The 244,287-nt window shown below is 37.6% G+C and overlaps 1 protein-coding gene, 1 long non-coding RNA gene and 1 pseudogene across 21 annotated transcripts; 2 read left to right on the top strand and 1 right to left on the bottom strand.

Moving 5' to 3' along the window:
• Positions 1–14,002: 14,002 nt before the first annotated feature.
• Positions 14,003–211,919, bottom strand: ANKRD28 (ankyrin repeat domain 28). 20 transcript variants are annotated; one of them, XM_054552555.2, is made up of 30 exons: positions 211,487–211,912; positions 162,858–162,927; positions 143,603–143,686; positions 110,997–111,075; positions 96,502–96,572; positions 83,816–84,016; positions 82,197–82,284; positions 71,202–71,344; positions 67,730–67,942; positions 61,383–61,461; positions 60,331–60,445; positions 58,940–59,022; positions 58,010–58,073; positions 56,455–56,523; positions 54,708–54,848; positions 43,002–43,113; positions 42,049–42,075; positions 41,599–41,673; positions 36,841–37,042; positions 33,013–33,100; positions 32,793–32,910; positions 32,020–32,239; positions 26,247–26,334; positions 26,072–26,155; positions 24,976–25,121; positions 24,247–24,329; positions 23,741–23,823; positions 22,671–22,762; positions 16,882–17,328; positions 14,003–15,072 (listed from the first exon to the last, which is right to left on the bottom strand). In XM_054552555.2, exons 2-29 carry the CDS (start codon positions 162,873–162,875, stop codon positions 17,042–17,044), a joined length of 3,153 nt encoding a protein of 1,050 aa, XP_054408530.1. In that variant the 5' UTR covers positions 162,876–162,927; positions 211,487–211,912; the 3' UTR covers positions 14,003–15,072; positions 16,882–17,041. The 20 variants fall into 20 exon arrangements, with proteins under 20 accessions (XP_054408530.1, XP_063578639.1, XP_063578641.1 ...); XM_054552558.2 differs by lacking the exon at positions 14,003–15,072 and adding an exon at positions 19,793–19,957 and having other exon boundaries at positions 17,104–17,328; positions 211,487–211,913; XM_063722569.1 differs by having other exon boundaries at positions 14,003–17,328; positions 211,487–211,919.
• LOC129058635 (uncharacterized) lies at positions 102,370–113,009 on the top strand. The gene is made up of 3 exons (XR_008523899.2): positions 102,370–102,555; positions 111,918–112,003; positions 112,718–113,009. It is a non-coding gene; the product is annotated as an uncharacterized LOC129058635 (long non-coding RNA).
• A 275-nt stretch (positions 211,920–212,194) lies between the features above and the next one.
• Positions 212,195–231,561, top strand: LOC100455854 (inosine-5'-monophosphate dehydrogenase 1-like; annotated as a pseudogene).
• Positions 231,562–244,287: the final 12,726 nt, after the last annotated feature.

Raw genomic sequence — 244,287 nt, 5'->3', positions numbered from 1 at the left:
GTGCATGGCAAAGCAGGTGCATGGGTCTTAATCATCACCTCAGTCCTCTGAAACAGGCAAGTGTGTCCATTTTACAGAAGAAGGAACTCAGGCCTGGAAGGGAAGTCCTTGCCCGAGACTAAACAGAATCCCAGGAACATAGGACAAGCCTGGAATTCCTACCCCTGGACTAATGCACAGCCAGTGTTTCCACATTGCTAACCCAGAAATGTTTTCTGTCCCTGTCATGCTAATTTTCAGCCCTTTCTGGGTGACTTATTCAGCATCCAAATATATTATTTTTGTTTTGTTTGACTAAAGGCAATTACATTTACATTTTCTCTAAGTACTGGAATGTAATGGTTGAAATTCCTATTCAGTGATCTGGAAGAACTCTAAGGTTCTAAAGTGATTCTTCCATAATTAAAGAAAGATATAATTATGTATAATGTGATTTGTGCGATAAGGTATAACTTTGGGGGTGTTCTAATTCTTTAAAAATTGTTGATCCAACTATGGATGTCTTGCAACTCTCAAAAAATCATGTGTGAAAATTAAGCATTAGTTCTGTGTAAAATACTGTGCTAGAAATTGTGGAGGATGCAAAGTCACATAAGACTGTTACTGTTTTTTAAAATTTATTTTTTTAAATAGAGACAGGGTTTCTCCATATTGGCCAGGCTGAATCTCAAGTGATCTGCCTGCTTCGGCCTCCCAAAGTGTTGGGATTACAGGCATGAGCCACCGCGCCTGGCCAAGACTGTTACCTTTAGCGAGAGCTTATTATCACCTAGTGTTCATATAAACATAGGATTTAAATACACACACACCCCCCCAAAACAAATTGCTAAAGGATATTTGTGCAGATTTTATTTTTCCAAATGGCTACAACAACATTTGAAGAACTAACAAGTTTAAAAATGTAAAAGGCCAGTAAGGCAACATTGGGCATTGGGGCTAGTGAAGGGGAGGGAAGGAGCATGAAGTCAGGGGAGAGGGCAGTGGCTGGTTCTGCAGGCTCTGCAGGCTGGGGGAAGAGTGAGGGTTTATGTGGGCAGGCAGCATTGCAGGGGATTAGGCAGGGGAATAACATGGTCATTTAAAATGATTCTTCTGGCTGATGACAGGTTTTCAGACGCTTAACCTCCTCCTAAGTCAGTCACACCTCATGTCCAAGCCATGAGGACTCACTGAGGGGAATGTAATAAATAGCTATTTAAGGGAAAAATAACAATGAAAAAATCTATAATAGCAGTTTAAGGGACAAAAACCAAAACATTTCTTTGGAATTATTCATGTTAAGCTTAACATTTTCTAATATAGTCCTGCGTCAATTTTTTCGTTTTTTTGTTTTTGAGATGAAGTCTCACTCTGTGGCAATCTTGGCTCACTGCACCCTCTGCCTCCCGGGTTCAAGTGATTCTCCTTCCTCAGCCTCCTGAATAACTGGGATTACAGGCATCTGCCACCACACTTGGCTAATTTTTTTTTTTTTTTTAGATGGAATTTTGCACTTGTTGCCCAAGCTGGAGTACAATGGCACGATCTTGGCTCACCACAACCTCTGCCTCCTGGGTTCAAGCAATTCTCCTGCCTCACCCTCCCATGTAGCTGGGATTATAGCCATGTGCCACCACACCCGGCTAATTTTGTATTTTAGTAGAGATGGGGTTTCTCCATGTTGGTCAGGCTGGTCTCAAACTCCTGACCTCAGATGATCTACCCGCCTTGGCCTCCCAAAGTGCTGGGATTACAGGCATGAGCCACCGCGCCCGGCCTGCATCAGTTTTTAAAAGACATCAGACACGTCGAAGCTATGGGAGGAAAAGCCCCTACATTCATGCACAACAGAAAGGCTTTGTTTTCAGTAAACATGCACATCTTCAAAGAATGGTTGCAATCCAAATTGTTTAGTAACTATTAGAAGAACAAAGAAGGCTGTGTCCTCTGAATTATAATGTGCATTTCATCTAAATTGCTGCATATTAGGGGTTGAACCATGCTGGGAGTTTGACGTATGTAAGGAAAATTATTAGGTTGATGGAATATAAAGATACTTATAATAAAAGCCAGTATTTTGGCATTTATAAATGAATCTGAAAAGGGTGAAGAATTTCATTTTGTTTTGCAATTAATACCGCAAAATGTGGCCCTTGTGTTCTACCGGCCCCTGAAAATTGTTTCAGATCTTTCCTTGGTGCAGTGTATATTGAATAGTAAAAGGGACATATGTCACAAAACAGATTTATTCCTACAAATTTACATAAAAAATAAGAAGTGAAAAAATAAACCCAGATCTTGAATGTGCTGGCTTGGGAGCCCAGAGACCAGGCCTGGCTTGCTTTTAAATTGTTGTGTGACCTCAGCCATGTACTTGTGCCTCTCAAGGCCTAAGGTCCTCTCTCTGTAAAAGAGGGGGCTACATTAGATGATTTCAGCTCAAATATCCTTGGAGACTCTCATTGTTTTCTAGTTGTAAATTATGCTTTTTCTAATAGTAAATAAGAAATGAAACAGTATTCATGTATGACAGAGAATACTTTGTTGTTTTTACTTTGTTTTATTTTTGAGACACAGTCTCACTCTGTTGCCCAGGCTGGAATGCAGTGGCATGATCTGGGCTCACTGCAACCTCTGCGTCCTGGGTTCAAGCAATTCGCCTGCCTCAGCCTCCATGTAGCTGGGATTACAGGCTCCCGCCACCATGTCGGGCTAATTTTTGTATTTTTAGTAGAGACAAGGTTTCACCATGTAGGCCAGGCTGGTCTCAAACTCCTGACCTCAAGTGATCCACCTGCCTCGGCCTCCCAAAGTGATGGGATTACAGGCAGGAGCCACTGCACCCAGCCTACTTTGTAATTATTATAGATGTAAGATACAATGAATTTCTCTGAGTTTCTCTTTAAATATATAGCCTGCTAACTTCCTTGACCTTTGTTTTCAAACCTCAACTTTCCTGTTCCTCATTGCCCCTAGTTATTGTAAAATAGCCTACCTCCTTCCCATCAGTTCTAATCAATACCTCACATCTGTTCCCTTGGTTACCTGCACCCATTGTTCCCCTCAAACTGCATGTCTCACACACTTCACCACTGTACCTCACGTCCCCTTCCCCTCCATATTTAGAAAAATATTTGCAAGTAGCCAGTCAGGTCAGCTCAGATTGCGCGGTCTGACCCCAGCTCATGCGGGAGGGATGCAGAGGTAGGGATTGCATTAAGGATATAAAAACTGCCTGGTCTCCTTTGTTCTTTGTGCTCTTGCAATCTTGATTGACTCAAGTGGCACCCTTCTGCAGAAGTAAATTGCCTTGCTGAGAAAACTTTTGCCTGAGTGCTGGTTTTACTTTGCGGCACTGAGTATTTATTCCTAGAGCATTTTTATATCCAACATAGAATATTTTATAAAACAAAAACAAAGCCTCAGTTTGTAATATGAATCCTCTCCCTCCAGGCTGGAGGCTAGCCACTCCCTCCCAACTCATTCATTTGTTTAATATGTTTAGATTTTCTTAATCAGTGTTGTGATTATCTATTGCTAAGTGCATAAGTTTCACTTCATTTCATTAAGTTCCACTAACTTAAGTTTCACTAAGTTCCACTTAGTTTCTAAGTTTCAACTATGAAACTTAATGGCTTGAACAGCCATTTTATTTTGCTCATGAATTTGGGAAGGACTCAGTTATGCAGCCCACCTCTTTCTGGCCGCAGTGGTGGGGGATGGAGAACCCACTTCCAGGGTAGTTTCTCCACTCAGGTCCCTGGCACATTGACAGGGGAGCTGGAAGGCTCCTCTGGGCCTCTCCATGTGGCCTTTCAGCATGCTGGTCTGAGGATAGTCAGACTTCTAACAAGACATCTCAGGTTTCCCAGAGAGGGTATTATAAGAGACAGGAAGAGGAAGCTGCCAATTTCTTAAAGCTATGGCCAGAAACAGGCACAGTGGCACTTCTGCCATATTCTATCAGTAAAGTTGCTACAGCACCCTTCTAGATTCAAGGAGAGGAAACACAGAGCCCACTCATCAGTGGGAGGAGTGTAAAAGAATTTGTGGCTATTTAAAGTCTACCTCAAAGTAGGCTGCTGTACTGATGTCAGTTTTTATTTATTGAGTGCTTAGCAGGCATAGTAGCTCCTTTAATCTTTCCAATAACTCTGTAAGATAGATATCTTTATTAACCCCATTTTACAGATGAAGAAACTGAGACACAGAGAGGCTGAACAACTGGCCCAATCCCCCCCAGAGCTGTATGTGAGCTAAGTTTTGAACATAAGCAGTTTGCACATGGGAAATTCATGAGCTAATTAGGCTATTTATTATCATAACTTCATGTAATTATTACAGCAATGGTAAGGCACATTACAAGCACTATGCAAGTAAGTAGCCTTTCCATATTCCAGGTAAGCACACTTCTTGGGTGGGGATGGTCCCAGCTGCTTTTTTGCTGTGGGCTCAGAAGATTGTGCCTATGGGTGAGTGATGGACTGTTCGAGGGCACCTTCCACAGGAATCTTTGTCAGTTTCTCTAGGCATGAATCTTGCAAACAATATAAAAGTCTTCAAGCAACACTAAAAAAAAAAAAAAAAAAAAAAACCAGAAACCCAAGATATAACAGGTTGACAAAACAGTTGGAGGGGGCCGGGCGTGGTGGCTCACGCCTGTAATCCCAGCACTTTGGGAGGCCAAGGTGGGCGGATCACTTGAGGTCAGGAGTTGGAGACCAGCCTGGCCAACATGGCAAAAACCCATCTCTACTAAAAATACAAAAGTTAGTTGGGCATGGTGGTGCACACCTGTAATCCCAGCTCCTCAGGATGCTGACACAGGAGGATCACTTGAATAGGGGAGGTGGAGGTTGCATTGAGCCAAGATTGCGCCACTGCACTCCAGCCTGAGGTGACAGAATGAGACTCCATCTGAAAAAAAAAAAAAAGAAAAAGAAAATGGAGGGAATTTCAGAGTTCAGAGTTCAGAATACAAGTTACAGTGGTGCTCCTGTCCACAGTGTCCTATGGACAAGTTACAGATGGCACAGCTAACAAAGCTCTGTTCTGCATGGAACATGTGTTTCAGCCCCCTGATGGCTATTACCTGGTTAGTGAGAGAATATCTCTTTCCAGCACCTGTTAATTGAGTGATGCCATGCTGCCCCACAGGAACAATGGAACGTTTGGGTGCCATGGAAATTAGTACCAAGGCAATCTTGCCAGGCACTTGGGTATAGCCTTTGTACATGTAGCCCACTTTTATCTTGCCCAAACTTCAGACTGATTTTTTTTTAAATCAGATATTCAGAGTGAGTCAAACCCCTTTAATCCAAGATCCCCTAACAACACAGAGAGGAAGCTACCCTGCCCAATAGCAAGGCTGCTTGACACTTTGAGGAACTGAGCTCAGTCCTCCCAGGCAAGGCACACCTTCAATGCTACCTTATCCCTTTAGTTTTCCCTGACTCTTCTGGGAAAATGAACTGATCTCCAATCTGTATTCAATGCAGTCCTCTAGAATAGCTTATTGAGTACTTACTATGTCACTCCCTTTCTGCAGAATACTTTTGGGAATCAACTCATCTCATTTACACCAGAACCATGGAGTCTTCCCATCCACATTTGACAGAGTCAATGAAAACTCAGGAAGGTTATGTAACTTGCCAAAAATCACACAGGTTGTCCTGTCTGCCTCAAAAGTCCACAAATTTGACCACACAGCCCTGCTGCCTCCCACTGATCACAGGGAGCTATATGTATCTGTCCCCATGTCCAGTTCCCCATCAGGTTGTAAACTCCACTAGGCCTGGGGCTGGTGCTGAGCAAGGCTCCCAGGACCTAGTACATTCTCAGTAAATGCTTGAATCGAGTTTATAAAGGTTGAGGGCATCTCCAGGGCTCTATGGGCCCAAGAATCCTAACTCAAAATTGGTGTATCTCACACACCTTCTACTCTAGGAAGCATAATGACCTAGGGTTCCTGGTGCAGTTTGAAATCCATTGCTGTGCTTATAATGAAGGTCATGCTTCCACACATGGATTCTCATCCATGACTGAGTGTGGGGGGGATAATAAGGCAGACCCATGCCTGGGAAGGGGGGCACTCTAGGTCAGTGGCTCACTTCAGTTCAAAGACTCCCAAGTGCTTTGCCAAATGTCCATTAGGCACACATGGCAGGTAGGATGTTCCCACTCAACCTTTGATCTTAATCTCCTTCACTGGGGTTAGCCTTGCATTGTGATTTGACAGCTTTCCAGCCACCCCTGGCTCCATCATCTCTATTTCCTTTCACACAGGTGCTTTCTCTAGTAAAATTCTTGCATGTTTAAAACTGTCTTGACATCTGCTTTTTGGAGGACCCAGACTAACAGAGTTAATATTTCAATTTTTTATTCATTTCCTTATCATTAATGACTTTACTTCTATTCACTCTAAGATGACCATGTAGATTAGGGAACTGAATGTCAGAGCAGCAAATCCCCCTTTTCTAAGATGCCTTTCAGGAGTGTGTCCCACATACTAGGCAGTGTGCCAAGTCCTTTATATGCAGTCTTCCCTTCAGTCTCCAACAGTGCTGTGAGATCAGTAGGATGACTTTCCTATTATCCTATGATAGGTCATCCTACTGATGACTGTCCTATCATTTCATAGATAGGACATCTGAGGTTCAGGGAGGTTAAATTATTTGCCCAAAGGTCACCAGCCAAAAAGTGACAGCATTCAGATTCTAGACTGTTTATTATTTCATTTAATTCTTCCCATAAACCCAATGGAAAATATAAGCAAGAATAAGAAAAGCTAACACTTACTGGATGCTTAGGTGTCAGGCACTTCCCATGTATTTTTTCATTTAATTCCTACCACAACCCCATGAGGGAGGTACTATTGTCCTCATTTCACAGACAAGAAAACTGTGGTGGGGAGAAATTAGGAGATTTGCCCAGGGTCACCCAGCTAGGAAGTGGCAGAGCCAGAATTCCTGCTGGGACCAACTGGCTTCAAGAGCCCATATGCTCCCTCCTTCTTGCCTCCCACTCGTGGCAATACTGTCCCAGCCATACGGAAAGGTGCTTTACCTTAGCTGCTGTTCATGTGGTTTTGTTTGCATCCATTGCTACCCATGAAGGGAATTACAACTCAGGAAAACTGACCTTTTCCACTTCTGATTCAACTCCAGACACAGGTCTAGTCTTGTTTCAGAACCCTCTGCTTTTCATTTCATTTGAATCCATATTAAAACACAATAGCCTACATATCCAATGTCTTACAATTGAACACTAAGAAGCCACCAAGGATAATATTTATTGTGTGTATATACAATGTATTGACACAGAAATTTACAGCAAATAAAGAAGTTACAAACTGGACATATGACTCCATTTAAAAATGACTCATATTCATAGTTATAGATTTGGAAAATATAAAACCAACTTATGTGTTTATGATCTCTTAGTGGCAAGTTTACAGGTGGTTTTGTTTAAAGTATCATACAGAGTAACTTTGCTCTTCCAAAAATCCTCTGTTCTCTGCCTATTCCTTTCCTCCCTCATATCCCCTGGCAACCGCTGATCTTTTTACTGCCCCCATAGTTTTGCCTTTTCCAGCATGCCATATTAAATTCCCAGGAGTAGGATTGCTGGATCATATGGTTTAAGTATGTTTAGTTTTGTAAGAAACTACCAAAATGTTTTCCAAAGTGGCTGAGCCATTTTGCATTCCCACCAGTAATGAATGAGTTCCTCCAAGCTGGGCACGGTGGGTCATGTCTGTAATCCCAGCACTTTGGGAGGCCAAGGAGGACAGATCACTTGAGGTCAGGAGTTCAAGATAAGCCTGGCCAACATGGTGAAACACCGTCTCTACTAAAAATACAAAAATTAGCTGGGCGTGGTGGTGCATGCCTGTAATCCCAGCTACTCAGGAGGCTGAGGCAGGAGAATCACTTGAACCCAGGAGGTGGAGACTGCAGTGGGTTGAGATCATGCCACTGCACTCCAGGCTGGGCAACAGAGCTAGACTCTGTCTCAAAAAAAAAAAAAAAAAAAAAAAAAAAAAGGAAAGAAAAAGAAAAAGAAACAGAGCTCCTCCACATCCACACTAGCCTTTGGTGTTGTCAGTGTTCTGAATTTCCAGCATTCTATTTGGTGTGCTGTGGTATCTCATTTTGTTTCCCTGATGAGATATGTGGAACATTTTTTCATATGCTTATTTGCCACCTGTATCTTCTTTGGTGAGATGCCTGTTAAGGTTTTTGGTCCAATTTTAAAAGTTGGTTGTGTTCTTAATTGTGTTTTAAGGGTTCTTTGTATATTTTGGATAATAGTTCTTTATCTGTCTTTTGCAATTTTTTCCTCCCAGTCTATGGCTTGCCTTTTCATTCTGTGACAGTGTCTCACAGAGCAGAAATTTAAAAATTGTAATGAAGTCTAGCTTATCATTTTTCATGGGTGGTGCCTTTGGTGTTGTATCTAAAAAGTCATTGCGAAACCCAAGGTCAGGTAGATTTTCTCCTAAGAGTTCTATAGTTTTGCATTTAACATTTAGGTCTATGATCCATTTTGTTACTTATTGGGAAGGATGTAAGATCTGTGTCTAGATTCACTTTTTGCATGTAGTTGTCTTAATTATTCCAGCACCGTTTGTTGAAAATACTGTCTTCACTCTGTCACATTGCCTTTGCTCCTTTGTCAAAGATCAGTTAACTATATTTATGTGGGTCTATTTCTGGGTTCTCTATCTGTTCCACTGATCTGTCCATTCTTTGACCAATACCACGCTGTCTTGATTACTGTAGTTTTATAGTATGGGTAGTGTAAGTTGGGTAGTGTAAGTTCTCTCATTTTATTCGTCTCCTTCAATATTGTGTTGGCTATTCTTGGCTTTTGCCTCTCCATATAAACTTTAAAATCAGTTTGTTGATACCCACAGAATAACTTGCTGGGATTTTAATGGAGATTGCACTGAATCTATAAAGTTGGCAAGAACTGACATCTTAAAAATAGTCTTTTTATTCATGAACGGACTATCTCTGCATTTATTTTTTCTTTGATTTCTTCCAATAGAGTTTTGGAGTTTTCTTCATATAGACCTTATACATTTTTACAAGTTTTATACCTAAGTACTTTGTATGTTGGGTACAAATGTAAATAGTATTGTGTTTTAAATGTCAAATTCACTGTTCACTGCTGGCATATGAGAAAGTAATTGATTTTTGTATATGAAGCTTGTATCTTGCAATACTGGTATAATTACTTATTAGTTTCAACTTTTAAAATTCATTCTGATTTTCTACATAAATGGTCATGTCATTTGTGAAAACGTTTTACTTCTTCCTTTCTAACCTGCATACTTTTTATTTCCTTTTGTTGTCTTATATTGCATAAGACAAGAAATATATAGCTTATTTAGGTAAAACTTCCAGTATGATGTTGAAAAGCAGTGGTGAAGGGGGCCATCCATGTCTTGTTCCTGATCTTAGAGTGCAGTGGCATGATCATGGCTCACTGCAGCCATGACTGCCTGTACTCAAGCCATCCTCCCACCTCACCCACCTGAGCAGCTGGAACTACAGGTGTGTGCCACCATGCCTGGCTAATTTTTGTATTTTTTGTAGATACAGAGTTTCATCATATTGCCCAGGCTGGAGCTTTTTTTTTTTTTTTTTTTAAATGTTCTTTATCCAGTTGAGGAAGTTCCCCTGTTTTCCTAGTTTACTGAGAATTTTTATCATGATTGTGTTGTATCTAGCTAGTATTTTGATTTGCTGAGAATTACTGCATCTATGTTCATGAAAAATATTGACTTACTTTTTTTTTTTTTTTGAGACGGAGTTTCACTGTTGTTGTCCAGGCTGGAGTGCAACGGTGTGATCTTGGCTCACTGAAACCTCCACCTCCCGGGTTCAGGTGATTCTCATGCCTCAGCCTCCCAAGTAGCTGGGATTATAGGCATGCGCTGCCATGCCTGGCTAATTTTTATTATTAGTAGAAACAGGGTTTCTCCATTTTGGTCAGGCTGGTCTCGAACTCCTGACCTCAGGTGATCTGCCCGCCTCGGCTTCCCAAAGTGCTGGGATTACAGGCGTGAGCCACCGCGCCTGGCCTACGGTCTTCTTATAATCTTTGGTTTTGAAATTGAGGTAATGCTGGCCTCCTTGACCAAGTTAGGATATATTCTTTCTGCTTCTATCTCTGGAGAAGAGAATTGTATCTGTAGAGAATTGGGTATAATTTCACCCTGCATGTTCGAATCCATCTGGGTCTGGTGCTTTCTGTTTTGGAAGGCTATTATTGATTCCATTTCTCTAATAGATATAGGTCCATTCAGATATAGGCCTATTTCTTCATGTGTCCATTTTGGCAAATTGTCTTTTAAGGTCCATCTAGATTATCAAATTTGTTGGCATGAAGTTGTTCATGATATTCCTTTATTATCCTTTAAACGTCTATGGGCTCTGCTCTGTATTGAAGTCTCTTCTCATTTCTGATATTAGTTGTGTCCTTTTTTTTCCCCTTTAGCTTGGCTAGAGTTTTACTGATGTTATTAATTTTTAAAAACACCAAGTCTTGATTTTGTTGTTTCTCTACTGAAATATTTTTCCAATTTCATTGATTTCTACTCTTAATTCTTGTCTTCTGCTTACTTTGGATTTATTTTGCTTTTCTTTCTCTAGTTTCCTAAGGTGAACACATACATGATTGATTTTAGAACTTTTTTTTGAGACAGTTTCACTCTTGTTGCCCAGGCTGGAGTGCAATGGCGCCATCTCTGCTCACTGCAACCTCCGTCTCCCAGGTTCAAGCAATTCTCCTGCTTCAGCCTCCCGAGTAGCTGGAATTACAGGTGCCCGCCACCACGCCTGGCTAATATTTGTATTTTTAGTAGAAATGGGGTTTTGCCATGTTGGCCAGGCTGGTCTCGATGTTCACTAGATCCAGCTGGTTGATGGTGTTAAGTACAACTATGTCCTTACTGATTTTCTGCCTGCTAGTTCTGTCCATTAGTGATAGAGGGGTGTTGAAGTCTCCAACTATGATAGTGGATTCATCTATTTCTCTTTGCAGTTCTACCGGTTTTTGCCTCACATACTTTGATACTCTGTTGTTAAGTGCATTGGTCAAATAATGGAGAATGAGGTTTTGAAAGAGCTCTAGCTTTGTTTTGTTCCTTCTGGTGGCTGCTAGGCTGCAACAGGAATGTGGGCTGTTAGTTTTCAGGGCTTCTTCAGCTGAACAGTGAAAAAGGCAACTAATCCAAGTTAAAACATGACCAAGGCTGTTGGTCTTAGGTAGATTCAGTAGTTTTTCTTGAACTAAATGCTCCTGAGGTTGCTGACAGCCTTTAATTTTCAGACTTCTATAACAGTCGATTCTGAGAAATTTTGCCAGTTTTATCACGGCTCTGATGAAGAAGCTAATTTTCGGAGGTCATTCCTCTTGCCATTTTCACTGACATCATTTAGCAACAGCTTTTTGACCATTTGGGCTTTAAAGATGAAAATTTATGTTGGCTTCCATGAAGGGATTAAAAAAAAAGATGAAAATTTAATTTTTCTTAAGCGTAAAGAGAAATATAAGATTAAATTACTATTTTTTTCAATGAAAACACATGGACACAAAGAGGGGAACAGACACTAGGGCCCACTTGAGGGTGAAAGGTGGCAAGAGGAAGATGTTCAAAAAACTACCTATTAGGTACCACACCTATTACCTGGGTGATGAAATAATCTGTACACTAACCCCCCACGGCATGCAGTTTACCTATATAACAAACCTGCACATGTTCCCTTGATCATAAAATGTTTTAAAAAATTAGTTTCAAATTAAGGAAATATTTTTCTAATTCTAATTAAGATAGTAGACAGGTATTTCAATTCTAATTAAGATAGTAGACAGGTAAGAGTCATAGGGGAAAGGGGAATGAGACAACCACAAGGAAATAAGTAACACAAAAAGAGGAATGAAGCAGAGAGATGGAGACATTTTTTAAGTGCTGGAGAGGGAGAGATGGAGAACTGATCTAGAAGGCAGAGCACTAGATGTCAGTTTTTTTTTGTCTTAAAAGTAGTCACTAGCCAAGCTTTCCTATCTTCTTTCAGATTAGGTTGTGCTTTGAAAGGGATGAACACAGTAACACCAGAGAGGGGACTGGTGCTACATTCTTCTGGAGACTGAGGTAGGCAAGAGGTTGGTTTTCTACCTTTGAAAAAGGGCAGATCAACAACCAATCGATCAGTAGCACTGCCAAGCAAGAACTTTCCAACTCAAAATACATGTTTGCTGCCCGGTTTTATATCTGGACTACCCACACTGTAAGGGTACCACAAAAAGGGAAGGAACAGGAATAAAGGAAAGGCTACCAAGCATTCCCATGGAAAAGTTGAAACAGCAACAAATCGGTTGGCATCACTTTGGCCTAACTGTGGAAATGGAACCCAAACTATCCTCCCCAAAATGGCAGAGAATACTGCCCCATCACACTGAGGTAGGGCGTGGCCACATGATTTGTTATGGCCAGTGGAGTGTTGGCAGATGTGATGCACGCAGAAGGCACAAACCATACTTGTGTGGTTGGCTTGCCTTCCTGTGCTTCTGCCATCAGTGTGGAAACTTCTGTATAACTTTTCTATTTTAGCCCAGGCCCAAGAATGAACATAGATGGGAGCAGCTGGAAGCACAACTCATAGCAGGGTAGTAAAGCCCAGCCAGAGACCCAGCTTGAAGCAGTCACCCACACAAGCTGATGTCAGCCAATCTGCAGAGGCATGAGTAAGAATGATTATTTTAAACAACTTAGATTTGGGGTGGTTAGGTGGCAACAGCAACTGAAACGTAAGAAGACATCATTCTTTTAGGATCCACTCCTGAGGGCAAACTGTTACCTCCCCCTTTACTGCTGTATGCCAAGAGCCTAGCACAGTTCCTGGCACATAGCAGGTGTTCAATAAACACCTGTTGCAGTCAGATTTACATGTTTCTCCTAAAAATAATCTAGGAGAATAAAATGAGGGGAACTTACATAATTTAGTGTTCAGTGTGTGTCTCAACTTCAAAATCAACAATTTCAACAAAGACCAGATTGCATGTCAGCAGTCATTAGGGGGTTAAGAGCACCAACTATGGACATGACTGCCTGGATTTGAATCTAGGCTTCACAAATTACCAGCCAGGTGACCTTGGGCAAACACTACTTCATCTCCCTCTCTTTCTTCATCTGTTAAACGGTGCTATAAATAGTACCTACCATGTAGAACAGTTGTGTGGATTAAGAGATGATTTATTTCAAGTACTTACAACCTTGCCTGGTACATGATAAATGCTGCATAGGCATTTTCTATTATTATTACCTGCATAAAGACCACTTTGAGAAAGGTTATTAAAACCCTCTTCACCTGTTCCTCCCATCACCTATTTATATCTACTTGTTCTCACTTCTATTATCTAATCTTGTACGTTTCCAATTAGCTCTCTTGTATATTTTCATCATCTTTCTATGCTCAGGATTGCTAAGTGCCAGTATCTACTTTATCCCAGAGCGCCCCTCCATCAACTCCACCAACCATTTAAAGAGCTGCTGATTTTGTTCTTTTCACATAGGGTATCATTTGCCCCCTTCTCCATCTGTTCAAATCTGATTCTCAGTGTCCACACCTAGTCTTCCATGACGCCTGTTCTGATCTTCCCTCCCACTGTAATCTTATTCTGTACCTTTTATCAATTAATCTCTACCTCAATTACACTTTTATTACTTTCTACTTATACCTTTCCACAATGAAATTAATTGTAAGCTCCTAAAGGACAAGATCACAATTTCTTGGTTTTCTGCCCATTCCCACTCCCAAGTATACAGCAGGCAAGCAGTATTTGTTGAATAAATATATTTGAAAATCCCATATAGATAGATTCATTTAAAGTCTAAAACAGCTTTGCTAAAAAGTCATTTTTTTATTAGAAAAGGAAAAAAAAAACCTTGTCAATTCAATGCTAGACAGTTTAAGGGAAAAGAAGTTTGCATGTAAAAGAGACAGACACTTGATTTATTGCATTAAAAAACTTTATTTCTTTTAAAAGGTCCAATATAAGCCAAATTAACCCCAAAATTTACAGCTACACTTAGAGATCTCCTGAACTAAATGGCACTGTTTGAGATGAGTGTCTTGTTAAAGGAGGTCATTTGCTATTACCACCATTTCACCCAAAGTAATTCTAGAGCAGAAGCTGGTATTATAATACACATCAGATATTTCAGATGTCATCTTTTATGTATAAGTTAAATAAAGCAAACAGGCTTTTCTACTCTGTGTGAGGATAAGAAACACTACAGAACAGGCCCTGAATGCTTTAGACATACAAGGTGTAACCATAAAGGAAATTTCTACGGTGCTGCCTTCATTCATTCAAGTAATTAATGTACTTATTCCAACAATACTGGCGTAGTTCAAATACCATTTGAGACAGTACTTTGGGGTTTCCCTTCATTGGGTGCAGACCAAAGGAAGTGGTTAAGCTGGGGGGCAGACTCCCACAGATGGATTACAAAAATAATGAAATAGTTTTCTTAGTGGGGTGGCATTTGCATGAACTACCTTAATGTTTTTGGTAATAGCATCATTTACATATAAGTGATGCAGGAGAGAAGTTCTGGTATATGTGATAAATTAAAAACAGCTTGTCACTTTATAGCTACACCTTGGATTTCATTAGATGTGGTAAATCTAATAGTGTGTCAAATGAGTCCTTCTGGAAATCACTTCAGCAGAGAAGTCAAACAGCCTGTAAAAGAGAAGACATGGCAGAATGTGCGAGATTCATCCTTCCAACATTCTCAGGGTTCTCTTGGAGGACAGACCCGGGCCCAAAGACAGAAGTTACCGGGAGGGAGGCTTCAGCTCCATCTAAGGAAGACCTTTCTAACAGTTAGAGCTGCTCAACAACTGAATGGACTGCTTGCTGAGGTAGAGTCACTTGGAAGTGTTCAAGGTGGAAAGATCACCCTTGTAGAAGGGACTCCTGCATTTGTTAAGAGGTTAGAGACTGGATGAACCTCAGGTCTCTTTCAATTCTGAGATTCTAGAAAATTCCCTCAGGGAATTCAGAAGAGAATTCCTAAAAGGAAAGAGAAAGCACACATATGTATACTTTTAGAATCTGCTTGAATTTTTTTCTTTTTTTTTTCAAAAGGTACAATAGAAAATGTAGTCCACTGTCATTAAAATGCATATTCACCTTCCTACTACTAATAATTAGGAAGGGTTCATTATGACTTCTTTATATTATAAAGAAAAGATGGGGGATTAGATTTATAATTTCTGTAAATATTTTAGAAAAAATGCTTAAAATCTAGTAGTCAATGCCCTAGAAACTTTATAGATTTGTAGATAATATGCACAGATACAAATACATTATTCATTAAATACAACTCACATCTGTGTTTTATTATACTCTAAAATATACAGGAATCTTGATGTACTGAAAGAGTGCAAGTAAATACAGTATTCAAGCAGTCACTATTTCTATGTACATGCTCATTAATTCTTCAAAAAACCCACAAAATTATCAAATAGATCAAAATACTGTTCTGTGTTTTCACACTTTATATTCAGAAAAACCAGCTGATAATTTACAATGTCATAAAGTTTCCAGTTTCACAATACAAAAAGGATAAAATGAAATTGGGTATCATTTTGTTGCAATTTATAGAACTTTACCCATACCTGTAAGACCCTCAATGTATATGAAATCATTTTCACTGGGCAAGTGACAGTTACAGTAAAAGCAGAACCACACAAATCTTTATTTAAAAGCCAAAATATCAGCCTTCTCTCTCTCTTTTGCTATTTGAAAGGTAGTCTTCAATTTGGCAGGCAACTGCTTCTCTCTCCAAATAGTAACAGATTACAAACATGCTACTTTAAATATGAATAGGACCTAAGGCTTTAGTATTTTAAATCTTGCCCAATACAGAAATGCCTTCCAAGAGACTTTAGTGATGTTTAATTTATGAACAACAAGGAACTATTTTCCTTTTGATTATTCACTTTTTCAAAACTCACAGATCAGAATAAACATAAAAAATACCCCAACCCATGGTGGGGACACAAAAGTAACATAAGTGACTAAGGTGTGCCATTCAAAGTAGAGAGGTTGAAGACTCCATGCCCCAGGACCACTTAGCTGCAATAGGGTGAAATAGTCTACTTTTTGATTTCATGAATTTTTTTCTAGGAAATTCTTTACATTTTCAAACAAAAATAGTACTATTTTAAACCCAAACCATTCAAAACAGGGCAACAGCCTGACCCCAATCCATCTCAATGTCTATGTCACAAGTATTTTCACCCGTATTGCACCCAGTCAGCTGGTTTTTAATTCTAATAGTATAAAAATTGGAAATTTGAAATAGTTATGTAAAAGAAAAAAATGTAAAAATACATCTGCTTTCTCTCATGGTTTAATACAGCATTGGAAGGCTTTCAGATGTTTTCTTAAAAAAAAAAAAAAAAAAAAACTCAACATTTAAAACCAAATCTCAGCTTCATTTCCAGAAATATTGCAGTTTGGTTTAGGTAATGTTTCATTTAATCTACTCCAGTTTCCACAAAATGGCATTTTATTAAAAAAACCTTTCAGTTATTTGGTCCTTTTGCAATTTGCTGTGCACATAATGCCTACTGTACCAAACTTTTATTGCCTTTAAATTTAGTTGTAATTTGATTGATAAAATTTAAATCTAGTGTCTTTATTTCTTGTTACAATAGTGTTGCTTGTGTAAGCAGGTTAGAGTGCACAGTGTCCCCAATTATTCCTGGCACTGCAAAACCAAATTAAACAATTCCACAAAGAATTCTGACATCAATGTGTTTTCCTCAGTCAAGTCTATTTCAAGATTCTAGAAGTTCCTTTTGTAAAACTTGCCTTTAAAACTCTTCCTCCTAATGTCATCAGATCTCTTAACATTGGCTCACTGTGCGATCTTTCCTCTTAGGTTGAATTTCTACGTGAATATCAAAGTGCCTTTTTCCTGAAAAAGCACAGTTTGAAGCTTTACTGTGAGAACTCCCTCCTCCTCAGCCTCTCAGTAGGTCTCAGAATCGGAGTCGTTGAGCTCATCCACGTCAGTGTATAAGTACTCCTGTTCCCCTCCAATGTTATTGAAACTGCAATAGGAGCTAGGTTCATTCCTCATGATGGGCAAAGCTTCAAAGCTGACTGTTTTTGAGGTGTTGGTATAACGGTTAATGGCATTGAATGTCAAGGATGATAAAGGACTACTTGATGAGACAGGCATCATGGTGGCCAAAATGAGAGCCAGGCAATCAGCCACATCCTTATTGGGAGCACAGGCCAAAGCTGGGGTATAGCCTAGAATTAAAGATAAAATTTAAAAATTAAGCATCCTGAGACGTATTTCACCAAAGACAAGGAAATAAGCCTAAAGTACTTCAACTTCAGACATATTTTACATTACTTAGCTTATAATAAATTGCTGTAACCAGGATGATTCGCAAGTTTCTAATAAGTAGAAAAAGAATAGCCATAGAAACCTAGGGTGGAAGGAGACGTTAGACTAGACAACAGAAGAGGAAGCAGGCCCAGAGAAGAATGATTCCCCAAGTTCTCACAACTTATCTGTATCCATCTGAATTCACAGAAAAAACTGGGCTAGAATAAGAAAAACACCATACATCAGTGAATATTCTTTCAGGATGGTAAGCAGAGATTTACTGTTAATTTGCAGTTATATCAGTGTTAAGAAAAAATAAAAAAATTTAATTTGTAGTTATGTAAGGAAGCTTTTTGATGCTAAGAAATCTAAATGTGTACAGTTTCATGAATCAGCCACAGGACAGGTGCTCAAAAGATATGTGTTGAATGAATGACACTTAGTTGTCAATTTAACTTTTCTCTTGGGGTCATAGTCTCTTGAAGAAAAACAGTAGACAAACTAAACAGATGAACTTTAAAAACTACTAAATCAAAACAAATATTTCCTTTGTAAATATTCTCTTTTTTTAAGCGGAATACAACTGACCTTAGTCATAAGTTACCACAAAGTGTCAACACAGCAAACCAAGGAGGAAACATTTGGTACCTCAGTTGGCACAAGACTCAGTCTTGAGGATGGAGCGGGAGAGAAGTGAGAATAGTGTGATGCCAAACTTCAATTATACTATATGGAACTTTAATAGTTTTATCACATAACATACATTTGTATAACCACCATACAGATTAAGAAAGAGAACACTACCAGCATACCAGAAGCCTCCACTATATCCTCTACCCAGTCGTTATACCTTTCTTCTTCCACAATGGTAACTACTGTCCTGACTTATGGGGTAGTAATTTCCTTGCTTTCAACTTGGAGTCATAAACACTGTAGGTTTTTTTTTTTTTTTTTTTTGAGACAGAGTCTTGCTCGGTCACCCAAGCTGAAGTGCAGTGGTGCAAACTTGGCTCACTGCAACCTTTGTCTCCTGGGTTCAAGTGATTCATCTGCCTCAGCCTCCTGAGTAGCTGGGATTACAGGTGTGTGCCACCACGCCCAGCTAATTTTTTATATTTTTAGTAGAGATGGGATTTCGCTATGTTGGCCAGGCTGGTCTCAAACTCCTGGCCTCAAGTGATCTGCCTGCCTCGGCCTCCCAGATGCTGGGATTACAGATGTGAACCAACTTACCCAGCCTACAGTTTAGAGTTTTTAAAAAACTTAATATAAATGGAATCATATAGTATGTATTATTTCATATCTGGCTTTTTGTGTAGCATTATGTGAGATTTATCAATGTTGTATGTAACTGTAGTTGGTTCATTTTCATTGTTATACAGTATTTCATTGTGTGATTATACTATGGTTTAGTTACACATTTCAACTATTGGGCATCTGGTTGCTTCCAGTTCTCCCACATATTTTCATCTGTGCTATATTGGCCTTGATAAAAAAAGGATTTTTTTTTTTTTTTTTTTGAGACAGGGTCTTGTTCTGTCACCCAGGCTGGAGTGCAGTGTAATGATCATGCTCACTGCACCCTCAACCTCTGGGCTCAAGTGATCCTCCCACCTCAGCCCCCTGACTAGCTGGGACTATAAGCACATGCCATGCCTGGTTAATTTTGAAATTTTTTTGTGGATACAGGGTCTCGCTTTGTTGCCCAGGCTGGTCTCAAACTGCTGGCTTTAAGTGATCTTCCCGTCTCTGCCTCCCAAAGTGCTGGGATTACAGGAGTAAGCCACTGTGCCCAGCCACAAAAAGTAATTTTTTCCCCCTTTGTAAAGTTCCCATTTTGTCAAGGGTCAAAAAGAACAACTGATGTTCTTGCAAGTTTGGCAGCAGTGGCTGAAGGCTGTCCGTATTTTTAATTAAATTTTATTTGTCCAAAGTAGCTAGGGGAGTGCTTCACTGCCCACACTTCTTTCAAGGGTTCTTCTAAAGGTGCCTGCTGCTGTTCCTGCTGCTGGCAGGCAGAACAACCCATTACACAGGCCAGGATGCCTTGGATGAGAGTGGGAGTGGGTAAAGAAGCTTGTTTCAGGTGTGTTTTCTAGTCAGAATATGACTAAAAACAGGCTCCTCTCCTCTGCATGGGGGTTATTTTTTGAGACGAAGTCTGGCTCTGTCACCCAGGCTAGAGTGCAGTGGCATGATCTCGGCTCACTGCAACCTCTGCCTCCTGGGTTCAAGCGATTCTCTTGCCTCAGCCTCCCAAGTAGCTAGGATTACAGGCACATGCCACCACACCTAGCTAATTTTTGTATTTTTAGTAGAGACAGGGTTTTGCCATGTTTGCGGGGCTGGTCTCGAACTCCTGACCTCAGGTGATCCACTCGCCTTGGCTTCCCAAAGTGCTGGGATCATAGGCGTGGGCCACTGTGCCCGGCCAGTTGTATCTCTTAACATGCCACTCTCTTTGCTTAGAAAGTTCCTCCCCCACTTTCTCCTTATCCTTTGGATTTTGGCTTAGCAGTCACATTTTTTGGGATGCCTTCTCTGATCCTGCAAGAAAGGATTTGAAGACCCTCTTAAGTACTCTCATAGCATTCTATGCTTATTCCAATTAAACTATTTTAAGTGCATCATTAATAACCTATTTACACTCTTATCTCCATTCAAGGGAGTAGACTATGTCTTATTTTACACTGTATCATCAGAAGTTAGTACAGTGCTTGGCATAATCACTCATGCAACAAATACTCACTGAGCCTCCACTTGCTCAGGCACTATTCAGAACACTAAGAATATATCAGTGAATGCAACTGACAAAGATTTCACTGTTCTTGTGGAGCTTACATTCACTTTAGTGGGGAAGACACACAATCAACATAACAAAAAAGTACATTATATACAATATGTTAAAAGCTTTATGTAAAAAAAGAGGAAAGAGTGGAGCAGGTTAACAAGGACTGAGAATGCTATGGTAGGGGCATCTAGCAAGTTGTAGTAAAGAGTAGTTAGAATATGCTTCATTGAGAAGATGAAACTGGAGCTAAGATTTGAAACAGGTGACGAATTTAGTCATGGGATGTCTGGGGACAGAGTGTTCAGGCAGAGTAAACAGCCAGAATGAAGATCACAATGCATGTATAACCCTGCTATGGAGGGGCTGGCATGGCAGAATGAAGTAGAGAAAGGAGAAGAGTAGGAAATACTATCAGAAAGGTAACGAGGTGGAGGACACATCATGTAGGGCCTAGTAAGGTCATTTTAAGAACTATGAGTGGGGCCAGGTGGAGCACTCTGGGAGGCTGAGGTGGGGGGATTGCTTGAGGCCAGGAGTTCAAGACCTGCCTGGACAATATAGCAAGAGTCTGTCACCACACAAAAAAAAAAATTAGCTAGGCCTGGTGATGCATACTTTTAGTGCTAGCTACTTGGGAGGCTGAGGTGAGAGGTTCTCTTGAGCCCAGGAGTTCAAGGTTACAATCAGCTATGATCTCACCACTGTACTCTAGTCTGGGCAACAGAGTGAGACCCTGCCTCTTAACAAAAAAAAAAAAAAAAGAAGAACCGAAATTCAAGAGTAACATGTTCTCATATACTTTAAAAGGATCCAGGTCAGGCTGGTAGCAGTAAAGAAAAAAGTGGGCATATTTTAGATATACTTTAGAGGTGGAGTCAATAGTATATGCTGATGGACTATACATTGAGTATGAGTGAGAGGAATCAAGGATGACTCTAGGGGTTTTGCCCTGAACAACTGTAAGAATGAGAATTGTCTTCAATGGAGATCATGATGCTGTGGGGAGAGTAGGTCTGGCAAGGGGAGTGGGAAAGGATCAACAGTTCAGTTCTGGACATTCTAGGTTTAAGCTGTTTATCAGACATCCACATGGATGTGTCAATTAGGCACGTGGATATATAGAGACTGTGAGAAGTCTGGGCTGGAGATATAAATCTGGGAATCCTCAGCATATAGGTAGTATTTAAAACCAAAGGAACTGATGAGAGCACTAGGGAGTCAATGTAGATAGAGAAAGCAAAAAGAACGAAGGATTGAGTCCTAGAAGGAGAAGAGGGAGAAATTTTGTAAAAGAAATTAAGAAGGAATAACTAGTAATGTAGAAGGAAAACCAAGAAAGTGTGGGGTTCAAAAAGCAGAGTAAAAAAATTTATCAAAGGAAACAAGTAATCAGTTGTGCCAAAAGCTGATCTATCAAGTAAAATGAGAGCTAAGTAGTAGTTAACACAGTAGAAGTCATTGGTGGTTTTGACGGGAACAGTTTTGCTATGTACAGGGGTGACGGGGAGAAGGCCTGACTATATGGAAATTAAGATAGAATGGAAGAATGAGGCTGGACGCTGTGGCTCACACCTGTAATCCCAGCAATTTGGGAGGCCAAGGCAGGTGGATCACCTGAGGTCAGGAGTTTGAGACCAGCCTGGCCAACATGGTGAAACTCCGTCTCTACTAAAAATACAAAATTTAGCCAGGCGTAGTGGCAGGTGTCTGTAATCCCAGCTAACTGGGGAGGCTGAGGCATGAGAATCGCTTGAACCCAGGAGGCGGAGGTTGCAGTAAGCCGAGATCATACCACTGCACTCCAGCCTGGGCAACAGAGCTAGACTCCATCTCAAAAACAAACAACAACAACAACAACAACAACAACAAAAGAATGGAAGAATGAGAGGAATAACTGGGGACAGCAAGAGAGTAGTTTTGCTGCAAAAGGGGACAGAGAAATATGGCAGTAGCTGGCAGTAGTAGTGAGATTTATAAATTATTTTTTAAGGATGAGGGAACTAATGTTTATATACTGAGAGGAATAATACAGGAAGAGAGCCAAAAATGTTACTCCAGGACACAAAAGAGAACTGTCAAAGTGACATTATGAAGTAGGCAAAAGGGGACAGGATCTAGTGCATGAGTAGAAGCACTGGCTTCAAATAAGAATATTAGTACTTAAGTAGGATCTTGATAAATATTTGCTGAAAGAACAAAATCTTTGGCTACTAAAACAACAGAGAGTGGCAAGTATAAACAGTAAATACTAACTTTGCTATAACAGATGATATAGGAATTCAGAAGTACATCTGTTAGATAACTTTTCCTATTTCTTTTGCCCTTATTCCTTTGCCACAAACTACTCTTCAGTATTAACTTTAGCTCTCCTCTTTGACCAATAAAAAATATCCAAGTTTATTTCTCTTCAAATATGGATCAAAAGATAAAAGCTCTAGGTTAAGGGAAGAGAATATAGAACCAACTTACCATTTTCATCTACTGCAAGCACACTTGCTCCTTTTCCCAAAAGTTCCTGAACAACCATTGTTAGCCCATTTCGGGCAGCAACATGCAGAGGTCTAGGGGAAAAAACATGATACATGTACACATATGTGCATGCACATACACATACACACCTGGCTGTCAAAGAGCATTTTTGTCAACTTGTGAAGACCAAGAGGTACCAACTCGAGGCACCTAGTCCTAATAACAAAGATGGGGGCGGGGAGAGCAGAACCTCTGTGCAGTGCACTGTCACACCTTGTCAACGTGTAGCTCGACATCAAGCTCAGCCATAGGTCCCATCGACAGGTCGCTACCTTCACCCAATCCTTTTATTACTTTTCTTTTCAATGTTTAAAAAAATTTTACCATTGAAATTGCATTCCTCCGTTGTTAAGGAATGAGGCTGGTAAAGATATAGACTATAAATTAAAAACTGTAAACTGCAGTAGCATAAATTCTAATAGGCTTTGAAAACAGCTTACAAGCATCATGACTAATTTTTGGACCTTCAAGGGATCTGATTAATCCCAGAATGGGCAACAATATTCTAAGATTTTTATCTTTACTAAACCTCAAAATGGAATAGCAAAGGACAATGAGAGACACTGATGTAAGATCTCTGTCAGTCTATCTGGAGGTTGGCTGCTCACATTATTAAAAATTTTGATTCTTTCAGAAACTTTATTGGCTTACAGACACATATAAAGCTTCTTACCTCATTTATTGTTAGTTTCAAGTAACATTATTATTACAGATGATTTCCATAGAATACACAAAATAGTACTACTTTCCTTCAGAAAATTAGGTAGGTGGATTAAGGAAAAAATACATTATTGTCAATGTTGTAATAAAATTTCAGTTCAAAAGCATTTTAAATAATATGCCTTTTAGTTGTGATCATTTTAGAAATGAGTTTTGACAGTTGTAAAACTATTACAATTGCTTCTATGACTAATGAAACCTATTCCAATAGTCACATGTTTAAAAAAATTCATTTATCATTTTTATAATTATAGGTCACAAAGTTTATACTAGATACTGACAGTACTCACGTTTGCAAGGCTGCGTTGGTTGCATTGATGAGGTTTCTATCTGTTATCTTTTCCAGTATTAACAAGGCACTAGTTTCATGACCCTATAATTGTGGCAGATAAGTTATAAAAACTTGGGCACCATTAAAGATACATTTATACACCCAACAATCTGCAACCCTAGTCCATATAATATGTACAACACCATACATATACCATGAATTTTCCTGGCTAATATCTTAATATTTGCCCAAACACATCTAGGGAGTGAGGGTAGGAGAAGAGGACAAAATTAAGATTAAGGAAAGAGGATAATTATGCTTAGACTTGTGTTCCAAATCTTATTTGGCTTACTGGAGACTTTGATACGCCATAGTGCCTTGTAAGTCAATTTTGTTCAAGAAATCTAATACCAGTGATCATTAGAGAGGTTTGGTCCTGAGTTGTTCATTTTAGTGAAGTCAAAAAACTTTTAATGTCACTGTTAATATTAACAATGGAAACATATTCTTAAAATGTACACATACCTTGCTACAAGCCAAATGGAGGGCAGTATTTTTACTGTTATCTTGTAAAGTCAGTTCTGCACTAGCACTGCTAACCAGCATCTCTGGGAGGAAAAAGTGCATCAATTCTTATGTTTATGAACATGTTTCTTAGATTACCAATAACTCACTGTAGAGAAATGAAGATACAAAGCAAAAAAGTCCCTCTCACAAAAACTTAAGTACAAGAAAAATATTGTAATATATAACGTATATATCTTCATATAATTGTATGAGACAATTATATTGTTATATAAGTCACACACTCTAACAATGGCAATTAACATTTATTTTGTGACTGTGCACTAAATTTTAAATACTGTTTTACATGCTCTGGATTTAAAGTAATTTATTTAACCCTCACAACAACCCACCAAGTAGATACTGTTATTTTTCTCATTTTATAAATGAGAAAACTGAGGCAAAAGGTCATTTAGCTGAAAGACCTAGGACTCACATTCAGGCAATCCAACTCCAGAGCCAGTGTTCTTAACCACTATGTTATAAGGCCATGGTAAAGCAGACTCCTCAATAGTAAGGGCAAACTAAAACATTGTATCCCTAAATGAAAATGTGGATTGCAAACAGGTAAAAGGTTTTAAGTCTTAGGAGTGGTAAGATAACTAGTTGAAGTCAGAAGTCTTGGGATCTAAGTTATACATAAGTGATACACATACTTAGGAAAATACAATTTTAAAGAAGTTTCTTTACCAACTGTATTTGTTTGTCCATTTTCTGCAGCCATCATAAGAGGTGTTTTCCCTGTAGAGTCCACAGAATTGACTTGAGCATTATGGCTGAGCAGCAGCTGTAAACACTCTACGTGGTCTGTGAAGGCAGCTGCATGGAGAGGAGTTCTGTGATAAAGAAAAATTGAAATATATGACTAAATTTGAATGTTATATATGCTGGAAAAATATTCTTTAATTTGTGGCATGCTGTTTTTAAGGGTTTACATATTAGGCTATAAAAGCACTGCCTGTACACAAACAAATAGGCTCAATGGAGCTTACTAATTTCTCTCATAGAAATTTGTACTTTCAATAATATAGAAGGCCTTAATTAAACTAGAACTAGTATGAAGTAAAGATTAATTACAAAATTGCTAAAATAACATTACATCATTAAAGGAAATTTTAAAAGAAATAAATCCTGATCTGAATACCACCACTTATTACAACTGCTGGACTTTTTTCCAGGCTTTATTCCTATTTAGAAAACAGTTAACTTTGTTAACAATAATCTTTGGGAAACAAACAAATTCTAAAGAAAGGGGAAAATATTTACATTTTAAAATAGTTTAAAGGAGGAAAACTTCCTAAAATCTATAAATAGAAAAACCTTTTATAATGTAAAAATAATTGAGATCTTATAACAATTTATACTCGCAAATATAAAAATCAACTTTTAATAATGGGTTTTCTGTAAATTCTCTCACACCAGCCGGTAGTTAAAATCTATTTCTTATTGAAAATAAAACTTTTTTGGGGGGTAGGGCAGAGACGGGATCTCTGTCACCCAGGCTGGAATGCAGTGGTGCAATCATAGCTCACTGCTGCCTCAAACTCCTGGGCTCAAGTGATCCTCCTGCCTCAGCCTCCTGAATAGCTGGGATCACAGGCATGCATCATCATGCATTTTTTTTTTTTTTTTTTGGTAGAGATGCAGGTCTTGCTATGTTGACCAGGCTGGTCTTAAACTCCTGGCTTCAAGTTATCCTCCCACCTCGGCCTCCCAGATTGTTAGGATTATACGCATGAGCCACTGTGCCTGGCTAAAACTATTTAATACATAGCTGAATTCCTACCTTCCTTTTGAATCTGTGGCGTTCACAATGCTGGCACCTAATGTATCAATTAACATCTCAGCAGCACCTTCGTTGTCATTTATCCTGTGTAAGGTAACAAGGTGATCATTCTCACAGCAATGGTGTATTTCTTAAAACACTCAAACCAAATCTGATTCATTCTGGCTTTACTTACACGGCACAATGCAATGGACTAAAAGCATTTCCTTCCGTTTTCTGGAAAACTTCCTGTTCTAAAAGCAGTTCTACACATGTCTCGTGACCTAAATAGGTGTAAAGAACCAGGTATTAAAATTCAAAGGAGATACTGGCAAAAATCACAGATACATATAAGTGTTTAAAGGAAAAATGTAAAAGTCTCTCCCTCATCCCATCTCCCAGATCCCCTCTCTGGAATATAACCACTGGTAGCTGTTAAGCCACCAGTAGTTCCAGAAAATTTCTAGGCATATACAACTGCACGCACACAAATACATACAGTTGGCTCTCTGTATCCGTGGGTTCTGCATCCATCAATTCAACCAACCCCAAATTAAAAATATTTGGGGGAAAAAAAAACAGAGCAGACTTTTTTTCTTGTCATATACCCTAAGTACAGCATACCAATTATTTACATACCATTTACATTACATTGGCTACTATAAGTAATCCAGAGATGATTTAAAGTATAGCAGAGAATGTGCATAGGTTATATGCAAATACTATCCCATTTTCTATAAGGGACTTGAGCACCTGTTGGTTTTGGTATTCACAAGGGGTCCTGGAAACCAGTCCTCAACAGCAAATGTGAGATGACTGTGCTTTTTTTTTTTTTTTTTTTAATGGCAATGGGATGTTTAATTCCGCAACTTGCCTTTTACTTAATATTAACTACAGATATCCTTCCATAATAGCATATATGAAATATTATTATTATTTTAGATGGAGTCTCGCTCTGTCGCCTAGCCTGGAGTGCAGTGGCGTGATGTTGGCTCACTGCAACCTCTGCCTCCCGGGTTCAAGTGATTCTCTTGTCTCAGCCTCCCTGTAGTAGCTGGGACTACAGGCGCCCACCACCATGCCCAGCTAACTTTTTTCATATTTTTAGTACAGACGGGGTTTCACCATGTTGGTCAGGCTGATCTTGAACTCCTGATCTCAGGTGATCCACCCGCCTCGGTCTCCCAAAGTGCTGGGATTACAGGTGTGAGCCACCATGCCTGGCTAAAATCTTATTCTTTAATGTTTTGAAAAGCTTCACAGTATCAAAGTATATCATAAATTATTTAATCTAATTATGGATTTTAAATAATTAATTATTTAAATTAAATCTAGTTTAATTTAAATTGCTAGTTTAAAAAAATTCTTCATGATATTATCAACAATGCTGTAATGAAACATTCTGGTATTTTTTTATTTTATTAAAACAATTTTTTGAGACAGGGTCTTGCTATGTTGCCCAAGTTGAAGTGCAGTGGCATGATCATGACTCACTGCAGCCTCAACCTCCTGGGCTCAAGTGATCCTCCCACCTCAGCCTCCTGAGTCGCTAAGACAACAGGTGCAAGGCTACCACACCTGGCTAATTTTTTGATATTTTGTAGAGATGAAGTTTTGCCATGTTGTTCAGGCTGGTCTTGAATCCCAGAGCTCAAGTGATCTGCCTGCCTCAGCCTCCTAAAATGCTGGAATTACAGGCGTAAGCCACCACGGCCAACATTTTGTTTTTATTTTAGGAAGTATTTTTGTAGGACAATTTCCTACCAAAGTGATATTGCTGTGGTAAGGGACAAGTATCAAGCCTTGGTATTCTTGGGGGATTGGGTCCAGGACTCCCCACTGACAGCAAAACTCCATAGTCCCTTATACAGGTCCCTTGTACAAAATGGTTTGTGTATAACCTATGCACATCTTCTCATATACTTTAAGTCATCTCTAGATTACTTACAACTTAATTCAATGTAAATGCTATATAAATAGTTGTTGTATTGTTTAGGGAATAATGACAAAAAAAGTCTGTACATGTTCAGCCTAACTATATTTCTGATCGACATTCAGTTGAATTTACCGATGGGGGACCCATGGATATGGAGGGCTGACTGCATTGACTATTGATCAATATCTGGTCCACAGTTTTTAACAGTAACTTCAAAAACAGAAAAATCCAAATTTCAAATTTTCTTACCCTAATTCCAGAGCCAGGGTTTTAATTTAATACACTAATTACTACAAATAAAATGTTGCTTATTTTATTTCATTAGTCATTTGGGATCTACTTTAGGAATAAATTAGATTCTTACATGGCCTCCTTATATATTTTCATGGTTTAATATTTGCCTACCAAAGTGATGTTATATTTTCTTTTCTTTTTAAATTACTCAAACTTAATCAGCTTAAACTTTATAATTGTGGAAAAGTAATTTTTAGAAAAACCTGTAATTGTGTTCCATCTTTTGTCAGTTCTTTTCTCTAATCTAGTAGTTTTCAAGTGGATTTTGCCCATCAGCAGATATTGTGTGTGGCAATGCCTACAGACATTTTTGTTTATCACAACTGAAGGTGGGGCAGTGCAACTGGCATCTAGTGGGTAGAAACCAATGATGCTGCTAAACATCTTGCAATGCACTGGAGAGTCCCTTGCGACAATCATCTGGCCCAAAACGTCATAGTGCTGAGGTTGAGAAACTCCTTTAATTCCATCGTTCTGAATGTTAACTCATTACTAAGATACAGCAATGGAAAGTTGTCCATTGTTGACTTAAGGGCCTCCCATGTATGGGTTCTTAAGATGTGGCCTAGGGAACCCTGGGGTGATGCAAAAAAGATATGAATAAAAACACAGATGAGAACCCAACTATTCTCTTAAATTAGCTATAAAGAGATGTACTACTCTTCTCACTAAAAAGAAAATACTTTTGGAAAATAGTTTTCACAAAAAAAGATTATTTATGTTAACATGTAATAGACATTATTTTCAAATAAATCAGTAAGTATTTAAAAATTTCTCAGTTCCAATTTCTAATACAGTCAGTATCAATCCATAGTTCCTGAGACCAAAGGGTTTGAGAACCACTCACTATCTGAGTACAGACTGAGAAAAGGGAACAGTGGGGCCCCTTGGTTACCTCCAGAAATCATTACTGGGCGATATCAAGCAGACAATCTCATAACTTTCTATCATCATTTATGAAAGATAGATAGGATGGTAAACTGGGTCCTCCTGAGTTTCAGAGGCTATTCTGAGGATGTTTAGAGCTTCATAAAAATGAACACATTTTTTAAAAGAATAAATAAGTATTCTTAAGTTCTGTGATTGAATGACTATATAAACTGAAATTGTGAACTTTTAGTATTTACAGCCAGTTTTTTTCTAAAACTTGGCCATCATTTCATTTTAATTTTAAGAGGTTGTTTTCTATTCTGTTGTCATGCTTCCACTTTTCTTTCCAGCTGTACAATAATTACTAGTTAAAGTAAAAACCATTTTACATATTCTACTTTCAGAATGCCAAATTACAAAATGGGCTTTTGGCTATAAATATGGTATTAATTTTAGGCTGTCTATATAGTCGCTTATTGCATATAGCCAACACACATTTAATTCCTTCCAGCTCAAATTCAGCATCACCACGATTTTGCTACAGGCTGAAAATCAGACACATTTGTTATGATCTTTAAATGGCAACCAGGCATGCAGTTCTTGCAGAATTCTGTCTCTTGCACAAAACGTGCTTAGAGTCCAAATTTAGCAGTGATAGAGTAGGAACTCACTTTAGGGAAACTGTTCTACATATAGATCTGATAAGAAACATTGTAATAGAAAGCAACTCTCCAAAGGACAGTTACAGCAGTACATTTACAACTAAATGCTCTTCCTGAGGAAAAATATCTCACTGTGTGATTTGTCCAATGGTTAATCTTCAGGGATATATATTTTTAAAAACCAAGCAGTAAGTCTTTGCTTCTAAACAGTTTTATCTCACTGACTTTTTTACAGAAACACAACTCACACTTGTAGATATTTTCCCACTATATTAGATATTTTGGGTTTTCCTTATACTTGTAAAATGTCAAGTCACATTACAGAAACAAGTCAAACATCAATGGCAAAATACAGTATCTTCTTTGTACTAGTATGAGTACTAGTCTCTGGCCACTTCACTATACTCATTTCTACTTGCCTTAGCGAGTAGAAATGGGGAAAAGATAAGTTAAACCCCAACGGTTTTATAGTTTTCAAAACTGTTTTGGTTAAGGATTTAAGGCAGTAAAAAACAAAGAGACTAAACTAAGCTTGTTCAATGAGCAACAGATTTAACTATTCAAGTTTTTATGGTACTATCAGTACTCAGCTGAAGGATAACCAACAGTATAATAGGACAAACCTCAAGAGCCCAAAATGTTCTAACGGCAAAAGAATGCAACTCCCAACTTTGGCATAAGGACTAATATGAAAATCAAAATATTGTATCTCAGAAATACTTGTGGAAACATTTAATGAAGTTATAATTTTACAAGATTCAGCTTTTTCCTCTTTTGCTTTAACTTGATAACTTTGTCAGAACAGCTCCCAGTGAAAGAACTATGAAACAGCATATTAAAGAAAGATAGCAAATCTCAACTTCCTGGTAAGGCAGTCTGATTTTACAACAGATATTATATTTATTTATTTTTAGCAAATGGGTATTTATATAAAGAGACAATTTATATTTTCTCTGCATTTTGAGGGAAGGTTATTAGAATTGTGAACTACAGCTTTGTAGATCTGCTGTCATAATTAACATTAATCTTGAAGCTACACTGAAATTGAAAACAAATTTTAAAAACCTGTAATTTCTCTGCTAAAGCCTGAAGCTTGAACTTTGACAATACTGATGCTTGCACTATATATAATGTACTTGAGTTTTCTATGATCAAGTCTAAAAATATCTCAACATGCTTCATTACATAAATTATTTTAATTAGTGGCATTTCATAAGCCAAACTGCATTTTTAACATCTATACCTTCAAAGTAGCTTTATGCTTCCCTACGTGACCTTTTGTGAGTCTTCCTATAAAAGCAATGACTGTGACTGTGAGACTGTAGGAGGCCAAAGAAAATCTCTTTTAACCATGTAGCAGAGTTAACCCATCAAAGTTTCTAATTCTAAGACCTGCTAGGGATTTATTCCTTTAAAACATTGAGCATGGGTATTACTGGTAATATAAGAATGTTATCTTGCGATGTGCTCAGAAAACATACATAGATTTCAGTTTAGAATGTGATACATCTCACTGTTTCTCTTACTTTTGGTCATTTTTCCCCTAATACGATTGTATTTAGAAAGTAAAAGAACATGGCTGGGTGCAATGGCTCATGCCTGTAATCCTAGCACTTGGGGAATCTGATGTGGGAGGATTGCTTAAGCCCAGTTGTTCAAGACCAGCCTGGGAAACATACTGGGACTCTTAAAAAAAAAAAAAAAGTAAAAGAACACAATCAAAATACAAGCACACTATATAAAAGCAATGGAAACATTGTAAAAACCTCCTAAAAATGTAAAATATTTGTTGAAATAAGGATCTAAGAAAAACTTCAGGCTACATGGTGGCTCATGCCTGTAATCCCAACACTTTGGGAGGCTGAGGTGGGAGGATCACTTGAGGCCAGGAGTTCAAGACCAGCCTGGGCAACATAGCAAGACCCTACCAAAACTAAAAAAAAAAAAAAGAAAAAAAAAGAAAAGAAAAACCTCAAAAATACTTCATGGCTTATCTCAGAACACCTTTGACAACTAGTGTCTTGGCTTTAGCATGACAAAGGACAGGAGTGAGCCTACGTACTAAGTATTATTAGTACGTGAGCCTATATAGTAGATTATTCCCAAGGTTTTTGCTAATTTTAAACTTAAAATTTGCCTTATAAATATGTCATTCTTTTATCTCTGTTCACTACAGAATGATATGCATTTGTGTTTGTATACTTAACCATTGTAGCAAGCCCAGTGAAGTGCCGTATATCCATGATTGTCTGCTGTGGCTGGATTTGCATCCATAGATGCTGCTGACTGCAAAAGGGCTCCGAGAACACCAATGTGTCCACAGGCAGCAGAAAGGTGTATAGGCGTCCGGCCCCTGCTATCCCGAAGTAAGCACTTAGCACCATGTTGAAGTAATGCATCTACACATTCTTCATGGCCTGTAACTGCCTGAAAGAAAATAATTTACAGGTAGTCAAACATATTATGCTAAACATTACATGCCAATTTCAGCTAATTAAGAACTTTAAGGACCATACTCTCCATATCCTTCCATCAATTAAAGCCATTTATCATTTTATGAGTAATTCTGTATTTTTATTGGAAGTGGTTTAAAAATTCAGTTAAAGCAACAACTCTGCTAAAATGCAAATAGTATGAAAACACGAAGAGAGAAACTTGGTATTCAATGAAAATAATGATATTTCAAAGGTGAAAAAAGATTAAAGTGTATAAGAAAATAAGTGAGATAATGGAAAAAGTCAAATTGACATTAATTCTACTCAAAGTTTTAGAGTTTTAAAATTTTGTTCTAACATTGTTCTCTAGATTAAGTTGTACTCTGTAATTGTTCAAAATTAGCATTTAAAAACTAAGATACTGAAAGAAATGGTAAAGACTATTTGACGAACATTTAATGAAGAAAAAATAAACATAACCTAGTTCAGTTCTAGTAACGAGGTCATAAAAGCTTTTTGAAAGGAAAGAGCATATTTCTGCTTACCCCTCTATGCAACGCTGTCCTTCCCCACTTATCTTTGGCATCTACATTTGCTCCTTTGTTCAGCAATGAGTAAACACAGTCTGTGTGCCCGTTGAGAACAGATAGCATCAGAGGCGTCCTGAGCAACAACAGGAATAGGTTCAGTGCTGTCACTTAAGACTGTACCCTGGTTTTCAAAATACGCCCTTCTGTGATGCAACAATTATTTATCGAAACTTACTGTCCATTTCCATCTTGAATATCCACTGCATTCTGTGGTTCTGCATTTCCTATTAATAGCCGTAAGCATTCTGAATGACCATTTGTTGCTGTAAAGTGAAATTTAAACATTTCAGTAATTACATATAATGATAAAATAGAAAATGTCCACCTTAGAGCACATCTTCTAGAATTTAATTTTGGGATAGTTTCACTGAATTTAATATGCAAGAATGAAAACTATAGGTACAAAGAAGGTTTCTATGGCCTTTGATTGTTAAAGCTGGAACAAATATGATTCCTCACAGTAAAACATGACAGGCAGACTGCCTACCCAGCACCCATCCCCTATCATCTGCCTCTAAAAGAATGCTCATTTTATTTAGCTCTCTGGCAATGTGGTCAGGAAGAGTGCCTTGCCTCCAGCAAAGGGATGATACCATGATTAGACCAAGTCAATCACAACAACCCCATTCTCCTCTGACAGTGATCAGTTTTAAGGTGAGCAGCAAAGGAACCAGGTCGGACTACTGAGATGCCGGTAAGTCTAGAGGCTGCTGGGAAATATTTTTATCTCTAATAATGAAAAGCCCCATTCCTTCCTGATTTTAGATGCAATCCTTAAAAGCAGCAGCAATAATCCCACAACATGAATGCAAATGTAAGAGAATAACAGAATTTAATCCAGAGCTCTGACATCGTTGTAGAATCAACCAACCCTGGAACTGCATCTGCCTGATACTGCTTTTTTTTTTTTTTTTGAGACAGAATCTCGCTCTGTCACCCAGGCTGGAGTGTAGTGGTGTGATCTTGACTCACTGCAACTTCCGCCTCCGGGTTCAAGCAATTCTCTGCCTCAGCCTCCCAAGTAGCTGGGATTACAGGCGCCCGCCACCACACCCAGCAAATTTTTTTGTATTTTTAGGAGAGATGAAGTTTCACCATCTAGGCCTGGCTGGTCTTGAACTCCTGACCTCATGATCCACCCGCCTCGGCCTCCCAAAGTGCTGGGATTACAGGCGTGAGCCACCATGCCCAGCCTGCCTTTGGACATTGTATGTGAGACACTAAACCCCTTAAGCTATTTTCAGTAGGGTACTCTGTTATTTATGGCTGAAATACTTTCAAATGATATATATATATATATATATACACACACACACACACACACACACACACACATACATACAGTATAAGAAAAATGATCCATCTAAAGAATGCATGTGTTAAGTCCAAATGCATAAAATGGGCAAGGGTACAAGTAGAAGTAGTCCAAAGAAAACAGCTTTGGAAGTAAGTTAAATCCTCTGCAAAATTCAGGTCCTGTTCATATATACAAAGTCTGAAGTTTAAAGAAATACATCAGAAAAAATGTATCTTGCATATGATACAGAAAAGAATGTCTATCACTATTTCTTCTAATTAAAAGATGACAAAACTAGCAAAAGCAAGCTAGGTGCTGAATATTCCACAGTATGTTCTGACAGTTATATTAAATACTAATAGTTATTAAACTTGTGGCTTAAACCACCTCTCCTACCCTAGTCCAATCTGTATGCTGCACTCTGCCAGCAGCTCTCACAGCTTAGCAATAAAAAACAGGGTCGTAACACTTGGGGATGTTCAAGAAGAACTTGTTTGGCCCATCATTTTTCAAATCAGTTCATTTACACTCAGTGCACATAGCTACTGATGAATGTTTGTGTCATCTAAGTTCAATACCCAAACACCAAGCACAGCATCACTGTGGGAAAGGACTGGTAAACCTCCAGGAAAAAAAACCCTCAGTGTTCTTTTCATGGCTTACAGATGCTCTCTATAGACCTCCAAATTTGAAATGCATCTATAGATACAAGGCTTGCATTTATTGAACAGGCAGGCACTAAGAGTAACCTGTGGTTCTTCTTGTGGGTAGGATTTATGCTGAACTATATGGCATTGGTTAACTACTTCTAAGGGACTGGCTAATGTTTCAGTTCAATATTTACCTATTGAGAGTGCAACCACTCCCTGCAAGCTTTAAATTAGTTCTGCATGTGATCTGCAATTATAATTTTTCTAGCTATAGATTAATATTTTTAAAATGTACTTATTTTTCACAGATCCCATCCAGTGTACAAAATTTATTTTTATTTTATATTTTAGGAACAGCGTTTCATCATGTTGCCTAGAGTGCAATCAAACTGAACTCAAGTGACCTTCTTGCCTCAGCCTCCCAAGTTAGGTGGGAATACAGGCATGCGCCACCAAGTTTGGCTTTGCAAAGTGATATATAACTTCACTCTTTTTCAGAATAAGATAACAGCAAGTAATGCATTTTAACCTCTTGTTCAAACCATATAGTAGTGTATATATGTTTATTAGAGGTTCTAATTTATTATTAAAATATTTTTCTCAGCCCCGCTTGAACATCTGATAGCTTTGAAGGGCGGCTCTGGGAGTAACAGTGGGTGTTATCAATAGTCTTCTAAAATGTAAGCTTCCCAAAGGACTAGAAAAAAAATCCAAGACATATATTCCAATGTATTCTTAAGGATCACTCTATAAAAACAGAGAGTTGTGAATCTCCATCTGCCGGTGATACGCAGTGGGTAGCAAGTCATTTAACTGACTTGGTTATAGACCTTCGTATTTTAACGTATCTGCTACATCGTAATATCACAATATGGAATAGTTCTTGCATAAAGTGCTCTGTAAAGCCTGTCTGCATAAATGTTTAATGCAGTACACTGGTAAACGAAGTCAAAACGTGTATCACTTGTTAAATAAAAGATTATACCAATCCAAAATAACTTCTACCAGAAAGAAATACTGCATTGTTTTGTTGATAAAGTGTTTCTGAAGTTAGATTATTACATAAATCCAACTTCTAAGGCAGATAATGTTTTAAGTGATGATAGTCTTGTTGTTGGTATTCCCTGAGAATACAATCATTTTACCACTTAAAGTCAAAAATTTCCCCAGTCGTAGCTCCTGGTAATCTCCTTGGGTCTGGAAACTTTTGAAGAGCCAAGCTGACATTTTTCAGCTCTTTGGGCCACTGGGTTTTAGAGGGAAAAGTCCAGAGATAAGTCCAGGCTGTAGCACAACCTTCAAAACAACACAGGCGCCTCTCTGATCCTGCCCTACCTAAGCTTTGACGGTAGTGGGGCTTCTGTCTGGAGAAATGCCCTCAAAGGGTAACCAGTAGGTGTGACATAGAATTGGCCAATGTTAGCATCTGCAGCCACCATCAAAAGATGAATCCACTGCCACTGCCCCCTGAGGGGCCCCTAAAATTGCAGAAGGTATCAGCAAGGAGGCTGCCAAGGCTGTTTTCCAAGAGAGGCCACAGGAGGAAGGGAGCTACTTGGGGGCACTTAAATCTTTTGTGCAGAGGAGCTTCTTTTCTTGAGAGCAGGACAGTTTTAATGACTTCTTAAACACTTGTGTGGGACAGGCTTGAGCATGAGGGAGGTTTTAAGCCAGGCACAAAGTTAGTTTCAAATACTAGTTAATAAATCTATTTTTATTTCCTTTTTCACACAGAAGCTGGTAGTCTAGGACCTACATGTAAACAACTTTATATGAATATTTTTTGTACTTGGTTTACTTGGGTTGGTATAATACACTGTATTTAAGTTTCCTGAACACTGTGGATACTCCTAATGTTTTTATGAATGATGGAGGCTTTGTAAATTCATTTGTGTGAATAAAGTTATTTGGTGGGGTCAAATAATCCATATATGATTTGAAAAAAAAAAAAAGGTCAAAATTTTAAAGACAATTTATCAGAAATATTATATACCAGAAACTGAGAAAGAGTATTGGATAGAAGTTAAAAATAAATCAAGCATAATATCCAGCATACCTGCTGCATGTATAGGTGTCCTCTTCAAAATGTAATCTTTTACTAAGATTGAGGCTCCCTGATTAATGAGTACATCCACACATTCAACATGGCCCTTAAAAGCTGCAAGATCTAGAGGTGTTCTTCCACTACTATTTCTGACATCAAGATCTAACAAAGACTGTACCAACACTTCCAGTGCTTGATGGTGACCATGATAGGCCTAGAAATAAATAAAAATGTAAATTTAAAATATACATATTTAGACTGACTTCCTAAATACTTCAATAAATGTAAATAAGCAAACTTGTCTTCATATTATTATCCTATTTGAGATAATTCAAACTTCTACATTGAGAATTCAGGAAGTTAACTACAGATCTTTCTAATAATCAACATAGTAGGCTACTGTGTTAGGGAATAGGCATTCTAAAAATAAAAGTTCAAATGACAGGTGATCTTTTCATGAGTATACAATGCTTGGCTCATGGCAGACATTCAATGGATGTGTGATAGGGATTCATTTAAAGTCTTGATTTCAAGTCTGATTCTAAAAAGCCTGTGTTTTTTTTGTTTTGAGACAGGGTCTTGCTCTGTTGCCCCGGCTGGAGTGCAGTGACGTGATCATAGCTCACTGCAGCCTTGACTTTCTGGGCTTAAGTGATCCTCCCACCTCAGCCTCCTAAGTAGCAGGAACCAGAGGTACACATCACCATGCCCAGCTAATTTTTCTTTTAATTTTTGTAGTGATGAGGGTCTCACTATGCTATCCAGGCTAGTCTCAAAATTCCTGGCCTCAAGTCATCCTCCTATCTTGGTCTCTCAAAGTGCTAGGATTACAGGCATGAGCCACTGCGCCCAGCCAAGCCTGTGTTCTTAATCACAGTTCAGGCTCCACATCAACTGCAAAGACAGCTAGCAACTTAAGTCAGTGCTTGAATATTCTGATTTCTCAAATTAAACTGACCATACCCACCCCATAATGTGCCATAGCTAAAAAAGAAGTAATTCTTCTAGCAAAGAAATACATAACTGAGCCCTGCTTGAATATCACCACATACCAGGCATTGTCCTAGCTGTACAAAAGTAAGACTGAAGATTTGTCAGACTGAAGTTGTCTTCTTTTTTTTTTTTAGGATGGAGTCTCTCTCTGTCACCAGGCTGGAGTGCAGTGGCACAATCTCAGCTCACTGCAACCTCCGCCTCCCTGGGTTCAAGCGATTCTTCTGTGTCAGTCTCCCGAGTAGCTGGGATTACAGGTGCACGCCACCATGCCCCAGCTAATTTTTGTATTTTTAGTAGAGATGGGGTTTCACCATGTTGGCCAGGATGGTCTCGATCTCTTGACCTTGTGATCTGCCCGCCTCGGCCTCCCAAAGTGCTGGGACTACAGGCGTGGGCCACTGCGCCCGGCCCCGAGTTGCCTTCTTCATACGGTCTAATAAAAGGCTTTCCAGAAAAGTCTTTTCAAAATCCAACATGGCAACTGAACATATATTATTTACACTGGACTAAATGCTGAGCAGGACATAAAGAAATAAATAAACTTCAAAGGACTATAATGCCATTTCTTGTAGAAAATGTCAGAAAGTAGCAGCAACAGATAAACTTGCTCTGGGCCTCACTGATCTCTTTATAATGAATCTGTGTAGAAACTTGACTACTTAAGCTTGACTATCTCAAAGATTAAAGTGACTGTAGGTCACGGAATTCTACTGTTTTAGGATTACATCTAACTTTGTTCCTCAATACCAGGTCAACGAAAATTATGCTACTGAAAGAATGAACTCTGAGGAACCATACATTATATATAGAAGACAATATAAAAAGAAGAGTTTAGCCAGTTGCAGTGGCTCACACCTATAATCCCAGCACTTTGGGGAGGCAGAGGTGGAAGGATCATTTGAACAGGAGTTTGGGACCAGCCTGAGCAACACAGTGAGATCTCATCTCTGCCAAAAATAAACAAACAAACAAATAAATAAATAAGCTGGACCTGGTGGCACATGCCTGTGGTCCCAGCTATGGAGGAGGCTGAGGTGGAAGGATCACTTGAGTCTAGGAGGTACAGGCTGCAGTGAGCTGGGATTGTACCACTGCACCCCAGCCTGGGTGACAGAATGAGATTGTATCTCTAAATAAATAAAAAAATAATAATAAATGAGGTTGGGCATGGTCAGTCACACCTATAATCTCAGCACTTTGGCAGGCCAACACAGGAGGATTACTTGAGGCCAGGAGTTTGAGACTAGCCTCGGCAACAGTGAGACCTTGTCTCTACAAAAAAATAAAGAATTAGTCAGGAATGGTGGTGTGCACCTATAGTCCTAGCTACTCAGAAGGCTGAGGGAGAGAGGCTCACTTGAGCTCAGGAATTCAAGACTGCAGTGAGCCGTGATTGTGCCACTATACCCCAGCCTGGATGACAGAGTGAGACACTGTCTGAAAAACAACAGCAAAAATAAATAAAAAATAAAAATGAAAAGACAAGAGAATAAATGGGAGCCATGATGATTTGCCACAGGGCTTTTCCCCCCATGATATCCTTGTATGGGACTGAGAGAAGAAGCCCAAATGTCCAGTATGAGCAAAATTAGGAATCAAGGCCAGTTTCCTTGAGCCTCAGATCAATATGTTTTCACTGTACCAAGTTGTCCCGAATGGGAGTTTCCAGTAAGAAATTAAAGTAACTTCTGAAAACCTCCTAGAGATAGATATGAAATGCAAAAGTGGTGGTATAATCATATTTCACTGAGCCTAATTACTAAATTATTTCAATTTTTAGTTTAAAAACACTATTTAGTATACCTATGGCATAGCAGCGCTTATTCATAATAGCCAACAGATGGAAGCAACCCAGCATCTATTGTCAGATGAATGGATAAAGAAAAATGTGCTATATACCTAACAATAGATTATTATTCAGCTTAAAAATAAGGAAATTCAGCCACATGCTACAATATGGATGAAACCTGCTAGATGAAATAAGCCAGTCACACAACACAAAAAAATAGTTATGATTCCACTTAAATGAGGTATCTAGATTAGTCGAATTCATAGGAACAGAAGGTAGGCTAGTATTACCAGGGACTGGGGAAAGGAGAAGTAGGGAGATGTTGAATGGGTACAGAGTTTTAGTTTTAACCTTTACAAGATAAAAATATTCTGGAGATTGGTTGTATAGTAATGTAAATATACTTAACACTGCTGAACTGTACAATTAGAAATGGTTAAGAAGGTACGTTTTATGTTATGTTTTCTTTTTTCTACCATTACCACCATATACACATACAAAATCTCCGACAAAAAAATAGTAATTGGTTGGGGGGGGGAGAGGGAGAGAGAGAGAGAGAGAGAGAGAGAGAGAGAGAGAGAGAGAGAGAGAGAGAGAGAGAGAGACCGACCCACTAATCTATGTATAGCACATTGTTAACTTACAAGCACAAAAAGAGAAACTTGCCAAATTGAAGGGTGGGGAGAATATAAATGAGAAATTTCTAAGGAAACAACATCATTAAACTGATAACTAAGTCCTAAAGACTGCAGGACTTTTGGGAGTCTTTAATATGCTACTAGTTGAATCTCCGCAAGGGGGAAATAGTCTGGCACCTAGAAAGTGCTCAAGAAATGACAGTGAAATTATTATAATGAGAATGATGTTGCTGCTGCTGCTAATGCTGCTCAGTCTTCATTTCTTTTCATCAATAGTAAAATGGCTATTTCTTCCATGCTGGCTTTGCCTTTTCAGACTTATTTACTATGCATGTCTGGAAGAGGTGATGGTGTTTCCAAGGACTCAAAAGGCAAAGAAGTAGAAAGCTTCCAGAATGCTTTCTTAGTTATTTAGAACATGATAGGAAGTATCAATGGGGAGAAATGGCAGAAAATTTAATGTATATATGTCAGTGTTAAAACACACACAAGGAGAATATTAAGATAAAAAATAATACTACATAAGAAAAGAAACAATCAAATGAATAACTGAACTTGTAGTGTTCCACATTAAATTAAGGATACATCCTTATAAGAATTTTACTAAAAATCAGGGATGTCACAAACACCTGGTGACAGTACCCTGGTCTCCTGATTCTCAAAGTACCCCCTTCCCTACAACTCTAACATGCTTTGTCTCAAAAATAAATTCTTTCTGTACAGAAAGCTAGATTAGGATCTACTTGAAATTTAAGGTAATAAATTCTCATTTGACTTAAAAAATTGTCACATTCTTCCCTAACCTTCTCCATTTAGTGATTGACACTGAAAAAAAATTTAGAGGAATCTTGAAGTGGAAGGGACATAACAGACAATGTAGCCAAATCCTATAGTGTGAGCAACTGAAGGACCAGTGAACACACAAGTTAGCACCCCAAGATCACAAAGTAAGCAAAAAATTGTAGAAATACCACAGAATGTGTGTGTATACCATCTGCTTAGCCAACTTATAAGGCATTCCACTAGGGCAGCACATTTTAAAATTCACCATCACAGGCATATTCTCCATATTTTCTCCCTTTCTCTCCCCAGAAGGCCCTGGGGGAAGCCTAAGGATCATTGTCTGTCTTTTTTTTTTTTCTAAAGCAAGAAACAGAAAAAACAAAAACAAAAACCCAGCACATTAAGTAATTCTCTGAATTAAAGAAAGTTCTCAAAACTTTTAATTCCATGATAACTATTACATGGACCAAAAGTTTATGGTACTAGTTTGAGTCAACACAAATAGGTATTAGATATTTTCAGTAAACCAGCAGCCATCAAGTTGGCTATGAAGGCAGTACTCACAGCCAAGTGTAAAGGGCTTATTGTTGCTCTATTATCTGAATCACTCAGCATGTCTGTTCCTGAGGTTTCCATTAACTGAAAAAGAAGAGGCATTTTAAATGTCAGAAAGACATACTACAGCAATTATTCTCTCCCACCCTCCCAGTTCAAATCCACTTTAGAGTATTATTTGGCAACTCAGCAAACTTATAAAACATGATTATTATTAAAGTATACTAAGGACCACAGACTAAGAGCTTTGAAGACAGGCGATAAGAGTCTGGGGGAAATGCTACTTAATTGCCACCAAGTAAACATCTTCCTTCCCTCTGTACACATGATTTCTGTCACCGTCTTTGTGCCTAATATGTAAAAACACTTTCAGCTCTAATGAGAGCAAATAGATAAACATAATTGGTAGGAGGGAATTGACCAATACTAATTGGTGGGAGGGAACTGACTAATACTTACAACATCTAGAGGAGTTTCACTTGCAATCTGAAATAAAAGTCAAAACAAAAATATTTAGCTTGGGAAGTATTCATCTATATTAAGTCTCAACTTACACAGGGCTTTGCTAACTTTTACCCTAAACCCGTGCTTCCTTTGGCTCCAAAAAATTAGGTGTTTTGAATAAACAATTTTATATCACAATAGAAGTCAAATCTATATACGTAAGTCTAAAATTTTGGTGTGAAGATCCATAACGTAGGAAAACAGTTATTTTTGTAGCAGGGCTCTAAGTGCTATATTAAATTGTCAACCTCCCTTTTCTTCTTTTATATCTACTCTCGTTGAATTTTATTTCCCCTTGAAGGGAAGCAAAGTTTAATGTAATTTATAAGGTAAGTCTAAATAAGAGCATCTTTAACCTAAAGTATCTGTTACACACATGAATATCTTTTCCTTGACTTTCCTTCTGGTTTGGTAAATTTGGGTGAATGGTGGTATTCTATTCCAGAATCAGACCACAGTAGAAATAAAAACTTCTTTTGCAGAAGTGGAGTCTCCCTTGTTAGGAGGGGTTGTGAAATAAATGTGCCTTTTGGAATTCCCTAAATATATGGGGGAGATATTCCTTTCACAAGGACTTTTATTTCTCACAAAAGACACAGTTATAGTTTTTTAGAAACTTATGAGGAATATTTATTTAAAGGGGCAGGAGAAGTAAATGCTGTAGACATGAACATGGAACATGGGGTAATCAGTAGCCCTCTTCAGAGATCTAATTTTCTCCTTTTTTAAAAGGAAAAGAGAATGAGATACATCTTACTAAAGCAAGTACGAATTTAAGAGCTATATAAATTCTGAAAATGTTAAAAAACGAAATGGAATTTGTTCCTTGATCCATTTATTCTCATTTTTGTTACATTATTAGACTATAAACTCCCACTAGGTCTTTCACAAGAATTCAGGAATCTTACCAGCTGAAGACATAGACGGTGACCATAAGCAGCTGAATAATGAACTGCATTGTATCCTTGCTTATCACGGATCCCTGGATTTGCATCGTTTCTTAATAAGTATTCCAGGCACCTATATACAACAACAACAACATACTGAAAATCCTAAATCCTGCATTATTAACCAATGATAAAAAGAGACTGAAATTAAAAACTGACACTTTTTCTTATACTTGAGTAATATAAAAATCATAAATGTATTACACTATAAAAATCTGTCATTTAAATGACATTGACTAAAGTATCATAAAAATGCAAATGAAACATTCATGAGAATCTTCTTGATTCAAAGTGGATACCTCAAAAGTCTGTCAGACAGCTTTTTTTTCTTAATACGTGAAGGCTCTCTTTTACACAGTCTCTATACCACCACCTATTCTACTAAACAATGTTGGATAGGATTAAACTTTTGGTGGTGGTGAGTACATAATATTGGCAATATTACTATTTATCTATCTGGAACACAGAATGAGTAAATTTTTCATCATGAAGCTCAAGAAAGGATGTTAAACAAAAGAAAACAAAACCCCAAGAAACCAAGGTCAGAACTCAATGAATCTGAATTAGAGGACTAAGAAGAGGTATATAAACAGAATAAAGTGGTAAGAAGGTATCCATAAGAGATACTTCATTTCATTTCTGTGATATTAAAATATGAGGAAAATAATTTTAAAAAACACTATATGTAAAACCACTATGGAAAACTGTATGGAGATTCCTTAAGGAACGAAAAGTAACACTACCATTTGATCCAGCAATCCCATTACTGAGTATCTACCCAGAGCAAAAGAAGTCATTATTTGAAAAAGGCACTTGCACATGCATGTTTATAGCAGTACAATTCACAATTGCAAAAATATGAAACAAATCTATTTAGGCTATCTATCAAAGAACGAGTGCGTAAAGAAAATGTGGTATATACACACCATGGAATACTATTCAGACATAGAAAGGAACAAAATAATAGCATTCGCAGCAACCTGGAGTTGGAGATCATTATTCTAAGTGAAGCAATTCAGGCATGGAAAACGAATATCGTATGTTCTCGCTCATAAGTGGGAGCTATGAGGAGAGGCGAAGGCACAAAAATGATAGAATGGACTTTGGGGACTCGGGGAAGTTCCCAAATTGTACCCAATATGTAGTCTTTTATCCATCATATTTTACTCCATGTGAGGGATAAAAGACTACACATTGGATACAGTGTACATTGCTCAGGTGACCTGTGCACCAAAATCTCAGAAATCATCAATAAAGAACTTATCTATGTAACCAAAAACCACCTGTTCCCCAGTAACTATTGAAATAAAATACAATGAAAATAAATTTAATCATGTGTTTTTTTTTTGCCATTGGTTCTGTTTATGTGACGGATTACGTTTACTGATTTGCGTATGTTGAACCAGCCTTGCATCCCAGGGATGAAGCTGAGTTGATCATGGTGGGTAAGCTTTTTGATATGCTGCTGGATTCAGTTTGCCAGTATTTTATTGAGGATTTTCGCATCGATGTTCATCAGGGATATTGGCCTAAAATTCTCAAGGCTTTGGTATCAGGATGATACTGGCCTCATAAAATGAGTTAGGGAGGATTCCCTCTTTTTCTATTGTTTGGAATAGTTTCAGAAGGAATGGTACCAGCTCCTCTTTGTACCTCTGGTAGAATTCGGCTGTGAATCCATCTGGTCCTGGACTCTTTTTTTGTTTGGTAGGCTATTAATTATTGCCTCAATTTCAGAACCTGTTATTGGTCTATTCAGAGGTTCAACTTCTTCCTGGTTTAGTCTTGGGAGGGTGTATATGTCCAGGAATTTATCCCTTTCTTCTAGATTTTCCAGTTTATTTGCGTAGAGGTGTTTATAGTATTCTCTGATTGTAGTTTGTATTTCTGTGAGATTGGTGGTGATATTCCCTTTATGTGTCTATTTGAATCTTCTCTCTTTTCTTCTTCATTAGTCTTGCTAGCGGTCTGTCTGATTATCTCAATAGATGCAGAAAAGGCCTTTGACAAAATTCAACAGCACTTCATGCTAAAAACTCTCAATAAACTAGGTATTGATGGAACGTATCTCAAAATAGTAAGAGCTAGTTATGACAAACCCACAGCCAGTATCATACTGAATGGGCAAAAACTGGAAGCATTCCCTTTGAAAACTGGCATAAGACAAGGATGCCCTCTCTCACCACTCCTATTCAACATAGTGTTGGAAGTTCTGGCTAGGGCAATCAGGCAAGATAAAGAAAGAAAGGGTATTCAATTAGGAAAAGGGGAAGTCAAATTGTCTCTGTTTGCAGATGACACGAATGTACATTTAGAAAACCCCATCGTCTCAGCCCAAAATCTCCTTAAGCTGATAAGCAACTTCAGCAAAGTCTCAGGATACAAAATCAATGTACAAAAATCACAAGCATTCCTATACACCAATAACAGACAGAGAGCCAAATCATGAGTGAACTCCCATTCACAATCGCTACAAGGAGAATAAAATACCTAGGAATCCAACTTACAAGGGATGTGAAGGACCTCTTCAGGCAGAACTACAAACCACTGCTCAATGAAATAAAAGAGGACATAAACAAATGGAAGAACATTCCATGCTCATGGACAGGAAGAATCAATATTGTGAAAATAGCCATACTACCCAAGGTACTTTATAGATTCAATGCCATCCCCATCAAGCTACCAACGACTTTCTTCACAGAACTGGAAAAAACTACTTTAAAGTTCATATGGAACCAAAAAAGAGCCCGCATTGCCAAGACAATCCTAAGCCAAAAGAACAAAGCTGGAGGCATCACGCTACCTGACTTCAAACTATACTACAAGGCTACAGTAACCAAAACAGCATGGTACTGGTACCAAAAGAGATATATAGAACAATGGAACAGAACAGAGGCCTCAGAAATAACACCACACATCTACAACCATCTGATTTTTGACAAAAACTAGCAATGGGGAAAGGATTCCTTATTTAATAAATGGTGCTGGGAAAACTGGCTAGCCATATGTAGAAAGCTGAAACTGGATCCCTTCCTTACACTATATACAAAAATTAACTCAAGATGGATTAAAGACTTAAATATTAGACCTAAAACCATAAAAACCCTATTAGAAAACCTAGGGCATACCATTCAGGGCATGGGCAAAGACTTCATGACTAAAACACCAAAAGCAATGGCAACAGAAGCCAAAATAGACAAATGGGATCTAATTAAACTAAAGAGCTTCTGCACAGCAAAAGAAACTATCATCAGAGTGAACAGGCAATCTACAGAATGGGAGAAAATTTTTGCAATCTACCCATCTGACAAAGGGCTAATATCCAGAATCTACAAAGAACTTAAATTCACAAGAAAAAAACAACCCCATGAAAAAGTGGGCAAAGGATATGAACGGACACTTCTCAAAAGATGACATTTATGCAGCCAACAGACATACAAAAAAATGCTCATCATCACTGGTCATCAGAGAAATGCAAATCAAAACCACAATGAGACACTATCTCATGCCAGTTAGAATGGCCATCATTAAAAAGGCAGGAAACAACAGATGCTGGAGAGGATGTGGAGAAATAGGCATGCTTTTACACTGTCAGTGGGAGTGTAAATTAGTTCAACCATTGTGGAAGACTGTGGCGATTCCTCAAGGATCTAGAACTAGAAATACCATTTGACCCAGCAATCCCATTACTGGGTATATACTCAAAGGATTATAAATCATGCTGCTATAAAGACACATGCACACGTATGTTTACCGCGGCACTATTTGCAATAGCAAAGACTTGGAACCAACCCAAATGTCCATCCATGATAGACTGGATTAAGAAAATGTGGCACATATACACCATGGAATACTATGCCGCCATAAAAAAGGATGAGTTCATGTCCTTTGCAGGGACACGGATGAAGCTGGAAACCATCATTCTCAGCAAACTATCACAAGATCAGAAAACCAAACACTGCATGTTCTCACTCATACGTGGGAGTTGAACAATGAGAACACATGGAGGGGAACGTCACACACACAACTCTCACTCGTAAGTGGAAGGTGAACAGTAAGAACATGTGGACACAGGGAGGGGAACATCACACACCGGGGCCTGTCGGGGGTGGGGGCCTGGGGGAGGGATAGCATTAGGAGAAATACCTAATGTTAATGATGAGTTGATGGGCGCAGCAAACCAACATGGCACATGTATACCTATGTAACAAACCTGCGCGTTGTGCACATGTACCCTAGAACTTAAAAGTATAATGACAAAAAAAAAATTAATTAAAAAACACTATATAGGACCGGGTGTGGTGGCTCATGCCTGTAATCCCAGCACTTTGAGAGGGTGAGGTGGGAAGATCACGAGGTCAAGAGATCAAGACCATCCTGGCCAACATGGTGAAATCTTGTCTCTACCAAAAATACAAAAATTAGCTGGGTGTGGTGGCGGGTGCCTGTAGTTCCAGCTACTCGGGAGGCTGAGGCAGGAGAATTGCTTGAATTCGGGAGGTGGAGGTTGCAGTGAGCAGAAATCGCGCCACTGCACTCCAGCCTGGAGACAGGGACTGCAGAAGAAACACAACAGTATATAGGCCATAATTTACAATTTTAAGACATTTTATTACAGCAGAAAAAGAAAGCACTGAAATAGCACTGGTACCAGTGATCTTGGGCCATAAAGGTGAAATAGCCTCTGTTTACTCATTTGATACATGGAGAAGCCAGCTAAATAATCTAAAGTCTATTCATGTTCAAATTCTAAGTCTGTAATTATTCAGTGATAATTTGTTTGGTATTCAAATATGTCTACCCAAATATTAAACTACCTGGGGAAAAAATTCTTTAATCAAATACTCCTTGTTAAAAGTTTCCAAAATCACACTAAAGTCATATAAAAACAAATAAAAAGAAATTCTAAAGCAATATAACTGATCTTTCAGTAACTCTAGCTCACAAATATATGAGAGCCATTGTTTCAATGCTAACACTTATTTCTTTAAATGCTGAATGTCTTAAAATGCTTTAGACCTCTTAGAAATTACTTTCAGAATCTTCATTGTAATATCTTCAATGGCAGCAAATATTCATCCATTTAAGTGCAATTTTGATATTTATGCACAGCTAAAATTCTTTGGAGTCAAGCATAATAAAAAAAGAAGATTAAGCTGGGTGCAGTGGCTCATGCCTGTAATCCCAGCACTTTGGGAAGTGGAGGCGGGCAGATCACCTGAGGTCGGGAGTTTGAGACCTGCCTGACCAACATGGAGAAACCCCATCTCTACTAAAAATACAAAATTAGCCAGGCATGGTGGCACACACCTGTAATCCCAGCTACTCGGGAGGCTGAGGCAGGAGAATCACTTGAACCTGGGAGGCGGAGGTTGCAGTAAGCTGAGATTGCACCATTGCACTTCAGCCTGGGCAACAAGATCGAAACTCCATCTCAAAAAAAAAAAAAAAAGGTTAAAGTGGGTATCACTATGATAAAAAAATAAAATAAAACCCATGTCTGGCTCTAAAGTAATAAGACTGGTGTTTGGTTTTGTTTCACAAACTAGTTCTGAGGACATGTCAGGAAAAGGAAGTGTTTCAGTCAGTGTGTAAACTCTGTACATAGCCTTCCTTGGTGCCAAATTCAGAGGACAGTGCTCACTGGGATGTAGAAAAAGCCTGCAAGTCTGTAGGAATATTTTACAGGCAAAAACATTTTACCCAAGGGCATTTAAAAAAAATCTTTAATCAAGTTCTCTAGATGTTAGTGATAAAACAGAAATGGTTCTTCCTTACTGAGACCAGAATACAAGACTTATTCTAATACAATTTCTTTTATCGGCATACCTTTCAGATTTTGCTAAACAATATAAATTTTCATAATTACTCTGGGTAAGCAATATCTCTAACAAATGAAAAAGATTACTGACAGTAAGTTAAATGACTTTTCCCAAATCCTTTTGGTTAGAATATGGCAAACCAAGGACTAAACCACCTCAGGTCTTCTCTTTATCCATTGCTCTATGTTCCCACAAAGCTTTGGAACAGTGGTTAATCAGTTACAGTGATAAGTTAACTAGGGTGCTTATAAAATACTGAATTACAAAATTGCTTGATCTTGAAAATGTGGACTTCATTAGAGGGTGGGGGCAGGAGAGTCTGTCTACTCTTTTTTCTGTTTGTACATTAACACGTTCATTTTATGAAACCCAGACAATTAAGAAATGAAGATTCTCCATAATCTGTCTGTCCTCTGAAATAATATATATACACAAAATCTGAAAAAATATTTAAGGCTAAACAATATTCTGTTACAATTTTTTCCTCAATGTTAGGCAAATTAAATATCTTCATCCCCACTAACCACATAGGTTAAAATCAGAATGCATTTCAAACTATCTAAATTTCTCCTACTCTTACCCTACCACTCATGAACCCTACCATTTTGAGTTCTGAGGCAAGTTCAGACTGATTCAAATTCATGTGTCCCATAGCTGGTCAGAGCCCTGGGTAAGGACCACTCAGCCAGGAAAACAGATGTGGTATTGTCACTCCAAGAGGCCCTCCCTCCTCTCTACTCTTCCCATCATGGCATACAACAGTTCTTACCATCCCCCACCACCCCACCTCTGGCCCAAAAAATCAGTTTTAAAAAATACAACTAACCTTTATAGGAAGATTAGGATATGTCAGAACTGTTCCAAACAATTCATATATACTAAACCATTTTAAACTCTATATAGTCGTGACAGAGTTTAGACTAGTATCTCTATTTCACAGATGAAATAGGCACAGAGAGGTTAAGTAATTTGCTGAAGGTCCCCATAGTAAAAGGCAGAGCTAGTATCAAACTCTGCTCTTACATATATATATACTACAAAAGGCAAATATATCCTCTATATACCAACACAAAAAAATTTAAAGATTGATTTTGGTAATAAAAAATATCAGATACATAGGAATAAATCTCAGCATTACAAAACCTCTACACACAAAAAACTGCATGATCCCATTTTTATGAAGTTTGAAAACAGACAAAAATAAACTGCCATTAGAAGTCAAAATGTAGCCCCATTTCCTAAGAGTGTTGCTATGGTCTAAATGTTTATGTCCCCCCACACCCATTCACATGGTGAAATTCCAACCTCAAGGTGATGTTATTAGGAGCTGGGGCCTTTAGGGGGTGATTAAGTCAAGAGGGCAAAGCCCTCCCTCATGAATGGGATTAGTGTCCTTATAAATAAGGCCCCAAAGAGCTCTCACTCCTTCTACCATGTGAGGATATGGCAAGAATATGCCCTCGAAGAGGAAGTGCACCTTCTCCAGACACTGAATCTGCCAGTGCCTTGATATTCTTGACTTCTCAGCTTCCAGAACTGTGAGAAATAAAATTTCTGTTGTTTATAAGCCACCCAGTTTTTGGTATTTTGTTATACCAGTCCAAACAGAGTAAGAGAATTGTTATTGCGAAGTTACGATGTTGCTGAAACAAATATCTAAAATGTGGAAGAGGTTTTGGAACTGGGTAATGGATAGAGGATGGAAGAGTTATGAGGTGCGGGCTAGAGATAACAACCCATATAATATTTTTAAAAATTATATATGACATGGAAAAGGCTTTATAACATATACCAGGACTTCAACTTTGATTAAGGCTGTGAGGGACATAAAATGATCTACATATACATACAGCAATATAACTGTTGATGATGGTTATCTCAGGAGAGCTGGTATGAGGGGAATTTCTTCCTTATAATCAGGAAAAACAGCCCTCAACCTTTCCTTCTCTTATATACATACTACACACAGGTGTGGAGAAGACCCACATGACATCCTGCTCAAAGACAGCCCTATACGTCTCTGCAAAAGGCAAATATAATTTTATTTATTAATATTTCACATATTTAAGATGTTCATTGTGATAGCAGCCATATATTTGTTTGCTGGATTCTTACATTATGTAAAATAAAGATACTTCAGAGGACTTGCTGAATGACTGTCTACCAAGAACGCAGGCATCAGGACAATGGGGGTGACAAGCAGAATGACTAGAATGAGTCAGGGAAGATTTCATGTATTTTTCCAATTATTTACTCAAAGTGAGGACAAAGGGATATAAGGCAGAGCAGAATTATAATTACTGTATGTCAGTCCTAAACAGCAGAAAACCAATGTCAGATTGTTAAAAATTCCAAAGTATAAACAACAACTTTTCCTGGGGAGCTTTAAAGGTAGAAACTGTGATGCTGACAGGGGATTAAAAAAAAACATTTAAAAAACAAATAAGCAAATGTACATTACTGAATAATAGCAATTGGAAGCTCTGAGGAATTTGTCTCTTCTTTTAGAAAATATTTCATTGTTGCTTTGGCAGAATGAATTATACCTGATTCTCTTATTACTCAAGCTATTCCTGGGAATACAATCACAATTGGGTACAATTGTACCCAATTTAAGAAAAATATTTTTTACAATTTAAGAAAAATAAATCCTTTAATGCCACTGTTTAAGCCTCCAAAACAATCACTTATTAAAAGGATGCCTCTGGTATCCCAGAATAATTACTGTGGCTTATATTTTCCACAAGGCTCTCATGGAACAAATCATTGAATCAATAAATGATGGCACTTGACAGGCTCTCTGGGATTTTGATACTTAATAAAGATAGGAAACAGAGGCTCCCATTAACAGTGCTAGATTATGCACAGTCTCATTTAGTTTTCCCAGCAAGTCTAACAGGGAGGTTTCATTTTCCTTTTACAAATAAAGAATATTTTGGCTTAGCAATCACTTGTTCATACTCAAATGGGTACATTATGGAAACTCCAAGATTTAAATTGGGTCTTTCTGATCCCAAGGCTCATGTTCTTTCCAGTATATCAGGCTATTTAGTGTACATACTGAGGATTAAATATTTAAATAATAAAAGTCATTGCTTACTTGCTCAAAACAGTTTATATTCAGTAAGAAAACTAGTGATTTTAGTACTAGTACCCTTCTATAGGAAAAGTAGATTGGCTTACAATGAAACCACAAATCTCCAACACTATGGGTTGAATTATATGTTATTCCTTTGTGGTTTTGTGTGTGTGTGAATTCAGGTTTAGTGCATTTGTCTAAGGGCAGAAGGATCAAAGTGTAATCTTTTTTGGGGGGAAGGAATGTGGGAGACAATCTCTCAGTGGAATCTGGATCATACTGAGCTGTACTCAATAACCAGTCTGTGATAGTGGTAAAGGACTACAGATGGTGATAAAAGGTATAACTTATTTTAAGCAAATCTATAAATCAAACCACGGAATTATAAAACTGATAAATTAGGGATAAGCTACTTATCCAAGTTTACTAAAGTATTTTCTGATTTATAGTCTTTATCATAGATTTTATTTAAATAGTTGCTATCTAAAAACATACTTTATATTCTTGCAAATAAAATACACATTACTACTGCCTTTAAGATTAGAACTTTAGGCTGGGCACAGTGGCTCACTCCTATAATCCCAGCATTTTGGAAGGCCAAGATGGGCGGATTACTTAGGTCAGGAGTTTATGAGACCAGCCTGGCCAACATGGTGAATCTGTCTCTACTAAAAATACAAAAATTAGCCAGGCATGGTGGCAGGCACCTGTAGTCCCAGCTACTCGGGAGGCTAAGGCAGGAGAATTGCTTGTGAACCTGGGAGGTTGAAGTTGTAGTGAGCTGAGACTGCAGCACTGCACTCCACCCTGGGGGACAAAGCAAGATTCCATCTCAAAACAAAACAAAGCAAAACAACAAACAACAAAAAAACCCACAAACACACAAAAAAAAAACCCCTAGAATTTTTGTGTGTGTGTGTGTGTGATTCTGAAATCTTTTTTTATTATACTTTGTTCTAGGGTACATGTGCACAACATGCAGGTTTGGTACATATGTATACATGTGCCATGTTGGTGTGCGGCACCCATTAACTCGTCATTTACATTAGGTATATCTCCTAATGCTATCCATCCCTCCCCCCTCCCCCCTACCCCATGACAGGCCCTGGTGTGTGATGTCTCCCTTCCTGTGTCCAAGTGTTCTTATTGTTCAATTCCCACCTATGAGTGAGAACATGTAGTGTTTGGTTTTTCGTCCTTGCAATAGTTTGCTCAGAATGATGGTTTCCAGCTTCATCCATGTCCCTACAAAGGACACTAACTCATCCTTTTTTATGGCTGCATAGTATTCCATGATGTATATGTGCCACATTTTCTTAATCCAGTCTATCATTGATGGACATTTGGGCTAGTTCCAAGTCTCTGCTATTGTGAATAGTGCCACAATAAACATACGTGTGCATGTGTCTTTATAGCAGCATGATTTATAATCCTTTGGGTATATACCCAGTAATGGGATGGCTAGGTCAAATGGTATTTCTAGTTCTAGATCCTTGAGGAATCGCCACACTGTCTTCCACAATGGTTGAACTAGTTTACAGTCCCACCAACAGTATAAAAGTGTTCCTATTTCTCCACATCCTCTCCAGCACCTGTTGTTTCCTGACTTTTTAATGATTGCCATTTTAACTGGTGTGAGATGGTATCTCACTGTGGTTTTGATTTGCATTTCTCTGATGGCCAGTGATGATGAGCATTTTTTCATGTGTCTGTCGGCTGCATAAATGTCTTCTTTTGAGAAGTGTCTGTTCATATCCTTTGCCCACTTTTTGATGGGGCTGTCTGAAAAACTCCTACAATTTTAGCCACAATCCAACATAAAAAAAGTTACTTATAAAAATGGTTTTGAAATTAAAGAGTTTATACTGAATTAACATTTGTGAAGAATCAAATTATGCTTCTTATTTTGAGGGTGAAAAGTAAATGTTAAAAACCAAATAAATAATTCTGTTATATGAAGTACATTTTATAACATCTTTCCCCAGAAACCGTTACTTATTTCTGCCAAGGGTATTTTTACTTTTCACTGACCCACACCATGGGGAATTACCAGACACTGAAAATGTTTTCTGTTTTCAATGAGTTTATTTTCGTGCAAGAAGAAAAAAAAATATGTATCAAGGTATTATAGATAGGTCTGATAACTTTAGGTGAATATTATTATACTTATGAAACAGTTAATGCATCATTTATTCTTGTTTTCACTTATTCATTCTTGGCCAACATTTACTTATTCTGCCATCTACTTTACCTATTTAAGCAACATGTAGTACCTACTACGTGCCAGATTCTGCCAGTTCAATTACTACCTTTTGGACACCAATTTACAAGGGTTCCTTGCAAATCCGAACTGTCTACCTCTGAAGGATACCTGTATTCCAATCTCTACCCAATCTTCTGATGACGTTACTCATATATCTCCTCTCTCCCTTTCCCCATGATATAGTCATGGCTGTAGCCTCTAAGAAGTCAGGTGGAAAAAAACATAGAAGTGATATTAAGATGCTCTTTTGGCAGGCAGGACAAGAAGGGACCTTTATCTTTCTTCCATCAGATCAGCTAGTAAGGCTGGTGCTGAGAATAGGTAGTAATAACTATGATTTATCAATAACTATGAAACCAATTTATTTCCCAAAATGGACTTAGGGCAAAGATAATCAACAAAAAATACAAAGAGGAAATACAAATTTGCAACAAAAACATCCATATGGAAGATGCCAGTTCATAGAAATATTGATCCTCCACTCTCACTCCTATGGTACTTACTTGCCATCTGTGTCTGATGTAGCTGCATAGTGCAGGGGTGTGCAGCCTCTTTCATCAAGGTCATTCACACTTGCTCCTGATCCCACAAGAGCAAACAGGCACTGGTAATTGCAGTTGGCAGCAGCATAGTGCAGTGGAGATCTTTTGGGTCCAAGTTAATACAAGAAAGATAAAAGCCAGAGACATAACTAGTAAACAAAAGCATAGTTGACTCTTACTCCTCCCAGTTACAAATACTTTATTTACAATGAGACTTAGACTACCATATACTAAGTCTTGCGGAGGACTGGACATAAAGCTAGAAGAAGAAAGCAAGGTGGCAGAGAACCTTTAAGTATATGAAATAAGATGAAAATGCAGTTATTTCATCGCCTCCAGGCAGTAGCAGCAATCCCAGTCCCAGTCCTTTGAGTGACTTTCAAATAACCTTCATATTCTGCTCAGAAATGTGAAAACTTTCATTTTAGGAAAGTTTCCCCTACATTAATAAAAATGTTCCACAGTACGGAGGTAGCAATTTCCATTCATGTCTCAGAAGAACAACAAAAGGTAAGAGAAAAAAATAGAAGAAACATTAAAAAAAATGCAATTAACCCTGAATTACTTTCAACCCTCTAAACTCAAAATATTTTTCAGAAGCCCTCTCTGTTATTTGTAGCATAGAATGCCTGAAGTACTAAAAATTAATATAAACTGGATTAAAGTATAATTATAAAAGCAAATTAGCTATAAAAATATTGCATTCCAAAGGCAAATAAAGTGATTTTTTTATTTTTGTGGGTCATTAGTTCTTTCCATTAAGGAGGCTTATGAGAGCAATCTGTTCTTCAAAGTAATTATGGTGTCAAGTAGCTTTTATTTTCTTCTATTCATTTCTGATTTCCTACCATGCATAATTCTTTTTACTTCTCTTCTGCACTGGTTCTATCACATGCATTGACACATATTCACACATTTTCTTCTGACATACACCCTTCTCTCTCATACACTTTGCTATGTATAATTCTCAAACTGTTGACACACATAGTTTTGCTTATACTGTCATCTCTTTCAAACCAATTCCAACTGCCTTCAATTCTTTCCTGTATGGTTCTAATGCACTCTGTGTCAATTCCTACTCTAAGTAACTTAACAGTAGTTTTAAATACTGCTACCACTAATGCTCAACAATGAGGCCTGCTGAATGACTACAAAGACTGTCATTTCACAACTGCCTTCCTGTTGTGAAATACTTAGTGGGATGTGTGGATATACGTGTCTGTGAGATTTATATAGAAGAGGAGAAAGAAAAATTACACATATATATTTATAACCTATTTCCTCCCTCTTACTACTGCTCTGGAACAAGATATGGGCAGTAGAATCCCTCACAAAGAAATGACTTGGAGAAAGGAGAACTATATCATTATTTTCTAGGTATTGTGCGTTTCTTGAAAAAACATAGGTTTTATGGGGCTTTACATTTCCATAGTCATAATTATTGGAGGGGGGGAAGTGATATCAAGTATAGAGGCATTTATAAGGCCAAGGCTGTGGTTGGTAGGCTAGGGCTGTGGTAGGACTCAAGAAGAAAACTGTGGGTGAGAACGAATATTTGGAAGTTACTGACTTTAGCTGGGACTCTCAATGAATCATGATCAGTGTACAAGATGCTAAATTGTTCAGTTAATTTTCAGAAGCCAGTTAGAAGGTCAATCAAGTTATTAAGTAAAAATAGGCTCCATAAAGAAACTGTATCATACCCTACCTCCCAAATTTGTCCTTTTTATTAAAGTCTGCACCAGTATTCAGCAGAAGGTTTAGGCACTCCAAATTCCTATTAAGAGAAAATACAGTTAGAAAACTTAATTGACAGTGATTTTATAATGAAATTGGTAGGTTTAAAGAAGCATGAAAGCATGTTTTTATATGAAGATAAATGTGACAAAAATGACATGATTTACATTCTATGAAGAATAAAACATTAAAATTCATCTTATCTAGAATTTAGAAAGTGATATACTTACATATTGGCACACTGAGGAAATAACACACGATTCATGTTGTCATTGTTTAAAAGGAAGATCACATTTGCAAAAGAGATTCTGAGGAGGCTTTAGGAAACAACTTGCTTATAGGTTTTTTTTTTTTTTTTTTTTTTTCTTGAAACAGAGCCTCACTCTATAGTTCAGGCTAGAGTCCAGTGGTGCAACCATAGCTAACGGCAGCCTCCAACTCCTGGACATAAGCGTTCCTCCAAGTCTCAGCCTCCTGAGTAGTTAAGCTTATAGCTGTGAGCCACTGCATGAGTCCTGTCAGCTTTCCCTTATCTTCTCCTATACTATGACTGTTTACATATATGTATCTTTAGTTAATACTGGAGGAAAGGATATAACTTAAGTATTTCTGTAATTTAATTGTATAAACCTCAACATCAAATTACTATGTTACAATGAAAACTGTAACTGTCCAGCGATCAGACACTCAAGTCTGTTGTCCCTCTCTCTGTAGGCAGGTTACATGGAAGTTAGGTTTTAACTGGAAGGTTCTCTGGTGACCTTGGAAGAACAAGGAAACCAGTCACATGCTCACAATCCATCTCTACAACTTAGACTGTGCTGGTGTACTCTTGGTTCAATGTACTCGTCCTCTGAAATCACTGAAAATTTTTAAGAAATTATCATTGAGAATAAAGTTTTTGCAAAATGTCCTTTTGAGAAATCATGAATTAAATGGCTTATCACAGATCTAAATTATCAGAAGCATTAGATAAGAAACATGTTCCAGAGGCCATGAGTTTTAGCTGAAGTTTGTTGCTCATTTGAACCAACTACTTAATTTTCCCTGGTGGTACTATTTAAAACTTAGTCCAAAATCTTCCAATCTCAAACTTTCCTCTTCCTAGTAGAGGTAAGACACAGCACAAAATGAACATTTTTCTTCCTGGGGAAAAAAAAAAATTTAACAAATCTACTTAAAGAGTACTTGTATTATTCAGAATATTCCCAGTATTTTGATGTTCTCATTTGAGAACATACTTTTTAAAGAAATAGTTTTACTTATCCAGAAATTATGTTCTTTTACAGAAGGCAGTATTTCCTTTTGTAGGTTTATTCTCTCTCTCTCTCACTCATAACCTACAACTTGGCTGGAATAAGATGAAAAAAAGTATTCTGCCACCCTAGACTTTTTTTCCCAAACAACTCCTGTTTTGTTTTCTATTTTCTGGCAGCCCAGAATTAATAAAAGAGAACAAAGATAAGAGAAAACCTGCCATGACCAGCTATCTTTTTCTTAAAGAAATAAAAATACTATTAACATACCCTCCAGCTGCAGCTGCATGTAGACAAGTCCTGCCAAAATCATCTGGGGTATCTATATCAAATCCTACAAGAATGAATACATCTTATTTATAACAGACATATTATTTTACACTAAAGAATTGTGTCATGAAATGTCAAGAATCACATCCTCCTCTCCAATCCCAAACAAAACTGTGGGTTCTTAAGTGCTAGAGTGCCTGTTTAAAAGGCAATAGGATACAATGGAGTATTATTTAGCAATAAAAAGAAATAAAGAACTGATACTGATCTATGAATAACCCTTGAGAACATTATATTAAGTGAAACAAGCCAGTCACAGAAGATCACATGTTGGGTAAGTCCATTTATAGGAACTGTTCAGAACAGGCAAATTTTATAGAGATGAAAAGTAGATTAGTGGTTGCCTAGGGCTGAGGGAAGAAAGAAATGGAGATTAACTGCTAATGGTCTTTCTTTAACGGGGGATGAAGAGGTTTTTTGTATTTTTTTTTGAGACAGAGTCTCGCTCTGTCTCCTAGGCTAGTGTGCAGTGGCACAATCTCGGCTTACTGCAACCTCTGCCTCCTGGGTTCAAGCGATTCTCCTGCCTCAGCCTCCCAAGTACCTGGGATTACAGGTGCTCGCCACCAGGCCCAGCTAATTTTTTTTTTTGTATTTTTTTTTTTTAGTAGAGATGGGCTTTCACCATGTTGGCCAGGCTGGTCTTGAATTCCTGACCTCACGTGATCTGCCTGTCTCGGCCTCCCAAAGTGCTGGGATTACAGGCATGAGCCACCACGCCAGACCTGAACCCAACACGTTCTACGAGGGGTTATTAAATTATCCATACTGGACCCACCTGCATTAATTTTTAAAAAGCAGGATAGAGACCATTTAAAAATTTTGAGGGGTTTGAGGAGACATACAAAAGGCTGCAAAGGTTACACTTACCTGAAGAAAGAAGTTTTCTGCAGCAATCTGAAAAGCCGCTTAAGGCTGCCAAATGGAGGGGGAACATTCCATGTATGCCACGCCTAAAGTTAATAGAACAGGACAGTATCTTCATTTTAACACAAGAAAAATACAATCAGTTAAATACATTACAAAGAGACCACTTAAGTGAAAGATAACTAAGAGTCAAAATGTCTAACACTTTGGAGAGTAATTTGGTTAAAGGTTGATGGTGGGCATAACTTATTATCCAGCTATTTTTCTCCAAAAGTCAGGTTTCTCACCTTCAGCCCTACTGTCATTATGGACTTTGCTGGGGAAATGTGAGAAGCCATTCTGTGCATGCAGGCTTATAGGCTGTTCAGCAGCATCCCTGGGCTCTACCCAATGGATGTCATTAACATTAACACCTTCCTCCCCAAATTGTGACAACCAACAATGTATCTGGACATTTGCTTAGGGAGCAAAATTCACTACCCTGTCACCCCACCATTGAAACATTTCCATAATGCAACATGTTCAAGAACATTTATTGTAGTAATTCTGTAATAGTGAAAAACTGTAAGCAACTTGTATTTGCAAATAAGGAGAATGAATATATTGTGAAATCTTTATGCAATAATTCTATAAAATAAATGAACTAGAGCAATTTGTACAGATGTGAAAGAAGGCCTAAATTTGTATCTAGATGGCTAAATTAACAAGCTCATGTAATTTTTTTGGAAAAAGTTACAAAACAGATAGGTGCAGTACCATACCATTACAGAAAGTAAAAAAGATTTAAAACTTGTTAATGAACACATGTAAATGTGATACAAAGAATGATAAACATAAATTTAAGTATGGTGTTTCTTGCAGAGCATTAGCAGGAGGACTCATCTTTCAAACAAAATATTACAATGGGAACTTTAATATATAAAATAAATACAAGTGAACTGTTCTGACCAAAATGGGGTTGGGGTAAGAAATCCTTTGTAGGATTCCAAGGAATCCCTGAGCTTGGCACAGCACAGCCTGAAAAGTATTATCTACAGATAGTATTTGGATGAAAAAAAAGCATCTGGCACATACAGCTTTCTGGGACTTTTAAGTACTTCTAGGTTAAAAATAAAGAGATCACAAAAATTAACAGCTCTGATCAAAACTGCGTTATTACTCAAAGTGAGAAAGAACTGGGGTAACATACATAAAAATACACTGGCTTACCAAATAAAATTGTATTTAAACATTTTAACCTACCACTTTGTCAATACAAAAGAAAGTTCAAGCAATTAATACAACATTGAGGATAAAATAAAATCCACATTTCCACGTGAAATGTCTAGAAAACTGCAATTCACTTCCCTTTGTGCTTGCCTGTATCAGTTATCAACACCTCAGTAAGTACTTACTTTGCAGTGTCAGCACCACTTGTAATAAGAGTGTTGATCAGCAGCTCATGGCCATACCGTGCTGCTATGTGCAAAGGGGTATTTCCATTCTTATCCTCACAGTCGATTACAGCTCCTGCAATATAGGACTTACTGTCAGACACTGGACCATATAAAGATCAGGTCAAACCTACTACATGAAAAGTAATAAAAAATGCTGTCCACATACAAACTAATAGATACAGCAATTTTAACTAGATTTCATTCATAGCTCATTTATTGGGCCAGGCAATGGATTTACAGCTTTTATACTTAAAGCAATTGTGTGAATTAAGCATAAGATTTTAGTAGATTTTTAAATTGACAAGAGGGTTCTGGGGTCCAATAAGTTTGGAAACTACTGTATTAAAACAAAATTAAACACGTTTCTTTAGAGCAAGACTTCAGAGCTTTAATGTGCATACTCTTTGTCATCAAGACTGCACACAATGCTTCAAAAAGTATTGGATCATGAACCTATTTCAACTTTTCCCCTGCAAAACCACAGCACCTATTATCTTGAGGATAAGTTTCTTGGAATATGCCTTGAAAAACACTGATTTAAAGTAATACACTTAAAAGTTCTTTTGATTTAAAAGTTTAGCTTGCCTGATATTAATTTAAACACAAAAGAATACAAACTCAAGAAATTAAAATCCTGAAAATAGTTGCAGATACTCAACAGGGGAAAATGATAAATGTATAATGTATATACAGAGTACACACATTAATATATAATACAAATTATGGTAGAAAGTAATTTTCTATTTAGCAATATTGAAAAAAGCTAATACTAACTGCTGAAGAAATAACACAGTTCAGGGAAACAAAACATAAAAACAAAAGTATGAAAGATACAGCTACATGGTACTTTATACTCTTTAATATTTTATTTTCATGAGCTCTGAAATCATATATTAAAAATACACAAACTGCCATGACAATTCCTCAATACCATTCATTTGGTGGATGTTTTTACTACATTTAAGAAAAAAAAAAAAAAAAACCCAAAAAAAAACAGAAATACTTTTTACCACTCTGGATAATGGTTTGTGATCGGGAGAATCTACCGTGGAGAGCAGTCATGTGTAGTGGGGTTTTCCCATCTTTACTCTGGGGGGGGAAAAAAAAAATTACTCACTCTACTATATCCATAATGTGTAATCCTTAGTTTTACTTTGAATATCCTCTTGCATCTTTATTTTTATAACTATTTTACATGAATTAAGTTTAACTGAGGCCTATGGAGGTAAAACAGCTGTTTAAAATTAGGAATTAATTTTTTTAGCACGTGTATCATAAAACACAAATATACAAAAATTCCATGCTTAACAGTTTATAAAAATTGGGAGTGGGACAGTAAGGATGTGTCTCCCAAGTTTCAGATTCAAAATTTCACATTGCTCCAACGTTTCCATTCTAAGAAATTCTGAATCCCTCCTTGACCAAGTAAAAGTGAGTATTAGAATTAACTTTGTGAATTTTGTGTGGATACATTTAAAAAAATAAATACAAATAATTAAAACTACATATATTTGTTTATAGTTACGTGTACTATTTTCTCAAATCACTTAAAATAATAAATCAGACTGGCTGCACACATATATATTTCATGTAGAAGTTCTAAAGGAGTTCTAAATATGAAGAAAAACAATCCTTGATTTAGGTTATCTTTTCTTCTGATTAGGTGGTGTCTTTTCTTTTCTAAAATCTTTCAGTTAACCAAAACATACACGTTACCAACGCAAAGGAAATAAACTACTTAGCAGCTTCCTAATCTCACAGCAACATTCAGCATGCCTTCTGCGTAGGTACTAAAATGGAAATGTCACAAGTATTCTAAGTTTATGCTAACACTGTACAACGCAGATATTCTTTAAAAATCCTCATGTCTTTATAATAATAGAGTAATTAGAACATCATAAGTATCTACTTAAGTGTTTGATTCCATAATATGAATTTTTCAAGTACACAAGCCATCCAATTGGCAAGTAATTTTACAGAAGTTCTAATCTTTTGGAGGCAGTATGAGAAAGGAAGGGAAGAAGGAGAGAGGATGCATGCATGCACAGGCTCTGGAGTCAGAATAACCTAAGCATGAATCTCAGATCTCCTACTTACCACAAGCAAGATTTTTGGACAAGTTGCCTAACTTCTTTGTGCCTTCACTTCCTCAACTGAAAATGAGGATAATACCATCTACATCTACTGGTCTGTTGTACAGAATAAATACAATAATCCTTTGTAAAACAGATAACATATCAGTGCTTCTCAGGATATATTTGTTTTACCATTATTTTTCATGTACCAGTTGTTATTTGTTCAACCAGAAAAAAAAAAGGGCAAAAAAGCATCTTGGCAAAAGGATTCTGTCTTTCCAAAATGTTCCAGATAGGATACATCCTAATTTTTAATGTTAATATTTTAGCTATGGCCTTTTTTTTCTCTTTTTCTTTTTTTTTTTTTTTTTTTTTGAGACTTGCTTTGTTGCCCAGGCTGGAGTACAGTGGTGTGATCTCAGCTCTCGGCAATCTCCGCCTCCCGGGTTCAAGTGATTCTCCTGCCTCAGCCTCCTGAGTAGCTGGGATTACAGGCATGTACCACCATGCCCAGCTAATTTTTGTATTTTAGTAGAGATGGGGTTTCACCATGTTGGCCAGGTGTGTCTTGAACTCAAGACCTCAAGTAATCCACCCGCCTCGGCCTCCCAAAGTGCTCGGATTACAGGCATGAGCCACCACGCCTAGTCTTTTTTTTTTTTTCCCCCTTAAAGAGATGGGGGTCTTGGTCTGTCAGCCAGGCTGGAATGCAGTGGTGTAATCATAGTTCACTGCAACCTTGAACTCTAGGGTTCAAGTGATCTTCCAGCAACAGCCTCTGGAGTAGCTGGGACTACTGGCACGTAACATTACACCTGGCTAATTTATTTTTTGTAGAGATGGTGTCTTAAGTTGCCCAGGCTGGTTTTGAACTCTTGGGCTCATGTGATTCTCTGGCCTTGGCTTCCCAAAGTGCTGGGTTTACAGGTGTGAGCCACCATGCCCAGCCAGCTATAGCCAACTTTTACAGACATAAGGAAAAACATAGATTCCATTGATTAGAAGGATAAGAAAAACAAGAGGAAAACAAACAAAACAACCCCCACAACTCAAAACAAAACAAATAAAAACTTGTAATAATAATAATTTAACAAAATGATGAAATTTGGAAGATATAACTATAGTTAACATTTATATATATATAGCACGTTTCACGCATAGTTTTAAAACACTTAACATGGTCTGGCAAGGTGGCTCATATCTATAATTCCAGCGCTTGGGGAGGCCAAAGTGGGAAGACTGCTTGAACTCAGGAGTTTGAGGCTGCAGTGAGCTATGATGGTGCCACTGCACTCTAGGCTGGTCAACAGAGTGAGATTCTGTCTCCCCATCTCCCTTCCCCCTAAAAAGGGAAAACCAAATCCACTTAATATATATTATTTAATCCTCACAACCCTATCAGATTGATACCATTAATCTTGTTTTATAGATGAGGAAATGTAGGCCTCAGGGTTAAGTGATTTTACTAGGTCTCATAGCTAATAAGTGATGAGTCCTTTATTTATTTATTTATTTATTTTGTTTTAGAGACAAGGTCTTGCTATACTGCCCAGACTAGACTTGAACACCTGGCTCAAGCGATTCCCTCACCCCAGCCTTCCGAGGGTAGCTGGGACTAAAGGCACACACAACCAGGCCTGGTTAGAATTCTTTATTATAAGCCTATATGTGGCACTGGATCAACATTTTTACTTTGTACATACTGATAATAAAACCTATTCTAAGTATACAAAGGAAAAAGAGATTCAGATTACTAACTAAAAAGTTTGCCATAAGACACATTAGCGGGGAGAAGGCACAGTTATTTCTTTCTGAATTGGAGAAACAATGTGGAGTTTTCTTTTTCTTAATCACTTCAAATCATTTTAGCAGAAAACTAGGAGTATTAAGAAAAAAAGAAAAAGAAAAATAACAAAAACCAAAAATTAGAGCTACAAAAATCCTAACAGTTGATCTCACAGGCAACCAAAAACAGTAACTACAAGCCAAACATTTCACAGTGTTTTTTTAGGTTTAAATTTCAAAACAAGCATTTGGTGTATTTTGATTAGCTGACCAAAATCTATTCTTAAAGAACAATGTGGGTGGGAAAACGTGTGCATATAAATGAAGCAATCAGTGCAGTAAGGCTCATGTCAAGCAGTTTTTCCTAAAAAACAGACATATACTGCTTTATAAACCTGATTCATTTTACCTCTACCACTTTGTAGGAAAATGAATTTAAAACCTTAGAAACTGAGTTATTACAAACTTAAATTCACATTCCAATTTCTAGTCATCTATAACTTGATCAAGGTCAGAAACAACAAAATGGAGAATGTAGTAGGAGGAAAAGATTAAGCAGGAAAAAAGAGATAATATGGTAAGAATATGAGGGTTAGTAAATCAAATTTTTATAATAAAGGGCAAGTGTCAAGTGTCCCCACAGTCAATCAATAACTTAATAACACCGATTTTACAAATTATAAAAAATACAGTTGTCAGGAATGAATATATATTCTTGCTGGATGAAAACTCACAGCTATCAACATATTGTGTGTAAGAGCTGGAAGGGACCTGAGAAATCAGCATGGGAAATGTGTTTCAACAGAATTTGACAATAAAATAACTGGACAATTGCATATAAATGAGATGTCATACACCCTTAGGTGAAGTTAAGATGACTTTCGTGAAATCTGTTTTGAAACCAACATCACAGGCTGTTGCTGTCAAATCTACTTAAATATATCTTAATCCCTTTGCTAAAAAATTCACTTTCATATATGAAATTCACCATTGAGTTTTCTAAATTATTGAGGTAACTTCAAATAGGACCACTGGTTTGAGCATTTTACTCTAAGTGGGCCTCTTAGAGGACTGATTCTCAAATCTACATTTCAAAAGAAAATACAGACTTAAAAACAATCACAAGTACTATAGTCACCTATGTAGACACTAACAGAATCAAGTGATTCATTATCATCAAATTATATTAAATATTCATGCCAAAATGGCAGTGCATAAAACAGGAAGCCCAATCTCTACCCTTTAAAGACAGCATCATGTGAACCAAAAAATGCATAGTAGCTGATGACACAGGTAAATTTCCGTAATTTCCATAATACTAACACACAAAGATGATTTTATCTACATTCACTATTGTAAACAGGTCTCACAGAGACTGAGAAAACTTGGTTGTGATGTTTGCTTTTGAAAATGTTAAGATTAATTCCAAGTTTTTTATTTTTGAAATAGCCTTTCATTAAAGAAACATTACTGCGCCTTTGAGGAAAAAACTAACTTTTCTCCTCACAAGTGTTTAGATATTTTTCTGGGCCCTGATTATCCAAAGTGCAGGAATTCTTCAAATTAAAATAAGCAGTTCATACCTGTAATAAATAAACTTTCTAGTAATTACTTAAACTATAAAAAACATTACTAGGTGATTTCACCGAGACCTAAAAACTTTTAAAAAGATGGTTTAGCTCTAATCATATTAGGGCACTTCATGACATCTCATGCCTTTTCTTCCTTGGGTGTAGTATGTATACATTTTGTCCTGTAGTTGAGAGAGGGCAATTTAAAGCAATGACCTAATTACAGATGGATTTGTTGCTGTTACAGCTGTCAGAATTGACCCGTGGCATCATTAAAGGCTTCACTGAAGTTACGTAAGAAAATCTGATGTAATTAAAATGCTCTGAAAATCACATTTTAAGCTTAAACATTTTTACTAATCCTAAATGGCTCAATTTTGTGTCTGGTTTTCTTCATACCACCAGATACAGTTTGGCAAGTGCTCAAAGGATGAACCGATAAAATTAATACAGAAACAACTAAAGAATTCTAAAAAATCTAAAATGATTATATATTATAAAATAGCAATGCTCAAAATCTGGATTGCATGTGCTCTCTTATAAAATTATACAGTGAAAGCATATTTATTTGGGTAAAGAATATTCATTTGAGGCAAGGTCTCACCTATCGCCCAGGCTAGAGTACAGTGGTGCGATCATAGTTCACTGTAACTTTGAACTTCTGGGCTCAAGTGATCCTCCAGCCTCAGCCTCCTGAGTACCTAGGACTACAGGATAATTTTTAATTTTTTTTTGGTAGAGATAGAAGTCTTGCTATGTTGCCCAGGCTGGTCTTGAACTCCTGGCCTCAAGTGATCTTCTCACCTTGGCCTCCTAAAGCACTGGGATTACAAGCGTGAGCCAGACTGTATCTGGCCAAAATTTTCATTCATTCCTTTATTTATTTTTTGAGACAGGGTCTCACTCTGTCACCCAGGCTGGAGGGCAGTAGCATGATCTCAGCTCACTGCAGCCTTGACCTCCAAGGCTCAAGAGATCCTCGCACTTCAACCTTCCAAGTAGCTGGGACTACAAGCATGAGCCACCATGCCAAGCTCATTTTCTATTTTTTCGTGGAGCCAGGTTATGCTGTCCAGGCTAGTCCTGAACTCCTAGGCTCAAGTGATCCTCCTACCCCAGCCTCCCAAAGTGGTGGGATTACAGGTAGGAGCCACTATGCCAGCCCAGAATTTTCACATAATTCTAAAATCCAAATGCTTACTCTTGAAAGTGATTCTAACAACAACAACAAAAAAAACCAAAAAGCAACTATTCCTTATGTGCAACACACAGACAGTTTTTTTCCCTAACACTGTAAAATTTGAAAAGACCTGTAGAGTGAACATCCATATACATATCATCTAAATTGTACCACTAGTATTTTACTCTATGTCTTTTATTGTAGATTCATCTATCCTTCCATCCACCCAGTTATTTGATGCTTTTTAAAATTAGATACAGACATCATACATGTCACCTCTAAACACAACATTAACTAGGGTTAAACATCTGTTTAGTATTTTCCTTCTAAGAGAAAATTTATATGCTATGAAAGCATACAAATGAACCACCTTATCAGTTTTGACAAATGTATATAACATAAACCCCTGCCAAAATACAAAACATTATCATCATCACATAAAGTCCCTTCATGCCCCTTTCCCAGTTGATCCCTCCTCGCAATAGCAATAATTGTGATTTTTTTCAATTATAGATTCTGGAACCCCATAAAAATGGAATTTTATTGGTTCTAGAACCTTACATAAATGGAAAGAATGTACATACTCTTGAGTAAGGCTTTCACTCAGCATAATATTTTAAAGATTTATCCATGTTCTTGAGTTTATCAGTAGTTTCTTTTTATTGCTGAATGGTATTCACCATTGATGTTGTTTTAACAGTGACATATGAAATACTTAAAGTATAGATTCTGATTTGGTTCCTTACCTTCATATTGACATCGGCCCCATTGCCAACTAGAAGCTCTAAACACAATGCTCCATGTGTTGATGCAGCAGCAAAGTGCAAAGGAGTAAATCCTTTTTCATTCTTCTGATTTACAATAGCACCACAGTCTATAAGTTCATTCACTACAACATCTTGTCCATTATAGCAGGCTACATGAAGAGGTGTATTTCCATAGGCATTTGGTTCATTCATCTATTAGAAGGGAAAAAAATGTGAATGTTAAAGTAGTTTTGCTAATTATCAATGTTGTGAGCTATTTTAGCAACCTGTGGTTGCAATCAAATTACTAAAGTGAGAAACAGAGACAAGATAAATACAGAGATGAGGCTTATAATTCTAAAGTTGGTTTAAAATAACAAACCCTTGACAAGCATTTTGGTATTACACTGATTTTATACATTCAGGGAATATAATTCACATATACAATGTCTACTTCATGACAAAACTGAATAATACAAAAGAGATATTTTAGGAAAATGTAAACTAATGTATTTTTAAAGGCATTCTAGGTAAAGGATTTACTATAGAATTAATTATAATCATAAAAAATGAACACAAACTGAAGATTCTGAGGTATATTCAGTAACATGCACATTTTCAACTTTTTCATTTTGCAGTGACAAAGGCTAACCTTGGTAATAAAGTACAGATCAAGATTTAAAAAAAAATGAATGGCATGTTCTATTTATTTAATTCATTTTTTGCCACAAACTTGGGCTCTAAATATCTTCCAGTGTCATATGCAGGTATTTTATCACAAGTAAAAAGAGTATGCTCAAAAATGAGAAACAATTCATGTAATTAAGGGTTTTGCTTTTCTATTTTTTTTTTTTTTTTTGAGACAGGGTCTCACTCTGTCACCCAGACTGGAGTTCAGTGGCACGATCTCAGCTCACCAAAACCTCTGCCTCCCAGGCTCAAGTGATTCTCCTGCCTCAGCCTCCTGAGTAACTGGGATTACAGGCACACACCACTACCAACTGGCTAATTTTTGTATTTTAGTAGAGACGGGGTGTCACCATGTTGGCCAGGCTGGTCCTGAACTCCTGACCTCAAATGATCCACCCGCCTCGGCCTCCCAAAGTGCTGGGATTACAGGCGTGAGACCCCGTGCCCAGCCTTGTTTTTCTATTTCTAATAAATAAGGGAATACTTTACATGATTAGTGTGTAGTAAAGAATCTGACCTCTCCCAAAGAGAGGTCTGTCCTTTGCCCTTGGCTTCAGAGAGGTAATCTAAGATATACCTGATAAAAGAGTCTCTATTTAGAGTGGGAGCTTTGGGTCACCAGGTATCATGTATTTGGAGACTGAAATCAACCACATGGACAACCAATCAAGCCATGTAATGGAGCCCCAATAAAAACCAAAAATGAAGCTCAGGTGAGCATTCCTTGGTGGAAATACTTCATTCATACTGTCACACACTGATGCCAGGGAAGAAGAGTAATGTGTCCTGACTCCGTGAGGAGGGGACAAGGGAAACTTTGCCTTTAGAATACTCCTGCACTCTACCCTATGTGTCTCTTCCTTTGGCTGATCTCAGTTTGTATCTTGTCCCTATATTAAACCACAACCGTGAGTACAAAGCTTTTAATGAATTTTGTGAGACTTTCTGGTGAATTATCAAACCTGAAAGTGGTTTTGAAAGCCCTCTAAACTTATAGTTGGTCATAAGTAAAGGGTGGCCTTGTGTGGAGACTCTGGACCCTAATCTTGTAGTTGGCCCCAACGTAATGCAGCTTTAATTAACATTTTCTTTTCTGGGATCACTGGTAATAGAAATCAGAGGAAGAAAAAAGTTAACACTTAATTTTAATCAAAGTACCTAGATTTTTTCACAAGAAGGTAGAACACAGACAAGGAACAGATTCTCCCTCAGAGCCTCCATAAGGAACCAACCTTGCTGACACCTTGATTTAGAACTTCCATACTCTAAAACTCTGAGAAGTTAAATTTCTATTAGCCCTCCAGTTTGTGGTAATTCTCTAGGAAACTAAAAAAAAAAAAAAAAAAAAAAAAACCACACAACTGGGGGCCAGATGTTACTAAAAGGCTGTAAGTCTGGCCACTTATTTTGATGAACAAATAGTCACCAGAGTTTACAAATGTAACTGACTGTCAATAAAGTCAGTTTTAAAAATTGCACCAGAATGGACTTGAACCAGTAATCAGAAACAAAGTTGCCTCATTTATCTAGATCAAGGGTCTTTTAAGATATTATTTCACTCTGCTGAAACAGAGGTACAGGAATTGAGGTTTTTGCAACATCTTCTTGTGATCCTTACACTTTCAGTATTTATTAGCTTGTTTCAGGCAGTGTTTCACATGGTCCGTAGGTTAAGAGCCTACTTAGCCCTACAGTTCTGTCATGTATTCTTTGTCCAACCAGGCTATCACCTACTTTTCTTAGCTTTTTGTAGCTGATCTAAACTGTATCCCTCTAGCAGATCCTTATGCTACATCTTCTAATTTACTGTTTTAAAGAACCAATGAGTTCTTCAAAATGTGTGTTTTGAAGAATCAGTGACTTTGTCAGAACTCTCCCTGAAGTAAGAATAAATATGCTGAGTGGGCTGGGCATGGTGGCTCATGCCTGTAATTCCAGCACTTTGGGAGACCAAGGCAGGAGGGTCACTTGAGGTCAAGAGTTAGACACCAGCCTGGGTAACAGCAAGACCTCATCTCTACAAAATAAAAAAAATTAGCCTGTAGTTCTAGCTATTCAGGAGGCTTAGGTGGGAGGATCACTTGAGCCCAGGAGTTCAAGGTTGCAGTGAGCTGTGATTGTGCCACTATACTACAGCCTGGGAGACAGAGACCCTGTTTAAAAAAATAATAATAAAATAAATAAATAAACAAGGGAGTACACTACTTATGTTTAAAGGATGGCTTGTAAAAAGCTACAGGTATTCTAAGCTATCTCAATTCAGGAATCAAATATACCCAATAAAGCAGCATCCCCTTTTAACCAAACAGAATTATATAGTAAGGAATACTTACACTTGGTGGGCAAAAAACCTCTTGTTTTCCTGCCTAGCTCTTGCCAATATTCTGTAATGCAAACTGCTACAGTCATTTTAAGAGAGTATCAGACTAGGCAAAGAAGACTAACAATAACCCAGCTATCTAATAATACAAGTGTGTCTGATCTGCTGATTCCCATAAGTGAAATGGAACTACAGGGCCTGGAACGTGATATAGAAGAAAAACTGGCAATAAAACACTTTTGAAGTGTATTTTACCTCTTAACATGCTTTGACTATTTACATGCCTTGATCATAAAAATCAGTGCATTAGATATTATGTAAACGACTATAAATATCCAATTAAAACATGAAAACATTGTATAAAATACAATGTATTTCTTAAACCTGAAATAACTTGTCAATAATGTAATAGTAAGTATAAAAGGGCTCCATAATTTTATACTGTTTAATTAATATACCTACATCAACTCCAAGATCTAGAAGGTACTTGACTACGCTGATCATTCCACTAGAGGCTGCTGCATGAAGAGGTGTATAAGACTTTTTATCCTTGCATGTCACTTCAGCTCCATGCGACACAAGCAATTTCACTACTTCAATGTGACCTAAAAATATGTTTTTGAAGAAAAAAATAGGGATGAGCATATAAAAACTATTAAATATAATCCCAAATATCTTTAAGCAAATTTAAAAAATGCAAAATAGTTGATGCATGACAAGTCATCAATGAATCATGTTAACTTGAGAGAGGATAGAAGGAAAATTTTAAGACTTCAGGGGTGGGCATAATGGCTCATGCCTATAATCTCAGCACTTTGGGAGGCTGAAGTGGGAGGATCACTTGAGCCCAGGAATTTGAGACCAGCCTAGGCAACACAGTGAGACCTTGTCTCCACCAAAAATAAAAAAAAATTAGCTGGGTATGGTGGCATGCACCTGTAGTCTCAGTTACTTGGGAGGCTGAGATAGAAGAATGACTTGAGCCTGGGAGGTTAAGGCTGCAGTGAGCTGTGATCATGCCACTGCACTCCAGGGTAGGCAATGGAGCAAGGCCTTATCTCGAAACAAAACAAGACAAAAAAATAGAATTCAGGATAATTTTGGTAAGTGTTGGCAGAGATAATTAGTAATTAAAAAGAATCTTGGCCCGATGTATACACTAGTTCCATATCTGCAGATTCAACCAACTGAAGATTGAAAATATTTGAAAACATGAAAACAGTAAAAAAAAAAAAATTAAAAATGCAGTACAACAACTATTTACATTGTATTAGGTATTATAAGTAATCTAGAGATGAATTAAAGAACAGGTTATATGTACATACTATGGCATTTTATATAAGGAACTTGAGTATCTTCTGATTTTGGTATCCAAAGGAGTCTAAAACTAATACCCTAAGGATAACAAGGGACAACTATAATTCTTTTGATTATTTTATTCAGTGATAACCCTGCAATCTATCATCTTCCTTTTGCCTAGATCTTGTTTTTGGTCTAAGGTTACTTTAATACATTCATAAATTCTAAAGTTAGCTTTTCATTTCTAATGCTGGCATACCATATTGTATGTACTTTGCTTTATTGTGCTTTGCAAATATTGCATCTTGTTTCTTAAAAATTGAAAGTTTGTGGCAACCCCGTGTCAAGCAAGTCTATTGGCATCATTTTTTCCATAAGCATGTGTTCATTTCATGTGTCTGTGTCATGTTTTGGTTATTCTTGCCAATATTTCAAACTTTTTCAATATTATTTTATCGTTTTGGTGATCTGTGATCACTGATCTTTGACATTCCTACTGTAATTGTTTTGGGGCATCACAAACTGCACTCATATAAAGTGGTGAACTGATCAGGCACGGTGGCTCACGCCTGTAATCCCAACACTTTGTGAGGCTGAGGCAGGCAGATCACCTGAGGTCAGGAGTCGAGACCAGCCTGGCCAAAATAGTGAAACCCTGTCTCTACTAAAAATACAATAATTAGCTGGGCATGCTGGCACACACCTGTAGTTCCAGCTACTCGGGAAGCTGAGGCCTGAAAATCACTTGATCCCTGGAAGTGGAGGTTGCAGTGAGCCAAAACTACGTCACTGCACTCCAGCCTGGATGACAGTGAGACTCTGTCTCCAAAAAAGTGGTTAACTTAATAAATGTTGTGTATTCCAACTACTCCATTCCCCCATCTATCTCCTCTTCAGACCTTCCTCTTCACTCAGACACAACAGTATTAAAATTAGGCCAAATAATAACCCTACAGCAGCCCCTAAGTGTTCAAGTGAAAGACAGTTGCACACCTCTCACTTTAAATCAAAAGCTAGAAATGACTAAGCTTAGTGAGAAAGGCATGTTGAAAGGTGAGATAGGCTGAAAGCCTGGCCTCCTATGACAAAGTTACCAAGTAGTGAATGCAAAAGAAAAATTCTTCAAGAAAATTAAATGTGCTACCAGTGAATGGACTAATGATAAGAAAGATAAGTAGCCTTACTGATGATACAGAGAAAGTACTAGTGGTCTGGATAGACGACCAAAACAGCTACAAAATTCGCTTATGCCAAAGCCTAATCGAGAGCAAGGCCTAACTTTCTTCAATTCTATGAAGGCTGAGAAAGGTGAGGAAGCTATAGAAGAAAAGTTTGATCGAGCAAAGGCTGATTCATGAGGTTTAATGAAAAAATGTCCCTGTAACAAAAAAGTGCAATGTGAAGCAGCAAGTGCTGATGTATTAATAGAAGCTGTAAAAAGTTCTCTAAAAGATCTAAGATTATTAATGAAGGTGGCTACATTAAACAACAGATTTTCAATGTAGATGAAACGGCCTTCCATTGGAAGATGCCATCAAGGACTTTCGTTGCTAGAGAGAAATCTATGCCTGCCACCAAAACTTCAAAGGACAGGCTGATTCTCTTGTTAGAGGCTAACGCAGCTAGTGACTTTAAGTCAATGCTCATTTACCATTCTGAAAATTCTACAGCCCACATGAATTATGCTAAATCCACTTTGCCTATGCTCTAAAATGGAACAAAGCCTGGATGACAACACATCTGTTTATAACATGGTTTACTGAATATTTTAAGCCCACTGTTGAGACATACTGCTCAGAAAAAAGAAGATTCCTTTCAAAATATTACTGCTTATTCACAATGTACTTGGCCACCCAAGAGCTCTTACAGACAAGATTACTGTTGTTTTCGTGCCTGCTAACACAACAGTCACTCTGTTGTCCTTGAATCAAGAGTAATTTCAACTTTCAAAGTCTTATTATTTAAGAAATAACATTTGACATGGATATAGCTGCCATAAATAGTGATTCCTCAAAGTAAATTGAAAACCTTCTGGAAAGGATTCATCATTCTAGATGTCATTAAGAACATTCCTGGCCAGCTGCGGTGGCTCATGCTTGTAATCCCAGCACTTTGGGAGGCCAATCACCTGAGGTCAGCAGTTCGAGACCAGCCTGGCCAACATGGTGAAACCCTGTCTCTGCTAAAAATACAAAAATTAGCCAGGCGTGGTGGTGGGCGCCTGTAATCCCAGCTACTTGGGAGGCTGAGGCAGGAGAATCACTTGAACACAGGAGGCAGAGGCTGCAGTGAGCCAAGATCACACCATTGCACTCCAGCCTGGGCAACAAAGCGAAACTCGGTCAAAAAAAAGAAAGAAAAAAAGAACATTTCTGATTCATGGGAGGAGGTCAAAGTATTAATATTAACAGGAGTTTGGAAGAAGTTGATTCCAACCCTCATGGATGACTGAGGGATTCAAGACTTCAGCAAAGGAAATAACTGCAGATGTGGTAGAAATAGCAAGAGAACTAGAATAAGAAGTGGAGTCTGAAGATGTGCCTGAATTGCTATAATCTCATGATAAAATGTGAAGAGATGAGGGGTTGCTTCTTATGGATGAGTAAACACAGTGGTTTTGTGAGATGGAATCTACTCCCGAAGATACTGTGAATGTTGTTGAAATGACAACAACGCTTTTAGAGAAATGACTCCAATTTTGAAGGAAATTCTACTGTGGGTAAAATGCTATCAAACAGCTTCACATGCTACAGAGAAATCTTTTGTGAAGGGAAGAGTCCATCGATGCAGCACATCTTTGTCTCATTTCAAGGAATTGCCACAGCCATTCAAACCTTCAGCAACCATTCACATTGAGGCAAAACTCTCCATTATCAGAGATTATGACTTGCTAAAGGCTCATATGATAGTTAGCATTTTTTTAGCAATAACATATTTTTTAATTAAGACAAGAACACTGAAAATAAGAAAGAAAAAACAAAGACATGTACATTGTTTTAGATGTATTGCTATTGCACACTTAATAGACTATAGTACAGCATAAACATATTTTGTAATTAATTAATTATTTTTAGAAACAGGGTCTTGCTCTGTCACCCTGGCTGAAGTACAGTGGTGTGATCACATCTCACTGTAACCTCAAACTCCTGGATTCAGGTGATCCTCCCACCTCAGCCTTCTGAGTAGCTAGGACTACAGATGCATGCCACCACACTGGGCTAATTTTTAAATTTTTTTGTAGAGACAGGGTCTTGCTCTGTTGCCCAGGCTGATCTTGAACTCCTGGCCTGAAGCAGTCCTCACACCTTGGGCTCCCAAGATGTTAGGATTACAGGTGTGAGCCACTGCAGGGAGACTAAACGTATCTTTTATACGCACTGGGAAACAAAAAATTTTTGTGATTTGCCTACTGCTATATTTACTTTGTTGTGGTAGTTTAGCACCAAACCCACAATCTCTGTGATCTCTGCCTTACTGGAATCGTTTCAATCCAGGGGATTCTTGGGCTTGTTTCTTCAGAATGTTAGCTCTTTAGAACATGCAGCCAAAAAACTCTTTTTCCTTATAATTTCCACCAGATCTTAACCAACTTAGTTTACTCACCATTGTAACCATGAGGAAAGGGTTGGTTATACTGTGTGATGGTTAACAATCAACTCCCAGATCTCAGTGGCTTAAACAATCAATGTCTTTATTTCTCTCTCAACCATAACAGGTTGGCAAGAGGGCTCTGCTCAGTTACTCAAGGACCCAGGCTCATGTAACTGACTTCATCTTGAATGTGGCTGGTCACTGTGCCAGAAAGGGAAACAGACTGCAGTTTCCCATCAGTAATTAAATGCTCCAGCCCAGACTGATGTTGCTTTCATTCATTAGCCAGAACTAGTCCTAGGCCCCACCCAACCACATAAAAAGGCCAGGAAGGGGGCCATGTATCTGGAAGGTGAGAGGACCACTATTCTCCTTTCATAACTTGTCACTTTTTGTCAGATTAGATTATACAGTGTTTTCTCCTTCTCCCACAATCCTTCCCACCTCTGTGTCTTTGTTCATGAAACACCTTCTTTACGCGGAACGTTCTGCTTGGATGTCTCCTCCCAATCACTGCTATTATACTAATCCTTGAAGAAACATGTCAGATCCAACCTTTCCTGACCAACCCAATCAACTCTCTTCCCTAGAAGCCCTATAAGCCTTGTGATGTTTCTTAAACGGAATCATTAATTACTAACTCTTTAATTACTTTTTGTGCATGAATCCCCAAATATATACTTTCAGAAGGCTGTTCTACTTCTTGATATGTTCCACAAGGCCAAGAGCAGCATAGAAAACAAGCATCCAATATATATTAGTTACATTGAAGAAATTGCTCGTGATGTCATTTTAAAAATCCCTTCATAGAGAATGAGTCTATAAAAAGTTAATAAATGAGGCTTTCAAACAGAGGCACCCCTCCCTCAAAAAAATTAAGCCAAGATACTGCAAGATGCATAAAGAATCAGGCAGATTCAGTTGTTTATACATAAATTATCAATTAAAGTAGATATTTACAGCCTCTTTCCCCCCATTTTAATATGAAAAAGAAATATCTACTATTATGTTTCTAGAAAAGAAATAATGCAACGAGGTGTTAAGGTAATTTTTAAAAATCAATTAAAAAATGTTTGAGACAGGGTTTTGGCTCTGTCACCTTGGCTGGAATGTAGTGGTGTGATCACAGCTCACTGCAGCCTCGACCTCCTGGGCTCAAGTGAGGTGTGGGCCACCACACCCAGCTAATATTAAATTTTTTTTTTTTTGTAGAAAGAGGGTCTCGCTATGTTGCCCAGGCTGGTCTTCAACTGCTGGGCTCAAGGATCTTCCCACCTCAGCCTCCCAAGGTGTTGGGATTACAGGCATAAGCGACCATGCCCAGCCCAAGGTAAAAAATATTTATTCAGTACCTTCTGTGTCAAAGTCATCACAATAAGGTAATTTGAAGCTAAACTTGGCTGAATATTTCTAAAAGTACTGAAAACAACAGGAAAGATGTATGTGTGTGTAAAGGGACCTTGACAAAGGTTGATGGCAGGAGCAAGCACAAGGTGGGAAGAAAATGATCAATTCATTTGGAGATGAGGTGGGGCACTAGGGAACAATGACAAATAATTCAATAGCATAAGTATAAGAGGTGGGGCCTAAAAGGAAATTAATGGAGCCTCAACCAGGAAATGGAAGGCCAGGGCTAATAAGGAAAACTGGGATAAATAAATTACAAGACTACACATAATCCCCAATGTCTCTTACACTAACACTGATGAATTCTCTGAATATAACCTAGAGGTGACAATGCTTGTACTTTAGGTTTGTCTGTAAGAGAGGTGACCAGTCAATAGCTTCTTACTTTCACATATTTAACTCTTTAATCCTGTATACCTAGAATGGCTGAACAGTTTTAGAAGCTATATATCGATATTCATCTTATTCTGTGCTTCAGGGAAGGAAGAGACAGAAAAAGGATAATTATAAATCTCTGCCTGGTTATGCTCATAAATTAAATGGGCAGTGCTATATGGTACTATGGTTTAAATGTGTCCTCTGAAGTTCATATGTTGGAAGTGTAATCCCCAAGGCAACAGTGTTAAGAGGTGGGAACTTAAAGAGGTGATTAGGCAATAAGGGCTCTGTCTTCATGAACATATCAATGCTATCTTGGGAGTGAGCTCCTTAAAAAAGATGAGTTTGACTCCCCACAATGTGGTGCCTCAACAGGGCCTTCACTAGATGCTAGTGCCTTGATCTTGGACTTCCCAGCCTACAGAACTGTAAGGAAATAAAATTTCTGTTCTTTATAAATTACCCAGTCTATGACATTTAATTTTAGTAGCACAAAATAGACTAAAACTTGTGGTGAGGTCCAAGAAACACAAAATATCTTTTTCAAACTCAACTGAGATGCCTAAAAAGTGACACTTAGTGGGTGAGAAACAACAAAGCCATTCTGGCCCCCTTGAAATACACACATTCAACTATTCTGGGAGCTCAACTACAGGCAACCTGCAAAATCCCCCTGGCCTTCAGTTGTATGAAAACAGTTGTTTAGTCAAGCTTAATTCTTAGTAGGTAAAAGCCCTGATGCACTCTGCTTACCATGTAAGCCTTTTAACGTAAGATGTACAGTTTTACATCACGTAACCTAGTTGTTCCTGTCTCGAAGAGTAAGCCACACCAGAATATTCAGAAAGACCAAGATGAAAAACTACAGGCTGTGAGAAAGGGACCTTAGGATGCAATACGGAACTTACTTCTGGCTATTACCTTCAATTAACACAAGAAAATGGCCCAGTACATAACTAGCGGCACATATCTTTGGTGTAAACCACCATGCACCAAGCTTTCAGCTTTAAAAATAGGGACATTTGCAGAAGTTCAAGACCAGCCTGGTCAACATGGTGAAACCTCATCTCTACTAAATATACAAAAATTAGCTGGGCATGGTGGCAGGCGCCTGCAGTCCCAGCTACTCAGGAGGCGCAGGCAGGAGAATCGCTTGAACCTGGGAGGCGGAGGTTGCAGTGAGCCGAGATCACGCCATTGCACTCCAGCCTGGACAACAAGGGTGAAACTGTCTCAAAAAAAAAAAAAAGGGGGGGGGGGTAGGGAGGGGACATTTGAAAAGGATGTTACATTTTTTTTAAAAACATCTTCCTTTACACTCACACTAAAGGTCAGAGCTGCAATGCAATACGGATTCTCGGGCTTCTGCCCAGTGCATGGCTACATGGTCTCTACAGTTTCCTAGTCATGCAAGTGTGATGGGAGAAAGGCTGTACCTTAGCTGCGCTCAGTTCTCAGTGCCACTCCCGGAGAGAGCAGGACCCTGTTTAGGGTGATGATCCCATAGTGGGTAGAAACTCTGAAGTACAGAGGAACTCTGGATGTTGCCCGCTTAGAAAGGAAAGAGAGTTTGCCCCAACGGAGGTCAAAAGCATCACTCCACAGTCTGAAAGGGGAGGGGGAGAATGCACAGTCTTCTAACACCCAGGGAATTAAATTAGATTCACTGCAGAACACAGTTGGGATGTGTTCACTGAAAGCAGAGGCATACATACACAGGGTGGCAGAACTGCTGCTGGCCAAGGTGAAGGGGCCAGAGCTGTATGTGGAGAGGTGGAAGATGCTTCATGAGCTAAATCCCAATCCCAGGGGAGCTGGTAAGACCACAGTCAACTCAGTGTTCATGACAGACATACTTAACCTTATCTTCTATTTGGTCAGAGCAGGACAAGCAAAAGTGTGTTGTGAGGTATGGGGGAGAACATATGGTATTGGTCCCTGCAGTCGCGGCAGTCAACAGATCCTTCGGCAAAGGGACACCAACTACTAGTACCTCATACTATGCCACAGTTAACAACCCTAGATCAAGTTCGGCATATACTTCATTCTGAAACAAACGTTTCCTCTCATGCCTTTGACAGAAGAGAGGCACTGGATTCTCAATGAAGCCAGGAAAATTCTGTTGAAAACGTCTGGAGGCACGTTTTTTCCCATTTGAGGGGAAGAAAGTTAATTTTACAAACAAGCCCAAATCCTTGTAACAGATATGTGGAAAGTATTAGAAGAAAAAGGAGATGGCTGCTTTAAGACATCTCCAGACCAGGCATAGTGGCTCACACCTGTAATCCCAGCACTTTGGGAGGCAGAGGCAGGCCGATCACCTGAGGTCAGGAGTTCGAGACCAGCCTGGACAACATGGTGAAACCGTGTCTCTACTAAAAATACAAAAAAGTTAGCCAGGTGTGGTGGCAGGTGCCTGTAATCCCAGCTATTTGGGAGGCTGAGGCACGAGAATCGCTTGAACCTGGGAGGTAGATCTGAGTGAGCTGAGATTGTGCCACTGCACTCCAGCCTGGGTGACAGAGCAAGACTCTATCTCAAACAAAAAGAAAAACAAAAACACATCTCCAGCGTTACATGTTTGCTAATTACAGATTACTTCAGCTTCTTGCTCACCATGGACCTCTGAAATACTCTTACGAACTACTGAAGAACCTTTTCGAAGGAGAAATACTGTCATATGGGGATAAGCAAGAGTGGGAAATCAGCATGCTCACTTTGGTTGTGTTGAGCTGATCTGGGATTGCCTCTGGGGCTTATTGAAAAGGGAACGAAAAATGACATATCACTGTCTATTCCCAACTTCATCATTTATCTGCTTAATTCTGACTATGCTTTTCTTTTCTGTGGACATACTGTTAGAAATACTGAAGGCACTTTAATGTTTTCTTTAAATATCATTTCTTAAAATTAATCATGCTTTATGTGACTATTCTTCAGTGATAATATTTCGTCTATTCAATTGATGACATTTCTCAAAATGTAGTAATTTTCTGATACAAAGGAGAGAGATAAGGTAAGGTCTCTGATGCATGAATGCTGTTGCTTTTGTAAAAACTCAGTGTTGACACCTTATTTTAAATGGTTTATTGGTAATGAGAATGGGTTTTGTACATCACGATCTTCAATTTAGTATACCTACGTAGAATTTTTTTTTCAGAGTAACTATACTGGAATTGAATAAAGATTTTCAAAATTTTTCTTAAAAAAGAAAAAGGATTCTACTGCTTTCGGTTGTTTTCATTATAGTCATAGGATTTCCCTGAGCCTTGTGGGTATCTATAACTGGTTTGATATATACAGACATGTTATGTATAGACTTATTTATCTAGAAAGAGTGTATTATAACTGGTTTGTATCTATTTTACATATTATACAATTGACCCTGGAATAACAAAGGTTTGAACTGTGTGGATACACTTATATATGGATTTTTTTCTACCACATGTGGTTCAAAAATACAGTATTCAGGGGATGTGAAACACTCATACACGGAGAGCCAACTTTTTGTACACATGGGTTCCCCATGGCCGACTATGGGACTTCCGTATGCAAGGATTTGGGTATAAGCAGGTGGTCCTGGAACCAATCCTCCACATATATGAGGGATGGACTATATAGTTCTTGAGTTAATATTCCTCCATTGAATCTTCCCATTAATCTTTTATTTTTAAATGAGAGTCAAGAAAAGACAAAACCAAGAACAGAAAGTAATGAGGATAAGCTATGGCTCTAAGATAAGTGGTTAGCTAGATGTCTTTGTAATCAGGTAATGTGACTGGTAAATCAGGGAATGATACAAGTATTACACAGAAAACATGTCAGTTCATACGTGCTTTTTCCTACCCAGGAGTTAAAACAGCAGAAGCACAGGATTATAACCTCTGGCAGGAAGAAAAAAAGCCCTGCGCTCTATGGCTACAAAGTGAGTTCTTTCAGCTGTTTTAAGAACCTTGAAAAATGAATGTCTACAACCATGGCTTCTTACCAGAGGCACAATCCCAGCCTTATAGGACTTTAAGGATTTATGGCAAGGTGTACTTTCTCTATACTTAGAGATCTACTTTCCTCTGCAGTTTTAGCATCCAGAAGAGAGCATTTCTATTCTGCTGTTTTTGTGCATTTAAAAATATCCTGTAATAGGCTGATTTGCCTCCCCCGCTCTGCAAGAACCAATTAATGTTTCTGTTAGTGCTGTGGTCACACAGTTGCATAGGTTTTGGGTGGTCTACTCCAGGCCTATTATTCCCATGAGCTCTATTAGTTTTAGAGTACAATTTTGCAGACTTTAAGATTTTTTAAGAACATATATATTATGTTACAGCAAAAAAGTCTGTATTCCAAGCCCCAGCTTCTTTCTATAAATTTACTATTATAGAAATCAAACATGATAATACATATTTAAACCACTGGTTGGCCCAAAATAATAGGCTTCTTATTGCATCTGTTACTTGTACCTTAATATTCTCATACAAACAAAAATGGGTATGAGAATGGGCTTTAGTAAACATCAATCCTAAATTATGTATTCCAGGCCTGTGTCTGGGACGTCTCTTTCTTTAAAGGTAAATGGAATTAATTTCAAACAGCTTTTAGATGAACTGGACCCAGTGTACTCCAAACCTCCCCCATTACCAGGGTTGTTCTACCTGGGCATCAAACTCAGATACTGTGTAGCTTTTCAGTACCCTTAAAGACAAATGTTATACAAACAGCAAGAACTTAAAATGTACAACTTTTCTAAATATATAATATCAAAAACTAAATTTAAAAAGTACATACCCATATATGCTGCCCAATGGATAGCACGCCTATCTTTCTTGTCAAAAGCATTAATATTGGCACCTCTAGACAAGAGTAGTTTGACCATCTGGAATAGAAGTAAACAGAGTGTCATCAAAATTGTGAAGCACAATTGTCTATGAATGTACATTTGTGACAGTTACTTATCTCAGTTTTTCTGGCACTAAATTTCTGCAGTTGCTGAACAGAAAGAGCTAGACTGAATACTGAAGGTCATTTAACATAACAGGACAAAACATGAAAAAAAGGTTAACTGTGGCTGCTACTGAAGTCAGGCATCAGTACCTTTTTAGGATGCCACTTTGTGCCTTGGTATTTTATGAACTAAGTACAAATCTGGAAGGTCTAAGGCTGAAATATTTAATAAGAGGTTTTGTTCCTGTTCGTAGTCCAAAATGTTAAAAGTGCATTCTCATTCTAGAAATGTCTTAAACTTAATTCAAACACAAACATAGTGCCTACAATATAATTATACCTGAAGGTCACTGCATAGTCTGCTTACCTCACAATGTACCAAAAATAATAATTGCAACTAACCATATTTACAATAATTTCTCCACTGGAAGGCTACTGCAGATTTCAAATAGGGATACATCTGTAACCTTAACTGCAGTGGAGGCAAGGATTCTTTATACTGGAAAATCAGAGAATTACAGTAGTCTCCCCTTATCTGCAGTTTCACTTTCTGCATTCAATTACCTGCCGTCAACCAAAGTCTGAAAACAGGTGACTACACTACAGTTAGAGTGGGACATTTTGAGAGACAGACTACCTTCATGTAACTTGTATTACAATTGTTCCATTTTATTATTATTATCTCTTACTGTGCCTTAATTATAAATTAAATTTTATCATCGGTATGTATAGGAAAAAAACACAGTATCTATAGGGTTTGGTACTGTCCAATGTTTCAGGCATCCATAGGGGGTCCAGGAACATATCCTCTGTAGATAAGTGGGAACTACTTTGAAAAAGACATGGCAGCCACTAGCTCCCAGCCACAGAATCTTGGGAATGTTACTTTACCTATGAGTTCCTATCCCTGCAACAAAAATGAAAGACTAGACAAGCTGGCTTCAAAGGTTCTTCTGTTACCTTTTCTAAATCTTTGGTGTACACATAAACCCCAATCTTTGCTATGACACCTAGCACAGACAACTTTTGTTGTGTAAGATAACTAAATAGCAATTTTCTTAAATTGTTTTGATGGTTCTGTCACTAAAGTATTATCGTGACTAAATGTTAATAAACTACTAAAAAGCATGTTTTCTAAATTCTGCCTTCCTTTGCTATTTACTTCTGGAAGAACAATAACATATTTCTGTCTTCACATATTTTTCCTCCCACAATAATAGAACATACTTTTCCTGTTGTTAGAGTTGGTAGTGTTCTCCTTGGTCACCCCAGGTTGACTATGCACAAGTAGTATCTACTACATAGATTTCTAAATTTGAGAAAGTTATAAAAGGAGGCAAAATTAGACAAAAATGAGAAAGATAAATAGTTCTGTATGCCTTTACTATGCAAAAATGCAAGTTCTTTAATAACTGAGGGGTGGACAGGAGAGAAAAATCACGGTCTAATTGAATGCCACCTACCTCACCATGTCCACTGAAAGCTGCATGATGTAATGCAGTCCTCCCTGCTCGATCAGATACATTTACATTACTCAGCAGAGGTACCAAAGCTTCAGCACACTTTACAGCTTTATTAGCAGCAGCTATATGTAAAGGGGTTTGCCAATTTTTGTCTCGAGCATTAACATCTGCAGAATGCTTCAAAAGTACCTGAACTGCTTCCTAAAACATATGAAGATAAAAGTTATAAAAGACGAATGAGTTAAGAGTTTGAGAAATTATTTCTATATATAGTGTGCATGTGTGTGTATAAATATGTATCTACATATGAAGAAAATAAAAAAGCTCTCATAGAACTCACTATAAACAAGTAGGAATTTACCCAAGGAAACAAAATATTTTGAATGTAAAGGTGATATTCAGAGTACTCAGAGCCATATAAGATGCATCAAGATCAAACATTCCCTTTCCCTACCCTACCATTAAATGCATAAACATTCTTATCAAAATGTGCAAGAAGAAATACTGACAACTATTATTCAAAAACATTCATTTCTTATATCTTATTTTTCTAGGTAACAAGATACAATTTATACTTTGAATAAATAGTTTTTTGGTTTTGTTTTAAGAGACAGGATCTTGCTCTGTTGCCCAGGCTGGAGTGCAGTAGAGCAATCATAGCTCACCGTAACTTCAAATTCCTTGGCTTAAGTGATCCTCCCACCTTTGCTTCCTGAGTAGCTAGGACTACAGGTGCATGCCACCACCCCTGGCTAATTTTTTAATTTTTTTGTAGAGACAAGGTCTTGCTACGTTGCCCAGGCTGGTCTCAAACTCCTGGCCTCAAGTGATCCTCCTTCCTTGGCCTCCCGAAGTGTTGGGGTAACAAATGTGAGCCAGTCATAGAGCCATACCTGGCTCTATGAACAATTTTAACTAATAGATTTTTTACATTGCATATATAAAAATTAAAAACATACTATTTCTCAATGTATTATACATGCTATATTTTACAAAATGAAAAATCACTAAGATCGATTTCATTTAAAAAAAAAAAAAAGACACAACATATACAAGGTTGTTTTTGCAGTGCTGCTTAGAGAGAAAGTTAAGGCAATTTAAGAGTCTACTGTCCAAGGGATTTATCTCCCAGAAGCGCATGGAAAACATCACAACACTACCTCTATAAATTGGACTCATGGCAGGATTCCAAGGAATTCAGTATGCCATCAACATTAAGCAATATAATCAGAACTAAACTCAGCAAAATTTTTCTCGTTTCAGTGATAATCCTAATTTTTGGTAAATTATTACGGAACCTGCCGCCGATAATTCAAAGTGAGTCCTTTTCTATTTTCCCTAAGTGTCGGCTGGTCTGAGAAATAAAGGGAAAGAGTACAAAAGAGAGAAATTTTAAAGCTGGGTGTCCGGGGGAGACATCACATGCCCAAGCTGCAAAACCAGCAAGTTTTTATTAGTGATTTTCAAAAGGGGAGGGAGTGTACGAATAGGGTGTGGGTCACAGAGACCACATGCTTCACAAGGTAATAAAATATTACAAGGCAAATGGAGGCAGGGCGAGATCACAGGACCGGGTGAAATTAAATTGCTAATGAAGTTTTGGGCACACATTGTCATTGATAACATCTTATCAGGAGACAGCGTTTGTGAGCAGACAACTGGTCTGACCAAAATTTATGAGGTGGGAATTTCCTCGTCCTAATAGGCCTGGGAGCGCTATGGGAGACTGGGGCTTATCTCATCCCTCATCGAAACAGTAAAAGACAGACGTTCCCAGAGCGGTCATTTTAGAGACCTCCCCCTAGGAAAGCATTCTCTTTCTCAGGGATGTTCCTTGCTGAGAAAAAGAATTCAGCGATATTTCTCCTATTTGCTTTTGAAAGAAGAGAAATGTGGCTCTGTTCCGCCTAGCTCTCAGGCAGCCTGACCTAATGGTTATCTCCCTTGTTCCCTGAACATCGCTGTTATCCTGTTCTTTTTTCAAGGTGCCCAGATTTCATATTGTTTAAACAATTTGTGCAGTTAACACAATCATCATAGGGTCCTGAGGTGACGTACATCCTCAACTTACAAAGATGATGGGATTAAGAGATTAAAGTAAAGACAGGCATAGGAAATCACAAGAATATTGATTGGGGAAGTGATGTGTCCATGAAATCTTCACAATTTATGTTCAGAGACTGCAGTAAAGACAGGCGTAAGAAATCATAAAAGTATTAATTTGAGGAACTAATAAATGTCCATGAAATCTTCACAGTTTATGTTGTTCTGTCATGGCTTCAGCCAGTTCCTCCGTTTAGGGTCTCTGACTTCCCCCAACAGTAAATGAATGCCAAACTACATATGAAAATGAAAACGACCAAAACCAAAAGAGAATCTGGGTTCTCATGTCAATTCTACTATTTACAAGGCATACTATTCAAGTCCTATAAAACTAACCCTAAATGTTCTTATCTGTAAAGGAGATGGGGGTGGGGGAAATAACATCTGCCTACCACTCTTTTCAAGTATGCTATAAAGCACAATAAACTAATGTACACGAAAAGTGTTAGAAAGTGAAAATAGCTATAAATATACAGAGCATCAAGGAAGACTGAACAAAATACTATTAGCCATGAATCACCCATACCATTTTAGGCCTCTGAAATAAGAAGTAATCAGAACAGTTTGAAACATGGGAAATAGCACCAGTGCTTAATAGGGATGGCAAAAGACTGAAGAAATGCCCAGTTATCTATCAAATTGCTAAGGAAGTCAGCCAGCTAATCAAAGATATATGGAGGCCTATCACTCCACAATTCCACAACAGTGACTTATCCAAAAGATTTAAAAAATCCATCCAAGAATGCTCATAGCAGTTTTATTCCTAATCACCAAAAACCAGAAATGCAAATGTTCATCAACAGAAAAATGGATAAACAAACAGTATATCTGTACTATTACTCAGCAATGAAAATGAACCAATAATGCATGAAACATGGATAAATCTCAAAAACGTTGAACAAGAGAAGTCGTGACAGAAGAATACATATTGTATGATTCCATTTTTATAAAGTTCTAGAATAGGGAAATTATGCTAAGAGAAATCAGAACAGTGGTTGCCTCTGGGGACAGGGAAGACTGACTGAAAAGGGACATGAGGGAACTTGCTGGGGTAATAGAAATCTTCTATATCTTAACTGGGATAAAGGTTACACGGGTGTATACATTTGGCAAAACTTAAGAGTGTACACTAAAAAATTCATGCATTTTAATTGTAAGTTATATTTCAATTTAAAAAGGAATATGGAAAGAATACATATATGAATACTCACAAAATTATGGAAAACAAGGTATAAACACTATCAAGATTCCTGATCCTCACCTCTGAGAACAGTACATTGTGACTTGGGGGATCTAAAACTAACACTACATTGGGAAATGTTAGTAGGTATGTTAGTGGATATAATAAATAATTTAAAATAAAATGAACAATTTGTAATTGGATAAACTGGGCAAACACAGAATACTAGAGATGTCAGCTTTGCCTTATTCACTCCCATTTTTGAATTCACAATACAAACATTAAAGCTTCTGGAAAGTTTGGGAAATACTTACGTTCCATTAGTAAAAACAGGAAAATCAATTCTACTTTTTTGTTTCACTAAAAAGCAAGAACAAATCTGGTTCACAGAAGGTAAGCGTAGGTAAGTGGGCACCTAAATAAGGCAATAAACATAGCAATTAAGACACTAGAGTATCAAGACAGACCAAGGTGTGAACCCTGAGTCCATTATTTCCTACTCAGAGTAATACATGTCAGATCACAGGCCTGGTGCAGTGGCTCACTTCTGTAATCCCAGCACTTTGGGAGGCCGAGGCAGGCGGATCACGAGGTCAGGAGATCAAGACCATCCTGGCTAACACGGTGAAACCCCGTCTCTACTAAATATACAAAAATTAGCTGGGTGGGGTGGCAGGCGCCTGTAGTCTCAGCTACCCAGGAGGCTGAGGCAGGAGAATGGCGTGAACCTGGGAGGCGGAGCTTGCAGTGAGCTGAGATCACACCATTGTACTCCAGCTTGGGCCACAGAGCGAGACTCCGTCTCAAAAAACAACAACAACAACAACAAAAAACAACAAAAAAAAACATGTCAGATCACAATAGCAGTGATCTTTGAAAATTCAGAGAAAACTGAAGAAAATCCCTAAAGGCTGGAGACATTAAAAAAGAAGAGGTGAATTTCTAGAACTACAAATCAGAGTCTGATGTCATACCCTAGGAAAATTCTACATCATATTATCAGTGTATCATCATAAGCACACAGAAAATAATGTGGGGATAACCAAGGGCACAGATGATTTTATTAACAAAAAACATTATTATGGTAATCTAAATTCTAAATTTTCAGTTATTAGAGGGAATGTGTAAGAAATGCTGCTGGTGTGTCTTGATTTTTTTTAAAAGCTAAGTAAACATTCCATGACATTAATTCAAATGAGATTATGAAATATGGGATAATGACTGAAGGTTAAACAACTGTACTCAGAGAGTATTTATTATTACCATGGGGTCAGTATAGAAGAGGCTCCACAGTACCAGTTTTCCCCTTTGGTTCCATCTTTTTTTTTTTTTTTTTAGCAATTCTTACCATTGATTTGAAGGAAAGCACAGGAAAAACAAGGGCTTAACATATTTGCAAATAAACACAAAGCTTGGAGAGACCACACAATATCACATGTGATAATGGAATTTAAACTCAGTTATCTTGACATACCTAAAATGTAATTCCTGATTAGGTTAAAATATAAGTCGTATGCTCTCCAGTAGTACAGTGTGGCTTTTTAACACACACACACGCACACCAAAAACAAAAACCCAACTCCTAATACTTGGATATCCATTTATTCAGAAAAATATGCAGTACTTACACAGAGCTGAACTATATGCTACTCTTAAAGAATGACAGTCATAAATCATAGTAGTAGAGACAGACTGAGACAGCCAGCTAGCAGGAGGTGGTGTGGAAACTATGTCACTGAAGGAGAGTTGGGGAGTCTGAGAATATTTAACCTGAAGCAGTCTTTCTTAACCTAGGTTCAGTGAGATAATTAAGCACTAAGGTAGTACTGTATGTGCTAAGTTAAGTTCTCTCCTATGCATCTATCACTGTGCTAGCTATCCTGTCCTTAGGAGAATTTAGAACAGTCACTCCAATCAGCCTGCACAGGATTTAGTTCTCCCATAGTATCTCAAAAATATAAACCAAAAGCCACCTACAGTGAAAAACCCATCTCTCTGTGGCCATAGCTATATTTTCTGTTAAATGTAATAAGTATAGCTACTTTTGCTCTCAGGACTTAATGAAAATAAGTGGTGTTAAGTGATACTCTTGACACTAATGACTAGGTTTTCTAGCAGTTTTACTACTTAGGAGACCTTCTTTTCAAAAGAAAAATGATACTCAGTGTTTACAGAAGTTATATCTTTTTGGAATGGCCACATTTTACAGCTGTTTCTCATAATCCTGCAAAAGAGTATCAATACTACATAGCCTTGTAATTTATAGTTATCTTTTTCTTTTTTTTTAGATGGAGTTTCACTTTTGTCACCCAGGCTGGAGCGCAATGGCACAATCTTGGCTCATTGCCATGTCTGCCTCCCAGGTTCAAGTGATCCTCCTCAGCCTCCAGAGTAGCTGGAACTACAGGCAGGCACCACCAAACCTGGCTTTTTTTTTTTTTTGTACTTTTCATAGAGATGGGGTTTCACCATGTTGGCCAGGCTGGTCTCAAACTCCTGACCTCAAGTGATCCGCCCACCTCAGCCTCCCAAACTGCTGGCATTCCAGGCGTGAGCCACCGCGCCTGGCCAATACCATATTTTCTTTATCCAGTCATTGACTGATGCGTATTTGGGCTGGTTCCATATTTTTACAATTGCAAATTGTGCTGCTATAAACATGTGTGTACCAGTATCTTTTTCTTATAATGACTTCTTTTTCTCTGGATTGATACCTAAGTGGTGGGATTGCTGGATCAAATGGTAGATTTAGTTCTTTAAGGAATTTCCACACTGTTTTCCATAGTGGTTGTACTAGTTTACATTCCTACTGACAGTGTAAAAGTGTTCCCTTTTCACTGCATCCACACCAACATCTATTATTTTTTCATTTTTTTGACTATGGCCATTCTTGCAGGAGTAAGGTGGTATCGCTTTGTGGTTTTGATTTACATTTCCCTGATAATTAGTGATGTTATTTTTCCATGTTTGTTGGCCCTCTGTACATCTTCTTTTGACAACTGTCTATTCATGTCCTTAGCCCACTTTTTGATGGGATTGTTTTTTTCTTGCTGATTTGTTTGAGTTCCTTGTAGATTCTGGATATTACTCCTTCGTTAGGTGTATAGATTGCGAAGATTTTCTCCTACTCTGTGAGTTGTTAATGCTGCTGATTGTTTTCTTTTGCTGTGCAGAAGCTTTTCAGTTTAATTAAGTCCCATCTATCTTTGTTTTTGTTGCATTTGCTTTTGGATTCTTGGTCATGAAGTCTTTGCCTAAACCAATGTCTAGAAGGGTTTTTTCTGATGTTATCTTCTAGAATCTCTATGGTTTCAGGTCTTAGATTTGAGTCTTTGATCTGCCTTGAGTTGATTTTTGTATAAGGTGAGAGATGACGATACAGTTTCATTCTTCTACATGTGGCTTGCCAATTATGCCAGCATCATTTGTTGAACAGGGTGTCCTTTCCCCCGTTTTTGTTTGCTTTGACGAAGATCAGTTGGCTGTAAGTATTTGGCCTTATTTCTGGGTTCTATTTCTGTTCCATTGCTCTATATGCCTATTTTTATACCAGTACCATGCTGTTTTGGTGACTATGGCCTTATAGTTTGAAGTCAGGTAATGTGATGGCCTCCAGATTTGGTCTTTTTGCTTAGTCTTGCTTTGGCTAAGCAAGCTCCTTTTTGGTTCCATACGAATTTCAGGATTTTTTTTTTTTCCTAATTCTGTGAAGAATGATGGTGGTATTTTGATGAGAATTGCATTGAATTTGTGGATTGCTTTTGGCAGTGTGGTCATTTTTGCACCATTGATTCTACCCATCCATGTGCATGGGATGTGTTTCTATTTGTGTCATCTATGACTTTTTTCAGCCCTGTTTTGTAGTTTTCCTTGAGGGGTCTTTCACCTCCTTGGTTAGGTATACTCCTAGCTATTTTACTGTTTTTCTGCAGCCATTGTGAAAGGGAATGAGTTCCTGATTTGATGCTCAACTTGGTCGCCGTTAGTGTAGAGCAGAACTACTGATTTGTGTACATTAATTTTGTATCCTGAAACTTTGCTAAATTCATTTACCAGTTCTAGGAGGTTTTGGAATGAGTCTTTAGGGTTTTCTAGGTATGCGATCATATCATCAGCAAACAGTGACAGTTTGACTTCCTCTTTACTGATGCCCTTTATTTCTTTCTCTTGTCTGAGGTCTCTGGCTTGGACTTCCAGTACTATTTTGAATAGAAGTGGTGAAAGTAGGCATCCCTGTCTTGTTCTAGTTCTCAGGGGGAATGCTTTCAACTTTTCCCCATTCAGTAAAATGCTGGATGTGAGTTTGTCATAGATAGCTTCTATTACCTTAAGATATGTCCCTTCTATGCTGATGTTGCTGAGAGTTTTAATCATAAAAGGATGCTGGATTTTGTCAAATGCTTTTTCTGCATCTATTGAGGTGATCATGTGATATTTGTTTTTAATTCTGTTTATGGGGTGTATCACATTTACTGACTTAGGTATGTTAATAACACCATCCATGCACCCCTGGTATGAAACCCACCTGATCATGGTGGATTATCTTTTTGATATGCTGTTGGATTTGGTTTGCTAGTATTTTGTTGAGGACTTATGCATCTATGCTCATCAGAGATATTGGTTTGTAGTTTTCTTTTTTACGTCCTTCCCTGGTTTTGGTATTAGGGTGACACTGGCTTCATAGAATGATTTAGGAAGGACTGCCTCTTTTGGAAAAGTATCAATAGGACTGGTACCAATTCTTTCTTGAATGTTTGATAGAATTCAGCTGTGAATGTATCCAGTCCTGGACTTTTTATTTGTTGGCAATTTTTAAAATTATCATTTCAATCTTGCTGCTTGTTAATGGTCTGTTCAGAGATTCTATATCTTCCTAGTTTAATCTAGGAAGGTTGGATATTTCCAGGAGTTTATCCATCTTCTCTAGGTTTTCTAGTTTATGTGTGTAAAGGTGTTGATATTAGCCTTGGATAATCTTTTGTATTTCTGTAGTATCATTTGTAATATCTCCCATTTCATTTCTAATTGAGCTTATGTGGATCTTGTCTCTTCTTGGTTAATCTTGCTAATGGTCTATCAGTGTCATCTACCTTTTCAAAGAACCAGCTTTTTGTTTATCTTTCCTATATATATATATTTTTTTTTGTTTCAATTTCATTTAGTTCTGCTCTGATCTTCATTATTTCTTTTCTTCTGCTGGGTTTGGGTTTGGGTTTGGATGGTTGTTTCTCCAGTTCTGTGAGGTATGGCCTTAGATTGTCTATTTGTGCTCTTTCAGATTTTTTGATGTAGGCATTTAATGCTATAAACTTTCCTCCTAGCACTACTTTTGCTGTATCCCAGAGGTTTTGATAGGTTGTGCCACTATCACTGTTCAGTTCAAAGAATTTTTCAATTTCCATCTTGACTTCCTTGTTGACCCAATGATCACTCAGGAGCAGGTTATTTAATTTCCATATTTGCATGGTTTTGTGGCTTCCTTTTGGAGTTCATTTCCAATTTTATTCCACTGTGGTCTGAGAGAGTACTTGATATAATTTAGGTCTTCTTAAATTTACTGAGACTTGTTGTGTGGCCTATCATATGGTCTATCTTGGAGAACATTTCATGTGCTGATGAATAGAATGTATATTCTGCAGTTGTTTGGTAGGCTGTTCTGTAAATATCTGTCAAGTCCATTTGTTGTAGGGTATAGTTTAGGTCTATTGTTTCTTTGTTGACTTTCTGTTTTGATGATCTGTCTAGCGCTGTCAATGGAGTATTAAAGTCCCCCACTATTATTGTGTTGCTATCTCATTTCTTAGGTCTAGTAGTCACTGTTTTATAAATTTGGGAGCTCCAGTGTTAGCAGCATACATATTTAGAACTGTGACATTTTCCTGTTGGACTAGTCCTTTTATCATTATATAATGCCCCTCTTTGTTTTTTCCTAACTGCTGTTGCTTTAAGGTCTGTTTTGTCTGATATAAAAATAGTGATCCCTGCTCACATTTGGTGTCCATTTGCATGCAGTATCTTTTTCTACCCCTTTACTTAAGTTTCTGTGAGTCCTTACTGTTAGGTGAGTCTACTGAAGACAGCAGAAACTTGGTTGGTGAATTCTTATCCATTCTTCCATTCTGTATCCTTTAAGTAGAGCATTTAGGCCATTTACATTCAATGTTAGTATTGAGATGTGAGGTACTTTCTATTCCTCATGCTATTTGTTGCCTGAATACCTTTTTTTAAAAATCGTATTATTGTTACATAGGTCTTGTAAGATTTATGGTTTAAGGAGGTTCTATTTTGGGAGTATTTCAAGAATTTCTTTCAAGATTTAGAGTTCCTTTTAGCAGTTCTTGTAGCGCTGGCTTGGTAGTGGTGAATTCTCTCAGAATTTTTGTCTGGAAAAGACTGTATACCCTCCTTCATTCATGAAGCTTAGTTTCACTGGATACAAAATTTTTGGCTGATAATTGTTTTGTTTAAGGAGGCTAAAAATAGAACCCCAATCCCTTCTAGCTTTGTAGGGCTTCGCTGAGAAATCTGCTGTTAATCTGATAGGTGTTCCTTTATAGGTTACCTGATGCTTTTGCCTCACAGCTCTGAAGATTCTTTCCTTCATCTTGACTTTAGATAACTTGATGACTATGTGCCTAGGTGATAATCTTTCTGTGATGAATTTGCCAGGTGTTCTTTGAGCTTCTTGTATTTGGATGTCCAGATCTCTTGCAAGGCTGGGAAAGTTTTCCTCAATTACTCCCTCAAATATAGTTTCCAAACTTTTAGAGTTCTCTTCTTCCTCAGGAACACCAACTATTCTCAGGTTTGGAAAATTAACATAGTCCCAAACTTCTTGGAGACTTTGTTCATTTAAAAAAATTTTTTTTTTCTTTGTCTTCGATGGATTGGGTTAATTCAAAAGCCTTGTCTTCAAGCGCTAAAGTTCTTCTGTTTGTTCGATTCTATTGCTGAGACTTTCCAGCGCATTTTTCATTTCTCTAAGTGTGACCTTGATTTCTAGAAGTTGTGATTGTTTTTACCTATTTCACTAAAGAATTTTCCTTTCATATTCTATATTATGTTTTTAAGTTGGACTTCACTTTTCTCTGGTGCCTCCTTAATTAGCTTAATAATCAATCTTCTCATTTCTTTTTCTAGCAATTCACAGACTTTGTCTTGGTTTGCATCCATTGCTGGTGAGCTGGTATGTTTTGGGGGTGTTAAATAACCTTGTTTTGTCATATTACCAGAATTGTTTTTCTGGTTCTTTTTCACTTGGGTAGGCTAAGTCAGAGGGAAGATCTGGGATTCAAGGACTACTGTTTAAATTATTTTGTCCCACTGGGTGTTCCCTTGATGTGGTGTTCTCCCACTTCCCCTAGGAATGGGTATTCCTGAGAGCCAAACTGTAGTGATTGTTTTTGCTCTTCTGGGTCTGGTCACCTAGTGGAGCTACTAGGCTCCAGGGTGGTACTGGGGAATGTCTGTAAAGAGTCCTGTGATGTGATCTGTCTTCAGGTCCTACAGCTGTGGATACTAGCACCTGCTCCAGTGGAGGTAGCAGGGGAGTGAAGTGGACTCTGAGGGTTCTCGGTTGTGTTTCTGTTTAGTCATCTGCCTTGTAATTTTTAGACTGAAGAGTAGAATTAAGAAACTTACTAGGATTATTTGCTTTCTAACCTACAACTTGCCCTTAAATTCAGGCTGAGCACATAGTTTTTAAAAATTAGGAATTAAGTCTCTGGCAGAATTTGCTGTCTTCCTCTAATGTTAATTTTTCTTTAGTAATTTTTGGTCTGTTTTACAACTTCTGCAAATATATAAATTGTACCTTCTTATGACTTAATCTGGTAAAAATCCACTATTTTAATAGCCATAATCCCAAGAGTCTTAAAACAAAATGCGTAGGTATGGCTAACATTAATATGTTCCAATAACAGTAATGTTTATCTTAACTGCTTTTATTTAAAGAAACATCTTTATGGAGGGCTAACCACAAAATTAATAACATTACAATGGAATTTCAGAATTCAAAGTATTTTGGCTAGTATGTCCTAGTTTTTATAATTCCTAGACTTGTCCAACATCGCACAGCTGAAAAGTTGCACGTAATAACTGAAGCCAGTGTCTCCAAATCTAAGTTCCATAAGTTCATAAGCTATAGCACATCAAGGACCAAGTTCAGAGTTAGGTTGTGTGTTCAACTGCACCCACTGTCCCCATCCTTCTTCTCCTGACTAGGAGGCTACAGCTAATAGATTGCCTCTGTTAATTACAGGGTTTGTAATCCTTCTCAGTCACATTTCACCTTTATGACTCTTCACTTACCCAGCTATTGCTCTGGGTTCAAGATGTAGTTCACAATGAGGAATATAAAGAAGGACAAAGAGACAGAAGCTCCGTAGTTTTTCATGAGGCACTAGTTAGACTTCCCTTTCCTTCTCCCAAACTACATAGTCCCATGATGGACAGAAGAAGCAGTAGCTACACTTAGGAGTTCCTTTCATAACCTCACAATTTGAATAACTAAAGAAATACTAGATGAACATAAACTTATACTATCACATACTTTCGTATTTTAAATTATTTTTTAATAATAACTTTGCAACAAGTTACAACTACTGTAAAGTAGGTAAAAGGGGTACTTTGGACACAATGCATTTTAGAAAAGCACCAAATACACATTATAAAGTAAAATAACAGAAAAAAAAAAAAGGCGATTCAGGTTTTTGTCTCATCTCTATCATTTAACAGCTGAGTAGTTTTTCATGAATCATTAACTATATAGTTTCCTCAAGACGTCTATCCTACAAAGATGTCCTCAGGACTGAAAGACATGAAAAATATAAAAATACTTCGCAAATAACGAACATTTTCTAAAAATGTCAGTTATTTCGACAAGCAAACAATATACAAGGCTGTAAACAAGAAGGAACTATTCTTCCTTGTAATCCCTCTCAAACATTTTAAAGTTATATATTTATAACCGGTAAAATGTGCAATCAAGTAATGGTTTTGAAGCTAATTTCAGTATTTAGCTAAGTAACATTTCAACTAATTATTACACACTGATGAGATTATTTCTTGATCACAATCAGTGAAACCTTTGTAAGAGACTATTGTAAACAGGTAGAGAAAAGCCCTGAGGAAGAATATGTAGGACAGAAAAATGATTTCTCTTGTAAAAGGGACAGAGGTAGGGTTTTCTATTCTCTGCTACTTCAGACTGCAAGAGGCCTTATAAACAAAAGAAGAAATGAAACAATTAACTTGGTTTGTACAAATTCTAAAGTAAAATGACCAGCTGAGGTATCTCAGTAGCTTTTCCTTCTTTTGAAAACACAGAATTTGAATATGGATTCATGGGTACGCCTATTTAATGTTTTCATATACAATATATTTACTAAGAGAAATTTCATACCTCACTACAAGATGCAACTGCTCTGTGTAAAGGTGTCAACCATTTGCTGTCTTTGGCATTAACTCTAGCTCCTGCAACAAGAAGAAAAAAATAAATTGAAATATTGTACATAAAATATTTTTAATAAATCTCCTGAAATAGTAGTTATATATAATCCAAATTGGATAAATGACAATTGAAAAAAAACTTATTTTTTATACTTTCTGCTGATAAAATTACCCTTAGAATATAAAACAAAATTAGCCTTTTAAATTGATATAATTGTCCAATAAAGTCTTAGTTTTTTTATTTAAAACAAAATAAACATCATTTTATATATAGGTTAGAAAAGCCACCTTTATACAGAGCATACCCAAGGTAAAAATCAGACCCCATTTTAGAATGTGTGTTAAAAAAATCAAATAAATGAATATAAGAATATACTTAGAGATAAAATGTAGACTATTTTAAAGTCTTCATTACATTTCTTTACTAATGAATATATCATGCCATAAGGTAACATGATAACATCAAAATAGTTTTCTAGCCATGATTTAAAACACATTAGTACTATAAAGTTATTGTATAAGATAGAAACAATGGTTACAGACTTGGAAAAATAATTGAGAAAGAAATGAACCAACTCATGTCTTTCTAGGTTATACCTAAAGCTTAAGAAAGACATTTTTTTAAACAAATCAATTTCGTACAGTTGTTTAAAAATCATTAAGTCAATGGACAAAAATTAACCTTAATAGAATGCAAACACATTAAGACAAAAAAATTTACATTATTTGAGGACAGAATAATTTATCTCCCATATTAAATCCAAATCAAATAAAAGCAGCACATGCATGGTAGGATAATTCTATTAATATATCTAAGTAGAGAAGAAACAGCCCTGGTTCTTGGAAGTATAGAACTGGCTGATAGATCCTATCCTATAAGCAATCCTAGATTTATATCCCAAATCCTAAATCACTCATTTTCTAAATGATGAAATACAGGTATACAAAATAACCTAACGTCGGGGTCAACTATAACAGAAACAAAGCTTCATACTTCCTAACGCTTACATTATTTCTAAGTTTTGAGTGTGAGGAGTCAGGGAATAATCAAGTGCAGTGACTTCAAGTAATGCCTTCAATTAGTAGCTCTGGGTCTCTAAGTACTTGTGTGATCCCTCTGAACCCAAGTTTCTTCATCTATAAAACAGATTTAATAGTACTTTGTTACAAAGATTAACATATAATAAATGTGCCTAGTACATAACAGCAAATATGTTAGAGGTAGACTTTAAAGCCTTGAAAAATGAGAGAAAATAAATGAAATGGAGGTGTAAGAAACATCCACAAATGTAGTAGTTGAGATGCTGAGAGTAGCTGAGTTCGCTGTGGGCAGTGACAGTGAGGACACAAAGAATCAAGAGCTAATTACAGAGCTTTGAACAATGCTCACAGTTAGGCTATGGAAGAAGGAAAGGAAGACAGCAAATAAAGAACCAGTCAGAGAGCATGACATACCCATGTAATAAATATTTGGGCAACTATCTGCCAGGCACTGTGGAACCCTAGATGGTTAAAACACAAACTGCGTAATCACAGTAATGCCAACGTTTGTTTTGGGTAGAAGATGGAATGTAGAAAGTACACACATGTGAAATGTTTGCCAGCTGGAAGCTGGAACCCTAGAGATAGTGAAGGAGAGACACAGAAGCTAGAGTCTTTCGTTTTCCCACTTATCTGCTTAGGACTTCAATGGTTCTCTTTAAGCCCTGTGCCTCTTTCTACAGGTTTATATTTATGTGCACATGCATATCTATACACAGTAGAACGGAAAGCTCTGGCAGTAAGGCCCAAAGGGTATCAACACAGACACCTAGTACAGACAGTATCCTGAATCAACAAAGGCAAAGAAGAAATGAGGTCTCATGAGGGATGCTGAGAAGTCTGATTCAAAGTATTAATTAGCAGGAGAATAGAAGGGCACGGGGGCTCATGACTGTAATCCTAGCACCTTTGGGAGGCTGAAGTGGGCAGATTGCTTGAAGACAGGACTTCAAGACCAGCCTGGCCAACATGGTGAAACCCTGTCTCTATTAAAAATACAAAAATTAGCCAGATGTGGTGGCCCGCGTGCACCTGTAAGTCTAATTACTTGGGAGGCTGAGGCAGGAATTGCTTGAACCCGGGAGGAAGAGATTGCAGTGAGCCGAGATTGCGCCACACACTCCAGCCTGGGCAAGATAGTGAGACTCCGTCTCAAAAAACAGAAGATGGCTGGCACAAAAAACTGAGGAGACTCTGTGCTAATAAAGATCTGAAAACAAAAAGTAAAAAAGCAGTAATTGTATGACTAATACGCTTTACTTTTATGTAGAAAAAGGAAGAGATAATTATTTTTATCTTATCACACAATGGTCCCCCTTTGTCTCACTTTTCACAGCTTGTTACCCAGTCAACCATGGTCTGAAAATATTAAATGGAAAATTCCAGAAATAAATAATTCATAAATTTTAAATTGCTCACTGTTCTGAGTAACATGATGAAATATGGCACCATCCTGCTCCATCCATCCAGGATGTGAATCATCCCTTTGTCCATTGTATCTTGCATATGCCATTCACCCTTTCCTTATGGGACCCTCTTGATTATCAGATTGACTATCATGGTATCATAATGCTTGTGTTCAAGTAACCCTTACATTACTTAATAATGGCCCCAAGGTGCAAGAGTAGTGATGCTGGAAATTTGAGTATGCCAAAAGAAGCAGTAAAATGCTTCCTTTAAGTGAAAAGGTGTAAGTTCTCAATAAAAAAGAAATCATGCTGAGGTTGCTAAGATCTACAGTAAGAACAAATATTCTACCTGAAATTCTGAAGAGGGAAAAAGAAACTTGTGCATAGTATATAGGGTTCAGTACTATCTGAGGTTTCAGGCATCTACTTAGGGGTCTTGGAACATACCTCTTCAAAAGGGGGAACTACTGTATTTGCTTAATATGCATAAAGAAACCCTACAGGAATGCTAAGATATTAATAAGAGAGGGTGCTTATACGTTTGTGTTGGTGGTGGGAGGCACACTGAAAACTGGGCATATGGCAGGTACTAGGGTAGTAATGCAACTTTATATTGTACCTTTAAATATGTATATATTGGCCGGGTACGGTGGCTCACGCCTGTAATCCCAGTACTTTGGGAGGCGGAGGCGGGCGAATCACCTGAGGTCAGGAGTTCAAGACCAGTCCGGCCAACATGGTGAAACCCGTCTCTACTAAAATTACAAAAAAAAAATTAGCTAGGCGTGGTGGTGGGCGCCTGTAATCCAAGCTTCCAAGCTACTCGGGAGGCTGAGGCAGGAGAATCACTTGAACCCGGGAGGTGGAGGTTGCAGGGAGCCTAGACCGTGCCATTGCACTCCAGCCTGGGCAACAAGAGCGAAACTCTGTCTCAAAAAGAAAAAAAATAATAAAAAATAAAAAATAAAATCATACATTTCTTCTAAGAGCCTAATCAAATGTTTTTAATTCCTTGGAAAATAAAGGTCAACTATATGAGAAATCAGGGATATATCTGAGGGCACCAACGAAACAATATTCCCCCACCCACATTAGTTAACTAACATGTGATTTACAATATAAACAGATAAATATGACACAGTAACGTACACTACAAGAGCAGTAGTTGGCTGTGTGTTCCTGTAAAATGAAAAACAGTGTAAAAGCAACAAACATAGCAGCACACTTCAGATGGTTCGGATTCCCAGAGCTCATGTCAGTGGGCTTTCTAAAGGTAAACAGAGTTCTGTTCCACACAGAACACTCCAAAGTTATCTATATATTCATATATACTTTAAACGACAAATTCATTCTAGAAATGGAAAAGACATTTCCAGAATATAGTTAACTAGTTCAATAGCTAGTTGGAGTATTAAACACCAGCCACAACAGCTAATAATGAGGATGGAGATGCAGAGGAGGCAGGGAGAAATCATACCCACTTAAAACAAAAAACAGTCTTTGTAGAGAGAAATAAAACCAAATGTCATTAACCGCCTCTGGTGGCATAATCACATGCCCTCTACATGGTAGAAGATGGTATTTGTGGTTTATAAGGATGACCTTAAGTAACCAAGAGAAGATTAATTTCTTTGCTATTTCCTACTCATTAAGACAGAAAAGAATATAAAACAGCAGTCCCATGTCATTTGTTGAAGTTAGGTTACTGGCATAGCCTGTGGTGCGAAAAAGCACTGCTAAGAAACAAAAGACAATACACATAGCAATTTAAGAAAGATACCATCAGTGAGTACTATAAACCAATATTTACAGAAAACTTACATGCCAGAAGCAACTCATTAAATTCAAAATGGTTATGTCCAACTGTATAATCAATATTTTCTTCAACAAGTCTTTCCTTGTCCCCCACAAATCCACGTATACCAACTGAACTTTCCCTTAAGATAAACGGCCAGAGCCTATCCTCACACATATATCTGAATTTAGATTCACCTTTCTGGAGTAGAGATGTGATTGAGTTTCTGATATTACATTCAATAAATAACACAACTAAAAATCAACTGCAGAATCATCTAAACAGGTTGTATCCATTTCATACCACAGTTATAGATTATATAGAAAAACCTAGCTAATCAGTTTCCTCTCACCCAATCTTTTCACATAATATTTCACCCATATAAAAGTGCACTCTGAAACAATAGTTTTGTAAAAGAAAAGGTTACCTAAATCTAGAATTAAATGTCTAGCTATTTGGAGATAAAACATAAATTCAAAAACAAAAACCTGATTTACTTACTTACATTAGTCTAGGGCTCTAGACAGCAATGCAGTTGAAGAGAGGTCTAACCTTGTGAAGACACAGTCATGGGTTAGTGGAAGGAACACTGGAGCAGGAGAGATATGTGATCTCATAATGGCTGTATAACTAGTTGGCTATGCGACCTGGAACTGTTTCCTGGGGCCTGGGTCTTCATTTTGTAAATCATAATCCCTGCTCCTAGGCTGTGTGTGTGGTGAGGTGAGGGGGAGGTGGATATGAATATGTATGGATGGGAGGGGGTGAGGATGGGCCCTGGATTTAAACAACAAAGGGCACTCTTTCTGAGAAGTTCTACAGTCAGCAATTCCATTAGGAGTATCCCATTTGACTCCAGATTTCATTTTGCAAGGAAACTGATTGACTTATTTTCTCCTAATCTAATTGGTTACTAAGTTCTTCCAATTCTTTGATTTTTGAACCTCAATTACAGCTGACCCTTAAACACTGGTTCAAACTGCATGAGTCCACTTATATGTAGATTTTCTTCCATCTCTGCAACCCAAGACAGCAAGCCCTCCACTTCCTCCTCACCTTATTCAATGTGAAGATGACAAGGATGAAGATGTTTATGATGATCTGCTTCCATTCAATACACAGTGTTTTCTCTTTATGATTTTCTTGGTATTTTCATTTTATTGCTTATTTTATTGTAAGAATACAGTATATAATACATATAACATGTAAAATATGTGTTAACTGTTTATGTTATTAATAAGGCTTTTGGTCAACATTAGGCTATTAGTAGTTTTTAGGGAGCCAAAGGTTATATTCAAAGTTCCTATTGTGTTGGGGTTGGGGGAGTCAGTGCCCCTAACCTCCACATTGTTCAAGGGTCAACTATACCTGTAAAATAAAGCATTGTGCTAAATCATCCTTATGATCCATTTCCAGTTATAACATTCTATCCTATTTTGGAATATTCAGAATAAATTATTTCATACTTATTAAACTTTGTCAAATGGTCTGAATGTTTGCGTTCCCCCAAAATTTATGTTAAAATCCCAACCCCAATGTCATGGTATTAGGAGGCGAGGTCCTTTGTGAGGTAATTAGGTCATGAGGGCAGTGAATGGGATTAATGCCCTTATAAAAGTGGCCCAAGAGCGCTCCCTCACCCTTTCCACCATATGAGATTATATTAAAAAGACTGCTGGCTATAAATAAGAAGTGGGCCCTCACCAGATACCAAATCTTCTGGCATCACGATCTTCCCAGGCCCCAGAACTGAGAAAAATTTGTAAGTCACTCAGTCTGTGATATTCTGTTATGGCAGCCCAAAAGGACTAAGACGCTTCACTCTAACATTAAAAAGATGAGGTAGTATCTTTATAATCTATGTTAGGGGTCTTCAAACTACCATCCACAGGCTTCAAGCCACCTAATTTGTAAAGTTTTACTGGAACAGAGAAACATCTATTCAATTTAAATATTAAATATGTAGCTTTCACTACGACAACAGAGTTGAATAATTGCCAGAGTCTGTATGGCCTGTAACTAGTATCTGGCCCTTTACAGAAAATGTAAGCCAACCTCTGATCTAGGCTAAGAACTTGATAGTAGGTACTATTAAAGTTATTGCTAACTTCATACATGTTTGTAATAATTATAATTAGTCTCACAAATCATTTTCCAAAACTTCTATTTGCAGAGAATTGTTTTCTTCTTTGCTCCTAAATCACAGAGGAGATAGTCCATAACCAGTGAGCTGGGCCAGAAGCCAAGTACTTTTATCCCTCTTCCCAAACTAGAAATAATGCTTTTCTTTGGCTACCTAACAGTGCCGTGGCAAAAGGTTCAGATTTGGTTTTCAGGCTCAGAGTAGAATGAGCAAAAACCAATGACATTTCCACTTTTCCAACTATAATGCTGAAAAAAATAGCTGCTGCACTGTATCTTTTAAGAGTGTTGTGGATACCAGCTATTGTGGGTTTGTTCAACTCCCAACCCCTGGCAACTCAGAATATGACTTTAATTGGAGATAGAATCTTTACAGAGGTAATTAAAATGAGGTCATTAGGGTGGGCCCTAATACAGTATGACTGGTGTCCTTACAAGAAGAAATCTGCAAAAAGACATGGACAGAGGGAAAATAAAGGGAGAAGACAGCGATTTTACAAGCCAAAGAGAGATACCCTGAACAGATCCTTCCCTCACACAGCCTTCCAAAGGAATCAATCCTGACAGCACCTTGATCTCAGACTTACAGCCTCCAGAACTTTGAGTAAATAAATTTCTATTGTTTAAGAAGCCCAGTTTGTAGTACTTTGTTACAGCAGCCCCAGCAAACTAATGTACCAGCACTGAAGTAAAAAGAAGAGACACATACTTTAGGTTTCATTCTTAATGCCAGAAACATCAGAATGGTGTTTTCTCTTAAGGAGAGTATTTTTTATAAAAGACCAATTGAATGAATTTTTGACAAATGCCTTCCACAATGCAGTCATTTAAGGACTTAATACTTACTGGAGGCAGTCTAAGGTCTGAGGTACTGCTAACCATATAGTTTTGAATGCAAGCATTAAGTGAATAAGCTCCCAAACAAAATATCTATACCTCAGTGGCCAGAAAATAGTCTTTAAAAGTTCTTCAATAAAAGTGACTTCACATGTAAATTTTACTAAAAGCTAAATAGGTGGTCAGGAGAGGAGGGTGGGCACTATGGTGAGAAGAAAAGAGGAATATTCTGATTACGGCAGGATTAAGAACACGGATTCTGTAGTCAAACTGCCTGGATCTGAATTCTGGCTCTAGCTTTTACTAGCAGTACAAAAACTTTGAAAGTTTAAAAGCTAAATGCCTTAGTTTCCTTATAATAATACCTTCACAAATTTAGGATAAAATGAGACTAGTGAAATGGCTAAATTTAACAGTATTTAAAATGTAATAAGCTCACTGTTTGCTATTATTTCACCCCATTCCATAATAATTATAACATTAATTCCAGTGGACTCTAGTATTACTATAGATTCTATGGATGTATTCACTTGTTTGATTACAGGTGCCACGCCAAAAATTATACCTCTCATCCACAAATCTTAGAGTTGTATCACGTACAAATACTTGGTTTTTGAAGAATTTAATTCTGGACTGCAAGTTAAAGAAAGTGAGTAGTTTTACTCTAAAACAAGTCACCAAAATATAAGAGAGAATGAGAAGAGATACCATCTTCAATACAAAAAGGAAACAGTTACAACCACAAACCAAACTATGAATTATTTCTATCAATAACAGTGAAATGTGTACCAAACTGAAGGACACTGAGTCAAGTGAAGCTTCTTCAGATCTTGGGAAGGTTACCGAGTCCTCTAAAAAGTCATGTTTGCATGTGTGTCCCATTTGCTCCTTTCTCTCTGCTGTGTCCTAAAATCCCTAAAAATCTTTCAGACAATCTAGAGCTGTCTGGGTAATTCACAGGAAAAGCACCTATAGAACTCTTAACCTCACATTGCATAAGAATAAAGTGGGGCAGTGCTAAAAAAGAGACCAAGAAGGCATCTTTATTAATTTTTTACCCAGCTGGAGATGAGGGAGAGTAACAGCCAATCACCAGCAGATTACTACCTAAGAACCCACTGACCTAAGAAGCTGCTGAGCCAGCCCAACTACCTGTGGTACATCAACAAAAAAAGGAAACTAAATGATGAGAACATATGGACACACAGAGGGACACAACACACATTGGGGGCCTATAAGAGGGTGAACGATAAGAGGACAGAGAGGTTCTGGAAAAATAATGGGAACTAGGCTTAATATATGGATGATGAAGTAATCTGTACAACAAACCCACATGACTTAAGTTTACCTATATAACACACCTCGCATGTACTCCTGAACTTAAAATTTGGTTTGAGAGTTATTTGAAGAAACAAACCTAACAGATCCTCACTTTTTGCCCCTTCCTTTCTGTTCTGCAAAGAGGATATTCCTCAAAGATATGTAAGAATCTGAAAGCATCCAGCATAGGACTAGGACAAAAATATACAGAGTAGAGTAAACTAGGAGAAATGCAGTTGGAAAAAACCATCCCAGAAAATAAGAGGATGAATTCATGAGCTACTCTATATACTCAACTTCACTCAAATTTAAGTTCTGAAGAGGAGACCTCAAAGAAAAGTTACAAGAAAGAGATAAGACAATGTAGAGAGACTATGAGAGCTAGCTGAGTTTGGGGAAAAAAAAGAAAACTATTAAAGATAAAAAACTAGAAATAACAAAAAGTAGGATAAACATGACTTAAAATGGTCAAGAATTTGAAGCCAAAGCCAGAGAATCAATCTTTAAAAACAGAAGTCAGAGCATGTTAATCCACTCCAAACAGAACTCTCCATTGGTTTTCCACATCACTTAAAGGGCCAAGGCAACACAAAAGAGTGAAACAAATTGGAGAAAATATAAATATCCTTATTTCCTAATTTTTAATTACAAGTCAGATATAATAAAAACCTGAAATATGAACACAGAAGGAAATGACTCTAAAATAATCTCAATCTTTGTATTTTTTTATGTTAGAGAAATATATTTAGAGAATATAGAACTCTTGCTATAGATATTGAAGTAGTTTTTAAAATACAAAATTACAGTAACTGACTATTGTATGTTCTTATGAAAGCATATGACTTTTATATAATGCAATCTTACACGACTTTTATACAAACAAGCATTGTTTCATATTGCTTAATTTACTTAAGATTATACCTACCTGCTATTACAATGTGGTGTTGCTAATTAACATGAAGTGTAAACACCTACACTAAATTTTCATTACTAACTATAAACAAATTAGCCTAATTTTGTTGCCTATATTTCTCTTCATGTATTTTTTTCTCATCTTTACCTAGAGAACTGATCAGATCAAATATCTAGTTTCAATTCTAATTTATAACTCAACTTACCATAATTCATTAAAAGGCTGTTTTGATGGATCCAGAATTTAAAATTAGGGTTATGGAAATCAGTCAGTTTAACTTGGGCCTCAGCAACCATGGCATTCAAACCAAATTTAAGCAGAACTCCTGGAGCATCTATACAGAACCTTATAAGTCTATATACTATATATTGTCTGAAGACTATTCTTCTGATATTTATTCTGAACTAAAATTTGGATACGATTAGTCTTTTAATACCCTGCTATTCTGGAAATCTATTTCCAACATAAAACTAAGAATTCATTGGTTAGCTTATACTTGACTTCTAAAATGTGTAGTATATCTTCTGTAACACTGTCCTAATCAACTTTTAATTTAAAGAGTTAATAGGAATTTAAAATGGATATAACATGAATGAACTGAAGAAATATCCACCAATCAAAATTCCTTCCTGATCAGGTTTCTGGTTCAGATTTCAAAATCTCTCCTGGGCTGGGCATGGTGGCTCACAGCTGTAATCCCAGCACTTTGGGAGGCCGTGGTGGGTGGATCACCTGAGGTCAGGAGTTTGAGACCAGCCTGGCCAACATGGTGAAACCCCATCTCTACTAAAAATACAAAAATTAGTTGGGCCTGGTGATGCATGCCTGTAATCCCAGCTACTCGGGAGGCTGAGGCAGGAGAATCATTTGAACCTGGTAGGTGGAGGTTGCAGTGAACCGAGATGGTGCCACTGCCCTCCAGCCTGGGTAACAGAGCAAGACTATGTCTTAAAAACAAAAAACAAAACAAAAAAAACTCCCCTGGTTCCTTCCTCATTTATATGAAAGGATATTTTTATAAAAGGCTATGGGAGTTATCCTCTATAGTGTCAACTTTTATAAGTTAAATACACATCCTGATTACTACCTATCTTTTTGTTAGAGCTCTGTTATCCATAAATTACAGGAGCCCTTACTATTTCCTGAGGGGAGCAAATAGCTACCCTGTTCAGGAAGGTACTTATATCATATAAAGCTTTAAAGGCTGTTTCTTGATTGTAGAATTTAAAACATATAAATACACTTCTCCAGAGTATATAGAGTCTATTTTTTTTTCAACCTTTGTCTTTCTAGATTGTGGAAATAAATTATTTTTCATTTTCCCCCAGTAGGTAAGTCATTCCTTCCTCTTTATCATTTCAGAATGTAATAACTGGACTTCAAAACTGATAGGGGAGAATTTTTAAGAAAGCATATCTAAAAGCCACAGAGAAGATAATTCCTGATATCAAGGAATTTATTTACTTGGCAGAACCAAAAAAGTGAAGGAAAAAATAGAAATGCTGCTTAAAAAAAAAATAGCCATAATTTTGAATACTATATGCCAGGGACTTTTCTAGGTATCTTAATGACATAATCTCATTTGCTTCTTTAAGCCTATAAAATTTATATTATTCCCATTGTTTTAGATGAGGAAGTTGAGGCTCAGAGAGCAAATAAACTTCAAAAGATCAAAAAGATAAAAGATCATGGAGGTGGTAAGAGGTAAGGCCAGGACTGTATCCAAATCTGTCTGGCAAAAGAGCTTGTGCCATTCACACTATCTGTAGTGTCTCTCATGGCAACACAAAGCCTGGTTTATTTCTTTATTTTTTTTGTTTATAAGTAGAAAGCTGAGGTTCTAGTTCAATAGAAATCTAGCCTTGGATTTTACTCCAGCTAATTTTACTCCAAACCCAAGTAAGTTTTTGTTTTATTTTTCCTAAATTACAGCCTAACTGGTAAGTCTAAAGAGAAAAAAGTCTAAGACCCTGAGTTGCACTCAAAGACAAATCATTCGCCTTCTTTCCCTTTCCACTTACCTGATACCCTTCAACCTTTAACTTCTACCCATTCCCACCTGTCCCATTCTCATTTCCATTAAAGACTTGAGAAACAGACCAAAATGTAAACAAATTTCTGAAAAGGAGACACAGTCTAAGCTTATATTGCTATAATCACCATCCCAGGCACTTTAAATAAATATGCTAGGAAGGCAAAGTAGACTAACTGTCTGCCTTCTTGGAGTTTACATTCTGGAGGAGATAAAATGACAGTAAACAAGTAATTTAAAAAGGATGTCAGGTAACAATAAACACTAGGAGAAAAGATAACACAGGCGAGGGGGATTAGGTGGTAGTGGTAGTGACCAAGGAAGAACTTGTTGATGATGCGACATCTGAGCAAGGACATGAAAAGGTTCATGGTGTAAGTGGCTGAGGAAGGTTTAAGGCTAAAGAAACAGCAGCGTGAAGAACCAGAGGTAGAAGGCAGCCAGTGGGGTTAGAGCAGAGCAAGCAAAAAGAGTAGCAGGAATTCAAGTCAGAAGAAATCTGGGGTGTGGAGATAATGTACAGCTCTAAGGCCAATGTAAAAACTTAATTTTTTTTTTATAGAGAACTGAGAACAACTGAATTCATCTAAAATTGTATTTTTCCTTTGAAAAATAGCTACATGAGCTATATTACCTCTTTAAACTTTTTTGGCTGGGCGCAGTGCCTCACACTTGTGATCTCAGCACTTTAGGAGTCCGAGGCAGGCAAATCACCTGAGACCAGGAGTTCAAGACCAGCCTGGCCAACATGGTGAAACCCCATCTCTTACTAAAAATACAAAAATTAGCCAGGCCTGGTGCCACACACCTGTAGTCCCAGCTACTCAGGAGGCTGAGGCAGGAGAATCGCTTGAACCCGGGAAGTTGCACTGAGCTGAGATCGTGCCACTGCACTCCAGCCTGGGCAACAGAGCGAGATTCTGTCTCAAAGAAAAATTAAAAAAGTATTTTTTAAAGGTAAGTTCAAATAGTTTTTTATACAAGTATCATGGTTAATTTTACACATGATTTGTACTTGGATTATTCAGAAGAAACTAAGCATTCTCTCAAACGCTTATTTCACAGCTGACATCTAGATACTATCGTGCTCATGATAAGACTCATTTGACTATCATACTTACAGAAACCAGAAGTCAACCTTCTACAAGTAACTAAAAATCCTTGTTGCAAACATTCACTTTTAAAAGGAAGGGATTAATAAGTCAACTTTGAGCATTTGAAAAGTTTCTCCTGGGTGTAAAAATAAAAAATGAAAAAAAAAAAAAAAAAACCCTTCACGTGGAATCACATAAAATAATCTTTATGACAAAACAAAAATAATCAGAATTCTGTGTTAAAATAAAAAATGCAGCAGTAGACTTCTTATCCAAAGTCCTAAACTGTTTCTTGGATGATGTTTGTATAGAAAATTCCATAAACTTGTGTCTCATTAATTTATATTATTAAAAGAAATAATTTTTGTCAACCTCCTCAGTTCTTATCTTGAGTAAATTTTAGCTGAAAATTAATAAGGAACAGGCATCTTCAGGGAAGTACATCAGCGGTGAAATTATTCATAAAGAAACTAACAAAATACTAGCTAGATCCATGTTTAACCATATTTAATTTTATATGATCATGAAATCTGTTATAGAAATAAGGTATTTTTTAAAAATCAAATTGATTCTTAAATTTTTATGAATTTGCAATGGCAAAACTCTGGGCTATTATTTAACGAAATCTTCACACGAAATTTCTCTCTCTGAGCCCTCCTTTCCACAAACTATCAAAGGAATACTACTACTAATCCAATTTCATTATGCATGTATGTATGCAATTTGGCAATAGAAGCTCAAATCAATGACATATATCCTTTCCCAATAAATATCACTACAATCATCTGGCTATAACAAAAGTATTTCTAAACTCTGTCTGTCTGCTTGCCTTTTTTGGGACTGCAGGTAGTCTGACCACAATAGGAGCTATTCTATCATAGACAGTTCTAGTATTACTTCATATTATAAAGACTTAAATAGTTTAGAAAAAATAATAAAGGAGTATAATTGACTAAAAGCATTTTACAGGCCCTCAAGCAGGGTTAGATAAAAGCTATTTAAACACAAAAATCTTGTTGGCATTGCCTTCAAAATATAGCTACTATCAGACTATTTCTTACTGTCTCCACTGTTTTATTTGGTATAAACCACCATTACCTCCACCTAGGAGAACTGCAACCATCTCCTATAATTCTGTGCTCAATGAGGCCTACTATAACTGTTCCATATAATACCCTATATAGGCCAGGCATGGTGGCTCGCTCCTGTAATCCCAGCACTTTGGGAGGCCGAGGCAGGCAGATCACCAGGTCAGGAGATCAAGACCATCCTGGCCAACATGGTGAAACCCTGTCTCTACTAAAAATACAAAAATTAGCTGGGTGTGGAGGCATGTGCCTGTAATCCCAGCTACTCAGGAGGCTGAGGCAGGATAATCACTTGAACCAGGGAGTTGGAGGTTGCAGTGAGCTGAGATCGTGCCACTACACCCTGGCAACAGAGCGAGACTCCATCTCAAAAAGCAAAAACCAAAAAAAAAAAAAAAAAAAAAAAAAAAACCAACCAAAAAAACCCGCTATATATAACGCTTATCCCACTCCAATTATCCTGATCTACCTTTTCATTTTTTCAAAGCACTCATCATCATTTAATATACTATAAAATTCACTTGTATTTATTGCTTGTTTTTCCTTATCAGAGTATAAGCTACAAGAGGGCAGCAATCTTTGTTTTGTTCTTCAATGTACTCTAAGCACCTAGAAAAAGATATATGATCAGTATTTATGGAATGAATATAAAAATAAGTTTCAGCTGATAAAACAAATATGAACAGGTCATGCAGTAAATAGTCAATTATGATTGAGAAACATTAAGAATAACAAAAATATACATAATGTGTTCTTATTACTCAGAGGTTACCATACCAGATAAAATAAGAAGTTCAATGATTTCTGCATCTCCAAGATAAGCTGCAGCGTGCAATGGGGTTCGCTTTTCATTGTCCTGTGATAATAAGGAAAGGTGGGAAATAAGTTTTAAAATAAGGTTAATTTTAATAATAGTTTAAATAACCACAACACCAACCCCCCCCCACACCAAACCATTATTAACTATCAACTTATTACTTCTATAACTCTAGCTTAGTCTGCAAGTCCCAATAAAAAAAGGATGTGACAAGCCTGGGCAATCCAGCAAGACCTTGTCTCTACAAAATTTTTTTTAACAATTAGCCAGGCATGGTAGCATGCACATATAGTTCCAGCTAGGAGAATCACTTGAGCCTGCAAGTGAATGAGGCTGCAGTGAGCCATGACTGCGCCACTGCACTCCACCCTGGGTAACAGAGCAGGACCCTGTCTCTATTAAAAACAAAAAAACAACAACAAAAACACAGGGTATTTCCTTGCTGAGGCAAAAGCCTAAAAAAAACTTGACCTTAAAATAGTGGTATAAAGTCCAGCAAAGAATAAAAATAAAAATCTAAAATGACAAAGAAATAGCAAGACTCTCTTTGAATAAAGATGCTTGTGCTGCTGATATATACAGGAAAATTTTACTTCATACTAATTTTTTTGTCAATATATTTCCGCAGTTTTACAGTTTAGAACTGTTAACCTAATTGAATAAAATAAACTTTAACAAACCAAAAGATTTGCTTATCAAAATGTTTTCACAACAGTACCCTTAGGGGCAAAAAGGGAAAATATTTTGGGGGATTCGACATTATACTTTAAAGCAATTTTAGGTTTTTTCATAACATTCCTGCTAGTTTTACTTTCATCTCCAAAATATATTCACGTCTGTTTCAATATAAAAGATACATACTCATCCAAATCTTCCTCCAGGAAAAGAAGCTACCTCTAATGCATGTTTCATGGACCTCCTACCAGAAAACAACAGTGCTCTCCAGTTCAAGATGCAAGATTTTAGAGTAAGTCACATTCAGGGATTTTTAATTCACAGATACCCTATCTAAAGTTACAACAGAGTATTACTGACTTGGCTGCATTTGAAAAAAACTGTTCAGAAATACTCACATTGAAACTTACATCCTTCATTTTTGATAAAGGCTTTTGTGACAGATTGTTAGTTGTTTTCCACTATGTTCTTCCTTTTGTCCACGGGAATAAAATTTTAGCTGGTTACTTAGCCACCCAGTGAGAGAATACATTCCTAGCCTCCCTTGAAGTTGTTGCTTGGTGTGGACCAATGGTATGTGAGTGGAAATTAATAATGGGCACAACTTCCAGGTCATCTTCAACTTAAAAGACAACTACTCTAGGCCGGGCACAGTGGCTCACGCCTGTAATCCCAGCACTTTGGGAGGCCGAGGTGGCGGGTGGATCACGAGGTCAGGAGATCGAGACCATCCTGGCTAATACAGTGAAACCTAGTCTCTACTGGAAAAAAAAAAAATAATAATAATAATAATAGCCGGGCGTGGTGGCGGGCGCCTGTAGTCCTGGCTACTTGGGAGGCTGAGGCAGGAGAATGGTGTGAACCTGGGAGGCAGAGCTTGCAGTGAGCCGAGATCGCACCACTGCACTCCAGCCTGGGCGACAGAGAGAGACTCTGTCACCAAAAAAAAAAAAAAAAACAAAACAACTACTCTAGAACGGGGCTAATTGTTTCCCGCTTCCCACAGGCTGGAAGACACATGTGAAACTGAGCCCCTTTGACCACGGAAATGTAGGCCAATATACTAGCACGCTGTCAAGCAACAAGATGTGGAATAAATAATCCTACAGAAAAGAGCTGCCTTACTCAGCTTGGACCACTGACTTTCATGCTATTAAGATAAATAAACTTATTTAAAGTAGGTACTATATTTGGGGGACCTCTTACCATATTAGAATACTAATACAGTTTTCAAGATTTAAACAAATGAAAAATTATACTTCATTTTGTAATAATTTTCTTGTTTAGGAATCCCTTAATTACTTAAAGAAAAAATAGTTGGGCCATTGAGAATTAAAGTAAAAACCTGCTTGCTAGGCAAAAGAAGGATTAAATATCTACAGGCAATCCAAAAAAGGCTTAGCTGTAGTATGTGATGCTATTGGGAGGCTGTGGTCGGAGGATCACTTGAGGCCAGGAGTTCTACATCAGCCTGGGCAATATAGTGAGACCTCATCTCTACAAAAAATACATAAGTAAATAAATTAGCTGGGCTGGTGGCATGCACCGGTAGTCCTAGGTACTCGGCAGAATGAGGTAGGAGGATGGCTTGAGTCCAGGAGCTTGAGGCTGCTGTGAGCTATGACCATGCCATTGCACTCCAGCCTGGGCAACAGAGCAAGATCTTCTCTGGCGGGGGGCGGCGGTGGGGCAGGGGGGCAAATGTGTGTAACATATAATTATCACTGGTCTCTTCAAACATTTCTTCCTATAATTTTAATACTACTTTTGTCCTTAAAATAGTAACAGGTGTTCCAGTAAAGGGAGGTTGATATAGTGCCAATAATGTTAAATTGTTCAGTAAGCTAAGAGTTCTTTCTCTTACCACAATTAGCACAAGACCTTGTTCTTTATTCCAATATATACCACCCCAGGAAACAGAATGCTCTACACAGAAATTATTCAACAAACAATTGTTGAAAGAGCTAATGCAGAACCACTAAAGTAACAGAATACATGCAAAGATGTGTCCTAATTTAGTCATTTTTTTTAAGAAAGGATACTTTGCCTAGGCTTTTCAGCGTTACTCATTAACACAGCAAACTTCCTAGAGTGTTTATGATCAGATTTAGTCAAATTGAGAAACATCTATTGCACCAGATAAACTACACACATAGCACAACAACACAGAAAGTGAGTCATCTGTGTGTGAGAGAAGTCTGGAATTCTATGACTCAATGCCTCTCGAATCCCATTAATGTGTTTTATGATTCATATGAACACAGTTTTTCCTCTCTGCAAATCAATTTGAAGAAAAGGGAGAAATAAACCTGGCTAATTTTGAAAGAAAGAATTTATATATCATATTTTACTACAGTTAAACATTGAAAATTAGGTAATAAAATATTTAAGATTTCTTTCAGCAAAATGTATTACAATTAAAAAGTGACGATCCCCTTAGACACAGTAATTCCATTTTAAGGCTTTTTTAAAAAAAGCCAACATGTGTCCAGATAAAATGACTAAGTATATTTATTGAATCACTGTAGGAGGCAAAACGCTAGTAACAACTTAAATGCCCACTAAATGGTTACCTAAAATTATAAAACACAAAAAACTCTTAATCTTGATTTAACTGACTCACATGATTAACCAATATCCTCGGCTTCCTGAGTAAAATTAATAGATAACTTTGGCACATTAAATATTCTGAGTAGTAGTTTACCACTAACAAGCCTACACAGTTTTGCTCCCATGATGGGGTATGTTTATCAAGGGTAAGCTGTGTTTGTTACCACAACTGAAGAATCAATAAAAGCAAACTACTGAAAAAAGGAAAGTGCTATTGAATTGGGTATGGCTGAGGCAATTGGAAACACTAAGGCAAACAGTGAACAGTAAAAACCTTAGGGGTTTTGCCCTAAGATTATTTCTTAAGGGTCTAATTTCTCACATCAGCTACAGAAACTCAAAATGGAAGTTATAGATAATGCACTGTGAGTATGGTCTGAGCAAGGAAGAGAACACTGAACACCTGTCAGTGGACTCCACATCCATTGAAAAAGCCTTGGTCTAACTTAAAAAAAAAAAAAAAAAAGCTGGAAAATACAGTCACACTGAAATGCTCAGAGATCACATTTTATAATTCCCAGCTACCATATATCAGATGAGAGGTCTTCTAGTTGTACATCCACACTATGAAATACTATGCTTTCAATGTAAAATAAGAAGCAGACCTCAATGTTCCTTATCAATGGAAAAATTTCTAAAGCACAGCATTAAATGAAAAATGCAGGCTCAGAACCACTGTAGTTAAAAGCTTCTACATATACTTGGGCTTGAATATATATGAAATATCTCTGGAAGAATACTCAAAAAATGAATACAGTGATTACCCCTGAGGAAGCAAGTTTGTTGACTAGGGTTTGAGTGTATAAGAGAGTTATTTTTCATTATTTGTAGTCTTCTACAGGTACATGTTTTACAAAGGAAAAACAAAAAAGAAAAAAATTAAAAATAACTTATTCAATCAACTGAGAAGCATCATAATAAAAATTCTAAAAATAATTTCCCATAACCAGGCATTTTATAAGTACTAGGTGCCCATTAAAATTTTTTTTCTTAAGTCAGTTTAGTTTAGAAGCTATTACGTCTCAATGTATTGTTCCAAAATAACCCCAAATAGAATTATTAAATACACACCAGACTGAAGTTTTCAAACTCATTCAATCATATATTTTATATACTTTTTTTTTTAAATTTTAAGTTCTGGGATGCATGTGCAGAACGTGCAGGTTTGTTACATAGGTATACATGTGCTATGGTGGTTTGCTATACCTATCAATCCATCATCTAGGTTTTAAGCCCTGCATGCACTAAGTATTTGTCCTAATGCTCTCCCTCCCCTTGCTCCCCAATCCCCTTACAGGCTCTGGTGTGTGATGTTCCCTTCTCTGTGTTCATGTGTTCTCATTGTTCAACTCCCACTTATGAGTGAGAACATGCGGTGTTTGGTTTTCTGTTCCTGTGTTAGTTTGCTGAGAATGAGGGCTTCCAACTTCATCCATGTCCCTACAAAGGACATGAACTCATTCTTTTTTATGGCTGCATAGTATTCCATGGTGTATATGTGCCACATTTTCTTTATCCAGTCTGTCATTGTTTCCAAGTCTTTACTATTGTAAATAGTGCTGCAATAAACATATGTATGCATGTGTCTTTATAGTAGAATGTCAATCATACACCTTTAAGAAAATACATTTTTCTTACAGTTCTTACATAAGTGCTACGAAAGGTATTTTATGCGTACGATTAGGACTACAAAAAGTGATTGCTTACTTTCCCTAAATAAAAACAAAAAATAGTTTTAGCTCTTATAGCAATTATCTTGAGAGACAGAAGATGAAATATATTAGAAGTTCTGGCCTAAATGAGACCAATGACTGTTAATTACTCTGGGGTTGGGTCATAGGCATGAGCTGAGCCAGTGCATTACTGAAGTGCTACACAAGTAAGTCGAAACATGAGAGAATTTCTTTGCGGTGATGGAATGGTTCTGTATCTCGAATGTGCTAGTGGTTACACATGTGCCAAAATGCCATAGATTCATGCACAAAGCCATCACCACAATTACCACACACCACACACAACCCCTCTCCCCCAGATGAGCACTTGCAACAACTGCTGAAATCAAATTAAGATCTGTAGTCTAGTTAGTTGTATTGTGCCAGTATCAATTTCCTGGTTTTGATGATGCACTAAAAGTTATCACCACTGAAGGAATCTCATGATGGAAACATGGGGCCGTGCTGTACCATCTGCAATTTCTGGTGTGTCTATAAATTTCTTCAAAATAAGTTTTTAAAAAGTATTCAGAAGCACCCTGAATTATTCTTTAGTTTATAGGTTATGTTACAATGAACCCTAGAAGCAAGCTAAAAAAAACACTAGGGAAGCTTAGATAACTTAGAAATAACGCTGTGAGAAATGAATCTATGGTGGGATGCCAAGCTCAGGACAGGAAAAGGGTTAGATCTATGAGGTGCCTTAAATCAAATCTGGAACTAAGACTGCACTTGTACATTTTCAGTGGAAGTTTTACCTTAATGCAGATTTCAAGATCAAGCTCTAAGAGGAAACATATAAAGTAGGATAACAGGGAAGTGAAAAGAAAGAAATGACAACTGAAAGACAAATATTTGTTCAAGGCAAAATACTTAAAAGTGACTCAGAATTCATCCACTTTGGTTGGATTCAACCACAACCTTTATAGCAATGATATAGGTCTGTAATTCTGCCCTTGTCCAGGTCTTGAAAATGTTCATGTACACTAGCTATAACTCCTTAGGAAGACTAGTAGTAACAGCAAACAAAACAATTAACACTTACCTAGTGCTTACTTTCTGCTAGGACTGCTTTAAGCACTTACCGCATAGGGTTAAGTATGCAACTGTATCTCCTTATTTTAGATAAGAAATCAAAACAGAAAAGTTTAAGAAACTCATTCAAGATCATAGGAAGTGGCAGAATCAGACTCATGCACAGATAGCTGGACTCCAAGGGGCACGCTGTTAATGTATTACGCTGCCTCTATTTATAATATTCCTCTATCAGCTTAATCACAGTCCACTTAAAACTAATCATTCTCCCTCAAAACATTCTGTAGTCTGACTTCACTTTTTCTCGTCAACAGTAGCACAGTTTTCTTTGTATTTTTCTTTCCTTTCTCTATTTTTCCCATTTACACCTAATAGTTGCTCTCTTTCTTGCCCCTATCATGATGCTTTTTTCTTCTACTCCTATTGCTAAATAGGAGTAGGAGACTAAAACTTCCCTGCTAAATATTTACATATCACCAATGTTCAGGTTATGGTACCCAGAAGTCAGGTGGACCTGGCTAGGACTCATCAGATCCACTCTTCTCTTTCACCTTTATAAAATAAATTTTGATTATCCTGCTGTCCTGGAGACCTGCACTCAGGGAAGCCTCATGGTGAACCTCAGTCTTAAGGATATAGCTCTGTAAGATATTGGTGAGTATCTACAGCTGCTTCAAGCAAGATAATTCTGGCTTACTCTGTGTACAGAAGTGATGCTTAGTACTCTTACAGCTATTTGAGAGAATATTCACGTTGTGTTTTTAGTTAACTTCATTTTTAAATTTACTATCACCCTTCTAGGATCTTATCTCATTCTCAGACCACATTAGAGATCCAACTGGCTTACCTGCCAGCAGATAAGACTTGGAAGCAATTCCACTTTCATTATCTCTTTTGCAACTCTGCTCAATCACCTTTACTGGCTGTTGTCACCATCACCAATCACCTCCATTCTGCCTCCTTAACCTGATATTCAAAAACTACTAACGAATATAGCTGGAACCATAACAGACACAGAATACATGGCACATTTTCATCTTTACACATATTCCCTCTGGCCAGAATACCTTTCCACTACCCAAATTCCCTCTACTCTTCAAGGCCCAGTTCAGTTTCTATTTCCTTCACAAAGTCTTCAGGACTATGTCAGTCCACTGAGATTTCTCTATCCCATACTCCTATTACAACATCATTATATGTGCCATATAAAGTGGCATTCTTGTTAATACTCAGTTTTGGGTTTATGTCATGGCTTCATAATTTGGTAAAAAGTATCTAGAGAAAACAAACTGTCTATGTCCACATAATACCTGGCTTAAAGTTATGTATCTTATAGGCACTAGAAAGGATTTAACAAATTATGTTAGTGGAGAACACTTGCCATGATTCAATGATACGCTAATGTGTTATAGGTTGTAGAAGACTTCCATATTGATTTTGGGTATGAGAATGAAGCACATTTTAGAACCACCTCTGACAGACAACTGTAAAACAACTGTTAAAACCAGTTCCAAGTTGCATGCTATGATCTTTTCCTCCAAGGAATACTTTGAAAACCTCTGTGGAACCTTAAAGTTTCAGATTATAATATGAAATATCATTAGCATTTATCAGAGCAATGTAACTTTAAAGAAAAATCATAAATAGTCCACATTTCTATTATCATCCTTAATAATTACTATGTATTGAATACATATATATACATATATATATGTATTAGATAGCATTACTGGGTACAGAAATCTAACCTAAACCAGTTTAGGCAAAATCGATTTAAAGGAAGGACACTGAAGCATCTAATGGAACTGAGCACTGAACAACCAAAATTGAGGAAAGGCAGGCATGTGGCTAGGTCATAAGAACAAGTGAAATCAAACACTTGAAACACTTTTGTCTCTGTTTCTTCTTTGCACATGAGCTGCTTTTTCTGTCTTCACAGAACACTTTTTTTCATGGTAGGGAATAAGCCATCCCAACTCCAGATATTTACTCTTAGAACTTCAGCAGCCCAAGGAGAAGTCTCTTAATTCAATCTCCCAGAAGAATATCTGATTGGCTTAATTTGGTGCTCACCAAATTTGCTCATAAATTTAATGCTTACTTCTATATTAACTGAAAGTAGGGGAAGATTAACATGGCAGTTCCTGTAGTAACTATGAAGAATGGGGAGAGCGTCTTAGAAAAGGAGAGCAAACCTGAAGATTTTTGTTAGTGCAAGCCATTCCATAAAGCACTTAACACATCTTATTTACTCTGTAAAATTATTGTACAATTTATAGCATGCAACAAAAGGATGAACATTGTATCAGTCTGTTTTGCATTGCTACAAAGGAATATCTGAGGGTGGGTTATTTATAAAGAAAAGAGGTTTATTTGGCCTATGGTTGTACAGGCTGTATAAGAAGTATGGCACCAGGCAGGGCGCAGTGGCTCCTGCCTGTAATCCCAGCACTTTGGGAAACCCAGGCGGGCAGATCACTTGAAGACAGGAGTTGGAGACCAGCCTGGCCAACATGGTGAAAACATCATCTCTACAAAAAATACAAAAATTAGCCAGGCATGGTGGCGGGCACCTGTAAACCCACCTACTTGGGAGGCTGAGGCAGCAGAATCGCTTGAACCCGGGAGGTGGAGGTTGCAGTGAGCCGAGATCCCGCCACTGCACTGCAGCCTGGGTGACAGAGTGAAACTCTGTCTCAAAAAAAAAAAAAAAAAGGCATGGCACCAGCATCTGCTTCTGGTGAGGGCCTCAGGAAGCTTACAATGGTGGCAGAAGGCGAAAGGAGAGCAGGGGTGTCACAAGGTGAAGAGAGGGATCAAGAGAGAGAAGAGGGGGTGCCAAGCTCTTTAAACAACCAGCTGTTGCATGAAGTAGGAGAGCTAGAACTCACTCACATTTACTGCTGGGAAGGCACCAATCCATTTATAAAGGATCTGCCCCCATGATCCAAACACTTCCCATTAGGCTCCATCTCCAAGATTGAAGATCACATTTCAACATGAGATTTGGAGGGGACAAACATCCAAATAAAGTTCATTTATTTTCAAAAGCACTTGAAACATTAAGATAAACCATATTCTGAGCCAAAACCAAACCTTAACACATTAAAATAAATCAAAATCATACAAAGTATGTTCTTTGGCCATAACAAAATTAAATTGGAAATAAATAACAGAAAGATAACCTGACAATTTGAAAATTGCCAAGTATTTGGGATTCAAAGAATATTTCAGTAGTAAAGTAGAATAAATGAAGAAAACTACTTCTAAATAACCCATGTAAAGAGGAAGTCTCCAAGAACATCAGAAAAGTATTTTGCATGGAATGAAAATGAAAACACATTAAAATTTGGGGGATAAAGTTAAAACAATAGAGAGCAATTTATGTATTAAATGTTTGTATCAGAAAACAAGGTCTTAAATCAATAATTTAAGCTTTCACTTAAACAAGAAAACAGGGCAAAATAACCAGCAAAAAAAGCAGAAGGATGAAAATGATAAAGATGAAAACAAAACAAAAACAGAATATCAGTGAACTCAAAAGCTGATTCTTTGAAAAGATCAATATAATTAGTAATCTTCTAGTCAGAATGATCAAAGGAAAAAATAGTCTGTATCATAACGAAGAGGGGATTATCAATAAAATCCCCAAAACATAAAAAGATGAAGCCAACATTATTATCCTGATACCAAAACCAGACAATCACCAAAAAAAAACCAAAAAACCAGAGATGAATATCCCCCATCAACAGAGACATAAATATCTTCAACTAAGTATCAGCAAATTGAATTCAGCAATATATGAAAAGGGCACTACGTCACGACCAACTGGGGTTTATTCTGGGATCACAAGTATCATTCAACTAAAATCAACTGGTGTAATTCAACATATTAGCAGACTAATAAAAAGAAAGGTCATATAATCATCGCATTTAACAAAATCCAACATGTACTCATGATTTTCAAAAAAGTTATTTATTTATTTATTTATTTTTGAGGCAGAGTCTCCCTCTGTTGCCCAGGCTAGCGTGCAGTGGCGCAATCTTGGCTCACTGCAACCTCCGCCTCCCGGGTTCAAGCGATTCTCCTGCCTCAGCCTCCTGAGTAGCTGGGATTACAGGCACACACCACCACGCCCGGCTAGCTCATAATTTTTAAAACTCTCAGCAAACTTAGAGGGGAACTTTCTTAACCTGATAAAGGGTACAACAAAAATCTACAGCTGACAGGTAATTTAATGGTGAAAGAGTGAATGCTTTTTCTCTGAGATAGGAATGAGGCAAAAATGTCTACTCTCACCACTCCTACCCAAGTACTGTCAGTAAAATAAGGAAAAGCAAAAAATCTTATCAATTGAGAGGGAAGAAAGAAAAGTATTTCTAGTTATAGATGGCATATTATTTATAAAGAAAATCCCAAGGAATCTAAAAAAAAAAAAATCCTAGTCTAAGTTTAGAAAAGTTGTTGAATGCAAGGTCAATATACAAAACCAACTATATTTCTTACTAGCAATTAATAATTGAAAGTTATACTAAAAAAAAGGTATCATTTAGAATAGCATCAAAAGGTAAAAAGAGAAAGAAGGAAAATAAATGCTTAAGTATAAATCTAATAAAAATTTGCAAGATTTGGGCCAGATGTAGTGGCTCACTCCTGTAAACCCAGTACTATGGGAGGCTAAGGTGGGCAGATCACCTGAGGTCAAGAATTCAAGACCAGCCTGGCCAACATGGCAAAACCCTGCCTCTACTAAAAATACAAAAATTAGCTGGGTGTGGTGGTGTGCACCTGTAATCCCAGTTACTTGAGAGGCTGAGGCAGGAGGACTGCTTGAACTCTGGAGATGGAGGTTGCAGTGAGCCAAGATTGCACTCCTGCCTGGGCAACAAGAGTAAGACTCCATGTCAAAAAAGAAAAAAAAAATTCAAGATTTGTATGCTGATAACTATGAAACACCCAAAAAAAAAAAAATCAAACAACACCTAAGTAAATGATGAGAGATGCCATGTTCATGAATTGGAAGACTCACTATTGCTAAAATGCCAGTTTTCCTCAATTTGATCTATAGATTCAATGCAATCACAATAAAAATCCTCACAGGATTTCTTGTAGAGAGTAAAAAGCTAAAATTTACGTGGAAAGACAAAAAGGCAGAAACAATTTAGGAGGAACAGCAAAGTTGGGGGCCTCACGCTGTTTGACTGCAATAATTACTATAAAAGTGAAGTAATCAAGGGAGGGTGGTATGAGAAAAAAGGCAGACATGACCACAGTAGAGTCTAGAAATAAACCCACACAAATATGATTGATTTTTGACTAAAGTACAAAGGCAAGTCAATGTAGAAATAATCTTTTCAACAAATAGTCCTGGATAACCACATGCCACAAAATTAACCTCCATCTATACCTAACACCTAATACGCATATTAACTTAAAAGGAATCATACAACTATTTCCCAAATCTAAAATTATTAAACTTAGGAGAAAATTGTGGGTTTAAAGAGCTCTTAGATGCAATACCAAAAGCAAAATCCATGAAGTTAATGAATTAAACTTCATCAAAATGAGACTTTTGTACTGAGAAAGACATAGTTAAGAGGATAAAAAGACAAAGCATGCATTGGGAAAAAACACTTGCAAATCACAGATCTGACAGAGAACTTGAATTCGGAGTATATAAAGAACTCTCAAAACTCAAAAATAAGAAAACCACCCAACAAAATATGGGCATTTAAATTATGCTGGGACAATGTGGTATCTATTTGGAAAAGAATGAAAATGAAAACCAAACCCAAACCACTACCTCACATTATATGTATAATTTAACTGCAAATATATTATAAAACTAAATGTAAACAGCAAAATGTTACAAGCACTCATATATGAATATGGAGTATTATCTTTACAACTCAAGTTAGGGAAAGACTTCTGAAACTAGATATCAAAAGCATTAACTATTTTAAAAAAACTGAAAAACAAGGCATAAAAAATTAAGACCTCATGTTTAATTATACCATAAAGAATTCTGAAAAGACAAGTTGGAATGGGAGAAGATATCTGCAACACACGCAAGTCAAAAAGGGCTCATATCCAGAATATAAAAAGACCCGCTACAAATTAATGAGAGACAATTCAAAAGAAAAGTAGGCAGGAGATTTATTTATGTATGTATGTATTTATTTTCCAGACAGAGTCTCACTCTGTCACCCAGGCTGGAGTGCAGCAGCACAATCTCGGCTCACTGTAACCTCTGCCTCCAAGATTCAAGCGATTCTCCTGCTTCAGCCTCCCGAGTAGCTGGGACTACAGGTGCCCACCACCATGCCTGGCTAACTTTTGTATCTTTAGTAGAGACGGAGTTTCACCATGTTGGCCAGGCTGGTCTTGAACTCCTGACCTCAAATGAGCCACCCACCTTGGCCTCCCAAAGTGGTGGGATTACAGGCGTGAGCCACCATGCCCGGCCCAGGAGATTTAACAGGTACTTCATATAAGAGGCTGGCTATATGCATGCCTAATTAACATATAAAATGTGCCTGAAACTGTCATAAAAAAGCAAGCTAAAATAACAACATACAACTATGTAGGAGGAAAAATCAGTTTTTCCCCTTCTACTCAGACACCACTCAATACAAAACCGATACTTGATGTGTGGAGGTTGTTTCCTCATAAAGCAATTCCCCGGAGGACACCAGCTGGGTGTACTCTAATTCTATTTAATCCTGACACTATCTACCTGAAGATAGCATCAGATCTCAAAATGAGTGCTCAGTCCCAAAAGACTGCCCCTTACTTCAGATGCCGGTCCCCACTAGGTTTTCACCTATACTTCTCACCAACTGGCTATAAATTGAGGTTCCCACTACCTCCTTCTCAGGTTTGATTAGTTTGCTAGAGGAGCTCAAATAACTCTGGGAACACTTTATTTATATTTACTGATGTATTAATAACACAAAAAAGGGTACAGATGAACAGCCAGATGAAAGAGACGTATAAGGCACCCAGCTTCCATGGAAGGGCATGCAACTTCCATTCCCTCTCTGGGTGCACCACCCTCCAGGAACTGCCACATGTTCAGCTACTGGAAAATCCCTGAACCCAGTCCTTTTGGGCTTTTATAGAGGATTCATTACATAAGCATGACTGATTAAATAACTTGGCTACTGGTGACCAACTCAACATTCAGTCCCTCTTCTTTCTCCGGAGACTGGGGGGTGGGGGGCTTTAAAAGTTCAAGCCCTCTAATCATGCTTTGGTCTTTCAGGTGACAAGCCCCCATCTTGAAGCTATCTGAAGGGCCTCAAATAGCTCAGATAGCACCTCATAAGCATAAAAAAGACACTTATCACCCCAGAGATTCCATGGGTTTTTTAGAAGCTATATGCTAGGAAACTGGACTATGTCCAAATAAACACTTTACACCATATCGTACACTACATACTTCAAAAACCAAGAATGTGGTCCAAAGATGTGGACGAATAAGAATTCTCACACAGTGCTCATGGAAGTTTAAGTTATTTAATAATATGACATTATCAAGTAAAGCTGAATATATGTATAGCCAAGTATTTATACTATAGAAATGCACACTTATGTGTATCAGAAGACAAGTTTACAAATAGCTGCATCATTCAAAATAGAAAAAAAATGTGAAACAACCCAATTATCCATCAATAGCAGAATGGATAAACTGTGTTGGATGCATTCAGTGGAATCAGGTCAATTTTTAAAACAAAATAGCATTGCAAAAAAGAACCCAGACTCGAAGAAAATATAGTGTATGATCCATTTGATTCAAAATATGCAAAACTAAATTATATTGCTTAGGGAAGAATAAGTAGGTGGCAAAATTATAAAGAAAACCAAAAGAGACTATCATAAAAATTTACTGGTTACACTGAGGGGTGGGGTGGAAAGTTTTGATCATAAAGTGGTCACCAACAAGAGCACTTCTGAGGTGCTAACGATGTTCTGTTTTCTGATCTGGGTCGTGGTGACATTCACATATTCATTAAATTGCACATTTGTTTTACATAAGTTTATTATATTTCCTAATTTTAAAAAAGTTAAAAGGAGGAGGAAAAAGTTGGTTATGAAAGTGTAACCATTCTTTCAAAATATCAATTAAAACACATCTGAATTAAGAGGTAAAATATATCAAAGAATTGACAGAAGGCAAAAGCTCTGAAATGATATTTCCAGCCTAAGAACAGTAGTTGCTTTTGGTGGTTTAGGAAGTTTTGTTCTCCTGAACTAATGTTCAAAATGAAAAAAAGTCACCTGGGCCAGGAGCGGAGGCTCACGCCTGTAATCCCAGCACTTTGGGAGGCCGAGGTGGGTGGATCACGAGGTCAGGAGATCGAGACCATCCTGGTTAACGCAGTGAAACCCCATCTCTACCAAAAATACAAAAAATTAGCTGGGCTTAGTGGTGGGCATCTGTAGCCCCAGCTACTCAAGAGGTTGAGGCAGGAGAATGGCATGAACCTGGGAGGCGGAGCTTGCAGTGAGCCGAGATTGCGCCACTGTACCAGCCTGGGTGACAGAGCAAGACTCCGTCTCAAAAAAAAAAAAAAAAAAAAAAAAAAAAAAAAGAAAAAAGTCACCTGAAAACTGAAAAAACTATTTATCCCTTATTATACCCATGCCCCCTCCCCAAAGCATCAATTTGTTTCTACACGGAATCAGGAATAAACGTAGAAATTTTATTACCAGAGATCTGTGCAATGCAATCTTAGGGTGGGGGGGAGGTAATCTACTTTCTGTGTAAATAAAACCCCAAACCCTCACTGTACATATTTATCTTCCAAACCAATGATGAAACCTTGACCTACAGTATTTGTAACTGTTATTTATTTCTCATAGACAGTGACACGTGCTCTAAATGATGAGTTTATTATCTTTTGAGTTAGTCAAGTGTTAGTTGCCCAAGTACAATTAAGCTAAACAGGCTTCTTTTCAATAAACTTGAAACAGAAAGGGTGAAAGAAAACACATGTGTACCCGAAATATGGAGAATGGTAGTATTCTCTCGTGAAATAGTAAGTTTGTTATCATTTGCAGTTTTCTGTTTATGGTCCGTCAGAGCAGTGACTTCAGAGGGGCAACCTGGACAGCTGACTGCTCCCATCACCAAAACACACACACACACACACACACACCCCACACCCACACCCACCCACACACCCACACACCCTCTCCGCCCTAGCCCCCTCAATACCCACACATAACATAACCACATACCTTTAGATTATAAACTTGCTGAAGTCAGGGGCTATGTCTTCTTTATATTCATTCGCTTCTAACACTTAGTAATTTGTTATGCAGCAATAAAAAATGAATATCATACATAAGTATCTTTTTCTGGAGCTCCTTTCCTGGTCTCCCAGCTGGTATTACATCAGCCTAATAGGTGTCCATAGCACTCTGAACATCTCCCTTGTAACAATCATCATATTAATTGACTTGTTTCATGTTCAATGGCTCTAACTCTGGAGATAGGAATCTTGTTTATTCCCTGTTTTTATCCCCAGAGTATGATAAATAGCAGCTATTTAAAAAAAGTTCAACAGCTTAAAACAAATAATCTTTTAGTTCACAGTTTTAAGGGTAGTAATTCAGGCATGGTGTGACTGGGTTCTCTGCTGAGGGTTACACAAAGTTGAAATCAAGGTGTTGATGGGCTGTGTTGTCACCTAGAGGCCTGACTAAAAGAAAAAAAAAATCTGTTTTTTGGCTCATTCAGGCAATGGTCAGTTCTTTGTCCTTCTAAGACCTCCATTTTCCTTTCCCGGTTGTCAGCCAGAGGTCACCCTCCACTAGCAGAGAATGCCTGAGTTCTTACCATATGGCTCCCTCCGTCTTCAAAGCCAGCAAGAGAGAATATCCTTCACATCAAATCCTTCTCATACTCCCTTTGTTCCTAACTCTAGACCCAGATTTAGAGTTCATGTGATTAGGGCAGACCCATCTAGATAATCTCACTTACCTAGAGTCAGCTTTGTGCTCTGCCAGATGACATAAACTAATCAGGAATGAGACCTGATATGGTTTGGCTCTGTGTCTCTACCCAAATTTAATCTTAAATTGTAATAATCCCTACGTGTCAAGGATGGGACTAGGTGGAGGTAACTGAATCATGGGGGGCAGTTTCCCCGATGCTATTCTCATGATAATAAGTGAGTCTCAGGAGATCTGATGGTTGTGTAAGTATGCAGCATTTGCCCTGCTGGCAGTCATTCTCTCTCCTGTCACCCTGTGAAGAGGTGCCTTCTGCCATGATTGTAAGTTTCCTGAGGCCCCCAGAGCCATGCAGAACTGTGAGTCAATTAAACCTCTTTTTTAATAAATTACCCAGTCTCGGGTATTTCTTCATAGCAGAGGGAGAACAGACTAATACAATACCCTATCATGCTTATGATACCAGAAATAATACAGGGGACCATCTTAAAAGTCTGCCTACCATAAACTGCAGCCTGAAAGCTTAAGACGAGGCAAAGGAAGAGGGAGAGAATGCAGGTACAACGGATAATCTGATATAAGGAATTAACATTAAAAAGCAGGGAGAAGAAATTATGCATGATTGGACTTGCCTTCACAGGAACCAGCATAGTAACTGGCACATATTACTAGACAAGTGAATAAACCAACATACCAAATATTATCAAATTAAACAAGCAAGTATTTACTAAAGAGCTTATATGCTTATAGCTACAAGAGAAAAGATAAGAAATTACTCATAATGCTAAGCCACTAGGTAGAATTGAGAGGTGACACACCAGGGCAGACAATATGGACAAAAAACTAAATTTGACATAAAGAAAACTGGGTTAAGATATCTTTGAAATCTTGGAAAGTGACCAAATGGAAGCAACCAAATCAAATAATTCCAATGGCCTTAGTTTTGCCTCATCTGTAACTGAATTGATTTAACTACTTAATCTTTAAGATCCCTTTCCAGTGCTGACTATCCTACAATATGGAAGGCATGGTTCTTGCCCCAGGACAAATTCCCTGTAGGTATTTTAGAATCTAGTTATTAATCCACGTTGTAATCTAGACACTGCTCTATAATAATATATAAAAATACAGACAGCATCCTATTCTAAGTACTGAATTTATTCCATTCTACAAATTTAGCAGTAATCAGATACTTCTAAGGCTTACTTGCTTTTTATAGAATAATAAAACACTATAATTACACATCAATAACAGGTCCTGTAAAGGCCAAAAATGGCAGGCCCACAGCTAACATCACACTTAACGTACAAAGTTGAAAGCTTTCTTCTAAGACGAGGGACAAGAATGCTGCCCACCCTCACCACTCCTATCCACCATAGTGCTGCAAGTCCTAGCCAGAACAATTAGGCAAGAGAAAGAAGTAAAAGGCATCCTAATAAAAAAGAAAGAAATGAAATTTTATTTGCAGACATGATCTTACACAGAGAAATCCCTAAAGAGACACCAAAAAACGATTGAAACTGACAAATGAATTAAGTTGCAAGATACAAAATCAACATACAAAAAAATCAGTAGCCTTTGTATATACTAACAAACTATCTAAAAAGGAAATTAAGAAAACAATCCCATTTATAATAGCAACAACAACAAAAAGTAACATATTTAGGTGAAAATTTAACCAAACAGGTAAAAGATCTGTATACTAAAAACTATAAAACATTAATGAAAACAAATGAAGAAAACACAAATAAATGAGAAGATATACTGTGTTCATGAACTAAAAAATTAATATTGTTAAAATGTCCATATTACCCAAAGCAATCCACAAATTCAGTATAATCCCTATCAAAATTCCAATGTAATTTTTCACAGAAAATAGAAAAAACAACCCTTAAATTCATATGAAACAATAAAAGTCCATGAATAGTTAAAAACAATAACCAGCAAAAAGAACAAAGCTGGAGGCATCACACTGCTGATTTCAAAATATATTATAAAGCTACTGTAATCAAGACAGCATAGTATTGGCATAAAAACAGACACAGTGACCAATGGAACAGGACAGAAAGCCCAGAAATAAATCCCCTCGTTTATGGTCACTTGATTTTTGACAAAGGTGCCAAGAACACACAATGTGGAGAGAACAGCCCCTTCAATAAAAGATGTTAGGAAAACTGGATATCCAGACGCAGAAGAATGAAACTGGATCCTTATCTCATACCATATATAAAAATCAGCTCTAAATACATTAAAGACTTAAATATAAGACCTGAAATTATAAAACTACAAACAAGGGGGGGAAGCACCACAATACTGGTCTGGGCAATATTTTTTTGGATATGACCTGAAAGCACAAGCAACAAAAACAAAAACTGGCAAATGGGACTGCATTAAATGAAAAAGCTTTTGCACAGAAAAAAAAAAAAATCACATGTATATATTAGCAAACCATATATTTGATAAAGAATTTATATTCAAAGTATATAATAAACTCAACTCAAAAGCAAGAAAACAACCTGATTAAAAGAGGCAAAGGACCTGTCATGATTAATTTTAGGTGTCCATCTGACTGAATTAAAGGATACTTAGATAGCTGGTATGGCATTATTTCTGTAGAAATCCATGAGGATGTTTCTGGAGGAGACTGGCATGTGAGTCAGTGGACTGAGTGGGGAAGATCTGCCCTCATTGTGGGCAGGTCTGGATGGAACAAAAAGGTGAAGGAAAAAAAAAATCACGAACAATAAGTGGTGATGGATATATTAGCTTGATTTAATCATCCAACATTGTATACATATACCAAAATATTACATTGTACTCTACAAATATATACAATTATGATTTGGCAATTAAAACTAATATTAATAATAAAAAGTAGAGGTGATGCCATCTATGACTGGACAACTGTAATCATCAAATGCAATCCAATTGTTCAGTAGGCTAATGTTTAGAATTTCTATTCCAAAAGTACTGCTGGAATATAAAAGAAAATTACCATTTCACAAAATATGTAATGTCTAAGTCTGAAAACATTCAGTGGAGTGTCAGCTGCTTCAATCAATAAAATTCTTAATGCTGTATACAAAGTTTTGTTGTTGTTGTTGTTTTCAATTCCCTGTGAGCTTAGGAGACAGTCTGCAGCGAACAAAGGGGCTGGAATTCTCAGGACAGAGCAACAGAGGAGAAAGTAGTACATGGAGAGACTCCCAAAGATCTGCAGAATCTCCCCTTAGTACTCAACTGAGTACTGAGTGGGAAAGGAGTGTAAGAATACTACCTGAAGCTGGTGAAAGAAACAGCAGTGTTTTTCAACCTTTTCTTCTTTACTATACTCTTTTCTGACAGTTTTTCCTAATCATTCCCCATGAAATCTTAATACCACTGTATTTCTAAGTTATGCATTTTGGCCCTTTAGAGGGCCACAAATCATTGGAATATGTAAGATTTTTCATATACGTACATACCCACAAAGAATCTATTTCCTCCAATTAGGAGTGATATCACCTCCAACGAGAACGACGGATCACAGAGAACAGAGTGTTCTGTTCCAACCAGCCAGTTAGGGAAAACTAATAATTCCTGGAGCATGGAGTAGAGTACTCAGGAGAAACTTGTTTCAGTAGTGGAGAATTATTAGGCTATTTTAAAATTAAATAAAATGCCATTTACATTAGGATAAAAAATTATAAAATACAGATAAATCTGACAAAAGACATTTATAATGAAATTACAAAATATTGGTGAGAGAAATTAATAAGCTTTGTCATATACTTTGCATCATACACAAATATTAAGTCAAAATAGACAGCACATTTAAATGTGTGAACTCTGAAAGAGTCAATCCTTCAAGAGGAATCCTGAGTGGCTAAGTGGAACTAAATTTGAAATAGAGTCAAGCAGCCATTTGATAATTAGAGGTTACACACATACTGAGTGTTCAGGGAAAAATGCCATACTCACTAAACTTTGGGACTTTCATAGTTGTCTGTTCCTGTGTATGCTACCTGAATCAATCAAGACTGTGATCTGTGCTGAACCATCAGAACTCAACAACTTTCAAACAATCAGAACTAACTGAGTTTGTATCCCTCATTTGTACAAGCAGATCAGTGGGAACCTGGGCGAGACGTTTTGCCATAAAAGACAAACTTTCTCTTCGTTCTCTTAAAACATACCATTATTTTGTACAGAAGGCTGCATTTTCCTGGTGTACAAACTGTTAGCTGGCATAAAGCCTCTTTCCTTTTTGAAAGAAAATCCTTTTCAGTGGATTTGTTGACAAATGTGAAACTTAAAACTATAAAACTTCTAGAAGATATGAGCAAAACAACATGACAATGGGACAGTTTTTTTTAAAGATACAACACCAACACCAAGATCCATGAAAGAATTGATAAATGTGGATGTCATCAAAATAAAACTTGAGCTTTTCAAAAACACTCTTAAGAGAATGAAAACACAGCCACAGATCGAGGATTTGTTTCCAGAACATATAAATAAGAACTCTGAAAACTCAAGAGTAAGAAAACAATCCAATTAAAAAAACTCGCAAGAACATTTGAAAAGACATTTCACCAAAGATATATGGACTGACAAGATCACGAAAAGATTACAGAAATACAAATTAAGACCAAATTGAGATATTACTATTATTAAAATATTTAAGATTTTAAAAGACTGATTATATGAAATATTTGTGAGAATGTTGAAAATTTAGGATTCTCATATCCTGCTGGTGAGAACGTAAAATGATACAATCAGTTTGGGAAACAGTTGGTCAGTTTCTTAAAAAGTTAAACAAGCATATTCAACCATTCCACCACTAGACATTTAAACAAGAGAAAAAAAAGCACATATTCATACAAGGACTTGTACACAAACATTCACAGTACATTTAATTGTAACAGATGAAACAGAGAAGCACCTAAATGTTTACGAGAGGAGTGGATAAACAAATTCTGTATATCATTACAATGGAATACTACTCAGCAACAGAAAGGAATAGGCTATTAATGCATGCCACAACCTAAATGAATCTCAAAATAATTATGCTGAATGAAAAAAGCAGAAGAAATATTTAAAGTAATAACAACTCAGAGTTTCCCCCAAATGAACATCAGACAACAAACCACAGATCCAGGAGAACACTAACAGGAAAAATATCCCTCAAAATACATCAAGGCATATCATATTTAAACTGCAGAAAATCAAAGATAAATACAACTCTGAAAGTAGCCAGAGGAAAAAAACTTTACCTACAGAGGGGCTAAGATAATAATTATGTCTGACTATGCCTCAGGAGCCATGAAAGCAAGAAAAGAGTGCGGAGAAATATTTAAAGCATTGACAGAAAAAAAATACCACCAACCTACAATTCTGGTACCCTGGGAATTGCCTCAAAAGTAAAGAATAAATACTTTCTCAGACAAACAAAAATTGAGAGAATTTGTCAGCTGAACTTCTCTCTCAGAAGAAAAATGTTATAGTCAGAAACTCAGATCTACATAAAAAAGGAAGAACATCAAAGAAGGAGTAAGTTAAATAAAAACATTTTATTTTGAATTGATCTAACAGACAACAGTTTGTTCAAAATAATGGCAGCAATATAATGACAAATGCTCACATATATGTGCTTATGTATGCTTATATGTAAGTGTAAGGAATGATAGCAGTGATACAAGGAATGATAAGGAGGAATTAGGATTCTTTTGTTGTTAGATCCTCATACCACCTGTGAAGTGGTATAGTGTTATTTGACAGCTAGATGTCCATTAGATTAATATGCACATTGTAGACTGTAAGACATCTACTTAAAAAAAAAAGAGGTATAACTGATATCCTAAGAAAGGAGAGAAAATATAATCACATGAAATGCTCAATTAAAACCACAGAAGGCAGAAGAATGGACGACCAATAGGAACAAAAACCAATGGTAACAAATACAAAACAGTAACAAAAATGATAAACAGTAATCCACCTATAATAAGAATCACTCTGAATGTCAATGGCCTAAAAACACCAATTAAAAGACAAAAATTGTCAGACTCGATCAAAAAACAATATCCAAGTATATATTGTCTGTAAAAAACCTTTTAAAATACAAAGATGCAAATAGTAGGTTAAAAGTAAATGAATGGAGAGGATTCTGAGAATACAGCAGAGTAGGAAGCACCAGGAATCTGTCTCCCCAACTAGAAAACAATTCCACTGGCAGAATCTGTCCAATATAACTATTTTGGAACTCTATCGTATAATGAAGCCTTGCTACTTTCAAGGAAAGACTCAGAGGGGTAAATTATGATTTATTGTGGTCATGGTAAATTGCAATTAATTTTGGTCAATTTCAGTTCTAAGCACGGTAGCAGCTACCCATAACTCACATCTCAGCCCCATGGCAGGTACCTGTGCCCCAACTATGAAACTATAAAAATGCAAAACTATAAAACTCCTGGAAGATAAAACAGAAAATCCAGATGACCTTGGGTTTGGGGATGACCTTTTAGATACAATACCAAAGGCATGCTCAATGAAGAAGAATCGATAAGCTGTGACTTCGTTAAAATTAAAAAGTTCTGCTCCGCAAAAGACATTGTCTAAGAATGAAAAGGCAGCCTGGGAGAAAATATTTGCAAAAGACCTATCAGACAAAGAACTGTTACCCAAAATCTACAAAGAAATCTCAAAACCTAACCAGAAGAACACAAACCTGTTTAAAAAACGGACCAAGGACTTTAACAGACATTTCACCAAAGAAGATATACAGATGGTAAATAAGCATATGAAAAGATACTCCACATCATGTCATCAGGGAATTGCAAATCAAAACAACAATAAGACACCATTGCACACCTATTAGAATGGTCAAAATCCAGAACACTGATAACACCAAATGCTGGCAAAGATATGAAACAATAGAGACTCTCATTTATACCTGCTGTGAGTGCACACTGGTAAACAGCCACTTTGACAGGTTTTTTAACAAAACTAAACATACTCTTACCTTATGATCCTGCAATCATGTTATTTGATTTTACCCAAAGAAGCTGAAAACATACGTCCTAACAAAAACTTGCACATGGAAGTTTATAGTAGCTTTATTCATAACTGCCAAAACTTGGAAGCAACCAAGATGCCCTTAAGTAGGTGAATGGATAAACTGTGGTACATTCAGACAATGGATTAAAAAGAAATGAGCTACCAAGCCATTAAAAAAACATAGAAGAAACGTAAATGCATACTGCTAAGTGAAAGAAGCCAACCTGAAAAGGGTACATACTATATGATTCCAACTATATGACATTTTGGAAAAGGCAAAACTATGGAGACAATTTAAAAAAAATTACCAGGGACTGGGGGGAAGAATGAATAGAGGGTGCACAGAGGATACGGCAGTGAAACTACTCTGTATGAAACTATAATGGTGGATACATGTCATTATATATTTGTCCAAACTCATTCAATGTATAATACCAGGAGTGAACCCTAATGTGAACTCTGGTTTTTGAGCCATAATGATATGTATTAATGTAGGTACATCAATTTTAACAAATGTACCACTCTAATGGGAAATGTTGATAATGGGGAAGGCTATTCATTTGTGGTGGCAGTAAAGTGCATGAGAAATGTCTGTATCTTCCTCTCAACACTGCTGTGAATTTAAAACTGCTCTACAACATAACATCTATTACAAAAAAAAAGCCAGACAAAAAAAATGACATATTGTGTAATTCCATTTATATAACACTCTAGGAAAAAACAAAATGTACAAACCAGGTTAGTAATTACCAGGGAAGAGGAGGGAGGAAGGGATTTCCAAGGTGCAAATGGAGTCCTTTGGCAGCCATAGAAATGTTAACTATCTTGACTGTGGTGATGGTTTCATAGGTGTATGCATGTATCAAAACCTATGAAATTTTACACTTTATATATATGCAGTTTATTATACATCAATTGTATCTCAATAAGTGTTTAAAAAAATAGGCTGAGGCACTAGCTGAGACCTTTCAGACCAAAGTTACTTCATTTCAGTATGAAATTTAGGACATAATTTATCATATTTTTGCTATACCACATAACTATCAATATCTGTATAAGTAATCGTCAGCATTATTTCTGAGTATGCAAGTATTATTGATACTTGAGCTTTATAGAAAATGCCAGTATTTACCGTCCACCAATTCATATAAACATAAGCACTAAAATTGCTTTAAAACTGAACCTAGAGGAAAGGTAGTCTGTGAAGTTAATAATATATTTAATAACAGATAATAAATACATTTAAAATTTTTTGCTTGTCCACTGAAGTAGAATTTTTGTTAACTTGATGGATCCCATTTATTACCAATGAAGAGGGTTAGTAATAACCCAAATGCCCTCTAAGAGGGAACTAGTTCTGCTAGTTAAATAAATTATGCTATGAAATACAGTTATAAAGAATGAGGAAAGTCTCTATAGACTAATATGGACTGACTCCTAAAATACACTGGGAATGAAAAAGGAAAATGCAGAACTCATGTATAACATGCTTACTAAAAATAAATACCTGAGTGGAATACAAATTTCTGTATTTTGAACCTCCAAAAACTGCTGGTTCCAGTGGATAATATCTTCTTTGTTTCAGGACCACCATAGTAATCATTTAGTCATAGTGACATAGGACATATACTTGGTTACGGATCTTGGGAGAAACCTCAACATTGATGAAGATAATTTACAAATTTGAAACTGGAATCTAGAGGCACTGGCCACACAGAGCTGGAGGGAGGTGTCACTTCTCTCCTGGGAGAAAGCTGAGTTGGTTCTTCTCCCATGCCTGCCCCCACCTTCACTCCACATTCCATACAAGCCAGCTGAAAGCTGGGTAGATACACCTGAGATGGGGATGGAGGGTTGTGGGCTCCAACACTAGTTACTGTGAATAGCTCTAAGAAAAGACCATGTACACACATACGGTTTTAGGACAGAGAGTGCACACAACCTCAAGTAATGAGTGAAGAGATTTTTTAAGAGCTCAGAAACATCAACAGCTTGGTGTACTGACAGTCAGCAGAAGCAACATGTGGCCACTAAGAAAGACTTGTTCAAGATTAGACTGCTTCTTGCTAATTTTCAGAAAAGACTGTATTTGCTGAGCACTTCATCTGAAAAATGTAAAATGAACATCATTTCAATGATCTCAGAAAGCAGTTTTGAAAACAAGGGATAATAATAATTTGGAGGACTACTTTTGCAATTCATTTTTGAATAATAAAGTCCATCTAAATTCAGAAGCCAATAAGCAGAATATACAAGGTAACACTTTCAAAAATATTAAGTTATATGCTACATCTAAGATCTACTGCTTAGCTCTTAAATCAGCCCTTTAGAGTTTAAAAAGGGTTGCTCATAATCTCAGCCTTCCTATGTTTAAACACTAAAAACAGTTTGGCTGGATCCTTGTGTAATACTACTTTGACATTTTTATCTACCGAAAAAATATGGCACTAAAGGAGGCTTGTGTCTTATTTGTCTCATCACTTGTTTGCAATGATAAAATGTAACAGCACTTGGTATTATAAAAATTAGGATTATCTTTGTATCACAGCTTAAAAGGCGGGAGTTCATAGGGCACAGACATAACTATTTTAGGGAGAAACATCCATTTTCCAACTATTATTGCTTTATAGTACTATTTGGCAGAAGAAAAATATTTCTCTCTCAACAATATGCTTTATTTCTCCAGTTACTATTAAGTCGGACACGGGTTCAAATTTCCATTCTGCTATACTGATTCTGCAGAAGGTTAATTTTTGTGAATTTTGGTAGAAATGTTAACCTGTCAATTTTACAAAACTGTTGCACAAGTTAAATCGAGTAATATAAAATGGCTTATGCCTATGTCTGTCTCAAAAGTAAAGTTCTACAATTAACACCAATTTTAACACTCTTAATAAAAAATCTGTATCTGTAGAAAATAATTTTCTTATAAAGAAGAATCAAAGTTTTCCTCTAAAATGTGGTATCATTAATATTTCAGATTAACTTATTTGGGTTCTACAACATGGCATGAAGTTCTAGTAAATCTTAGGGAAAGGCATTTATTATTTTGGTCACAAAAATCTAGAAACACAAATGAAAGCTTTTGGGCAAAAGCAGGAGGTCACTGAAAGTCATTTAGAATTTTTAGAGTGTCCTGAATTTGGAGTGGGGAAAGACTGTGAAGATCATTAATGTAACCCTACACATTTACCAAAAAAAAAAAAAAAAAAAAGAAAAAGAAAAAAAAAAAGAGAAAAGTGTGGGCTGAAGTTAACAGGATTCACTCAACTTGTATAGCCAATAAGGCTAAAAAGATATGAAAACCTAGGTCTTTCAACTTAGAGTCCAACTGTTCTTCATGTTCTATGTACCACTCTGATTTTAAAATATTTTGATTGCATTTCCCCTTTTATGGTTTACAGTGCTTCTTCCACATCCAGGTGACTTATTTTTCCAAAATTTTGCTATTTCAACAGTTTTTAGGCAACTAATAACCTTCCAGTTAGGTTCCTATCCAAACAACTATTTTCCCTTTCTTCCTTCCTATGAAAATCCTGATTTACTCCTGAATATGGCAATATATTCAATGAAGTTCACTGAAGCCCTATTCCTGCTCCAGGGGATGAACCAGGTGATGAACCAAGACTGATCTAGCAAAAAGCGAATCCCATTCTGCTTTGCTGGTGAATTAGTTTAGAGTAGTCTTGTAACCAATGGAACCTTAGGAAGGAATTCTGTGGGTACTCTCGAAGAGATGTTTTCTCCTTTTTTTTTTTAAAAAAAAAAGGAAAATAAAAGAAAATGTACAGGAGAGTCTCTTTTCCAATGTCTTTGGTTGTTTCCCATAAGTACGTGATGCAGCAGTCATCTCTTTATTATGAGAAAGCCAAGAGTTTCACAGAGAAGCTCACCCAGAGCTCTGACATTGCTGTTTTAAACAACCCCAAATTACCATGCTCTAGATTAAATTATTACACAAGCAAAAAATCTCTATTTATTCAGGTAGTCAATTATTATATCTGTGGCCAAAATCTGCCAAATATAAAACTCTAGTATTTGCTAGTGAAACTATGTTACATGACTTCTACCATAGAAGACTTCATGTCATACCAAATAATATGAATGTATAATTTTTTTAAATTAAAGTTTGTTAAAAATCTATTAGGGAAACAAAAAGTTGACTTAAAAAAATAAAATTGACAAACCTTTAGCCAGACTAAGAAAAAAAGAGAAGAAGATCCAAATAAAATCAGAAATGAAAAAGGAGACATTACGACTTACACAGAAATTACGACTTACACAGACATTATGACTTATGCAGAAATCCAAAGGCTTGTTAGTGGTTATTGTAAGCAACTATATATGCTTATAAACTGGAAAATGTAGAAGAAATGGACAAATTTCTAGACATATACAACCAAGCAAGATTGAAACAAGAGGAAATCCAAAACCAGAACAGACCAGTAACAAGTAATGAGATGAAAGCTGTAATAAAAAGTCTTCTAGTAATGAAAAGGCCAGGACACAATGGCTTCACTGCTGAATTCTACTAAACATTTAAAGAAGAACTAATACCAATTCTACTCAAAATATTCTAAAAAATAGAGGAGGGAATACTTTCAAATTCATTCAAGGCCAGTATTACCCTGATACCAAAACCAGACAAAGACACATCAAAAAAAGAAAACTACAGGCCAGTATCGCTAATGAATATTAATGCAGAAATCCTCAACAAAATACTAGCACAACTGAATTCAACAATATATTAGAAAGATCATTCATCAAGATCAAGTGGGATTTATCTGTGGGATGCAAGGATGGTTCAAAACACAAAATCAATTAACATGATATATCAAAAAAATAAAGAATAACCATATGATCATTTCAATTGATGCTGAAAAAACATTTGATTAGAAAATTCAATATCCCTTCATGATAAAAACCCTCAAAAAACTGGATATGGAAGGAACATACCTCAACATAATAAAAGCCACATATGACAGACCCACAGCTAGTATCATACTGAATGGGGAAAAACTGAAAATCTTTCCTGTAAGACCTGCAACACAACAAGGATGCCCACTGTCACCACTGTTATTTAACATAGTACTGGAAGTCCTATCTAGCTCAATCAGACAAGAGAAAGATATAAAGGGCATACAAATTGGGAAGGAAGAAGTCAAATTATACCTGTTTGTTGGTGATATAATCTTATATTTGGAAAAATCTAAACATTCCACAAGAAAACTAGAACTGATAAATTCAGTAAAGTTCCAGAATACAAAATCAATGTACAAACATCACTAGCATTTCTATATGCCAACGGTGAACAATGTGAAAAAGAAACTAAAAAGTAATCTTGTTTACAATAGCCATACATAAAATTAAATACTTAGGAATTAACCAAAGAAGTAAAAGATCTCTATAATGGAAACAATAAAACACGAATGAAGAAAATTGAAGAGGACACCAAAAAATGGAAAAATATTCCATGTTCAAGGATTGGATGAATCAATACTGTTAAAATGTCCTGGCAATCTACAGATTCAATGCAATCCCAATCAATATACCAATGGAATTCTCACAGGAATAGAAAAAATACTAAAATTTATATGGAACCAGAAAAGACCCAGAATAGCCAAAGCTACCCTAAGCAAAAAGAACAAAACTGGTGGAATCCCATTATCTAACTTCAAATTATGCTACAGACCTATCGTAACCAAAACAGCATGGTACTGTCATAAAAACAGACACATGTACCAATAGAACAGAATAGAGAACCCAAAACCAAATCCAAATACCTACAACAAACTCATTTTTGACAAAGGTGCCAAGAACATACACTGGGAAAAGACAGTCTCTTTAATAAATGGTGCTGGGAAACTGGATAACCACATGCAAAATCATGAAACTAGACCCCTATCTCTTGCCATATACAAAATTCAAATCAAAATGCATTAAACACTTCAAACTGAATCTAATACAAGAAAACACTGGGGAAAATCTCCGGGACATTAGTCTGGGCAAATATTTCTTGAGCAATAGCCCACAAGCACAGGCAACCAAAGCAAAAATGGACAAATGGGATCACATCAAGTTAAAAAGCTTCTGCACAGCAAAGGAAGTAATCAACAAAGTGAAGAGACAACCCACAGAACGAGAGAAAACATTTGCAAACTACCCCTCTTACAGGGGACTAATAACCAGGATATAAGGAGCTCAAACAACTCTACAGGAAAAAACCTAATAATCTGATAAAAAATGGGCAAAAGATCTGAATAGACATTCCTCAAAAGAAGACACACAAATGGTGAAAAGGTCCTCAACATCACTAATCATCAGATATGCAAAACTCAATGAGATATCTTCTTGTCCCAGTTAAAATGCCTTTTATCCAAAAGTCAGGCAGTAACAAATGCTGGTGAGGATGTAAAGAAAAGGGAACCCTTGTACACCATTGGTGGGAATGTACAACCACTATGGAGAACAGTTTGGAGGTCCCCCAAAAAACTAAAAATAGAGTTACCATATGATCGAGCAATCCCACCGCTGGGTATATATCCAAAATAAAGGAAATCAGTGTATCGAAGAGATATCTGCACTCCTATGTTTGTTGCAGCACTGTTTACAATAGCTAACATCTGGAGGCAACCTAAGTGTCCATCAACAGATGAATGGATAATGAAAATGTGGTACATACACACAATGGAGTACTCGTCAGCCACAAAAAAAGAGACCCAGTCATTTGCAACAACAAGGATAGAATTGGAGATCATTATGTTAACCGAAATAAGGCAGGCAGAGAAGAACAAACATCACATGTTCTCACTTACTTGTGGGATCTGAACATCAAATCAACTGAACTCATGGACATGACAGAAGGATGGTTACCAGAGGCTGGGAAGGGTAGTGGGGGGTTGAGTGGGAGGTGGGGATGGTTAATGGGTACAAAAAAATAGAATAAGACCTACTATTTGATAGCACAATAGGGTGACTATAGTCAATAATAACTTAATTGTATATTTTAAAATAACTTAAATAATGTAATTGGAATGTTTGTAACTCAAAGGATAAATGCTTGAGGGGATGAATACCTCATTCTTCATGATATGATTATTTCACATTACATGCCTGTACCAAAACATCCCATGTACCCCATAAATATAGATACCTACTATGTACCCACAAATTTTTTTAAAACCCACTAAAATAAAAAGAAAAATCTATTAGGTGTTTTACTAAGAAAGGTGCTGTTTAGTGGTCTACAATATTCAAAACTTCAGGGTGTGACTAAAGAAACTAATCTAAAATTATACAATGACTATTTAATGGTAGAGAAATAAATCTGAACTTATATCAATTCTAAAAATGTATAAAAACAACTTCAAAAAACTTAAGAGAAACCTGAGTTTCAAAAAGTCCAATGTTATTCTCCAAATACTTATTTAAATAAATTTACTTTGGAAAAACACCACTGTCACACTGACATAAAGCTTAAAAATATTTTATTACCTATTAAAAGTCAGTGCATTTAACACCCATTGCCTTTTAAAACCCCATGTGCTTCCTTATCAAACAAAATCAGATGATATTTACCATCTTAAATTCAAATAATGGCCAAAAAGTTAACAAATCTTGACTTTAAGGCAATACTCTCAACTACTAAGAAAGGGTCACAAGAGAAAAGGCCTAAAAGCAATCATAAAAGTTGTTGTCAAAAACCTTTGTATCACTGAAGACAACTGTCAAAGAGTCACTCTCAAGAAAGGCCTACTGATGAGTGAGCTGATGCTCTCAATGACTCTGAATATTTTTTTAATTTAGGATAAATTGATTAAATATAACATAAAAGTAATGTCAGCTATAATAAACTTTGTAATGATGGAGAAATTAGCCCTGGTAAATGGAATTATAGTTCAAACTTTCTAATCAAGGTAGTATCTGCCAGTACTATTAAAATAAAACCAAAATAACAAGAAAACCTTAGGAGTTAAACGGAAAACATGTTTTCCACCTTTTCATGCGTCTATACCCCCTGAGCTATTTTCTAAGAAATGCATACTCTTCAGTATACCCTGGGTAAAGTAACCAGACACTTCATTTAAAACAAACAAATCATGGCCCGGCACAGTGCCTCACGCCTGTAATCCCAGCACTTTGGGAGGCCAAGGCGGGCGGATCACCTGAGATCAGGAGTTTGAGACCAGCCTGGCCAACATGGTGAACGAAACCCTGTCTCTACTAAAAACACAAAAATTTGTCAGGCATGGTGGCAGGTGTCTGTAATCCCAGCTACTCGGGAGGTTGAGACAGGAGAATCACTTGAACCCGGGAGGCAGAGGTTGCAGTGAGCTGAGATCATGCCACTGCACTCCAGCCTGGGCAACAGAGCCAGACTCTGTCTCTAAATAAATACATACATACATACATAAATAAATCCTGAATTAGGTGCATGTTTCCAACTAAATATAAACTTGAAGGCAATTCATTTAGAAAAAGTTTTAAAAAATATATAATGATAGCATTCTGTTCATTACCCAATGTTAAAATTAACAACAGTTTTAGCCAATGATTCAAATCTATTCAGATAATTCATTATTTTAAAAATAAGGTAAAACCTTTTTGTATCTACCTAACATTAAGTGGTCACAGCAGTATTATATTAAAAAAAAAAGGAGGAAAGACGAGAGTTAAAAATGAGCTTGCAATGGGTGCTTCCTTAAAACCACAATCATTTCTAGGTCATCTGTTTTGGTGTTGCCACAGTGACTTTGTGAATCATATGACTTTTCACCCCCTCCATAACTCAGGGGTACATTTGTTTCTGGTAAAAATATATATATTAGGGGATGTAATTTTGTTAGAGTACATAATGTACTTTCAGCCACAATTTAGTAAACTAAATACTAGCCACTGAAAAAACATACAGAGAGAGAAAATTATCCATATATCCACCTTTCTAAAACTGTTCATCATGTCAGCACTGAATATACTACTGTATCTTTAAGTCTGAAAACTTTTCGAACAATGACTTTACTGAAAACCTAATCTGACAAAAATTAATCAAGCATCATTGTAAAACACTCACCATGATTATTTACAAAAAGCAAATCTGATTTTATATTTAGATATACACTTAAAATAATTCTCATTTGAAATGCACAGTTAAGTATTTAATGGTGAAGTATCATGATTTCTGCAACTTACTACATATACATGTAAAAGTTGTATATTAATAAATACAGAAAGCAAATGTGGCAAAACGTTATCAATGCCAAAAGTAAGTGAAAGGTATATGGGTAGTCAGCATGTTTTTTTAACTTTCCTGTGTTTGAAAAATTTCAAAGTAAAAAGCTGGGAGAACAAAAGACCCCTACTGGCTGCTACTGCCCTGAGTATACGTCCAGTGTTTTCCCTTTTGCCTCAATACCTTCCTGCCCTCATTTAAAACAACTGTTACAGAGTTATATTATGTCTTGTAAACAAAAATCACAATTCTAGGAAAGAATTTTAAAAAGCAGTTTTAAAGGCTGGCATCAGTGAATTAACTGTTTTACCTGAAAGTTAACATCTTCTTTCTTAAATATTAGTGCTCGAACTTCATCGGGATCTCCGTTAAATATAGCTTGCACCAGTGATGGCTAAAATATAAGAGAGTAATAAAAACATTAGAATCATCCATGTGGGGTGACCAAGGATATTTATATATAGTTTCGGAATCTACAAGTTTTCTTCCCTGTAGCAATAATCACTTTTGACATTAGCCAGAAGTTTCATAAAACCAAATCATGTCAAAGTACAGGATTCCTACTTGGAAAAAAAAAGGCCTAATTAAAAAAAAAATCAATTCAGTTTGACCCAATTTAGGTAGTATAATAAACACAATCAGATTTTATTTCTTGTAAGTAGAAGCCTTTTGTTTCTGTATATGACAAAAAGAAAGACTCTTCCAAATACAAATGTGTGATCTCAACATCTACTTGTGGGACAGAACTTGTTAAGCAATTTCCACCCCATGAAGGAAGGCTTTTTTGAAAAGGTCTGTTTGGGGCATCAAATTATCTTACATGGATTAGCATTACATGTATAAAGATACAAATCCCAAGAAAGCAAACCTGGCAGTTGATGAAAATAGCCACTAATCAAAGATCAAAAAATACTGGATACTTAAATAACTTGAAAAGACAAACACATGCATAACTAAATGTAATAATTTCTTAATCAACGATACAGCCTCTTGATAAGGTATACTATACTAGTCAAGGAGCCAGCTGACAGTAGCACTAAAACCAAGGTTAAAGATGAAGACTGAATCTCATATAGTCTTACATGTAAATACATAAAATTCATTACAGAAAAGGCCATGCCTTGGTGTTGCTGGGGGTAGTCAACCTTTCCTAAAATATGCAGAGTTCCTGATTCTTGTTACATCAGTTTCTGAAACCACAAAATGAAAACAGAAACGTGGTTGCCATAACTACTAATTCTCAAATTATTTTTAAACAGTCTTTTAAAGAGATTAAGACATAGTAAAGACTGAAATGTTATCTCAGCATTCGAAAAAGTAAAAATGAAAAATGTGCATTTTATACAAAAATATTGCATCATATTTACACACGTATTGCTTTAATTTGGGTTTGTAAAGAAACTATTGGAAATTTACATCTATTCTTAAAAAACAAGATTTATACTACTAGTTCAGTAGAATATAGTAAACATATAAACTTACATATCTTACCAATACATTTCCAGAAGGTGGAGAATGTAGGGATTTATTTTCCTGTGGCAATTTAGAAATGAATGCAGGAGATTCATCTTCTACCTCCTCCAAAACAACAATACACACTCGACTCATTCGAACTTTTAAAACACTAAATTCCAAGCTATGTGATAAAAGTCACAGTTGGAAGAGCACAAGTAGTTTTTCCTCCTCTTCTGTACAACACTTACAAACATTCTCTGAACAGCACAGCTGGGTTTTTTTTTTTTTTTTTAAAGTTAGTAAGTACTACTGGAAAAACAAGTTTAAAATTATGACTACATAATTTGTAACTTCCTAAATATAACGAAATTCTATTATTTCTGTTGGATTACTGCAATACTTAAGAAGAAATTTCACACCAACATGTCAATAACTAAAATGAGTCCAAGCTCATTTAAAAATATTTTTCCTCTACCAAAATAGTCTTATTGCTCTATCTCTGAAATTTACTTGCACAAAACAATCATTGTTTTTGGTGACACAACACCACACAATATAGAATGAAATGAGAAACAACTGCTGTGACAGAGATGATCACAGCGATACCCACTCTTGCCTGCAAGGTCATATAGTTACCAGTAGCTGTTTTGCTTATAATTGAAAATAAAAAATAAAATCTCACTATTCTGTTTCCACTTCTAATTTGTCTTCATTTCTTCATCACTGGTTTAATGCAGATACTATTCACAGAAAAAAAGATCTAGAGCTCAGCACAAATCCTGAAAATGAAGCTCAGAGGTTAACAATTCTTTCAGTGTTTGGGAAAGGGGCAAAAAAAAAAAAAAAAAAAAAAAAAACAAAACAAAACAAAAAAAAAACCCAAAACCACTCTGCATTAATAGCAAAGCTGCAGTACATTTACATGTGATGAGTCAGACCACAAGAGACAATACGACTCTTGGTACTAGAATACAGCTTGATTAATCCAGATTTCCCATATAATAGAAGAAACACAGTTAGCTTTATTCCCATCGATAGCATAAGCAAGGCAGAGTGTTCATTCTTTCTCCATCAGGCAGTTGTCTGGCTGCTCCAGCAAAAGGGCACAGGCACCAGGCAGAAATGGTGTTAGTGGAGAATCCTAGTAGAACAAGCAGGCTGTGAAGGAATTAGAAGGCATTTGAGCTCAAATTACTGCTTCAGGCTTTTTGTTTTCTTTAAAAAAAAAAAAAAAAGAGGGAGAAAAAAAAAAACATAGTAGTTTATCATTCCAGTGTTTCCATTGCTCTCCACATGAATACAGCTTCCATTAAACAGTCTTCATTCAGAGAAAAAAATAGCAGACTGTGCATCTTCTTTGAGCCAACTACTTTATTCAATCATCTGCCTCTTTGCCAATATAGTTTCCTTCCACTGTGAAAACTGCCACAGTTATCCTTTTCAGATTTCAAATGCTTTCCTGTTCCTCAGATGATCTTGCAAAACACCACTGACATCCCCAAATGAGTAGGTCCTTAAAAAATATCTATAGAACCTCAGTATCGGTCCCACAGAAGCATTCCAACGGAGCAACAGTCTGAAGAGCAAAGACTGCAGACCCGCAGGATGAAATGCCTAGTAATGCTCACATGTTACACTTACCAGAGATCTGAGCTACTGCTCGGGATGTAACTTCCTCTAGCAGGAGAAAAAAATAGTGCATTTGGACAGCCTTCACAATTAGAAGGTTCATGCCAGTTCTGTGACTAATCCAGATCAAACTAAAAAATTCTATAACTGAAAAATGAGTGCGCTTTTAACATTTTCCACTAAAAGCCACAAGGAAATCTGCTGTACTGCCTCTGCTGACTAACAGCGGTTTTAGCAAGTAAACAATTCCAAACGGCTTAACTGCTTTCGTGTGTTACAATAAAGCAAATGTTTAACCCTATAATGACAGTTGCAGTAAGAATATGCCTGCAATGGACTCATAAAAAAGGTTTAAAGATGGAGAAATATTTTATGAGATTATAAAAACCATGAAATTGTTTTATTCATATTTTTACCAAGATCAGTTTTAATCTGACAGGTGTATTTTATTTTCTAGAAAGCAGAGCTTAAACAAATGAAATTTAAGATTGTCTAACAATTCCTAAATCGGTGAATTTAATCAATCATTGATTCATATTTTAAAGGGAAAAGCAAAAATTTCATAATGTAGAAATCCTAACTCTAAAATTATATAAGTCATTTGATTTTTCACTGAAGAAATAAAATAATCCTACCTTCCCACTTGGATAGGGAATAAAGCATTAAAAATCTGTTAAAGAGGTACATGAAAAAAAAAATGTCCTTCGTCCTGAATTACCTATGTCAAAAGTGCACGGGGTAATGCAAATAATCTCCCTCCCTATAAATTTCCCAAAGCCACGAATAAATGTCAAAACCAATCATTTCATCGTTTTTTTTTTCTTCTTTCTCTGTTTACCCAACATGGGGGATATTTCTCAAGAGAAAACTTACAAAGAAAATACCATGGTCTCCCTTCAATCTGTGTTCTTCATATTAACTAGTATTTTTATTAATAAACATAATAGTTACTTTTGAACATCTGTGATATGCTATGTGCTGTACATTCTCATTTAATACAATAACCTTGCTTATTCCCATTATAGAGGGAAAAACAGACTCAGAAATGATGTATTTTACCCAAAGTTACATAAATTAATAAAGTTGTGTGTTATTTCAAACACATACTCTTTCTAATCTATTCTGCTATCACTGAGTACACACACGTACAGACACACTCTCTTCTCCCCACTCATCCCCAGATCTTTGCAACCTATAATACTAGCTTATAAAAGTGATCTTAACAAACAGGTAACCTATAAAGGTTGTGAAAAGTTTAGGTAACAAAGGAATATACTATTTATTGCTATATTCTAAAATGAGTTATTTTTAAATGGGTACTTCAAAGCAAGTCTTAAAACCATAAAAAGAAAAAAACAAACAAAAAATCCCAGCATGATACAAATATAAGAATGTCAGAATTTAAAACAAGAACCATTGAAAGCTATAAAATGTATCAATCTATGGAAGAAGCAATAACTCTAACATATTTGTACCAATTAAAACATGCTAACAATTCATTAGTTATATTTTAAAATATATAGTACTTTTATGCCAAATTAAAGGTATGTAAATATTGAACATACATCAAATATGTTACCCATCTCCACACAGCTGAGTCAAAAATATCTGAAAGTGAAACAACTATAGTAACAATATCCTATATTTCATCTTCAGGGTTCCCAAGCCCCCAAAGCAAAATCTCTTTTTATCTTAACAATCTTAACAATCTAGATACAATGTTCCAAAGTATCTAGTACCTAAGTTTACTTACTTAGACTTAAGCAGGTACATCCCTGTTTTTTGTTCTAAGTCAACCTCCACACTTAGGTCTTTCCCAACCAGAAAACAAACTCCTTGAAGGTAGGGACTGTCTTACATACATATTGTTTCCTTCCACTTTCTTCCACCTATAAATAATTTCATTGAAATGAATTCTATCGTCACAAGACTCTGGAAGGGTGGAGATTTATAAACAAGAATAGTGGGGGTGTGTTGGTATACATATATTTTAACCAGAAAATATAGGTGGCATTAAGGTTCAACAAAGTGAGTTTCATATCTCTAATAAGTGAACAATTAAAATTTCAGAAGTTGACAGGATATAAAACAAAGGTATGGGGTGATGGTTAAAACTAAGGGCTCAGGAGTCAGCCCACCTGAAGTTCAATTCTGATTCCATCATTTCCTAGCTGTGTCCTTGGACAAACCACTTAAATTCCCTAAGCCTAAATTTCTTGACACTTATATAAGAAAAAAATAACCTGCAGAGATTTTTCTCTAAGAGAAATAGAGTAACAGTACAGTGCTTGAGAATGCAACCTATTTTGTGGTCAAATTGCCTGAAGTTCTAATCCAGGCTTCCCACTAACCTAATTCTGGGATCCTGGGCTACTCACTTATTTAGTAACCTCTCTGTGCTCATTTTAACACCTATTAAATGACATTAACAGAATTTACTTCATAGTGTTGTGAAATCTAAACAAGATAACCTTATTGTTATGGATATTTGGGATAGCTGAATGATATCCCTTGTGAAGCCAGTGAGTGGATCAAAGGCTATTAAACTCCTCCTCCCCTTGACCCAGTACAAGTGAGGTAATTCAGATTAATGTCTGGAGATCCCACTCAGTTGCCAGGTCCCCAAACTTTTCCGTGGTCTCTTGAGAGTCTGCTAAAAGCTCATTTTAGACTCTAGTAACTAGACAAGCACATACTAAGTGTTAATTGGGGGAGAGGGAGCAGTAAACTTAGGCAAGAAAGACTACAGGTTCTTCCGTTCTTCTACCTTCACCAGATTTTACAGTTTAGGGACTGTAAAATTCCTTTGGGAAAAAGGATAGGAAGTACTAGCCCATGGTATATTATAAAATCAAAAGCAGATAAAAAATACTAAGAGAAATGTGTCAGTTTTTAAATTATTTAAATTAGCAGCACTGTTTTGTGTCTTCTTCTATGGAATAAGACAGGCTCCTACCCTCAAGGAACTCACATCTTAAAGGAAAAGGAGACAAGTGAATATTTAAGAAGTTAGAAACAGAGGAAGTACTTCTGATAAAAAATTGCTGATAAAGATTGTGCAAACTGTAAGTTTAACATTTTTTTCCACTTAGAGAAATATCAAGGGGATGTGGTTTTTTTCTTTGGTACTTATTTTTTAGAGCATATTAGATTAAGTTTTTAATAAGCTAACAAGTTCAACTCTGACAGCTTTATAATCCTTCTATTCTTTATACTAAAATGTATCCTATCAAGAGCTTACTCCTACTATTAATAGAATCACATAATGGTAAAGATGGCTTAAACCTTTTTACTGATTATAAAAACATTAAGTCACTGGAAGGTAATTTTTGGGTTCCTAATTGTTACAGCTGAATTTCTTTTTTTGATACAAACGATTTTTCCTTTCTGCAACAAGATCCAACCTAAACCTCACCTTTTTCTTACACATCTGTGAACTCCATATTATCACAGAATAGAATACTCAGGGTATATTAAGTGACTACTGTGTGCCAAGTAACAAGCTGGTCTCTGAGTATTTGAAAATAAAAAGCTTGTGGTGAAAGATGGTAAGGAAGTGGGTTCAAACAATGTTTCAGAAAACATTTCTGACAGATCAAGACTCCTCACCAATCTTCTTGAGCTACGCCTCATCTATCCATATACTTTAGGGAAAAAAAAGTCTTATGAATAGAGTTAAAAGAAAATGAGGTAGAGGGTGAGGGGAGAGAAATCAAGGAATAGCTGCTTTCTAGGCTACGCAGGCCAGAATCCATGCAATTATCTATGTGATTATTAGAGCCACTGCAAGAAAGTCACTAAATATTTAAAACACAACTCAAAATCTTCATAATAGATCAGACTTAACTCTCTGCAGGTAATATATTTATGATCCAGGACACTTATTTTTTATGCGGTCATAATGCCAAAATGGCCATTAACCAATATCGTTTGACGATCTCAAGTGGTTTGATCCCACTGGTACATTACATTCGTAATAATAAATTGTTAACCCTTCCAATATTAATAGTACTGTATACTGCAGATTGTTAGCACATTCTAATATTACATGTGTTTTCTGCAGAGATCTGTATTTTGTGTCCATTCCTCCAGGCTTCCATTCCAGCTTTAGGTAAATACAGAGCCTCACACAATAAAGACTACATTTCTCAGCTCTCTTGTAGCTAGGAGCCACATGAAAAAGTTTGACCAAAATTTTAAGTAGGTGTTGTGTGCCTTCCAGAAAACTTTCTTAAAGACGAACTAGCATATTCAGCTTGCTTCCTGGAACAAAGATGATTGGCCACTATCTTAAACCAAACAAGCACTATAGTCTAGGGTAGTGAAACTACGCTAGAAGGGAGCTGGGTCTTTGAGGACTTTGCCAAACAGAACTGCCATACAAGCCTTGGACTGTCTACTTTCTGACTTTCATATTAGAGAGAAATAAAAAGTCCTGCCTTGTTTAAGAAACTGTAATTTTGCATCTCTGGTACTTGGAGCTGAGCCTAACTCTAAATGATAATCTTACTCTTCCTTTAATTATCTATGAGTGGACATATATCCTTCCAGCCCTGTTCTTCCAACATTCATACTCCAGTACAATGTGGCTACTTAAATCTTCAATAAATAAAATGAGTTAGAAACTTGAGCTGTAACATATTGTACTAGAAACAATAATCAGAAATCTGCTGGAAAATAATTGATATTTTCCTGGATAAGCTAAGGACAATCAGAGGAGAAAGAGATGGAAACAGTTACCACAAATATTCTCAATGATCTTCAGCCACCATTTTGGTGGGTACTGTTATCAGATCTCTAAATGAGAAACAGAGGCTCAGTAACATCTAGTCAGCCAATCACTTATCTGCCCCATCCATTCACCTAGTATATATTCATCTACTATGTGCCAGTCTCTCTGCCAAGCTGAGAAAACAAAATGATGAATAGTCAGTCCTTGTTCTAATGAACCATACACACAAATAAATACTATATGACTGCAACTGTGATAAATTCTCGAATAAAAAAAATGTCTGAAAGACAAGGAACTAATGGGTGGCCCATGTGGCTGGGCAAGCAATCATGAGGGACAATATCATATACAGTTGGAGAAGTGAGTATGGTCATGTGATAGAGAGGCCTTGTAAACCAAGTTATAAAGTTTGTATTTTTCATTGAGAACTCATTAAAAATTTTTAATTAAGGAAGTCATGATTTGCTTTTGCTTTAAAAACATTATGTGGCTTTGATACGAAGAACGGATTAAAGGGGTAGAAGAATGGAAGCCAAAGTACTAGTTAGGAGACCACTGCAGTAATCCAACAGAGTGGGTGATCTGAATTAGGACATGACCATATAGACAGAGAGACAGAAATATATTTTAGAGGCCGGGCACAGTGGCTCACACCTGTAATCCCAGCACTTTGGGAGGCCAACGTGGGCGGATCATGAGGTCAGGAGTTTGAGACCAGCCTCACCAACATGGTGAAACCCCGTCTCTATTAAAAATACAAAAATTAGCTGGGGGTGGTGGCGCGTGCCTGTAATCCCAGCTACTCAGGAGGCTGAGGCAGGAGAATCGCTTGAACCTGGGAGGTGGAGGCTGTAATAAGCTGAGATCACACCACTGCACTCCAGCCTGGCGACACAGCGAGACTCCATCTAAAGAAAAAATATATATATATATTTTTTAGAAATAGGATTTATAGGACATGTTAATAGACTGGCTACAAGAGTGATGGAGAAGATGATAATCACAAACCTCCCAGGTTTTTGACTTAAGCAACAAGTGCTTATTGGAGTTTAAGAAATTTGGGACTTTTAGTTTCCAAATTTATACAATGAAGAATGTTACTTGTTACATCAATATCTAAGGTGCATTTCATGTTCTCAAACTCTGTTTTAAACTTAACACAGAGCCCATTATCTTAGCATCTACCCTCATGACTTCTAAATGAAATGTTAACTCCCAAAGTTGCCTACATCTAGGTGAATATAAAAAAATTCATAAAGAATGGTGAGATCTGGCTCAATTCTACTCAATCCAGTACACTGAAATTATCTAAAAATCTTTTGGCAAGAATACCTTACTTTTTAAAACACTCACCAAAAATACCACAGCACTGATTAAACAACTATTAGACATTCATATCTCTACTATACATACCATGCCAAGGAATTATAAGGTATCATATATCACCTTCAAACTCCTTATGCAACTTAAATAGGGTATTATGTCATACATGTAAAAATCTACCCAGTACAAGATAAAGACACAAAAGATAGTAAAAGACAGTATATACTGAAGGCCGAGATATAGACTATACCTGTTACCAAGTCCATCATAGGAAAGAGTGTAGCATATGAAGTTATTAATTGTAACTGACATATACAGATAAACTTCTAACTGTCCATTCTCTAAAAAAATGGATATTTTAATAAAACTCTCCATAAACCTCATTATTTTGCTCCTCCTTTAATTTATAGGAAGGGTGCTTTCTCAAAGAAATCAATGGTCTGCTAGTTACAACATTCCATGTAAAAACTATCACATTTTTCAGAAAATGGTTGAAGATTAAAAACTATCATTTACAATATATAATTGTTAAAAATGAGTATGAGTGAGTGTTGAGCAGTTAAAAGCAATGGCTCATGGTGTCTAGGACAGATAAGAACAAACATATAGAAGCAAAGGTAATTACAGCAAATGAGACAAGTTGTAGGATGTGGTCATTATGGTGGTTAGAGCCAAGTGGAGGTGGTTACAGCCAAGTACAGATGACTGCTGGTGTGGAGGCTGCTAAATAGTTAAGTATGTTCAAAATGTCATCTACAAAGAAATGAAATCACCTAGATGACAGATAAACATGATCCAGATGTAGAACTGGGGAATGAGATTTGACAGATGATAGCAACAAGAAATAGAAGGATCACCTAGCCAAATGGTATGTGCCTCAAAGGAAGGAAGGTTTTTATAGACAGGCAGACTAGCAACATTTTAACACTATAATGGGGGACTAGAAGAATGCTGACTTTGCTCTCTTTCCTCCCTCCAACACATAAGTACTTACGTAGCATGTACTTACGTAGCAGGTACTTACGAAAACAGAGTTTCACTGACTTTTCCAAGTAAGTGTAGATTCAAGAGTTACACATATGAACTTAAGGTTTAAATCAATATTTAGATGACTATTTTTAGATTTCAGCCTTAAGAGAATTACTTCCTTCCAAAAGAATATAAGTAAAAAATTCAACAGGCCAAACTAACACAGGTTAGTTTTCTAGAATACACCTAATATGCCAAAACTAAGGAAGAAAGGGAGAAAAACTACTCTGTTAGCAAGTATGTAGTACTGCATTTAAGTAATGTCTTTAAAAGTTAGGTTATTTTCTTCATAATTTTGATTACCTTGAGAAGCAGTTTGAAATTAAGGAAAAGGACTCATCATTTTAGAGGCCTTTTTTTAAAGTTGTGATACTTTTTAAAATATCCTAGTCAATCTGATTAGTAAAATTTTTAGCTAAGATATGTGATGAGTAGTATCTCTGACATATGTTCTATCAGGCCAAGGATAAACACATTCTCTGAAATCTACATTATTATTTGCAAAGTTAATTATTGTTCAGCAACTGTATCAAAGACATTTTAGCCCTCATATTAAAATCAGTTGAGTGCAAAATTTTTATTTTAAATAGGCTGAATTTTGCCCTTCTTAAAAAAAGATTGAGGAAAGATTATGTGCAATTCATTCTGGTTTTTACAATGTGACGCCAGAGTAAATGTAGTATGAAGTTAATGCACTTTAAAAGCTGAAGGGAGAAAATTTTCAGTTTTAAAATGTTGCTATGGTTACACAATGTTTACCTTTATAAGCAATAATTATGTGAGATGTCCAAGGAATTCCCAAAAGTACAGTAAGATCAGTATCTGAAGTGTACATTCGTTATTTCACAAACAAACTGAACCCAACTGCATACATCACTTCCGTTTCAAAGTGGCTATCATTTGGGAAATACTAAAAAAAAATGATTCACGTCTTTCTGAACCATATTGGAGTGGAGACAAAAATACTGACCATAGCTATTTTTAAATTCAAGTAATGACTCAGATAGTTTTAGTTCCTTTTATCAAAGAGTGCTGTAATTTTACATAGCAACTTCTATTGTTGAAAGAAGGAAGGTATGTTTGTAATGTGTCTCAGGTGTGGAGTTTCTTTTATACATAAATTTTCACGCCTTTGATAAACTTTTAAAAAGCCATGCTTGTAACAATGTTAATTCAGAGTAAAACAATGTCAGCTCCTTTAGCTGTAGACAATTTTGAACTTCTTAAATGGGAAGAAGAGGCCCCTATAAGAATTGATAATTAGCCCATTCCTAACTAGGTTGTTAAATCCTCTATCAGTTACTGTATTGTAGAAATTTTTTGTGTGTCTGTGTTTTACATTTAGAACATTCAGTTTTGTAAGACTACTTATAAAACTTTCAACCCAATATAGCTGATCTTAAAAGTAGACGCTCATCATTACCTCTTAGAAGGCAGCTATGCTCACCACTATACCAACACTGCTGCCATCATCACATCTTTTTTTTTTTTTGAGACAGAGTCTCACTCTGTCACCCAGGCTGGAGTGCAGTGGCACGATTCCGGCTCACTGCAACCTCCACCTCCTGGGTTCAAGTGATTCTCCTGCCTCAGCCTCCCAAGTAGCTGGGATTACAGGCACACGCCACCATGCCCAGCTAATTTTTGTATTTTTAGTAAAGACAGTGTTTCACCATTTTGGCCAGGCTGCTCTTCAACTCCTGACCTCAGGTGATCCACCCACCTCAGACTCCCAAAGTGTTAGGATTACAGGCATAAGCCACCACGTCCGGCCCATCATGACATCTTAATGGGCCTTCCACCAGTGTCTACTTTCTATGTAATAGAATATTAAACACATTTGTTAATATTAGGGCTATCCTAAACCAAAAATAATTTATAAAATAACATATTACTCTCAACTGGCTTAAACAAAGGGATTATCATCACAATCATCAAGAATTAAAATAAGGTGGCTTTAGGGTGATTGATTCAGTTATCCAATGCCATCATATATGACCTAGGCTCCTTTCAGCTTTTCCCTCTGTCAGACTCAGCAAGAACCTTAGGACAACTCCCTTCATAGCCCCATGTTAATTGTTATACTTCATGGGATCCTATTAAACACATATTGTCATGCAGTGTAAGTGGGAATATCCTTCCTTGTCTCCCTTTTCAGGTATAAGGAAGACTCCTAGAAGCCCCACAAGCTGACTTTCCCTGAAATGCAAAGGGCCAGGCTTTGATCACATGTCCCTTCCCAAACGAATCACTACTAGGCAGAATAGGATTACCCTGATTAGCTTATAATATTCGGGATTTCCCCAAGTGATGTGGGATGGACGTGGACATACAAACAAAATTGGGGGTAAGCATGCAAGAAGGAAGAGGGTAATTTGCCAGTCAGTAGACAACCAACAGTATGCTATGTATTACACAGAAAAATTCAACCTTGACATTTTCTTACAGTAGTTTAGTTTTCCCACCATTATGAATTAATCACAACACACTTGTACTAGAAGACACTTTGCAGGCTCTAAAGATTTTTTTAAATGGAAAAAAATCAATCAAGTAATTCATCTTAAAAACACTGAAGGAAATCATTTTATAAATGCCATGGACATACAATAAAAATGTCAAACATAAGAAAACAGAATACTTTAGGATGAAATAGTAAAATACACCTTAATTTTGACCTGTTAAAATGACAGTTTTATCTCCAAAATGTTTCCTATTAATCTCGTCTTCCTTCTCTATGAAAAGCAAGGCTAATTACCAGACACTGGGCAGACTACCACTAGAGTAATGAAACTAGAATACCTTCAAGAAGGGCAGCCAGTATAATGCATAATCTAGAAACCATGTCATAAAGGGCTGATAAAGCTGAAAATATTGTCTGAAAAAGAATCAGGGAGAACATGAAAACTTTAAAATATTTGAAGTACCGTCACTGTGAAGACAATTACACAGTTTTAGAGATAAAAAGCTAAATCGATGAATAATAAACAGGAAGATGAAATGTTTCAATATAAGATAATACTTTTATCTGGCATTTTTCAGTCTGAAGGCATAACAAGGTTGGCTACTCATATGGGACAGGGATGAACATCCCAGGTAACTTGAATAGCTACTATGGTTGTAGGCACTTTATGTACATGCACTTAATTCTCTAACAACATGCCTGCAAACTAGTTTTTAATCCCAATTTCATGGACAAAAAATGTGAGCTGGACAAATTAAATACTGGAAATCACAAGACTAAGCAGTAGGGAAAACTGGATTCTAACCCAGACCCATCTGTCTCCAAAGCTTGGCTCTTCCCACACACCAGACACCTAAGAGAAGTTAAATTAGCAGTTGTTAAGGAAGCAAATGGGGTTTTTGAGCTGGTGAGAACCAAATATCAACGGATTTGAAGTCCTATTCAAAATTAAGATGCCAGAAATGAAGTATTACTTCCTTCCATTTGCCCAATACCTTCTAGTTTAAGAATGTTTCACATCAATCTTCCCATTGGTTCCTCACAGCAATGCATTAAGGTAAGTTGGAGAGAGGCCTTATCCCCTGGCTTTCTACCTCAGAGAAGAAAAAAGAAAACAAAGATGAATCTTATCAACTTCCCTCTGCTTTGTCTCCAAACATATTTGTATTTTCAACTTTTTCTCTATGATCTTTCATTTATTCAATAGTCATCTTTCATTTATTAAGTACTTCTTACATCTCAGGCATCAAATCTTCAAGACTTTGCAGTCTGATGGGAAGACCTTGTAGTTGCAGAGGAAAAAGTTCATTCAAGACTGTATCTATCTTCTAATAGACCTTACTTTTTCAATTCTGATTACTTTCTTATAGCTTTGGCTTAACCTTCTGTTCCTTTATTTTGGCCTATAGAAAGCTTTCCTGCCTCCTCACCAAGCTACTACTCCTTTTTGTTTGTTTGTTTGTTTTTAACTGTTTCGACCCACTGCAATCTAGCTTTCCACCAATCAAATGAAATTGCTCCAAGGTCACCAATGATAATTTATTACAAAATCATCATTATTCTCAACTACTCTACAATATTGGGCAGCAATGACCTTTAATAACCTTTCTTCTTGTTGCGTCCATAATATTTTCACCTATTTTTCTGGTCCCTTTTCTGGTCCTTTTCACTTGGTTTTTCTTCTATACACACACCCGCTTTTTTTCCTAGCTCCTTTTAATCTCTTTTTGGACAATCTCATGTCAAAATTCTACTTATCATCTGTAGTCCACTTCCCCAAAGTGTTCTTTTTCTGAATTCCCATGTTGGTTAATAGTAATGGCATCACCATGTACAAAGTAGCCCAACACACAGTAGCCTTCCCTTACTTCAACTCCCACTTTTAGTCAGTCACCAAGTTCTATGCATTTTACATGAAGTTTTCCTAAACTCTTTCACAGTGACCTAATTCAAACCCGCTTCAGTCCTCACCTAAGCTATCATAACTACCTCCTAACTAGCCTCTCAACTGTTGACTCTCCTTCTAGTTCTATACATCCGTGTAGCAGACACAGGTACTTTCACACAGATCCTTTCCTTTAAGGAGAGCCTCTGGTCCTGAGACATACAAGAAACCCAAGCCTGACCAGAGTACTACCCACCCCTAGCAACGTGTCTCGTTCAGGAAAGAGCACATGACTGAAACTAGACAATGTCTTCCTCAGGACCTCACTTTCCTGCCAAGGCTATCAGGGAAAAATACTCTCTTTTCTTTCGGGATTGTGAGGACACAATCCCAGTAAGCAAAAACTGCTCAAAGGAGGAATGAAAGAATGGGGGAGAATGGGAAACCCACTGTCACCAAGTCCTGGATCTAGCTCTGCTTGCCTGGCCAGTAAATATACTTTTGCATTTAAGCCAATTTGAGTTGGATTTCTGTCATTTGTAACCAAAAGTCCTGATTAACAATTATCTACACCACCAGTTACTTTTCTAAATCATAGATAAAATGTTGTCTACTTTTATTTAGTCAACTATTTTGTTTGAGTATGCTACACTAAAGACTTCCAGCAGCCTGCCTTTAAGTTTCACATATATCAATGTGCTTGTCACAATTCAAATATACCATGCCACTTCATGTAGCTCTATGCCCTTGCAGATGCTGCTTCCTCTGCCTAGCACATCTCCCTCCCACCTCTTCATCCACAAAATGTATAGGTTTGCATAAAATAAGGTGGAAAACTAGACAGCAGCGAGATCATGAAGCGTGTTGAATGACACAGAGTAAATACACTTTAACCTATAGAATTTTAAGGCAAAAAGTTATAAAACAAGACTTGTATCTTAAAGAACTCACTATGCACACAGTGTCAGGATGACCTAAAAATAAGGTGATACTAAAGGCAGAGAAAACAGTTAGTAGGCTATCACAATTAGTTTAAACCAGAGGCCACATAGGATGGTGAAACAGTAAACTGGGACAACTTCTCTGGGAGAAAAAAAAAAACTTGCCAACAACTATCAATACCATTGATAAGTCTTTCAAACTTTAAGCTAGCATTTCTACTTGCAGGAATTGAGACATAAGAAAATAATGTGAGGCCTATAAAAATTTACATATCAAGATTTCAGTGAAGCATTATTTACAACAAAAGATTGAAAATTTAAATGCTGAACAATAAAATGATATAAAATATAGTATATATCACACAGTGAAACTGTATCTGATATTATCTGATATTTAAAAATAAAATCTTTAAAGAATTTCTAAAACATGGGATATACTAAAAAATGTTATATGGAATACAACACTGCAGTATATACAAAATAATCTTAATTATGTTAAATAGAAGAGGTTTTTTTCTTTTTCATTTTTAGCATCAACACTAGATGAGTTAGGTCAGTGGCAGGATTATGAGTAATTTGTTCTCTCCTTTTTTACTTTTTCCTAAGTAACACTGTCCTTAGCCATGATCCTTATTTGCTAAACAAAATCACGACTTTATAGGTAAGAAAAATAAGGCCTAGAGTGGTTACATGACAAAGTTCACATTCTAAGAGTTAAGACCACAACTTGAACACTGCCTTTGTGAAGACTCACTGCCAAGAAGCAAACCTGCAAAGCCAAAGTCATTTAATCCATAACTCCTGTGAGCCTGAGACTCAAAGGCAAACCAAGCCTACTGTGAGTGACTTTAAACTTGCTGACCTACAATCCCCTCTAAATTCATAAATCGAAAGCTATAAAATAGCAAATGAAGAGCAGACTACAGAACAGGGTAGTTTAAGATGCTTGTTTTTATGACTTTATTTTTTATCTAAATAACCCTACAAAGAACAGAAAAGGAAATAACAGCACACCAGACTGGAGAAACAAGGCCTCAGAGTAAGTTGTTAAGGGACACTGTTATTCTAGAGTCTGTTTTATTTTGATCTTTAAAAGAATAAGAGAATGCTTTATTAGATGAAATTATTTCCCTGAATTAAGATCTCCATAATCTGTTACAATCACAAATAGACTACAGACTTAAGTACTCAACTCATTTAAGTAGGGTAGCTAACAAAAAGTCATTTGGTAGCTAAAAAAGCAGAATTTGAAAATAGTATTTGTGAAATAAAAGGGCTTCAGTGAAAGGAGTTTGAACAGCTACTGGATAGGAGAAAAGACAAAATAATTACCAGGGACAATTTTTCTTTATTTTGAGATAGAGTCTTGCTCTGTTGCCCAGGCTGGAGTACAGTGGCACAATCTCAGCTCACTGCAACCTCCGTCTCCCGGGTTCAAGTGATTCTCCTGCCTCAGCCTCCTGAGTAGCTGGGACTGCAGGCCCATGCCACCACGCCCAGCTAATTTTTGTATTTTTGGTAGAGATGGGGTTTCACCATGTTGGCCAGGATGGTCTTGATCTCTTGACCTCGTGATCTGCCCACCTTGGCCTCCCAAAGTGCTGGGATTACAGGCGTGAGCCACTGCACCTGGCCAGGGACAATTTTTTTAAAACCTTTATTTTAACCTTATAAATTAAGAAATTGTGGTTTTCTATAGATGCCATGTAAATGACAGTACCACCCAAAAAGTTAATACATTTAAAATGTTTCTAAGCCAGGCACAGTGGCTCACGCCTGTAATCCAAGCACTTTGGGAGGTCAAGGTGGGTGGATCACTTCAGTTAGGAGTTCAAGACCAGTCTGGCCAACACAGCAAAACCCTATCTTTACTAAAAATAGAAAAATTAGCCAGGCGTGGTGGTGCACACCTGTAGTCCCAGCTACTCAGGAGGCTGAGGTGGGAGAATCGCTTGAACCCAGGAGGCTGAGGTTGCAGTGAGCTGAGATCGAAGCACTGCACTCCAGCCTGGGCAATAAAGTGAGACTCTGGCCAAAAAAACCCCAAAAAACCAAAAAAACCAAAAAAAAACAACAACAATAAAATGTTTCTAAGGTGATAATCAAAGATGGCATCATAGAGCTGGGCACAGTGGCGTACACCTACAGTCCCAGCTACTCGGGAGGCTGAGATGGGAAACTATACCACTATCTTAATTTTATTGTTTTTTAAATGAATTTTCAAATGGTGCCCTTATGTAAATTCAGAAAGGGTTTGCAGTAACCAATGGAAAAGCACCATCCAGTGGTAAAAGATGATAATTACAATTTATACAGTTATTAAAAGCAAAATTAGCTAAATGATTTGTGACTCTGCCTTTTCTCCAACACACATTCCAGGAAAGAAAAGGTAAACTGGCTATATAATTGAGAGTATCTGCTATTTGTTACCATTTTCTTAATCAAATCTTACTATATTAAGTTGGCATTTTGTTGTTTTTCTGTCTTGCTTACCAATTATCCAAATGCTTGTTTGGGAACAGAATTAGGATAGGGGCATTGTTAAAATTCATCCAAAGCCTTTATTAAGCCACAGGCTAGAAAATGGTTTAAAAAGTGTGTGAGGCGGTGAATTTCCAATGGAACTCTAGTTACCAACAGCCATCCCACAGAACAACACATAAGTCATTCTATGTACTTTTTTAAAAGGTGATCATGGGTAGGTAATCTAGATCCTCCTGAAAAGGCCAAGTAAAGATTCACAATCAGAGATTTCATAAAGAATTCAGAATTTCTAAAGGGAATATGAATCCTGAATGTGACCCGATTCACTCCAATTTGAAGAAAACAATCAGGTAAACGGTGTGTTCCCAATAATCTACTCCTATCCTATCAGAAAACAGATGAATAAAATCTGCAGTTTCCAACATAACAGCTTTTTAATCACCTCTTTTTTTTTTGTTAAGAAAAAATTAAAAAGTTTAATACAATGGCTCAGGCCTGTAATCCCAGCACTTTGGGAGGCTAAGGTGAGCAGTTCACTTTTGAGCCCAGGGGTTCAAGACCAGTCTGGGCAACATGGTACAACCCCATCTCTACTAAAAATACAAAAATTAACCGGGCATGGTGGCATGCACCTGTAGTCCCAGCTACTCGGGAGGCTGAGGTGGGATGATCGCTTGAGCCCGGCAGGTTGAGGCTGCAGTCAGCCCTGATCACATGCCGCTGCACTCCAGTCTAGGCAATAGCGAGACCTTGTTGCAAAGGAAAAAACAAAAACCAAAACCCCAAAACTTTAACGAAACTAAAAACAAATTATTACAGAAACCCAGTAAGGATGATTCTTTGTTCTGAAACAACTTTACATCAAGTCTACTTGATACCAAATGGTATTACTGTTTGGGATTGTAAGATATTTAACAAAAAGTACAGCATACTGCACCTTGGTAATGGCAAAAAAAACAATTACTGGGCCATAATTTTCTCCTTTTATACTCTAAAAAATATTTCATTATGTTTGAATCTGAAATAAGAAGCCTAACAAATACTACCAATGATATCAAACAAGCTTATCCTATCTTCACTAGTGCCTGCAGTCCAACACACCTGGAGATTGAGATTTTTTAAAAACTACTTCCATGAAAACACAGCAGTCACTCAAATAATTCAGGTTCCCCAGTGATTACTGAATGACTGTTAATGTTTAAAGTGTGCACCACAATCATTTAACATGTAAGAGAATGAGTTATGAGCAAAAGGATGCATACATCTAAACCAAAGTTTGAAAACCTTTAGTAATTTATTAGTATTTCAGAACAAAATAAAACTAGTTGCGATACCATTATTTTCAGCTGTTTAATATTTTCTTCTCCAAGACAGAGATCTTAGATTTATAAGCCCCCTCCACTGAAAATTTATTTGAATTATAAAACTGCTATACTGTCTTCCACTAACACAGGGCCCACTACTATAAATGTTTCTACAATAAAGGACTTTTTGGCTGACACTAAGTATTTACTCATATACAGTTATGTATGAAAGCTAAGTTACAAGGAGGCTTAAACAGCAACAAACTAACAAATTACAAGAGCTGCCTATATTACTGCAAGAGACTACTAGAAAATAACCTACCATAATAGGAATTCCCATACTATTTTCCTCTGGTGGAGGCAGTTGTACTGTTTCAATTCCAATCACAGGCCTGTAGCAGAAAACAGATATCAAAAGAAAGAATATGCTGATCCTAGAAATTAAGGGCTATGTTATTTATAAATAACTAGTACCTTAACAAAACATTGAATTATTGGATAATATTCAAAAACTTACTTTGGATTTTATTAATTCAGAATTTACTTTTATCCTTCTATCAAGAAAAAAATACTAATCTGGGTAACAAAACATTTTTTAAAGGCTTTCTTTATATATTAAACAGAATTGGCTTCCCAGAAGAGACTTAAAAAGTGGTGTTTGTTTCTTAGAATTGCTAGCAACAAGTCATCCTCATAAATCTTAAACACACACACACACACACACGAACTTTTCAAATGCATTCACTAATAATATGTTCAGTTACTTACTAATCAGCAATTATTTACCCATGGGGATGTGCTGATTTAAGAAACTGCCTATGAAAAGTTTAAAATATTCAATCTATATGCTTTTTGAATATGTAGAACATACTCATTTTAGTAATACATAAATTTAAGAAATCACTGTAATATCTCTCAAAGAAAACTCTGGTAATTTTATATAAATAATATATATAAAAAAAAAATATATATATATACTTTTTTAAAGGTTAGGATAATACATACATATTATTTAGTAACTTGCTTGTCTCCATCACTCCTCATTTAACAATGTGGACCTTAAATATTCTGCAACACCCTGAATATGACATTCCATTCAAAAATACTGTATTTAATTTCCTAAGAGTAAATATTTGGGTTGCTTCTATTTTAAAATTCATATATAATAATTTTTCTAAGAATATTACGTATTCTTATGTAATACTTTTCCCAAGATAAAAAATAAAATTCCCACAAGTTAATTTTAGTGAAATGGCTTGTCTTCACATAAATAAAATTAGGCCTAAAAAATTATGGAGCCATAATTCTCAAGTGCAATGACCTAGAAAGAACAAATGTCAGAATTACATTCCCTACATAAACGTGTGGGGCCAACCACATTTCTTTTGTTTTTCTTTTGAGACAAAATCTTGCCCTGTCACCCAGGCTGGAGTACAGTGGCCCAAATGTAGTTTCAACCTCCTGGGTTCAAGTGATCCTCCCACCTCAGCCTCCTGAGTAGCTGGGACCACAGGCGTGCATCACCTCACCCAGTTAATTTTTTAATTTGTTTGTAGAGATGGGGTCTCATTATGTTGCCCAGGCTGGTCTCAAACTCCTGGGCTCAAGCAATCCTCCTGCCTTGGCCTCCCAAAATGCTGGGGTTCCATGAGTGAGCCACTGCACCCACCCACACATTTCTTATTATTCTGAAAGAATCATCATCAATGCTATGACAAAGAATCATCTTTGTTATAGTAATTACTATTGTAGTAATTAATGCCTTCTAAAATGTTAGAAGACAAAAACTATCCTTGGATAGTTAGAGGAAGGTCAGCTATAGTTCTAAACATAAAAATCTGTTATTTCTTCTCTTGTCAAAATTACTTATGAACAAATCAACCTCATCAGAAAATATTAAAGGTACATTATTTTAGGTTCTACAGCATGTAACAGATATGGTAATAGAATTAGTCTGCCATACGGTGGCAGCAAATACCAAAGAAAATTAATTTCTTGAGTACGTTCATTTACAAAGTTAATGTCTTCCCTGAGTCATGTATTTTAAACAAAGGTTTCAAAAAGAAGAGGCTTTACAGGTTTTCATAATTATGTTTTAATCTTGTTATATTAATAGTCAAGCTCAAAACAGTATCACAAGCATATTTTGACTGACTGAAAACAGACTTCTGTTACTATAGCATTTACCAAAACAAACTGCCTCAAAAACTATGTGGCTCTTGATGCTTATCAAGCAACATGTAATTGCAATGATTTTCATTGTATTAACTAAAATTTACATATCTTACAGAAAAATTAAATTTTCTTACTTTAACCAAATCCACCTAGCCTAGCCTCCTACCTCCACAAATATTTACTCAATAATTGTTTGTTAATAACTATTTATATGCTAAATGCAAGGAATACAGCAGTAAACACAAGAATAGTTTCTGGTTTCATGAAACTTACACAAAATCTCTCATGTATTTCCTTTTCCCTGATTTGTAATATGGGGTTATTAAGACCAGCTTAAGTTAACAGCCTAAGGATAAAAAATACTACAGTGTCTCTTCACCTATAATTTACAATTAAAAGAACACTACACAGAAAAATTCAAGTAAGAAAGTTTTATTTTTCCTGCTATAACTATGACTGCTTTAAAGTCTTTCTGTTCTATAAAGTTGCTTCAAAAGGAAAAGTGTTTGGTGCCCTTTATTTTACTACACTATTTAACCCACTAGATGCTAAGTAACATTTAAGTTACATGAAACAACTGAAAAATGTATAAGAGCATCTTTTCATACAAAATTATCAAAGTATGTCAATCTTCTCAATTTATATATAGAAGTTATTGCCAAAGTGTCTTATAATCCAAGACACTGAGAGAGAGGAAGCTAGGATGATGAGTAAATCCAAACTGAGAGTAAATATGTGCATAGGTTGTGTATAGATTAATCATAGAGTTAAAACACATCTGAAAACCCACCTCTATTAAAAAAGAGGAGGGAGGTAGGCACAGTGGCTCATGCCTGTAATCCCAGCACTTTGGGAGGCCGAAGTGAGAGGATCACTTCAGCTCAGGCATTGGAGACCAGCCTGGACAACACAGCAAAACTCTGTCTCTATAAGAAAACAAAACCAAAACCAAAAGAAATCCAAACAAAAGCACACATCTGAATACTGTAAAGGCCCAGTCTTCCACAGAGTGAGCATCCTTTAAGGTAGGGGCTGTGTCTCACTCATTTCATCAGTATGTCCACCTCTACGATTTTCCTTAACATGTAACAGTGATGAACAATTTCTCATGCACAAACATTTCACATACTGATGATTTTATCTTGTCAGCAGAAGTACCATGGTTTTTTTTTCCTTGTTATTTTGTTTTTGTCCCAACTAGATACAAAATTTTATAGGTTATAAACTAACATCGGCAATTTCATATGGTCCAACCTAATATCAATTGCTCACAACATTAAGTTCCTAGAGCTACCAGTAGGCACCATTTCTTATTGCTCTAAGTACTCACCTTCTAATAAGGGAGAAAGAGAAATAAAAAGTAAACCACAAAGCAGTGCAATAAGTGCTCTCCTAAAAGTTTGTTTTGTGTATCTGTGAGAGAGGGAGGGAGACAGACATACAGTTCCTTAGGAATCACAAGATATACCAGTTGATGAATCCTATGAGGAAAACTGGAGGGCAACCTATAATATAAAATTAACTAAGATATCTTTGCTAAGTGATTGCTATACTGAGATTTATATATTTAAATAAATATAAAATTACCAGGAAACCACTAATTTCTTCCTAAGATGAGATACAAGCAAGAACGTCTGCTCTTAATCACTCTTACTTAATATATTGAAAGAAAGAACACTGCAATAAGGGTATAAGGAATAAGGGATATATAGTTTGAAAGGGAAGAAATAAAAGTGCTTGTATTCACAGACAACATGATTGTCTTTATAGAAAATTCCATGGAATCTATTAAAAAGTGCCTAGAATTAATAAGTTTAGCAAAGTCATAGATTACCATTGCTGTTTCTACATACTACCAATGAACAACTGGAAATCAAAACAAAAAGCAGTACCACTTATAATAATACCCCAAAACTCAAAAATACTAAGGTATAAATTCAACAAAATATGTACAGACTCTGTATGAAAATCACAAAATACTGATGAAAGACATCAGAGACAACATAAAGAAAATAGATACAGGAGCTCTCCCCTTATCTACAGAGGATATATGACACCCCTCCCTCACTCCACGGAAGCCCAAAAATCTCAGGTAGTGCTGAACCCTACATATACTATGTTTTGTCCAACACAGGTTGAACATCCTTAATCTGGCAATTCAAAATCTGAAATGCTCTAAACTCTGAAACTTTTTGAGTGCTCATATGATGCCAAAAGTGGAAAATTCCACAAATAAGTACTTAACAGAAACTTTGTTTCATGTACAAATTTAAAATAGTTTACAAAATTACCTTTGGATTACATGTATAAGATGTATATGAAACAAATGAATTTCGTGTTTAGACTTGGGTCCCATCCCCAATATCTCTCATTACATATATGCAAATATTCCAAAATCACAAACACATCTAGTCCCAAGCATTTCAGACTAGGAATACTCAACCTGTACATACATACCCTATGATAAAGTTTAATTGATAAACTAGGTAAAGTAAGAGATTAGCAACAACTAATAATAAAATAGAAAAATTTTAACAACATACTGTAAAATGAAAATGAGATGAATGTGGTCTCTCTCAAGATACTTTAATATTTTTGGGCCATAATTGACTGCAGGTGTTTCAAGCTATAGAAACCAAAACAGTAGATAATGGGAAACTACTGTACCATGCTCATGGTTGGGAAGACTCAATATTCTTATAATGTCAATTTTTCCTCATTTAATTTATAGGTGAAAAGTAATCACAGTCAAAATCTCAGTGGGCTTTTTTGTAGAAATCAATAAACTGATGTGAAATTCATACGGAAAGGAAAAGAAATTAGAAAAACCAAAGCAAGTTTGAAAATGAATAAAATTGAGGGATTCATACTACTAGAGAGCTACAGTAAGGCCAGGCACATTGGCTCACACCTATAATCCCAGCGCTTTGGGAGGACAAGGTGGGAGGACTGCTTGAGCCCAAGAGTTCAAGACCAGCCTAGGCAACATGGCAAGACCCTGTCTCTACAAAAAAATTAAAAATTAAGCAGGCATGATGGTGTCCACCTGTAGTCCCAGCTGCTTGGGAGGCTGACGTGGGAGGATTGCTTGAGCCTGGGAGGTCAAAGCTGTAATGAGCCTGAGAGCATGTCACCACACTCTAGACTGGGCAACAGAGCAAGACCCTGTCAAGAAAGAAAAGAAAGAAAAGAAAGAAAAGAAAAGAAAAGAAGGCAAGAAAGAAAGAAAGAGGGAAAGAAAGAAAGAGGGAAAGAAGGAAAGAAGGAAAGAGGGAAAGAAGGAAAGAAGGAAAGAGGGAAAGGAAAGAAAGAAAGAAAAAGAAAGAAAGAAAAGAAAAAGAAAGAAGGAAGGAAGGAAGGAAAGAAAGAAAGAAGGAAAGAAAAAGAAAGAAAGGAAAGCAAGCAAGGATAGTGATATTGGAGTAAGAATAAACATATAGATCCAATGGAATGGGACAGAAGAGTCCATAAATAGAGCTACACATATATAGTCAACTGATTTCTGACAAATGTACAAAGGCAGTTCAAGACAGTAAAATATTATCTTTCCAACAAATCATCCTGAAACAACTGGATAATTCATTTGGAAAATGAGGGTAACTGATACTTGCTTATATAGTCATAAAATCTCTAGGTATAAAAAAAACAATATTGGTTGGCTACAGTACAGGAAACCAGATGACTTGGGATTGATGTGAATAGAGATGGAAGAGACAATTTTTACATTATACTGTTTGTATTCCTTGTAAATCATGAACTATGATTGCCTGTTACAAGTTACACAGATGAATCAGATGCATACCAATGTACTAAGAATTACAAAAAACAATGCTTTTCTCAATAAATTACTAAAATGTATGAAACAGATACATTTTACTCTGCCAGTCTGTTTTCTTCCAGCACAAAGGCTGTTAAACCAATCAGAAATCATTAGGGGTGGAGCCTGGGAATTTATAATTTCAAACAAGTGATTCTAATTCAGAGCTAAGGTTTAGAAACAATCATAGGGCATGGTTATCATATGCAATGCACTGTACTGGCCAAGCTGAGTTAATAAAATATTCCCTTCCCTCAAAGGCAAAAGCAAATGACCAAGACACAATGAATGTACATAGAATATTAATTTGGTCACATGGTACTACAGAGGAAATAATTTAAGAAAAACAATTTTTGCTAAACCCCAATGAAAACATTAGGTAAAGGGTTGGTAGGAAACATGATGAATCAAGTTGACAACATTTGTACAGACTGGTATTATCACTAGGAATAGAGCAACTTGTTATGCGCCCACTTGTGCAGTAATGTACGTTTGTTTATCTACATGTCTGTATATGTGTATATATATATGCATATATATCAACCTATAATACACATGACATACAGGATAAAGTGATAGGTGACTATATGCATACTGACAATTGCTTTATTATACCTGACAGTCTTTCTTAAAAACAAACAACAGTGGAATCTAATAAAATCTTTAAAGCTACTGATTCACCAAAAAAAAAAAGAGGAATATGTTAAACAACACTGTGAAGATACAATCAGCTAAAGTAGAATGTGGGAAATCCTACAGAACAAATGACACAGGTTCTTCAATAAACATATTCATTTTTTAAAAGGGAAGGGGAACCTAGCAGAGAAAGAGACTTAGGAAACTAATCATATGCAATGTTCAAATCCTGTTTAGATCTATTCTAACAAACTAACCTTCAAGACATCTGACACACACACAAAATGAAATGCAAATTAATTTTGCTTCAAAATACTCCAAAGCATTGAGGAATGGTAAAATTGGTAATTGGTCTTAATTCACAGGGGTTCATTAATGTCTTTTCCGCATGACAAAGTTTAATAATTAAATTATTAACTTTAAAGAAATTCAATTATATGATGATATCACAAAAAAAGAAAATAATGCAATTTTAGATTGACATCTCCCTATTACTCTATTCATAGATAATACTGTTTTCCTTTTTTGACACTTCATTCTGAAAAAGTTAAAGTGGTTAGGTCCAAATTTAGTCACTAAACTTCATAGCAATACATATATCAACCAATTTAAGGAAATCTAGATCTGGTAAATCCACATCAGGGTTTCTCAATGTTGGCACTACCAACATTTTAGGACATATAATTCTTTGTCATGGGGTCCACTCCTATCCATTGCCAGATGTTTAGTAGCATCTCTGGTCTCTACCCACTAGATGCCAGTAGCATAACCCATTCCCCTAAATTGTGATGACCAGAAATATTTCCAGATATTGCCAAATGTCCCCTGGAGAACAACACCCCTCATTTGAGAAAGACTGATTCAAATTAATGATTTCTTAGAATGGTGAGCTTACTACAAAAAGCAAAAGGAACTTAGTAGTTATGTTCCTTAAAATCTGGCAAAAACAACTTCAATAAAATGACTAGCTAGCAACAGACAAATGGTATTTTTCTCTATGTTAACAGGAATACTCAAGTATCTGAAGAAAGACTTAACCTTTTAGAAAATGTAAATATGTACAATCCTTACTTTTAAATACAATATATTAAACAAATTAGTCTTTTTAATGGCTCAAGATAATGAACATTATATGTACTTATATTCAGCTCACTCAAAAAAGTGGGAATAACATCACAATATACAGCAGAATAAGAACTCCAAATCTCCACCCCTTCACAAAGCAATGAATAGGTGGCAAAACAGCCAGAATCAACATTTTCATAATTCTAGAATTCAATTAAAACCTTATAACAACCAGAGGAACACATAATGAAGAAAGATGCTGCTAGGTTTTCACAGGAAAATGCTGTGGAATTTTAATTTACTGCATACCACTCCCAACTCCCCCTACATGGCAGCATCCACGATAGCAGCCCACATCTGGTGCCTGTTGTGGGTACCAGATAAACTAATATGGACCTTATTCTCAAAAAATTGTGGTTGTATGTTTTGAACTATGTAGTGGCTCCCTGAAGGATTGGGTCAAGGGCTTGTCTTTGTTCCACCATGCTCGGAGATTCCTAGTACTGAAGCGTCTTTCCCAGTGGTATCTGTCAAAAGCATTTCTCTCTCTCTCATCTGTGTGTAACAGGTAACAATTGGGGCAAACAATAAACATCTAAAAACCCAGGAAGGAAGAAGCTGGAGAAGGAGATGCAAATGAAAATAAAGGTTTTGGAAGCTCCCATATATACTAGAAAACCTAGAGGCCACATGCGTGTCCAGGACTGGCCATATGCTCAAAGAAGACTCATGAAGACCCTAAACTTTCACCTCTGGCTGATCTTTCAGCTCTGTGCAAGCAAAAAGTGAAGACTAGGACAGAACTGTAAGAAGCTTGGCTGAGCATTATGTACCTCAACACAGAAGCAATTTCTAAAATCTAGGACAGTTTGTTTTTGTTTGGGCTTTTTTGGGGAGTTGTTGGGGGGAGATCGAGGCATTTAGGAAAACCTCTGCCAAATCGTAGCCGATAGCCAAGAGAATGAACAGAGAATTCAGTGGACAAACACAATGAAGAACACAGACTTTACAAAAATAGTTTTAAAAGACTCATTAAACAACCACCAGAACAAGCAGCAATAACAATGCCGAGGGAGGGGGAAAAATTGGATCTCCAGCTACAATATTCAAAATATCCAATTTCCAACAAAAACATTTGAGGCATGCAAATAAAGATCAAACTATATCCTAGTCAAAAGAGAAAAAGAAATTAATAGAAATTGTCCCAGAGGAAGGCCAGACAGTAAGTTTACTAGACAAAGACTTTAAATCAACTGCCTTAAATATGCTCACAGAACTAAAAAAAAAAAGCCCTGGACAAAGAACTAAAGGGAACGAGAATATCATCTCACCAATTAGAGAATATCGATGTTAAAAAATAGAAGTCACAGAAAGGAACTAAAAAGAAATTCTGGAGCTAAAGAATAAAATAATTAAAATAGAAAATAGCTAGTTCTTTGAAAACATCAACAAAACTGATAAGCTTTTAGCTAGGCTGACAAAAAGTAGACCCACATTACTAAAATCAAAAACAAAAGTAGGCACATTACTATTGACCTTAAAAAAGATTACTATTGTTAAGGTTATAATTCTAAGCCAACAAATTAGTCTATTTATACAAAATGGACAAATTCCTAGAAACATACAAACTATCAAAACTGACCCAAGAAACAGAAAACTGAACAGTCCTATAATACAGTGGTCCCCCACCTTGTTTTGCACCAGGGACTGGTGTTGTGAAAGACAATTTTTCCATGGCGGGGCAGGGGGGCGTTGGGCTGAAATCGTTCCACCTCAAATCATCAGGCATTAGATTCTCCTAAGGAGTGCACAACCTAGATCTCTTGCATGCACAGTTTACAATAGGGTTCCTATGAGAATCTAATGCTGCCACTGATCTGAAAGGAGGCAGAGCTCAGGCAGTAACGCTCGCTTGAAGGCCACTCGCCTCCTGCTGTGCAGCCAGTTCCTAATGGGCCGTGGACCATCTGTGGCCTGGCAGTCGGGGACCCCCGCTATAACAAAGAGATTGAATAAAGAATTAAAACCTCCCAACAAAGAAATGCCTAGGACTATATGGCTTTGCTGATGAAGTCTACCAAAAATTTAAAGAATTAACATAAATTCTTCTCAAAATAAAAGAAGAGGGAGCACTTGAATACTCTTCAACAAATAGTGCTAGGACAACTGGATATCCACATTTCTTGAGGCCAAAACTGGATACTTCATACCAAAACTAGAAAAAGACATCATGAGGAAACAATAGACTAACATCCCTTATGATTATGTGAAAATTTTCAACAAAATACTAGCAAACCAAATTCAGCAGCATATTGAAAGAATTGTAGATCATGCCCAAGTGGGACTTATACCAGAAATGCAAGGGTGGTTGTACACTTTAAAATATTTAATATATCATATTAATAAAATGAAAGGAATAAACACATTATAATCTCAACTGATGCAGAGAAAAAGCATTTACAAAATCTAGTATGTTTTCATGATAAAAAACACTCAACATCATAGAAGAGAACTTCTTTACCATGATAAAGAACATTTATTTAAAAACCCACAGCTAATATCATAGTTAAGGGTGAAAAACTCAATGCTTTCTTCCTAAGATCAGAAGAGAGAGAAAGATGCCACTTTCACCACTTTTATTCAACACTGTTCTACAAGTTCTAACTAGATCAACTAGGTAAGAAATAAAAGCCATTGAAATTGGAAAGTCATAAAACAAACCAAAAAATCATCTCTATTTGCAGACATGATGTTATACATAGAAAATCCTAAAGAATGTTTTGTTTTCTTTGAGATGGGGTCTCACTCTGTCATGCAGGCTGGAGTACAGTGGCGCCATCTCAGCTCACTGCAACCTCCGCCTCCTGGGCTCAAGCGATCCTCCCACTTCAGCCTCCTGAGTAGCTGGGACCATAGGCGTTTGCCACCACAGCCGGCTAGTTTTTTGTATTTTTGGTAGTGACGGGGTTTCACCATGTTGCCCAGGCTGGTCTTGAACTCCTGAGCTTAAGTGATCTGCCTGCCTCGGCCTCCCAAAGTGCTGGGATTATAGGTGTGAGCTACTATGCTTGGCCAAGAATTTAAAAAAAAAAAAAAACTATCAGAGCTAATGAACAAATTCAGCAAAGTTGCAGAGTATAAGACAGAGTCACAAAATCTGTTGCTTTTCTATATACTAGCAATGAACAATCCAAAAATAAGAAATTAAGAAAGCAATTCTATTTAGCATCAGAAAGAATAAAACTTAGGAAAAAATTAGCTCTGATAGTTTGATGACTAAGAAGGCCCAGGCCTAAAAATGGACACAAGGAAAATATTTACAAATAATAAAACACACTATTGGTGTGCTGAGTGTGTGCATGTGCATGCTTGCTATCAGGTATCACTTATGTCAAAATGACTTACTCTTACAGAACAAGGAGTTGGTTTAAACTCATTGGTAAAAGACATTCCTAATAAAGAGGGCAGGATGCAAAGTTGACCAGGATGCAGGAGGACAGACTGGTAGAAATATACATTGATACAGCCTCTGTGCAACTGGCAATCACTAGCAAAATTTTCAATGCACATCCCACTGAAAAAGATCTCCAAGATATATCAGAGGTGAGGGGTAGTACAAAACAATCAAATAAGCCAACTTGTGTGTTAAAAGGGGGAGAAAATCAAGAATAGATTTGATATGCTTGGCTTATCTGTTGTAAAATTTGCATTACCAGTACTCTCCGCATCACAGGGCAGAAATCTTAAACTACATTTCCCAGAATCTCTTTTTATGGAATGATTTAAGGACAGTGTCTGCCAATGAGGGGCACGCATGCAAGATTAAATGAAGAGAAAGAAAAGCAATTCTTGTCTGATGGCAACTGGGAGTAAATTCATGGGCAGAAGATAGGCATGAGGTTGGAAGCAGCTGTTGCATTAAGAAACATCTGCCTTTTCTGGATTCAATACTGTACAAGGCTAATTTTTCAAATTAAATCCATAATCTCAATGGAATATCAGTGATGCTGAACAGTTTTCATGGCACTTCAAAATGTTTTAAAAATTTATATGGAAGACCAAAGAGTAAAGAGCCAATTTGGGGTGGTGGGGGAGGAAGGTTGAACTACACATTGTATACAAGAATAAAATTCTAAGTCATTCAGAAAACTAAATGGAAAAAAAATTGCAAATTTTTAGAAGAAACAATATTTTTTAAGACCTTGTTTCTTACACAACACAAAAAAGGGGTAAAACCCATAAAAGATTGATAAGAATGATCATAGTATAATTTAAAAGTTATGAATAAGTGACCCCTAAAACAAAGTAGACTAGCCACAGATTGAGAGGTATAACAAAACCAATAAAAGATTCATAGCCTACCTACAGATAGATAGATAATAGAGATATATACTTACCACTACAAAGCAAAGAAAAAATAGGCAATTCACAAAAAACATCTAACTTGTCAAAAATACATAAATATATTTTATCTCTTTAGAAATCTGGGAAATGCAAATTAAAACAAAGTATCACTCATATACATCAGAATGCCAAAATCAAAGTCAAACTAAAATAATTATTGGCAAGTTTGAGAGTAAAGAATGACTCTTAATTGCTTGTGGCAATATAATCAGTACAGCCTCTTTGAAGAAAATAATTACATAATAAAGGTGAACATGTCTATATCCTATGACCCAGCAACTTTACCTCCACATATCAATCTCAGAGAAACTGTGCAAAAAAAAGTACACATTGTACTAGAATTTCTACAAGACTATTTGTAATAACTAAAACTAGAAGATACCTAACTACAGAATGTTAAGAAAATAGATAAACAGCAGTTTATTTGTATCAGATATACAGCAACTATTATTTTTATTTGTATAGACTTATCAGGCGCAAATGCAATTTTGTTACACGCACAGATTATGTAGTGGTCAAATCAGGGCTTTTGGGGTATCCCCAAAGAAAACAGATATATAGAAATTACAACAAATGTATTATCATGGATAAATTTTAAAAGCAGTGATAAAAAGATACATACAGCATACCATTAATTTAAAATTTTAGAAAACATAACAGTAATATTATACTGTTTATGGATACGTAAATACAGTATAAGTGAAAAAAGCCTAGATGATAAAAGCTAACTTTCAAGGTGGTTACCTAGGAAAAAAGGGGAGCAGAGCTCTAGTTATATATGTAAATATTTCATTCTTTAAGAGACACAAAGCAAATATGGCAAAGTATTCACAGCTGTTTATTCCTAGTGATAGGTAGTTAGGTTTATATTTTATTTTATCCTGTGTGTCTGAACATTTCTATTTGATTAAAACCATTTTTCAAGAAAGATCACTGATTGGTCTGAGTGTAGAAGACGAACTGAAATGGGGGGCAAAATTGGAGAAGAGTAGACTGGTCAGAGAACTACTGCATTAGTCCAATAAGAAATGACAGCAGCAGGAACTAAAGCCATGAAAGTGCAACGGAGAGATCAACATTACATATACATACAAATAGGACTACAGAGTTCTTCATACAGTTATGCAAGCATGGTATGCCTGTGGGTCATTTTCCTTTCTTTAAAATCTCCTATATTAGACTTTTGTCAAATGAAGACACAAATGGTCAAGTATGTATTTTTTAAAAAGTTCACTCTCTCATTACCAGGGAAAGGCAAATTAAAACCATGAGATACCATCTCACACCTGTTAGAACAGCTCCTATCAAAAAGATGAAAGGTAAGTGCTGGCAAAGATGTGGAGAAAAAGAGAACCCCTGCCCACTGTTGGGGAGGAATGTAAATTAGTACAGCCATTATGGAAAACAGTATGAAGGTTCCTCAAAAAATTAAAAATAAAATTGCCATATGATCCAGTAATCCCACTACAGGGTATACAACCAAAAGAAATGAAAGCAGTATGTCAAAGAGATATCTGCACTCACACTTTCATTACAGCATTATTCAAAATAGCCAAAACATAGAATCAACCTAAGTGTCCATCAATAAATGAAAAAAAAGTGGTACATGTATACCCTGGGATACTACTCAGCCTTAAAGGAGGAGGAAATCCTGTCACTGCAACAACACAGGTGAACCTAGAGTTATGTTGGCGCAATAAGCCAGGCACAGAAAGTTGAAGATCCCACGATCTCACTTATTAGTGGAATCTAAAAAAGTCAAAAGCGTAGAAGCAGAGAGGAGAATGGTGGTTACTAGGGGCTGGGGAATAGTAAGGAAGGCAGGCTAAATGATAAAAAGTTTATTTCCAGTATATCATCTATATAAAATGGCTTCATATTTTATACAGCTGTAATACCAGCTACAGGCATCTTATACAAATATTTTAAACAATAAAAACTCCATAATTAAATGCTAACAATTACCTTTAAAAGCAAATGAAAACACAAAAGGCATGCACAGTGTCAAGGACTACAAGAAAATTGCATCTATGATTCTGAGACAGGAAAAGAAACAAAAGACAAAATCCTGTTATAAATCCGAAGTCGTGAGGTAAATATTCATTACAGTGTAGACCATCTTTTTCACTTTGTAAATAAAAACCCCACAGCTTTCCAGAGAGTAACATGAAAAAGCTTCAAGATATATTTTCCATAGTAAATCTTTGGATAAACAAATTTTAAAGTTAAAACCATTTAATAGCATCTCTTATTTCTCCATGAATTAAAACTAATAGTCAAGAAAAAAAAAAGTAAGTTGGGAAAGAAGTAAAATTATTTGTTTGCAGACAGCATTATCATCTATGTAGAAAATCCTAAAGATTCCACAAAAAGTCCAGGCACAGTGGCTCACTCCTGTAATCCCAGCATTTTGGGAGGCACAGGCAGGAGGGTTGCTTGAGACCAGGAGTTCAAGACTACCTGGGCAATGTAGGGAGACCTTGTCTCTACAAAAAAATTAAAGATTAGCTGGGCATGGTGGTGCACGCCTGTAGTCCCAGCTACTGGGAAGGCTGAAGTGAATCACCTGAGCCTGGGAGGTCAAGGCTGCAATGAGCCATGATCATGCCACTGCACTCCAACCTGGGTAACAGAGAGAGACCCTGCATCAGAATTAATAAACAAATTTAGCCAAGTTACCGGATACAAAAATAAACATAGAAAAATCAGCTGCATTTCCATATGCTTAATTTCCAAACAGAAAATGAAACAATTCCATTTACAACAGTATCAAAAAGAAAATATGTGGGAATAAACTTAACCATAGAGGCAAAAGATTTGTACATGAAAACTACAAAATGTTGCTGAAAGACACAAATAAATGGAAAGATATCCCATGTTCATGGATTGGAACACCTAATATTTTTAAGAGGTCAATACTGTCCCAAGCAATCTACAGATTCAATACAATTCCTATCACAATCCCAATGATGCTTTTTACAGAAATGGAAAAATCTAACATAAAATTAACATGAAATTTCAAGGGACTCTGAATAGCCACAATTCTGAAAAAGAAGAACAAACTTGAAGGTCTCATACTTCCACATTTCAAAACTTATTACAAAGCTGTGACAATTAAATGAGTGAAACTATCATAAAGATGGACATAGGACCAATGGCATGGAAGAGACAGCCCAGAAATAATCCCTTACATACATTAGACAAGGGTCCCAGGGCCATTCAATGGGGGCAAAAGACAGTCTTTTCAACACATGTTGTTGGGGAAACTAGATTTCCCCACATGCAAAAGAATAAATTTGATCCCTTACCTTATACCATATACAAAAATTAACTCAAAATGCATCAAAGTAAGGGCTAAAATTAATGGACCTCAAAGTAAGAGCTAAAACTGTAAAACTCTTAGAAGAAAACACAGGGGAAAAGCTTCATGACATTGGATTTGGCAGTGATTTCTTGGCTATGGCACCAGAACCACAGGAAACAAAAGAAAAAAGTTAAATTGGACTTTGTCAAAGTTTAAAACTTTTATGCAGAGAAGGATACTATCAACAGAGTGAAAAGGCAATGCAGAGAACAGGAGAAAATATTAGCAAATTACAAATCTGGCAAGGGATTAATATCCAGAATATATAAAGAAATCCTATAATTAAACAACGAATTTTTAAATGGACAAGGGACTTGAATAGACATTTATCAAAAGGTATACAAATGGCCAATCAACAACATGAAAAGATGTTCAACATCACAAACCATTAGGGATATGCAAACCAAAGTCATGAAATACCACTTCACACTTGAGAATAGCTATTATTAAAAAAAAATTAAAGCACCCACAATATAACAGATGTTGTCAAGGTATACAGAGATTGGAACACCTGTACATTTCTGGTGGGAATGTGAAATGGTACAATCATTAATGCATACATTACAGTATAGTGATTCCTCAAGAAATTAAACACAGAATTACTGTATGATCCAGCAACTCCACTCCAGGTATATACCCCAAAGAACTGAAAGCAGATACTTAAATAGATATTTGTATACTCATGTTCATAGAATTATTCATAGTAGCCAAAAAGATACTTGGGAAGCAACCCAAGTGTCCATCAATGAATGAATGGATAAACAAAATGTGGCTTATACATATAGTGGAGTATCATTCAGCCTTAAAAAGGAAATAACTCTTATATATGCTATAATACAACATGGATGGGCCTCGACGACATTTTGCTCAGTGAAATGAGCCAGTTACAAAAGAACAAATATTGTATGACTCCACTTATATGAGGCTGAATGGTGGTTGCCAGGGGTTGGGAAAGGAGACAGGGAAAGTTATTGTTTAACGGGTATGGATTTTCATTTGGAGAAGATAAAGTTCTGGAGATGGATGGTGGTATGTTTGCACAACAATGTGAATGTGCTTAGTGCCACTAAACTATATATTTAAGATAGTTAAAATAGGCCAGGCACGGTGGTTCACGCCTGTAATCCCAATACTTTGGGGGGCCGAGGTGGGTGGATCACTTGAGGTCAGAAGTTTGAGACTAGCCTGGCCAACATGGTGAAACCCCATTTCTATTAAAAATACAAAAATTAGCCAGGTGTGGTGGCATGCACCTGTAATCCCAGCTACTCAGGAGGCTGAGTCAAGAGAATCACTGGAACCTGGGAGGCGAAGATTGCAGTGAGCCGAGATCACTCCACTGCACTCCAGCCTGGGCAACAGAGAAAAGCTCCATCTCAAAAAAAAAAAAAAAAAAAAAGATGGTTAAAATCAATTTAATGTTACATATGTTTTGCCACAATAAAAAATAACTATAGCAGAATATCTTCCTGTTACATAAATGAATAATTAAGAGTTTAGAATATTTTTAATTTTAGACTGAGAATTTTTTTGGTGACTGAAGCTAAATAGTATTCTGATGGATTCTGTTATACGCACACACAAAAACATTTATGAAGACCTGTGCCCCTAAAAATGAAATGTCACTGTTTAGATAGAATAGGAATGTAGGTAGAAATCATTTGATCTCAAGGAAAGCAGAAGGTAAAAGAAAAAAAAAAAACATGAAACTTAAACTGATACATGTATCTACTTAAATGTTTCAAAAAGTACATAAGTGATTTGAAAAAAAATCTTTTCAAGGCAAGCTTTTAAAGATAGAACTTCCTCATATTTAGCAAAAAACATTCAAGTATACAAATATCAATGCTAAGTATTATTTGCACTAGTGCTTTAAAAAATTATGTTTTTTTTTTTTAACATTTTAGTTCTTAACACTCACCATGAAGTGACTATAAGTTATAAGCCTCTCATGGATTAAAGTACTGCATATAAAAAATTCTTTCTACAACACCAGCTTAACAAAAATATTAGTATGGAGGGGTGGGGGGGTGATTATTGCCTTCACATTTTTAACCTAATCTCTGACAGATTTTCCTGATTTCCTCTGTATCCTCCACAGGTTTGCACCACGCTGCACTTGTTCACTGACTTCACAGATATTTCTTGAAACCTTACCAAAGCACAAACCAAACTTACCCTTTATAAATGTGTAATCAAGGCCAAGACTCTAAATCAAGGTAACCCTGCTTAATTTTATATAGATAAGAAAACATCTGCAGAAAGTCTCTTTAACTCTAAATAACTTTCAGGATCACTTCCATAGTGCCTACTAACAATTCATTCAAGCCCACAGTTTATCTTCATGGTTTAGAGAAACAGAAAACATATTTAGAATAAAGCTGTAGTGTACTGACTACTAAAATACTCCTATCATGTCACCTTTTTATGGGTAGGCAATCTCTTACATGTAAGGTGTTTAACTTCATGTTTCTCTTTTTTTGGGGGGAGGAGGGGATGGAGTCTCACTCTGTATCACCTAGGCTGCAGTGCAGTGGTGCTATCTTGGCTCACTGCGTTGACTACTAAAATGCTCCTATCATATCCCCTTTTTATAGGTATGCAATCTCTTACGTGTAAGGTGTTTGTTAACTGCATTTTCTCTTCTTTTTTTTGGGACGGAGTCTCACTCTGCGTCACCCAGGCAGCAGTGCAGTAGTGCTATCTCAGCTCACTGCAACCTCCCCCTCCTGGACTCAAGAGATTATCCTGCCTCAGCCTCCCAAGTAGCTGGGATTATAGGCGCTAACCACCACAACTGGCTAATTTTTGTATTTTCAGTAGAGATGGGGTTTCACCATGTTGGCCAGGCTGGTCTTGAACTCCTGACCTCAAGTGATCTGCCCACCTCCCAAAGTGCTGGGATTACAGGCATGAGCCACCGCGTCCAGCCCTAACTTCATGTTTCTCTGAGACTTTCAGAAGGTAATAATTTTTCCAAAATCGTTCACCTATTTTGACCTCTAGAAAATAACTTATTTACCATTCCCTGCAATTCTTTGTCATTCTTTCAGATCTAATTCTCCATTCATCAGATCTATAAGTGATGCTTTTTTAGCCATATGAAGTCAAAATTTAAGCATATTAAATTCTGCCATGTATTTTATACATTAAAAGTACATTCACGTCTGAAATATATAGCCAGAACTTTCCAACAAAGCCCAAGGAATTTAAATCTGCTAGTCTGTAGTAACCATACCCAGCAAGAAAGACAAACTTAGATATCTGCAGGACCAATATTAGAAAGCTGTTTTTAAAATTTTTGGTCTTAAGACCTCTTCACATTTTTAAATTATTGAAGAGCCCAAAAAGTTTTGCTTATGAGGATTATTTCTACTGATGTCTACTGTATTCAAAATTAAAACTACCGAATTGCTTAAAAGTATTACTTTTAATTTACTTACTAATATATCCACTACATGCCAATATAAATAACTTTATTAAAATAATTATTTTTTTAAAAAATTAAGTAGCACTGTTCATGTCTGGCTTAACAGAAAATAGGTGGAATCTCACAGCTGCTTCTGCATTCAATTTGCTGCAATAAGTTATGGTTCAAGTATATGAAGAAAATCTATACTCATGGTAGCATATTTTTAGATACTTGTGGACAATCTTTGATATTACATCAAAGCTTGACAAGTGATATCTCTTAGAAGTTAACTATAATGTGAATTATGAAGCCATATCAATGGGCTTTTAGTACTTTTTTTCACATTAAAATACATTGGTCTAACTGCACTTTGAATGGATCTTTTTACCCATGTGTGATTTTACAATATCATACATCAGTCATTTGGAAAATGCTGGTTCACTGGTTTACGAAGGTCTTCAGTTACTGACAGTTTCATGATATACAATATCAAAAGTCATATTTATTAATATTACTACCAATGCCACCAGAAAACATCTTTTAAGCTCTGTAAAGCTAGCAAGCTCAAGGTGGCCGATACAGATTTACTCAAATTCTAAGTTTGCTTGGAAGCTCAAATTTCATCATCTGTAACAAATATTGACAGTGGCTTTCCTTGAAGTGACAAATTCACTTTGTTCCTTTTCAAGGAATATTTTCAATAAAAGGTCTGCCAAAGAGCCAAATCTGAATAACCATAATGTTAGTTGTTTTTTCAAGTAAAAAGGTATTCTATTTTTTTTTTTTAAAGTCTAGTCCAGCTAGCAACTCAATCACATAAGCATTTTTCCTGTGCAGCACATACTCATTTTATCATACAGATACCCCAGGGTGAAGTGTAATGTAAGTAATTTATACTTAAAAACAATCTTAAGGGAAATAGGCTTTTCCCTCCCCTTAACTGTAAGCAAGGCAGTGAAAAACACAGTCTGGTGCCACTAACTTGATTCCTAACACATCAGCAGTAAGTACTATTACTTTTGTACCATTAATGCGAATGTCGAAGTAAAAAAGGCATATAACATTTTATTATTATGATAACAGTTTTGACTTTAGGGACTCCCAGGTGTTCATGGACCACACTTTGAGAAGTCTCTTAGACCAGGGTCCCTAACCCCTGGACTGAGGACTACTAGCCATTCATGGCCTGTCAGAAACTGGGCTGGATAGCAGGAGGTGAGCAGCGGGCAAGCAAGCATTACCAGCTGAACTTTGACTCTTGTCAGAGTAGCGGAGCATTAGATTGTCATAGGACTGCCAATCCTATTTTGAATTGCACATCTGAGGGATCTAGGTTATGTGCTTTTTACAACACTCTAACTAATGCCTGATGATCTGAGGTGGAACAGTTTCATCTCAAAACCATCCCACCCCCCACCGCACCCCCATCCATGGAAAAATTGTCTTCCATGAAACTGGTCCCTGGTGCCAAAAACATTGGGGACTGCTGTAGTAATGGATTAATTTTGGCCAAAGAAAGGTTTGGCCCTTGCTCAGCTCCTAGGAGGTAACTGCTAACCCCTTGGAATGTCCTGCTTGATAAAGAGTCGTTGTTTACCTGGGGGCTTTGGTCCATGACAGATAGTCATGGTGGGACCTTTAAGTCACGGAGTATCAGTTTGACCTCTGGAGGGGATGGAGACTAACATCAGCCACAGATGTGGTCAACCATACCTATGTGACTGACTTCTCAATAAAAACTCTGGACAGCAAACCTCACGTGGGTGGCCTTGGTTGGCAATACTCCTTGCGTGTCACCATATATTGTTGTTGGGAAAAGTAAGCACTGTCTGCACAACTCCATTAGGAGAGGACACCTGGAAGTTCATGCCTGAAACTCTCCTGGACCTCTGTCCTATGCACTTTTACCCATTGCTGGTTTTAATCTGTATTCTTTTGATGTAATAAACCATACCATTAATTTAACTGCTTTGCTGAGTTCTGTGAGTCTTTCTAAGCAAATTATCAAATCTGAGAGTGCAAAATCTCCCACAAACTAAACAAGTTGGTCAAGATCAAACTCCTGAGTATATATAACAAAAGCCAATCCCCACCTACATGTTTCTCTACACAAGACACTGTTTTGCCCAAGACCAAAAACTATTGTGCATATGTGCACAGATCCAAATTGCACTGCCAAACTCCACATAACTACCAGTCCCTTCTCCAAGCAGCTTGTTTTAGAGCAGGGATTCTCACCAAATGATTATTTGTTATAGAGGAATGTCCTGTCCACAGTAGGATGTTTAACAGCATCCCTGGCCTCTGTCCAATAGGTGCCAATAGTATCCTTCCCTCCTCCCCAGTGGTAACAACAAAAAATGTCTCCAGACACTGTCAAATTCCCCTGAGGAGAAAAATTGCTCTCCCCTCAATATTGAAAATCACTGTTTTAGGAAACTCACCTAGGTAGTCTGACCTTGCCTTTTCTTTTACAAAAAAAAGGGAATAAATTCACTTTTAGCTCTATCTTCCTGCCTTTCCTAATGTTAATTATTGGATGATGGAAAGCAATTGTGCATTCTGAGTTCTACCTTCAAAAAAAATCTGGATAGAAGTGGTGAACTAAAAACTCTTCCTTCTGGGGAACTCAGTCAGATTACCAATTTCAAGAGAAGGAGAAGCCTCTAACAATGATCTTTAAATAAGGATACATATATATTTTCTGTATCTTATGAACACCACAGAGGGAAGATAGACTAGTTTTCTTCAACCTTGGGAGTATACATCAAAATAACCCCAAGTAGTTTTTAAAAATATAGGTGCCATGGTCCTATCTCAGACACACTTAATCAGAATTCACTATTTATCCAGCAATTGAGTGTCCACTATATGCCAAAGCATTGTTACAGGTGCTGGAGACACAGCAGTAAATAAAAGACATCGTATTTGCCCTTGAAGAACTCACATTCCAGTAGAGGGAGACATTTCATAAACATATAGACAAATAAGATCACTTCAGATAGTGCTACAGGGAAATAAATAGAATAATGGAAGCAATTTCTCTGCATTCTCAGCAATAGCTGCAGAAATACATTCAAAGTTAAATGTGGTAAGTAAAAATATTGTTTTGCATTTTATTATTCAGAAAGCCTGTGACATGATTATATGCCTAAATTTAAAATTCCTTATGTGTAGGGGTGCTGAGCAAAAGTGTCTCTCCCTACTCTTTAGGAATCTTTAAGCTCAAGATTAAGTAGGTAAATTCCCTCACAGTTTCAATTCTAATTTCCATCAGTTCAATGAAAACATTATGCTAAATTTTAAAAATAAATTTAGGGGATACACTGCAGATTTCTTACATGCACTTACTGCATTGTGATGAAGTGCACCTTTAGTGTAGAGATCACCTAAATAGTGAACACTGTATCCAACAAGTGATTTTTCAACCCTTGCCCACCTCCCACCTTTTGTAGTTTCTAATATGTGTTATCCCCTTGGTATGTCCCATATACCCTTGTTTAGCTCCCATTTAGAAGTGAGAACATGCAGTATTTGACTATGTTTCCAGGTTATTTCACTGAGGATAATGGGCTCCAATTCCACCCATGTTTGCTGCAAAAGACATGATTTCATTCTTTATACATATACACCACATTTGCTTTATCCAATCTTCTGTTGATGGATATTTAGGCTGATTCCATGTATATACTACCGTGAATAGCGCTGCAATAAACATACCAGTGTAGATACCTTTTTGACATGATTTCTTTCCCTTAGGGTATATTCACAGTAGTGGGACTGCAGAATCAAATGGTATCACTATTTTCAGTTCTTTGAGAAATCTCCATACTATTTTCCATATGGATTTTACTAACTTACATTCCCACCAATAGTGTATAATGTATAAGCATTCCCTCTTCTTCACACCTGTGATGGTTAAAACTGAGTGTCAACTTGACTGGATTGAAGGATGCAAAGTATTGATCCAGGGTGTGTCTGTGAGGGTGCTGCCAAAGGAGATTAACATTTAAGTCAGTGGGCTGGGAAAGGCAGATCCACCCTTAATCTGAGTAGGCACCACCTAATCAGCTGTCAGCACAGCTGGAATATGAAGTAGGCAGAAAAACGTGAAAAGACTAGACTGGCGTAGCCTCCCATCCTACATCTTTCTCCTGTGCTGGATACTTCCTGCCCTCAAGCATCGGACTCCAAGTTCTTCAGTTTTGGGACTCGGACTGGCTCTCCTTGCTCCTCAGCTGGCAGATGCCCTATTGTGGGACCTTGTGATCATGTGAGTTAATACTTAATAAACTCCCTTTCATATATACATAATATATAAAAATATACTATATATTATGTACTATATATTATATATAAAATATATACATTATATATAGTTTTTATATATAATGTATATATATATATCTCCTATTAGTTCTGTCCCTCTAGAGAACCCTAATACAGCACCCTTGGCAACATCTGTTGTTTTTCTGACCTTTTAATAGTAAGTAACCATTCTGACTCATATAAGATGGTTTTAACTCATTTATGCTGGAAGCTGCAATTATGAGTGAAAAATCAGAACTTGGCAATGACCTTGAGCAGTAGAATACAAATAACTCCCACATGCTTAGTGTTCCAATAACGGAACACTAGGCATAAGTGGGTTAATTTGTATTTCTTTTATGACTAACGATGTTGAGGATTTTTTCATGTTTCTTGGCCACTTGTATGTCTTCTCTTGAAAAAATGTCTGTGTTATTTGCCCATTTTTTAATGTTTTTTTTTTTTCTTGAGTTCCTTGTAGATTCTGGATATTAGCCTTTTGTCAGATGCAGTTTTCATATTTTGCACATATTTTTTCCCCTTTCTGTAGGTTGTATGTTTACTCTATTCATTGTTTCTTTTACTGTGCAAAAGCTTTTTTTAAATTGTCTTATTTGTGTATTTTTGTTTTTGAGGACTTGGTTATAAATTATTTGCCTAGACCAACGTCCAGAATTTTTCTCAGGTTTTCTTCGGTATTTTTATAGTTTCAGGTTTTATATTTAGGTCTTTAATCCATCTTGAGTTAATCTTTGTATATGGTGGGAGGCATGGGTCCAGTTTCATTCTTCTACGTATAGCTATCCAATTCTCCCAGACCCATTTATTGAATCGAGTGTCCTTTCCCCAGTGTATATTTTTGTTGACGATTAGCTGGTTGTAGGTATGTGGCTTTATTTCTGGGTTCCCTATTTTGTTCCAGTAATATATATATCTATTTTTATGCCAGTACCATGTTGTGTTGGTTACTACAGTTTTGCAGTATATTTTGAAGTCAGATAATGTGATGCCTCCACGTGCTCTTGAACATGGGAGAGTTTAATGATTTTATTAATAAGAATAAAAAGAGCTCCTGAAGAAGTCATTCAAAGGGAAAAAAATCCACTGACAAGCTAATCATCATAAGGATTGTTTACAACAGAATCTGGCAAGACTGGAGAAGGGGACATTTTTCTCCTTTCATTTCATACTTCTATGAAAAACTGGTAGCAAAACCCAGGAATATAAAAATTTTCTGCTCTTCAGTTTTTTCTAAGAAGCAAAAACAAAGCTATTTATACATTTATAGAAAGGATATTTCTATGGTTAAAAATACTAAAGTTGTGGGTACGAAATATATTTTTAAAAAGTAAAGATCAAACACTTCCCTGTTATGTCACAAGTAATAAAAAGAACTGCTGATAATACCCAACCTTCCTTTAAGAATTAAAAACAGAGGCGGGCGAATCACTTGAGGCCAGAAGTCCGAGACCAGCCCGGCCAACACAGCAAAATGGTATCTCTACTAAAAATACAAAAATTAGCCATGCGTGTTGGCGCACACCTATAATTCCAGCTACTCGGGAGGCTGAGGCATGAGAATCTCTTTAACTTGGGAGATGGAGGTTGCAGTGAGCTGAGATCGCACCACTGCACTCCAGCCTGGGCAAAAGAGCAAGACTCTGTATCAAAAAAAAGAAAAAAGAAAAAGAGAGAATTAAAAACAAAGGTCAGATGCCAGAGGGTGTTTTATCTAATTTTTCAATACACACTTCATTCCATATACACAAACAGTAAGCAATCTGTTCATCCTATAATAGTGGCTTTGCAAATCTCACAGAACGCTATCATGGTTCCCATTCTACACACTATATCGCATTCTGCCACAAATAGGCAAATATTTTATGCCTACAAGAAAATAGCTATTTGGATATAAATAGCTTTTGCCTGAAACAATAGAGAAGGAGGAATCAACAACAACAACAACAACAAAAAGGCAGATTCACGTTCCTCTTACAGCCTGTGGCTTGTCGCTGCCATCTCTAAACAAGCATTTAGAACCCATCTTTGAAAAGTCCTTTCCTCACATCTGAGGACAGAACTCTGTATAAAAGTTTCCAATGGTTGCCCCCACAGCTATAAGAATAAGGTTCAAGTCTCATAGCTTAGAACGTAAGATACTAAGAAATTGACCTCTACGTAACTTCTCTCCCAGCCTCATCTTGTCCCATCCCTTCGCAATCCTTAGTCAACTAATACCACACTTAAGATCATAAGGAATATGATCCCCAATTGAGAAGATGGGAGTAAACTGGCTAACTCTAAAATGTATTATTCAGGGGATATAGATGAAAGACAGATACTAAAGGAAGTTCTCCAGGACACAAGTGACACTAGACAGTAATGAATCCACATGAAGAAATAAAGAGCACTGGTAATGGTAATTACAGGTAAAGGAAAAATGACAGTATAAAAGGCTGTATAAATATAACTTCTACTTTTTTCTTCTCTTAAGAGGTAACTGCATAAAACAACTATAAAATTGTATTGTCAAGTTTATCCCATATAAAGATATAATATATATGAAAATGAAGCACAAAAATGGGAGGGAGTGAATTATATTGAAAAAAAGAGATGATACTAGATGGTGACTCAAATCCACAATAAAAAAGAATACTGAAAGTGGTAAATATATACATTAATATAAAAGACTATAAATGTTTTTCTCTTTCTTCTTTAAAAGATAAACTCTATACAAAGCATAATTAAAACATTACTGGTGGGTTTATTACATAAATGAACATAATATATATGACAACAGTAAGAGACAAGAGAAAATAGAGTTATACTGGAGGACTGTTAGTATGTAACAATCATTATTAATCTGAGGTAGACTGTGATGGAACAAACGCTAAAAATATAATTTTAAAAAATCAAATAAAAAATAGAAAATAGAAAAGGTGATAAAAGAGGAACATAAAAGACATGAGATGTATAGAAACAAACAGCAACTGAGATACAAATCCAACCATTTCAAAAGTAATATTAAATATAAAAGGATTAAACACCCCATTAAAAAGAGAGATTGTTGGATTGGATTTAAAAAGCAATACCTAATTCTATGCTATCTACCTAACACTTTAGATTCAGACACAAGCAGGTTGAAACAATGGAAAAACATATACCACACAAAGAATACCCATAAGAGAGCTGAAGGAGTTATATTTGTACCTGACAAAATAGACTTTAAGTCAAAAAAAGTTACTGGAGACAAAGAGGAACATTTTTTAACATTAATAGTATTAATTCAACAGGAAGATAAAACAAACATAAACATATGGAGCTAACAGGCCAGGCATGGTGGCTCACGCCTGTAATCCCAGCTCACACCTGTAATAACAGGCCGAGGTGGGCAGATCACAAAGTCAGGAGATTACAAGGTCAGGAGATCGAGACCATCCTGGCTAACACGGTGAAACCCAGGCTCTACTAAAAATACAAAAAATTAGCCGGGCATGGTGGCGGGCGCCTGTAGTCCCTGCTACTTGGGAGGCTGAGGCAGAATAATGGCCTGAACCCGGGAGGCAGAGCTTGCAGTGAGCCGAGTTCGCGCCACTGCACTCCAGCCTGGGCAACAGAGCAAGACTCCGCCTCAAAAAAAACAAAACAAAAAAACCATGTGGAGCTAACAAAACAATCCCAAAATAGGGAAATCAAAAAAATGACAGAAATGAAGGGGCAACACGCAATTTAACAATAATGATTAGAGACTTCTATGTTCCACCCTAACAATAAATAAACAAAGCAAGGAATTAGCAATGAAGATCTGAACAACACTATAAATTTGACCTAACTGACATCTATAGAAGACTCTGCCCAACAGCAGTATAACTTATTCTCAAGCACATATAAAACAATCTCCAAAACAGATCACATGCTAGATCATAAAACAAGTCTCAAATTTAAAAGAACTGAACTGATACAAAAAAATGTTTTTCAACCACTGTGTAAGTAAATTAGAAATCAAAGATAAAAAGAAATTTCAGAAATCCAAGCATGTTTGAAAATTAAACAAGACACCTGTAAATAACCAATGGACTAGAGAGAAAAATCACAAAGGAATTTAGAATACATTCTGAGCAGAATGAAAATGTAAACAAAGCACATCAAAACTTATAGGATACAGACAATACAGTGTTTAGAGGGAAAATTATAGCTGGGCACAGCAATGTTAAAAAAGAAAATTCTCAAGTGAGCTTCAACCTTAAGAAATTAGAAAAAGAGGAGCAAACCAAACCCAACACAAGTAGCAGGGGAAAAAATGATCAATATTAGAGGAAGAATCAATGAAACAGAAAAAAGAAAAACAAGAAAATGAAAACCAAAATTTGGTTTTTTAAAAAGACCAATAAAACTGACAAACCTTTAATTAAGCTAACCAGAAAAAAAAAAAATGAAGACACTAATTACCAAAATCAGGAATGAAAGAGAGGGTATCACTACTGAGCTTAGAGGAATGAAAAGAATTTTAAGGGAATATTATGAACAACTGTATACAAACAAATGTAAACAACTTAGAAAAAAATAAATTCTAAGACACAAATTACTGACTCTGAAGAGGATATAGAAAATATGAATAGAACTCTATCAGCTAAATAAATTAGTAATTAAAATCTTCCCACAAAGAAAAGCCTTGGCCCACATAGTTTCACTGGTGAATTTTACCAAACACTAAAGAAATAATATTAATCCTTCACAAACTCATCTAGATACTTCAATAGAAAACACTTTCTAATTCCCTCTATGCGGCCAACATTACCTTAATACCAAAGGCAGACAAAGATATCACACAAATAGAGATTTTTTTTAATCCTAACAAAATATCAGCAAACCAAATCCAGCATCATACAATAGGAATCATACAAATTGACTATTCTTAAAACATTAAACATAAACTTATTATACGACCCAGCAATTCTACTCAAGAATCTTTGCGGCCAGGCGTGGTGGGCTCACACCTATAATCCCAGCACTTTGGGAGGCTGAGGCGGGCAGATCACCTGAGGTCAGGAGTTTGAGACCAGCCTGGGCAACATGGTGAAACCCCATCTCTACTAAAAATACAAAAAACTTAGTCAGGCATGGTGGTACATGCCTGTAATCCCAGCTACTTGGGAGGCTGAGGCAGGAGATCTACTTGAACCCGGGAGGTAGAGGTTGCAGTGAGCTGGGACTGCGCCACTGAACTCCAGCCTGGGCAACAAGAACGAAACTCCGTCTCAAAAAAAAAAAAAAAAAATCTTTGCAAGAGAAGTTAAAACGTGTCTATACACAGACTCATACATGAATATTCATAGCAGTATTATTCATAGTTGCCAAAAACGGGAAACAATTCAAATTTCCATCAACTTGTGAATGGATAAACAATATGTGATATATCCATACAATGGAATACTATTCAGCAATGAATAACTAATTAATACATGTTACAACATGAATAAACCTCAACAACATTTATACCAAATTTTTAAAAGCCAGACAAAAAATGATCACATATCATATGACTCCACTTATATAAAATGTCCATAAAAGTTTATAAAATAAAACCATTATTCAATGGTGGCCTGGGGCTGGAGGTGGGACTAGGAGTAACTGCAAAGTAGGTACAAGGTATCTTTTTGGGGTGATGAAAATACTCTAAAACTGGTTTGTAATGATGGGTGCAAAATTCTTTAAATTTACTAAAAACAAATTGCACTCAAGACATTTTATGAATTTTATGGTATATAAATTATACCCCAATAAACTGTTAAAAAAAAAAAACCAAAAAACACTAATCTAACCAATCACCAGCTCTTTTAATCCAACTTGAAAGTCTGATCAGCTATTCAGGATCTTAGCTGTAGAAAACATAACAAAAAACAACTGAATTACAGCTGGAGAGAACTAAAGTGGGTAAAAGGGAAGATTTTCTGACATGTTGATTCAGCACACAGGAACACCAAACCAATGAAAACTATAATCACATTTCAGAATCAATGTGGCTCAGATAGAAGGCTACCTGAAGAGTGGGTCAAATTTCCATCTGCAGGGTAAATAATAACATGATACATGAACCAGACAAAGACACATTAAAAAAAAAAGAAAATGATAGGCCAATATCACTGAATAATAGTGACTCAAAAAATCCTCAACAAAATACTAGCAAACCAAATTCAACAACACACTAAAAAAAAATCATTCATCATGACCAAGTGGGACTTATCCCCCAAGGGATGCAAGGATGGTTCAACACAGGCAATCAATTAATATGATACATCACATCAACAAAATGAAGGACAAAAACCATATAATCATGTCAACTGATGCTGAAAAAGCATTTGATAATATTCAACATCCCTTCATAATAAAAACTCTCACAAAACTAGATACAGAAGAAACATACCTCAACATAATGAAAGCCATATACCACAGACCCATAGCTAGTATCACACTGAACGGGGAAAAATGGAAAGTCTATCCTCTAAGATCTGGACCACAACTAGGATGCCCACTGTCACCACTGTTATTCAACATAGTACTGGAAGTCCTAGAGAAATCAGACAAGAAAAAGAAATAAAGAGCATCCAAACTGGAAAGGAAGTCCAATTATCCTTGTTTGCAGATGATATGATCTTATATTTGAAAAAACCTAAAGACTCCACACACAAAAAAAACTATTAGAACTGATAAATTCACTAAAGTTGCAAGATACAAAAATCAACATACAATACTCAGTAGCATTTCTATATGCTAACAGCAAACAATCTGAAAAAGAAATCAAGAAAGTAATTCCATTTATAACAGCTACAAATAAAATACCAGGAATTAACCAAAGAAGTGAAAGACCTCTAAAATGAAAATTATAAAACACTGATGCAAAAAAATTGATGAAGACACACAAAAAGTGGAAAGATACTCCACGTTCATGGATTGGAAGAATCAATATCATTAAAATGTTCACATTGCCAACAGTAATCTATAGATTTAATGCAATGCCAATGACAAAATACCAATGACATTCTTCACAGAAATAGAAAAAAAACAATCCTAACATTTACATGGAACCACAAAAGACCCAGAATAGCCAAATCTATCCTAAGCAAAAAGAACAAACTGGAGGAATCACACCACCTGACTTCAAATTATGCAACTGAACTATCCTAACCAAAACAGCATGGTATTAGCATAAAAAGACACATAGATCAGTGGAACACAATAAAGAACCCAGGGATAAATCCACATACCTACAATGAACTCATTTTTGACAAATGTGCCAAGAACACACATTAGGGAAAGGGTAGTCTCTTCAATAAATGGTGCTAGGAAAACTGGATCTCTACATGCAAAAAATGAAGACTCCTGGCCGGGTGTGGTGGCTCACGCCTGTAATCTCAGCACTTTGGGAGGCCGAGGAGGGCAGATCACTGGAGGTCAGGAGTTTGAGACAAGCCTGGCCAAAATGGCAAAACACCGTCTCTACTACAAATACAAAAATTAGCCAGGCATGGTGGTGCACGCCTGTAATCCCAGCTACTCAGGAGGCTGAGGCAGAATTGCTCGAACCTGGGAGGCAGAGGTTGCAGTGAGCCGAGATCGCGCCACTGCACTCCAGCCTGGGCAACAAAGCAAGACTGTGTCTCAAAAAAAGAAAAAAAGAAAAAAAAAAAAAAAAAAGAATGAAGACCCCTACCTCTTGCCATATGCAAAAATCAAATCAAAATGGATTAAAGACTTAAATCTAAGACTTCAAACTATGAAACTACTGAAAGAAAACATCTGGGACACTCTTCAGCACACTGACGGGGCAAAGATTTCTTGGCTAATACCCCACAAGCACAGGCAATCAAAGCAAATATGAACAAATGGGGTCACATCAAGTTAAAATGCTTCTGCACAGCAAAGGAAATAATCAACAAAGTGAAGAGACAACCCACAGAATGGGAGAAAATATTTGCAAACTACTTCTCTGACAAGGGATTCATAACCAGAGAATATAAGGACCTCAAACAAATATACGGAAAAAAACCCTAATAACCCAATCAAAAAAAATGGGCAAAAGATCTGAACAGGCATTTCTCAAAAGAAAACATGTAAATGGCAAACCGGTACATGAAAAGGGGCTCAGCATCACTGAGCATCAGAGAAATGCAAATCAAAACTACAATCATCTCACCACAGTTAAAATGGCTTTTATCCAAAAGTCAGACAATAACAAGTGCTGGAGAGGATGTGGAGAAAAGGGAACCCTTGTACACTGTTGGCGGGAATGCAAACTAGTACAACCACTAGGGAGAACAGTCTGGAGGTTCCTCAAAAAACTAAAAATAGCACTAGCACTACCATATGATCCAGTAATCCCTCTGCTTGGTATAACCCAAAGAAAGGAAATCAGTATATCGAAGAGATATCTGCACTCCCATGTTATTATATAGACATAATTTATATGTATAATGTTATATATTGTGTATCATTTTTATATATAACATAATTTATATGTAATTTTATTTTATAATTTTTATATTATTTTATAATAATTGATATATACTATGCATATTACATATAAAAACCTTGGTTATTGTTCACAACAACCAAGATTTGGAAGCAACTTAAATGTCCATTAACAAAGAATATATGGTCCATACACACACACTATTCAGCTATAAAAAAGAATCACAGCCTGTCATTTGCAACAACATGGAACTGGTGGTAATTATGTTCAGTGAAATAAGCCAGGCACAAAAAGACAAAGTTTGCATGTTCTCACTTATTTGTGGAAGCTAAAAATTAAAACAATTGAACTCATGGAGATAGATAGTAGAAGGATGGTTATCAGAGGCTGGGAAGGGTAGTTGGGGGATGGAGGGGTGGGGAGGGTTAATGGGTAGAAAAAAATAGAATGAATATGACCTAGTATTTGGCAGCACATCAGGGTGACTATAGTAAAAAATAATTTAAATGAACATTTTAAAATAACTAAAAGAGCATAACTGGGTTGTCTGTAACACAAAGCACAAATGCTTGAGGTGATGGATACCCCATTTACCCGGATGTGGTTAGTATATGCACTGCATGCCTGTATCAAAATAGCTCCTGTAACCCATAAATACATACACCCACTGTGTACCCACAAAAGTTAAAAACAAAAATTTTTTAAAAGATAAATAAAAGTTTGTTTTTTTGGAATATTACATATATTAATATTTAAACCTGACATATGCTGATGGGAATGAATGTTTTCACTAACCAAAGAAATTCAATGCAGACAACTTTGATTTACTGCTTTATACCGAAGAAAACAAGATTTTTAAAGTTATACTGTTATATATAGCACACCCGGACAGAAACAAGCCTTGTTAAGGCTAAATTATGTAATGAGTGTTGCTTATCTGGTATATTAGGCTGTTCTTGCCTTGCTATAAAGAAATATCCAAGACTGGGTAATTTATAAGAAAAGAGGTTTAACTGGCTCACGCTTTTGCAGGCTATACAGGAATCGTAGTGGTATCTGCTTCCAGGGAGGCCTCAAGAAGCTTTCAATCATGGTGGAAGGCAAAGAGGTAGCAGGCACATCACATGGTGAAAGTAGGAGCAAGAGAGATCAAGTGGTGAGGTGCCACACACTTTTAAATGACCAGATATCATGAGAACTCACTATCACAGGGACATCATCAAGGGGATGGTGCTAAACCATTCATGAGAAATCTGCCCCCATGATCCAATCACCTATCACCAGACCCCAACCCCAACACTAAAGATTACATGTCAACATGAGATGTGGGCAAGAACACACATCCAAACTCTATCACCTGGTTTTGCCCCATCTGAGCATCAGAATCTTAATAGCGTCCATCCGGACACCAATATACAACAATATGTAGTGGCAGGAGGAGAAGTGCAAAAAAAAATGAAAAATATGAGATAAACAATACACCTCAATTTCAAATAAGGATAGAATTAAGAGTACAGTAGAATAGTTTGAGCCAAAAATAAGGAAAAAAAAAAAGAGAGAGAGAAGCAGAAGTTAAAGTGTAGAAATAAAACAATTTACAATAAGGAAAGGTATCAATAAGAAAGCAATAGGTAAAAAAAGAATACAAATAAGAGATAAACAATACATCTAAATTTCAGATAAAGATAGAATTAAGAGTACAGTAGGCCAGCTTGAGCCAAAAATAAGAACAAAGAAAGGCAGAAATCAAAATGTAGAAATAAAACAATTTACAATAAGCAAGGGTATCAATACGAAAACAATGGGCAAGTTGCAAGAGGCAGAAGATGGAGATGAAAAGGAGAAGACTGAAAGTGTGTGTAAATTAGGAGTTAAGGCTTAAAAAGTTGGGCCAAAAGGGTTAAAGGAAGGGAGGTTGAGGTGCAAATGCAGGAATGAAAGCTGGGTAGAGTAGGTGATAGTTGAAGAAAAAGGGGATGGGTGTTGTAGAGAACAAAATGAAGAATAAAGCTCCATAACAGTTGATATGAAGTGAGCTGGGAAACCCTCAAATAGCCCAGAATAATGCAGGCATGGGATAATTATGCCTACAACACCCAGTCTGGACTGATTCTGGACTGTAAGTAAATAAGTTATCAATCAATCAATATCTAGTAATTAAAGTAGACTGGTCACCCAAACAAAATCTCAAGAAATACACCGGTAGTAAAAACTGTCCCAAACTTCAGAAAACACTATTATACATAATATTGCTCAAATCACAAGGTCAAGACTTCTCAACAGGTCAGTTTGTGGCCAAAGGGAACCAAACAGATTAGATGAAGTAGGTTCCAATACAGCAGAGTTCAGATTCACTGTAGGTAAAGAAGTGGGAGAACCGACAATGAAAGAAGTTGTGGTCAGAGAAAAAAAAAAAAAAAAAAAAATCTCAATTTCAAAACTAAGGCTCCAAGGAGGTAACGGAACAAGAATGTGAGCAGGTAAAGGGTTCATGTGATTTTGTAATGGATCTGGAAGGCTTATAAGGCAGAATATTGTTAATAAGGAGATAAAAATACGAACAGGTTGATTAGTGACATTAAAAGCAATACTTTAATAGTTAAAACATAGGAGGTTCTAAACCAATAATACACCAAGACATGCAAAATAATCTCCGTATTGATAATCTGTAATAGTTAAACAGTCACTGCATTTTAAGTGAAGACGATATACAGAAATTCAGTTTTATAATAAAAGATTAACTGAATGAGAATTTGTTTTATTAAGGGACTCTATTTGTATTAGTCGGTTCTCACACTGCTATAAAATACCCGAAACTAGGTAATTTATAAAGAAAAGAGGTTTAATTGGCTCACAGTTTTGCAGGTTGTACAGGAAGCATAGCGGTTTCTGCTTCTGGGGAAGCCTCAGGAAACTTATTATCATGGCAGAAGGCAAAGGAGAAACAGGCATACCTTACATGGCTGGAGCAGGAGCAAGATGGGGACGGGGGGTGCTAGGCACTTTTAAACAACCAGATCTCACGAGAATGTAGAACAGTACCAAGGGGGAAATCCCCCATCATCCAATCACCTCCCACCAGGTCCCACCTCCAACACTGGGGATTATAACTAGAAATGAGATTTAGGCAGGGACACAAATCCAAACCATATCACTATTTTAAAAATAACTTACAATGCATTTCTTCAAAATAGCAAGTCACCTATTATTAAATGAGTGGAGTAACTGTTACATAACATATACACAATCTTCCAGAACATTTCTAAAGTATATATATTCCATATTACATTTATCCCTCTTGACTAGCTTCTCAATTGGGAAATACTCCAACTAGGTTCCCTCTTTGTCCCGAGAATGTCTAAAAGGTTACAGCTCCTTGGCATTATCTGTTGAAGTTTCTTGATTCCAGACATCTCTATTTCAATCATTCAGGCTCTTACAGACATGCTAGTTTCTAACTACCTGCCTATGCCTTCGATTAGACTACTTATTAGATCTACTTGACTAATACCACACTTGCTATTCTATCTGGTTTCAACTCCACTGCTCACCCTGATGCTGAAGTCTGCTTATACATCCCTTAAAAGCCAGCTGTTGTTAACCTTCACGTATTAGTCCACTCTCACACTGCTATAAATAACTACCTGAGACTGGGCAATTTACAAAAAGAAGTTTAATTGACTCACAGTTCCACAGGCTTAATAAGAAGTATGACTCAAGAAACTTAGAATCACGGTGGAGGGCGAAAGAGAAGCAAGCACATCTTAATATGGTGGAGCAGGAGGTAGGGGTATGTGCCACACACTTTAAACCATGGCATCTCGTGAAAACTCGCTCACTATCAAGAGAACAGCAAGGGGGAAATCTGCCCCAACAATCCAATAGCCTCTCACCAGTCCCCTCCTCTGACACATGGAGATTACAATTTGAGAAGAAATTTGGGTGGGGACACAGAGCCAAACCATATCATTCCACACCTGGCTACTCCCAAATCTCATGTCCTTTTCACATTTCAAAACCAACCATGCCTTTCCAATAGTCCCCCAAAATCTTAACTCGTCCCAGCGTTAACTCAGAAGTCCAAGCCCAAAGTCTCATCTGAGACAAGGCAAGTCTCTTCCATCTACGAGTCTGTAAAATAAAAAACAAGTTAGTTACTTGAAAGACACAATGGAGGTACAGGTATTGGGTAAATGTTCCTGTTCCAATGGGAGAAACTGGCCAAAACAAAGAGGCTACTGGCCCCATGCAAGTGTGAAACCCAGCAGGGCAGTCGTTAAATCTTAAAGCTCCAAAATAATCTCCTTTGACTCCATGTCTCACATCCAGGGCACACTGATGCAAGAGGTGAGCTCTCAAGGCCTTGGGCAGCTCTGCCCCTGTGGCTCTAAAGGGTAAAGCCCCTGAGGCTGCTTTCACAAACACAATATACACAGGGTCTGGAAGTCAACAGCTGAAAGCTTACCTACCATATAAATGAGTTAAAAAATACAAACAGTATAAACCAAGGGCAACAGTTCCTAAATTCTGACCATTTTATAACAATCTAAGGAGCTCCACTGATTAAAGTAATAGTGGATGTTGTAATGGATAAATCCCAAATTATCACATAACAGAATAGGTTATTTTTATTTCATGCTCACATAAAGTCAAAAAATCTATGTTAATGATCAGCTGGGTGTGCCTGAGGAGGTTGGAGACAACCCAGGCTGAAAGAAGTTCAGTTCTCTTTGACCCCTCATTTCCAGAGTTGCTCTGGCAACCACCACCCAGCCAGCAGGTGGAAAAGAAAGACAATCTTTCAAGGGAGGTTTCTATTTGCCAGGACTAAAGTAACACTCAATACTTCTGCTTTATTTCCTGTGGCCAGATTTCAATCATATGGCCATCCCCAAACACAAAAGGGGTAGTAAATATAAGTTAGCTGGGGCCTGGGAGAAAAGAAAACAAGTTTGGTAAACAGCAAGCTAGTCTTTACCACAAGAGGTTTTAAGACACAGATTCTGGGGCATTACCCCCAGGAGATCATCATTCAGCAGGTCTAATAGGATCCCAAAGAATCTGTATTTAAGCTTGCCAAGTGATTCTGATGTATGCTCCAAAGTTAGGAAACAGTGGCTTAGAAAGTAAAGAACTTGGAGCAAACAAGAAACATTTCCATGAAAAATTTAAAAGAATGTACTAAATAAAGAAAAACTAAAAAGTGATGAAAAAATTAAGACTTCATGCCTAAGAGAATATAGGGCGCAACTGGGATTGCTTGTGATAGCGATCTCTTATGGCTTTCTTCCTAACTCTAGTAGCTTCTTAGATTTTCTTTCCTCCATTCATTCCATATTTTCCATGATACTCTGCTGGGCCATGAGCTTTTTCTCATTCCTTGAGTGACCTCATTCACTTTATCACCTAAAAGCCCAGCCTCACATTTAACTGCCTACTGTAACAGCACTTCTCCATTTAGATGTCCTACGAGGACCTCAATATATCCAAAACTGAATTCACCTCACCTTCAAACCAGCTCTTCCAGCATGCTCTATCCACTTAAGCTCTCTAGTCAAATCCCCAGGAGTCACTGAAGAGTCATCCTTCTCCTTCAGCCCCTACTATCCAGTTATCAAGTCCTATCAATTTTACATCCTAAGTATCTCTGGAATCCATCCCCTTTGCCAGTGTCTTAGGTAAAAACTGCTTTTCAAATGGATAGCACTTCCTACCAGTTCCACCTGCCTCCAGCTTCACCTTCAACACAAACCTATACTCTATACTATCTTCCAGAATTGATTCAAAACAAAATCCTGCACCGATTCCCTGCTTTGCCTCTTCCAGTGGCTCATCATTGCTTTCAGAATAAAGTTCCAACTTAGAACTCAGCACACAGGATCTTCATGATTTGGCCCTTATCTCCAACAGGGTCATTTCTTCTCACTTCAAGTCCTCTGTGTTGCAACCATATTCACTTCTTGACAGTTCCCCAAACACACTCTTGTGTCCTTTGGAGTCTGGTATAGCACTTGATGCACAATAAAATCAGAGTCAAATAAATTTACAACCAGTCATGCTGAATTTCGGGCAACACAAATGTAGCTAACTGGAATCATCAAATAGGCAGATGTTAGAGAGATTCAAACTTAGGTGAAAACACAAAACCAGAGCCACAAATTTGGGAATCACCACTAAAGAAACAGTATTTGGAAGTCTTAAGAATGAAGAAGCTCTGACAATAATGTGATCTTGGTTAAAACCAGGGGATTTTTTCTTTCCTAAACTTTCATCATACCCAAATAGCTACATTGCGCAAGACAAGGGCTAGTATTTAATCCATTTTTAAGAAGCTAACAACGGCTGAATGCAGTGGCTCACACCTGTAATCCCCAAGCTTTGGGAAGCCAAGGTAGGAGGATCACTTGAGCCCCCAAAAGCTGAAGACCAGCCTGGGCAACAGGGGGAGACCCATCTCTACAAAAAAATTTAAAAATTAGCCAGGCATAGTGGTGCATGCCTGTGGTCTCACCTACTCAGGAGGCTGAGGTGGGAGAATCGCTTGAGCCCAGGAGGTTGAGGCTGCAAGTAAGCCATGATCACACCACTGCACTACAGCCTGGGTGACAAAGTGAGACCTTATCTTAAAAAAAAAATATATATAGCAGCAGCTAACAATCAATAAATTAGAAATAGGAAGGAACTTCCTCAACCTAATAAAAACCATCTATGAAAAACCAACAGCTACATCATACCTAATGATGAAAGATCACAAACAAGACAAGGATGTCTACTCTCACCACTTCTACTGAACACTGTACTGGAGGTTCTAGTCTGGGCAATTAAGCAAGAAATAAAAGGCATCCAGACTGGAAAGAAAAAAGCAAAATTATCTCTAGTCACAGAAAATTATCTCTAGCCACTGAAAAAGTATTAGTGCTAATAAGAAAGTTCAACAAAGTTGTAGGATTCAAGAGCAATATATAAAATCACTTGTATTTCTATACATTACCAATAAACAATCTAAAAATAAGAAAATTCCATACACAATAGCATTTTAAAACCTTAGAAATTTAACAAAGTCCAAAACTTGTACTCTTGAAACTACAAGATACGATGAGATTAAAGAACCTTAATAAATGGAAAGCATCCCATGTTCATGGAAAGACTATTATCATTAAGATGGCAATATTTCCCAAATTGATCTATTGATTCAATGCAATACCTATCGAAATTACAACTGTCTTTCTGGCACAAACTGACCCATGGATGCTAAAATGTGGGAATGCAAGTGACCCATAAAAGCCAAAATCTTGAAAAACAAAAAACTGGAAGACTTGCACTTTCCAATTTCAAGCTTACTACTGAAGGAGTGAAGGATCTGTCATTCCAAGATATAAGTCAGATTGGTATAGTGATTATTTTGAGTTGAGAACATTAGAGAAATTGTAGTTTTCTACAAAGACAGGGTGAGCTAACCTGTCTCTTCCTACACGCAGCAAGACATAAAGATTCCTCTAGGAGGGGTACCCTCACCATACCAGGGAGAGAAAAATAACCCTTACTTCCAGAGACTTGGAATTGGAAGCTACAATGGACCTGAATAAATATTCTTAAGGAAGCAATCCTTATCTTCTACCTGTTTCACACCTCTCCCCAATATATCTCCTAGTTAACTCTCCTAGAAAATTTTCTGCCCCAGCCAGATTTTCTTTGTTCTATCATTTTTTTCTCAAATTTATCATTCTTTGCCTAAAAAGTATAAAAGCATCTTGCTTTGGTCATTTCTTCAGAATTCAATCTCTTGTGAAGATCACCATGTATACAGAAAACGTATTAAATTTGTATATTTTTCTCTTGTTAATCTGCCTGGTGTCAATGTAGTTTCTAGACTCAGCTGAAGAGCCCAGTAAGAGGTTAAAGCGGGGTTGGAAGCGATCTCTGACTCTGTACACTACAAAGCTACAGTTATCAAGACAGCATGGTACTGGCATGGGGACAGACATATAGACCAATGGAATAGAATTGAGAACCCAGAAATAAACTCTCACATTTAGAGTCAACTGATTTATGATACAGATGCCAAGACAATTCAATGGGGGAAAGATTAGCTTTTTCAACAAATGGCACTGGCACAACTGGGTATCCACATGCAATAAAAAAAAATATATATATATATATATATACACACACACACATATATACACACACATATATATATATATATGTACAGAGAGAGAGAGAGAAGTTGAAATCCTACCTCATAGCATATACAAAACGACTCAAAATGGATCACAGCCCTAAATGTAAGAGCTAAAAACTTTTCCTTATATTAGCTCCCTAGGGCTAACAAATGACCATAATAGATGACCATAAATTTGGCAGCTTAAAAAACAGAAATGTATTCTCTCACAGTTGTGGAGAGTACTAGCCTGAAATCAAGGTGACCTTCTGAACACTAAGGGGAAGTCCTTCCTTGCCTTTTCCAGCATCTGGGCTCCTGGGGTTCACTGGCTTGGAACTGCATGACTCCAACCTTTGCTTCCATCTTTACATGGCCTTCTCGCCTACTGTTTCTGTCTTCTCTTCTGTTGGGTTCAGGGGGCTTCTGGGCTGAACACACGGAGATTCCTGGACAGTGGCATCCCCAGAGAGGACATGGAAGCTTCTACTCTTTCTGCCATACTTCACCCTATGTATTTCTTCCATCTCTACCCTTCTGTAACATCCTTTAGAATAAATAAGCAAAAATAAGGTTTTCCCTGAGTTCTGTGAACTGCTCCACCAATTAATCAAACCCCAAGGAGGGGGTCATGGGAACTCCAATTTATAGCCAGTCATCAGAAGCGCAAGTAAAACAACTTGGGGCTTGCAACTGGCATCTGAAGTGGAGGCAGTCTTGTGGGACTGCACTTGTGGATCTGACAATATCTACAGGTAGACAGTGTCAGAACTGAACTGAATGAGAGGACATCTAGCTGGTGTACACTGGAGAATTTGCTGAAGAACTGGTTGCTTCCTTGGTATGTGGGGGAAAACTGAAATGTGACACATTTGCTCACAAAAACATTCTATGTTGTCAGATTATAGTAAGAGCAACTGGGTTTGTTTTTCCCTATATCCTTATCACAAATAAATACTTCTCCAAAAAACACACACAAATGGCCAATATGCACATGAAAAGATGCTCAATATCATTAGGCATCAAAACTGCAGTAAGATACTACTTCATGACTGGGTGCAGTGGCTCACACCTGTAATCCTAGCACTTTGGGAGGCCGGGGAGGGGGAGGGCTGCACATGGCTTGAACTCATAAGTTCAAGGCCAGCCTGGGTAACATGGCAAAAACCCATCTCTGCCAAAAATAAAAAAAATTAGCTGTGAATAGTGGCATGTACCTGTAGTCCCAGCTACTTGGGGGGCTGAGGCAGGAGGATAACTTGAGCCCAGGAGGTTGAAGCTGCAGTGAGCTGTGATCATGCCACTGCACTCCAACCTGAGTGACAAAGTGAGACTCTGTGTCAAAAAAATAAATAAATAAATAAAAGAGATACAACTTCAGACACACTAGGATGGCTATAATTTAAGACAGACAATAACGAGTAGTATTGAGGATGTGGAGAAACTGGAACGCTCATACACTGCTGGGAATGAAAAATGGTGCAGCCACTCTAGAAAACAGAACAGTTCCTCAAAAGGCTAAATACAGAGTTACCATATTACCCAACGATTCCATTCCTATATCCCAGAGAAATGAAAACTTATGTCTACATAAAATCTTGTACACAAATGTTTATATCAGCATAACCACCAAAAAATGTAAACACAAATGTCCATGAACTGATGAATGGATAAAGAAAATATGGTATATCCATACAATGGAATATTATTCAGCAATTAAAAATAAATACCAATACTTGCTACAAAGTGGATGAACCCTGAAAACACACTAAGTGAAACAGGAAAAGTCTACAGAGACAGAATAGTAGTCGTCAAGAAGCTGGCAAGAATGGAGGTTTGGGGGTTGATAGTTTAGGGGTAAGAGGTTTTTGTCATAAAATGTTCTAAAATTCATTTTGGTGGTACTTGCACAGTTTTGTGAATATATTAAAAAACACTGAATTGTACAATTTAAGTTTGTGTGTGAATTACATATCAACAATGCTGGTTAAAATATAAAAAAGATCAAACTTTTTAATAAAGAAATTGTTCAAGAGAAAAGGCTGCCTCTCTACACTGATTTATGCTTCCTTATTATAAAACCTGTATTTCTTCAGTATTTTTGGTAACAGGAAATAAACGTAATGCTCATCTATAACAGCTCTTATTCTAAGTTTCTGAAACAAGTATTTCTCTACCCAATTGCCTTTTTAAAGTAGTTTAACTGTCTTGTGCTAGATGTTTTAATATTATCTTTGGCCTTAAATCCTGAGGAATAGAAAATACATACCTTTAAATTTATAAATAGATAAATCTAGATGAGTAAACCCTTACCAATAAGAATGTCAACTTAGGCTGGTCATGGTGGCTCACGCCTGTAATCTCAGCACCTTGGGAGGCCGAGGAGGGCGGATCACGAGGTCAGGAGATCGAGACCATCCTAGCTAACACGGTGAAACCCTGTCTCTACTAAAAATACAAAAAATTAGCCAGGCATGGTGGCGGGTGCCTGTAATCCCAGCTATTTGGGAGGCTGAGAGAGGAGAATGGTGTGAACCTAGGAGATGGAGCTTGCAGTGAGCCGAGATTGCGCCACTGCACTCCAGCCTGGGCGACACTGCAAGACTCTGTCTCAAAAAAAAGAATGTCAACTTAAATTGACTAGGCAAAAGTAGCCTTCTCACAAAAGCTAATAGGCGTAATAATTCTATCCAGACTCTACTATGTAAGCCAATCAGCACACACATAGAAGAATCCTGGTAACTTTTTTTTAAATCAGTATCGCTTAAGGAGGGTGGATGAATAATTTAATAGCATAACTAAGAATTGGGGATGAGGGATGGGAATGGAAATTAAACCTAAAATCTTTGAAAAATTAAACCATTTCAACTTTACATTGTATACAATATCCCAGTAACAGTTTAAAACATTACTGTTTTAAGTAACTAATAATTTCATTAATTTTGGCTCTAAATTTAAGGTATTACTTTGTTACTGATTTGATATGATGTGAACCGCCCATAGGATACATTATTCAAAACAAAAGACCTAATCCTGAACTATTTCCTCCAGGTACAGGGTATTTTCCATGGGCATCTCATCCCAGTCCAGAATGAGTACATTCACTGAATATAAATTTTACATTAGACTAGAAAATTAAAAAGGAAATAAGACAAAATACTGAAAAAACTTAATGTATCCCAAATCTAACTATTTGGGTTATCTGCTCTTTAACTACCATAATCAATGTTTTTTTTTTGTTTTGTTTTTTTGTTTTTGAGATGGAGTCTCGTTCTGTCGCCCAGGCTGGAGTGCAGTGGTATGATTTTGGCTCACTGCAAGCTCCGCCTCCCGGGTTCATGCCATTCTCCTGCCTCAGCCTCTCGAGTAGCTGGGACTACAGGCGCCCGCCACCACGTCTGGCTAATTTTTTGTATTTTTAGTAGAGACGGGGTTTCACCATATTAGCCAGGATGGTCTCGATCTCCTGACCTCATGATCTGCCCACCTCAGTCTCCCAAAGTGCTGGGATTACAGGCGTGAGCCACCGCGTCCGGCCCTATAATCAATGTTTAATTGTATTTTCATAATGTTGAATTTACCCTAGTGGAACTATGTATCCAAAAAATTACCAATTATCATACGAATCCAAGACACTCTCAATTGTAGATACAAACAGGTCATTAATATAGCTATGAGAAATATTTTAAGATACACTCACTCTCATTCAAAGTTTTGCCTAGTACTTAATGTCCTCGATCTGTACTAAAATATTTTACGTATGTTCTGATTTACAGCAGTAGCTACCTAACTGGTCTTGGGTGTCCCTGTTTGTCTGCCTTTTGTAATCTACTCTTCCAAAACCTGTAATGGTTATCTAACTTTCAGCGATCATGGACCCCTCTGAGGATCCATACCTGCACATTCTTGCCAAAACCTTCGCAGGCCCTATTTTAAGGAGGCCCAGCTCAAACGTCCCATCACTCACCAGCAAAGTGCAAACTTCTCAGCCTGGGATTCAAAGTACTTAATGTAGTCACTGTTAACTAATTTATCTTCTCTTTTCCAACTACACACCCCAATCAAGACTATCTCCTGATTATCCCAACCATCCTTCCTGGCTTGCCTTCACAGTTCCCTCTTGTTGCTTTCATTGACAACTGCTTGCTTTCAACATCCACATATACTTCTGGTGAACCTAAAATACCTCCCCTGCCATGAGGGTTTCCCTCCACTTACAATCAGATTATCTGATCCTTTTAAATTCTGAAACGTTATCTGCACCTCTTATGGAGCTCACCAGGTTCTATTTTGTATTGCAAAAGGTATCCAAAAAGTGAAGAAACACAGAACTTGTTTTTGAACTGTATGTTACATTTTCAATTAATATGCTCCACATGTTTTCCTTCAGCCTCTATAAGCCTCTTCATGTGATGTATCTCACTTACCCTACATCTATGTGTTTTTTTTTTTTTTGCCCTCTTCTAAGATCTGTAAGGGTAGAGATGGTAGCTACTTCACCCTTGTGTCCCCTGTCATCTCCAGCACAAAATGGGAAGACACGCCAGGCATGGTGGCTCACACCTGTAATCGCAGCACTTTGGGAGGCTGAGGTGGGTGGATCACAAAGTCATGAGATTGAGACTATCCTGGCCAACATGGTGAAACTCGTCTCTACTAAAATTACAAAAATTAGCTGGGTGTGGTGGTGGGCGCCTGTAGTCCCAGCTACTAGGGAGGCTGAGACAGGAGAATTGCTTGAACTAGGGAGGCAGAGGTTGCACTGAGCCAAGATCGTGCCACTGCACTCCAGCTTGGTGACAGAGCAAAACTCCATCTCAAAAAACAAAAACAAAACAGGAAGACACCTGCTACATAGAGTACCTGAATATCTGGGAATCAGTGTTCTTCTTCAAGTATTTCATGCATTCTGTATCCCCTATTGTAAGATTTCCCAAGAACCGTCATTTTTTGTGTGTTTTTTTTTCCTCAAAGATCAAACAATGCTCCACTCTTAGTGTGTACTTGATCAAATAAGAACTTATTAACTATCCAAAATAGTGGTTGAGTTACTCACATCCATCCAACACCTTTCTCACTGATATATGCCAACCCTGTTTAAAAAACAAAAAACAAACAAACAAAAAACCCAACACCTTAAACATATCAGTCCTCACCATTAACCCATAAGGGAGCACACAAAGATGGCTCCTACACAAAAATGATCCAAATGTAAAAGCTATTACCCTTTAGTACTGCTGCAAAGTTCATAAAACAAATTCCAAAAACAGAAATAAATACTATCCCAGATTACACATATGCACACCACGGAAGGCAGTGAGATGACCTGAGTACAGGAACTTCTTTTAGGAATTCCTAAACATGATACAAAAATTTATGACCAACAGATTCGTGCACAACATGGAAGAACCTTAAAAATATGCTAAGTGAATGAGACACAAAAAGCCATATATTGTATGATTCCATTCATCTGACATATTCAGAATAGGCAAATTCAGAGACAGAAAGTAGATTAGTGGCTGCCAGGGCTGGGAGAAGGGGAAAATGGAGAGTAACAGCTAATGGGTATGGGGTTTCTCTTTGGAAATGATAAAAATATTTCGGAATTGGATGGTGATAATGCTTTGCACAGTTTGGTGAATATACTAAAAACCACTCAACTGTACCCTTTAAGAGGGTGAACTTTATGGTATGTGGGCTTTATTGCAATTTTTAAAAAGTGTTTTGACCATGCTGGCTGTTTTATCTAGAAGAAAACTGTATTTAATGGGAATCTTATTTTGTAGTTTTGTTTTTTCAAACTGATCTAAACCAGCAGTTATAAACTGGTTCCTTACTAGTCTCTTTAAAACCAAAGCATTAATTGTTGTCAACGGTAGCTACCGACTTGCCAACGTTTACAAATACCTGTAGAGAGAGGTTTTGTCTAGCAATCTGGATTTCTGGCTTCCAAAAAAAAATGGAGTTCTAAAAATGCTAGGCACACCAGCACTGCAACAATGGCTTGAAGCTAGGCAGCCACTAACATACTTGTTGTTCTTATTTGCCATGATGTCCACTACTCCCTATTGTCTTCTAAACACTGAAGCCCAATGTCAATTACCATTTAGCTTACTGGTTGTGAGTCTGTGATCCCTAAACAATGATCTTCTACCCTTCTTATTAGGGTGTACTGCTGATAAATTAAAATGTAATCGTGGATGATTACATTTTAACATACCAACTGCAAGAATAAAAACCGTAACACTGATATCTGTTAGAAAAAACCCTGCAATTGTCACAAATTTATTCAAACTAAAGTGAAAATTCAAGGAAAAAATGTGTCCATTCCTATAAACAGAAAACAAATTATTTTCAGTTTACAATTAAAAATCATTTTCATCTACTCATAGTCAGAAAGTAATGCAGTAATAACTTCTTACCCCCATAATTAGGTGGTGGCACAAAATGAGAGAAAATTATCTTATTCAAATTGACTGGCTATAAGAACAAATTGCTTTACTTACTGATTTTATGTTTAAACCGTCTAGAACCCTCCTGATGCTTAAATGCACAAAGAAAAACAACTCTTTTGCATTTGTAGCTTATATGTATTAAACTATAGTTTACAAAGCCAGAAGAAAACAAAATACAAGGTGAATAGGGAAACAGACCTAGAAAAGTACATTCTACTACTTCCTATGTCAAGTGTATATAAGGCTTTTGAGCTAAAAGCTATGGCAAGTACCATCCAGCTTTAGAAGTCTGTATGTCCTTACCCCTATCTTCTCCATTACTCCAAACAAAATAATCTAGCTGACCTGCTTTTCCTGTAGATGGGAAAGTTTAAGAGTATTTGCTTTCTATTTCATTTTTACCATCATTTCCAATGGCTAATAAAACAACATATAAGATGCCCTCTAAAAACAGCTATTCCCTTTAAACTAGGCAAAACCAAACTTATTTCTCAAAGTCTTCCAAGAGAGACCAGATGAGCCAATTACTCAGTAGTTTGGAGGTAAACCTCAATGTTCTTTATCCCCGAGCCATTAGGTTTACAAGTGACATCTATTTATTTATTTTTGGGATGGAGTCTCGCTCTGTCGCCCAGGCTGGAGTGCAGCGGTGCGACCTCCGGTCACTGCAACCTCTGTCTCCCGGGTTCAATCGATTCTCCTGTCGCAGCCGCCAGAGTAGCTGGGATTACAGGTGCGTGCCACCACACAACAGACTAATTTTTGTATTTTTAAGAGAAACGGGGTTTCACCATGTTGGCCAGGCTGGTCTTGAACTCCTGACCTCAAGTGATCCGCCCGCCTCGGCCTCCCAAAGTGTTGAGATTACAGGCGTGAGCCACCGCACCTGGCCGCAAGTGGCATTTTAAAGCTCAATATTACCACTGAATATTAATGGATATACATAAGACTGGAGTGGCATCACAATTTTCTCACAACTGCAATTCCAAAATAAAATCCAGTTGCACTTTTGCTTAACACAATCCTGAAAAACACAATCCCGTTTGTTAAAACCTGATGGTGAATCAAATATGAGTCTCTCCTAAAAGTTCACCAAATTTCTAATGCACATAGTAATCTAAATCACAAAAACAACTTTTTCAAAAATGCAGGACTGAGAAACAAAGGAAAACATCGATCAGTCATTACTTCAACCATTAACAATGGAAGCACAAAGTGCCATTTGACTGGTAAAGGTTACTGGAAAACCCAGATCTCGAGTTTCACACTGTTAAGAGTATAAGATGCACAGACCGTACTGGAATTAGCAGAAATGGTTCCTGCTATAACTGTGCTTTACCTGCTATTCTCTAACACTGCTGTCCAGCAGAACTATCTGAAATAAGATAAATGTTCTATGTCTGTCCTATTCAATACAACAGCCAATAGCTACATATGGCTACTGAGCACTTAAAATGTAGCTAGCAAAACTAAGGAACTTGGTTTAATTTCAATTAAATTGCTACATATGGCTAGTGGCTCTCTTATAGGACAGAACAGTTGTACAATTTGAAATATAAGGTATAAACTGTATTGACTAAACTGTAGTTTTTCAAAGTATCATGCCCTGATGTTAACACCAAGCAAGACCATTCTGATACCAAATGATACACAAGGTTTGCGATCAGCCTAAACATAAAATTCACTTATGAAATGAGAATTCTTGATATTAGATTCAGAATTTAAGGTGCAATCTTTATTAAGTAATATAAAAAATAGTCTCAGGTTCTTCCCCATTGTTTTCGCAAACGGGGTGCTCACTTTCAAAATAGTTTCCCAAAACATGCAAGTTATTTTCCCTTCAAATCTGTTCAACACCTTCTGTTCAGGAAAACAAATGGCAAAAATAAGTTGTCAACACTAGTAAGCGTCCTGCGATAAATTAATGTGTAAATGTCACACATTAATTTTCCTTTTCCTTAAAAGAGGGGGAAAATGTTTGGCAGCGTCCGGATCTTTCAAAAGCCTTATTACCCATCTTTCCAAATGTTTAGGTGTACAAAACATTCAGATACAGTTGCGATTTCGTTCCTAGATACAAAGCAGTTTTTCAGTTCCAGAGAGTTACAAGTCTTTTTGACTTGTATTCTTTGACCAGCTCTTCCTAAGTCAAGAAAAGTAACAAGATGGTGCACAAAATGTCAAAAGAAAACAAGTCTGGAAACTTGCATTGAGTAACTAGTCTCTAAGCGGAATCAATTGCCTTTAACCCGGAGAGAGAGTCCCTCGTACTACCCAGCCAAGCAAACAGAACAAGGTCGTGACCCTGGGTCACGGCCGCCAGTACCGCTCCCGCCCGGCAGCGGGGAAGCCACCTGTTAGGCCCGAGCCTCACCTGGGAGTAAAGAGGAAGCGATTGCCCGGCAGCTCGCCCGACGCGAGGGCTGTGAGCGTGGTACCCGCCCCTCTTGCTGCAGCGGCTAGACCCCCGGCGGCACGTGGGCTTCACCCGGGCCCCGGCAGCTCTGACAGGCGGGTCGCCCGCGGACCCCGGCCCGCCGTCTCGCGCAGGTCCCCGGGGCAGGACCCCCGTTTCCCTCGCAACCACCCCGCCAAGCGGGCGTCCCAGCGGCCCACACCGCCGGTCCGCCCTGCTTCCCTTCCTTCCCGGACGGTGCGATCCCGCCCTGCAGCCTCTCACCTACCTGGTCACGGAGTTTGAGGAACGCCATGGCGGTCGCCTCCGCGCCCACTCCAGCCTCCTCCTCCTCCGCCGCCGCCGCCGCCGCCGCCGCCGCCCGGCCCACTGCTCCCGCCCCAGTAGCCTTGGCCGCTGCCCGGGACCAGCGGGTCCGCGGCCGACTGCGCTGAGAAGACCGCGGGCAGGGGGCGGCGCCGCCTCCCCGGCCGCCCGCCGCCGCCCGCCGCCGCCGAGAGGTGAGGAGCCCGGCCGGTCCCGCCTCCTCCTCTGAGGACTCCCCGCCCTCTTCCTTCCTTTCTTTCTCCTTCCCTCTGCTGCCTGCCTTACCCGCCGCTGCCGCCACCGCCTCCTCACGCCCCCTTCCCGAAATACCCTGGCAGCCCCCGCGGCCGCGCCGTTCCAGCCCGCGGCAGCGGCGGCATCCAAACTCCACAATATTACCACCACCGCCCGCCGCGATTGGCGGCCGCGCGGGGGAGAGGCCAGAGTAAGCCGAGCGCCCATTGGCCACGCCGCCGCGCTCGCTGGTGCCCCCCCGCCTCCCGCGACGGGAGGGGCGGGCGGAGGAAGCCGCAAGGGTGGGCGCGGGGCCGTGGCGCGGGCGGGGCGGGGGAGTCGGCAGGGGTGCGGGCCAGGGGAGGGCGGCCAGGTGTCCCGGCTCCCAGGCGCGCGCCTCAGGCGTGGTGGGCGGAGCCCGAGGCGGAGGTGGCGGGGGGAGGTGGGGAACGGCCCCGGACTCGCACGTGGAGGTGGAGCGCGGACGCCTCCTTCAGCCAGGGCAAGACTAAGGAGCTGGGTGAGGGACCGGAATGGCTGGAAGGGGTGGGCACCTGGGGGCTGCGGCGAGTGGCGATGGGCGAGCCGGACTTGCACGTGGAGAAAGCGTGAGAATGCGCCCCTGGGTTTGGGGAGGGTGGGGAGCCAAGGAGTGGGATGAGAGGTGGTCACGGAATGGGGGGAGCTGCTGTCCTCCCCGGGGGCTGCAGGCCGAGACCGGGTGAGGGGCGGGGGTGATGCTGGCACTCTGGACGGAAGGGCGTCGTCTTCGCAGCCGAACAGGTTGTGGACGCCCAATCCTTTTTCTGCCCGTAGTCCCAATCCGAAGCTAAGCTGTGTGGTTTTCCCTTGAAAGCTCCCCAGCCAGGCTTGCTGCCTCCACCCCTTCTTTCGCATCTGAAGCATTTTGCCTCCCACTCGAGAGAAATCAATTTTCTTAAACAAACAAACAAAAAAAGATGTGCAGGATTTCTAATAAATAGCATCCTTGGATGGAGGAGAAGAGGAATGACTCCCTCATCCTGCCACAAACACCCCCACGCCACCCCGCAGCTCTGAAACGGCTTTTCTTTCTTAGCCAGCCGCACGCTGTTGCCATTCCAGGCTCGTGTGGGAGAAGATTGTTGTACGCCTGGGTCTGTCCGCCCGGGCGGCTCCAGCCTCTGGTTTATAAAAGGTGCAGATGGTTAAAACACAAACGTGTGACGTCAGGGTCGGTTTTTAAAAGTCTTTTCTATCCTCTACATCAGTTGTGTCTCTTGGGATGGACTTTATTTAGAGAATCGATTCGAGCCTAATGGCAGTCTAGAGAAATGGAGATCTTCGTCAGGACTATCAGATTATTGTAATGCTGCACTTATAATAAAAAACTTAGCTTTAGCCACGCAAAAAAAAAAAAATGAAAATAGAGTGCAAGATAAAAAAACACACCTGATTAACTGATGACCCTTCCAATATTCTTTGACATATCCATGCCATGGTTCCATTGAAACAATTTCTTACCTAAAATTGTGTCCCTCGTCATGATATTTTCTACTTAAAATGGAGGAATTCTCATAACTGTGATCTAACCGTCATAATGAGGCTAAAAAGGAAATCAAACTGCTCTTGCTTTGCATTCTCTTCAGTAGCTCCTTTACCCTTTATTTCAACTCCAGCAGATAAAATAGAGATACTATATGTCACCCAACCCCTCCTTATCAGTTCAGTGAGGGTGAATGAGTTAATGTCGTGAAAGCATTTGAGTTCTCCAAAACAAAGGTGTTGTGATAATATTACTACAGTACTTTGTGATTACAAGTTAGCTTTGTAAGTAATTACCCATGTGCCATATCCAGTCGTGTTCTATCTTGGCCTAGGAGTGTTAGGATTTACCCTCATTTATAAGTAAGCCTGTTAAGCACTATGGATGTTGAGCCAGGAATTAATATAGCCCTCCTCTTCCCGACAAATAATCTCTCCTCTAGGTTAAAGTTCTAGAATTTAAAAACACAATGAGAACCTGATTGGGAACATGGCAAAGATGATTTTTTGGGAGAATGTAAGTGTGTTTGAGAGTATGAATTTATGGACTAAATATGCATTTTAATAGATTTTGTGATGAAGCTAACGAAACTTTCCAGGACTCTTTTGAAATTTTCTGATAGTAATTAATGAAAATGTTTTATGATGTATCATCTGCATTATAGTAGGCATGGAGCTCTCCTTATAGATGATCTTCACACCTAGCTGGGTTCTCACCCTTCTGCACCATGAACACCATTTAACTTCTCTGTGTCTCAGTTTCACCATTCATAAAAAAACTAAGCTTAACATTTCCTGGCCTACTCATCTCACACCATCGGATAAGATAGTGATATGAAAGGCTGTGGAAAACTCTGAAGGACCATTACACTATATTATTATTATGACAGCAATTACAGGGTACTTCAAATGTTTGTGGGAAATAGAATTAAAGGTTAAAATTAAAATATAAACTTTATTTCTCAACATACGATTTGTCAAGTTCAAGATGATAAGCAATGATACCAGCCATTTAGTTCATCCTTAAAGAACTGAGGGTCCTGGGAATTCATGTCAATGCAGTCTTTCTTACAGTAATAATGTAATGTTAATAACAGAAGAAAAATGCGTGCCTTTTAAAGAATTGTTAAGATTAGGAAACAAAAATAAGTCAGAAGGAGCCAAATTAGGAGTATGAGGTGGATGCCTAACGGTTTTCCATCAGAATCCTAACAAAATTGCCCTCGTTTGATGAGAGGAATGAGCAGGAGCATTATGTTGGAGAAGGACTCTCTAGTGAAGCTTTATTGAGCATTTTCCTGCTAAAGCTTTTACTAACTTTCTCAAAAACACTTTCATAATAAGCAGATGTTATCGTTCATTGTCCCTCCAGAAAGTCAAGCAAAATCTCTTGAACGTCCCAAAAGACTGTTGCCAAGACCTTTGTTCTTGACTGATCTGCTTTTGCTTTGGCTGGACCCTTCCACCTCTTGGTAGCCATTGCTTTGATTGTGCTTCGTCTTCAGGATCATAATAGTAAGGCCATGTTTCATCTTGTTAGAATTCTTTGAAGAAGTGTACGAGTGTTTTAGTGTCTTGACCCTACTTGTTTAAAATTTCTATTGACAGCCTTTCTCTTGCCTGAAACTGATCTGGGCCCAATGGTTTGGGCACCCATTGAGTTGAAAGTTTGCTCAACTTTAATTTTTCAGTCAGAATTATGTAAGCTTAACCATTTGAGATGTCTGTGATGTTGGCTCTTGTTCGTGCGGTTAATCATCAGTCTTCTTCAATTAGGATACAAACAAGATATTTTCCTCACAAATTGATGTGGATGGTCTGCCACTGTGGGCTTTATGTTTGACATCGTCTTGTCCCTTGTTCAAACGAGTTATCCATTTGTAAACTGCTTATTTTGGGGGGCAGGGGGCATTGTCCCCATAAACTATTCATAAAGCATCAATGATTTCACCATTCTTCCACCCAAGCTTCACCATAAACTTGAGGTTTGTTCTTGCCTCAATTTTAACAGAATTCATGTTGTTCTGATAGGGGCTCTTTTCAAACTGACGCCTTATCCTTCTTAGTGCTGCAAACTGTATCCTGTTCAGATACATTATAACAGTTAATATAAGTTTATGTTGGTGAAAAAAAATTGAAATCCAGCGAGACACAGTGGCTCATGGCTGTAATCCCAGCACTTTGGGAGGCCAAGACAGGTGGATCACTTGAGCCCAGGAATTTGAGACCAGCCTGGCCAATGTGGCCAAAGCCTGTTTCTACTAAAAATACAAAAATTAGCCAGATGTGGTGGTGCATGCTTGTAATACCAATAATTTGGGTGGCTGAGGCACAAGAATCACTTAAGCCTGGGAGGCAGAAGTTGCAGTGAGCCAAGATGGCATCATTGCACTCCAGCCTGGGCAATGGAGCAAGATTCTGTCTCAGAAAAAAAAAAGGAAAAATTAAAATCCATGCATATTTTTTCGTAATATGCATTTTCCATGAACTTTTTGCAGACGCCTTGTACATTTTCATAGCTGCTGAAGAAAATAGGAAAAAAAGTCTATACGGCCAGGTGCAGTAGCTCATGTCTGTGATTCCAGCACTTTCGGAGGCCAAGGTGGGCAGATAACTTGAGGCCAGGAGTTTGAGAGCAGCCTGGCCAACATGGCGAAACCCTGTCTCTACTAAAAATACAAAAATGAGCTGGGTGTGGTGGCGCATGCCTGTAATCCCAGCTACTCAGGAGGCTGAGGCACGAGAATTGCTTGAACCTGGGAGGCAGAGGCTGTGGTGAGCTGAGATCGTGCCACTGCACTCCAGCCTGTGTGACAGAGTGAGACTCTGTCTCCAAAAAAAAAAAAAAAAAAACAACTATGCAATTGAGCAAAAATAAGGTGCATGTTCAAATTCTAATATTTTTAAAATCTTCATTATAAGGCTATTCCTGCTTATAATGAAATATTTACATATTAGGGAAATTCTTAACACCAAAAAAAACCGTATCATTGAAGCCAATGGGGCCAGGAACTTAATTGTTGCCAGTAATCAATTTTTCTCTCTTGTTTTCCACGTCTCTTTCTTTTTCTCCATTACTACAGCCAGTAGCTCCACTGACACATTTTAAGTACTCTGAAGTGATAAAAAGAAAAGAGTCAATATTCCTGACACATCTGAAGTAATGACTAATTGGCTGGACTAGACTCATGTGCTCATGCCTCAGCCAATCACTACCGCAATGTCTTGGAGCTGATGACAGTCTCCATTCAGAATTCATGTCCAAAATGATAGAAGGAAAGATGTTATACAGATGTGACCACCTGGGTATTTGCTGTGAGCTAGGCAGCCACACCACGTTTTATTTACTGTTCTACTACTGTTTTTACTGTTGGGCACTTGCACAGCACCTTATATGCTTACTTCATTTAAATTTTTTATTAACCTTTTTATGTTGGGAACTGGAGCCCAAAGAAATTGTGTGTTCCCAAAGTTACCCAACTAATCAATGGCAGAGCCTGGATGCATAAGGACCTTGAAAGCCAGAAGAGCAGCTTATGTGGTAGGAAATAGATAAATATTTAAGGCTTTTTAGCCAGATAATCCCTATCTTATGAAAATGCATGTAATAGACTAACAAAGCAGCAAAAGGGTGAAGCACAGTGGCTTACACCTGTAATCCCAGCACTTTGGGAGGCCAAGGAAGGAGGACTGCTTAAAGTGAGGAGTTCAAGACCAGCCTGAGCAGTGTAGCAAGACCTCATCTCTACTAAGAATAAAAGTTACCTGGGCATGGTGGCATATATCCATAATCCTAGCTGCTTGGGATGCTGAAGTGGGAGGATCCCTTGAGCCCAGAACTTCAAGGCTGAGCAGTGAGCTATGATTATGCCAGTGCATTTCAGCCAGGATGACAGAGCGAGACTGCGTCTCAAAAAAAAAGAAAGAAAAAGAAAAGGCAGCAAAGGTAAGTTCAGAGACCCAGAGGCTGGAAGTAGAAGGTCCAACATATATCTAAAAGAGTTTCAGGAGGAGAGAAGGAAGGAGAGGTGATCTCCAGAGATGATGTCTGAGAAATTTTCAGACTTGAAAAATGTGAGTTGTCAGATCAAAGGAGTACGCTGTCTCAAGCAGAATAAATTTTAGAAATTGAGACCTGTACATAGTAGTGAAATTAAAGAATACCAGACATAACAAAATTATGCTAAAAGTTACCACTGAGAAAAGTCAAATTACCCTAAGAGAAATGACTATCATCCTGTCAGCAGATTTATCACCAACAGTTGTGACAGAAGATGATGGAAAATATTTTCAAAGTATTAAGAGACCAAAATTGAGAAACTAGAATTCTATACCTAGCTAAACCATCTTTCAGGAGAAAGGACAAAATAAACACATTTTCAAAATTTAGGATGCACACATACTCATTGAAAGAAGTCCTAGGAAATATACTCCAACAAGAAAAAAGCTGAAACCTGAAGAAAAAAATAAACAAATTAGCAAGTATCTTGGTTAATATGAATCAGTAGTATGTTTTTAAGTGCTAGTATTTTAGAATTTTAAAACCAGGTGAAATTAAAATATCTATTAAAATATGGTAGATGATGGTAGGAGGGAGTTCTGAGCTAAAATATTCTAGAGTTATTTTATTCAAAGGCAATGAAATATTCCTTCACCTTAGACTTTGACAAGTTATATTGGTTAAGGTTCTTTGTTGTAAACAACAGAATCCATGCAGGAATTTTAAAAATTTATAACAAAATTATTGAGAGAGCTGGAAAAACAATCCTGGGCTAAACTTCTAGAAAAATGCCCAAAACCATGCCAGAACTAACTGGCATGCTGTTCCCATCACAATCCAAATATCAGGAGCTCGACTTTTCTTCATTTGTTCCTGCTCCCAGGATCAGTGTCAATTCTGTGTCTGGAACTTGATCTTGTAGCCAGGAGAGTAGTAGCTGTCTGCAGAGCTTGTATCCTCACATTCCTTACATTTCCATAGGTACATCTGGTAAGTAGAGCCTATGTCACAGGCCTGCATTCTAACCACAAGAGAGGCAGGAAATTTGAGTTCTCAATTCTATCCTGGGTAGGTAGGACCTATAATCAGAAAAGTATCACAAATATAGAAAGGTTGTTTAAAAGATTATGGCAACCATGAATATAACACAATCCATTACTGATATACATGTTAAACATTTAAAGGTATTCACCAAAATAAGAGAACTAGAATGTGGAACTTCCAAACCTATAGAGAAAAAAAAAATGGCCTAGAGAAAACTTAGTTAATGAAATAGTAGGCAAAAGAGATAAAGAGAGGCAAATTAACAGCATGATAAATAGGAAACTCAAATGAGATTGTACAAAGAAGTCCCAGGATATTGTTAATCACAATAAATATAAATGGATTCGATCTGTCTATAAAAAAACAACAAACACATTCAGACTGGGTTTTTTTTAAAAACCGGCTATTTGCAAGATATATGGTTAAAACATATTGCAAAAGTTTAGGGAAAGGATTGAAAAAGAACTATATACCAAGAAAATATTAATCAAAATATTATTCATCTAATAACATATCAGGCATAAGAATGTAAGGAAAGAAGGATTGATAGGAATTAACAAGTAATGTGTAGTCATCATAAAAGGAACTGTCCACCAAAAAGATAAACAGCCACCATGTAGTCATGAACTTGTGTGCATTTAACCACATTAAGCAAAATTTGCTGAAACTACATAGAGTAATTGGCAAATGCCCCATGAAAAACAGACCAGGCGTGGTGGCTTATGCCTGTAATCCTAGCACTTTGGGGGGCCGAGGCTGGCAGATCACTTGAGGTCAGGAATTCAAGACCAGCCTGACTGACATGGCAAAACCCCATCTCTACTAAAAGTATAAAAATTAGCTGGATGTAGTGGCACATGCCTGTAATCCCAGCTGGAGGCTGAGGAAGAAGAATCACTTGAACCCAGGAGATGGAGGTTGCAGTGAGCCGAGAGAGAAACAGACAAAAGGGTTGAATGCCATAAAATCAGTAAGCTTGATATTATGTGAGAATATATGCACGCACACATATATAATCAATAGTTCACACCACTCCCCCAAGACACTAAGTCCAGCCATTTTAGAGGTGAATTTTATCAAACATGACCTTTCTTCGTTTTGTTTCATAAATAGAGGCTAACATCAAGTGTATTAACACCGAGATTCCTGATGCAGCAAATGCTTCTCAGATACCTTTTATTTCATCCCAACCCTCTGACATCCAAGTACAGTTATTTTAAAAATAGGGCCATTCAGAACCATTTCATTTATTCAAAAGCTTTTTCAAGAGGATCTCTGCTTAACTACTACAAGTATCTCTCTGCTGCTGACATCTTTTCTGTGGTTGAAGTAGATGAAAAATATAAATAATAGACTGCATAAGAAAAATATGCAACAATTATATACATAGTATAATATAAACTCTGTAAAAAATAAACAGAAATAAGCAAACATCTACGAATAGAAAAAAACTAAAGACCAGAAGACACTATACCATAGTATTAAATGAAATTATGTTTGAATGACAGAAGTATGAGTCATTTCTTCATTTATCTGTATTTTGCATGTTTTCTTTAGTGAGAAATCATTAGTCTCCAAATATGTTGGCATTTTATATAAACTTAAATTTTAATAATTGCCACATTGGAATAAAAAAAGACATGACACACAATGAAAATAACTCAGAATGGTAAAAGAAATTCTAACTTTATCAATAAGTACATTGGTTATGAATGAACTAGACATCTCCACTAAAAGGCAGATATTATCAGACTGAATAAAACAAGATACACACCTGAGATTCAAGGACATAAGTAGGTTGAAAATGAAAGATGGAAAAGATACATTATGCAAACAGTAACTATAAGAGATCTGGAGTGGCTACATTAATATCAAAATAGTAAACTAAACTTAAGAAATCTTACTGGAGACATTTTGATAAGGGGTCAATACATCTAGAATAATAAATGTTATATAAGAACTGACCTCCAAAATAAATGGATGAAGCAAATTCAACAGTAGTAGAGATTTCATTTTAAAAATCTCATTTGTAATATCATTAAAAAATATTTAGGAATAAATTTAACCAAAGAGGTGAAAGACTTATACACCGAAAACTATAAAACATCATGAAAGAAACTGAAGAAGACACAAATAAAAGGAAAGATATCTTGTGCATGTGAATCAGAAGAATGAATATTGTTAAAATGTTCATACTGTTCAAAGCAATATACATATTTAATGCAATCTCTATCAAAATCCTGATGGCATTCTTCGTAGAAATAGAAAACAATCCTAAAATTTGTAAAGAAATAGAGAAAAAGCTGGAGGCATCACACTTCCTGATTTAAAATTATATTACAAAGCTATAGTAATGAAAATAGTATGGTACTGGCATAAAGATAGATACATAGACCAGTGGAACAGAATAGTCCAGAAATAAATCCAAACATACATGATTAACTAATTTTCAACAAGGGCACCAAGAGGACATAATGGGGAAGGGATGATCTCTTCAATAAATGGTGCTGGGGAAACTGGATTTTCACATGCAAAAAAATGAAATTGAACCCTTATACCATGCACAAAAATCAGCTTAAAATGGATAAATGATCTGAACATAAGACCTGAAACCTTAGAAGTCCTAGAAGAAAACATAAGGAAAAAGCTTCTTGACATGGCCTTGGCAATAATTTTTTGGACATCACACCAAAAGCTTGGGGTACAAAAGCAAAAATAAATAAATGGAGCTATATCAAACTAAAATGCTTCTGTACAGCAAAGGAAACCATTAACAAAATGAAAAGGCAACCTACAGATGGAGAAAAAAATATTTACAAACCATATGTCTGCTGAGGGGCTAATATTTAAACTTTATAAAGAACTTAAACAATTCAATAGCAAGAAAACATATAAGCTGATATAAAAATGGGCAAAGGACCTGTTTCTCCAAAGATGACATAAACATGGCTAACAGGTATATGAAAAGATGTTCAATACCACTAATCAGGGAAATCAAATCAAAGCTACTACGAGGTACCACCTCACGTCAATTAGGACAGCTGTTATCAAAAAGACAAGAGATAAGTATCGGCAAGAGTGTGGAGAAAAGGGAACCCTTGTACACTTTTGGTGGGAATGTAGATTGGTGCAGCCATTATGGAAAACAGTATAGAAGTTCATAAACAGAAATAGAAGTACCATATGACCCAGAAATCCCCCTTCTGGGTGTATACTCAAATGAAATCCCTACAAAGATATCTGCACTCCCATGTTCTTTGTGGCATTATTCACAACAGCCAAGATTTGGAAACAACCTAAGTGTCTTTCAGTGGATGAATGAATAAAGAAAATGTGTTACATATACTTACACAGTGGAATATTATTCAGCCTTAAAAAAGGAGGAATCCTGGCCGGGCGCGGTTTCTCATGCCTGTAATCTCAGCACTTTGGGCGGCTGAGGTGGGCGGATCACAAGGTCAGGAGGTCAAGACCAGCCCAGCCAACATAATGAAACTCCTGTCTCTACTAAAAATACAAAAAAAATCAGCCGGGCATGGTGCTGGGCACCTGTAGACCCAGCTACTTGGGAGACCGAGGCAGGAGAATCTCTTGAACCTGAGAGGCAGAGGTTGTAGTGAGTCAAGATCGTGCTACTGTACTCCAGCCTGGGCGACACAGTGAGACTGTCTTAAAAAAAAAAAAAAAAAAAGAAGGATCCTGCTGTTTGCCACAGTATGGATGAACCTGGAAGATAGGAAGATATTATGCTAAGAGAAATAAACCAGACACAGAAAGAAAAATATTGTATGATCTCATTAATATACAGAATCTTTAAAAAAATTCAAGTATACAGAGATACTAAACAGTGGTTATTAGGAGGAAAGTGGGAAGTAGAGAAAATTGAAGATGTAGTTCAAATGATACAATGTTGTAGGATGAATAAGTCTAGAGATCTGATGTACAAAATGAAGACTATAGTTGATAATTGTGTATTGCTTTGGAGATGTTTGCTAAATGAGTAGACTGTAGCTGCTCTTGCCACACAAAATGTGAGTGCCACACATGATGTGAGATGATAGATATGTTAATTTGCTTCACTATAGGAACCATTTTACTATCTGTATGTATTTCACAAAATCATATGCTTTAAATATACACAATAAAAATTATTTTTAAAAGATTTCGGTACCCCACTTTCAATAATTGATAAAACGAAGACTTTAACAACACTATCAATTAACTGATATTTATAAAACACTCCACTGAATGACTTCAGAGTACTCATTCTTTTCAAGTACACACGTAACATTCTCCAGGATAGACTATGTAATAGAGCCCAAAACAAGTCTCAATAAAATTTTTAAAAAGATTGTAATTGTACAAAGCATGTGCTCTGACCACAGTGGAATTTAGTTAGAGATCTATAAGAGAAAGAAACCTGAGAAAACATCAAATATTTGGAAATTAAACAACACATTTCTAAATAACCCATGAGTTGAAGAAATCACAGGGAAATTAAGTTTTACTGAATGAAAACAAAAACACAACATCAAAATCTATGGGATATATCTAAAGTAGTACTTAGAAATAAATATAACTTCAATTCCTATATCAGAAAATAATAAAAGACAAATAAAAAACATAAGCTTCCACCTTAAGAAACTAGAAAACAAAGAACAAGCTAAGCCCAAGACAAGCAGAAGTAATAAAATAATAAAATATTAGAGTAGAAAAGCAATAGATAAAAAATTTAAATCCCTAAAAGTTTTTTATTTCCAAAGATCAACAAAATTGACAAACCCTTAACTAGACTGACCAAGAAAACAAGAGAAACATTACTAATTACCAAAATCAAGAATGAAAGAGGAATAAAGCACCAAAAAAACTCCACGTGATCTTCTCAATAGAGTAGGAAGAGCCAGCAAAGGAGACTGGGATAAGAGAAACCAGAAACCAAGAGTGAATGTATTTCAATAGAGAAAGAGTGGTCAACTGGTTGAGTGCTGCTAATTCCTATAAAAGAAAATGAGAATTGACCATTGGATTAGGCCATGTGGAGTTTGTTGACAATCTTAGGAAGGATTTTGGGAAAACAGCATAAATAAAAATCTAATAGGAATGACTTGGAACAGAACTCATTATAAGAAGTGAAGAAGTGGAAAAAATGAATACAGACAACTCTACCAAGGGGTTTTGTTAAAATTAAGGACAGCAGTGATTTGGAGTAGAAGGGAGAGAGATGAAAAGCCTAAGGGAAGCTGTTTCTGTCTTTTAAGATGGGAGATATTATATGTATAGTCTGAGGAGTAATTGAAAGTTAAAAGGGGGAAAAGTTGGTGATGCAAGAGAGAGTAGATACCTGCAGGCACAAAGTCCTTGAGAAGGCAGGAGGGAATGAGATGTAGTTCAGAAGTAAAGCATGTCAGGAACTCTGAAGGGTCTGAGATTTTACTGTATATGTAAGCTAACAAGTTAACCTGCCACTATTTCATGGATGCTCAGCAAACGGGAAACTCCTGTATCAAAGACAAAGGCTTTGATTTCTCACACCACCAGTTCCCTGCACCCCAATTCCTCAGATCAATGTGAAGAGGGCCAGATGATACCTGCATATGCATGGAGTTGCATTGCAAGTGAGGAACTCTGAACTTACGGAACCTGAATCTTTTATATTGGGCAATAAAGGTGTGTGCCCTTTGCTCCAGAGACATTGTTTTTATTATATTGAACAGTAAACATTCTTGCTGTTTGTTCCAGTGGGAGACACTATCTCTATCTTCCAAGGCTATGAAACATTCAATCCTTGATTACATAGTCTGGAACAAGGAAATGTAAGAGACTCTTAGAGAATTGTCTCTCAACAGAGTTTAGCTTTTAGTAAGAACTTGGACACCTCATCCATTTTAAATGGTGGAGGGTGAGGGGTGGGGAAGATAGATTATTGAAAAGATTCTAGTACCTCTTTTTTGCTTACTTTTATTTTTTTCCCTAGCAAATCAATAGATGAAGGTATCAGGTAAAATTTAGGAGTGGGCATCAAGAGTATATGGTTTATATACTCTGCCTAGAAGAGAGGGAGAGGGTTGGCCAAGGAAATGTAGAATTATTGGGCACTGCCGAAGACACTCCTATAGTGTGTGATCATAAATTTAACCAGTCAACACAATTGCGACTGTTTTATCCAGGTTCATTTCATGCTTAAGTGCAGGGAAAGATCAAGCAGAGAGTTGGCTTTAACCAAGATTGGAGTTTTTTTTAGGACAGTATGATGGAGAAAGAACGTGGTAAGGGCCTTTGGGGTTGTACACTGACAAACCCTTAATTAGGATTAATACAGTCATGGACCATGGAATCTAGGCTGGATAAAAAGGACAGTGAGGAAAGGAAGCCCCGTGAAAAATTGATGAGGCCAAAGGCTCAGAGTTCCTGATAGGATTAAAGAAGAGTTAGAGTGTATTAAAATAAGTGAACTAGGAAGACAGAAGGAAGTAGTCAAATAATGGAATGCCTAAAATCAAGGTTTTAGAGTAATCGTACATGAGCATGGGAGTGCGTAGCTAAGGTGGGGAGGAGAAAAAGGTCATTAGAGGTGAGGAGTCAAGAAACTGAATGACCAGAGTGTCAGATGTATCATTTAGTGCTTGTTGAAGTCACCAAGAATAACAAGTCACAGTGGAGAGACAGGGACCTATATGCTAAAATTTTGAATGAATGAGAGGAAATGACTGAAAGGTCAGTAGATGATTGCAACATAGAGGGGTGGCAGGTGCCATGGATTGATGGCAAACTATTCCTTTATTTAATAAATATTTATTTACATATGGCCAACTAATTACTGTGGAAAGAACAACTTACCACATCCTCAAGGATTACATACTAATTGGAAGATAATATACTCCTCCATCAAAAACGAAACAGTAAGGCAAACATTGCAGTATGGTGAGGCAGAAATACCACTTGCCTAAGGGTCAGAAAATCCGATTTCTGTTATAAGTTCCAGCTTTGTTAATAATTAGCTGTGAGTCTGGGTAAATCAATTAACCTCATCAGGCCTCAGTTTCCACATTTGGATACAGATGAGATGATTCTCAAGCTTCCGCAGGGCATAACATTTCATAGTTCTATGAAATAAAATGATAGCTATTTCACACGAAAATTGGGGAGAATAAATAAGCACGACTGTCCAGATTTTACAGACAGAAGAATATGAACCACAAAGGACTACATAATTTGTCCAGCATCAGAATGTAAAGTCAGGTTCATTGTTGTTTGTGTTAGATCATATAATGCAGAGCAGATGGCCTAATCTGTGTTCGTTTTTGTCCACTTTCCTAAATTTTTGTTTGTCTTTCCGTTATCTCTATTTGGTTCTAGCTAGGTCACGATTGCTTATGTCAAAGAAACAAAGAAAATACCACAAGAATCTGTAACTGTAACAATGTTGTTTAACACAACTTTGAATACATTTTTACAGGAAGAAAAGAAGTGTGTTGCCCTCCAGGAAATGTGTGTTGCTCTGATGTAATTAGGTTGACATACATTTCCCTGGTAGCCAGTATAAGGAATGGGTCCACTAACCCTTGACATCAGAAAATTTTGGGGTTGGATTAGATGTCAAGGTTGGGAAGGATATTATTTGGGTAAAGGGGTTCATTAACCGTTTTTCTACTATAATGAATTTTTCCTTTATAGCTGTGATGTTACTCCTATATTTTTTAATATGTACAAGCATATTCAGTGATACTTTGAGATCCAACTATATGCTGGGTACTACTGTAAAGACTAGTGGCTTTGTGGAGAGCAAGATCGCTAAGGTATCTGTCCTATCTCCTTTTGTTAATATATACTGAATGGCAAAGATAGACATAAACAAGAAAATGAATAAATAAGATTTTTTTCAGAGCATGATCAACATTATGAAGAATATAAAACAGAGTAACAAGATGTCTCTTACCGTGTTTTGCATTCCCCCCATTTAGAAAATAAGTACCACAGAGTTAGGACCTTGTCTGTTATATTTATCAATGTATCCACTGTGCCTTGGTTAGTGAGTTTTGGTTGTGGACTTCTTTAGATAGGACAGTCAGAAAAGGTATCTGTAATGTGCCCTGAGAGCTGAGAAGTAGAAAATAAGGAGTTTTCAGCCAAAGATCTGGGGAAGAGCAATGTAAAATTCCCAAGGAAGCAACAAATTCAGCATGTTTAAGAAACATAAGGAAGGTCAGTGTGGCTGGAAAGTTGTAAGGGTAGAAGTTTGAATTTTAATTTAATTACTGTGATAAGCCATTATAGGTTTTTTTTTCTTTCTTTGTTTTCTGGTCATGTTTTCTTCCTCTAATTTTATTTCCTTTTTTTTCTAAAGAATTTTAGTCAGGGATTTTAAATGACCTTATTTTTATCTTTAAAAGTTTACCCAGACAGTTTTGTAGGGAATAGAGTGAGAATAGCATGAGAGGAAGCAAGAGATCAGTTAGGAGATGAGTGTTGATGATGGGCTGGTGCAGGGGAAGAAGTACTGAGCAGTAATTGAGTCTGAGATATATTCTAGTAGGCTGGGTGTGGTGGTGCTTTGGGAGGCCCAGGTGGGAGGATAGCTTGAGGTTAGGAGTTGGAGAGATATATTCAAAAGATAGAACAAACAGGATCGTTCAGCTGTTGTTCTTCAACTGTTGTTCAACAGCTGATTGATTGGATACGGAGTGAGAGAAAAAACAACAAAGACTCCATTGCTTTGGTCTGAGTAATTTGGTGGTAGTAGTGCCACTAACAGGGAAACTGGGAGAGGAGCAGAGTTTTTCTAGGGAAAATCAAGCAGTTGGTTTTGTCCATGTGAAGCTTACAGTGCCTGTTAGATCTCCAAATGGATATGTAGATAAAATGGTTGATATATGAGTATAGCAAGATGTCAGAACTGAAGATATTATCCTCCTATGAGTCATTGGCATTTAGATGCTATGTAAAGCCACAAGACTGAGTGAGCTCATCAAGGGAGAGCATGTCGATATGAGCAGCAAGGACTAAGCCTTGAACATTTTTGGCTTTGAAAAATACAGTATTCTATAGACTAGAAGTACATTATTTACCAGGTAAATCAGCCAGTTTTAAAAACCCACTTTTTCTTCCTCTCTCAGCAAGTAGTGGGAGGCCATCTTAGAAGGAAGCTATCCTGGTGAGAAGCTCTAATCACATAGCAGCCCCTGGGACTTGCCAGTATGTCATCAGATACACAAAGAAAGGTTCTGGTTCCACTATGCTTCTCTCTCTCATCCTAAGTCTTCCCTGACTCCTCCAGGCCACAGTGATCCCTCCTTCTCCTAACTCTTCTTCCTCATTACTTTCTGGACCTTTGCAGACTTTCCTCCTGGTGGTGTAGCTACTTATGCAGAGCAGATGCTCTAATATGTGTTTGTTTACCTCTATTTATACAAAGTTTGTATTTGTCTTCTTGTTATCTCTAACTAGGCAATGATTGCCTATCACCCCAACTTTCAACAACATTATAATTTCCTCAAGGACAGGATATTCTTACATGTCTTTCTATCCCTTATCATGTTCTGTATTTCCCCATTTGGAATGTAAATACCACAAGAGCTAGGATATTGTCTGTTACGTTCATCACTGTACTCTTTGAGTCTGAAACAGTATTCTTGAATAAACACAAATAGAATGAAGGAATATAAAAGCTGTTGATAGTTGTCTAGATAGATGATTAAGTGCCCTGCCTAAAAGCAAGACTTTTACCCTTTTCCTTGGTAGGCATAACCTCCACTTTTGGTCCCTTTTTAACACCACCATATGCAGAAGTGTTTCACTTCATATCACCTTTATGGAATCTTCCCACAGGTTCTGCTGATGCTCATGTAGGTAAGAATAGGACATATATTTATGGTCTGTATAATGCATATATGTAGTTGGGATCTGTGGTAGATTGTCTGCAAAGATGACCATCAACAATTTCTTTCATCTTTGTTTGTGTACATTGCTCTTCCCAACAAGAGATGGAGTTTGTTTCCTCCCCACTTGAATATAGATGGCCATGTGACTAGCTTTGGCTAATAGAATTCAGTAGAAGTGATGTTATCTAACTTTGGGGCCTGGACCTTAAGAGGCCTTCCAACTTCCAGTTTTGCTGTCTTGAGATTTGGGCACCATGTTTAAGAAGCTTGGCCTTCTGGATGATGTAAGACCACATGGAGAGAGAGAGAGAAGCCTAGCTAGCACCCAACTATTCTAGCCACTGCAAGTGAGGTGCAAAACATGTGAATAAAGCCATCTTGTATTCTCTAGCTCTAGCCAAACTATCCCAGCTTCCTCAGGAATCACGAAGCAGCCACCCCATGAAGCACAGACAAGCCATTCTTGAGGAGTCCCACCCTAGTTGCACAATCATGACAAATAATAAATGGTGGTTTTAAGCCATACTTTTGGGGGTGATTTGTTATATAGCAGTAGATAACTGAAATAGGATCTGTTTCAGGATTTCTTTTATGACAAAACTTCCAGAAATACATTGCATTTAAAAGAAGTGCTTCTGCAATTTGTAGCAAAATTATGATGCAATTATATTTTGTCCCAGCAGTCTTCCTTCTAGGATTCTATCCCAAAGATACTCTGGCAAAAATACAGAGACATATTGGCTATTCATTGCAACACTACCTAAAATAGCAACAAACTTTAAACAATTCAAATGTGTATCAGCAGGGGACTCGTTGAATATGTTATGTAACATCTACATGATGAAGTAATATGCAGCTGTAGAAAAGGAATGAGGAACACCTCTGTAAACTGCCATAGAGTAATCACCAAGGTATAAAGTTGAATGAAAAAAAGCAAGGCACAGAAAATTATGTATGGTATGATATGCCATTGTTTAACTTTTTTTTCTTTTCTTTTTCTTTTTTTTTTTTTTTGAGACTGAATCTCGCTCTGTCACCAGGCTGGAGTGCAGTGGTGCGATCTTGGCTCATTGCAATCTCCGCCTCCTGGGTTCAAGCGATTCCCCTGCCTCAGCCTCCTGAGTAGTTGGGACTACAGGCACGCACCACCACTCCTGGCTAATTTTTTGTATTTTTAGTAGAGACGGGGTTTCACCATGTTGGCCAGGATGGTCTCAATCTCCTGATCACGTGACCCGCCCCGCCTCGGCCTCCCAAAGTGCTGTGATTACAGACGTGAGCTACTGCACCCGGCCATTTAACTTATTTTTTAAAGAAAAGATAAAATATAAAAACTTTAGGCTGGGCGTGGTGACCCACACCTGTAATCCCAGCACTTTGGGAGGCTGAGGCGAATGGATCACCTGAGGTCAGGAGTTTGAGACCAGCCTGGCCAACATGGTGAAACCCCATCTCCACTAAAAATACAAAAATTAGCCAGGCGTGGTGGCGGGCGCCTGTAATCCTAGCTGCTTGGGAGGCTGAGGTAAGGAGAATCGCTTGAACGCGGGAGGTGGAAGTTGCAGTGAGCTGAGATTGTACCATTGCACTCCAGACTGGGCGACCGCGAGACTCTGTCTTAAAAAAAAAAAAAAAAAAGCTTTAAAAGAAGTTATTACCTTAAGGGGAGGGAGTGGATGGGGTAAATGATAACACAGAAATATAATCTTAAAACTCTAGACTGCCCCCGCCCCTGGCCTGCCCAGCCCGTGGCAGCAGCGTGGCCGTGGTGCAGCAGCAGCAGCAGCAGCGGGCGTCTGCGTGGGTGTTTTTGTCCGGTCTCGGGGTCTCGCAGCAGCATGGCGGACTACCTGATCAGCGGCAGCACCAGCTACGTGCGCAAGGATGGGCTCACTGCGCCCCAGCTCTTCGCCAGCGCTGACGGCCTCACTCACAACAACTTCCTGATTCTCCTAGGATTCATAGACTTCATAGCTGATGAGGTGGACCTGACCTCAGCCCTGAACCGGAAGGTCACGCTGAAGACGCCGCTGATCTCCTCCCCTATGGACACTGTGACAGAGGCTGACATGGCCATCGCGATGGCTCTGATGGGAGGTATTGGTTTCATTCACCACAACTGCACCGCAGAGTTCCAGGCCAACGAGGTGCGGAAGATCAAGAAGTTTGAACAGGGCTTCATCACGGACCCCGTGGTGCTGAGCCCCTCGGACACTGTGGGTGATGTGCTGGAGGCCAAGATGCGGCATGGCTTCTCTGGCATACCCATCACTAGACGGGCACCATAGGCAGCAAGCTATTGGGCATTGTCACCTCCCAAGACACTGACTTTCTTGCTGAGAAGGACACCACCACCCTCCTCAGTGAGGTGATGACGCCAAGGATTGAGCTGGTGGTGGCTCCAGCAGGTGTGACGTTGAAAGAGGCAAAAGAGATCCTAAGTGTAGCGAGAAAGGGAAGCTGCCTATCGTCAATGATCGCGATGAACTGGTGGCCATCATCACCCACACCGACCTGAAGAAGAACTGAGACTACCCTCTGGCCTCCAAGGATTCCCACAAGCAGCTGCTGTGCAGGGCAGCTGTGGGCACCCGTGAGGATGAAAAATACTGCCTGGACCTGCTCTCCCAGGCGGGCGTCAACATATAGTCTTGGACTCGTCCCAGGGAACTCGGCATATCAGATCACCATGGTGCATTACATCAAACAAAAGTACCCCCACCTCCAGGTGATTGGGGGGAACATGGTGACAGCAGCCCAGGCCAAGAACCTGATGCTGGTGTGGACGGGCTGCATGTGGGCATGGGCTGCAGCTCCATCTGCATCACCCAGGAAGTGATGGCCTGTGGTCGGCCCCAGGGCACTGCTGTGTACAAGGTGGCCGAGTATGCCCGGCACTTTGGTGTGCCCATCATAGCCAATGGTGGCATCCAGATCGTGGAGGCCCTTGGAGCCTCCACAGTGATGATGGGCTCCCTGTTGGCTGCCACCATGGAGGCACCCGGTGAGTACTTCTTCTCAGATGGGGTGCGGCTCAAGAAGTACCATGGCATGGGCTCGCTGGATGCCATGGGGAAGAGCAGCAGCAGCCAGAAACAATACTTCAGTGAGGGGGATAAGGTGAAGATCGCGCAGGGTATCTCAAACTCCATCCAGGACAAAGGGTCCATTCAGAAGTTCGTGCCCTACCTCACAGCGGACATCCAGCAAGGCTGCCAGGATAGCAGGGCCCACAGCCTGTCTGCCCTTTGGTCCATGATGTACTCAGGAGAGCTCAAGTTTGAGAAGTGGACCATATTGGCCCAGATCAAGGGTGGCGTCCATGGCCTTCATTCTTAGGAGAAGCGACTGTACTGAGGACAGCAGTGGAGGTCAAGGTGGTGGAGGGGGTGCACCCCAGTGTCTACCTTCGGGCACAGCCTCCCTCCATAACTGAGTGGTCCACAGATTTGCACTACAGGTTCCCCAGCTCCTTTCCAGGGAGAGAGGAGAGAAGGTCCTGAGGGGTCTGCAGCCCCTCGCTCAGCATCCCCTGCAGAGTCAGGACTTTTCCCTGGGCCAGGCTGCCCTGGAAGCCCCCTGAGCCCAGCCAGCCGGGGTCTCAGGTGCCTGCCTCAGGTCTTTCTTGCTGCAGCCTGCTCCAGCCCGGTCCCCACCCCAGGGGCAGGCGGCTCCTCCTGGCTTCTCCTGTAGAGCACCTCCCTGCCCCCAGCCCCCCAGGAAATGGTGCTCTCCTGGCCCTGCCTCTGGCCCTTCCCGGGCCGCTGCCCCCTCAGCCATGTGGCACTTCTTAGCTCCTGACCTAGACCAAGGGGTGGTCTCTGCCCCCTTCCCTGGCCCTGGGCTACCCTTGGGTCCTGCTCCTCAGGCAGCTCCCCTGTCCCTGGCCCTGGGGAGGAGGCTGCCCTGGTCATGGCCACCTGCCTGTCATTCCTGACTCACCACCGTCCCCAGGTGTACCATTCCTGCCTTCTCCTCAGCCGCAGTTGAAGGCTTTAACTTTGCATACTTTGGGATCACAGTTGCATCATTGTGTATTAAATAATTGGAATAAATGAAGCCGGTCTCAACACCTCCACCAAAAACAAAAACAAACAAACAAACAAAAAAACAAAAACTCTAGAACTCTAGACTGTGGGAAACTATAGCACAAATAACCTAGTTTATCCTACAAGTAAAATTTAAAGAAAAAAAGGGATGGAATGGGAACCTTGTGATTAAAAAGAGGAACTTAAGGGGCATTCTAACCAATTGCAATTTATGAACCAATTTGTCTTCCAATTTGAATAAATAAATGAAAAAGTTTGAGATGGGGAAATTTAAACACTGGTTGGATATACAATGCTATTAAGGAATTATTATTTAGGTATGATAATGATAGTATGGTTATATTTTAAAAGAAGCTTTATATATTAGACACACACTGAAGTTTTTAATGGATGAAATGATATTACACCAGGAATTGCTAAAAAATAATTAGATGAATTGGTGAAGTTATGGATAAAACAGGATTGGCCATGAGTTGGTAATTAATTAATCTGGATGATTGGTTCATTAAAGTTCATTCTATTGTCTTCTTTACTTTTATATATAGAGTCATCCCTTGGTATCCATGGGGGATTGGTTCCAGGACCCCCTGCTGATAACATAATTTGTGGATGCTCAAGTCTCTTATATAAAGTAGTAGTATTTAACCTATGCACATCCTCTGGTATACTGAATTATCTCTAGATTACTTATAATACCTTATACAATGTAAATGCTATATAAGTAGTTGTTATACTGCATTGTTTTTTAATCTGTATTGTTTTTGTTATATTATTTTTATTGTTTTTTGAATATTTTAAAAAGTTTCCATTTCTTTTTTTGTTTTTATTATTTTAATTGACACATAAGAATCATACATATTTATGGGATACAGTGTGATATTTTGATACATGTATACAATGTGTAATGATCAAATCAGGATAATTAGCATATCCATCACCTCAAACATTTGTTATTTCCTTGTATTAGGATCAAATATTTTCCATTCATGGTTGAATCTACACAAAGGCAGAACCCATGGATACAGAGGGCCAATTGTATTTGAAATTTTTCAAAATGAAGAATTAAAGTAAAAAGGAAAGCCTCTGAGACCCAGCATTTTAAGGGCACTGAATTCGTTTTCTTCATAATATCATACCTTACATCTATTACTCCAAGTAAACCCCATCTATATAAAATGGAAGTCATATCTGTAAAACCATGATGAGTATTTAGAACTGTCTGTGCCTGACATTATGAAGTTATAATGAATTGAAGTTATAATGAATTTGAAGTTATAATGAATTTTCAGAAGACCAAGTGTTTTCGTTATTTTGCTTTGTTTTGGGTTTTTAAAAAAAATAATTTCCAGTGTCACTTTTGTCTCTTAGTAAAATTTTACAGTTTTAATTACCATGAATAGTCTTTCTCCTCTTCCAAACATGTATCATCGTTCATTCACTCAATTAACATGTTCTCCTTTTTTTTTTTTTTTTTTTGAGACAGGGTCTCACTCTGTCACCCAGGTTGCAGTGCAGTGGTACAGTCACAGCTCACTGCAGCCTTGACCTTCCAGCTTCTTGGCTCAAGCAGTCCTTGCACCTCAGCCTTCTAAGTAGCTAGGACTACAGACATGTGCCACCATGTCCAGCTAATTTTATTATGTTTTTGTAGAGACAGGGTCTCACTATGTTACCCAGGCTGGTCTCAAACTCCTAGGCTCAAACCATCCTTCTGTTTTGGCCTCCAAAGGGCTAGAATTATAGGTGTGAGACATCATGCCCAGCCTTAAGACTTATTTTTTGAGTGACTACTTTTAGAGCTGCTGGTATTAGGAAATGGTGCTGCGAGCTAACAGGAGTCTGCAGCCCTGCAGCACACAACTGTCAACATGCAAGCCCAGATGCTTACGGTACCATGGAATAACAGGGCTATAATTGAGGTCTTTGAAAGGATGTAGAAAGGGCCTGGTTGCTCTTCCCCTAGCAGGAGATGGGAGGAGAAATCTTGAAAGGGGATGTTAGAGCCTGTTAAGATGCTGGTTCTGGGGAAAGAATACCAGCAGACTGGATATAGCTTATTTTGGAGGGAAGATGGAATCTGATGCTTTTTAGGTTACAAACTTCTTTCATTTTCAAATACCTGTTATCTCGTCTCTGAACCAAAATGAATGACCTATATCAGTGGTTCTCAAAGTGTGATCCCTGGATCAGCAGCATCACCATTCCCAGGAAACTGGCTAATGCAACTGCTCGAGCTCCACTCCAGACCTACTGAGTCTGCAACTGTGGAGCTGAACCAGTGACCTATGTTTTAATAAGCCTTCCAGGTGATGTTAATACTTGCTCATGTTAGAGAATCACTGGTTTAGAGAAAACTAGTAATTGTTCCATAAATTTAGTTTAAAGAAGGAGAAAGAAGCCTGTCCTTTAGCCAAGTTAAAAAAAAAAAAAAAAAAAAGCTGATTACAGAGGAAATTTTGAGAGCATATAAGGTTAAAAAAAAAATAGTTTAGCTTGGCCGGAGGCCTGGCAGAACAGTAGTTATAGAGAAACCAGTGCTCCACAGAGAGAACCACAAACACTAAACTGGATAGCTGCTGTCTGCCACTCAGGTGCAAGTGCAGACTAGAGACTTATGGGGACCAGGTCTCCCGTATCCTTCTCTGAGATACCAATCCTTTACCCAAGAAACCCAAGGCCAATAGCTAAGTATAAAAGTTATTCTCTGAGAGTGAGAATACCTAGATTAGGGATAATGGATAATAAACCTCTATGAGGCCAGGCGTGGTGGCGGGCACAGTGACTCATGCCTGTAATCCTAGCACTTTGGGAGGCCAAGGTGGGCAGATCACCTGAGGTCAGGAGTTTGAGACCATCCTGGCTAAGAAGGTGAAACCGTCCCTACTCAAAATACAGAAATTAGCCAGCCATGGTGGTGCGTGCCTGTAGTCCCAGCTACTCAGGAGGCTGAGACAGGAGAGTCCCTTGAACCGGGGAGGCGGAGGTTGCAGTGAGCCGAGATCGCCCTACTGCACTCCAGCCTGGGAGACAGAACCAGACTCCATCTCAAAAAAAAAAAAAGAAAACTGTATGATACAATTTTTGCAAAAATTTGTGTCTATTTCTTTTCACTTTTTTTAAATGTGGCTACTGGAAAATGTAACCTATGTAGCTCACATTTGTGACCTGTATTATATATCTTTTCACATTGGTCTGTAAGGCACATATAAAATGGAGGGTGGGTAGGAGAAAAAAACTGACCATTTTTCCTCCAGGTCTGAGCACGGCAGTGGGTGTTCAGAACCACAAATCATCATTTCTTATTTCTGTGTCATTTGTATTTATATTGTGAAGGTAACTCAGTAATATGAGCCATAAAAATTATACAGCAAACATCTTTTATATCCATGTTCACAAAGCAGTTTTTCAATCCTAGAAATTAGACTTTCCATCACGGGAGCATGAATTGATTGGTAAAAACTAGAACATATACTAATACATACCAACAATAGCCACTCCCACTTCTCCTACCTTCACTAGGTCAGACATAGTTAATTAATCAGGACATTTTTTATTTTTATTTTTTAATTTTGTGAGTATATAGAAGGTGTATATATTTATGGAGTATATGAGATGGTTTGATACTGGCATGCAATGTGTAATCACATGGTAAAGGGTTATCCATAATCAGGGCTTTTTTCCTACTGATCTCAGACATAGCATCAATGTCCTTATCATCTCTGCTCTAAGAGGCTATGTAGCTATTGAGGGATGCAGTCATGATACAAAACTAGGTCTGTCTGACTCCAGAGACTGCATTTCTTCCCTACACAATGCAGATTTCCACTTAATAACAGGTGCGCATTTATAGTTTTATTTCTAATGCAGATAAATAAACTGACCTTCTGATTTATAAGCCAGTGTCCTATTAATTTGGTTGATAGATTTTATCCCCGAGAGATCAAATACCTTTTGATATGCTGGCAAACTTGAATATCTGACCCTGACAACTGAGAGCAGGACTCTAGTCCAGGAATAGCCTGTGCAGAGCACACATGCTCACTCTCTTCTCCCTTAACTACAGTAGACATCGAAAATCAATTTCTATTGCCCTTTTGTGATGAGCCTAGACATAGCCTCAAAATACTTTTTTAACACAGTGCTCTAGAAAGCTACTGCCAGTTGACCTGTGAGACCCTATTGATTTGCTGGTGTGGATGATAGTGACCTAACAAACTGCTCTTCTCAACATCCAGCTGGCTTTCCTCTGGTGAATCCCTGTCCTTATTCCCTTCTTGCTACTTCCCAGAAGAGTAGATAGGTTCTAAAACCAATCCAGAAGGTTTGTGTACCTGAGGAAGGTTTGGGAACCTGAGAAAGAAAAATGGCATTTTAGGAAGTCTAGACTCAATAGGACGGGAAAATTCCTATAACATGTTTTTTGGGTTTTCCAGAAGCAAGCTCCAAACAGGTTTCTACACAGGTCTCTTTAAATTCTATTACAATCTGTGATTTTGAACTCACCAGGAGTATGGAATTTATCACAATAATAGTAATAATAATTCCTGTATCACTTAGGATTATTTTGGCTGCAAATAATAGAAATTGCCCCCCAAACAGTAGCTTAAACAAGATAGTTTATTTTTCTTACATGTAAGTAACTCCAGAGGAAGGTAAACCCAGACTTGTATGGTGACTCTCAGGCCATTGAGAACACAGATCCCTTCTATCATTTTGTCATTTTAAAGTATGTAGAATGGCTAACCTTCCATTTGTACATCACCTTATGGGCAAATGTGGCTGCGGAAGTACATTTGCTCTGGGAAGGAAGAAGGAGGAAGGACAAGAGGATTTATCCAGTTCTGTCTTAAGAAGTTGTGGTAAGCTGAATAATGGCTACCTCAAATATGTCCATTCTAATTCCCAGAACCTATAAATATGTTACCTTATGTGACTTATTAGTCCTTTTTCACACTGCTGATAAAGACATACCCAAGGCTGGGAAGAAAAAGGTTTAATAGACTCACAGTTCCATGTGGCTGGGGAGGCCTCACAATCATTGTAGAAGGTGAAAGGCACGTCTTACATGGTGGCAGCAAGACAGAATGAGAAAGACACAAAAGCGGAAACCCCTTATAAAACCATCGGTTCTCATGAGACTTATTCACTGCCATGAGAACAGTATGGGGGAACCACCCCCATGATTCAATTATCTCCCACCCTGGAGAATTATGGGAGTATAATTTAAGATGAGATTTGGGTGAGGACACAGAGCCAAACCATATCAGTGACAAAAAGGACTTTGCAGGTTTGATTAAGTTAGAGATCCTGAGATGGGGAGATTATCCTGCATTATTTGGGTAGGTCCAATATAATTATAAAGGCTCTTATCAGAGAGGGGCATGAAAGAGTCAGAGAAGATGTAAAGACAGAAGCAGAAGTTGGAGTGATGTGGGGCTGCAGCCGAGTAATGCAGGCAGCCTTTAGAAGCTGAAAAGACAAGAAAACAAATTCTCCCTAAAGTGTACAGAAGGAATATAGCCCTGATATTTTAGACTTCTCTGATGGTTAACTGTAGGTGTCAACTTTGTCAACTTGACTGGGTTAAGGGATACCCAGTTAGTTGGCAAAGCATTATTTCTACGTATGTCTGTGAGGGTAGTTCTGGAAAAGATTAGCATTGGAATCAATAGACTAATTAAGGAAGATCTTCCCTCACCCAATTTGAGTGGACACTATCCAATCTGTTGAGGACTCAAATCAAACAAAAAGACGGAGGAAGGGTGAATTCACTCTCTTTTCTGGAGCTGGTACACTCATCTTCTCCTGCCCTTAGATATCAGAACTCCAGATTCCCTGGCCTTCAGACTCCAGGAATTGTACCAGTGGTTCCTCAGTTTCTCAAGTGTTCTGCCTCAAACTGAGAGTTATACCATTGGCTTCCCTGGTTCTCAGGCCTTCTGACTTGGATTGAACTATACCACCAGATTCCCTGGGTATCCAGCTTTCAGATGACATATTATGGGACATCTCAACCTCCATAATCACATGAGCCAATTCCCATAATCTCTTCTCCTATATCTGTCTATCTATCTATCTATCTATTTATCTATCTATCTATCTATCTATCTATCTATCTATCTATCTATCTATCTTTCTATCTCTCTATCTATCTGTCTACCTACCTACCTATCTATCATCTCAACCTCTATAATCACATGAGCCAATTCCCATAATAAATCTCCTATCTATCTATCTATCTATCTATCTATCATCTCAACCTCCATAATCACATGAGCCAATACCCATAATAAATCTCTCCTATCTACCTATGTATCCATCCATCCATCCATCCATCCAGCCAGCCATCCATCCAGCCATCATCCTATTGGCTTTGTTTCTCAGCAGAACCCTGACTAATACTGATTTTGGTACCAGGAGTGAGGTGTTGCTATATAGCAAATACCTACAAATGTGGAGTGGCTTTGGAACTGGGCAATAGGTAGAGGCTGGAAGAGTTTTGAAGAGCATGCTAGAGAAAGCCTATATAGCCGTGAATAAACTGAAAAGGTGATTCTTGTGGGGGCTCAGAAGATGAGGAGAGCTGTAGAGAAAGCCTCAGTTTTCTCAGAGGCTACCTAAGTGCTCATGATCAGACTGTTGGTAGAAATATGGCTGATAAAGGCCATTCTGATGAGGGCTCAGACAGAAATGAGGCATATATAATTGGAAACTTCAGGAAAGGCAATCCTTATTACGAAGTGACAAATAACTTGGCTGAATTGTATGTGTCCTAGTGTTTTGTAGAAAGTAGAACTTCTGAATGATGAAATAAGATATTTAATAGAGGAAATATCTAAGCAAAGTACTGAGGGTGCAGCATGGGTTCTCTTGACTGCTTATAGTAAATGCAAGAAGAGAGAAACAATTTTAAGATGGAATTTGCTATCAAAAAGGAAGCAAAAATTAAAGATTTGGAAAATTCTCTTTCTATAAAAAAATGAGAAAATGTATTCAGGAGAAAACACCAAGGGTGTAGCCAAACAAACATTTGATAAGGAGATTGGTATGGATAGAAGGAAGACAGATGATATTCATCAAGACAATGATGACTGATCCTGAAAACATTTCAGAGATCTTTGGGGCTGCCCTACCCATCATAAGCCCAGAATACCAGGTCCTTGAGGGCAGAACAATTTCAAGGCTATGCTTCTTACATTCTAGTACAGTGCTCCTTGGCCAACCCAGCTGTGGCTCAAGTGGTCCTAAGTGTGGCTTGGGTTGCCTCACCAGAAGGCACATGTGGTAAACCTTGACATGTGTCCAGGTGGTGCTAATTCTGCAGGCACACAGTGCAAGAGCTGTGGGGGCTTTGCTGCTTCCACCTATATGTCACAGGGTTCCAGAGAGCCTCAGAGCCCAGGCAGAAAATGGCCACAGGGGTGATGACACTGAAAAGAGCCTTCTCTGGGGACTGCCTAGCAGAGCTGTGGGAGCAGGACTGCCCCCCCAAGACCCTAGAATTGTAGAACCACCAGTGTGCATCTCCAGCCTGGAAGAGCCGCATACATCAGACTCCAACCCATAAGAGCTGTCTGTCACTTGAACAGGAAATACATGAGAACAGGGCCACTTGGAGCCTTGGGGACCCAACTCCCTCTCCCATGTCTCTAGAAGGCGAGACATCAAGTAAAAGAAGAGTATTTTTCAAGCCTTATGATTTATTATTTGCCATGCTGGATTTTGGACTAACTTGGGACCAGTTACCCCTTTCTTCCTCCCTATTTCTCCCTTTTAGAATGGGAATGTCTATCCTGTGCCTGTCCCACCATTGTATTTTGGAAGCACATAACTTGTTTGGTTTCACAGACTCACAGCTGGAGGGGAATTTGCCTCAGGATAAATTGTACCTTGCGTCTCACTCATTTCTGATTTACATATTTGGATGAGACTCTGGACTTTAGACTTATGAGTTGATGCTGGAATGACTTACAACTTTTGGGGCTATTGGGATGAAAAAATGTATTTCGTATTTGAGAGAACATGAATCGGGTGGGGAGGCAGGGGTGGAATGCTCTAGTCTGAATGTTTTTGTTTCCCTAAAATTCGTATGTTGAAACTTAATCCCCAATGTGATAGTAATAAGAGGTGGGGACTTTTGGAGGTGATAGGTCATGAGGACTTAGCCCTCATGAATGGGATTAGTGCCGTTAGAAGTCAAGGGAGCTTGCTCACCCCTTCTACCATGTGAGAACACAGTGAAAAGGTACTATCGATGAAGAATGGAGCCTCACCAAATACTGAATCACCTGGTGCCTTGATCTTGGACTTCTTAGCCTCCAGAACTATGAGCAATGAATTTCCGTTGTTTATAAGTTTCTCAGCCTAAAGTATTTTGTTATAGTAGCCCAAATGGGCTAAGACAACTTCTGACCTCCAGAACTGTAAAATAATAAATTTGTGTTTTAGTAAGCCAATAAATTTGGCAATTCATTACAGCAGCAATAAGAAACGAATACAGGATTCTTTCCAGAAGTCCCTCTTAATAATTCCCATTGAGAATTGACTAGAATTTATCTCATTGGCTAGAATTAAGTCAAATGCCCACAAATGGCTGCAAAAGTACCTAGAAAGTATAATCTTTACCTAGGCATATTGAGAACTCCAATATGACAGTAAGTTAGTGAGAAGGAAGGGAATAATGGATGGTCAGTGGACAACTAGAAACTTCCACCAGTTATTGCTTAGGGAACACTTAATATGAGCCCAGTACTTTGCTGAGCATTTTGCATACATTCTATTATTTATTCATCATCCTAGGTGGATAGATGTTTTCTTTATTTTACTAATGACTGTTCCTGTCCCACCATTGTGTGGAAAATGTCTCTAAAAAAGACATTTAGAGGGAATTAAGTAGTGAGCTCACTAGATTATTTACTTTTGGAGAACAATGACTGTGTTACTGTTTTACTTTTTAAGACCAGCAACCATTTTATAGTAGGGACACAATGAATGTTGATTGGATATGAAATTCTAAATGGCAATATTTTATCCCAGATCTGACTCCAAAGCCCAAGTTCCTGCACACACACACATGCTCTCTTCTTTCTCTCTCTCTTGCTCTCTCTCTCTCTCATTCTCTCTCTTGCTCTTTCACTTTCTCACACTCTGCTGTGTGTGTGTGTGTGTGTGTGTGTGTGTGTGTGGTGTATGTGTTTCTGTAGTGGACATGCTATTGACACTGCTGCCATTCAAGAAACTTTTAAGTGTGCATTAGAAGGCAAATTTATCAACATATATTAGTGGTTGTGACAAAAAAGATGATGTCCAAGAGGAAGTAACACTGGCAAAAGCATCACATTAAAGGAACTCTCAAGGATACTTCATGTTATTGAAAGTGCAAAGGATAAAATGTTGGAAGCTAGTACAAATATAGGAAGGATATGACAATTTGCCAAGGCATAGAAAAGATGCTCTGAAGGTAGGCACTATTCAAACTACTCTTGACGAGATTTTTACAAACAAAGCACTTTAATTATCAATGCTTCTAATGTTTTAAATCATAATCTATTAAATAAATGTTAGTTTTGCTATTTTAGAAATATCCCTGTACAATTACAACTGAAAGTAAGAGAATTTTTAATGTTTGGGCCAGAATTTTTTGGGCCAGTTATAATTTTTCCTATGATTATTAAAATCACTTTGCACAGTGTCTGCTTGCATGGTCATCTGTATGACTCTGCGCTATCATGCAAAGTGAGGACTGCCTGGTTATGGGTAAAACAAGAAATTCAAAATGATGGAATCATACTTATGTTTTAGCAATGTAAGTGTATTTTAAAGTATAATGGGAGTTTGGAAAATGATAAAAGGTACAGTAATATTGTAGACACACCTGCCAATGCATACAAGTAACTCACATAGCTATTCAGTGGTGTATGACACATTTGAGACAGAGATTATCTGGGTATTCATTTATCTGGAGAGAGAGGACAGGTGTGAATGACCATATTATGTCTCATCCTTGGAAAACATGGCAGCTAATGTCAACCTCTCTTAAACATTTGCTCCCTGGAGTCATGAGTCTGTACCAATTAGAAGGCCATTGGGTACAGGTACCTTAGGACACCAGCTCCTCTTGCTGGTCATTTCTCTTGGCCCTGCCATCTACTTGCATATTGGCTCAATTTCAGGCTGGCAGCTCATCATGACAGCTGTACCAGGTATTACATCCCAATGCTGTTAGGGACTGTCTTTTTTCCAGAGTCTCTTCGAGTAAGGAGAAGCCTGCTATGGTTTTGATATTTGTCCACTCCAAACCTCATGTTGAAAATTGACCCCCCCAGTGTTGGAGGTGGGGCCTAATGGGAGGTGCTTGAGTCATGGGAGCAGATCTCTCATGAATAGAATCATGCTCTCCTTTAGGGGTGAGTGAGTTCTCACTCTCTTAGTTCCCATGAGAGCTGGTTGTTAGCTGGGTGTTGTCACCACAACTGTACCTGTAGTCCAAACAACTCAGAAGGCTGAGGCAAGAAGATCACTTGAGCCCAGGAGTTGGAGGCTATAGTGCACTATGATCACACCTGTGAATAGCCACTGCACTCCATCCTGGTCAACACAGTGAGACCCCATCTCTAAAACAAAGAGCCTGGCACGCCCCTCAACACACACCAGTTTTGCTTAGTGTCTTGCCTTGTGATCTCTGCACACACTGGTTCCCCTTTGCCTTCCACTATGAGTGGAAGCAGCTTGAGGTCCTCAACAGATGCAGATGCCCAATCTTGAACTTTTCAGCTGTCAGAATCATGAGCCAAATAAACCTTTTTTTCTTACTTGGGCTTGAGTATTCCTTTATATCAATGCAAAATGGACCAAGACAAAGCCCTCCAGCCAATTTCCACTCCACGTGGCCACTGTAGCAGTCAGAGTTCAGGATGAAAAACTAAAACGACTCTATGCATTTTGGATGTAAAAGGGCCCCTAATTCTCTATATAGAATTAATGGCATACACTACTGCTCAGAGAGTGGAATATGGGGATAAGGTTCAAAAGCTCTATTCTTGAGTGTCAGAGTTGCTGACCCTCAAAGATCTTAGCTTGGAACACCTAGGTGCATATTAATATTTCCTGAAGTTTGTGCCAGGAAGCTACTAGGAATTTCTCATTTGCCCTGCTATACAGCTATAACCATATCCAGGGGGATAATCTCCTTCTCTTTCCAAATCTTGCCTCTGTTCTCATGAGTAATAACCTGGAACGAGGCAGAGATGGTGATTCTAGGACGCATGGTGGTAGTACTTTGCTGGCAGCAGAAAAATTCAGCATACTCACCTCTAAACCAGCCCCAGCAAGGGGAACAGGCCACTGGGATTACCTTAGGCCCATCACAATTTACCTTTGATCCTGAAGGTAGAGTGTGGCACTCTCACCTGTGTCACACGGGGAAGGGATGAAACCCACCCAATTCAGGGCTTGACTAGTAAGGAAAACAAAGAAAAAAGCTGTTGGTTAAACAAGCAGCAGAGCCTACTACATACTATATAACAATATAATCATAATTTTATTTGCAAATAAATATATATGTTACCAAAGTAGCTAGCTATATAGTTTAAAGAAATATGCTGTATATGGCTGGGCATGGTGGCTCACCCCTATAATCCCAGCACTTTGGGAGGCCAAGGCGGGTGGATAACGAGGTCAATAGATTGAGACCATCCTGGCCAACATGGTGAAACTCTGTCTCTACTAAAATTACAAAAATTAGCTAGGCTTGGTGCCATGTGCCTGTAATCCCAGCTACTCGGGAGGCTGAGGCAGGAGAATTGCTTGAACCTGGGAGGTAGAGGTTGCAGTGAGCCAAGATTGTGCCATTGTACTCCACCTGGCGACGGAGCAAGACTCCATCTCAAAAAAAAAAAAGAAAGAAAGAAATATGCTGTATTACATTGACCACGCATACCTATTATTACCCACAAGGCACAAACTCCTACAAGTTGTTCAGGTTTCAGGCTAAACTGTAAAACTAAAGTCAGCTGATTGATAATTTATGGTATTA

The sequence above is a fragment of the Pongo abelii genome, chromosome 2, assembly GCF_028885655.2.
Source record: "Pongo abelii isolate AG06213 chromosome 2, NHGRI_mPonAbe1-v2.0_pri, whole genome shotgun sequence".
Lineage (NCBI taxonomy): Eukaryota > Metazoa > Chordata > Mammalia > Primates > Hominidae > Pongo > Pongo abelii.
This window is presented reverse-complemented; position numbering and strand designations above follow the sequence as displayed.

Coding starts and splice junctions, on each gene's coding strand:
- ANKRD28 (XM_009239293.4), bottom strand. CDS start 144,900: ATGAGTCGAGTGTGTATTGTTGTTTTGGAGGAGGTAGAAGATGAATCT. Junction 59,023..60,330: donor AGTGGTGCTGACACTGCAAA/GTAAGTACTTAC, acceptor TATTAACTTTAG/GCGTGGCATACATGGAATGT. Junction 22,763..23,740: donor ACCAACGCAGCCTTGCAAAC/GTGAGTACTGTC, acceptor TTTTTCCCCTAG/ACCTCTGCATGTTGCTGCCC.